Below are 243,793 nucleotides of genomic sequence, written 5' to 3' on the forward strand. Positions count from 1 at the left end.
TCTTTACAGAAGGGGAAGGAGACACAGACACTGAAGCCAAGGCAGGGTCCGAGGGGCATCCTCATCAGCCCAGACCCCAGAAGCTGGAAGGACAGAGAGCATCCTCCCTGAAACATACCTGGCTCCAGGCTTCTGGACTCCAGGCCTGAGAAAGACCAAAGTTCTTTTTAATCCCTCAGCCCGTGGCTTTGCCCAGATTCCTGGGCATTGCCTTGCTCATGCCCATGACCTTCCCGAGGGCACAAGGCCTGGCTGGCAAAGCCAAGCCACCCTTGGCGTCACACTTCCTGTCCTGAAGATGAAAAACACTTTGTTACATGGAAGTGGCTGTGTCTGTTGGAAAGAACTGTACAGTTGCTATAAACGCCTTGGATGCTTTCCAAAATATTTATAGGCCTCTTCCTACCCTGTGTTGAACCAGGTTCCTTTAGTAGAAAGTGTAATTCAAGCAAAGCTCATCAGTTTGTTTCAAACGGGCTCAGCAAACCACAGCAAACCGCAGCACCTGACAGGGGACGCCCGACTTCCCTTTCACAATTCTGCTTACAGTCACCATTGTGTACAAGCGAGGCTTTGTTCCTGTGATACCGACTTGTACCATAAGCAGTTCTGAGTCCCTGCCTGGTAAGTGGCCAGGGCAGCCTCCATCTGGCCGTGAAGGGCAGGTCAGAGGGAGGCTCTGCAGCGCACTGCGATCCTGCTCTGGGTCCTCACAGAGGAGGGTGGCTGGCATGCATCTGCTCTACCACTGAGCCACCTTCCCAGCCCTATCTGTCACATATTTCTATCCTGCAAACTTTAAATAAAAAGTCACCTCTGGAGCTAAGCATGGTGGCACACACCTGAGGTTCCAGCTACCTGGGAAGAGTAAGGAGGATCCAGTCCCAGTCAACCAGGGCTCAGTGGTAGAGTGCTTGTCTCAAATGCATGAGGCCCTGGGGTTCAATTCCTCAGCACCACATAAACAGAAAAAGCTGGAAATGGCTCTGTGACTCAAGTGTTAGAGCGCTCACCTTGAGCTGAAGAGCTGGGGGACAACACCCAGGCGCAGAGTTCAGGCCCCACGACCGACAAAACAAAAAACAAAACCACCAAAACGCAAGACCTGATTTGAAGAATAACTAATTTTAAAATGGCTGGAGGCATGGCTTAAGTGGTAGAGTACCTGCTTAGCAAGTATAGGCTCTGACTACAAACCTCAGTATCATGGAGGCGGGGGAGGGGGGATGTAGGAGAGAGCCAGCCTGAGCCAATCATAGAAATAAAGAAAGGGATATGGAAAGCAGCTTGGGTGCCACCTCAGCCACCCATCTGATGGCCCAGATGACACTACCCGCCCCAGGCTGCCAGCCCAGAGACCCTCAGGAGGAGCCCCAGCTCTGAATTCCCAGTCAGTACTTTCTCCACAACCATATGAATCACCTTCCAAGGCCTTTGTGGGAACTGAGTGAGCTCCAGTGTTGCTTCTCCACAGGCAGTTTGCCAGAAAAGACAGTTCCAGCAAGATTGCTGAGTGACCTTGCAAAAGCCCTGATGGTATTTCGGTAGAGAACAGGGGCAGGCCAGCTGCAGGGCCACTTCGCCTCTGCCAATCGCCAGTGGCTAGGCCTGTTCAGCCTTCCCAGCCATGGAGGAAGCCAGCGTGGCCTGGCCGAGCCTGCGTGGGGGCCCTCCAAGCCTGACTTAAGACCTGTCCCTTACACAGCGGAGAATTCCATTCTCAAAGGGAAACAAGCCACTTTAAGAGCAATAGGCTGTAATAAAAGTCTCCTTAGGTGCAGAAATGTAAAGACACAGTGAAAAGTGAGCCTCCCTTCCTACACCACCCTGTCTAGGAGGCAGTGTTTGCCGCTCTGCTTTTGAGGGACACCAACTTTGAGAGAAACTTGGCTCCCCAGGGATGGGGTGATATGCCTCCAGGGCCCTGTCTTCAGGGCCATCCATTACTCCAGACACCCTTAGAAGCCATTTGCCGACCTGGCCTAGAGTGCCCCCATTCTGTGGAATCCAAGTTCCCAAAGCCCAGGGTTCTGGGGTTTTACACACTCCGTCCTGTGGCCACCTTTCCAGAGCTCTGGAGTCAGCACAGGCCTCCCGGACCCTGTGTGCCCAAGGCCAGTGAGCTCCCCCCGCCAGCCTCATGGTCCCTGAGGGAGCCAGTTTCATTCTCTCAAGCCCCTCTGAGGCTTAGGAGCTGACCTCAGGATGGGGTGGCAGTGGGGGGAGAGGAAGAGGAGGCTCAGGAGCCCCTTCAGGCACCAGTGCACTTCTCTTGGTTTGCCACTGCATGGGAGGCACCAGTGGCCCGTGTGGTGGGCAGGGCCTCAGGACAGGCCTGGGGCTATTCCATCCCTCCCTGAGGGCAGGAAATGGGGCGGCCTGCATGGCCACACTTGTCCAAGGGCAGCTAACAGGAAGGCTGCACAGAGGTGCTGAAAGGCTATGGAAGCCCAGAAAGGGGAGACAAGTAGAGCTGGACTCTGTGGTGCTACATGGCACAGCCTGTGTGGTATTAGGTGGGCAGCAGAAGGGCTGGACACTCCAGGGCTGTTGGTTTCCAATGTTCTGACATCTCATGCAGAAAGTCCAGCAAGTGCCAGTGGCCCAACATATGCAGAGACCAAGTCAGTACCACTCGGGGTTCTGTGAGCCAGAGACAGATAGGGGAAGTGCAGAAGGCTGGAGGCCCCCCCAGGAGGCTCTGGAGCAGTGCGGGTGCTGCTACCTCAGCTCCTGTAGCCGGGCCTCCTGCACACACATCCCGGGGCATCCACACAGCCTGCCCTGGCCGTGTGGCCCTCCTCTCTGCTCTCTTCCTGCTTGTGCCTTGGTTTTGAACAGATCTGCCACGGAAGACAACCCCAGCTCAGGCAAGCACATGACCCATCCTCCAGGCTGCTGGCCCCTGGCCAGAGCCCATGCTGACAAAGGACACCCAGGAAAGAGGCAGAGGGGCCAGCTCCTCCCTAGAAGGTATATTAAATAGGTTGGTTTCATCAGGTAGGGGATGACGAGAACACCACATGGTATTCAGGCAGGAAAAGAAGTTTAATTACCGAACTGCTGTGCCTGCTGTGCATAGTGGAGAGGCTTGGCAGAAAGGGGTGACCTCCCCGCCCCCCCCCCAGCCAGGACTTATCTAGGCCAGGGACAGGAGGAGGTGTGGCCAGGTGGGGGTAAGGTGGATCTGGATGTGACCTCAGGGCCTGGGGACCTTCCTATGGTCCGATGGGAGGCGTGACCAGGAGTGGCCAGGATATGACCTAGCAGGAGGGGCAGGTGACTGCTTCCAGGTGTGCAGTTACCTAGTTAACACAGACACTGGGTGGAGACTTAGCCAAGAGGTAGGGAGGGGTCTGCACAGGGCCTGCGTGGCCTGGGCAGACCTGACACTCACCACCATTTAGTAATCACCTTGCTTCTACTTAAAACCCAATTCATGTGTATTCTGAGTTAGTTAACACAATGTATTAGGGTACTACATAAATACAAAAAAGAGAAAGGAAAATGCACATTCTCTATTATGCCTTTGTGCAAAACAAAATTAAAGACCCATTCACAGTTTTGTGGAGCACGGGTGAGGGCACTGGGTATCACTTAGCTGGGGATGACCGCGCACTGCCACCACGGAGAGAAGCCAACCCCTAAAGTAACACTGGTACCCCGGAGCTGCGATGTGTGTCTCTCAACCAACCTAATAATTTTAATAATTCTAGCTTATCTGCTAGCAAGGAAGAAGAGTTCTGGGTATAATTAGTTTTTTGGATCTTTTAAAACTGTAAACTTCAGTGTGGTAGACAGTGATTGTGGCCTGTAATGTGAAAGCGGTTCTTCTGTCTGGGCCTCTGCTTCCTCCTGTCACCCAGCAGACGGCCTTGGTCTCCCCAGCAGGCTTCCACCTGCCTGGTGATTCCACTGCCCAGACCTGCAGGCCAGAGTGACAGTGCACGTGGCCAGCCCTTGGGGACAGGGTGCGGCCACATGAGGACAGCCCAGCTGTGGTTGCTGATGTGCTGTGCGGGGAGTGCCTGGGCCACCTTGGCTCCCAGAAACAGAAGCTAAAGAGGGTACTACTCCAGGCAGTACAGACCAGCCCTAGAAGGTGGCCAGGCTCAGTCTCCCGACATCTTAGCCACACAAGCCAGCCCACTCAATCCACAGAGCTGAACTGGCTCTTTGAACCAGGGGCTGGTCTGAGGGATGCTTCGGGGGCAGTAGACAAGGGAGGTCTGGCTGCTGGAGGAATCCTGGTATTTTCTGCATTTTCCATGTCCTTGTAGTCCAGGACAGTGATTTTTTTTGGGGGGGTCCGATCGTGGGGCCTGAACTCTGGGCCCGGGTGCTGACACTCAGCTCTTCAGCTTAAGGATAATGCTCTACACTTGAGCCACAACGCCACTTCCGGCTTTTTCCTTTTTGCTTATGTGGTGCTGAGGAATTGAACCCAGGGCCTCAGAGGCATGCAAGGCAAGCGCTCTACCACTGAGCCATCTTCCCAGCCCAAGGACAGTGATTTTTTTTTTGGCGGGGGGGGGGGGGGGTCCAGTCGTGGGGCCTGAACTCTGGGCCTGGGCGCTGTCCCTCAGCTCTGAAGCTCGATGTTAGCACTCTACCACTTGAGCCACAGCGCCATTCTGGCTTTTTTTTTTTTTGCTTATGTGGTGCTGAGGAATCGAACCCAGGGCCTCATGCATGCGAGGCAAGCGCTCTACCACTGAGCCACCTTCCCAGCCCAAGGACAGTGACTTTTAAATCAAAGAAATGTATGCCATTTAAGACTTTTTCTTTTTTTAGTCCTGGGATTTGAACTCCAGACTTTATACTGCTAGACAGGTGTTATGCCACTGAACCACATCTCCAGATTTTTTTGGTCAGTAGTGGGACTTGAACTCTGGGCCTGGGCACTGTCCCTCAGCTCTTCAGCTCAAGGTGAGTGCTCTACCACTTGAGCCACTTCTTGTTTTCTAGTGGTTTATTGGAGATAAGAGTCTCATGGACTTTCTTGCCAGGCTGGCTTTGAACCATGTCCTCAGATCTCAGCCTCCTGAGTAGCTAGGGTGACAGGCGTGAGCCAGCAGTGCCTAGCTCTCCAGATCTTTTTGTGCTGGTTATTTTTGAGATGGAGTCTTGTTTCCTGCCACATGTATTCCTGGACTGCTGCTGGCTGGTGACAGGCCTGTGTTCCTGTGCTGGTGTAAGACACTTTTGTGACATTTGTCATCATGGTCCCCAACATCTAGAGACCTTGGACCACAGGTGTTGTCTGCTCCCTGTACAGCCAAGTTCTAGGGCCAGGGGAGGCGCCCACTGGACACAGCAGCCTCCCCACAGGGCTCCTAGGCTTTGGGCAAAAGACGGTACTGCCACTATGTCTTGGTTTCCCTCACCACAAACCCCAGAGGAGTTGACGGTGGCACGGAAGCACTACAGACTGTAAGGCCATGAGAACAGGGGGCAGCCTGTAAAGGGTATCTGTTGCTGGCAAAAGCCTCACTGAGGGACTGCAAAATGTATGCTTGCTCTCTCCTACATGAATGGCTCAGAGGAGAGGAGTCACAGGCGCCCAGCTATATTCAATCTTGAGTCTCAAAGTCTTGACAAATAAGAAAATAGTCCCAAAGAAAACAGCTTTTGAAGATAAAAAATTGTAGTGACTTTTCACTTAAAGTCTCACAGATCTCAGTCATCACACTCGGCCTTGGGTTTCCTTTATAAAATGTTAACTCCTTTTTGGCAGTTATTTAAAAAAAAAAAAAAAGATAAGCCTGGCCTCCAATGTTTAATTCAATAAAACAGTGAGTTGGCTTTTTTACTATGCAGAAACTTTACTTTGCATTAAATCCTGTTTCCTTGTTTTCTTTTTTAAAAATTCCTCTAAATGACACATTTTGCTTAGCTTAGTGGTCAGAAACAGGAACTTCTGAGGACGAAGCAAACTTCTAATGCAAGTGGCTACAGACTGCAGGACCACCTCAATCTGACTATGAGACTGACCAAGAGCTTATCCAAGAACACATTTAACTGCCAAAGAAGTCGGAAATCTAGACACTGTCTCAAAATGCTGATCATCTGACAGTGAAGATTCCAGATCCTCAGGATAAAAATCATCACTCTGAAAGAACAAATAATACTTTCTGAAGCTCCTGCCTCATCATTAGTAGTGAGCCACATGTCCTGAACTGATTGCTTAGTCATGAGAAAGTTTTATAGACTTTACATTTAGACCTCTTTGACATTATTCCTATCTCTGAGTTTGTGCAAGCTACATAGAAGTATAAGGAGTGCATGTCTTAGCTTTCAGCAAAGTAGAGCTCTCCTCCTAGAGCCACATAACACTAGCAAATAATCCACTCAAATTAATATCAGAATTACATCTGAGGTCAAAGTAGCTATCATAAGGATTCTTTTTGGTTTGTTGGTTGGTTTTTGCGGGTTTGGGGGCTTGAATTCAGGGCCTGTGTGCTGTCTCTGATCTCTTTTGCTCAAGACTAGAGCTCTACCACTTGAACCACACCTCCACTTTTTGGATTAATTTTTGGTTAATCAGAGATAAGAATCTCATAGATTTTCCTGCCTCAGCTGGCTTTGAACCTTGATCTTTAGATCTCAGCCTCCTGAGTAGCTACAGGCACGAGCCACCGGCACCCCACTTATAGAAAGTATTCTTAACAAAATTCTGCCATGATTATTAATCAGACTATCCCAGGGATGCCAGTATGGTTTAACATCTGAAAAATCAATTATGGAATTTATATATTAATAGATAAAAAAGAAAAAAAAACTCTGATCATTATGCAGAAGAAGCATCTGACAAATTCCAGTGTCCATTCCTACTTTATGGAAAAAAACTCTCAAAACAATAGAAAGAAAAGGACACTTTCCAACCTGAGAAGCAGGTTGAAATATCCAACTAATACCACATGAATGATGAAGGGCTGGATTCCATCAAGGATAAGAGACAATGCTGATCAACAATTCAGAATTAAGACAGGGATATCCCCAGCAGGATGCAAATGCTAGCATCACAACAAAACAAAACAAAAAATAAAAAGAGTATTACTTCAAAAGAGGAAATTTTAGATACTAGAATTGCTTATGTAAAACATACTACTGAATACCAAAAAACAAAAGCATCAAAACAAATTGAGTTCAGCAAAGTTGGATGATACATGATAAATATACACAACTAAGAAATTTAATTAGATATTGAAATTAAAAGAATACCATTTACAACAGGGCAAAAAGTGAAACATTTATCAACAAATCTTACAACAAACGTGCTAGGCCTACATATTGAATACAAACCATGCTGGAAGGATTTAAGAAGTCTATGTCAGTTGGGTACGGTGGCTCATGCCTGTCATCCTAGCTGCTCAGGAAGCTGAGATCTGAGAATCATGGTTCAAAGCTAGGCTGGAAAGAAAATTAACCACCAGAAAACTGGATGTGGCATTGTACCTCAAAGTGAAAGTAGAGTTAGCCTTGAGCAAAAGAGCTCAAGAATAGTGCCTAGACCCAGAGTTCAAGACCCATGGCCAACAGAAAACAAAAACACAAACACAAACAAAACAAAAAGGCTATGTCAGTGAAAGATACATGTTATATTCACAGATGAGAAGATGCCCTATTATCAAAATGTTTATTTTGTGAAAATTAATCTATAGATTCAATACAGTCGAAGTTAAAAATCACAGCAGGTCTTTGAAGGAAATTAGCTGATTTTGAAATTCATATGTAAGTAAAATAATAAAACAACTTTGAGAAAAATAATGATGTTTGGATATTTATGTCACCTAACTTCAATTCTTACTGAAATCTATTACCATAAAGACAGACTGGTATTAACTTTAAGGAGAGATGAATCAAACAGAATAGTGTATAACAGAACCACACATATGAGGTCAGCTGGTTATTGACAATGATTAAACAGTAAGACACTGGAGAAGGTAGTCTTTTTCAGTAAATAGTGGTAAAATATTGCTTTTCAGTAGCACATATAGACATAAACACCACATATACCTCAACCCCATTTATTCAAAATGGCAAGTAAAGGATCAACATTACTGATCACCAAATGGTGAGCAAATTATTGCTAACTGAAAATAGATTATGCTCCTATCTGAGAAACTTAAATTTATAGAACTTATAGAAGAAAATGTTAATCACTTTATGACACCAAAATCCGTTATGATAAAATAATAAATTGTACTTCAGAATTAAGAATTCTATCCTTTGAGACACCTCATGTGATTCCACTCTACCATCGACCTCAACACCCACTGCACCCCACTCCACCACTCCCAGCACCCCACTGCACCCCCACTGTACCCCATTTCTACTATTCACCCCATTTCTACCTGGTCTGACTCCTGCCTGGTGGGCTGGTCTGTCTATTCTCAGCTCTCTTGGGGCATGTAATTATCCAGGCAATAGCATCCACATTGTTCCTAATCCACTCTTCATTTCTGTCTTGAGTACAGCTTTTACTGGCAACTAGATTGAAAATTCTGAAGTTATCTTGTGTTACAAACCCTCCCCTATGCTCCGTATTTGCATCCTATATTGCTCAGTTTTCTAAATCAAAGTGAGAAAGTGAATGCATTCCTTAAATCAAATGTCTACCTGGTGAAAGGCATTATTACAGATTCAGTAGACAGGACTTGTTAGGCATGTGGGAAAGGAGGCCTGTTCGGCCCCAGGCTTCACCTCCTGGTTTCATGAGCCAGGTCCAGCCAGAGACCAGAGCAGAAGGGAGGTTTGGGGGGCATGGGCAGGAAGAGGCAAGGCAAGCATTTCAACCTATCTCCCCAATCTCTGTTCCTTCCCCTAGGAAGGAGGAGGAACTAGGGGTTAAATAAGGTGGAAGAAGTGGGTCCTTGCTGCCTGGCAGGGGTCTTTATCCTGTTCCTCCTGGATTCTAAGACCCTGCAAGGAAACCTCAGGAGCGAACGGCTCACAGAGGGGCCAGAAGCCAAGGCCGGCCCTGCGCTCTCATCCTCTCTGTTAACCCAGGAGCCAAGGCAGGCCCTGCACTCTCATCCTTTCTGTTAATCAGGACTCAGGAGCCAAGGCTGGGCGCAAGCGCTCCTCCTGTCTGTTAACTCAGGAGCCCAACCCATGAGGACTCCTCACAGAAGCAGTTCTCAGTGCTCGCACAGGCGAGATCTAGGCTACAAGGGAGGCGAGGGACCCGGCAGGTCAAGGCCCAGCGGGCTCCCCAGCCAGGAGCAGGTCAGGGCCCAGCGGGCTCAGCCAGGAGCACCCAAGCAGGCCAAGCAGAGAGGCGAGGCCGAGGTCGCAGGCCCTGGGTGACGGAGGCAGGGCCGAGAGCTCAGCTTGCCCAAGACCCAAGGGTCCTTTCTAGGGATGTGCACGTGCGGAGGCCTTGTGCACACGCGGAGGTCGAGGCCCGGCCGCGGGCAGGCACCCGCACGGCCTAATAGGCCGCAGGAGGAAATCACGAGCCCACTCGGGTCTCTGAGACAGCGAGAGATCCGCGGGAGACCTGGACGCGGGACCCCGGGGGCGTGGCCTGGTGCCCACCGCGGGGGTCAGACCTGGGCTGGGCTCTTCAGATTGTTATTCGGGATCTTCAGGAACATTCAGGTTGTGAGCTCGGCCCCGCGAGCCTATGGCCTCCGGAATCCCACCGCGTGGGGCAGGCGGCTTGGCTCAACGTTCTGATTAAAGAGACAGAAAGCACTGTGTGCTCTGTGCTCCGCCATCCGCTGCGGGGAGAGGGCGCGGGGCGCCGGCATCCGCGGAAAGGTCCCGTCGCGCGCGCCGGGCACCCGGGCCCCGCTGCCACCGCCGCCGCCGCGCCTGTCCCGGCCGTGCCCCGGCCCCGCTCCCCGCGCCCTCCGCAGCCTCGGCCCGGGGCGCTCCGCCCGCCTGCCGTGCGCTCCGAGGCCGCAGCCCCGCGCCGGCCCCGCCCCCGGCCGCCTCCCGTCGCCGCCGCCGCCGCCGCCGCCGCCGCCCAGACCGGCCGCGAGCGCCCGGGGAGCCGCACCGCCGCCGCCGGGATGTGACCTTCAGTGCCGGCTGCACGCGGGGAGCGGAGTCCCCGCCCCGCGGCGCCCGCGGCTCTGACCCGCGCCCGGCCGCCCGCCGGCCCCTCCACCCGGCCCGCCATGCCTCCCCCGGCCGGGGCCGCCGCCCGGGCCGCCGCGCTGCCGCCGCTGCTGCTGCTGCTGCTGCTGCTGCTGGCCTCGGCGTCCGCGCACGGTGAGTGCCGCGGGGCCCGGCTCCAGATCCCGACCTCACCCCCCCCCCCACACACACACACCCGCACGGCCCAGCCCGCAGTCAGTCCGGAGTCCCACACGGCCCGGCCCCAGATCCTGACCTCATCCCGCTCCCGCTCCACCCGGCCCGCAGTCCTTGACCAACGCACTCCCGGCCCAGCCTTAGATGCCAACCTCACTACTCCCTCCCTCCCCCCTTCCTGCACGTCCAAGGTCCCCCGCACGTCCCGACCGGGCACGTCCCAGCCCCGCACGGCCCGGCCCGCAGTCCAGAGCTCCGCACGGTCAAGGTTCCCGCACGGCCCGGGCCCGCAGTCAGTCCTTGACCTCCGCACTCCCAGCGCGCAATCCTGAGCCCCGCGCACCCCGGCCCCATGCGCGGGCCCGCATGCCCCGGCCCTGCCCCGTGCGCGGTCCCCGTATGCCCCAGCCCCATGCGCGGGCCAGCATGCCCCGGCCTGGCCCCGTGCGCGGTCCCCGGCCCCGGCCCCGGCCCCGGCCCCGGCCCCGTGCGCGGACCCCGTGCGCGGGCCCGGGTCCCGGTCCGGTGCGCTGGCCTCGCCGGCTGACGTGCCCTCTCCCGCAGCCGCACTGCTGCGCGCGCGCGAGGCCGCCCAGTTCCTGCGGGCCCGGCCGCGCCGCGCCTACCAAGTCTTCGAGGAGGCCAAGCAGGGCCACCTAGAGCGCGAGTGCGTGGAGGAGCTGTGCAGCCGGGAGGAGGCGCGGGAGGTGTTCGAGAACAACTTGGAGACGGTGAGCGCCCGGTCCTGACCCCAGACCCCAGGCCGCAGTCCCGCTCCCGCCCCGGCCCTCCCCGACCCCAGCTCGGCCCTGGCCCCGCAGCGTGGGTCCCGCGGCGGCCCCGCAGGACGAACGGAGCCCTTCCAAGTGCTAAGGAAAGGCCGTGGTTAGCAGACCGCGCGAACCCACGGTGGGGTCTTCAACCCCAGGGCTGCGGGAGCCGCAGGCTCTCAGATACCGAGGTGGGGCTGTGCGGGGGAGGGGAGGGAAGGGGGAAGGACGAGGAAGGAGAGAGGGTGGGGGGCGGGCTGGCCTCTGCAGGAGGCCCGGGGATGGACATCTATTAATAATGTCCTTGGGGAGTAGGACACCGGGCCTGCCGCCAACTGCAGAGCAGAGCCCTGCGGGCGTGGGTGCGGGAGGTGGGGGGAAGGGGAACGGGGAGGGAAGGCGGGCTGGGAGGGAGGAACAGGAGGAGGGCCCAGGGGGCTTCCAGGCAGCCCCACGCTCAGGCTCAGGCGAAGCCAGCTTTAGGGCGGTGGGGAGCCGCAGCTCTGCCAGCGGCGAATGCTCATGGTGAGCTCCCGGTCACACGGTGGCCTTTCCAGCGCAGTTCACACGAGGTTCACACTGAGGTTGTGATGCGGCTGGAATTTTTCTTTGCTCCCTGTAGACCCTGGCCTGTGGACAGCCCCTCCCCATGCTTGTTCCCTGTGTGTTGTGTAGGGATCCTGGCCATGACCTGACAGTCTGTGTGTTGTGTAGGATCCTGGCCGTGACTGGACGGTCGCTCTGTGTGTGTTGTGTAGGGATCCTGGCTATGACTGGACAGTCCCTCTCTGTGTGCTGTGTAGGGATCCTGGTCATGACTGTACAGTCTCTCTCTGTGTGTTGTTGTAGGGGCCTGGCTGTGACTGGACAGTGGCTCTGTGTGTTGTGTAGGATCCTGGCTGTGGACAGCCCCCGCTCTGGGCCTGCTTTCCTGAAGCAAGCCTTAGGCCTGTTGGGTGCCTGGTGGGTACTTTGTTGCATCTGCATGGTGCCACAGCTAGAACCCCTCCCCATCTTTCTTTGCTCTCCTGGGATGGCTGACTGTGCTGTCCTGCTCAGCAGTGAGCAGGCTGTGCTCCTGGTAGAGATCAAGGCTTGTTGCTTTTCTTGTTTCTTTGGTGCTGAATCCTGACTGCTCAGCGAATCTTGTCCCTGGCAGGTCTCAACGCCATAAAGGAGTCCCCCACCCCCATACCCTACATCTGGGCCCTTACACCCCTGTACCTTGTCATGTGAGCCCACATGCCCCTGCACCCGTCATGTACCCGTCATCTGGGCACCCTCTGGCACCCTCCTTGCCAGGAGCATTCTGCTGGACAGAGTGTGGGTCCGGGCCTGTGGCGACAAGCGTTGAGAGGAACATGGCCATGGCCCAGCCCAGGGAGCCCTGCCCGCTACAACCTGCCTGCCAGAACTACAGGCTGGAGCCGGCCTTTCCTGGCTGCCCTGACACAGGGCTGCTCTTCCCCGAAGCAGGCTCCTCTGGTTTTAGTTTATTTCTTGTTTTAAGTTTATTTGCAAAGATGTAAAATGAAGGTCCTCTTTGACACAGTGCTCTGCATTTCCCACCTGCGATGGCTACCATGCTGAAGTAGCCGATCCCTTTCTGTCTTGTCACAGTCTGGTCCTACGTTCATTCACATCTGAGTTGTCTACCAATCCCCTCCCTCGCTGCAGTGCCCAGAACCAAGTAATAACCCTTGGATCGGTTTGCAGTTGGACACATTCCTGGGCCTCTTCCCTGCGGCCTGGGACTTACTGGCCCTGACCTCCAAGCCTGCCACCAGCCTCCTGAAGCGCTCTGGCCTGGATTTCTGGATTTGGCCTCTGGCTTGCTTTCTTTTAGTTCCTGGAAGCCAGGTGGCCTGTGGGACAGGGCTCTGGGAATCCAGGGTGGGGCTCCACAGTCCTAGGGCCTGCCACTCTGGGCTGTCCCAGCCCCTCCTCCTCTACACCCTTAGAGACCTGAGCATGGAAGTTCTGCACACACTGCTCACCACCTGCATTCCTAGCAAAAAAGATGGCCTCCCCTCTCCTCTCTCCCAGACTGGGCTGGGGTGGGGACTGTGGCCCTGCCCTCCAGCTAGGCAGCCCGGGCAGCTCAGGTCCAGCTAGCCTCTGGACTCCGGGGCCCCTCAAGCCATACAGGGGGCAGTTTTTGCTCACTGTGCTGGCTAATCCCAGGTCCTTCCTGTCAGCCTGGGTTCCAAGTTAGGGGTTCTTCCTATTGGGAGAAAGCGTCTAACCTCCCAGGCCTGGGCCAGCGGCCTGCTGGTTCTCACACACCTTCCGTGGGGAGGAAGGAGGTCCTCCCTCCACCCACATTCCGGATGTGTCCTGGGCAGCTAGCCTGGCCACTCTAATCACATTGCCCCTCCTTTCACCCAGGCTTCTCTTATCTCCTTTTCCTTTTTGTTGTTACTCTCCTAGTGAGAAGGGAGGGGTTCACCAGAGGCACAGGGTGGGAGGGTGTGTCCTGCTGGTCAGAGGCACAGGGTGGAGGGAGCATCCTGCCCGTCAGAGGCAGATCAGCCTCTTTTGTAAACCAGACACATGCATGCATATTGCTGTTTCACCTCTCAGGGAGCTGGTACACACATTTAGGTCAGGACCTTCTGTGCTTTTATGTTTTCAGGGCTCTGTTCAGGTCTTTTCTCAGGGAGGCACAGATGACACCTGGCCCCAAGTCCACTGTCCCATACTCACTGAGATAATTCGGGCTTTCCAAGGCTCAAGCTCAAGGCTGGTGCTCCACCATTTGAGCCACGCACAGCTCCACTTCCAGCTTTTGGGAGATAAAGGTCTCAGGAATTTTTCCGCCCCTGCTGTCTTCAACCAAGATTCTCAAATATCAGCCTCTGACTGAGCTCTTTTCTTTTACTATTAATGAACCTAAAGCCTTATTTATCAATGGCTTTGTGGTTGGTATCTCCTCAAACATTCTTGCTGAGTCTTGGAATTTCTTTTCTTGTTAGGTCTGTAATTTCAGTCTGAAGGTGATTACGGTTCTACTGTTTTGTCAAATTCAGCTAGTGTGGTATTTCAGGAGCCTAAACAGCAAACTGGTAGTTTAAGTGATTTTGAAGTTTGTCTCTTTTTTATGAAGAAGGTAAACAGCCGGCAGGTGGCTGCTCATCGGAGGCCAGTAACATACTCTGTCTACCTGAGCTGGGCGTGGGAGCATCCCCAGCCTCCTCACGTGGTACAGGATGCAGAAGTGCCAGTCTGCGTACCTGCATTCCAGCAGAATGAGGAGGTTATCCTCACCCACCCCACCAGCTCTGCTTAGTTAGGTTCCATGCTCTTCCCTCCTTGGCTGGAATTCAGTCAGAGATCTGAAACTGAGCAAGAAGCAGGAGCAGAGGTGTTGAGAGGTAGGATTCCCACTCTCTTGTATAAGAGGCAATGGAGAGCAGAGGTGGTGTGACTCACTCCTGGGAACTGTTATCAGGGTAGGGATCCAGATGTTCATTCCTCTGTTCCTGGGCACAACATCTGAGATGATGGTGCTGCCCAGAGTGCAGGGAAAGAACCTGAAGTGTAGGGTGATAGTAAGCAGCAATAGCTGAGGAGGTGCACCTCAGGGAATGAGCTGGACCATTAGAACTGGCTGTGAAGAAGCTGTGGAGCCCATGGTTGTTACTGTCCAGTGAGGTTACTCAGAGGCACAAGCCAGGGCACTTCTTGTGAGGCCTGAACCCTGTCCGTGACTACCCAGATTTGATCTTTATTGTTGATGGTTTGTCTTGAAGGGTTTTTTGTTTACTTTTCCAAATGCCTGTGCTTAGCCTTGATTGGAGAGAGTGGGCTCCATAGGATGTAGGGCCATTGTCTTGTCATGAGCTCAGGATACAGGCCATCTGGGATTTTAGAATGGGGTCTATTGCTGGGTATTTTCTACTTTTGGCTCCTGCCTCCCTATCCCCATTGTCCCTGTCAGCTCAGGACCCTGCCATTGCCAATTCTCTCACCATCCATCCACCCACCCATCTATCCCGTCTATTCATCCATCCTTCCATCCCTTCATCATCCATGACCCACCCACCCATCCATCTATCCATCTTTCCATCCTGTCATCACCCATCCATCCACCCATCCATTCATTCCCTCATCATCTACCCATCCACCCAGCCATTCATCTACCCACCCATCCATCCATCTACCCATCCATCTACCCATCCATCCCACCCATCTATCCCACCCATCCATCTACCCATCCATCCATCTATCCACCCACCCACCCACCCATCCATCTACCCATCAATCCATCCATCCACCCACCCACCCACCCACCCATCCATCCATCCATCCATCCATCCATCCATCCATCTATCCATCCATCCATCCACCCATCATTTCTTCCTCAACTTCCCCATCTGCCATCTCTATATTCATTGCTGCCCTGGGCCTTGGGAGATGGTCAGCACCAGGGCTGGTGCTTCCAGGTAACTGTAGCTCTCAGCTCTTGCAGTTAACCTTGTGTTTTATCACTTTTCTCCTTAGCTGTTTAGGCAAAATAGAGGCAAATCCTGGGGAATGACCTCAAGGTGGAAAAGGCCCCTAACCCAGCTCCATCCTCATCTACCCTGTTCCCATGGGTCTCGTACCTCCCAGTTCTAGAACAGTGAGAGTGTGTGTCAGGGAGTCCCTGATTCCAGTCTTGCCCCCTGGCCTGTCCTCCTCCCCCAGGGGTCTAAGATGAGCAGGCCTCTGTAGGGTACAGGTGGGGTTCAGGTACCTGGCAACTTGCGTTATAATGGAGTGGGTTCTGCTAAAGCAGTGTGCTCTGCTAATACCTGTGGTGTTGGGCAGTCTGTCTTCTCACAGTGCTCCCGAAGGACAGCACTGGTTTGTCAGGAAGATGTGTGACAATTTTCAGGTGTGTTGGTTTTAGCATTGTTTTTATTTGAGACTTATCTGTCTTGTTCCTGGATTATAAGGCAAAGTTGCTTCTGTTTCCTGAAGGTTTGAGAGGGCATTTGTTCCTCTAGGTGAGGTTGGCCGAGGGAAGATCAACATGTCACTTTTTATTCAAAACGCCTCTTTGCATCAACAGAGCTACTGCATACCACTGTTAACCGGCATGACTAGTGAGTTTGGAAACTTGAATAGTGCAAACACTGTGTGTAGTTGGATGTTTTTGCTAGTTCTTCATTGTTTCCTATTCTTACTAGTGCAATTCCTGGTTTTCTCAACCTGGGGGACACTTTTGCCCCCATCCTAAACCATTTGCTTAGAACCAAAGCCTTCCCCCAGAGATGATCTGCTGGCAACTGCCTGTTCCCCAAGAGCGAGGCTACAAGCCACTCTCTCTTGTTCTAGGGTTTATGTAATCATTTCACCTTGCTCTTCTCTCCTGTTCTTGCAGTTTGCCATCATGGCTAAGTGGATGAGCGGCTGCAGGCAGGCTCGCCAGTCCTGAGGCCCTGGCTTCTCAGACCTGGCTGCTTCCGGTGCATTCTGCCCACAGCCACTCAGGCAGAAATGTCCCCTTGTCTCAATCTTGCCTCACAAGAGTTCAAAACTCCCCATCTCTACTAGAGCCTTGGTTTCTAGATGCACATCTGGGTGCGCCTTACAAACTGTGTAGCGCCCCAGCTTGTCCCTTCAAGTCCTCCACCAGCTCTGTCCCCAAAGCAGACCCTAAGCATAGGCGTGTGTGTGGACCCCCCTTGGGAAGCGGAAGCCGTGAGTACCTGGAAGGTGCCCCTCTGCTGTCCTCTGCACTTTCCCGAGAGCCCAAGGGGAGCCAGTGGTCTTCAGCCTTCAGTCCTGCCTATTTGGTGACCTGGGACAAACTCCACAGCCATCTTAATGCTGAAAAGACCTTCACAGTGGTGGCTGTGCAGGCATAGCAGAAGGAGGTAATCATGCCTCTAGTACCACGGCTTCCAGAGGCTGCTGCTCTACAGTCCAGCTGGAGAGGGTTTGGGCCAAAGCGCTGAGGTGATTGGCCCTAAGCTGTACACTGGAACCTGATTTGACCAGGCACAGGCCAGAAGCAAAGGACCAGCCATTGGTCAGCATGGGCAGGTGGCTCTGGTATACACAGTCCGCTTGTGTGCAGTGTGGCACTCTTACATGAGCACTCAGGCATGAACAAGACCTCTCATGGCTTGTCTAGCGCATGTGTTTTGTATGACGAAGGAAGGCCAGTGTTGTGGGTGCTGGACATGGGGAGTGCATAGCTAAGGCAACTCCGCGTCTTTGGGAATATGACTGGGCCTCTTTCTGGAACGTTTTCTCCCTGGAGTGTCCTCTGCAGAGGCACTCTGAATCCTGCAAGCAACAGTGACTTGCTTGTATCACAAGTAAGGATGCTTCAGAGCTGTTCTGCAGAGGCCAGTCAGCAGAGGCCTCTGGGGCTTCTGCTCCTCACAGCACCTTCCTCCCTGGAAGCAGCTTTCGGTCATGAGCTGTGGTAGAGGAGTCTCATCTCCATCACCTGTCCCCAGAGGGTTTTGTGTCCTACGTTTCATAACCGGCTGCTGTGGTATTTGAGGAACCTTTGACTGTGCCAGTAAACAGATGTCTTTCTCTCTCTGTCCACAGGACTATTTTTACCCAAGATATCTAGGTAAGTTGAAAAACTACACGACTTCTTTGTCATGCAGCCATATTTGGAGGAATTCCTGGGGGGAGGGGAGAGGACTGTAGGTTTGTTAACGATCCAAAGCATGAAGGTAAAAAGTAAGAGTGTGATGTCTTGTGCCATAGGTTTTAGTTCCTTCCATACCAAGGTTTGGCCTCAGGGTCTTGCTTGCTCAGCTGGTGCTCTATTACTTGAGCCAGGCCTCCCGCTCTAGCCCATTATGATGTAGTTTTATTTCATGTTGGTGGAACCTCAGTGCCAGTCTCTTCTCAGCTATGACTCTAGCCTCCCCCACTAGATGGAAAGGGTTAACATGGAGTCCTCAGACTTACTGGTCTCAGTGCTCTGTCCTTCCGAAGTTATGAGATCCCCCAAGAGTTTGCTGACATAAACCATCTTTATTGACATCTACCCCGTTATTCATTAAAACTCAGAACGTAGAAAGCTCTTGGTTTGGTTTGAAGACCAGGATCGCACAAGCACATGTTCTTTCAGCCATTGGAGGGAGGTGTATGGGTGGACTGTCCCTCAGGAGAGGAAATGATGGCCTCTTCTTGGAGGACAGTTCTGTCCCCCACATACTCACTAGCAGAGACCCTCAGAATGGCTCCTTTCATGAACTAGCACCATTTAAAAGTGCTTGGGATGCCTATGGTTTGTAAGGAGAGAAATGTGTCTCTAGGTTTTTGTTTTGTTTTGTTTTGTTTTTTTGGGTCTGGTCATGGGGCCTGAACTCTGGGCCTGGGCACTATCCCTCAGCTCTTCAGCACAAGGCTAGCACTCTACCACTTCAGCCACAGCACCACTTCTGGCTTTTTTCTTTTTGCTTATGTGGTGCTGAGGAATCGAACCCAGGGCCTCATGCATGCAAGGCAAGCGCTCTACCACTCAGCCACCTTCCCAGCCCCATCTTTTTAACTTTGTAAAGTGCCCTCAAGTAAGTTTCTTGGCCTTCCATTTTCTCCAAAGTCTCTGCTCTGCCACCAGCAGAGGGGCTTGTGACTGTCTCTGAGAAGCCTGGAGTCACTTCGTGCACTGGATGTGCTGGTGCTTTGAGTGCTGAGACAGAAGGTGACAGTTAGCTGTGGCATGTAGCACTATACCCTGCCTTGCCCATGCTGTTTTCCCATGTGAGGACGAGCAACAGTGCCCACTGAGGGCCTGGGTGGAGACTAAATACTCCACCGGCATCTCCAGTGTTAATAAGAGGATCATGGTCAGGTAGCTTGGGCAGAAGAGGGCTTCAGTGCAGACCACCTGCCTGGCAAACACACGGCCCCTATTGCAGCCCCTGGTACCCTACGGCCCCTCGCAGAGTGTCTAGACAGCACCTCAGACCTAGGAAGACTCAGGATTAAGATGTGTCTTCAGTGGGGACTGGGGAAGGAAGGATGACACAGAGTAAATATTTTGAAATACATTTTGAAAGCAGATTACTACAATTGGAATAGATTGTTTAAAATGATGAAAGTGGAACAAAGAAAACCCTTGAAATTGTCTTAGAAAGGAGGAGGGGAAGAAGTAAGGATGACGAAGGGGGTGAGATTGATTGGGACATGTTGTAAACGTGGAAATGTAACAATGAGACCCCCTCTGTATAACTAATGTAAGCTAATTATAGTAATAGAATAATGTCTCCTTACAGCAGCTACCTTGACAGAAGGTCACCCTTGTCACCACTGAGTGTTTTGTTCTTGTGACAGCCAGGCCAGAACGTTGTCATAGGAGGATGCCAGCCCCAGGTGGGGCAGACAGCAAGCACCCCAGAGCTGCTCAGCTGCTGTTGGCACAGGCTCTGATGCTGGGCCCACTCTAGGGTGGATGAGTGACGTTGCCATTTCTTTTTCTTTTGTAGAGTGCATCAATAAATATGGATCTCCTTACACCAAAAACCCGGATTTTGCCGCATGTGTTCAGAGTGAGTATCTCCTTTCTCACTGCAAGTTTGTGGGCCAGGCAGCTGTCTTCCTGGTTGTGATTGGCAGGCAGCTGTCCTTCTGGTTGTGATTGGCAGGCAATTGTCCTCTTGTTGTGATTGGCAGGCAGCTGTCCTCTTGGCTGTGATTGGCAGGCAGCTGTCCTCTTGGCTGTGATTGGCAGGCAGCTGTCCTCCTGGCTGTGATTGGCAAGCAGCTGTCCTCCTGGCTGTGATTGGCAGGCAGCTGTCCTCCTGGCTGTGATTGGCAGGCAGCTGTCCTGGTTGTGATTGGCAGGCAGCTGTCCTCCTGGCTGTGATTGGCAGGCAGCTGTCCACCTGGCTGTGATTGGCAGGCAGCTGTCCACCTGGCTGTGATTGGCAGGTAGCTGTCCTGGTTGTGATTGGCAGGCAGCTGTCCTCCTGGCTGTGATTGGCAGGCAGTTGTCCTCCTGGTTGTGATTGGCAGGCAGCTGCCCTCTTGGTTGTGATTGGCAGAAGCATGTGAATATTTCTGTAACCACAAGGAATTGTTGGACCTCCCACATCTGCTCCCTTTCTACTGACTGAACTTTCTTTTTCTTTTTCTTTTCTTTTATGCCGGTTCTGGGGCTTGAACTCAGGACTTGGGGTCTGTCCCTGAGCCTCTCGCTGTTCAAGGCTAGTGCTCTATCACTTGAGCCACAGCGCCACTTCTAGCTTTTTCTGAGTAGTTTATTGGAGATAAGAGTCTCATGGAAGGGCAAAACCAAACCGTTTAAATAGGGATACAGGTGGACCCATTGCAACAATGAGATGTACAAGTCGTTATGTCAAAAAATGAACTTTACAACTTTGGCTGGGGGGGGGGGATGGGAAGAGATGAGAAGGGAAAACAAAGGAGGAGGCAACAATGCTTGATAAGAAATGTACTCATTACCTTGCCCATGTAATTGTAACCCCTCTGTACAGCATTTTCACAATAAAAATTTTTTTTAAAAAGTCTCATGGACTTTCTTGCCTGGGCTGGCTTTAAACTGTGATCTCAGCCTCCTGAGTAGCTAGGACTACATGTATGAGCCACTGGTGCCCAACTGAACTTTGTTTTTAAGAAAGCAAATTGTTTCTTTCTCAATGAGCAATGGATGTGCATATTGCCAAGTTTAAACCTTTCAGAAGGCTGTGAAAAGAAAGTACATTTCTACCTTGACCATCTATTCATCACTGTGGTGAACAGCTCTGAGCTGTCTGTTTGCATGTAGAGCTATGGAGGTATGTGTGGAAAACTTTGTTTCTCACTGGGCCATACCCTTATCATGTCACTGCATAGGTTGGAGACCCCACTCACCAGGGCACGTGCATTCTTTGTGAGGTCTTAGTCATTCCTAACACTTGGCTTAGCCTCTGTGTGTGTGTGTGTGTGTGTGTGGTGTGCCTATGTATGTGTAGTATGTGTGTGGCGTATGTGGTATGTGTATACATGTGGGAGGTGTATGTGTGGTATGTGGTGTATGTGTGGTATTTATGGTATGTGTGTATGGTGTTTGTGGTATGTGTGGATGTGTGTGTGGCATGTGTCTGTATGGTATAGTGTGTGTGGTATGTGTATGCCTGTATGTGTGGTGTGTGTATGTGTGGTGTGTATACATGTGTGGGGGGATGTATGTATGGTATGTGGTATGTGTATATGTGTGGTATATGTGGTATGTGTGTATGGTGTATATGTATGATGTGTGTGGTGTGTGGTGTGGTGTATGGTGTGTGTGATATGTGTGTGTTGATAGACTTTGAGGTTATTTCTAGTGTATTGACAGACTTTGAGGTTACTTCTAGTTTCTGTTGTAGCAAACAGGATTAGAGTAGTACCTTGTGTGTCTCTGGCCCCCATGCCTCTGTGGAGCGGGTGGGCCTGTGCCACCTAGAAGATGGGTGTGGGCAGGGGAGCCCACTGCAAGGGCTTTGGTCAGGTCCGGCCTGCAGTGCTCCTTTTGCCTGGCCTTGCCTGGCCATTGTCCACCACAGGGACCACAGGCACATGCTGGGTGCCACCACCTGGTGTGGAGCAGATGCCCTGGCCACTCACTCACTGCCTCTAAGGCTTCTTCCTGCTGAGCCTTAGGAGACATCGTCACAGCCCACCAGGCCACCCGCTCGCACTCCTTGCTCCTTCATAGATTGTCTTATTTTGTGTCCACGGACACACATCATAGCTTGAGCCTTTTGGTTATCTGTTATTGTTGCAATAGCATAGCGCACAGGTCCCACTTCCAAGTTTGCCAGAGCCCAGTCCAGCCCCATACAAGTGCTGGCCCTCGCAGGTCTGCTAGGAGCCAGTGGCTAGTGCTGGTGCCAATGTGGAGGTGATGGCCATGTCCTGACTGACCTGTCTCCTGACATGATTAGGAGACATGGCCACATCCTGACTGACCTGCCCCCACCCCCACCCCTCATGGTAAGGAGATGTGGTCGTGTCCTGACTGACCTGCCCCCGCCCATGGTTAGGAGACATGGCCACGTCCTGACTGATCTGCCCCCCCCCACATGGTCAGGAGACGTGGCCGCATCCTGACTGACCTTCCCGCCCCCTACATGGTCAGGAGACATGGCTGTGTCCTGACTGACCTGCCCCCCCATGGTCAGGAGCCATGGCCATGTCCTGACCTGCCCACCCCCCGCATGGTCAGGAGACATGGCCGTGTCCTGACTGACCTGCCCCCCCATGGTCAGGGGGTATGGCTGGGTCCTGGCAAATAGTTCCTCTAGAGAGCAAGGAAGAGGCATGCTATTGGCGCGGTGAGTGAGACCTCAGGAACAGCTCTACCCTAGTGGAAGGTGTTAGCCCCTGGTCTTGGGACAGACTTTCTAAGAGGTGACTGACAGTGCAGGCCAAAGTCAAGGCCAAGTTACACTAAATGTCCCTGTGTGCTTGAACAACGTGACCCCTTCCTCTGTGTGCATGGTTCAGTGGGCTCTTCCTGCGGCGGGCACGGTGTGGACTGTGAGGGGGTTGTGGGTAGCCAGGCCCTTCAGTTACCCCCAGCCCTGCCTCCCGGTGGCGAGGCGATGTGGGGTGTCCTGAGCTTGGCTTTACCCTGTCCCAAATGTCACATGACCACCACAGCAGTGTGAGAGAGGCCAAGCCAGCGTCCGGGATGGAATCAGCTGGCCAAAATGGCGTGGATGGTGAGAAATGCTGACCCTGGTCTTCATGCCCTGGCACTCTACCAGCCAACCCAGTGCTCACGGGTAAACTCACTCACAGTGGCCAGCCAAAAACCATGGAGCAAGCGTCTCAAAAGAGCGTCGAGACAAGCGTTTTGTAGTCAGGCTGAGGCACGCTGTGGGGAGCAACAAGAACTGCAGCAAAGCAAGAGCACCCAGGAGTTCCCAGGAGCCCTGACTGGCTGGCCGGCCTGCTGGTAAGCCTGGCGCCTGCTTAGTTTCCTGGCTGAGCACAGGTGGAGTCTGCCAACAGTGCTGCTTCCCTCACAGATCCTGGATGAGCTCAGAGAATGCAGCCTCCAGCCTCCTGACTGGCTTCCCCCATACGTGATGGGAGCCAGCTCTGTCCAGAGTGGAGGTGCAGGAGCCTGGAACCCACCTGGGACAGGTCTGGCTGAGAGCTTGCCACAGGTACCTGTCTTCCTCAGAGCGGAGCACATGTTGGTGTGAGTGCCCAGTAGACCCTCGGGGTCTTGCCAGGGTCTCTCCCAGGAGTGTGCCTGCTGGTTCCCAAGCCCCATTTGCACTGTGGTCCTATTCTGTTCCCTGTGACTCCGGTGGAAGGAGTGGTAGCAGGCGAAGAGAAGATACCAAGAGTCATCCACTCAGAGAGCCACAGAAAACTCGTACAGTGTTTATGATGGCTGCTCACCATTGAAAATACGCCAGTGCCAGTCTTCACTTCCTCCTGAAGGAGCAGCAGTGCCATCCACCACATTCTCAGTGTGCCCGTGTGGTCTCACGCAGGAGGAGAGGCCTTCCCTGTCCTTGGCAAACTGGTGTGGCTGTACCCAGAGGAGATGTTCCTCAGGGCCCTGGTGCCAGGCTGAGGACACTGTGAGCTGAGCTGGTGTTGAAGAACGTAAATGTCCCGGTCTGCGACTGGCCTGGTCCCAGCATGGTGGCTGTCTGGTTCTGGTTTTTGGGGGTTGCAGGTGGCCATGGACCTTGAGCACAATGGGAAAATGAAGCTGGTCATTCTTTCCTATTCCACACCCCATAACAACCCTCAGCTGGTACCCTAGAGGGGATAGAGTCATACCCTGAGAGGACAGGATGCAGAGCATCAAGGAATGAAATATTCAGTATCCATGTGTGACAGAACAGCATGCTCAGTCAAAGGCAGGAAATGGTTCTACGCAGGAATCTCTGGAACCTCTGCCCCATGTTCTACATCTCCCATGTGTTCTGCATCTCCCATGTGTTGTGACTTCCCTGTGTGTTCTGCACCTCCCCAGTGGGTTCTGTGCCTTCCCTGTGGGTTCTGTGTCTCCCCCGTAGGTTCTGCATTCCCCTGTGGGTTCTGTGTCTCTCCTGTATGTTCCCCGTCTCCCCAGGTTCCCTGTTTTCCCTTCCACCCAGGCTGGCTGCTGGCAAACAGGAGCCCTCCTAGCCAGGCCACAGACCCCACACCCCGCACCAGCACAGCCACAGTCCTGGACCTTCAACACTCCAGGCCATGCCTACATGGGCTCAGCCAGCTGCCATAAAAGGATTCTTGGAACCCTGACCATAAAAATAGCTTTTTCTGCAATTCGTCCAATCTTAGTACTTTGTAACTCATATGCAGTGTTTTCCTGCCCCTACCAGAAGCATGGGTTGTGGGTCTTGAACTCTTGGCTGTGTTGAGACTCTCTAGAGGAGAGCAGCTATGTTGGACATTTAATTATAGGTCCTAAACTGTAGGCAGAAGTTGTATGGCTCAGCCAGCTCCCTGCCCCTACTTTGCCAGCTGGTGTGCACTGACCTAAGGCCTTCATGCTGAGATGCTGGGGGGTGTTGGGGTAGGCATGGCTGTTGAATGACCTTCCTTGTCCATCGGTGAACCTGGGGTCTCGGGCTGTGTGGACTCCACCAAGGCTGTGCTTGGGGTGGGGGACGTCCGAGGCTGTCGACCCTGTAGGTGGGCAGCACAGGCCTGCTGGGGAGGCGGGGTGTGCCCGTGGGCCTGTGGTTAGTCGGGACCCTCGTGCGCCTGTCCTAGGGAGCCTGGGGCCTATGGGCCTCGCCACCGCGTGGCTCAGTGGGAGGCCAGCTGCTCTTGGGCTCTTGGAACTGGAGCTGGCCCCGGCTGCCTCCTTGCCTGAGGTGGACAGATGTCTGTCTCAAACCGCTCGCTCGCTGGGACCCCACTAGAGGTCTGACAGGCAGCTCGGGAGCAGCTCTGATGCCCTTTGTGTCTTCCATCCTAGACTTGCCTGACCAGTGCACTCCAAACCCCTGTGATGAGGAAGGGACGGAAGTCTGCCAGGACCTCATGGGCAACTTCTTCTGCAAGTGCAAGAGCGGCTGGGAGGGCCGGCTCTGCGACAGAGGTGAGGCCCCTGAAGTCTCAGGACAGGGTGGCAGTGGCTGTGTACGATGTGTGCTCTAACCCCGCCCCTGCCCTTTCCTGACCCTCATATGCTGGGTCCGGTCCCAGTTGGCTCAGCAGCCTGCCTCACTGCCTCCTTCTGTGGGCCTGGTTCTATTCACTCCCCTGGGGGTACTGAAGCCAGGAGGCTTTCCAGAAGCTCCCAGAGAGAGTTGCAGAGCAAAGGCTGAGCCAGGAATAGGTATAAAGTGAAGAAAATGCCCCACAGGCCTTGTCACCCTAAGGGGACTCTGCCCTGATTCACTAGACATGCAGCACGGGAGAGAGCTCTGCAGAAGAGAGGCTACAGGGCCCGTGCAGGCGGTCTGCGGCGGGCCTGCTCAGGGCCTGGATGCTAGCCAGACTCTGTGGAGGTTGTGGCTCCTGGGCAGTGTGTGTGGTTGGGCTGGCCAGGGGGCCCCCGCTTAACTTCCATCCACACCTGCATGTGTATAGGGACGCTTGGGACTGAGCCTGTATCTGTCCCTGGCAGCAGGGACTCAGGCCTCCCTGGCCCTCTGCTGTCCCCTTTGTCCACTGCAAGGCCAGCAGGTGGGCCTTGGAGGGAGGCTACAGTAGAAGTGTGCACAAGCCTCAGAACCCTCCCCTGTTGTGTGTCCAGACATCGATGAGTGCGGCCAGGAGAATGGCGGCTGCAGCCAGGCCTGCCACAACAAGCCAGGCAGCTTCTACTGCACCTGCCACAGTGGCTTCGCACTGGCCTCTGACGGCAGGACCTGCCAAGGTAAGGCCCGGCTGGCCCTGTCCATGCTTCTCACACTCTCTTCCTTTCCTCTTCCTTGGGAGGGGATGGGTGTCCTTTGGAGACAGCCTAGCCTAATGATGCAGCTGTAGGTAGTGCCTCCTTCCACAACACATTGCCTGCTCTGAAGGCGACACTTCCTTGTGGCCTGCCGAGCATGCAAAGCTCTTCAAGTCACGCAGGGAAGTCAGGCAAAGATGCGGGCCTGGGCCCCATGTCTGTACCGGTTCTTTCACACCTTCATGATCGGTTCCCTCCACCCTGCCTGAGAATGCAGGGGCAGCTCTGCCCACCACCTCTTTCCACTTCTGCTCAGTCGGGGCTCCTTGATGATAGAGCCAGACTGGGTCCCTGAGGAAACTCAGAAAACCACTTCCCAGGTGTAACCTCCACCCAGACCCTGACATGGCTGTGGGCTGCACAGGAGTGGCACCCACTGGCAGGAGGGGGCATCTGGCCTGCCCAAGGGTGTCCCTGAGGCCCTGCAGCCAGAGCACCATGTACAGCAGCTATGTGAGTGTCACAGACAGGCATGGGGCAGGAGAGGCACCAGGGACTGGAGGGGACTCTATCACGTGGTGACAGCATCCCATCACCCACCTCGAAGTTTCCATTCCTGATGACCAAGAGCCAGTTCCTGGATGCTGTGCAGGCCTGCCTTCCTCTCCTCATCCTCTCTGTGCCTGGAGTGGAGCTTCCTCCAGCTGTTGCTTTGCCCTCGGCCTTCACTGGGTAGTCTACTTGGCCTGCTCTTCCAGAGTGCAGCAAGGACACCTCGCTGGACTGATCCCGCGTGACGGCTCTCACTGTCTAGCACTGCACCAAGCTGAGCTCACAAGGCCCTTGGTGCACATAACAGGGGTGTCAGGGCTCCTCTCTTCTCCTTTTCTCCTCCTTTTGTTCTTCCTCCTCTCTACCCCCCTCTGTCTGGGCCCAGTGGCCAGCCGCAGCCATCCTGGTCCAGTCTGTACCCTGCTCTCTATGGCCGCAGTCTGTACAGCTGGCTTGTCTTGCAGATATTGATGAGTGTGCAGAGTCAGACGCCTGTGGTGAGGCACGCTGCAAGAACCTGCCAGGCTCATACTCCTGCCTCTGTGACAAGGGCTACGCATACAGTGCCCAGGAGAAGGCCTGCCAAGGTACCGCAGGCCACAGCCACCCCATGTCTGGAAACATCATCCCTGCCTCCACATGGGCTGTGTTGGTGACCGTAAGCAGGCCAGTGCTATAGGAAGCCACGACCACGCATGGGGCAGGGGAAGGCCAGCACGTTTCCTGGGGGTCTCTCTGCACTGTCAGAGGACTCTGAAACGGCCCTCCTCTCAACACCCCCATAGTGGGGTTATCTACCTCTTCCCACACATCTGCAGGTACACGCACTCCTGAGTGTGCACACACAAACATGACCCATGCAGCCGTGTACATCGTGTGCATGCTCCATCTGTTCTGGCTTCTCAACCCTGTGCCCACATGTAAAACTGCCTTGTGCAATGCAAGTCTGTACCACGTCCTGAGGGTACAGACAATGGCCCCTCTGTCATTACTCCTGGAAGCTGGCCCCAGTGGACAGCAGTATAGCCCGGTGCTTCCTGGGGTGCTGAACAGTCAGGAGAAGTTAGGGTGGTGTGGGCTCACACCATTACCCCTACACACAGTAACCAGGGTCAGAGAAAGAGGGAAAGGACCTCCATTCCCTCTCTGACCTAGTGCTCAGCCTGAGCTCCATGCCCTAGCCATCTTCAGCATGGCTACAGTGGGTGGGGCCCAGGGGGAAGGGGCAGAACTGCAGTGGGCGGGGCAGACCTGTGGTGGGTGGGGCCGAGAGAAGGGGCAGAGCTGCAGTGGGCGGGGCCCAGAGGAGGGGCAGAGCTGTGGTGGGAGGGCCCTGGGAGATGCTTTCAAGTCACGTTCCCACGTGGACATAGACTTTCCCTCGGTGGATGGTGCATGGCACCCACTGTGCCCCCCTCTGCCTGGCAGATGTGGATGAGTGCCAGCAAGGACGCTGCGAGCAGACCTGTGTCAACTCCCCCGGCAGCTACACCTGCCACTGCGACGGGCGCGGGGGCCTCAAGCTGTCCCCAGACATGGACACGTGCGAGGTGGGTGGACTGCCTGCGCCTTACAGGGACCATTCTCAGCCTCTGCACAAGACCCCTCACCACTGCAGGGTTTGACATGAGGCTTTGGGATTCCGAGGTCATTGTTTGTGTTCATGAAATCTCCTCAGGGACCAGACTCCCCCATCAGCTGGCCATGGCACAGCCCCACGTGTGAGGCCCATGCGTGAGACCCATGTGGAGGTGCACAGTGGGTGCAGCTGTAGTGTTCCCGGAGTTCCCAGCCTGGCCTGCCGGGCACTGGCTGCTCTGCCCCCCCCTCGGGGGGTGTTGTCATGCCAGGGCTGCAGGGACACCAGAGCAGCCCTTGCTTCAGTGCCCAGCTGGTTGGTGTGGTCGCAGAAGGACTCCTCTACCATTTGCTGTCCCGGAAGGTCAGCTACACCTGCTTTGGTCCCCTTCTACCTTAGGGCAACCGGAGAGAGCAGGGAACATTCTTGGACCTTGGTGATCAAGACAGTTGGTTTTTAGGATTTTCTCTATTCTGTAGCATTTCCTAATTTAGAAAACAAACACTCGTGGGCATTGGTAAGAAGAGGCAAGGGAAGGCCACAGGATAGCTCTTCAGGTGTGCTGGCCATGACCTTGAAATCTTGGTCCTCTGCCCAGAGGCCCAATGCCTGACACCTGCCTTTGGTTGTACCAGACTCGGATTTCAGGGCAAGAAGGTGAGGTGGGCAGTCATGCCACCCAGAACACCAGCTGGTCAGATGACCTCCCCTAAGCAGCTAGGGTCTTAAGATAAGATGAGAGGGGCCACAGGACACCCCTCCTAACTCTCTATCCTGTCTGGCAGGACATTTTGCCTTGCGTGCCCTTCAGCATGGCCAAGAGTATGAAGTCCTTGTACCTTGGCCGCATGTTCAGCGCAACTCCTGTGATCAGACTTCGTTTCAAGAGGCTGCAGCCCACCAGGTGAGCAGGTACCAGAGACCAGAGGTGTGGATCCTGTGGTCAGAGCCACGGCAGCCTGCAGTAGTCTCCAGCACCCCCAGATAGGCACCCGTGTTCTGGAAAGAGTCCTGGGTGCTAAGGTCTAGTACTGGGCAGCCCCGCATCATGGACTCGTGCCCAGCTCTGGCTGCCTGTGCTGGTTTATTTCTTGGTTCTGTTCTCAGGCTGGTGGCTGAATTTGACTTCCGGACCTTTGACCCTGAAGGGATCCTCCTTTTTGCTGGAGGCCATTTGGACAGCAACTGGGTGGTCCTGGGTCTGAGGGCTGGGCGGCTGGAGCTGCAGCTACGTTATAACGGTGTCAGCCGCATCACCAGTAGCGGGCCAGTCATCAATCACGGCATGTGGCAGACGGTGAGTGCCGCGCTCAGGGCTCTCCCTGACTTGGGCATTTGGGACACATCTCCAGACTTGATGGCAGCCATTCCTAGGAAAGACACCACGTGCTGGTTACTTGTTGCCCTCAAGGCCAGTGCTGAGCTTTAGGATGCTGCCTTATATCCTTGGCAGCCTTTCCTCCCAAAGACCTTGTGTGGGAACTGTGGGTCATGAGCCCCGAGAAGACCCATGGGCTGCAGAACACAAAGAAGGAAGCTCGGTAGAAGTTCTACCAAGCTTTTCTCTGTCATCTTCAGATTTTAGCAGGGGTGCTGCCCTTGGCTTTGGCCTCTGGCCCTGTAGAGTCAGGGTGAGGCCACACCAGGGTCCCAGAGGTCACAGCCACAGCCTGTCCAGATGGCAGGTGCTTGGTCTTGGATATACACCTTGCTCTTTCTTGGTCTTGGATATATACCTTGCTTTTGGTCTTGGATGTACATCTTGCTCTTTCTTGGTCTTGGATGTACACCTTACTCTTGGTCTTGGACATGCACCTTGCTCTTGGTCTTGGACATACACCTTGCTCCTGGTCTTGGATGTACACCTTACTCTTGGTCTGGAACATGCACCTTGCTCTTCGTCTTGGACATGCACCTTGCTCTTGGTCTTGGACGTACACCTTGCTTTTGGTCTTGGATGTACACTTTGCTCTTGGTCTTGGATGTACACCTTGATTTTAGTCTTGGACATGCACCTTGCTCCTGGTGTTGGCCGTACACCTTGCTCTTGGTCTTGGATGTACACCTTGCTCCTGGTCTTGGGTGTACACCTTGCTCCCCAGTCTCTAAGCAAGGTAATCTGTCTTGACAGAGACATGAGGAACTCAAACTGGGAAATGATGGAGAGGGCTAGAGTCCACCCAGAGAAGGTGAGAAGATGCTAGGCACTGTAGAAAAAGTGCCAGTAATACCCAGGGGCAGGAGGAAGCAGTCAGGCCATGTGGCTGAGAGCAAGCAGGGCTTGGTACTACTGCCCCTGAGCATGCCTGTGTGAGGGGAACATGCCTGTATGAGGGGAGCACGTCTGTGTGAGGGGAGCACGCCTGTGTGAGGGGAACAGGTCTATGTGAGGGGAGCAGGGAACACGTCTGTGTGAGGAGAGCAGGCCTGTGTGAGGAGAGCAGGTCTATGTGAGGGGAGCAGGTCTATGTGAGGAGAGCAGGTCTATGTGAGGAGAGCAGGTCTATGTGAGGGGAGCAGGCCCGTGTGAGAGGAGCATGCCCATGGGAGGGGAGCACGCCATGGGAGGGGAGCAGAGCCCTGTGCTTGTCACCTCTTGAGGGTCTGGCCCCGCCTCAATCTTTCTACAGGGTCACAAAAGAGCCTGAGCTGGACGGTGGTGGCCGGGTGCTACCCCCTCAGTAGCCATAGAGCAGATAAAGTAAGTCTGTAAAGGAAGAGTAGAATTCTGGACCTGGCATTATGTCTACAAACATCTTTGAGCACAGTGTTTAGCGTGTGGTGGGAAGTTAGCGCTGTGGAAGACAGGCTACCCATGGCCACAGTGCCTGTCTAGACAGTGACATCCTCACCCAAGGTGTGATTCGACGTGGCTGCTCATGACAGCACCTCTGGGAAGTGGTTGGAGCGAGGCCTGCACTGATAGCTGAGCACACGGCTGTGCTTGCCGTGTTGAGAACTGGAGGGAAAAAGCCTGTTTGTTCAGGGAGTCTTAGCTTGGTGAGCAATCTCTAAAGGAGAGCAGGGGCCAAGGGGTCTTGGGAAGAACCCTGGGGGTTTGAGATAATGACTGCTAGCTGCATAAAGGTCCCGGGAACAATGTGTGCTCATGAACATCTCTGCATTTGTGCTACATCGTACAGTAAGAAGGGCTCAAACACCGGGCTTGCTTGGGGGCACAGCTTGACTTCCAGCTTTGAGGTCAGTGCTGTTTCACCCTGTGGTCTGAGTAGTTCCTGTGTAGCTGCATTGGCACTACAGGAATGTGCTCCCAGCCACAGTCCAGAACCATAGACTGAGAACAGTCCCCTCAGAAAGGGACAGTGAGCAAGTCCCATGGGCTGCTTTACTGAAGATGTATGGAGTAGATGAGATAGGCCAGGGCTAGATTTTGGGCTGAAGCCTGACTGTAGGCAGCCTCAATGGATGGTCTACTTTGGTTTCTCCTCAAAGAACATGTGGGCATCACATACACTGGTGAAGTGACGGTGAACTTTTCCATGGGAGCCTTCTGTGATGTGTTAATTATCTCACATGTGCTGGGAAGACAGCATTTAAACTGGAGGGAGAGGTCTTCATGTTCACAGCCCTGACTGACCTCAGAAGAACTGCAGTGGTGGTCAGCACAGCCTCCTGTACCTAACACTAGGGTGCAGACACCCATTGCAGACGAGGTTGAGCACAGCCTGTGAGTTCAGGGCTCTCATGGTCGCGGGTGGCCATGGCTGTGGTCTAATGGGGTTGGAGTGTGTGGACATGAGTGGCGGTATCTGGTCTCATGGGGTTGGGGCGTCGTGGTCATGGGTGGCCATGGCTATGGTCTAATGGGGTTGGAGCATTGTGGACATGAGTGGCAGTAGCTGTGGTCTCATGACATTGGGCACCTCCTAGACAGTGGTGATGACACCTGGTCTCTCCTTCAGTCAGTGCCTCTGGCCCAGGTGACATGGACTCAGCCTTCACCAGTTGGAGGAGAGGGTGCCTCCATCACCTGTGCTCACAAACAGGTCTCCTTCAGATCTCTGTTGAGGAGCTGGAGCGGAATCTGGTGATCAAAGTGAACAAGGATGCGGTCATGAAGATTGCTGTGGCTGGGGAGCTGTTCCAGCAGGATCGAGGTCTCTATCACCTGAACCTCACAGTGGGTGGCGTGCCCTTCAAGGAGAAGGACCTCATCCAGCCTGTGAGTACTGCTCCTGCCTGGAGGGGACAGGAGGGGCTCAAGACTGTGGGAGTAGCTGGTGGAGAGCTCTCGCTCACCAGCCCTGTGATGGACCTGGGAAGGACAAGGGTTCCCAGGCTGGTAATGGACCAGGGAAGGACAGAGGTTCCCCGGCTGGTGATGGACCAGGGAAGGACAGAGGTTCCCAGGCTGATGATAGAGCAGAGGAGGACAGAGGTTCCCAGGCTGATGATAGAGCAGAGGAGGACAGAGGTTCCCAGGCTGGTGATGGACCAGGGGAGGACAGAGGTTCCCAGGCAGGTGAACAGTGATTAGCTCTGTTGCTAACTATCTCCTCTTTTGAACCCAGTGTGTGTTTTCATTTGAGAAATGTCTGTTTTGCAGTATAAATAAAACACAACACAGTCTTTTTAAAAATGTTTAAATATAAGTGATTATAGATCTCAAAAAAAAGCCCTACATTTTTGTTATCTGTAAGTAGCTGCACAAAAGGGTTGCCATTCAACAAAGCAGGTGGTGCATACAGCACATCTTGACCAATGTCACCCCTCCCATCCTTTCCCCATCCCTTCTCTACCCACCCCTTCCACCAGTTTTCTTAGTTTGGTAGCATAGTCCTAGAGTTTTATGACTGCCTTCTCCCACCCTTTCTGTCTTCCTTGCTGTCCTCTTTCCCTTAACCCCACCTCAACCTTTTTGAGTGCCCATTTCCTAGTATTTATTTTGTTGGACTGTGAGTTAGCCTTTCTAAGGAATTACTCCACTTGAGTTCTCCCCTGAATCTACCATATTTCCATTGATACATTTGTGTATATTTGCATACCCCCTTGAAGTGTTTATTTACATTTTATGTTATTCTAGCTTCTACATATGAGAGAAAACATGCAGCCTGTGTCTCTCTCTGGGCTGGACTTACTTCACTTAACATGATTACAAAATTCCATTGTGTGTGTGTATGTATGTGTATATATATATACTATATATATATATATATATATATATACATATATACACCCACTCACACATATATATGTATATACCATATCTTCTTGGTTCATTCATTCATTGAGTGGCATCAGGGCTGATTCCATGCCTTGGCTATGCTGAATAGTGCTGCAATGAACATGGTTGTGCCGATGGCTTTACTGTATTGTCGTTTGTAAACTTTTGGATAAATGTTCAAGAGAACAATTGCTGGATTCGTTCTGTCTAGTTTTTTGAGGAACCACCTCACTGCTTTCCAGAGTGGTTAACAATTTTACGTTCCCACCAACAATGTACTAGGGTTCCTCTCTGCCCACACTTGCACTGGCATCTGTTACTGTTTGTATTCTTGATGGCCATTCTAACTGGGACAAGACTGAATCCCAGTGTTGTTCTGGTTTGCATTTCCTTTATGGCCAGTGGTATGTCTGACAATGCAGTCATTTTTTTTAACAAAAAAAAATCCAACTTGTTAGACAATTCCTAAGAACATTTTGACTGACTGCCAGGATTTCCAGAGGAAAGAAGCTGCTGAGAAAAGGACAGTATTGGTCATTTCTCAAAGTCCTGCCTTTTCCTGTTCTCCCCACAGCTCAGGTTTTATACCTTGTCTCTGACTCCCAGTTGGCTAAGGCTAGTGGCCAGCCCCCTTGGTTTTGGGGTGTCTGTGTGAGATAGAAAAGCAGGCTTGGGGTGGAGTGGCTCTGAGGGACATTTCTCAAGAAAACCTAAGGGGCTGTCCTGTGCCAGCGCACAGAGCCAGTGCCATCCCCTGTGACGAGGTACAGGCAGTGTACCTTGCTCACAACCATACTGTGAGTGAGACTGGAACTGAGCTGCAGCTGGCAACCCAACCTGGAGCTGTTTTCCAGCCATGCTTCACAGGCAGCAGGCGAGAGGGAGGCGTAGTCACAGCGCGTGCCCTTCCCACACCCATCCAGGCAGGTGGCAGAGGCCCCTCATCTCCTAAGTGAGCCTGGATGCAGATGACACAGAAGGGCTGCCCTGTGCAGTGCACACAAACCTTCTCGTGCATGAATGGAAGGTATACTGAGCCACCAGAAAGATGAAGAGTCCTTTTAGGAACAATGATCACAACGGAATTTTACCTGCTTTGCTGCCAGTGTTCACACACGCAGGCCAGGAAGGGACCGGCCAACGGCTCAGCCGGTGCCAAGTACGGGGCCGCCTCCCCCAGCAGTCTGGGACTCGCCTGTCTTTCTAGATGAACCCTCGTCTGGACGGCTGCATGCGGAGCTGGAACTGGCTCAATGGGGAAGACAACACGATCCAAGAAACCGTGAAGGCAAACACGAAGATGCAATGCTTCTCGGTGACCGAGAAGGGGTCTTTCTTCCCTGGAAATGGGTTTGCATTCTACAGCCTTGGCTACAGTAAGTGAGCCTGGCCTCCCGCTGTTGGGGGGCTGTGGTGGGTCCTCTAGCTGGTACACGCCAAGATGTGAACTGTTAGAACTGTCCTGGGACAATGGGAGGATGGCTGCGGTAGGGATCCGTGCTGACCAGTGTAGGTGAGCAAGGATCCATGCTGACCAGTTATAGACGAACAGGGATTCATGCTGACTGGTGTAGATGAGCGGGGTTCCATGCTGACTGGTGTAGGTGAGCAAGGATTTGTGCTGACCAGTGTAGGCGAGCAGGATTCTGTGCTGACCAGTTATAGATGAGCATGGACTCGTGCTGATCAGTATAGGTGAGCAGGGATCCATGCTGACCAGCTGTAGATGAGTGTGGGTGAGCAGGGATCTGTGCTCACCAGTTGTATGTGAGTGCCCACCAGGGGGATGTACAAGGTACACACAACTCATCCTTCACAATGAATGATCTGTCTACATCCCCATTCCTTTCTAATGAGCGGCCTGTTTATAGCTTTAAAGTTTTCCATCCACATGCATTCATCTCAGTGAAATGTTGAGAATTGACTGCTACAGATGCCGTCTGGGATAGGAGAGGAGACTGGTTTGAGGAGATGGTGGTGAAAGAGCATGATTGGAGCAGGCTGGCTTCCCCCACAGACTGGCCAGTGGAGATCAAGGGTGGTGCAGGCCCATACCCATGGCCTTCTAGGCGCTTGGTGAACTTCCACCTTGCAGAGTGACCCGTGACAGTGGGTAGGAATGGAGAGGCTAGTGGACAGCGCAGGGCATGGGGTGCATGGACTCTTATGGAGGGAGCAGGGGCCCTGGGAGTTGGGGGGACAGTGGCCCTCAGGCTCACCCCCTGGATCAGGTCTCAACAGTTTGGGAGTCACTTGAGCGCATTTGAAAGCAGGGTGCTGTTGGGGGGGGACAGTGCTCACTGTCCTCAAGTGTCCCTGGACCCTGGTGTTGACATCGGGGCCCAGTGCAGGCGGTCCCCTCCCGTCCCACTGCAGTCGTCTGTTAAGACCCTGGGCCCTATGGGCTCAGGCCGCCATGGTGCTCTCCACCTATCTTTCCGCCAGTCAGTGCCTCCACTGCCAAGGGCAGGCATGTGGACTGTCCATGTGGCCTCCCTGCCCTTGCGCCGCCGCTCACTCTGCCCCCTGCTCCATGCGTATCGCCTGCTGATGGGCTGCTTTCATTGCAGCACGGACCTCCTCGGATGTCGGGACAGAGACGACCTGGGGAATAGAAGTTGTGGCTCGGATCCGCCCTGCCACCGACACGGGGGTGCTGCTTGCGCTCGTGGCTGACGACCACGCAGTGCCCCTCTCTGTGGCCCTGGTGGACTACCACTCCACAAAAAAGCTCAAGAAACAGGTGAGCCCCACCCCTCACCGGCCCCTGGGCTTTGCCCTCTGCAGTCCTTTTGCCTGACCGCCATACCCAAGGGCTCATCCCAGCCCAGCACCTCCACCAGACCAGGGCCTGCACCCGGCAGGTGCCTTCTGCTTTGTTTAGAGTTGTCATGTGATCACAGAGCACAGTTGCAGTGTAAGCCATGGTGGTCAGGGTGGTAGAACGAGGGCGTGAAACCAGGGAGAGTGAAAGCCGCTGTGGCTGGGGTATCCAGGTATCCCCCAGAGCTCGCAGCACAGTACAGCCCATAGCACAGTACTCACAGCCCACAGCACAGTACTCATAACCCGCAGTACGGTACTCATAGCCTGCAGTATGGAACTCATCCCACAGCATGGTGCACAATGAGCCCGCAGCACAGTACTCACAGCCTGCAGCACAGTATTCACAGCCCACAGTATAGTACTTATCCCGCAGCACAGTACTCAGCCCGCAGCACAGTACTCACAGTCCGCAAACACAATATTCACAGCCTACAGTACAGTATTCACAGCCCACAGCACAGTACTCAGTGAGCCGGCAGCACAGTACACACAACCCATAGCGCAGTACTCAGTAAGCCTGCAGCACAGTGTTCACAGCCCACAGCACAGTACTCAGCCTGCAACACAGTACTCACAGACTACAGCACAGTACTCAGCTGGCAGAAGGAAAAGACATGGCCCTCCATTACCTCCCAGCTGCCTACCACGCACAAATCTCAGTGCAGGAGTGGACCCCAGCCCACCCTGACCCACGACCAGCAGGGAAGCGTGGAACATCTGGCGTCCTGACCCTGACCCTGTCCTCCCCTCTCCCCCTGCAGTTGGTGGTCTTAGCAGTGGAGGACGTTGCCCTGGCTCTGATGGAGATCAAGGTGTGTGATGGTCAGGAACACGTGGTCACGGTCTCCCTGAAGGCGAATGAGGCCACTCTGGAAGTGGATGGCACCAAAGGCCAGAGTGAAGTCACTGCCTCCCAGCTGCAAGAGCGGCTGGCCATCCTGGAGACATACCTGCAGGGCTCTGTGCTCACCTTCGTGGGGGGCCTGCCAGGTAGGTCCTCCCTGTACTGGGTGCCTGCACTGGGCCAGTGGGTCAGCTTCCTCCTCACATCAGCTCTTATGCATGGTGGCTTCAGTTAGAGACAGGGGAAGTGTATAAAGGTTCATGCACCAATCTCAGTGCTATCCAGGCCATTGCTGACCCTGGATAAACATCTGTTATCCGGGCTGAGGACAGGGCATGGGTAGGCCCTGGTCCATCAGCCCTACGTTCCCTTGTCCCTTGAAGAGCATCATCTGAGAGCCAGTTAGACCAAGACCTGGAAGGAGGCTGGATGGACCCTGGGCTGTGCCGGTCACCCGGCACTGTGAGCCAACAGAGTGGCCAAAGGCCCCTCCTGGGTCCCACATGGGCTACCAGCAGTGTCCTGCTCAATCTTACAGACCCAGAACAGAATGAGGGTGTCATCAAACTACAAATTCCTTACTGGTTATCCCAAGCCAAGGTGCAGTAGAGGACCAGATCCTCCCATCGTGAGCTAGTCTCTACGCCAAACAGCGGGATTTCTGTCCTGATGACCTGACACAGACATCTCAGATTTAACCCCAAAGGTTAGGAGAGAGAGGAGAGCAGGAGACTGACAGCAGCATGACAACTGGCTCAAGGACAGGCAGGGAGGAGCCTAAATTGACACCTGGGGGAGGCATCTGCAAGAACTAGAGGGGCACATGGTGAGCACCTGGGGTGGGTTTGCATCCAGACAGGGATGATGATGTAGATAGATCCAATGCCCCACTGGGAACTCAGCCAGTGCCCAGGGTGCTGAGGGTGGGTTCTGGCCAGCCTGGCTCTGCCAGCTCACGGTGTTCATTCCCATGGCCAGGGGTGCCAGTGACATCCGCGCCCGTCATAGCATTCTATCGTGGCTGCATGACACTGGAGGTAAACCAGAAGCTCCTGGACCTGGATGAGGCCGCGTACAAGCACAGTGACATCACTTCGCACTCCTGTCCCCCAGTGGAGCACTCCACGCCTTAGACTAGCTGCCTCAGGACCCAAGAGCACGAGGCCACCGGTGCCATGCTCCAAGCAGAAAGGAGTGAGCTTTGAGTGCAGCCCTTGAACACTGGAGCGGGCAGGGCCGCCCCGCCTCACCAGCTGCTTTCCTTTGAGACCTTTCTTTGCCTGTACCATATCTGTACATAGTGGACTGGTGTTGGAGGCCCGAGGCCCACGCCCTGCCCATCAGCCTGAGGGAACCTGGCTGCACAGGGGAGGATGTGGGAAGGCCAGGATTGCAGCAACGCAGACTTGAAGAAAATAATTCTTTTTATTTTTATTACCACATGCTTCTTTCTGACTCCAAAATATGAAAAAAATAAAATATTTACGGAAGCCTTTTTAACCCTGTGTTGACTGCTGTCTTCTCTTTGGGGTTTATCAGCCCGTAGCAGCTCTTGAGATAAATGGACTTAAGAGGGCCAGGGCATGGGGACCACATCTGGAGGTGGTCATGGAGGTCAGGACACTGTGGATCACAGCTGGAGCTGGTCATAGAGGTCAGGGCACTGTGGATCACAGCTGGAGGTGGTCCTAGAGGCCAGGGCACTGTGGATGTCATCTAGAGGTGGTCATGGAGACCAGGGCACTGTGGATCACAGCTGGAGGTGGTCATGGAGGCCAGGGCACTGTGGATGACATCTGGAGGTGGTCATGGAGGATCAGGGCACTATGGATCAAAACTGGAGGTGGTCATGGAGGGTCAGGGCACTATGGATGTCATCTGGAGGTGGTCATGGAGGCCAGGGCATTGTGGATCACAGCTAGAGGTGGTTATGGAGGCCAGGGCACTGTGGATCACATCTGGAGGTGGTCATGGAGTTCAGAGCACTGTGGATGACATCTAAAGGTGGTCATGGAGGGTCAGGGCACTGTGGATTACAGCTGGAGGTGGTCATGGAGGCCAGGGCACTGTGGATGTCATCTGGAGGTGGTCATGGAGGCCAGGGCACTGTAGATTACAGCTGGAGGTGGTCATGGAGGCCAGGGTACTGCGTATCACATCTGGAGGTGGTCATGGAGGCCAGGGCACTGTGGATGTCATCTGGAGGTGGTCATGGAGGCCAGGGCACTGTAGATTACAGCTGGAGGTGGTCATGGAGGCCAGGGCACTGCGTATCATATCTGGAGGTGGTCATGGAGGCCAGGGCACTGTGGATGACATCTGGAGGTGGTCATGGAGGCTATGGCACTGTAGATCATATCTGGAGGTGGTCATGGAGGCCAGGGCACTGTGGATCTCATCTGGAGGTGGTCATGGAGACCAGGGCACTGTGGATCACTTCTGGAAGTGGTCATGGAGGCCAGGGCACTGTGGATCTCATCTGGAGGTAGTCATGGAGGCCAGGGCACTATGGATGACATCTGAAGGTGGTCATGGAGGCCAGGGCACTGTGGATCACATCTGGAGGTGGTCATGGAGGCTATGGCACTGTAGATCATATCTGGAGGTGGTCATGGGAGGCCAGGGCACTGTGGTTCTCATCTGGAGGTGGTCATGGAGGCCAGGGAACTATGGATGACATCTGAAGGTGGTCATGGAGGCCAGGGCACTGTGGATCACATCTGGAGGTGGTCATGGAGTCCAGAGCACTGTGGATTACATCTGGAGGTGGTCATGGAGCCAGGACATGTGGATCACAACTGGAGGTGGTCATGGGAGACCAGGGCACTGTGGATTACATCTGGAGGAGTTCATGGTGGTCAGGGCACTGTGGATGACATCTGGAGGTGGTTATGGAGGCCAGGGCACTGTGGATCACAGCTGGAGGTGGTCATGGAGGTCAGGACATTGTGGGTTGCAGCTAGAGGCTATGCTAGGCTTTCCCTGACACTGCCCTGAGTCCAGGCTGGGTACCCCTGGGTTACCAGGAACCTCCCCATGTGGTTGATGACAGAGGTTCAGACTACATCACCAGAGGCCACAGAGCCTGTGTGTACTCACCCTGAGAGCGAAGTGAGTTGAGGAGGGGCACCCAGCTGTGCAGTTTAACCCAATGGGACCCTCAGGGCAGCGGTATGTGAGATGATGTGTGCAGGGTGACTGTGTGAGGCAGCTACAAGCAGAGTGTGCAGAGTGACTGGACTGGGTGACTATACAAGGTAACTGCAGGATGACTGTGTGCATGTGAGAGGTGACTGCAGGGTGAATGTGTGGAGTGGCTTGTACAAGGTGACTATGCACAGGGTGACTGTGCAGGGTGACTTCAGGGTGACTGTGTGCAGGGTGACTTGCAGAGTGACTGTGTGCAGGGTGACTGTGTACAAGGTGACTGTGTGCAGGGTGACTGTGTGGGGTAACTGCAGGGTGACTGTGGGGTGACTGTGGGGTGACTGTGCAGACTGACTGTAGGGTGACTGTGTGGGGTGACTGTGCAGAGTGACTGCAGGGTGACTGTGTGGGGTTACTATGTGGTGTGACTGTGCGTGTTGACTGTGCAAGATGACTGTGTGTAGGGTGACTGTGTACAGGGTGACTTTCAGGATGACTGTACAGGGTGACTGTGTGTGGGCTACTGTGTGAGGTGACTGTGCAGGGTGACTATGTTTGGTGTGATTGTGCAGGGTGACTGTTCAGGGTGGCTGTGTGCAGGATGACTGTGTGGGGTGACTGTGTGGGGTGATTGTTGTACAGGGTGGCTATGTGCAGGGTCTGTGTGCAGGATGACTGTGCACAGGGTGACTGCAGGGTGACTGTGTACAGAGTGACTGTGGGGTGACTGTGGAGTGACTGTGCAGGATGCCTGTGTGCAGGGTGACTATGCTGGGTGGCTGTGTGCAGCATGACTGTGCTAGGTGACTGTGCAAGATGACTATGTACAAGGTGACTGTGTGAAGGTGACTGTGCAGGGTGACTGTGTACAGGTGACTGTGTACAGGCTGACTGGGAGGTGACTGTGCACAGGGTGACTGTGCTGGGTAACTGTGTAGGATGACTGTGCAGCGTGACTATGCTGGGTGACTGTGCAGGGTGACTGTGTACAAGGTGACTTGTGCAAGGTGACTGTGTTCAGGGTGACTGTGCAGGGTAACTGTGTGCAGGATTACTGTGCCTGGGGTAACTGTGTGGGATGCTTGTGTACAGGGTGACTGTGTGCAAGATGACTATGTGCAGGGTGACCTGCAGGGTGACTGTGCAGAGTGACTGTGTGCAGGGTGGTTGTGGGTGGAGTGACTGCTGCTGTTTGCAGAATGCCTGTGTAGGGTTACTGTGTACAGGGTGACTATGGAGTAACTGTGCGGGATGACTGTGTGGGGTGACTGTGCGGGGTGACTGTACAGGATAACTCTACAGGGTAACTGTGTGCAGGGTGACTGTGCAGGGTGGCTGTGTGCAGGGTTACTGTGTGGGGTGACTGTGCAACGTGACTCTGTGGGGTGACTGTGTACAGGGTGGCTGTGTGCAGGGTGACTGTGTGCAGGGTGCCTTTGCAGGATGACTGTGTGGGGTGACCGTGTGGGGTGACTGTGCAGGATTGCTGTGGGGGAGTGACTGTGCAGCGTGACAGCAGGATGACTGCAGGGTGACTGGGCAGGGTGGCTGTGTGCAGGGTGACTTTGCAGGATGACTGTGTGGGGTGACTGTGTGGGGTGACTGTGTGCAGGGTGATTGTGCACAATGTGACTGTGTGCAGGGTGACTGTATGCAGGTGACTGTGCTTGGTGACTGTGTACAGGGTGACTGCATGGTGACTGTACAGGGTGACTTGCAGGGTGACTGTGTGCAAGATGGCTATGTGCAGGGTGACTTGCAGGATGACTGTAGGGTGACTGTGTGCAGGGTGGCTTTGGGCAAGGTGAATGTGTGCAAGGTGAGTGTGTGCAGGCTGACTTGCAGGGTGACTGTGCACGGTGACTGTGTGCAGAGTGACTGTATACAAGGTGACTGTGTGCAGAGTGACTGTGTGCAGGGTGACTGTGCAGGGTGACTGTGTACAGGATGACTTTTGGGGGGTACCTGTATGTAGGTGGCTATGTCAGGGCTGACTGTGTTCAGGATGACTGTGTGCAGAATGCCTGAGGGTGGTGACTGTGCAGGGTTACTGTGTGCGGGATCACTGTGTGCAGGGTGGCTGTGTGAAGGCTGACTGCAGGATGCCTTGTGAGGGCTGTGTACAGGATGACTGTGTGTGGGGTACCTGTGTGTAGGTGGCTGTGTACAGGTTGTGTGAGGGCTGTGTGCGGGGTGCCTGTGTATGGACTTGGCAGCTGCAGAGGACTCCTGTCTTCTTGCAGACCACTTGCTTCTGGGCCTGGCCTCTGCAGTTCAAAGGGAAAATCCACTTCCTCCGCCCCAGGGCTGTGAGCAGAGTGAGGACAGTGGCTGCTTCACAATAGGTGGTCCTGCATCCCAAGTGAAGAGGAGAGGGTTGTGGTGGACTTGGACCCTAGGCCTGGAAGCCCCATGGTGGTCTAGAAGTCGCAGAACTGCTGAGCACAGACCCAGCAGGCGTGGGAAGCTGGACGCCCCGCTCTGCCGGGCCCGGAGCCCCATGCCACCCCCGCTGGGCCTCCCAGAGCTCCGGCTGTGAACCTCATGGGGTTCAGATCTGCGCCAGCCCTGTCAGCACAGCAACCCCCTTGGCCCTCTGTGGTTTTCTTTCTGGTTGGAGGCGGCTCTGGAATGTTCTCATGGAATGTTCTCAAGGAGAGTTCTCTAGCCAGTCCCACTTCTCCAAAAAGTCAGGAGGCCAAGAGAAGAGAGTCAGATGCTGGTGTTAGGGCTAGACTGCAGGATTCACACAGATACAGGTGTGACACCTGCTCCGGAGTGACCACATTCTGTCTGGGAGAGCCCAGGCTCCAGAGTCTCAGACTTGGTGGGCGCCAGGGCCTTATTCTATCTCCTGCCAAACAAAGCAAAAACCTGCCCTGGGCCAAACCACGAAGCACATTCTGCCAGCCACGGTCATGCAGCGTCTCCCTGTGTTCTGGGATGAGGAGGCTGTGGACAGACAGGGGTCTCAGGATGGACTGTGCTGGTCATGCTGGGAAGATAGGGAAGACAAGGAGAAAGGAGACCCATGGTCTGGGATGGAGGCTAGGATGGATTGCATTGTTGATGTTTAGGTTTGAGTTGAGTTCAAAGTTTTCTTTTTCAGGAAGAAAATAGTTATTTTCAATTTATGTTGTTTTGTGCTGAGCATTTCCCTGATGGGTATTTTTTTTGAAGCTTGCTTTATGCATGACCTTTAGCATTTCCCTGATGGCTATTTTTTGAGGCTTGCTTTGTGCATGACCTTTAGCAGCACCCCGTTTTCCCCACAGGCACGTGACCCCCTTGCCAACACACACACGTTGACAGGAAAATGTCTCAGGGCCAGATGTGCCTAAGAGCAAAGCATTTTCAAACTACTGACTTAAAGCAAAACATAATGTAATTCTGTCTCCCATTACACCACGGTATGGAGTGAGCCTGTACTTGTAAAGGTAGGCTGTAATCCCCAACTAAAAGACGTGGGAGTCACCCAGGAATACAGAGTCCCTGTCCAGATGGGCTCTCCCATGTCTCTGCAAATTCATGGTGCACAGTGGTCACCCAACAAAGAAGCAGACAGGACCCAAGCAGGCCCTGCAGAGATGAAAGGCTGTGTCCACTGGGACTGGGCCTGGTTTGCGAGTGGAAGTAGAGACTGCAGCATGTAAGACGTACACACACACTAGAGGGGTCAGGGGCTGAGACTGAGAATGCCGTGTTCAGTAAATCAGAGCTACAGTGGCAGAAGTCAGTCACCTTTATAAGAAGCAACTAATGAGTCTACTGAGGCTGAAGAGCACAACCTCAGAAACTGCATCTCCTGAGCAGCCCACAGCATAACACGGCCATGCACAGCCATGTGTGCAATGAGCTACTCACAGAGCACACAGGCAGAAACAACCTGCCACACACAATAGTCAGTCTAACGGAGAAAGCTGACATATTCAGAAATGGAGCAACACATAGTAAGAGAAGGGTTGGCCACCATTGGAGAAAATGACTAGCACCCAACCTCATGGGAAGCCAGGAAGAGAACAGGCCCTTCAAGTCAGCATCAGGGGCAAAGTGACTTCTTCCAAGTGGGGCATTGAACCTGAGAGTAAGCACTGACAGCACATGTGCACTGATAGCACGTGCGCACTGACAGGATGTGTGAAGTGACAGGATGTGTACAGTGACAGCACATGTGCACTGACAGCACGTGTGTACCAACAGGACGTGTTCAGTGAAAGCGCATGTGTACTGACAGGCTGTGCACACTGTCAAGACATGTGCACCGACAGCACTGACAGGATGTGTGCACTGACAGCACATGTGCACTGACAGGATATGTGCACTGACAGGACTTGCACAGTGACAGGACATGTACACTGACAGGACCTGCGCAGTGTCAGGATGAGTACACTGATCGGACAAGTACACTGACCAGATGTGTGCACTGACAGGATGTGTACAGTGACCAGGCCATGTGCACTGACAGCACGTGTGCACCAACAGCACATGTGCATTGACAGGACGTGTGCAGTGAGGTGAGGAATGGACTTAGGGCTCTTATGCCACCACCTTGACCAGCCTGCGACTTGAGCCACCTGAGGTGCGTGTGTGGCCTAGGCCTCCGTCATCGAGGTTGGGCCAGGTCAGCCCAAAGCTGCACTGGAAGCTGTCATCTGAGCAGAGATAACTAGACCCAAGCTTGCAGCTCAGCAGCTTCCTCTGACCACAGGCTCTACTGACTTCTGTCAACCAGCAGCCTCTACCTGACCAGAGCCTCCCTCTGACCAGAGCCTCCACCTGATCAGAGCCTCCACCTGACCAGAGCCTCCCTCTGACCAGAGCCTCCTTCTGACCAGGGCCAACAGCTAACCAGAGCCTCGTCTGACAGCCTTGGCCACCACGTTATCACTGCCTACAGCACCCTGGCCTGTGCAGCCCGCCCCTCCCCAGCAGGTGGAGTCTGTCCTCTTGGCCATCCTGTCCCTGCCACACAGGAGGCACTAGTGGGATATGACACCTTCAGAATGGAATGGAGGGAGCCGGGCCTTCTGTTCCTCAGCTCCCCAGTGCCCACCTGGCAGGATGGTGTCAAGCTAGACACCGGCCTGCACCGGGGTACCTGACCTCAGGCTATCCCTGAGAACCCCCTAAAGGTCTGGAGCTGGGAATCTGTTCCTGTGAGGAGTGGGGTCCAGGCCCCCCCAAGACCCCACATAGGCACCCTATGAGAGCCACAGGCCAGGCCATGAAGGCCACCAATACTCCAGTCACATGGCTGTCCACGCGAAGGGACTGTCTACCTCCGGGGACGGGACGCTGGGGCCACCGCCAGGCCGTGGCGGAGTTGCCTGCATTCCTGGTGGCTGTGGTGAGAGGAAGACATTCTTGGGGGTATAAACGCAATCGTTGACCTTGGAATGTAAGATTTCCTAATGGCTCTTGGCTCCAGGCAGGCCTCTAAGCCCGTGCCAGGGGGACATGCATTAGAGTAGAGTATGGTGACAGGACATCTCGGGGGAGCTGGGACTCCCACTCCCCCTGCACATGTCTCCAACCCCAATCAGCACCAGGAGTGTGAAGCTGCTCCCTGAGGACTGGGAGACCATGGCTCCCCGAGGCAGAAGCTTTGCACCCTACAATTAGCTTCGTTGCTTGAAGAGACCCTGGGGCCTAGAAGACCAAGTGCAGGCCACAGCACCAAGACCTGAAAGCCAGCTGGGAGGCGGCATGAGGGCCCTGCCTGCAGCAGTGGTGGTGGCGGCTCTGGAAACCCCGCATCCTGCCGCCACCTCCGGAACCCTTGCTTTTTGCTGCTTACCACACTCACTGGTCTTTACGCTCACGGAGACACCGTATGCTCCATCCTGGGGGAAGCTGGCCTGTGCCAGCTCTGCCAGTGCCTACATTCCCACCTGACAAGGTGAAGACCAGGAGGCCTCTGCTCATGGTGAGTTGACTGTCACGTGTGGCCCAGTCCATGCCGTGTCTTCTGCAAGAGCCCCCTGGTGATACTGGTGGGGACACAAGCCCCTCTCTCTGGGGCTAGCTCTGAATGACCTCTGACCAGCAGATCCTAAGCCCTCCAGTCCAGACAGAATCCTGGGGTCAGCTTTGCCCTGACTATTGCCAAGGTGGCCTCTGAAGGGGCTGAGGACACGGCCTTGCTGAAAGGGGATGGGGAGGCTGGCCTCCCTTTCCCAGAGCCTCCGGGAGGCCCAGTCATTCACACACACATACACACTGCGGACACAGCATGCTTCGTCTGGGGAAACACAGTCAAGACTCGGACTGTTTGGATACATTGCTGCTTCATATGAAGTCAAACCAGGTCTCCATTATGAAAAACTTTCGCATGATGGAACCATGGTGGGTGACCCACAGAAGCCCCAGCCAGTGCCCCAGCTCACCCCATCTCACCCCAAGCTCACCCCCAGGTCCCTGTGATCACCAGGGGCCAAGGTTCAAAGACCCACAGAGGCTTCAGCCAGTGCCAGCCCATCCCCAGCTCACCCCCAGCTCCCCATGATCACTGGGGGCTGGGTTGCAAGGATCAGATGTGGGCAGGGAGTGGGCACTTAGCACTAGGAAGGGGTGTGTGGGTCCTTATCCTGAGGACGGGAATGAGGATTGGGGAGCTCTGGGGTGGCAGGCCCCCAGGACCATGCTGTGGCAGATCAGAGAGACAGCCTTTCCCAAGTGCCACTGATTTCAGTGTCCACGACCATGGTGGATAAAAGAGTTGGCCAGGGTCAGTTCCCCAAGGTCGTGGGAGGCCGGGCCAGTTCCCCAAGGTCATATGGAAGGCGAGATCCCTGCTATCATGGGGAAGGCAGGTTTCCAGAGGTCATGGTGGGCAGGACTAGGCTTCCAGGGGCCAAAAGGGACCAGGCTTCACGGGGCTAAGGAGAAGCAAAGATCCTCTCTCAGGAAAGAGTCTCAAGAGGCTATTATGATAGAAATGGCAACAGTTCACAGCCCTCCAGTACCAGCAGACAGCCCGGGGATGCCGCACACACATCTCTTGTGCTGGCCTGCTGTCATCCAGCACAGTTGTGCTCTGTGGGCCTTTGTGGGAAACCTGCTGTACTCAGAGCTGGGGGCTACTCTGGGGCAGCCATAGCCAGAGGGGCATAGGCTGGGTGCCCAATGGCCCAGGGCTTCTTTCAGACCCGAGCCATAGCTGGGCCAAGGAAGAGGCTTACCACAGGAAGGTCATCAGGAAAGCGGACACCTTTATTATAGAAAGACACCAAAATGAGAGCTGTGAGGGCCAGAGCTGCTCTGCAGTTCTCAATGACAGTGAGGGTAGAGGAGGCAAGCTGGGGTAAGGGGTAAGGACACTGTGGACTGCCTGTGGCTCTCCTCTCCTCCTCTCCTCCCAGCCACAGAGCTGGGGAGGGCCCTGGGTCTCTGGGATCTGTCCTTGGCAGTTGGGGGGCCTCCCATGCCCTTCTCTGGCCCCCTGCCAGGCTCTGAGCGATTGCTTCCCGCCTATCTCTCCAGGTGTGTGCAGAGGTGGGGCATGGGGAGCTCTCAGTGTGCAACCCAGCAGGTCGCCCCCACACTGCTCAGAGCAGAATGGGATGCCCAGGAAACCTCCTTGTCGAGAGGAAGCTTCCAGGCCACAGGGCCACCGGTGAGCATCAGGAAGAACAACAGAAGAGCAGACTTAATAGGCACATCACAACTCAGGCACGGGGGCCTCTGGCCAGCTAGGTATAGTCTGTCCCACAAGTAGCCATCACTAGAGCTCCTGTGTCTTTAGAAGAGACTTTAACCAAAGCTTGCTTTCATTCAGATAAATATCAGGAAGACTGGGCATCAAGTGAGAGGTTCTGCCTCTTCTTGGAGACATATGAATATATACACTTGCAACTTTCTTCCTTAAAGAATGATCCTCGTGCTGGGAGATGCTGAGCTGCATTTCCTCCAGACCCTAATGACTGCTCACCGGTAGGGGACAGCAGGAATGAAGTGGGTGTGATGACTGCGAGGCAGGACTGTCACACTGGGACATGCAGAGGAGAGCAGGGCCTGGCTGGGCTCAGGGATGGCTGGCCCTGCCAGGTGCCCACGAGGGACAGAAGGAGGGTTCTGCGGAGGGCTCTCTGGCTTCTCTAGGAGGCTGACTGCAGAAGCAGGACTGCTGGAGGTGACTTCTTTCTTTTTGTTCATTAGTATTAATTAATATTGGCAAACCAAGTGACTTCCCTCTCCCACTGCTGTCAGGGTGCGTAGGGGGGTGGTTTCTCCCCTGGGAGGAAGCAGGCTGGTGTGCAGAGCGGCGGGGCGTGGGGAGGCTGCCCTTGGCCCGGAGGCCACACATCCTCTGGCAAGGAGAGGCCGGCAGAGGCTGAGGCAGGCAGGGCGCCGGAGGGCTGCAATTAAACAGAGGCGTCCTTAGCTGGGGCACTGTCTGCACACCGGCCAGACCACAGGCTGGCCTCAGCCTGACGCCCTCCCTGAGTCCCAGGGAGCCCATTTGCCCAGGCCAAGCTCGCCCTGCTGACCCCATGGAGGCCTTGCTGGCATGCTCGTCCAGTGAGCGGGAGACCCTGGAGGAGGAACACCACAGCTCCTCCAGAGAGCTCCTCAGGCTGCTCACTCCCCACATCCCTGCAGCCTTGGAACACTGCCCACCTTCTGTCAGGGAAGGTCAGAGGTCGCCAGAAGCCAGGCCTTTTGTGCTCACCCAATCCTTCAAGTTTCAAGGGAAACCACTTCCAGACAAGTGTGATGGTTAATTCTGTGATGGCTGACCAGACATTTGCCCATTTAAAACTGGCCACTGTCTCTTCCATGAGTGGACCTTATCCAGTCAATTACAGGCCTGGGGAGAGTCTGAGGCCCCCAAGGTGGGGAGGAGTTCTGCCTGGAGACACCTCAGATTTGAGCCAAAACATCACCTTTTCCCTGGTCTTCAGTCTGCCCTGCCTCACAGGGAAGATAAACTGCCTCTGTAGTTAAGAGTCAATCATTTAAAATCAATCTAAAATAATAAAACAAATAGGTGATGAATAACTAGCTAACTAAATAAAGCCTCCTATAACATAACACCGAATTCAGCTTCTAAACAGAACTCCCAGGTATACTGTCAAATGTGGTGCCATCTGGACTTGGGGTTCTAGAACAGCCCCCTAAGTGTCCACACCTTCCTAGAGACCTCTCCCTACAGGAAGCAGGGACCTCCATTCTGAAAGCAGTTTGCTCACAAGGGCAGCTGGAGCGGAGGACATCACCCTTGCTCAGGATTATTGCCACTCGGTGCAGCAGCTGGGCTCTGCCTCTTCTCTCTCTCTCAACCTGTTTGTCTCTGCTTCTCTCCCCACAAAACCCATGCACCTCCTGACTATGGTGGACATATGAGTCTTTCAAGAACATTCTCTGAGCTTTGCTAGGAAGACCTGCCCTCCCCTCACCATCCACTCTGTTCTTCACTGAAAATGAGTAAACACGCAGCCTCAGAGTAAACTCTCCAAAACCCCAGGAACCACAGAGCAAATCACCATGTGCCACAGAGTTAATGATCATAACCATGGAGTTAACCACCATGGAGTAAACTATCACCCATGAGCTGTAGAGCAAACCACACGAGTCACGGGTAACCCTTCATGAGCTATGGAATTAACCACCAAAAACCATAGGATTAAATCACCAGGAACCACAGAATAAACCACCAAAAACCTTAGAGCACACCTTTCTGTAAACACCATAAGCCACCGAGAAACCACCATGAGCCACAGAATTAACCCTATGGACCACATCGCAGGTCCCCAAGCATCAAGGCAACCTACCATGCGCCAGTTAACCACCATGTACCATGGAGCAAACCCTCATGAACCATCAGGTTAAACACTAAGAATCTTGGAGTAGGCCACTAGGGGCCACAGGTGAACCCTCCAGAACCACATGGTAAACCACTACCGGGAATCCTGGAGAAATCCATGAGGAGCCACACAATAAACCCTGACAATCACCAGTGGACAAGACTGAATGGGAGGGCCCTGCCCACAGAGCACGCTGGCAGGGGAACGGACAGGAATCCTCCAGCAGCAAGACTCACTGACATCTACAGCATTACGTCAGGCAAGCTACTGGAGACAGGACTGGCCCTTTAAGCTTTTCCTTCTAACTGCTCAAAGCAATTCCCGTGGCCACCCATATCCTGCCATCCAGGGAGCATTTAAGGCTGCTAATGGCTTCAACAAATCATTGAAAAGACTTCCTTTCCATCTCTGGGTTAGTGGAAGCAAGCATCTCTGCTGATGTTCTTATTAATAATTACACGAAGCCTAATCCAATGTGCCTGGTACCCCAGATCTAATTGTCCATGCATCTACACCCCACACACACTGGGGTGGAGTGCCAGTACTCTGAAGGGTGCACCCGACTGCTCCTTAGGAGGGAGCTTCCACTGCCAGACACGCGGTCCCGAAGGCAGCGAGGAGGGAGCACATGGGAGGGAGCACCGCGGAGCAGGGCAGGCCCCAGACCCTAAGGGCCTGCACCCCACAGAATGTGTACCCCGTGTTGGGTGGGAACAGACGTGTGGAAGCATGTGCTTGGTGAGTGAGCTCTGCCCAGCATGAGTAGAAGATGTGGGCTCCTGTTCGTGGTATCTGTGCAGTTCACCCCGGTGTGGGTGTGGAGCTATGGTGCTCACACAACTCTTGGGCATGGTCCTCACCTACTCTGTGTCAGACCCTCAGATGGTCTGTGAGGCCCCTCCCCCCTGGACAGCCAGGGCTCATTGCTCCCCTCTTCCCCCAATAGTCATGTTCCCTTCCTGAGACCTCCCTCCCATTGGCATAGCTCATGGGGCTTCCCACAGTGCCCTAAACATCTGAGGACCCCAGGCCTCCATCCAGCCCACCCCTACCCACAGAGGCACAGAAACACATTTGGACCTGGGGCCCCTCACTACACTTTACTGGGCTCTAGGCTTTGAGCAACTCGTTGACGCTCTGTTGGCAGAGTTGGGAGAAGTCACCATCAGACGTGCTGTGCAGATGGAGAGAAAGCCTCAGGATGCCATCAGGTCTTTTACCCTGCCCTCGATAGGATGCTGAGTTACGTGTGCAGATGATGATGGCTGTCACAACTGGGGATCCCAGCAGGGGTGGGCAGAGGGCAAGACCAGTTCAACACCCAGCAGAGCCCAGATGTAAGCTTCCAGCGTGAGGCAGCCCCAAGTATTCACTGTACTGAGATCTACAGTCAATAGGTACCACCGGGCAATTGCGGCCTACCCCCCCCACACACACAGCACCACTGGACACTCAGGACCTACCCCACGTACAGCACCACTGGACAATGAGAGCCTACCCCTGCCCCACAGCACCACTGGACAATCAGAGCCTACCCCACACAGCACCACTGGACAATCAGGGCCTAGCCCTCTATAGCACCATTGGAAAATCAGGACCTAACCCCCTACAGTACCACTGGACAATCAGGACCTATCCCCACACACACACAGCACCACTGGACAATCAGGGCCTACCCCCACACAGCACCCCTGGACAACCACACACACACACACACACACACACACACACACACACACACACACACACACACACACACACAGAGCACCACTGGACAATCAGTGTCCCCACACCCCCATCATCCAGAGCATCCTGGCCCTGGAAGTATCAAAGCCAGGAATGGAAATGGAAAGAGTGCAGACCCTGTAGGAAAGCATGCACACCCATGACCTTCCTCCAGTATGGCCTCTAGGGCTAGCAGCAGTGTTTGGATGAACCCTATGAAGTCTTCATCTTTACTTGTAAATTTGGGTGAATGAGGCAAACACACCTAGACTGTCTGTACTCACAGTGTCCAGCACCTAGACCTTGTGTGCTCACGGTGTCCAGCACCTGGCAGCTGGTGGCACCCTCAGTCCCATGGGCCAGAACTGTGAGCCAGTTGGTGGCTAGAAGTGCAGTCCTGAGACTGCGGGTCCCTGAGTGGTGGGTAGTCTCAGCATGGCAGAATGCCCATGGCCCCAACCCTCCCCACCCACATACCTGGCCCAGCCAGAAGAACTATGTGCATAGCCCTCCCCACTCCACTGAAGCCCCACCCCTGCCCCGCTGCTGATGCCTTGGCCACTGCCTTCTCAGCCTCTGACACACCTACCTGCAGAGGCAGAGGGTAGGAGGAGCAGGTTGGCACAGTGGAAGGTGGCGGGCAGAAGCCAGTATAGGTTAGGATCTGCTGGGCAGGGTTGTAGAGGATCTGAGGTGGGGGGGACGGGCCGTATGCCAGCTGGGACAGAGGGACCTGCAGGGCAGCAGGGAAGCATGAGTCAGAGCTGAGGCCTAAAGCTCACCCGTGGTGGTACCCTAGCCTGTGCCCCACCACTGGGGAGTCCTGTGTCCTCATCAGGAAGGCTGGGCTAGGCGCCCGCCTTTACTGAGCTCTAACCATCAGGTTAGAGCTCCTGCCTGGCGCAGAGAGCAGCCTCAATTGGCAGCCTGCAGCTGTAGACGTCCCAAGGCCAAAGCCCTCGGGGCAGCGGGCAGGCAAGGGAGAACTTTCCTTGGCCAGCCCAGCTGGGGCCTGCCTGCAGGGCGGGGGGGAGGGGGGCAGGAAGGGGAGCTGCCTTGGCCTCTGCTTATCATCCAACTGACCTTTTCTCTTTTTGCCTGATCTGGGGTTTAAACTCAGTGCTTTGTACTTCCTGGGCTGGTGCCCCTTGGGCCATATCCCCAGCCTGGCTTTTTGCTGGTTAAATAGCCAGGAGGCTGGGAACTCTGGGGAAGGCCACTCACCATGTCCTTGAATGCCCCCAGGACAGCAGCAGTGAGGATTCCTGTACACAGGCCCAAAATGTTCAGCGCAGTGGAGACCCAGAGCAGCCGGTACAGGTGGACCACATCCTGGCAGCCACGCACTCCCACAAACTCATAGTAGGCAGGTGAGTGCTCAGAGCTGCAGGGGGGAGAGGAAGTCGTGACATCACAGTGGCAGGGGTCCACTGATCCCACCCAGAAGGCAGGGCCTTGGTCAGATGACTGCCTTGTGTATTTGAGCCGTGGTCAGGTGACCACCTATGTGTGAGGGCACTGTACCTGCCCAGTCACAGGTATCAGAGCCTGGTCAGAAGGCTGCTGGGTGTACAGGACTGACTGCATGCCAGCTGGCAAGACCACGATGACAGTGGACAGGAAGGGGAAGAGGTTAGTGTCACAAGCAAACAAGTCTCCACCCACTGAGGGCCGCTGATCGGGAGGGTCCCCTGGGTCTTGTCTCAGGGAGCTGATGAGCCGCACACTGGGAGCCAGACGGCGGCCCCTGGGCCCCGGAGGGCAGGCAGGACAGATGGCTGAGTTGCCTCTGTTGTATTTACGCCCCTGGACCAGTCAGTCTTTTGCACTCATGTCTGCATGCCACGATGGTCTGGGTTACATACTGGGAGTGCCTCATGCCCTGGGAGGGAGCCAGGACCCCCAGTGACCATCTGATGCCTGCCAGCCAAGCCCAGGCCAGGCCTGAGGCCCCCCCCAATAGTAGTGGCACATGCTTCTGGGTGGTGACTGAGCCTCTGTCTCTCACTTACAGAGAGTTCCTGGGCAGGCATCCGATGGTAACCATCGGGGTTCAGACTTGGAGGGGAGATTCTTTGCTAAGGGCAGGTGCTGTGTTTGGGTCTCACTCTGTGGATGCCTGGTGTGCCTGTGTGTGCCTGTGTGTGAGTGAGTGAGTGTGTGTGTGTGTGTGTGTGTGTGTGTGTGAGTGTGTGTGTGCAGACCCTGCAAGCACCCTTGAACATTCCCTGGGGTAGACTCACTTCCCGCAGGCATAGAGGTGTGTGTATGTGAGTGTGTGTGTGTGAGTGTGTGTGTGGAAACCCTGCGAGCACCCTTGAGCATCCCCTGGGGTGGACTCACTTCCCGCAGGTGTAGAGGTGTGTGTATGTGAGTGTGTGTGTATGTGAGTGTGTGTGTGTGCAAACCCTGCGAGCACCCTCAAGCATCCCCTGGGGTGGGCTCACCTCCCACAGGCGTAGAGGTCACAGCAGTAGCATGTGTTGCTCCTCACCTTCATCTGGCACCTGCCATTCAAGGAGTAGCAGGTGACCTAGGGCAGAAGTACAGGCAGGCATGTGACAGCCTGGTCCCCATTCTTCAGGAGTGTGAGGCCCTCCACACCTGGGCCTGCTGCCCCCCCAAAGCAGTGAGTGGGGTGCTGGGGCTGCCCCCCACCAGGGGTAGGCAAGAGTCAGAACTCTCCTGAGCCCAGGACACATGGAGGTCTTTTCTCTGGAATATACAAAGTACTAACAACTCGGTAGGCCTGGTGACAGGGAATCAGAAATGGGTACCTCCGAGCCCTAGCCCTCCAGCATTGGGACTCCATTTGAGAGCCTCGGTTTAGTTAAATGGACAAATCCAACCATGGTGGTGTGGGAGGCCCCAGGCCCTGCACCTAGTCAGCTTCCATGGTGCACTTATCATTCCTGATCTCACCCAGGGAGAGGTGAAATCCCTCTGCAGCTGGGCCCAAGGAAAGCTTGTATATATGTACATTGTCCAAGAGACAGTATACATGTATCATCCCAGTGTTCCATTGCAGTAATTAAGTCAGTAAAAATGTTAATTGGAGAGACCACACAAACTAGATAGATGAATTCCTACATTGTGTAGCAAAGAAGCAAGTCTGCAGCTGTGATTCTGGGGATAGGAGTGCATTGAAATGTCACAGCCAGCTCAGAAGACCGTGGGGAGCGGTGTGTGTCCCCCGTCTGCAGTGAAGATCTGCTAACACTGAAACAAACACTGACTGGAATAGAAAACCCAGGGGACCACACTGGGCAAAGGCTCACCTCTGTCTCATAGACATCATACAGGTACCCCGTCCCACTGGAATAGAACTGGCACCTTCCTGTGCTGAGAGGTCTTGGCTCCTAGAGAAAGAAAGAAACACAGATAGAACAAAATGGTCATTCTCAATCTGGAGAGACCAGAGGCTATTTCAGACACATTTGCCATCGACTTAGAGCAAGACAGAGGCAAATACCTGTCAGTTTGCCAGGCAGAATAGTTGTACCCTCACATAGAGAATAAGGAACCAAAGAGAAGCCACCAGAGAGGGGCCATTCATCCATTTATCATCCATCTATAACATATCCATCCATCATCCATCATCATCCACCATCATCCATCCAGCCCTCCATTCACCCACCCATCCATCTGCCCATCCATCCATCCATTCATCCATCCACCCATTCATTCATCTATCCATCATCTATCAACATCTATCATCCACCCATCCATCCATCCATCCATCATCATCCATCCAACCATCATCATCCATCCATCATTATCCATCCATTCATCTACATATCCATTCATCCATCCTCCCACCCACCTATTCATCCACCATCATCCATCCATCCATCCATCATCATCCATCTATCATCCATCCATCCATCTACCCATTCATTCATCCATCCTCCTACCCACCCATCCATCCACCATCATCCATCCATCATTATCCATCTATAATCTATCTATCCATCATCTATCATCATCCACCATCAACCATCCATCCATCCCTCAACTCACCCACCCACCCATCTACCCATCTATCCATCCATCCATTCATCCATCCACCCATCCATACATACATCCATCATCTATCATCATCCACCATCCACCTATGCATTCATCTATCCATCCATAGAGCCTAAACCCACCATTTGACCACACATGCCTAAACTCCACTATCCATCCACCTGTCTCCAACACTCAGTAAATAGTGCCAACCATCAGGCAGCCACATGTCCAATGGACACATGAAGCCAATAAACTGACAAGGTGTTTACACTTACTGCGGCAAAAACATCAAGAGGCATGGAAGGTAAGAAATGCCAGAAAACTGTGTGATCTGCAAATGTGTTGGGGCCCCAGTATCTGTTAGTGTTAGCTTCATCATCTTCTGTTCTCAAAGCGCTGTTACTTCTGACCTAACATGAGTCCAAAACCACCAATGATGCTGGCAGTGGCGAGAGCAGTCTCTCATGGCTCACTCTGGCACCGGCTGGGGTGTGGTGGTTGGTTGGGGTGGGTCAGCAACAGGTAGGCAACCAGCCTACCAGCAGTGTTTCTTCTGTAGCCACGGGTGGCAGGAGGAGACGCAAGCAGGCAGGCAGTGATGGGAGAGCAGTATGCAAAGATGGAGTAGGCTAGGGCCAGCACCTGCAGCATGGGGACTTGAGAGATGGCTTCCAACTTTCCAGCATGCTGCCTGGAGACACTGGGATGGGCAGCCATTGTCACCCAGGGAGAGGACTACCTTGGTTCTTGGAGACCAGCCATGTGGTGAGGCTTTGCCACCATGGAAGTCTGCATGGGGCCTGCAGCCCGCAAGGGTGAGCTGCTTCTGTGGCCACCTGTGGCCTGGCCACAAACCTGCGGGGCTGCTGCCTGCCAGAGGATGCCAGGATCCATCTAGGCCCTGTCCTCTGGTCACACAGTCCTGGGCAGGTGTGGTGGCCACATATTCTGTCCCCAAAGGTCTATTGCTCCGGTAGAAGCTTGGTAAGTGACAATGATGGACAGATGGACAAGGACACCATGCCTCTGACTTTGGCAACTGCTGCTGCTGGCCCTCGGTCACACTAGGTCCAAACCCTGGGCATTCCCCTGACAGGGGAGAGCCAACCCAACAGGAGTGGAAGGCTGGTCCAGGTAACCACTTCTGAAACAAGCCCCAGAGCTGGGCTGAGCCCCACAGGTAAGTGCGCGCAGCTAGTGACAAGCTACCAATCCCAAGGCCAGCATTCTCCTCCCAGGGTAAGGCCGGGGTCTGGGGCCCCAAGACACAACTTCCACCCTGCTCCTGAATGAGCAAGACAGCACCACCTGCTACTGCCTGGGCCACACAGGGTAAAGGCTTTCTGCTGGGTTGGATGGCATTGGGCACAAGACACAAACAGCCTGTGCCCTTCAGGGCAGGTTGTCAGCAAGGAGCTGGCCACCAAGGTCTGTATGCCTGTCCAGGGAGGGCAGGCATCCCAGCACTTGCAAGTCTAGGAGAGGTATACACATGTGCGCTCTCTCTCTCTCTCTCTCTCTCTCTCTCTCTCTCTCTCTCTCTCTCTCTCTCTCTCTCCCCTTTCTCTCCCTCTCTCTCTCTCCCTCTCTCTCCCTCTCTCTCTCTCTCTCCCTCTCTCTCCCTCTCTCTCTTTCTCCCTCTCTCTCTCCCTCTCTCTCCCTCTCTCTCTCTCCCTCTCCCTCTCCCTCTCCCTCTCTCTCTCTCTCTCTCTCTCTCTCTCTCTCTCTCTCTCTCTCTCTCTCTCTCTCTCTCTCTCCACACACACACACACACACACACACACACACACACACACACACACATACCGGCACAGCACCCCTGCACCCCATCAGTCCCATATCATGTTAGGTCACATAGGGGAGGGTGTGGCCGTGTGCAGGTGTTTGTGCCCGGTGTGTGTGGTAGCAGACGAGTTGGATTACAGGAACAAGACAGTAAAAGAAGGAACAGCGTTGGCAAACACACGTGGCAGAGCAGCTTGATGCATTGGAGCATTAGAGTGCAGGGCTATTTTTCATGTTGATGTTGAACCCCGGGTACTCACAATGTGGCGTGCAGCAAATACTCCATCCACTATCGCGCAGCAGAATGCAGCCACCACGCCAAAGCTGATGAACACGATGGCTGCCACCAACTAGAAGCAGAATACAAAGGGGTATGGACCCTCAGCCTTACCTGAAGACCTTTCCAGAAGTCCTAGCTTGGTGCTAGGGTTCCCCCTCCCCGCTGCCCTCTGACCCCTCCACCACTCCAGCTCCGTCCCTGTGACTCAGCCCTGAACAAGCCTGGCCCTCCAGACTCCAGGAGAAAGGGACAGAGGGAAAGAGAGAAGGAAGGAACAGGAAAAGGAATTCCTGTATAAACATCATGGATTCTCCCATGTGTTAGCACCTTTGAAACCACACACATGCCCCTCTCCTTCTCTGTAACTGTTCTCTCCATTCCAGGCTGTGTGAGTTTGGTGCTCAGTCCTAGAAGACATGTGGCAGTGCCTGGAGAAACGTGCCATCCTGTGCCATCCAGTCTCCATGTGGGGTAGAGGTTGGGAGGGACTGACAGGAGCACAGAAGAACCTGGGGACAGGTGCAGCCCTAGATCAGGGCCATGGTACCCAGTGCCCCTTGTCCTGGGAAATCTGTTGACCATGTTCAAACTGTTGCTTGGAATCATGGCCAGGGGTGGCTGCGACAACCCCAACCAGGACTTCCCCAACTCCCAGGCCAGTCAGATCGCTCACTCCATCTCCGTGTTCATCACTGCAGCTTCACATGAATCTCCCCTCAAATCTCCACAATGGTGTTGAATATACCTTATGAGATAAACCACTTCCATTCCTCATGCTTGGATATACAGGTATTCTTGGATATATACAGAAAGGGAGAAAAGGAGAAAGAGAGGAAGAGAGGGAGATGGAGAGGGAGAGAGAGACACAGAGACAGAGAGTGGAGACATAGAGACAGAGAGAGAGATGGAGATGAACAGACAGGCAGACAGGGAGATATAGATACCAGGAGACACTGAAAAAGAGAAAGTGCTACTGGGAAGGAGGAGCTTGAAGCCCCTTCTAACAGGTAAGTGTGTCTACTCTACAGTTCCAGAGAGAACAGCGATGAAGGAAGCCTGCTCACCCCACCCCTGTATCAGGACAGACGCCGGGCACGGGCCTGCCTTGAACAGGGAAGCAGGGTTCTCATCCACAGAGAAGACTCAGCACACAGCTCCCTGAGGCACATGGCCATAAGAATTTGTTTTCCAAAGCAACCACACAGATCGGACACAGAGGCAGTCACCTGTGACAAACTTGATGCTGTCTACCACACAGGGAGGGTAGAAAGAGGACAAGGTGACACGCCAAGGAGAGAGCCTGGTGGGGGCAGCCTGGTGTGAAGCCCAGTCTGCTGTGGTCTTCTAAATGTCATGCCGCACGGGTCCCCTGGACTGGTATCCCTGTGGAGTGCACCTGCCTCACTGTCCAAGACCCTCACTCCTGTGCTCAGCTCCCCCGGGAACTGGGGTTTCCTGGGACCAGAGTTGCTACGCACTTTTCTTCTCTCCAGGCCTCACATGGGGGATGGTCAGGTGCTGGAGAAGTGGACGGGAGATGAAGCCTGAGAGGCTGATGCACCTCTGGTGCCCCCACTCCTGCTGGGACGGCTGGCCTTCAGAAGGGCTGTGGACAGTGCGAGTGGGCTATCACCTCCCGTCCCTCCCCTCAGGAGCGTGGGACTGACCTGCAGCGCCTCAAGTGCCAGCCTTCTCTTGGACATGACAAGTGTCCTCACTGGTGACATGCAGGTGCTCTCAGCACTGAGCCCCTGAGATCCCAGGAGACCCCCCCACACTTGAACACTGTATCCTACCTCACCGGGCCAAGACCTTTGGGTGGCACCAGCTTTATAGGAGGTTGAGGCCCCACCTTGCTCATGAGGTTGGGAAATCACCTGGTGTGGAAACATTGGGTAGAAGGGGAAAAGACAAGCCAGACCGCTCTGCTCCAGCACTAAAAGGAAGAGGAGAAGCAGCCTCTCAGCCTCCACATCTAATGCCTGGTCCCTTGCAGGAAGTGATCCTCATCTGTAAGCTATTTCTGACAGTCTCGGTAGTCCTACATCAGTGGATTTTACTTTTGGGGGAGAGGGGGGACAGAAGGGAATTACTGGAGCTTGAACTTAGGGACCAGGCATTGTCTCTGAGCTTCTTTTTACTCAAAGATAGTGCTCAACCACTTGGACCACAGCTCCACTTTCAGCTTTTTCGTGGTTAATAGGAGATTAGAATCTCACAGACTTTCCTGCCCAGGCTCACTTTGAACCACAACCCGTAGATCTCAACCTCCTTGGTAGCTGGGGTTACAGGCCTGAGCCTCTGTCAGTCAGCATCAGTGAATTTTATGGCACATTCCAGCAGGGTCCTGGGAGACGTGTCTGTGTGTGAGCGTGAGTCAGTGTAAGTGGGCAGGGAAATCAGCACTTCACAATCTATTTTTCCATCCCTGGCCTTGTGCGACCAGCTAGATTTGTACGCTATTAGTAAAAATGGAAGACTCATGTTTCTGTTTGGGTGGGGAGTGCAATAACGCATTCATCAGTAGAGAAATGCCGGTGCTTCCATCAGAGACTAACACAATAATGGGCAGAGATAATGGTGAGGCTTTCCCAATGATTAGATTCCACCCCTCAGAGTGTACAGAGCAAAACATGCACACAGGAGATGGTGCTGAGTCTGGGATTTGCCTCAGCAGCTCCTGGAAGGGAGGGGTGTGGGGGATGGAAGACCAGCCTCACCCTGACCTGGACCCCACTCCTGGACCTGCTCAGTGACAGGCAGCCTGGTGCTGACCTGGACCCCACTGGTTAATGGGCCTGGGGTCCATTTCACTGGTGCAATTTTAAAGCAAAAACAAATTAAGAAGAGTGTCCATCTGTGCCTGGAGCCATCTGAGACGACATTGCTCTCTCTAGCTGACATTTCTCAGCTGCTCAGCAACTCCGAAACAACTTGAACAGTCTACCAAATCCACATGCTCAGAGACACCTGCTCACCAGCACTACACTGACCGGGGGCCCAGCTGCCCAGCTCTCTCCTGCCCCACCCGACACACTGCAAAGTCCAGAGCACCACCTTTCCCCAGGGCTCAGGCAGAGTAGCCGACCTAGGTTACAGCTGCTGATATCAGAGTTGTGCTACACTGAGACCTTTGCTTGGAGCTTAGTCTAGAAGACACATCCCCAGGGAGATACTGGGGGGGGAGGTTGCACAGGGGCCACATGCACAGCCCACCAGGGGACCCGAGGACCCGGCAGCCACCCTGTGTCCATCCTGAGCTGGCCTGCTGCCCTGGCCACTCCTATCACCTCTGCCCCTGTGCTCCCCCCTGCAAGGCAAGCACAGGAGCTCTGTCTCCAGACTGGACAGGAAGGGGTGAAACTGTAGGTGCAGAAGACATGGCCTTGTAGACAGAATCCCAAGAACACCACGGGAAACCACAAACGAGGCTGCAGGGTGGCATGACACAGGCTGAATTTACAGCCCATGAACAAAACTAAGTAACTGCGAAGCCAGGAGCTGGCTGGCGCATGCCCGGAGTCCTAGCTACTCAGGAGGCTGGGACTGAGGATCACCCATCGAAGCCAGCTGGGGCAGAAAAGCCTGGAGATTCCTATCTCCAATTAGCCACCAAAACACAAAACTAAAGCTGTGGCTCAAGTGGTAGAGCACTAGCTTTGAGTAGAAAAGCCTAGGCCCTGAGTTCAAGCTCCAGGACTGGCACAATCAACCAATCAATCATCAATCAATTGATCGATCAATAAAAACAAAAAACACCCAAGTAAACAATGCCTTCCACAACAGCTTCAAAAAGAATAAAACAATGAAGGATACATTTAACAAAAGCACAAAACCTGCCCTCCAAAACAAAAAATCGTAAGTCCAAGTTAACAGGAAAATTCCTGAGAAACTGCTCTGTGAGCGTATGGCTCCTGGTGGCTGCTCCTGTCCCCGGCAGCCATCTCTGAACTGCCAGGGTCTAAGGCCAGTGCCCATGGTAGCATCTGCTGTCTGCCATCTGCTGTGGGAGCCAAGGTCTCCCAGCTCTTTCCATTCTACCTTTTCTCTTTCGTCAGCCGGATGGGCTGTTAACTCAGCCACCTGGGTCCAGGACTGGGCACTCTGGAGCCTGGGGTGCTGGCCACAGTGGGGACCCTAACTGTGGTCACAGTGCCCTGGGTCAAGGGACCACCACTTCACCCTCCCTCCCCCGGAAGAGACGCTCATGTTCTCACCATTTGTCTTCTGTTCTCCACTAGGTTGACGCCAGTCAGTCCCAGGAAAGCCCCGAAGCCCAGCTGAGACAAAAGAAAAGTGAGAAGTGCTTAGTGATGCCACTAAAGCACTCTTCCAGGGCGCAGCGCTCCCACTTCAGGAAGGGCTGCCTCCTCCACACGTGGAGCCCTGCACACAGCCCCCACACGGAGCCTCACACATACAGAGCCCTGAACATGGAGCCCACACACGGAGCCCACACACAGAGTCCCACACGGACCCCACACACAGAGAGTCCTGCACATAGAGTCCACACATGGAACTTCACACACATACAGCGCTGCACACAGAGCCCACACATGAAACCTCACACACAGAATCCTGTACATGGAGTCCACACATGGGACCTCATGCACAGAGTCCCACACAGAGTCCACACATGGAACCACACACACGGAGTCCTGCATATGGAGTCCAAACATGGAACCTCACTCACTAAGTCCCACACGGAGTCCACACATGGAATCTCACACACAGAGTCCCATAGCAGTGCTGCGTGCCTGGACCCCTTGCCCTGCTGAGTGGGAAGTGGGATGGAGGATGGACAGGATAGCCAGGTCTGCTCTACAGATGCCCTAAGAGCACCTTGGTGGAGTCTCTGGCCCTCTCCTTGCTCCACTTCTGGGAGCATGAATGACATGGCTGCCTGAACCCTGTGTTAGGGTTCCTTCACCTTTGTCTCCCAGCTGACCATATTCTCCAGTTCCAGGAATCTGGATGTAGACCCCTTTGGGGACATTACCCCAGTAATTCCAATGGGGACTTGCAGCATGGGGTATAAGGCCCGTGGCTCATCACCTCCGTGAAGATGTGGAGCAGCACGGGGGGCGAGGCGTGAGGTTCATCACCCCGTGTGGAGCCCCCACCCGCCCGCCCTGGCCCAGGACTTACGATGATCCCTGGGTAGTAGCCCCCCACAGTCACATTCTCTGTCCTGGTGTTGGCGGCCAGGCCGACGGTCAGAATGAGGGCAGACACCAGCAGCAAAGACCCCAGGAACCACAGGGAGATCTTCTTCCTCCTGGCAAAGCCTTCTGTGAGGAGGACCAAAGGAGGACTATCAGCCAGGCATTCTCCATTGGGTGGCTTTTCCCGGTACCAGCAGATCAGAAAGCCTTTCCCTTCGCTCAGGTCCTGGGAGCCGCAGCCCCCACATCCTCCTTCCGACCCTCAGGTGCCAATGCCTACCAAGCCCCTCGGACAGCCCCTTCCCATGCTTCCCTCTCCCTACTCTGGGAGCAGCCTGTGGCTGCCTCTTGTGCCCCCGGGGGGCACTGCCCAGGACTAGACTCTACCTCCAGGAGGTCCCTGGATGCTCCTCAGCTCCAGGCCACTCCTCTCTCCCTCTGCCCAGGGATTTTCCACTGGGCATTTGTCCTGCCCACCTGCTGCTCACAGCAAAGGTGTGGCAGAGGTGTGGCTGGCTGGCCAGAGGATCAGCAGAGCTCCTGTCCTGTCTGCCCTGTCCCACCCCGCAACTCTGATTCTCCTGGGGCTTCATCCTCGTGACTGCAGCGCTCACCAGAACACTGTGAACACAGAAACTTCTCTGGTCACTCTGAAGTCTGCAATGGTAGCACAGAGCCCTGCTCCACCCCAAAGAGAAGGCCCAGGCATGGCCAGGCTGGGCACCCACTGCCCAAGCCATCCTCCTTCCCTCCCAGCCCCTGGGCCCCGCACATCCAACCATCAGCATCCAAGGAGTCTCCTGTCTAGACTGGCCTGCCCTGAAAGAGGAGGCTGTGACTGGGAAGGAGCTGTTCCTTGCTCTTCCCCAGGACCACCCCATGGACCCCTCACTCTTCCCCAGTCAGCTGGGGGAGGTGGGGCTGCTGGGTATGACCCGACCCAGCTATATGGGGAGAATGAGTTCTGCACAGGAGCAGCTTGGCCACCGGTGCCTGTGGGATCTCCCAGGAATGTCCTTAGGCAGAAAGGCTCCTTGGCTTTTCTCCCTTTCTCCTGCTCCTGCCTGGGATGTGCATGCTGAGAGCTTAGCAGCCATGTTGGATCATGAGGAACATGAGCATGGGAACTTCACTTGAGGATGGCAGAGCAGTCCCTGGACCCTCAGCCCTGCCTCTGCACAGCCTGCATCTCAGCCTCTGGACAGCCTGCATCTCAGCCTCTGGACAGGCTGGACCTCAGCCATGCCTCTAGATAGGCTGGTACCCTCAGCAAAGTAAACTCGACTTACGTAACAAACAAGAAAGGAGATTTGCCATCCCTACGCCCCTCAGCCTGTCTTCCGGGGTGGGCTGGAGAAGAAGAACTCTTCACTGCAGCCCTTTGCTCCAGACATACCTGCTCTCCCAATCAGAGCTGCAGAACTGCAGGGGACTCAGCTCCCAGGCTGTTGGATCTCACAAAGAGGAGGAAGAAGCAGAGTGGCTCCCTCCTCCAAAGCTCTGACCATTAACATTTTGTGCATGAGCCTGTGTGTGCATGCATGTATGTATGTGAGCCTGTGTGTGAATGCATGCGAGCATGCACATGTATATGCACGTGTCCACGTTTGAGGGCAGCCTGCATGTCTGAGCGCACCTCACTAAAATCCCCATTGTGTCAGCACCTTGAGACCTCTCCATGGTCTAGAAGGTTTGTGGCTAGAGTCACACTTCTGTGATCCCATCAGCAAAGCCCAATGGGCAAGTCAAGGTTACAACACCAAGGAGAAGCAACAACTCAGACACAAATTCCACGGAGCTGCGGGTCATCGCTCAGCACCACTCAGCCAACCTGAAAGCCTTTTTATCCAGCTTGCCCAGCAAGGGTGACTCTCCCAGGAGCAGTAGGTTGGGCCAGCCTCTCCAGGCACAGCCTCTGCCCTCTGCAGATCCTTGGGAGAGAGCTAACCACTCTCTCCGTCTGCTCACCAACAAGTAAACTACCAGCTCCCACTCTTAAGCCAGGGCTTCTGTTGGTCTCAGGCCACCTGGACCCTGGTCCCAGGACCTGTGTGGTGTCAGGAAGGCTCCCACAGACCAGACCACACTGTCTGTGATGTGGTCTGCGAGGCTCTGTATATGGATGTGGCCATCAGCTTCCAATTTGCAGTGCAAAGTGGGTCTTTCCCCTAGAGATTAGGTTTATTTCCAACATCCGCAGGGTCCTTGTGCCCACCCAGCCCAGCCATAGGACCTTCCTCAAATATCACTCATAAATGTCACTCATGAACACACACAAAGATCTCACTCATCACCACATACACACAAACCTTCACCCCCCACACACACACACCACACACATGCACCACACACAACACCACACACGCACAACACACACATGCGCACACGCCTACATCCCAGTGCTTTTCTTAGTTATTCCTTCTTTCACTCCACACACACTTAACTGAGCATCTACCACACACAGGCGGCCTTCTTGAGCCAGATCAGTGGTACCCTGTGGAGCTTGCGTTTGTGAGAGAGGAGTCCCGCATACACAGACAGGCGCTTGGTGTAGGGCCTAGGAGATGCCATATTCAATGGAGAAAGATTAAGAAGGCCAGAGGCCAGGGAGAATTCTGGAAGAAGGGACCTGTGAGGAGGCAATGGAGCCATCCTGTGAGCCTGGGAGGTGGCAGCCAGGCAGCTGGTGAGCTGTCCTGGGGCAGGAGGAATGGGCAGGAGAGACAGAGGCAGACCTTGAGCCTGGATGAACTGTGATTCCCGCGCTCTCTCATTCCCTTCGCTCACCTGGAAATCAGAGAGGGGCAAGCTGAGAGGAAGGAGGAGAGACAGAGGCTGTCGACTGTGGGGTGGAGATGAGGAGCCAGCAGGGAGGCAGGGGCATAGCGTCCTGGGGGACCTGACCCTGGCAGGAGGCCCCTCAGCCGTCGCACACCCTCACCGCCCCCTGGGACCCGCAGAGCCAGCCGGCACTTGCCCGTCCTCTGTCTGGGCACCCTTCAGGGCGGGCCACCTGCAGGGCAGCGGCCCCTGAGGATGAGTGAGATCCCCAGCAGCGTCTGCAGAGATGGGTAGAGAGGAGGAAGCAAGTGGAAACGCTCAGATCGCAGCAGTCTGGGAGAATTGGGTGCCTGACATCCCCTGCCACTCCCCCCCCCCGCCCCACAGCCACCGTCTGTCCAGGCTGTTCGTCTGACCCTGTGCCCAATGACCAGGCCGCTGCCTGACCCTGGGCAAGGCCTGGCCCACTGTGAGTCACAGGCCAGCCACATCACACCTACCCTGACAGTGCAGACAGTCCCCACCAGGTAAGGGAGACCTGCTTGCCTCTGAGCAGTGTGGACATCAGCTGGTGGTGTCTTCCCAGGGCACCGCATGCACATGCTATGCACCTGTCAGCCCTGAATAGATGATTTTTAGACCTCCTCCAACTCCCTGGCCTTGCCCACTCATCCTCCCCCATGGCCTGACACTTCCTGCCTCCTTTCCACATTGGATCCTCAGTCACCTCAGAACTTCTCCCCAGCATCTCTCACGGGTCTGCAAACAAAAACCCAACCCTAACTGGGGCTAGAAAAGACTATGTAGGTAATAATGACATTGTTATAAAGAAAAGGAAAATGTGCATTCTATGCTAACAATTCTTTTTTTTTCTTTTCATAAAAGCAATAGCCACTTTTGTAGAATATTTTAAGGCACAAAAAAATACAAAGGAAACAATGATGCTTATAGTAATTCTACTACTAAAATAATAGGCATATATATATATATATTATATATATATATATATATATATACATATGTATGCTCATAATGCTTTTTTTTCGGGGGGGTCTGGTCGTGGGGTCTGAACTCTGGGCCTGGGCGCTGTCCCTCAACTCTTCAGCTCAAGGCTAGTGCTCTGCCACTTGAGCCACAGCGACACTTCTGGCTATTTTTTCTTTTTTTTTTTTTTTTTTGTCGGCCGTGGGGCTTGAACTCTGGGCCTGAGTGCTGTCCCTCAGCTCTTCAGCTCAAGGCAAGCACTCTACCACTTGAGCTACAGCGCCACTTCCGGTTTTCTGGTGGTTTTATTGGAGATAGGAGTCTCACGGTCTCTCCTGCCCGGGCTGGCTTTGAACCGCGATCCTCAGATCTCAGCCTCCTGAGTAGCTAGGATTACAGGCGTGAGCCACCAGCGCCCGGCAGTATTTTTTCTTTTTTGCTTATGTGGTGCTGGGGAATCAAACCCAGGGCCTCATGCATGCAAGGCAAGCACTCTACCACTGAGCCACCTTCCCAGCCCCTCATAGTGCTTTTTTAAAGCATTTTTTCCTTAAATTGAGACTTTTATAGTCTTTTCCCCCTATCAGTTAATTTTTGCTGTTTGTTTGAAGCCAAGACTCAGCTCTGTGATAACAAGAGAGGAGAGAGGGAAGGAAAGAGAGAGCCCTTGTTAGGTGGAGTCCTGCTCAGTGCCAGTTTTAGAAGGTAGCTACGCAGAAAGAAGGGTTGATATGAAGTTACAATGCATCGCTTCTGTATCTTGGAGGCCGGTGAACGGTGGCTCCAGACATTCACAGGGTTATCACATAGGCCAGGGCCCTGAGGCACAGGAGCGTTCCCAGAGTGCTTAGGGCTCCCTCACAAGGGCCCCCTCTCCAGCTCTCTGGCACCCTACAGACACCACTGAAGCTCTGCTCATGCCTGCAAGAGCTGCCGTCCCTCTCTCCCTCCGTCCCTCTCTCCCTCCATTCCTCTCTCCCACCGTTTCACCATTCCTCTCTCCTGCCGTTCCTCTCTCCCGCCATTCCTCTGCAGCGGCTCTTCCCCTCAGCTTTCTACTTTCGTATTTTCAACTATTTAGATATTTTAAGAGCAAGAACGTCTATAACTGAATTTGACAGGAATAAGAATTTGAACAAAGTTATCAGTCAGATGTTCTTGTCCTCAGAAGAGTTTGTCTCTCTCATCTTCCTAATTAAGTGCTCTGCACATCAGTTATGCCCAAAATAACTAATCGAAGTCTGCCTGGTAGACTGTCCCTCAGGCCTGGGAGGCATAGACTCTATGCTGCTCCTTGCTGACCCGTCCTTGTGATGCTGAGTAGATCTGGTGAGATCCAGACGGATCACAAACAGTCCAACTCATTTCTCAAGAGCAGGTTCATTGTCCCAATGAGCCATTATCAACCATGATTAACCAGCCATTCCCATGCCCTCTCACCCCTCTTTCCCAAGTCTGACTTCCCCCCAAACTGCTACCTAATCAGAACCAGGAGGCTGCTGTCCACAGCCTGTACTGAGCTCCAAGGTCAAGCAGGCCTGGAAGCCAGGAGTCTTGGTGGGAGCAGGGAGGAGCAGCTAAGAGAGGCAAAGGACACAGAAGCATCATGCCTGGGAGACCAAAGAGAGGGCCCCAGCCATAGTACCTGCAGTGAACACAGCACCTGGTGCCGGCAGGAAGAGAAGAAGACAGCCCAAGACAAGAAAGCGGGGCATCCTTGGAACTGCTGCTGGGTGTCAGAGGTGTGCTCAGTTTAGGTTTTAGAAGGAGAAACAGTTTCCCTGAGAGACATGATGGAACTGAACCCTGTGCTTGCTCCTGCCACCTTTGATTCTGCTACCAGTGATGGGAGGAAGCGTGCTCTGGGCTTCATTTGCATTGTTTGAGTCAGGCCTGCGGTAAGTCTCACAGTAGGCACTGTGAGAGTGAGCAGATGCTAAGCTCCCAGTGGAGAAATGGAACAGAACATGGCCTCAGAGACTGCTCAGAGTCGAATCCCAGCTCCCATGCACATTTTATAAACATGCAACCTCCACTCCCATGGCTGGCACTAGCTTCGGAATGACCAGGCAACCACCAACCAGGGGTTCTCCAAGAGAGCACTGGAAAGTTCTGCAGCCTGAGCAGTGACAGCCATGGTTCAGCTCTCTACACAGGGCTCCCTGAGTCTCATCTGGCTCAGGTGCACCAGAAAACCTCAGCATACTGCCTGGTCGCCCTCCACTGCCCTGCTCTGCTCTCCAGGTCCCTCTCCCAGCCCTCCTCCAGCCCAGGCACTGGAGTGCCTACCCATCCACTGGGAGGAATGAGAACCCCATTCTCCACTGGGTAGAGCCAGGAGGAAAAGGCGGAGGGCTGGGCAGGGCTCCACATCAGCAGCTCCCTCGGCAGCCCAGACCTCCGGGTGTGCGTCATCTCCCGGGAGCCAGGACAGTAGGGGAGAGTCCTGGTGACTTGGGCGGATCGCTTGAGACCAGAGGGTCAAGATCAGACTCCCACTGCCACAAAACACACCATGTGGGTCCACCCGCTGCAGAGGCAGAGTGACACCCAGCTAATGTATGACAGGGCAAGAAAAACCCTCAGGGTTTCACCTATAGCCCTGCCTGGGTACTGAGCAAAGAAGCATGAGGTATAAAATACTCACAGTTCCGTTTAGCCATGCTAATCCAGCTTCTTGAATACAAGCCCCACTCCCAGCATTGTGTTTAGGCTTGAAATTTCTTATTTTCAAACCATCAAGTCTTTCTTGTATAATAACAATAACCAGCTAATAAATCATCGGTTATAATTAGACACTTATTAGGTAATGAAAACACTTGTGAATCGGTTTGGCCCCGGAGCATTTAGAAAGAGAGCCGGGATGGTTTCTTTTAGGAAGGAAGACAGATTCCTTAATTATTTAACCACAATAGCCAATCTGGATTATAAAGATACGTTTCAAAAGTCCATAAAGATTGTCGTAGCATCGCCTCTAAAGGAAAATGGCTGCACCTTTATCTTTTCTTTTCTGAAGGGTCCCCTGTCCTCTGCCCTTTAGGAAAAATCTGGCCACCTCTTGGTAGAGCACCAAAGCCAACTGGAAGCTAGGCCTGCAGCAGGTTTCCTGTTTCCTGTTTTCTCCCAGGCCTGATTTGGGAAATCAAATAATAAGAGTTTCCGTGAGTGCCAATGGGAACGGTATGTTCTGGAATCAACCTTCCTGGAACTGCATTTAAGCACCTCCTCACCTTCTAGAAGGAAGGAGCTACCTGTTTCTTTGAGACAAACACATCCCAGAAAATGCTGGAGATTGGAAAGGTAAGGTAACAGAGCTGGACAAGTTATGCTGTTTGGGCTGGCCCATTTACAAGCATCAGTCTGTTTTTCATAATAAAAGTATGAGAGGAGAAATAGGGAAGACAGACAACACAGTCAGAGACAGACAGAGACTGAGGGACAGACAGACAGGAGAGAATGAATGGAGGGGGGATAGATAGTAGATGGATAATAGACAGACAGGTGAGTAGTCTGTGCCAGAACAAAATAACACAAAGACAAGCTCAAGAAAGTTGGGAAGAACCCCACCTCAGTGTCTCTGGCACCCCCTTCCTGCAGCCCACATTCAGCCTGCAGGAGCCTGAGAAGACGCCAGAGCCCCACTCACCTGTGGTATCCAGCAGTGCCAGGGGTCCAGGCACCGGTGGCGGGAGCGGCTGCATCCCTGGGGCAGAGCTGCCCGGGCAGAGCCCACGGCAGCTTCTCTTCCTCCTCCACCCTTGTGACCTTGACTGCCCAGTTCCCTGCAGCAGCCCCAGGAGCAGCGGCCAGCAGCACCACCCTATTCCACCTCCAGTTCCTCCACTCCCTATCCCCTACCCTGCCCTCGGCTCCCTTACTCCCTTCTCCCTCTCCTTCCTCCTCTCTCTACTGTCTGTCCCCTCCCCTTCCCCACCTCCCTGGTTCCCAAGCCACTGCCCCGCCTTCTCTCCTTTGTCCCTCCTCCCCTCCTCCCTGCCCTCCCCTTGCCCCTCTCTTCCCTGCTCCAAAGCCTCTGGCCGCCTTCGGTCCTGTAACTGAGTCCTTAGAAAGGAACTGGAGCCCCAGTGCTTGCCTCTGCTGAGGAAGACACACCCAAGGCGGGGTACAGCTGGGGCAGTGCTTTTCATCTGACCTGCGTCCTCCCAAGCTGCCCATAGCCAGCAAGGGCTGCTCTGGTGGAAGCAGGGAGGCCCCCAGGCTGCAGACAGGGTGTGCCTAACGCCACCCGCCCGGCTCCTGGCTGCTACTGAGTTGGTTGGGTGGGTTCACCCCCTGCAACAGCATGGGGACTCTGGGTCTGCAGCTGCACACAGCGCTGAAGCCCGTGTGTTGCACACACACAGTCCACGCCACTTTGCACCTGGAGGTGTGGGTCTGTCTCTGTCAGCACTCTCCTGATGTTCACATCTGCAGCACCAACGCTGTCCTCGGGGAAATCTGCTCTGGGAGCAGGGGAGGTCTGGAGGAGAGAGTTCACTTGGAGTAAATGTTGGTTTGGGGCATTCCTTTCTTTTGTATTTTGCTTTTTTATTATCTTCAAATAGTTGTACAAAAAGGTCTCCTTCAGCATGCCAATTTACGAGCACCCCTTCTGCAGTCATCCCGCCTCTCCTGCCCCCATGGGTGCCCTCAGGTTACAATTCACGAGCACAGGCATCTGGATCAATGCCGCCCTTCCATGGTTATCCCCGTCTCTCCGACCTCAAGTTACATTCATTTATTTTTTAAAAGTTGTGTGCAGTGGGGAGTGTAGCTCGGTGGTAGGGCACTGCCGAGTTCAAGATGTTAGAACATGGGTTTGATTCCTAGCACCACAAAAGTGAGAGGAAGGGAAAGAGATGGAGAGCAACAGCCATCCCACCAAAAAGAAAAAAAGAAAAAGATACGTGATTGACCAACAGCCCAGGGGCAAGGCGAGCGTCTCCCCTTCATTCTGGTGGCCGATGAGAACACCCGGTGAGGATGATGCTGATGGGAACTTAGGGATCTGTGCTCCCCGCTGGTGGCTGTACCTGCTGCAGCCTCCTGCAAGTCCCTCTTTAGCAGGTGGCCAGGATTTCCACCAGCCAGGCCTCTGGGACACACCCAGAACAGATGGTTAGCTTAGCTTTGAGAAGAGGAGATGAGGATCTGAACCTTGACCCTCACTAGAACTATCTGCAGATTTTTTTTGTATGATTTCCTCTGTCCTGAGCCCAGACCAGACCATTTCAACCAGCATGTCCAGGAATAGAGTAGCTGAGGGGAGTCCTGCCTTTCTCCAGGCTGCCCCTCAGTGGAGAAACCTGCACATGGGGAGGGGATACAGAGAATGCTCTCCACTGTGCATCACAGCTGAACCCAGCTGCCTCCCATGTCCAGGAGACCTAAGCTCTCCAGGATGCTGAGTGCAACTGGTACACCCTGGGGGAGCAGAGGCAACCCCCCACCCCAGACCGGTAGGGGGTCCCGATCCGAGTCTGCCAGGCACTGGTGGCCCTGGGCAGAGGGACGTCACTCAAGGGGACCTGAGAAAGTATGGAGACAGATGACTCTGCAGGGGCCATGGAGGGACAGAGGCAAGGATGGTGGGCAAGGCTGTTCTGAGAGGCTGCGGGGAGCAGGGGGGCTTTGCTGGAAAGGAAGGTGGCAGGGACTTGGGCCTTCTGTGGGCAGCAGATGCCCAGTTGCCTGAGCTTGGAGTTCCAAGGGAGAGGAACCGCACCAGGTGTTTTGCAGAATCCGCAAGTCTACAGGGTGGAATGGCGCCCCGGCAACACCACACGCCTCATGGGAAAGCAAATTCTCCTGGCCCAGGTGCGCTTCTGAGCTTCCCTGAAATCTGCACAACACCAGCCCCATGTGGAGCCCACAGACATGGACAAGACAGTCAGATCTGGAACTTCCAGATAGGGTCTCCACTGCTGAGCTCTGCCCCATGACCAAGAAGTGACACCCAAGCAAGCTTCCTGGAGGGAAGTCTGTGAGCACCCTGTGTCTGAATGTGGGGCTAACCCACCCTAACTGGTGGCTGGTTTCCTTCTTCGTCTGCTCATGGGCTCTGGTGAGTTGTTCGTGCTTTGCACAGTGCTCCTGAGAACTTCCTCCAGAGAGCCTGGCCCAACTGCGAGCATCAGATCACCCAGATCCTTCAATGGTGCATCTCCTGAAGCCAGACATCTCTGAAGATGATCCTCACAGTATCCAGCCTCAGCCTGGCACCAGCATGCCAGGAAGCCGAAAGCAGCATGTCTGAAAAGTGCAATCTACATAACAGTGAGCCTGCAGTCTCTCCTGCACTGGATGAAGTCCAGGGATGGCAGCAGCACCCCAGGCACATCCAGGGCACAGCACAGAGACGAAGCCAGTCCTGTGACACCCCTGGTGTGCAGCCTCCACCCCCAAAGCCCTTCTGAGGGCTGGGAGAGCGCACAGTCCCAGGGGATGAGGGCCCAGCACACAAACAGGGCTTCTGCAGGTATAGAGCTGGACCTGGCGACGGCACAGACCTCAGACCCCTGCGGTCCAGCTAGCCCGAACCGAGGGCCTGCTTATGCCCCACACTGTGACCACACTTTCCACATAGTACTTTATTGAATCCTCACGATGTGATACCCTTTTCTCTCATAGAGAAATTGAAGCACACAGACTTGTGGGGTTTCCAAAGACCAATGTTTGGTCAGGAACAAAAACAGGATATAAAACCAGGCAGGTCTGATCTAACGTTGTGTATCTATGTGAATGCTGCCATTTAATTTCATCTTTAATTTCAGTTCATCGGCTGACAAGTATTTATTGATTGGCCTTTATATGGAAGATACTAGAGAGTGGCAATGTGAGGTCATTCAGACCTGCCTGTAAGAACGTCACCTAGATCACGACATATCACAGAGGGCAATTAGAACAGCAGGTGACAGAGAACCTGAGGTGACAGTGACCATGAGGTGAAAGTGACCCTGAGGTGACAGAGATCCTGAGGTGACAGTGACCTGAGGTGACAATGACCCTGAGGTGACAGAGACCCTGAGGTGACAGTGACCTGAGGTGACAGAGACCCTGAGGTGACAGAGACCCTGAGGTGACAGTGACCTGAGGTGACAGTGACCCTGAGGCGACAGAGACCCTGAGGTGACAGTGACCTGAGGTGACAGAGATCCTGAGGTGACAGTGACCCTGAGGTGACAGTGACCTGAGGTGACAGTGACCTGAAGTGACAGAGATCCTGAGGTGACAGAGACCCTGAGGTGACAGAGACCCTGAGGTGACAATGACCTGAGGTGACAGAGATCCTGAGGTGACAGTGACCCTGAGGTGACAGAGATCCTGAGGTGACAGTGACCCTGAGGTGACAGAGATCCTGAGGTGACAGAGATCCTGGCGTGACAAGATTCTGAGGTGACAGTGACCTGAGGTGACAGAGACCCTGAGTGACAGAGACCCTGAGGTAACAGAGATCCTGAGGTGACAGTGACCCTGAGGTGACAGTGACCTACAGGGAGACTGTAGGTGCCACAGCCCCTTAGGGTGATCAGGACCTTGATGGGGACTCTGCTCCCAGAGGTCACATGTGCACACATCTCACACACACATGCACACACATGTTCACACTCATACCCACCCAGGCACACAGACTGGCTCAGAGTCAGAACTGGACAGATCTGTCCTGGTGGTTGGGGTGAGAAGGTCCACGCATGGCTTCCTGATGTCTCCCTGTGGCCCCTGCAGTCCCAGCAGGCTGGACAACAGGCCGGCCCTGCTCCAGGCACTGGTCGAGCCTCTCTGTCTTCCAGCTTAGGGGAGTCATCTTGGTTTTCATCATACTGCATTGCTGCCTGTGAAGCCTGTCTTCCCTCTTCTCATTGCTGTTCAGGCTTTAGGCTCTGGAGAAACCAGTGACGGGAAGACTTGCTAGAAGTTTCTGCCGTCCCCAGCCACAGGTCACCAGCCTGAGCCATGAGCGTCACACCTCCTACCTCCCAGGGCAGGAAATGAGAGGAAGTGGGCATGTGGTACGAGGGGATGGCTGACGGGGAAAGGAGCAGGTCAGACTCAGAACGGTAGGTGCAGCCTGGCCTCAGCCAGGGAGGACCACCTTGTCCTTGTGGAGGGACTGGCAGGGGGCAAGAGCAGCTCTGCCTGGCGGGGTGGAGGCAGGGTGGCCAGGGTCAGGGTGGTGCTCTGCACCCCTCTGAATAGAACAGATTTGCTGAAGCGCTCTCCTCGTGTCCCTCTCCATAGATGGAGTCACACAGGAGACAAGGAATGTGCTAAAGGAAGAAGATCCAGAAAGCTTTCTTCCTGCTACCTGCCAGTTGGGGATGTTGGAGACACAGCCCTGAGCCTGACCTTGCTACTCAGCATGTGAGGACTTGTGGGGCTCACAGCCATCTGACAGAGGGGACACAGGCTGGTGGGAGCAGACTGGTGTTCACAAGACTAAAACATGAATCTGTACCCTATGCTCTAAACAACCAGCAGCATCACCTTGCCAGTGCCTGTGTGGCGAGCATCCAGGCCCTGTGCGGTGGGAGCAGCCTGGGATGTGGTGAGAATGGCCCCTGCAGGGCCCCTGCAGGGTGGGAATGGCCTGTGTGTGGTGAGAACAGCCAGGTGTGTGGTGGGAACAGCCCAAGGTGTGGTGAGAATGGCCCAGTGTGAGATAGGAGTGGCCCTGTGTGAAGTAGGAACGGCCTGCCGTGCGGTGGGAACAGCCCTGTGTGTGGTGGGAGCAGCCTGGCTCGTGTGTGGTGAGAATGGCCTGAGGTGCAGTGGGAACAGTCCTGCATGGGATGGGAATAGCCTGGTGGGAACGGCCAGTGTGCGGTGGGAACAGCCGGTGTACCAGGCTGGCCCTGAGAGGCTTACCAGCTGTCAACTCTCTCAACTTCTCCTGAAACCCAATCCTGGGGACATGATGCTGGGAGATGAATAATTCATAGTGAGTAAGGAGGGAGCCGGTGGGCCGCCCCCGGCTCGGGCCATGGGAGGTGAGTGTGGAGACGAGGCGAGGGAGGGCCTCACGGTTCATGAATGTTTAAACCCAGCGACACTCAGCCTTTGCCCAGCCTTTGCAGACACCATCCATGCGAGCCATCTGCTGCCGAGGTGAACAGCAAAGGCTCAGCACCCCCTTCCCCGGGGGCCTCAGGTCTCCATAAGAAGTGTGACACCCCTACTCCATCCACCCCACACCCTGGAGCAAGGAGGACTGCCCTAGCTTTGAATCTGGCAACCACCAGCTTGCCAAACTTGTCCTGTTTCAGCCAAAAACTCTAGGAAGCACGGGGCTCGGCTGCCTGGCCATGCTGCTGAAAGGAGAGACTCAGAGGCCTGGCAGGCCCTGAAACCAGACCTACCCGGAGGCCCCAGGATGCAGCCTGCAGCAACTCCTGACCAGAGACCAGATGGTGGAGGCACGCACCAGGTCTGACCCTGCACACGCCGGCCACGTTGCTCCCAGCTGCCTCACCCACAGCTACCAGAGGCTTTGGCCTCAGCCTCTGCCTTCAGCCATCGGGCTTAGAAATGGGCAAAGCCGGAAGGACGTGGGCACTGCCTTAGATTGGAATGGGGGCTGGTTGTTTAGTTCTATCAAGCATCCATTTTTGCTTATAGGATCAGGGATGATGTCTTTCTCTTTTGGGTTGTCATTGCAGGCTATAACGATCAGCGATTAAATTAGAGAGGCAGACCCCAGCCTCCTGGCTCCTTTCCCTGCAAAACATGTTTGTCACAAACAGAGCCTGTTAGTGTGTTTGAAAGATTGAACGCTGGAACCCAACGTTTTCACACAGGGTTTATCTCCCACAGAAGGCATTTTGTTTCCTCAGCAGCTAGTGGCATTTCTTGAAGCATCACGAACAGTGAACGTTGTAACTTAAAAAGGTGGACCCATTGCAACAATGAGATGTATAAGATGTTATGTCGAAAAATGAACTTTTTGACTTTGGCCAGGGGGAGGGAGGGTGGAGATGGGAAGGAATGGGAAGGGGAAACAAAGGAGGAGACAACAATGCTTGATAAGAAATGTACTCATTACCTTGCCCATGTAATTGTAACCCCTCTGTACGGTATTTTCACAATAAAAAAAAAAAAAAAAAAGGAAAAGCAGTCACTCGCCCCAGCCTGGGAAGGTGAGGCTGGAGCTGGTTATTGGCTGGGCCTGCTGAGGTCAGAGGTCATTGACTGGACAGAACCTCCTGGTGTAGTTTTGGCTTCCCATTCAAGGTGGGCAAGGCAGGGCTGAGCCTCTCCATCCCGAAGAGGAAGAGGAAGATCAGAACTGAGCACTGAAGTGACTTTTCAAGACCAGACTCCGCATCACATCTTCAGATTTCCAGATCTGTGTGCCCTGCGTTGTGACCATGCAACTGTTCTGGAAGCCTAAGGTCTCTAGCTCCCCCGAGAGCCAGGGCGGTGTGATGCGTCCATCCCGGAGGGGAAGCACGGCGTCTGGTGAAAGTCATTTACCTGAGGTTTGTTTTCAAAGCATCAGTTCAAATGTCCTCACCCTCGTTTTGAGTGGTTGGCTCATTCTGGATCACATCTGTCTTGTGCTGTTCTAATTTCACGTTTTCAGATGGAGATTTTCCTCTCTGAGCCATCCACGAGCTTCATTTCAGTAGAGACCTATCTTGGTGTCTGAGTGGCCAGGACCACAGCCTTGTTCCTGGTTCTGTCTGTGGGCTCTGGACCCTGCCCAGAGCCCCCATCCATTCCCAGACCCTGCCCTGGGAGACACCAAGCTCCTTGCCAGCTGCAGATAGGGGCTGTCAGCTCTGCGGGGCATTTTGACCACAGAACTCTGGCAGTGGGCTCTGGACAGATGGCCGGACATCACTCCCAGCACCCTCAGGGCCTTCTGCACAAGATGTTCCAAGATGGCTGCTTTGGGGTGGTGGAGAAGGCAAGGCCCTGCATTGCCTAGGACCTGGTTACGGCCAACCGAGGATGGCCTGTGCCGAGGGAGGGGCACATTTCCACCCTGGAGCAAAGCCTAAGAAAACCAAAAGGCCCACAGGGCTGGACGTGGTCCTGAGGTACTGCAGGTCCTCATGGCTCCTGCTTCATGCTCTCCAATATTGTCCACCAAACAGAAGCTTCTGGAAAAATGGCCCTGCAGTCATATCCACATGCTGCTGAGCACAGTGGCATGGACATCTGCGCGCTCACAGTCCAAGCCCATCCTGATCCAGATGATGAGGCTGTAGGTTAGAACACCTGCAGGGCTTTGCAGACCTCCTCACACCCAGACTAGCTAATGTGGGGGGAGAGGGGGCGGGCGGGGGCAGGGGGGGGGAGGAGAAGCTCTTTGGCAATGCGGACGCGCATTCCCGGGGGCCCTCCAACAAGCACCGGGGTTGCGGCCCCCAAGTGGAAGGGGACTTTCCACGGTGCGTACCCCATGAGACCCAGCTCAAAACCTCCCTCCTTGCTCTCCATTCTCTGTAGCAAAATTCACCACTTGACATGCTAGAGAAGAATTTATCTCCTAGCTAGACACCCCCATTCCTGAGGAACATCAGCCATGCTGTGCAAGGTATCTGAACAGCTTCAGGCTGAAGGGTGGAGATGGGCTAGTGACTGTCCCAGGCCGCATTCAGGCACACGTCACCCTCAGAGTCTCTCCCACAGGTCCCAGGATACCCCTTCCTCCTCCAGACCTCTCCAGCCCTGGGTTAGCAGCCAGTTCTGCTCAGTCAAGTGCCTCGTTAACTGGTGTTAACGAGGTGGAGTGCACATACGTGCTGGCAACACCAGGCTGTACACAGATCTGGACCTTGTGGGAAGGCCCCAGGAGCCACACAGACTGAGAAACAGAAGTGATGCAGATTTGGGGAAAAGAATAGGGCCTGTCCCCAGCACTTCCTGCCCGAGGCCCTGCAGAATGGCTTCCATTTCCAGGCCAGGGCACTTGCATGTCCAGAGATGGAGTACCCCTGCCTGGGCTGCTTTGGTTTCAAGCATTTTGTACATAGTTGCTTCCCGAAGCACTCTCATGAGAAATGCTTCAAAGCCCTGGTCAGGTGCCATTTTGGTGTTTGCCCTGTTCATCCTTTTTTCACATTCAAATTGCTACTTTTCTGGTGCTCAGGACAATGTGGCATCATGCCATATCCTGGCAAGGCTAGGTATTATGTGAGACTCCAGAGCTTGCTGTGAGCATCGATCCAGGTTGTCCTGCTCTGACGCAGGCCACAGGGAGTGAGGCCACGGGGAAGGAGGCCCTGAGGGGAGGGCTGCACAGACACCTACAGGTCAGCGGAGACCCTTTATTTACAGTGGGGTTACGTGGGGTTCCACCCACTGGCAAGGGTACAGGGAGGGCCTGCTCCTCCTCACACCTCTCCTGCCACTACAGGGCAGTGGTGTGCCCCACATCTGTCCCCACTGTGCCTCATGTCTGCCCCCTGCTGTGCCCCACATCTGTCCCCCGTGTGCCCCACATCTGTCCCCCAGTGTGCCCCACATCTGTCCCCCGTGTGCCCCACATCTGCCCCCGCTGTTCCCCACATCTGCTCTCCAGTGTCCCCCATGCCTGTCCCCACTGTCCCTCATGTCTGTCCCCCACTGTCCCTCATGTCTGTCGCCCACTGTGCTCCACGTCTGCTCCCACTGTGCCCCACTTCTGCTCTCCCCCCCACCCCGCACTGTGCTCCTGTAGCACACTGTTCTACAACAGGGGTGGTGGTCATCTTTGTGTCCCACTGGGCCCTCCCCTGTCCTTCAGCTCTTCTGGAGACCTGTGTACCTGTGCCTCTCGTGCTTCTCCTGCAGCCATTCAGGACACAGACACTCAGCCGTTACATTCCTCAGGACCCTGGCCCTCTGCCCATCCCTCCCCACCTTCTCATCTCCATCTCGTGTCATCCTCCAAGGTCCTCATCCGTACTTGGCAGGCAATACAGAAAGGACAGGTGGGCCATCTTGTCAGTGACTAGATATCTACTTCATAGGAACTTAAAATAGGTGATGGCGGACCCACTTTCCATGGTTATAACAAAAAATACAACCAAGTACTTCGTAAAGAAAAGAGGTTTATTGCCTCCCAGTTTTGAAGGCTGGACATCCAAGACCAGTGGCCCCATTTGTTTGGGCTCTGGTGAGAGCTACATAGGGCAGTGGCTTCCAGGAAACACACAAGTAGGAGGGAAGACCCACAGGGAGACAGAAAGCCAGAAATGAGGGGTCAGCCCACCCTGCACACAACTCATCCTGAGAACCATAGAATGACCTAGACCTAACAAAGGCAGCACCCGCTCCCCAACAATCACCTCCTGCCAGGCCCTATGTTACCACACTGGGGACCAAACTCCCAACATGAGAACCTTTAGGAGACACGCCAAAGCCACAGCCAAGCCACAGCCAAGGACGGAGCCCGTCACCTGCCAGGCGGCGTGCGGTACAACTCAGGCTGAGCTCCCTTATCGCAGTGTTGCTGGGTTGGGAAGCATGACAAGGCCCATCAGAGAATTCCATTTCAGAGAACTACTTTGATAAGGACAGGAATAAAAAACAAAAACAACTTGAACACAGGACTGGAGAGTGAACATGATGGCTACAGCTCCTCACGCATTCATACACCCTTCCCTGGAGAGTCCGGTCTTATCTTCCCCCAGGCCCTGTGTTCTACCGGGCTGTACATGGAGAATCACGGAGCAGGGGAAGAATGCAAGCATTTTGAATCTTGTCTATGATACACACTGGTTCTCTAAGCCTGAGCCTTGGAGGATCCATCTGCTCCTGAGTTGGCACCATGGGGGAGGAGGGGTGCGGGAAGTCCCGGGTTCAGGGAGTGCCAGGTACCAGAGAGTTGCAGGATACAAGGAGTCCACTCACTTGAGGTACCCTGGTCTAGCTGAGGACCAAGAAGCAAATGGGGCCGGTGTAACACTTTTTATTTGGGAATGGGGTCTCACAGTGCTGCCCAGGCTGACCTCAAATGACCCTCCTCCTCAGCCTCTAAGCAGCTGGGGTCACATCTACTTGCTCTGCCACAGTGCCCAGCACCACCTCCTGCCTCCATTTCTCCTTTGTGTTTCTCCACAGCATCAGATGCAAAAGCTTTGACCTCCACGACTTCCTGCAACTGTGAACTGACAGACTGAACAGTTTCCTGTTCACTGTTGTGCTGACTGGAATGCCCACATGTCTGCCCTACTCACCTCAGCCGATTGCAGGGCAGCCGAGGCAGCCTCCTGAGAGACAGAGCTCCGGTCTCTGCAGAAGAGCACTATGGCCATCAGCAGGCCTTTGTGATGAGTGTGAGGTGGTTTGGCAGGAAAGAATGTTCCACATACAAACCACGGGCCTATCTGGCTAACGTGAGCTACAGGAGAATCTCTACAAGACGTGCTACAGCACACAGCAGAAGTGCAGGTGCAGGTGGCTCAGAGCCCACAATTGAGAACACACAAGGCCCACGGAAGCATGAAACCTGCTGGGGAACAAGCAAGGGATGGGTGTGTGCAGGTTCACAGAGTGCATGTACATATGTATACAAATATGTGAGGCAATGTATTATGGGGTGTGTATGTGTGTACGTATGTGCATGTGCATGTGTATGAATGTGTATTGCAGCATGGGTAGAGTCAGGGCTGTAGCGAGCTTCTGGCATTGAGGATATAAAGGTCTGGAATGGAGGGTTTCTCTGCAGAGGACTCCTGCTGGCTTTAGCACAGGCCAGTGTGTGATGCCCCGTGCGTGAACGTCCATCATGGAGCCTTTGCTGTCCATGCACTGAAGGGGCCAGTGAGGCAAGCTGAGGCTGCATGTACAGTGTCAGACAGAACCACAGGTGCTGAGGCCAAGGAAGGACAGCGGAGACAGAACGCCTGTGGGTCTGGTCGAGCACTTTCCCTGAGAGACCTCATAGTGGAGGGTCCCAGGATCGCTGGAGAAGCCTCCTGGGTAAGGAGTTGGTGGAGGCCTCCAGCAGAACACAGGACCACAACCCACCCCCTTCCATTCAACACCAGTTTCTCCCATCAGACATTGATGCCCATCCCCGCCCCACGAAACCCTGCCTAGTCCTGCCCAGCCTAACCCTGCCCAGCCCAGCCCTGCCCAGCTCTGCCCAGCCCCACCCCGACCCACCCAGCTGGCAGGAGGCACTGATGCCCAGCCCATGTGGAGCTGCGATCACTCTGCAGGCTGGACACAGGTCAGTGCTCTGAGGGTGGATATTGACAGGACAGAAGGCAGGTGCAAGGTGTCCCTGGAACCAGGGACAAGGCCAGCTTGTACCGCATTCAGAATGAGAGCCAGGACCACTGGGTCCCTGTGTGCTTGCTGACCAAGCTTTAGGATGTGTCTCCTGTGTGACACCCAGCTTGCACGTGTGTGTGTGTGTGTGTGTGTGTGTGTGTGTGTGTGTGTGTGTGTGTGTGTGTGTGTGGTGTGTAAGCATCCCTGATCAGGCCTTAGGAGACAGCACAGAGAAAACAGAGTTGCTGGGTGGCTTCTTCCCATGCCCCAGAGGATCCCGACAGCCACGTTCCCCACAGGTGGGTGGTTAGCCACAGTACACTTGCCAGATTTACAGAAAAAGGAATGACCATAGCATCCCATTGTACCTGAATTTGAAACAAACAACAAGTGTCCCAAGTGTTCCAGAGGACACACAGTGTACCCACTGTTTGCCTGAGGTTCAGGTTGACTGCAGGACCTGTGTTGGCTACTGCCCAAGCACAGGTGAGGCAGAAAGCCTGTCAGCAAACCCGTATGCCACGGGGACTTTACCTTCAACACCCTGAGCACCAGTCAGTCCAGATGGCAACAGTGGCCAGCGTGATCAGGGCCGGGCCTCCACCAACACCGCCGTGGCTGCCTAGCCCCCTTTCCGAGAGACCCCTGTGATGCCCACTGTCCTGCCCAGGGCCCTAAACCACAGCACACTGAAACTGGCCCAGAAACCTCCAAAAGTTGATCTCTTACATCTCCCTGAACATCATGGAGTAAAAGGTATCACCATCACCTGTTCCATGTGGAACACTCTAGAAAGTATCATGGAAAAGGAAGACACAGTGCACTGTTTGTCCTGTGGGCACCGTGTGTCCAGCAGCTGCAGGCCTGCCCAGCGCTATCCAGGGCTCTGGCCACGGTCCGGGAGGCTCGGATGCCTCCCCAGACGCCACAGCACCAGACGCACAGAAAGACCAGGTTCCCAGGAGACTGCTTCGGCGTCTAGCATCACTCTACACAGTCCTCCATCACAGGCTCCTCTGCAGAAACCTCCAGAATCCTCCACAACACGGGTGGGCTGGGGGTTATTAGCAACATGCTCCTATAGGCATTTGTGCCTGACATGGTTCTCTGCCCAGGAGCTAACCAGATGGAGCCAGTGGGCCCCAACGGTCTTCCAAATGTGCTGGCTTCAGTCCACTTTCTCTCACAGGTAAGGAGGAGCAGCAGCTCAAGGACAGTGTGAAGACCTGGCATCCACCACACATGGTGCTGACTGAGGACCAGGTATCTATCTATCACATGCAGTGATGACTGAGGAACAGGTATCTATCACATGCTGTGCTGACTCAGGTCTGGGCACCTATCACATGCAGTACTGACTGTGGACCAGGCATCTATCACATGTAGTACTGACTGAGGACTGAGGGCTGGGTATCTATCACACGCAGTGCTGACTGAGGTCCAGGTACCTATCACATGCAGTGCTGACTGAGGTCCAGGTACCTATCACATGCAGTGCTGAGAAGAGAGTACCTATCACACGCAGTGCTGATTGAGGTCTGGGTATCTATCACAGGCAGTGCTGACTGAGGAGAGGACGCCAATCAAACATATCACACACAGTACTGACTAAGGACCAAGCCTTGGCCATCTGAGACTACTGTCTCCTACTTCTTGGGGAATGCTATGGCTCCAAGCTAAGACCAGGGCAGCCCCATCTTTGCTGTGCCCCGCAGGACTCAACATCCTGCAGGAGAGTCTGGGGTGGCGGCAGCAGCCAGTTCCGGGGCAGAACCAGGGCCAGGCAGGGCAGGCTCAGGGTGAGCGCCAAGCCCAGGTGCCAGGGGGCAGTGGCTGAGATTTGAAGCTTTTGAGCTGACAGGGATCAGGCCTCCTCCAGAGGGGTCTGCGTGGGTATTATGGGACATGGTGCGGAGTCACGGTACTGCGTGGTGGAGAAGGTACACACTGAGCTCAGGTTCCCGCTTACACCAGCGCCCACACCATCCAAAGCCGTGGTCTGGCCACACGTCTGCACATTTGAGCATTTATACATTATTGGCGTATTCCATCTGGAATTATCTGTGTCTGGAGTGAAATGGGCAGGCAGAAGTGACTAACACATTTGAACACCCCTAGCCTGGGGCAGGCAGCCGAGCTCTTCTGCACCCACAGAGCGATTCCAGCTCCATCCCTGGGCACGCAGCTGCACAAAGGGTGTGGAGGTAACCCACGCAGGCTGACGGGAACTGCACCGCCTCAAGTTCCACATGGCTTCCTTTCCTCCCACGAGCTCCACGCGGCTTCCTTTCCTCCCATGAGCGCCACAACACTTCCTTTCCTTGCCCATGAGCTCCACATGGCTTCATTTCCTCCCATGAGCTCCACATGGCTTCCTTTCCTCCAACGAGCTCCATGTGGCTCCCTTTCCTGCCGAGCATGGTCCCCTACCTCCCTGGGGACCACAGCTAGCAGACCAGACACATTCCTGACTTGGAAGCAGGGACCGCCGCCTCCGCAGTGACCCCTTTCATGTCATCCGGCATCTGCCCATCAGCGCGCCACACATTCAGTTCCCCAAAGATCCCTGTCTCAATCATCTCCTCCTGCCAGGGAATGGGACAGTTGCCAGAGGCAAATTCTTGGAAGAATTCCGTGTCCGTTTTGTCAAAGACCACACCTTTGACTGTGGAAAAGGCACCAACGTCCTGGATGTCCTTGGCATAGACGGTCCTGGAGTCTGGGATGAACGGGGGGATCAGCATCCCTACAAAGAGATAGGAGATGGGGGCTCAGAAGAGAGGGCAGTAGCCAGCCCAGGGCCCATGAGCTCCATGAACACACAAAGGTCCAGGCTGCCATTCCCAGTGCCCCTAAATGAGCCAGCCATGAGCTCACTGCACCCTGCCCCACAGCACCCACCCACAAGTGACCCTGGAGCCCGTGTGGGAAGCCTTCTGGATAAACCTCGCCCTCACGCCCGTGCGCTCTGCAAACTCCCCAAAGCCTTCTCAGGGATAGAGCTCTGGCCCAACTTCCTGCCGGGGCGCAGCCTTCACACGCCTCCCCAGCCTCTCCGCAGCCTCAGGTGGGCAGAGCTCTGCCCACAGTTGGGCCAGCTTCCTTCATGATGTGCCCACGGCTACCAGAGGCCTCCAGGAGCTGGGGTCCCGAGGAAGCCCCAGTGTGCAGCTGCACTCCGGCCTGCGTCCTCAGTATACACCACCTGTCCTGCCAGCACAAAGGTCACACAGGTACACATCGGGCCATGCGAGAGACATGGGGTACATGTGCATACACACACATGTGCAAATACATGGACCCGTACACATATGCATACACATTCTCACCTGGGCAAGCACACAGCACAGAACAGACACACAGACACACAGACATCCCATGCTTCTGTCTTGATGACACACAACAACAGCACGAGCGAAAGCTTTTCCCAAGCAAACAGCCCTGGCCGTGCTTGGGCTCTGGGCCCCTTTACAGGGCAGGCTGTGGAAGAGAAATACAGCAGGTCCCAAACTTTGGGTCCAAGGGACACACATATCCCCCACTTGATTCAGTGCCCCATTCTGGGCGTGCGGCAGCAGGAGGGCAGCGGGGGTGCCCGAGCACCCCCGTGGCTGCTGGCCAGGGCAGGCCCCGCAGGTCACGTACCAGCCTCCAGCTGCCTCCAGCTGATGTCCTTGAACAGGGCGTGGGCCCGAAGTGCATCGCAGGACCCGTCCCGGAAGCCCAGGCGCTTCACCGGGTCCTTCTCCAGCAGCGCCTCACAGAAGTCCCTGCTGGCCTGGCTGAACTTGTCAGGGTACTTGACAGGCTCGGACAGGATCCTCTGCTTCAGCTCCTTGTTCTCCACCTGCAGGGTGGACACACATCAAGCAATGCCTGGGACAGGCCTGGCCACCTCTGACCTGCGACCCCCCAGGTGGTGGGTATTGGAAGGGAACAATCGACCTCAAGACAAATAACAACCACCACCACCACCCCGCCCTGCTGCCACAGTTGAGTACCAGAGGAGGAGGGAGAAGAGGAAAAGGAGAAGGGAGAAGGGGCAGAAGAAGAGGAAGGAAATGAAGAGGCTACAGAGCCGGGCTAGTGCCTGTCCAGGCACACCAGGAGGCCCAGGCTAGAGCACCCACTGGTGGCCTCACAGCAGTGTCTTGTACTAGGGTAGGGCTGTGTCTAAGGGCAGCACACTAAGCAGAAGCCCAGATTTGGACACCTGGCCTCTGGTCCCCTCAGGCCCACGTCCTGGGGCTCTGGTCTGCTTGTAGGTGAGGAAGAAGTCAGTTTTGCTCCCTTATTTTGAGTAACGGACTGACACCTTTCTGGGTTCAGGTAGCCAGAGGGCTGGGGGTGGCGTGGGGTGCTTGGGAGATGACGAGAGCACGGGTACATCAAGGAGCACTGACTGAGGCTGTCCCACGAGCCAGGGATCCCCGCAGCTGAGGGCGTGTCAGGGGCTGTGTCCAGAGCTAGGATGGACAGGGCCCGGGCCTTCGTTGTCCCCCTTGAAGGACCCTGGGAAAAGCAGCTTGTCCTCTTGGAGGGGGCACATGCTCACCCCAGTGTGCTGATGCCTATCCCGTGCGTACTCCTGGGTGGAGCAGTGTAAAAATCCCTCCCTGGCTCCACCCACACCTCCCAGAACCTGCACACCTCTCCCGTGAGCCAGGACACTGCCCAGGAGCAAGACCCCAGATGAGACACCGTGCCCCACAGGCCCTTACATCCTAGCACCCAGGTCTGCCCCGAGGGGGAGTCACTGTGGGGACCAACTCTGCCAATTGCGCCCCTGTGGGGCCCACACAAAGGACACCCACCTTCTCCCCTCTGGCTCGGAAAGGCCCCCTGGCTGCCATCATCTCGTACAGCGTGACCCCCAGGGCAAAGTAATCCACAGAGAAGTCATACTCTTCGCTCCGCAGGAGCTCAGGTGCCATGAAACCTGTGGATTTGACACATGGCAGTCAGAGGCCCAGCTGCCTCGTGTGAACGTCGCCCTGCTGCAGCTCCCGGCTGGAGACCTGCTATGACCACCGTGAGCCTCGGCACCACCGCTACTAGAGACAGGAATCCCCTGATATCGAAGGACACGGAGCAGCACCCCGTCCTCCTCTAACTAAATGCCAACAGCACCCCTGCAGTGACAACCAAAAGTGTCCCCCATGGGCAAAGTCCCCCTTCCACGCACATGATGAGAGGCCCGCTTTCCCCCCAGCACCCCAAACTGAGGGACAGTGTGAAATACACAACAACCAGTACCATGTATGGCGTGTGTGCCAGGACACGTGCAACATGCATGTGATGCACACACAGAGAAGCATGTTGGTGTGCGTGCAACATGAGTGCAAGGACAAATATGGGAGCACTGTGTGGCGAGGGCTGGGAGATGTAGACAGGTGCTGTGCCCTCCAGGCCCCCTCCCATGAAGGCTCCCATGTGCTCCAGGCAATCCAGAGGGGCCAGGTGCAGGGCAGAGCCTGCGCCCAGGACACTGGTGAGGCCAGATCCTGTCTCCAGGAACAAACATCCCTCAACACCTTATGAGGCTTTGCTACAGCTGAGTCTTGGTGCAAAAGTCACCGCAGGTGACGCTCAACACATGAGACCCTCAGCAGGGACAGGGAGGCAACCACAGGGTGAGGAGGCCTGTGGTGACATGACCAGCTTAAGGTAACAGAGACTGGGGGCTCAGCTCCTGTTACCCACACGCCCACCCCAGCAGCACCTGGACTCTCAGCCACTGCACAGCCTTCCTGCCCTGGGAAAACACTCACAGCTCTGTTCACAACTTGGCTGTCTACATCAAAGTCACCCACATAGAGACAAACCTATAGCATGACTGTGAATGGCTGCATCTCAATCACCACATGCAGCCAGCTCTACACAGGAGAGTAAGGGATGTCAGCATCACAGTCTCCACATGCAGACGGCTCTCTACAAGAGTGTCAACCATCTGCATCACAGTCACCATGCACAGACAGCTCAACACGAGTGTCAACCATCTGCGTAACAGTCACCACGCACAGACAGCTCAACACAAGAGTGTCAACCATCTGCATCACAGTCACCACGTGCAGACAGTTCTCTACAAGTGTGTCAACCATCCGCATCCAGTCACCATGCTCAGACAGCTCTACACAGGCGAGTGTCAGCTGAGAAGACTTGGGCAGCATCAGCTGCTTTGGAGTCAGGCTGAGGGGACCAGGAGACTCCTTCCCAACCTCCCTATCCTGACCCTGTCCTGCCCTGCACTGCTCTTTCCTGACCTGTCCTGTGCTGCCCCTCCCCTGCCCTATCCTGGCTGTAGATATGAGCAGGTCCCTTCCCACCCTCCCAGCTCTGCCCCAGTTGGTCCTTCTGCTCCCAAGAGAGCTGCACCTCCACTCTGAGGGACACGACCACTTTCCTGGCACCAAACAAACCTCTGTAAGTTCTGCCTACTCAGGAACTGAATTGTTCAGATCTCTGCTTAGACTGAGAAAGAACTGTTCAGAGTTTCTAGATTGGACTTTCTAGAACTGGAATTTTCTAGAATCTCATCCAAGAGAAAGCCCCCCCCCCGCAGGCTGCAAGGGATACGGGGGACCCTTCTAGGCATTCCACACAGCACAGCCTAGAGGGCACGCCCACCTCTGCACCCCATGACCCGCAGAGCCTGCCATGGATGTAATGCCTCAGCGTTCCTGGGAGAGGAAGTGGAATTCCGTGTCTTTTGCTAACACCTGTCCTCTGCTGGCTAGACACCAGGAGTGGAAGAAAGGCTGTCTCCTCCACCATGCCAGTCACTGGCAGCAGCACCAGTAAAGGGGGCGCAAATGCCTGCTTGCAGGTGGCTGTGAGGATGGACTGCAGCCTCTGCTGGGAAGCTGAGCAGGGAGGCTGCTGAGGGGAGGAGCTCTGGGCCGGAAGAATGAGCTCTCTAGGTTGCTGGCTGTGCCTGGACTCCAACTGTGCTGATGGTTCCGGCTAGCTGCAGAGGGCAGAGATCTTGTAGGCCCCACCGCCATCCACCTGCTGCTCAGAGCCAGATGCCAGGAGGCCACAGGGATGGGGGCGCCCCCTGGTGGCCAGTGGGCCTCAGGACAGGACACCGCAGGACACTGTCCTCTAGTGAAGCAATTCTGTCTTGGGTGGATCCAGGGTGGGGTGAGGACTGTGGAGACTCAGACCCGCCTCATCCACCTCTGCAGACAGTGAGGCCTAGACAGCCTGGGAAAAAGCAGGTATGGCCAGGACTTTTCTGGCTGTGGGACAGCTCCCAGCCAAGCTGCTTCTAGAACCTTCTTCTCTGGCTCCCAGCACTGTGCTTTTGCACAGGGTCCTCAGCACCAATCAACTACCTAACTCCAGAGCCAGACCAGAGCCACATGCATAGGTGTGTGTGATCTTCCCCCAACAGAGGGAACATCTCACACTCCTCAGCCAAAGAGGTCCTTCTCCTAAACCAGGTGGCAGATGGGTCAGTCACAGGCTGCACCTGAGCACAAAAGCATACACACGGAGACACACACACTCACATGCAAGTCAAGTGTGCATGCACATACACACGTGAATGTACACATAAATACACAGAGATGCACACAGGCATATGTGTGCACAGAGATTAAGCACACACAGAGACACATACACTCACATGTGTGTATACACAAGTCACGTGCGCATACACATATACCCATGCAGGTACACACAAATACACAGAGAGGTAGAAGGCATGTATGTACGCATACATCAACATGTATGTGTGCATATGTCATGTTTACATGTATTGTGCATACAAATACACAGATTCGCGCTGGCATATGTGTGCACACAGAGCATTGCACAGAGACACATACACACTTGCATACACATATGCGCAAGTCATATGTGCATGCACATACTCGTGTGTGCAAATGTACACAGAGACACAAATATTCCTATACACAATTACTATTGTAAAGGAACCTGCAAGCTGATTCAAGCACACTCACAGGAACACACAGATGCACAAAAACATATGTATTCATACACACAAATACAGAGATGTATGCACAGGTGTGTGCAGAAGCATTCATACACAGACTTGGGTTCACGTATACATTAAACACTAATATGTGCATATATACCACATATGAATGCAAATGTGCATGTGTGCACATGTTTCTACGTTCATGCACATAAGTGTGTATACATGCATGTGCCCACGTGTGTGCATGTATATATGTGTTGTGCAAACTGATGTCAGCTGATGCCATGCAGGTTCTATTAGAGCTACATGTGCCTGTCTAAAGTGCATCTCTGTCCCTGAGGCCCAGCAGAGCTCCTTGGGGGTCCAGCCCTATCTCTCAGGCTCCACTGAAGCTGTGACAGTCTTTGGACTCAAGGCCCACAGAAGCAGCTTTTGCCCCAGAGGTTATAGTAGTAAACATGCAGGGTCGTTGGGGTGGGGAGTTGTCCTTGTAGGAAACACGCAGCCCTAAGTTGTGCAGTGATTGTGGCCATTTGCTCTGGGAGCTTGGGAAATGCCCCCTTTGGCCACTGTGTCCTGGCCACGGAGCCATGCCACCTCTGGTCCCCAGAGAGAGGGGGGCCTGGGCTTCCAGGAATCCTCTCGAGGCACAGAGTCTCCTGTCCCTGGCTGTCTAGCCTTACCTGGGGTTCCTGCATAGCCTTTGGTCTTGTTCTCCCCGTCCTTCAGCTCCACAGCCAGCCCAAGGTCGGAAATTCGAACATTTCCTGAAAACAAACACAGGCTAAGGTTGCAAGTCGCCCCACAGGAGGACGTATCTGGCAAACCCAGCACCGTGCCGCTCAGAGGTCCTATCTGCACGAGCCCAGCCCCGTGCCGTGCCGAGCGAGGGGCTGGGAAAGCATCTGCCCCACGGCTGCAGCCCCCTCCGGCCTCACCATCGTTGTCCAGCAGCACGTTCTCCGGTTTGAGGTCCCGGTAGACGATGCGCCGCTGGTGCAGGTGCTCCAGGCCACTGATGATCTGGGCCGTGTAGAAGACAGCGCGCGGCTCAAGGAAGCCAGGGTTCTCCTCATCCACGTTGTAGATGTGGTACCTGAGGACAGCGCATTGTGGGAGGTGTATGCTAGAGAGTGTGGCGTGCATGGGGTGTGTGTGTGTGTCAGAGCATGGGGCAAGTGGGGTGTGTGTGTCAGAGCATGTGGGGTACATGAGTTGCATGTGCCAGAGCATGCAGGGCACGCATGGTTGCATGTGTCAGAGCACGGGGCGTGGGGGGAGGTCAGAGTGTGTGGGGCATGTGGGTTGTGTATGTCAGAGCGCGGGGCACGGGGGTTGTGTGTATCAGAGCACAGGCCTTGTGGGATGTGTCACAGTGTGCAGGGGGGTGTCAGAGCACATTGGGTGCGTGTGTCAGAGCTCATGGGGCACGTGGGGTGTGTGTGCCAGAGCACGCAGGGCACATGGGTTGGGTGTGTCAGAGCATGGGGCGTGTGGGGGGTGTGTCAGGTGTGGGGGGGTGTGCCAGAGTGCAGGGCACATGGGGTACGTGTGTCAGAGTGCATGGGGAATGTGGGGCGCAGGTGTCAAGGCATGCAGGGCATGTGGGGTGCTTGTGTCAGAGCACACGGGACACGTAGGATGCGTGTGTCAGAGCGTGCAGGGTGTGTGGGATGCATGTGTCAGAGCATGGGGTGTGTATGTCAGAGCATGCAGGGCGCATGGGGTGCAGGTGTCAGAGCATAGGGCGCATGCAGTGCTGGTGTCAGAGTGTGTGGGGTGTGTCAGAGCGTGTGGAGCACGTGGGGTGCGTGTGTCAGTGCGTGGAGCATGTGGGATGCGTGTGTCAGAGAGCATGGGGTGTGTGTCAGAGCGCGTGGAGCACGTGGGGTGCGTGTGTCAGAGCACGTGGTGCATGTGGGATGCGTGTGTCAGAGCGCATGGGGTGTGTGTGTCAGAGTGCGTGGAGCACCTGGGGTGTATGTGTCAGAGCAGGTGGGGCGTGTCAGAGCGTGTGGGATACATGTGCCAGAGTGTGTGGGGTGTGTGTGTCAGAGTGCCGGAGTGTGTGGGACATGTGCATCAAAGTGCACAGAGTATGGGCATTGCTGCACAACCATTGGTCATCTCAAGCCACAGTCTCCAGGCCCCTCTGGATAGGTAGCTGCCGGCTGCCTGACACCCTAACAATAGTGTTAAAGGGGAAGAGGCACGTCCTATGAACACCTATGGGACCCCAAGGCAGGTCATGGGACAGCAGTAGGGAGGGCGGAGTCACAGCCAGTCCTTTAAAGCACAGGGCACTCACAGGTCGGTGGGCACAAAGGCCTTGCCTTGCCCGACCCTGAGCCCTGGGTGGGTTTGAGTAGTGTGGTGTGTGTGTGTATGTGTGTGTGTGTGTGCCAGTCCTGAGGCTTGAACTCGGGGACTGGGCACTGTCCCTGAGCTTTTTTGCTCAAGGCTAGTGCTCTACCACTTGAACCACGGCTCCACGTCTGGCTTTTTTGGTTCTTAGTTGGAGATAGAAGTCTTGTGGACTTTTCTGCCAGGCTGGCTTTGAATCACGACTCCCAGACCTCAGTCTCAGATGACAGGCATGAACCACCAGAGCCAGCAGCAGCAGTAACTTCTCCTTTAGCTCTCCCCCTCTACACCCTCCCCACCCAGCTCAGTCTAGAATCTCACTTGGCACTCAGACTTCACAGAGAAGAAAAGTCCCACAATGAAGACATGTAAGTGACCCCTGAACGGAGGATGGACATGGGCAGGAGCTGGAAGCAGGAGGTGGACTCACAAGCTGCTTCCCTGGCCCATCTGAAATCTCAGGGAGTGATGATAGAAATGGCCCAGATGGCCAGCCCCAGTCCTGGGTCCCTGCGGAGTGGGCACTGGTGGCATTCGACTTCAGTCCCTCTCCACGCAGGACCCTCGCCCTTAGCTGCACCCCACCCCACCCACAGCAAATGGCTACTGGGTCAGAAGGGTCCCCACCTTATGTCGCCTCCATTCATGATGGTCATCACCAGGCAGAGGTCCATCTTGGTCTCGAATGCGTAGGCCAGAGAGACAATGAACCTGCTATGTACCTTGGCCAGGATCCTCTTCTCCACCATGGCACCCTGGAAGAAGGGTGAGTATCATGGAGAGAGGCCTGCAGCCTGTGTGAAAATGTTGGAAGCGGAGGTGTGAGCGTCATGGAGAGGGGCTTGCAGCCTATGCGTGAAGACAGGACACGCTTGCAGCACGTTTCAACCCAGCCTTCAAAAGCAGTTGAAGAACCTTCAAAGCATGTTTCGTGTGCCCACTCACAGAGGAAACTAGACAGCCAAAGTCACCTGGAGCGGGGGCTTGGGACCTGCTGGGTCAGCTCCGGCAGGGAGGCCACGACCAGCTGTCCCCCTGCTCCCTGATCTGCCTTCCAGTCCCCCCACTGTGTCCAGCCTCTCCCCCTCCTCCCCCCCCCCCCCCCGCACACTGTGGCTCGGCCTCCGTGCTGCTCCCGCCCCCGATGCCCACGCCTTGCAGAGCTTGGCCTGCACGCCAGGCTGACCTCCCTCCGCTGCACTCTGTTGAGGCATTTTTGTAAGGATATTGCACGAGTTGCATGAACACTTGGGTTTTAGGCCTCAACGAAGCTGACGTGGGCCACCACCAGGTGTGGGCGCCCTGCCACCCTCAGCACAGACACCTGGGTCTGCCTGGCACCTCTGCTCAGCCACTGTCACTGGGGCCTAGGGCCTGGTCTTTCATTGAAGGTCAATGGCTGGCAGGGGGGAGGAGAGCAGGGGGTTGCATGGGGCTGCTGCTGCCTGGCCCTAAAAGCTACCCTCATCTGCCCTCAGCACCAGCATCGCTCGGGCGCCAGGCACCAAGCGGTTGTTGTTTCTCTGCCCTGGCTGCACCCCTCTGCCAGCAGGAGGGAGCTGGTGACTATGGGCAGCCTGCGTGCACCGCTCCCTCCGGCCTGGTGTTCAAGAGACACTCCCTGTGCCTGTCTTGATGCACGGTGCTTTCTACAGTTGTGCCTCGCTTCCTCCTGAGTCTGATTGCGGTGTGAGCCAAGCTGTGGGAGAGGCTTCCAGACAGCTGGGTGCAGACTCAAGAGCCCGAGCAAAGCATGGAACAGATGGGCTAGGACTCTACCAGGAGCTGCACCAGCCTGGAGGAGCAAACGGCAGCAGGCACGCAGAGTCAGGGGCAGAGCAGGGGCAGAGCCTTGGTGGGCACCTTGCATCCTGCCAGCCTCCTGGCTTGAGTCCACTTGCCAGACCGCCGAGCCGCCTACCTGGTAGCCTTTCCTCTTCTTCAGCCGCTTCTTGTTCAGCTTCTTGCAAGCATACATCTTGCCGGTTGCCTTCATCTGGCAGGCTGACACTTCCCCGAAACCTCCTTTTCCCAGGATCCTGAAGTCCAAGAACCAGTCCTCGCCAATGGGCTGCGCCTCCAGCCACTTCCACTGCAGGAATCTCAGGAAGTAGAGGCTGTCCAGGTATTCCTGGAACGGGGCCTGGCTCAGGTGCGCCAGTGCGGCCTGCAGCAGGGGCTGGAAGCGCCCGTCCTGGCTCCCAGCTGGGGCCTCCTTTGCCTGCGCCACAGTGCCCTCGTCCAGGAAGCTGCAGAAGAGCGTGGCCTGGGGGTCCAGGTAGTCGGCCAGGATGGCCTGTGCCTTCTGCGGCCGCAGGTCATCATCAGCGGTGTCGTAGTCCTCGATGTCCTTCCAGAGCTCCAGGGCCGGCACGTGCTTCTCCTCTGCCTTTAAGAACTGCTGGAAGAGCCGCTTGCCGATGGGCTGCTCCGAGCACAGGCTCTCAAATTCCAGGCTCAGGCTCTCACGGAGACCCTCGCACTTGGACAGTGGGGGCAGCCGGAGTTTGGCCAGGTACTTCTTGTCCCGGGAGGATGGGGTGCTGCTCCCATCGAAACTCCCCCGGGCGGCAATAAAGGCAGAGTTGGCCACCACCGTCTCCAAGGACCCGAAATCCATCCTGCTGCACCCTCTTGTCCCCTTCAGCCACTAAGCCATCGGCTGTGGCCAGAGCAGGCCTGACCCAATGCCCTTGGCCTGTGGCCTGTTCCTGCCCTTTTGAGGTGAGGGAGGCGTCCCCGCCGAGTCCTGGGTGCCAGTGACCCACTGGGGAGCCTCAGAGAGCTGGGGCTGGTGCCACATCCAGTTAAATCCCACCCCAGGTCACGGACGCTGCGGGGTGACCAACAGGTGCCAGAAAAAGACAATCCCTTAAGCTGCTCCAAATCAGATTAGACGCCACACTGGGCACTGGGCGCTTGGTGTGGCCTCCCCTTTCCCCCCTTCCCCCCCATTCCCCGCCCCTGCGCTCCCGCAGGAAGGGCAAGGCCCAGGCCAGAGACCCTGTCCATTTTCTCATGGGGTTTGGGACTGGTGAAACCTTGTTAGTAAGGATGGCTGACGGCTTTTCCCTACTGTATTTCATTTCTACATTTAAGAAAAGAGCAAAAAAAAAAAAAAAAAAAAAAGAAAAGAGCAGCTGGGGCTGGGAAAGTGGCTCAGTGGTAGAGTGCTTGCCTTGTATGCATGAGACCCAGGGTTCGATTCCTCAGCACCACATAAACAGAAAAAGCCGGAAGTGGCGCTATGGCTCAAGTGGTAGAGCTCTAGCCTTGAGCTGAAGAGCTGAGTGACAGTGCCCAGGCCAGAGTTCAGGCCCCATGACCAACAATAACAACAACAACAAAAAAAAAAAAGGCAGCTGATTATTGCAAATAAGAGAAACCATGGGATCTATGTTTCTTTGGGCCTGGAAAAGGTCAAAAACTATGTACAAATGACCATATAAGATGATGTTAAGCAAAATGAACCCCAAGATAGGGACACAAGAGGTTTTATCTTTCTTGCTGTTGTTTTTAATGTACTTATAATGTACTGTGTGATTTTTTTTTCTTTCTTTTGTATGTTCTTCCCACACAATATAACCCCTGTTTTCACTGTATTTGCTTCTGGTGCCCTGCATCTTGTATATATGCTTTTCTAATTTGGAGAGGAGAAGGAAAACAACAAAATGCTGAAATAAGGATACATGTTGACCCATTATAACAATGAGATGTACAAGACACTATGTTGGGGAGGTGGGGAGGGAAGGGATGGTAGGGGAAAACAAACAAAGGAGGAGGTAACAATGTTCCATAGGAAATGGACTCATTACCTTGCTCAGGTAACTGTAACACCTCTGTACAGTATCTTTACAATAAAAATGCATACTTAAAAAAAAAAGAGCAGCTGAGAAGCAAACCTCTTGGAAAGAGAACTTTAGAGAGGAGAACCCATATAACCAACAACTTCCTGGTGTTCCCAGACCACAAGGTGTGGGTCCAAGCCATTTTTCTTCTCAAAACAGAATCATGCCTGGAGCAAGAGATCCACAGAGCATCCTCAGGCAGAAGCCCACCCAGAGCATGGCACACGGGGATGCAACGGGACAGGGCAGACACCTGGGCCGGTCCAGACACATCTGAGACAGGACCGGGCTGACACCTGGGTGGGCCCAGAGACCCTCAGGACATCACAGAGACACACCTGGGGTACACCTCAAGTTCAGGGGAGAACACCTGGCTCCCGCTTGAGACGTAGACGGGGCACACCTGGAGCAGCTCTGAGGCAAACTCATGACAGAGGAAAGGCATCTCGGCTCAGCTGGGTGGAGTCGGTAGGAGTGTCAGCTCTATCAGGTGCGCCATACTGGTCTTGCTCCAGCACACAGCAGGCAGGCAGGCAGAAATGGCTTGGGTCTGCCCTGCTGCTGTGGGGCAGGGGGGAGGGGGTACGGGGAAGAAGGACGCCTGAGCCAGGAGGGGCAGAGGACTGCACCTCCCTTGGCTGTGACCCTGCACGGATAGGGGCCGGTCCTCTGCCGCTGCCACCACAATGCAGAAACAAGGACTTGCCACAGCCTCCCAGCTGGGCTGGCAGCAGGTCGACTGGAGGATAAATATTTGAGGTGAACAAGATTCCATTGTCCCCAGGAGACCTGCACTAATCCCCACCCTGTGCTTAGCACGCTGTGACCTTGAGCCAGCCACAGTAACTCCTCCTCTGGCTGGCACTGGAGAGGCAGCTTCCCGGGCCCCGGGGGACCAAGGCCCTCTCAGTGTACCCCTGGCCACCATCAGTGGGGCTGGACGGCTGATAGGGCCCAGGGATGTAAAAGCCACAGGGGGGCGAGGGTAACAGGAGGCCAAGCCTGGTTCAGAGCCACTCTAGGCACAGCTACATTGAGAAGTGCTCCATTACTGAAGGTGGAGACATTGCCTCCTTGGATCCTAAGAGTGGCCTGGAGCTGGATGCCTGGAGCTCACACCTGTAATCCCAGCTACTTGGGAGGCTGAGGCCTAAAGATTGTAGTTCAGAGCCATCCTGGGCGGGGAAGTTCATAAGACTCTTTTCTCCAACTAACCATCAAAAAGCTGGGAGTAGGGGCTGGGAAGGTGGCTCAGTGGTAGAGCGTTTGCCTTGCATGCCTGAAGCCCTGGGCTCGATTCCTCAGCACCACATAAGCAAAAAGAAAAAAGCTGGAAGTGGCGCTGTGGCTTAAGTGGTAGAGTGCTAGCCTTGAGCTGAAGAGCTGAGGGACAGCACCCAGGCCCAGAGTTCATGGCCCCACAACCGGACCCCCCCAAAAAAAAGCTGGGAGTAGAGCCATGGTTCAAGTGGTAGAACATCAGCCTTGAGTGAAAAAAGCCAAGTGAGGGCTGGGAAGGTGGCTCAGTGGTAGAGCGCTTGCCTTGCATGCTTGAGGCCCTGGGTTCGATTCCTCAGCACCACATAAGCAAAAAGAAAAAAGCCGGAAGTGGTGCTGTGGCTCAAGTGGTAGAGCGTTAGCCTTGAGGTGAAGAGCTGAGGGACAGCGCCCAGGCCCAGAGTTCAGGCCCCACGACCGGACCCAAAGAAAAAAAAGCCAAGTGAGAGTTAGGAGGTGCTGATTTCAAGACCCAGCACTGGTGGGCACACACACACAAACACACACATACACACACACACACACACACACACACACACACACACGAGTGGCATAGTACATAGTATTTCCCAAATACACCTTGCTCCCTCTCTCCTCCCCCCCCCCCTGCCCAGTACTAAGGTTTGAATTCAGTGTTCATGCTTACTAGGGAACCATTCTACCCCTTGAGCTCTGCCTTCATTCCTGGGAATCCTTTAAGCTTTTACCTCATGACAATGGTGGATTCACAAATGCTTTCAAGAGTCCCTGGATGGCATCAACTCCCCAACCACAGCACAAGACCCCAGGTCAATGCCATGAAGCACCATCCGACCATACTGTCGGGGCTTCGGCCCTGGGAGCTGGCTGTGTGTTCATCTATAAAAAATAATATATGCATAAAATGACATTGATAACTTTCAAATTACTCAAAAGACTCAACAAGAGAATGACATTCTGAAGTTTTTCTTACTATTGCTTCTGTCTTCTCATGCCTGGTCTTTCTTTCTGTTTCAAGAACCTCCCTCAGTCATGCTAGGAAAGCAAATCTGCTGGTTATACATCATCCTGAGAGCGCTTGGGCTCTCATTCCTGAGGACTGTGCCTCGATGCAGGAGTCTGTCTTGACAGGATTTTTTCTTTCTACTCTAAAATTATTGTAAAATTTCCTTCCCTCTTTGTGGTGTCTAATGAGAAACATCATTCAAATACTTTGTTTTTTGTCTACAGTTCTCAGAAGTCTGATGATAGAGGACGTTATTAAGGACTGTAGGGGTTTCTGTTTCAATTTATTGAATCTATAGGATTTGACTTTTTTTGAGTGTTTTTGAGCACTCTTTTAGCCCTCTTGCCTGTTTGCTCTCTGCAGGATTCTGGTGAGACTACCAGTGGATCTTCTCTTACAGAGCTCTGTGGATTCTCTGCCGGCTCGGTGGATTTATCTCTGGAGAATTTTCTTTTTCTTTTTTATAATCCATGGGAGTTATTCTTCCTCAGTCCCCTCCAATCAGCTACTAATACCCCCTTTAAGCTATTTCTTTTAATTATCAAAAATCTTTCAAATCAAAATTCGTTCTTCATAGTTTCCATGTTCTTCCTTAAGCTTTCCATTTCTTTGCCAAGGTTTTCTGGTTTTTTTTTCCACTCATATTATGCATATTTCCAATTGCTTATGAAAGCAGTTTAATCATTGTTGCCTTAAAACCTTGGCGACAGAATCTAACATATCTGTCATTTTGATGTTGGCATCTACTGATGGACTCAATTCATCTTGAAATCTCTCTGGTTCTTTGCGTGATGACTAATCATCATCAGAAGCAGAGATGTTGTCATATTACTTATGAAATAAGCAATGTGTGTGTTTTTCTCTACCTCTCCTTGGGCACCAGAAGGGCTTCACTGTCAGGTACCGAGATAGGGTTTCAGTCTCCACTGGGGAGCCCAGGCAGGTCCCAATCCCACCGGTGGTGAGAGTCCTGGGCTCCAGTTGGTCTCCATAGACCCCTACAGGTAGGCGGCCTTCTCACCTGGCCGTGGTAAAAGTCCTGACCATGCACAAGGCCAAGGCTGACGCCACCTAGGTGAGGAGCAGAAGGGGGCCCTCGCAGCTGCCAGCAGGGTGTCAGTGTGGGGTGCTCGTAGTGGGCATTCCATGGGCCACGTCCTGGCAGCAGGCTGTGGAGACACAGCCTCTACCAAGGTCTCAGCCCCTCTGTCCACAGGCTGCGTCCAGGCCGTAGTGACAGCGTGGAAGCTGCCCAGCCCACATCTCTGCTTCCCGACACTCAGAGACAGTTGGAAAGACAGAACTCAAAGAAGCTCAGAGATAATTCACCCTTCATTCATTTTAAGAGCATCTCCATGATCATGGAGACAATGGCTGAGACACACAGCTGTCTTCTGATCTCTGTACACCAGGCCCAAGCCAGCTGGCTGTGAACAAAGAGACTCAGCACAGCACCACATCCTGCTCATCCTTCACACTCCAAAGCCATAGGGTATGCTAAAGGTCACAGGTAGGAAGAGTCTACTGCAATATCACAAGTGTCCAGGCCAACTAGGTTCCATCTCATTGGAATTCAGAGATGCTTACTTGCACACAGGTTCTAAATTATACTAAAATGGACAGGGGGAGGCAGTGATAAAGCCAATCATCAATAATTCTAATAACTCAAGAGGCCAAGACTGGATGATTGCCGTTTGAAGCCATCTCAGGTAGAAAAGTCTACAAGACTTCCTCTCCAAAATTAGCAAAAAAAAAAAAACAAAAAAAACAGGCTGGTATGACTCAAGTGACAGAGTACCAAGCATGAACAAGTGAGCTTGGTATGAGGTGCGTGAGTTCAAGCCCTATACCAGCCAAACAAATGTACAAACAGAGGATTTCATTGTGCTTTCCCCCAAAACTCAGTGTGGCTTCCTGTAGGTTCCTGAGAGACAAAACCTGGATATCACAGCAAGTGAAATTCTAGATGTGGTTCTGAGTAGACTCTAGATGTGGTTCTGTGTAAACTCTAGATGTGGTTCTGTGTAGATTCCAGGTGTAGTTCTGTTTGCAGACTCTACATGTGGTTCTGTGTAGACTCTAGATGTGGTTCTGTTTGCAGACTCTAGACGTGGTTCTGTGTAGACTAGTTGTGGTTCTGCATAGACTCTAGATGTGGTTCTGCATAGATTCTAGATGTGGTTCTGCGTAGACTCTAGATATGGTTCTGTTAGCAGACTCTAGATGCGGTTCTGAGTAGACGCTAAATTTGGTAATGTGTAGACTCTAGATGTGGTTCTGCATAGACTCTAGATGTGGTTCTGCATAGACTCTAGATGTGGTTCTATGTAGACTCTAGATGTGGTTCTGAGTAGACTGTAGATGTGGTTCCGTGTAGACCCTAGATGAGCTTCTGTGTAGAATATAGATGTGGTATTGCTTGCAGACTCTAGATGTGGTTCTGCGTAGACTGTAGATGTGGTTCTGTGTAGACTCTAGATGTGGTTCTGTTTGCAGACTCTATATATGGTTCTGTTAGCAGACTCTAGATGTGGTTCTGTTTGCAGACTCTAGATGTGGTTCAGTATACACTCTAGATGTAGTTCTGCATAGACTCTAAATGTGGTTCTACTTAGACTGTAGATGTGGTTCTGTGTAGACTCGAGATGTGGTTCTGTGTAGACTCTAGCTGTGGTTCTCTTTGCAGACTCTAGATATGGTTCTGTGTAAACTCTAGATGTGGTTCTGCGTAGACTCTAGATGTGGTTCTGCCTAAACTCTAGATGTTATAATGTGTAGCCTCTAGATGTGGTTCTACATAGAGTCTAGATGTGGTTCTGGGTGGACTGTAGATGTGTTTCTGTGAAGACTCTAGATGTGGTTATGTGTAGACTATAGAGGTGGTTCTGTTTGAAGACTCTAGGTGTGGTTCTGCATAGACACTAGAAGTGGTTCTGTTCGCAGACTCTAGATGTGGTTCTGCATAGACTCTAGATGTGGTTCTGTGCAGACTCTAGATGTGGTTCTGTTAGCAGACTCTAGATGTGGTTCTGCCTGGACTCTAGATGTGGTTCTGGGTAGACTGTAGATGTGGTTCTGTTTGCAGACTCTAGATGTGGTTCTGTTTGCAGACTCTAGATTGGTTCTGCGTAGACGCTAGATGTGGTAATGTGTAGACTCTAGATGTGGTTCTGCATAGACTATAGATGTGGTTTTGTGTAGACTCTAGATGTGGTTCTCTTTGCAGACTCTAGATGTGGTTCTGTGTAGACTCTTGATGTAGTTCTGCATAGATTCTAGACGTGGTTCTGTTTGCAGACTCTAGATGTGGTTCTGCGTAGACTCTAGATGTGGTTCTGTTTGCAGATGCTAGATGTGGTTCTGTTTGCAGACTTAGATGTGGTTCTGTTTGCAGACTCTAGATATGGTTCTGTATAGACTCTAGATGTGGTTCTGCCTAAACTCTAGATGTGGTTCTGCATAGACTCTAGATGTGTGTCTGTTTGCAGACTAGATGTACAGACCCATTATCTCAACTGGGCTTCAAAAAGGAGGTTAGCACATTCCCTGTGCCTGGCCCCCTCTCTCCCTCCCTGCAGAGGCCAGCAAGGTGCCACTGCATGGAACCTGTTTCCATTGTGTTTTATGCACAGGCCCTGGAGCAGAGAGACCACTGGACTCACCCTCAGCAGACACTTGCCTCGGCCCCCAGCTGTCAGCACATCCCACCAGAATGAACGCTTGGGTTCTAGGGGCCCTGGCCTCAGAGCTGTAGCAGCAAGATGTGGGGACTTGGCACACCATACCAAGAGGCCCCTCTGGGTCCAGTAGCTAAGGACTCCTCCACAGCTGAAAAGCCTCTTAAAGTAGACCCAAGCGTACCCCAGGGAGGGTGGGAGGACATTACCCCATGGTGAAGCTGGAAGGTAGCATTCCCGCCTGACTTAGCCCCTTCAGCCTCAGCCTGGTTCCACTGTGACTGCCTTGCCTGCTATCAGAGAGAGAGGCAAGGGTGCTCTGGGCTGCAACAGACTGCCACAGGCACTGTCTATCTGTGGCCATCCTGAGGAGGAGAGACTCCAGACCCATCAGGTGCTGTCTGTCTACAGCCATCCTAAGGAGGAGGAGAGACCCCCAGACCCATCAGGTGCTATCTATCTGCAGTCATCCTGAGGAGGAAAGACCTCAGATCCATCAGGCGCTGTCTATCTATAGCCATCCTGAGGAGGAGAGACCTCCAGACCCCTCAGGCGCTGTCTGTCTGCAGCCATCCTGAGAAGGAGGAGACATCATTGCAGGTCAAGGTCACAGCCCAGGCACGGCCAGCCGGTGCCAGCCCAGGCCTGAGACACCTGACTTGGGGCCTGTGCTGCTTGGTGTCTCACTGGTGAAGGAAGTGAGGGCCCTGGTGGGATGGGAGGGACTTTTCCCCAGTAACTATCAGGGTTAATCCAGTCACCAGCCAAGGGCATCCTGGCTGGCCTGGGACAGGTGGAGGGCAGATAGCAGGAGAACCTGGAGCCGTGGCTACCGTAGATTGTGTTTGGAGAGTGATAGCTGAGGGCTGATAACCACGCTCCACGCCCTTGACATCCCGCAGAGGGGACTATAAACCCAGAGGAGGCTTGGAGAGGAGCTGAGAGGAGACTTCAGACCCCAGCATGGCGGCTCTGCAGGAGAAGAAGTCATGCAGCCAGCGGATGGCTGAATTCCAGCACTACTGCTGGAACCCAGACACCGGCCAGATGCTGGGCCGAACGCCTGCCCGGTGGTGTATGTGTGGGCCTCGGAGTGGGGTTTGGGGAGGGACTCTGCCAGGAGGTATAGAGGAGCTGAATGGCTGGGCCTCAGCCCTGGGCCGGAAGCCAGGGTCCCCAGAAGGCCTCTGCACCCAAGCTTCGGAATGCCCGAGGGCAGGGAGCACTGAGATCTGGCCCCAGATGTTCACTTGTATGCTTGGGAAGAGCATTTTAAAGTGATGTTTCCCAAACAAAATGTTCTTTTTTTTTTGTTTTTTTTGCTTATGTGGTACTGGGGAATCGAACCCAGGGCCTCATGCATGCAAGGCAAGCGCTCTACCACTGAGCCACCTTCCCAGCCAACAAAACGTTCTTAAACTTAGTCAGATGATTGGGGGAATGTGGGTTTCCTGAGTCAAGTGGAATGGTGCTCCATTGTGAGACTGGCTATGAAGCCTCAATCCTGGGGCTCGGGGGGCCCCTAACCTCCAGGCAGCTCTCCCTTTAAATGTGAGGCACAGCTGGCACAGCTGGCCATGCCATTTTCTGTCCTCAGGGCTGCTCCCGGTCACCCGGGAAGAGCAGGGGAAGAGCAAAGGGAACACCTGGGTGGCCTGGGCCACCGGTGGTGGTGGTGACGTTAATGCATTGGCTGATAGTGAGGCTGCTCTAGCACACTCAGGACACACCTTGTACACTCAGGGCATACCTCACACACTGCCGCCATGCAGTGAGAAGTGAGGTATAGTGCCGGGTGCAGTGAGCGGTGTGGTCACACATCCACAGTACCTTCTAAGGTGCCAACACAAAGAATGTCCCTGGTGCCACCCCCACAGCTCTGCTGCTGTGGATTTGTGCACAGTACCTAGAGCAGGCCAGGACAGGGGCAGTAGCCCCAGGAGAGGGCACACAGGAGAAGGGCTTCCACAGGGGTGAGAACATGCTGACATGAGCAGAGGGGCTGGCAGCAGCGCACACGGCAGTGCACTGAGGTCTGTGCCGTGTGCACCGGCAGCTGCATCTCACCAAGAGTGTCCTCACAGTGTGGATCAGCCTCTACTACCTGGCCTTCTACGTGGTGATGACTGGGCTGTTCGCCCTATGCATTTATTCGCTAATGCAGACCATAGACCCCTACACGCCGGACTATCAGGACCAGTTAAAGTCGCCCGGTAAGCATCGGGAGGCGGGGGTAGGGACAGCACAAGCCCCACCCCCTGGCAGACCCGGATCGGAGAGCCACATGGACACCTCTCATCACATGTGTGTGCACACATGTGTGCACATGTGCTCACACGCTGGTACTGGGGCTTGGACTTGGGGTCTCCTAGCACTCTGGCCACATCTGCACACACACAGACTCTTCCCACGAGGAAGATGACCCCATCCATAAAGTCTGATTTTGCCTTTAGTGACTGAAACAGGTTTGTATCGGATGCATGAGTCTCTGCAGTCTGATGCAGGCACAGGGACATTTCTGGGAGGCGGCACAGAGCTCGGTGGCAGCTTCAGGCCTGGGAGGCCGGGAGGAAGGACCGGAGAGGACATACGGAGGTCCTGGGGCTGCCTTGAGACCAGGAACATGCACCACAGCCTTTCCCTGAGCACAGCGGTTACTCTCCTGCTAATGCCCCGAACACCACAACTCTGGCTTGAACATCCGTGAACCAGCCACCCGGCGGGACAGGACAAGCCGAGACAGGATGGGCTCAGTGACATATGGCAAAATTCTAGGTGGTACTGTGGCCAGCATGGCGGTTGATGTAGGGGACCGTGAAGGCCTCGCAGCTGCCTGGAGAATGGCCAGATCTGTGCTGGCAGACACAGGATAGCACTGGCCACACCTGCAGGGCAGCGGCGCTGACAGACACGGGATGGCACTGGCTGTACCTGGACAGCACTGGCCACACCTGCACAGTGGCAGCACTGACAGACACAAGACGGCACTCCCTGCACCCACACGGCGGTGGCTTCGCCTCGGCTTCCTGCTCTCCCACACTTGGAGTTTAGGGATGTTTCTATAGATGTGAAGATGTGTGTGTACACACGCATGTGCATGCATGCAGTGAAGGTTTTCACTGCTCAGATCCCATTTCACTAGAGAGCCTGCTGCAGAGCCATGGGGTCCTCACCTGGGGTAGTGACGGAGCCATGGCGGAGATTAGCACCCATCCGCCGCCCTCCCCAGGGTCCTCTACACAGTGTGTGCCACTGCCACCAGGCCTGGGCACCCAGAATCTGAGGGACAGGCCCAGGCTTCACGCCCACCATGCTGTGAAAGACCTGCACTCTGCTGTGTTCTGGCTGGTGGATGGAGTCCTGGACGTGTCCTTGGGGTCCTTGGCCTTTGTTCACAGTGCTGCCCTGGGCTTCCTTATCCACAGGGAGCCTGGCTTGCCACTCTCTTCCTAAGCACAGCTCCCACACTAGGACCCTACACCTCAGGGCAGAGGGTTGATGTGCATGAGCATCGGGTAAAGCCATCCATTGAGCATTCTCTCCCCAGGAGTGACACTGAGGCCTGACGTTTATGGAGAAAGAGGTCTGGAGATTTCCTACAACGTTTCTGACAACAGCTCCTGGGCTGGTCTCACACACGCCCTCCACAGCTTCCTGGAAGGTAGGCCAACCTGGCCCACCACTCTACTTCTGAAAGCCTCTCAGACCTCCCTGCCCACCAGGCAGCCCAGATGCCTGGCTTCCGGGGCAGACAGCGCTGGGCATCTCCCCCGCAGGTTACACACCAGCATCCCAGCAGGAGAGCATCAACTGCACCTCCCAGAGGTACTTCTTCCAGAACAGCTTCCAGGCCCCGAACCACACCAAGTTCTCCTGCAAGTTTACTGCAGACATGTTGCAAAACTGCTCAGGCCTGGAGGACCCCAGCTTTGGTTTTGAAGAAGGACAGCCATGCTTCATTATCAAGATGAACAGGGTGAGTCCACTTTGGAGACGGCCCTGGAGGGGCGAGAAGACCCTGCGCTCTGCCCCGAGAGCCCCGGCCCATCACACACCCCGTCTGGGATGATCCACTCAGACCTGAGTGCCTAGCCAGCCCTCCACAGCTGGGGTTGTGTGCATTGAGTCTACACAGGCTGTTGGAGGAGCCAGGACCAGACTGAAGGCCTGGATGGGGCAGCAGGGACAGGAGGGGACAGGCCCCACCACTGTCGGGGACTCAGGGTTGCCACGCAGGGAGGTATCAGGGCTTCAATGCTCCCTCTTGTGCCACGGAAGTACAACCACAGTAAGCAAAGGGCAAAAAGGACACAATACCATGTGGGGGCACAGAGAAGAAAGCCCCACTGCAGAAGGGCCTGGGCGAGGAGCAGCAGGACCACTGCCGCAGAGACAAAACCGGTTCAAGTCCTGTGGCTGCGCCGTGGGTTCCTGTGTTACAAAGCCTGGGAGGAGCCACGCGCTGTGGCCCCCAACAGTCTCACAAAGCCAGCTAGGTCCCCAGAACTGCCCAGCCAGAGCACCATGGACATGGACACATCTGGGCTGTACAGCTGAGATGTCTGCCCAATGAGGGTCTTATGCAGAGCTGGGCCTGGAAAGGCACGCAGGGAGGCGGGCACACAGAGCCCAGGTCAGGACAGGGAGACGAAGGGCTGGAACGTTCCAAAGGCAGAGAAAGACCCCCAGAGGGTGGCCAATGGGACCTGCAGGAGCAGCAGGCAGCCTGGGTGCTGCCCTCCAACCTCAGCCTGGATACAACGCTACTGCCGACCAGGGTCATGCTGGCAGCTCTACCACCACACAGCAGCCCCCTTCAAATACCCCGGGGAGGGGGCCTCGGGGAGTGTGAGGGACCCCATGGGTTCCTCAAGACAGGAAGGGCTGGGCTGATCTCTGGGCTGACACATGCCAGCACACAGCCACCTTTCTTCCAGATTGTCAAGTTTCTCCCAAGCAACGACACGGCACCCCGTGTGGACTGTGCCTTCCAGGTGAGTGGTGCTTTGTGTGGGCTGGGCCTGATGGGGGAGTGGCACACACGTGGTTTGTGGCACTCATGAAGCCACGCATGTTCTGTGGCACCCACAGAGCACATCCTGGGCCATGTGGACGGCTATGGCAATGCCACTCCTCTTGCCTCTGTGCTCTCTGGGCTGCAGGTGTCCTCTGTTCAGCTGTTGCTGGACACGTGTAGGTTGTCCCAAGCAGCCCTCTTCTACTCTGTGACACCTTAAGCTGCATGGAACAATGGTGCTTATGTTACCCCAGAGGTCCCTGCACTCTGAACTGAGTGGTGGCACAGAGCACTAGCAGCCCATGCAGACAGCAAGCATTTGCCACCCCAGCACCATCACCCACGGCTCCAAGATGGGATGATGGTGGGCAGCAGGGGAAGGGTGCACTCTGACAGATGACCTACTGGGCTTTAGGAGCTGATTATGAAGAGCCGATCTAGTGCGAAGGGTGGTGTACTTGCCTGTACAGTACTCCTCTCTCTCTCTCTCTCTCTCTCTCTCTCTCTCTCTCTCTCTCTCACACACACACACACACACACACACACACAGACATGCACACGTGTGTACATGTGTCTCCACATCTGCTGCCCTCAGCCATGATCTCTCCTCCTAGGATGAGCCCAGAGAGCACAGGTCCCGGATGGACACCAGGCCCCTACAAGTGGAATACTACCCCACCAACGGCACCTTCAGTCTCCACTACTTCCCCTACTACGGGAAGAAAGCACAGGTAGGGACTGCCTCACCACCCTGTCTGGGGCCAAGGGCCTCAGATTCAGCCACAGGGAAGCAGAGACTATTAATCAAGGGCATGGTGGGCCAGTCCCAAGCAGGCAAGGATCCCCATGTTTCCCAAACGATGCTCGTACAACTACCCAGAATCATTCCCTAAACACCAAACCGAATCCCTGTGCATGCCCAAGCCCTCCTCCTTACCATAGGCTTCACTCCTGCTCTGTCTTCACCCATGGCCCCCAGCTGCAGGGACTTGGCCTGTGGCCAGCTCCTGGAGGGCGGGGGGGAGGGGGGGAGCAGGAGCAGGTCCTGAGGCAGGATGAGACGAACCCCGGTGCTTTCCTTGTTCAGTTTTCTTCACGCTGGGGTCTACTAACCTCTCACCCGCCACATCCTTCCCCAATTCCTCCTCAGCCCCATTACAGCAACCCTCTGGTGGCAGCCAAGCTGCTCAATGTCCCCAAGAACCAACAAGTCATCATTGTGTGCAAGATCCTCGCAGACCATGTGAGCTTCGACAACCCCCACGACCCGTATGAAGGGAAAGTGGAGTTCAAACTGACGATCCAGAAGTAGGGCTGGGAGCCCATGTGCAGGCCACTGGGCCAGCCAGAGCCTCGTGGTGCCTTGCCTCTCATGCCGCCAGCTGTGTGGCCCCACGGCAACCCCAGGAAGCACTGTCCACCGACCAACCCGGGCGCCAGCTGCCTCCAATCAGATCCTTCCTGTGTCGTAAATGGAATTTGTCGCCATGGCTAAAATGTGGGGCTTGCAATGCTAACTCTAAGGCAGTGATCACCTCACTAGCCGGGCCCTACCCGTCATCTTCCCTGACGGAGATGCCACTTTCTTACTGTAATTTATTTTTCTATATCTCATCATGCACTGTTCCTTGTGTTAACACAACACCGTGGATGCACTGGCACAAAGGAGGCACATTTGGAATCTCTGCTTCTAAAAATGCGATTCCCACATTGTAAAAGCAATATATATTAAAGTTATTCTTATTCCATAAAAAACATCATGTCTTTCCTGATCTGGGAGAAAAATAACTAAAGCTCAAATACTTCCTGGGGAGAGGGAGGGGGTTGAGAGGGATGATGTATTTTTTGCCTCTCTTATCTTTTCAGAGTTTCAGGCCCAGGCCCAGCCTTGGACCTTGATCCTCCCAAGTCTGCCTTCAAAGCAGCTAAGATTACAGACATGAGCCACCCTGCTCAGCCCAAACGCTCCCTTTTATTTACAGTTTAAGTGCAACACGGGAAACTTACCAAAGAACACTGATGATTCTAGGAAGAAGGCCAGAGAGGGGTGAGGTATAGCCCTGGGACAGAACCTAAACCTGACCACTTCCCTCTCCCTCTTGGGATGACTGTGCCCCTGAGACACAGTTTGTATGTTCAGCACCGTCTGCAGGATGTAGGCCGATCCTTGGCCTGGCAGTGCTGCCCGGGATCTGCTAGCACCAGGAGTAGGATGTGAAAATCTGACCCCACCACATACACCCAGCCAGATTAACTGCACAAAGGAAGTCATCTGTTGTTCTCCATTTCTTATTCCATCCCCGGGCCAAACCACTCAGCACACACCATACAGATAGGGTCACACAGACATGCCAGGCTCTGCAAACACCGAATCCCCTCTGAGACCTCAGCACAACCCGTACCACAGTGGAGCCCCTTGCACACAGAACTAGATCCTCATACTCACAGAAATGGAGGGTGAAAAGAGGGAGAGTGACGGCGGAGACGCACTCCAGGGGGGCTTCTGAGACCAACCTTGGCAGATCCCGGCTCAGCAGCTCAGGTAAAATTCAGATTTTGACTCAACAGCTTGGGCCGTGAACATGAGGTGATTTACCAAGATGGAAGGTAATCTAGGGTCAGGGCCCAGCCACTCCATGTTTAATTGCCTTTACAAAACGGTTACAGTTAGTTTCCTTCTGGTAAACCAGAGGAGGAGGATACAAGGGAACCACTTTCACATGAGTGAGCACACCTGCCCCAGCATACAACAGCCATCTGGGCCTCCTCATGGCTGCCTCCATGCCCCCACAGGCCTCTTCCTGATAGATGCCAACAGCCTGTGTGAGCTGGCCCTAGTGCAGGACCGCCCCCACCCCTCCACCCTACAAGCCTAATGACCCCAGGCTTCCCAGGATGCAGTGCAACACTGCAGGGCACACCTGTAGTCCCCGGTTGCAGAAAAAGGTCCTTTCCATTTCCCTCGGCAAACACTGGCTTTTTCTGAAACTAATCCACTGACTTGCTCAGCCATCCAAGCAATACACCTGCTCTTCTTCCTATTTTCCTTGGTTGGTTGTACCAAGGTTGCCCTCTTGCCATCTTCTGGTGCATGTGTGGGCACAGCTGTGCAGCCAGTACTTCTATTTACCTCTAGAACTGGACATCTTCCCAGACTGGAACTGTTCCCACCAGACTGTGCCCCAGTCCCAGCCATGGCACCTCGTCCATTTTCTGGGTGCCTTGAGAGCAGAAGCACCCAGTACGCTGCTTGTCTCACTGACTGGTTTATTAAGACGACAACGACGACGACGACGACGTTAAGGTTTGTTTGTACGGCAGCATGGGTGGAATGCCTTTCCTTTTTAAGATAAAGACTACACTGGAATGAGATATGCAGAGTAGACATCTTACTGGTCCACTTGTGTACCGAGGGATGCTTGGGTGGCTTGCATTTTTTTTTTAGCTATTGTGAATACTGGTGCAATGGGTATACATGTGCAACTATGTCTTTGAGACGCTCTCCAGGACTTGAACATATATCCAGCGGCAAAATTGCTGGACCACATGGTAATCCTGCTTTTAATTTTTTGAAGACTAGCCACTACTTGCTTCCATGGCAGCACCACAGTGCAGCTGAGTTGGGGTTCAAACCACACCCGTGGGCCCGCGGGGTACCCCAGATCCAAAATACAGAAGTTTGCTATTTTCTAGTTTGTCAGTAGTCATCCTAGCGATATATCTTTAACTTACATTTCCCCAAGGATTGTTGATGTTGCACACCTTTTCACATTCTTGTTTCCATGATCTTTACAGGAAGTCTGATTTTCTTTCCCTGAGTCTGGCTCTTCTAAATACCTGATGCGTGGAATGACCCAGTGTTTTCTGATTGGGTTATTTCACTGAAGATGGCATCCAGGTCCATCTGTGGGGCATGTATGCAGAGTTCTTCCTTTCATTTTTTTTAAACGTTTTCATTTTCTTTAGGTACTTATACAAAGGCGTTGCCACTCAACAGTGCAGCTATGAATACAGTGCCTCTTGATCGATGTCATGCACCCCACACTCCCTCCTTTTCTTAATTTTTAGGGTATGTAGTATTTTTGCCATCAAACAAAGCAATTTATGTATACAATGCATCTTGATCTGTTTTTCCTTCAACATCTCCACCCCTCCTTCCCTTGTTTTTCTCAGTTCTGTGGCATGTACAATGCATTCCACTCATTTGCCCACCCCATTCATTCTTCAACTCCTCCTCTTGACACCCCCCACACACACACCAAGTACCCATTTCCTGGTACTCATTTCATTGAGCTTTGATTTAGTCTTTCTAAAGAATTATCCTATTTATGTTTTCCATATATCCTATTATAATTCAGTTTATTTACTTATAACTGCTTGGGTGCCACTCAGTGTGTTACATTTAGATTTATAGGCACATTCTAGTCCACACTAATGAGGGAAAACATGCAACCTGTTTCTCTAGGTGTGGCTTACTTCACTTAAAATAATCCTTTCCAAGTATTTATTTCCATTTCCTTACCAATAGTCATTTTTTTCTCCATGCCCTGGGGCTTGATCTCAGGGCCTGGATGCTGTCCTTGAGCCTCTTTGTGCTCAAGGCTAGCATTCTACACTTGAGCCACTGCTTCACTTCCATTTTTTTTTTCTCAGTAGTTTATTGGAGATAAGAATCTCATGGACTTTCCTGCCTGGGCTGGCTTTGAACTGCAATCTCAGCTCTCAGCCTCCTGGGTAGCTAGGATTATAAGTGTGAGTCACTGCACCTGGCTTCAATGTCATTCTTCTGATAGATGAGAATTTCATTGTGAATATACACCACATTTTCTTGACCCATTATCCAGAGGGGCATCTCTGCTGATTCTCTGTCTTGGCTATGGCAGGTAATGCTCTAATAAACCTGGTTGTGGTAGTAGCTCTAGTGTATCCTTGCTTGTGTTCAGATAAATGCCCGGCAGTGGAATTGCTGGGTCACAGCGCAGTTGTTTAGTTTTTTGAGGACCCTCCATACTACATTTCAGAATGGCTGAACAGGTGTACATTTCCTCCAACAGTGCAGTAGTATTCCCTTTTGGCCACATGCATGCCAGCATTGGTTACTTAGTTTTCCTGATAATGGTCATTCTAACGGGGGTAAGGTAGAATCAAGGTATTATTTAGATTTGCTTTTCCTTTATGGCCAGAGATGTTGAACATTTCTCATGTCTATTGGTCATATTGACTTCTGAGAAGTCTCTGTTTAAATCATTAGTTCATTTTTTAATTGGGTTATTGTTAAAGGCTAAGTAAGCACCTAGTTTTTATCAGATACTTTTTTTCATTTAGTCTTAAACTTTTTAACTTTCAGTATCTACTTAGTATATTTTTTCATTTGCCTCCTGTGCCTTTGGTATTATATCCAAGAAATCATGGACAAATCCAGAATCATAAGCACTTCATCCTGTTTTCTTCTAAGAACTTTATAGGTTTTGTCTTACTTAAAAATGGTTTTGGCAGGGTGCCAGTGGCTCGCACCTGTAATCACTCAGGAGGCTGAGATCTGAGGAGCAAGTTTCGAAGCCAGCCTGGGCAGGAGAGTCCATTATACTACTATCGGGCATCATCGTTTCCCATCTAAAATGAAAAGTTCAGCATTTCACCACCAAGCAACATGTTCAGGGAGTTTGTCTTCACGTGTTTCCTCCTCGTCAGCTGAGCTCACCATAATAATGTGCAGAATTGTATAAGATGCATTCTTATATTCTCAGATGATTTTCACCTTCGTCCTGTTCATGTACCCTATCACACTAGTCATGTTCTGTGTGTTGAAGCAGACCTGCCAATCCCTTGGTTGCCTTGAGGGCCTTTGTGTAATGGGTACACATCTTTAGTGCCTTGGCATGGCTTTAAGATGACAATTGTGCTAGCTGCATAGAACTGAGTTAGGACATGATCTTCTTGTTCCTTTGATAGTGTGGTAGAACGCCACTAGGTCAAGTTTTTCTCTGCTGGGAGGGAGGTTTTCTAGGACAAACTCTACCTCTTACTAGTTCTAGGTTTAGACTAATCTTTGGATTAAGCCTTGGTGGGTTGTCTCTACCAATTATCCTCTTCATCTAAGCTTTAAAATTTATTGACATACAACAAATGCCATCAGTAGAAATGTCATTTTCATTTCTGATTTTAGTCCTTTTATACCTCTAAAAGATTTATCAATTTTTTTTTCTCTGTAGGTCATGGGGCCTGAACTCTGGGCCTGGGCACTGTCCCTCAGCTCTTCAGCTCAAGGACAGCACTCTACCACTTGAGCCACAGCATCACTTCCAGCTTTTTCTGCTTGGGTGGTACTGAGGAATCGAACCCAGGGCCTCATGCATGCAAGGCAAGCAAGCACTCTACCACTGAGCCACCTTTCCAGCCCCAAGATTTATCAATTTTACTGAACTTCTCAAATCATGATTTTGGTTTTTATTTGCTGTCCATTTCATTCTGCTTAAATTTTTATTTCCTTCCTTTTAGTTTAATACAATTTTTTTCCTACTTCCTGAGTTTGTAACATTAATTTGAACTGTTTCCCCATCTCTATTTATACATTTCTTTTTGCAATGCTTTGGCTACAAGCCTTAAGCTTTGCCGTTTTCGACTTGACTGATTTCTGAGTATTTTGTAGTTTTCCTGATTTCTTCCTTGATTCATTGGGTATGTTTGTTAGGGCTAGAGGTGTAGCTTGAGTGGTAGCATGCCAGTCTAAGCAAGCAAGGTCTTAAGATCAAAGCCCAGAGAACATTTTTCAATTCCCCAAATTTTCTCTATCTTCTAGTTTCTAGATCTCTACCTTCCTCTTACTGTAACCAAAATAGATTCTTTGTCTTTTTAAATACCTCATGACCCCTTGGGAAGAGCTTACTACTACTGGCTACAGTCATACATGTTTTGTGAGTTCTGGTTACTTCTCTGGGCTAGTTGTTCTTGATGTATGTACCTTGGCTGCCTGTTCTATCCATTGTGGAGTGGGGCCCAAAATCTTTTTGTCGGTCCTGGGGCCAGAACTCTGGGCCTAGGCGCTGTCCCTCAGCTCTTCAGCTCAAGGCTAGCGCTCAACCACTTGAGCCACAGTGCCACCTCTAGATTTTTCTGTTTATGTGGTACTGAGGAATCAAACCCAGGGCCTCATGCATGCAAGGCAAGCACTCTACCACTGATCCACCTTCCCAGCCCAAAATATCATTTTTGTAACCACTTCTCCCTTCAATTGATCTTCAGTTAATCTGCATATACTTTTGAGTTCCTGTATTGAACTTATTGTCCTGCATAGTCCTTTGCTTCTTACGACCTTTATTTAAAACCTGCTTTCTCTGGTACTGGCATAGACACCACTGCTCTGTGCTGGTGTAGTAGTCATATGTTTCTCATGCTTTCACTTAAAATCTTTGCATCTAAACCATCTGCTAGACAACATACAAGGTAACTATGTTTTTATCCATCCTACCAGCTAGTCTCAACTGGAGAATTCAATCCATTTATATTTAAAGTGATTACTGATAAGAACTCCTACCAGTGTTACTTTCTCTACTGGTTTTTCTATCCGTTGTTTCCTGAATGACCATCTTCTTGTGCTTAATTTCTGTAGTGAATGGTTAAGTTCATTTTGTTTCCTTCTATGTATATTCTAGAGATTACTCTGCAGTTACCAAAGTAATACCTGACATTCTAAAGCTGTAACGTTTTAATGTGAATCTACATACATTCAACTTTACCATCCCACTGGGTATTGAAACTAATACATGGTATACACAAGAACTAGTCTTGTAAATACATCTCTCTAAAATTATATAGAAAACAGCCACATTACAAACCAGTTGTGGTAACACTGAAAACGGTCCCATCTCCATATCCACCAGGGATCTGATTTCCAAATGCTTCATCCTTTGGTGGCCTTCACCCTGTTTGGATGGCCCTGTACACTGCCTGTAGGCAGCTCTACTAAAAAACTCCCTAGCTTTGATCAGAAAGTCTTAGGACAGCCAGTGAGACACAGACGTATTTCAGGACTGCTTTTATTTTCCTTTTAGCAATTTTAATATATTGACCTGATGCATCATGGTTCCCTGGTTGGCAGATTTCTAGATCATGTTGTCAAGGACATTTACATGTAACAATTTTTCATTTCTTGATGCTTTTAACATTGTCTTTTAGAAGTTTGTTGTGGGTCTGAGTTCACTTTACTTGGAATTTCTTAAGCTTCTTAAACACTTTATTCATGTCCTCCACTTAAGTTGGTGTTTCTAGCCACTGAATCAGCGAATATTCAGTTCTTTCTCAAGATTCATTCGGGATATACTTGCTGGCCATCTGGATGAATTTCCATGTGTCTTCTTCAATCTGTCTATTCCTCAGACTCAGGACTTTACATTGTCCCATCTCCAAATTTAACAATTCTGCCTGACTCTTCCTGTGAATCTTCTAATTATGCTTGCTTTGCAGCCCCAGAACTTTATTTCCTTTTAGGCTTTGTCTCTTTAACTGCTGTTTCCATTTTTTTCCCAGTCCAGTTTTTATACTTTCTCTTCTTCCTTACTTAGTTCCCCATGTATCTTTTGAGTACGTTTTCAAGTACTGTCCAAGATGTCTGCTATGACATCTTTGCAGAGACAATGTCTGATTTATTTTCCTTCTATACCTGCATGCTTTCTCCGTATACACTATAACTTTCTGTTGAACACTGGACATGCAGATATGCTAATGTAGTGGCCAGAAGGTGATTTCCATCTCCTAGGGCTTGTTGAACTTATTACTTACTGTGTTCTGGGTTTGATTTTTGGAAACTGAAGACCATCTGTGCTGGAGGTCAGCTTGAGATGCCTACTGAAGGTCTGTCTTCTCAGGTCTTTACTGTGAGGCACAACCACTCTCTAAATTCCCCTAAACAAAGTTGCTTTTTTAGTGTGCCAGTCTCTTCAGTCTTAGTGGAAAGAGAAAAATTAAGAGGCGTGGGCAGTGGTAGAAGGGGGTACAGTTCCCGTGACCATACGCAGCACAGGGCGGAGAGGGCACCTCCGGGAAGCAGCAAACTTTTCTGCACCTCTGTGAAGAGAAGAGCAGTTAGCAATCCAAGGGCACACCTCCACACTCAGGAACAGAGCTCTCTGTCCACCATGGCTCCCACCAGCCACCAAGCAGGTGCTATACTCCCACACATCCTTTGGAGGGCCCAGGAGTTATAGACTCGGTTCCAGACCTTACACTTGGCAGATTCTTACAGGACAATTGTCAGGCAAGGGAACAGGTGCCCAGAATGGCTTCCTCCTCTCAGTCATCTTTCCAGATTACTTTAACAATCCTGGTTTCTTAGTCAAATCTGTAAAATATACCTCATCTTTTACAATTGAGGAAAGAGTCAAGAAATAAACTTCCTCTGCACCACAGGCATCTAGAAAAATGGTGCTCGCTGCCTTGCCTCACCTTGAATGTGCCACTGCTCACCTCCTACGCCACCCCAAGTAGTAGGAGGTATCCTCCGTCACTCCAGATGGCAGAAGGGACACATGGCCACAGGACACAGCTGGTACAACTGCCCATTTTTCCACTCACATGTGAAATGAAGCTAACAAGCTGTGCAATTTCTAGACAATAATCCTGAATTAGAGAAACACAGAGCTTGTTTAAAATGCCCATGCGCGTTTTATTAATAAAAACTAACAGTGCCAAGTTAAACAAGTCAAACAATTAAAGTCTCTTTATATTCCATAAAATATTACAGAAAAGTTTATTTGTGTTTCAATAAAAAGACTATCGTTTAGAACAGGCAGCTGACAGCAACTGTGCAGTTAACGGGTTTTTTTGTGAATAAATTTTAAGAGACTACTGCCTGTCCTTAAATTCCTTTTTCTTTTTATAAAAAAAGAACTATTAAAAATGATTGACAAATTTTGAGTTAAAAAACTGTTAAAACATTCTCTATGTTTAATTTCAACTTTATAATAGATTACAGGAAGATGCTCGTGAAACAAATACAACATTTGTTTCAGTACATGTCTTTAAATGATAGACTTATAAGTATGTAAACAACTATATAATAAAAAGTTTCCAAACATTGCCTGTAAGAAATCAGGCAAATTTTACCATAAGCAATAAACCTTCCAGACAGTTTCCATAACTGCGCCAGCATGGCAGTAAACCTTTACCAAACAAAGCGAAAACAAACAAACAAAGTACTTTGCAATTTGTTGTTGAAATAGAGGAAAAAAGCCTTCAAACCTGATGGGACCACAACAGTCAATATAATTTAAGGAAAAATAGTCATAATAAAATTTATGGCGCTTACTGTTTAAAATGTAGAGCTTTGCTATCTGCTTGGTTCTTTGGACACTGCATGATTTAAAGAATGAAAAACTAACCCTGGAGCCTGATGCCGCCCACAAGGGGGCCACCCAGCACCCAGTGAGGCGTTAACGCGTGGCGGGGACCCCAGGAGGCAAGGGGCACACCACCCGTCCCTGGTGGGTGCAGGATGATTCCGCAGCAAACCCAGTAAGAATTGCTGAGGGGCAAAAATGACTCTGAATTTAAAAACAAAGTGAAAACACAGAATCCTAGAGTAAGCAGAGGCCCTGCACCGGCACACTGGCATGGAAGGCGCACAGCCGCACGCCCCACACCCACCAATGACTCCTGCTTATTGAAAGTGTGCATCTCAACTCCACAGCTTACAATGTCTTCTTGGGAGTAAGCCAAAAACAGAAAACCCACAATAATAAAAAACAAGTTTGTCTTCTCTAAGCACATTTTCCTGAAGCTGAATTTGGAGGGGAAAGTATCTGCAAGTCGGGAACTCAGTCTTCTTCGTCATTCTCGTTGAAGTCATCGTCATCATCATCATCCTCCCCAACGTAGGACACAGGGGTCTCCACTCTGGAGCCGCTGTACTGGGACCCATTGGAGCTTGTGGCTAGCATTCCATCGGCACCATTGCTCAAGTCACTGTGGGGACAGGAGGCCAGGTGAGGTCAGCGGTGTGTCCTACTCTGACAGCACAAGGATGGGCTACACAAACTCCCCAATGGAACTGCATGACTGCAACCCGCCCCACCCGTCAGGGTGCTCACCGGTGTGCTGCTGGTGCCCCTGTGCTCACTCTCAGTGTGAACAGCTAACTGCACAGCGCCGGATCGGGCCTTTTCCCCACAACTGAGTACAGTGCACTGTGTACAAGGTGAGGATTGGGTCTGTATGGTGGCCAGGTCCAGAAATGCAGCACAGGGAGTGCTACCTGACATGCATGAGACACTGAGTTCCAGCCCCAGCACACCACCCCGCCCCCCACCCCCCCCCCCCACACAATTGAGTAACATGGATCAGAACCCAAGAGTGGGCAGCACCACTAAACTCTCCACAGGCTGGAGCTGAGATGCCACTCAACACACAATCAACCTCACGCACACATTCCAATGCCGTTTACTAGTGTTTATCAACACATGTATACTTCTGGCAAAGTAACTCCACATATGGGATGTTCAGCCATAAACATGTGTTATTCCTTTTAGCAAAGTAACCACATCTGGATATTCAGCTTAGCAAAACAAGTCAGAAGTTGTTACAAACTCAGGAGCCACCTAAATACGCTTTCATGCAGCCTTCTATCACACTGCTACTGAAGCCAGCTTTCCCTACACCCAACTGCTTTTCCATGGGAAGCCCAACTGATGTGGATAGGGCCACACAGGGCAGGGCACAGTGTGGAAAGGGCCACCCAAGCCAGGAGCTAAGGACTCACACATAATCCTAGCCACTCAGGAGTCTGAAATCTAAGGATCACAGTTCAAAGTCAACCTGGGCAGGAAAATCCATGAGACTCTTTATCCCAATTAATCACTAGAAAAGTGGTTAATTGGCAGAAGTGACATTGTGGCTCATAGTGGTAGAATGCTAGCTTTGAGCAAAAGAGCTCATGGACGGTGCCCAGGCCATGAGTTCAGCTCAGTAGTAGAGCCCTTGCCAAGAATGCCTAAGACCTTTTTGGTGTGGGTAATTTCCAAGATAGGATTTCATTTAGGTACAACAGAAACCAGAACAGAAACCTTCTACTGTGCCCTCCTGTCCTTGGAGACAACAGGCACTCACCCGTTAAGCTTCTTCTGTAGCTGGCTAAGACACACATCACCATGTGCAGCCACCGGTAAAGACGAATTCTCTCAGGTCTGGCTTCCAGGACAGAGATCCCCTTATTCCCACCACCCAAGTAGCTAACGTTAAAGTTTGAGCCATCATGCCAGGCCACATAATTTTATTTTTATGCTGGTACCAGGCTTATACTCTCAGCTTTCTTGCTCTTGACTACTAGTGGCATGCCTCTAATCTTGCATTTTGCTTGTTAATTGGAAATAAGAGTCTCAAGACTTGTCCAGTCTGGCCTTGAACGAGATCCTCCAGATTCAGCTTCCTCAGTACATACATAATAGATACAAGCCACTGGTACCTGACCACAATTAAATTTTTAAAAAATACTCAAACTTAAACCAGATGCTGGTGGCTCATGCCAATGATCCTAGCTATTCAGGAGGCTGAGATCTGAAGATTGTAGTTCAAAGCCAGCCCAGGCAAGAAAGTCCATGAGGCTCTTACCCAATTAACCACTAAAAACTAGAAGTGGTGCTATGGCTCAAAGTGGTAAAGCCATAGTCTTGAGTAAGAAACAGCTCTGGGATAGCACCAGGTCCTCAGTTCAAGCCTCACGGCTGATAAAAAAAACAAACAACAAAAAAACCCTCCTCAAACTTAAATTTTTCTTAAATATTCTGCAGACTGACATCACCACACACACACACACACACACACACACACACACACACACACACACACACACACACACACACACACACACACACACACACACACACACACACACACACACACGAACAGCTAGAAATCAGGACAAATGAGAAAAACTGCACTTTAGGAGAGCTAATCACATTGTGACAAACAGATGCTCACGATGTCCCCTCAATAATCATCACACAAAGTCCTGTTCAGGATAGGTGAAGTGGCCAGGCCCACAGGGCCTGCACAGGGCCCGCACAGCTGCTCCTGGCCTGGCCCTCATGTACAGGGCCTGCAAAGCACACCTGCCCTGTCAGCCCAGCTCTATCTCATCAGTCCCTGCTGGACCTGCATGAATGCTACGAATGCACCTCAATACACAGCGAAATTTAACATTTTACATATGTTTAAGTTTAGAAAATAGAACTCCTGCAATAAAATATACAAAATAAACTATAAAAAATAAACTCCTGCAATAAAAAAAGCAGTAAATCCACTGCTACATTGTGCTAATATTTACCATAAAAGCCATCTTCACAGCTCACGCCTGTAATCCTAGCTACTCAGGAGGCTGAGATCTGAAGTTCATGGTTCGAAGCCAGCCTGGGCATGAAAGTCTGTGACTCTTATCTCCAATAAAGCACTAGAAAACCAGAAGTGGCACTGCGGCTCAAGCAGTGGAGCGCTCTGAAGAGCTGAGGGATAGCACCCAAGCCCCACAGCCGAAAAAAAAGCCATCTCAGTTACCATGGGAGCATTCATGTAAATACCAGGGGCATCATTCTGCTCTCTGGAACTGCTAAGCCAAAGGTTAATACAAATACATATGCATTTAAGTACGGTCTTCAGTAACCAAAAATAAATTATAGTGAAAAAGCAGAAGGCAAAATTATGCATATGCTATGATGCTAGGCGGGTTCTGAGAGAAGAAAAACAGCTCTGAGAAGACCGCTTGTCACTTGGGCTGTCAGGGACAGTGAACTGTGGCCATTTTTTTCCTCCCATTTTATTGTGTGTCTTTCCACAGGGGCGGCATGGAGTGGCTCCTGAGCTGCACCTTTGTGGCAGGGACAGACACCATGAAGGGTCCAGCTCTGGGTATGGCACACAGCAAGCAAGAGGCTGCCACACCAAAGGCCAGAGGACGCCCACCCACAACCCTGTTACCTGGCAGAAAGCCGTGTCCCATTGGAGGCAGGGCCTGATGTCGTGATGAACACCCCACCAATGGATCCCTGAGCCATTTCTGCAGAGAAAGAAAAAGGGAGCAAATGACAACACAGCCAAGGGAGACTCCAAAAGGCGTAAGCAAAGAAGTACGCACACTGGGCCTGGCCAGCTCAAAGAGACCTGGTGTTTTCTATCCAACGCATGGAGCAAGCAGGGCCCCAGGTGCATGTCCAAGCTAGCAGGACCTTGCGGCACACGTGCACACTCCTTCGGGAAGGCTGTTGGCACCATCTCAACAAGGGGTACCAGAGAGTAGGAAATGCTGAACACCTTGGCATCTGGTTCTGTGACATCTGAGACCCTAGCAGGTCTCCACGGCATTACAAGCTCAGGATGAGTTGGAGCCCTTGAGTTGCAAAGCAGAATTATGGACTCTCCTCAGAGAATAAATAATTCCACACCACAAATTTGGAACAATAGGAAAACAAGCACTTTCATGAGCTTTACCATGAAGCCACATCCCTCATGTCTTCGTCCAGGACCCAACGCCTCAGAAAAAAAGTCACCAATGTACGGGCCACACGGCCAGAGCCAGAGTCGAGTCAGCACAACCCCCTTGTCCTCTCTCCTCACAGAGCAGCACAGTGGGCTGGGAGGACTGCAGGGACAGTCAGCACCATCCCCCTGTCCTCACAGAGCAGCACAGTGGGCTGGGAGGGCTGCAGAGACAGTCAGCACACCTCTGTCCTCACAGAGCAGCAGAGTGGGCTGGGAGGACTGCAGACAGCCAGCACCATTCCCGTCCTCACAGAGCAGCAGAGTGGGCTGGGAGGACTGCAGAGACAGTCAGCACCATGTCCCCTGTCCTCACAGAGCGCACAGTGGTCTGGGAGGACTGCAGGGACAGTCAGCACACCTCTGTCCTCACAGAGCAGCACAGTGGGCTGGGAGGACTGCAGACAGCCAGCACCATCCCCCTGTCCTCACAGAGCAGCACAATGGGCTGAGAGGACTGCAGGGACAGTCAGCACATCTCCCTGTCCTCATAGAGCAGCACAGTGGGCTGGGAGGACTGCAGGGACAGTCAGCACCATGTCCCCTGTCCTCACAGAGCAGCCCAGTGGGCTGGGAGGACTGCAGGGACAGTCAGCACACCTCTGTCCTCACAGAGCAGCCCAGTGGGCTGGGAGGACTGCAGGGACAGTCAGCACCATGTCCCCTCTCCTCACAGAGCAGCACAGTGAGCTGGGAGGACTGCAGGGACAGTCAACACATCTCCCTGTCCTCACAGAGCAGCACAGTGGGCTGGGAGGACTGCAGGGACAGTCAGCACACCTCTGTCCTCACAGAGCAGCACAGTGGGCTGGGAGGACTGCAGGGACAGTCAGCACCATGTCCTCTGTCCTCACAGAGCAGCACAGTGGGCTGGGAGGACTGCAGGGACAGTCAGCACACCTCTGTCCTCACAGAGCAGCAGAGTGGGCTGGGAGGACTGCAGACAGCCAGCACCATTCCCGTCCTCACAGAGCAGCAGAGTGGGCTGGGAGGACTGCAGAGACAGTCAGTACCATGTCCCCTGTCCTCACAGAGCAGCACAGTGGGCTGGGAGGACTGCAGGGACAGTCAGCACACCTCTGTCCTCACAGAGCAGCACAGTGGGCTTGGAGGACTGCAGGGACAGTCAGCACCATGTCCTCTGTCCTCACAGAGCGGCGCAGTGGGCTGGGAGGACTGCAGAGACAGTCAGCACACCTCTGTCCTCACAGAGCAGCACAGTGGGCTGGGAGGACTGCAGGGACAGACAATTTCTGCACCAGCTGGCTTCAAACCATAAAGCTTCCACTCCACAAGGGCCACTTGAGGGCTCCAACAGCAGACTGGGTAACAGCAGGCCCATGTCCATCCCAGCCTACAGACAGAGGTCCAGTGCTGGGGCAGCTCAGCTACACTGTGGTCACAGGGCAGGACTGACCTGTCACGTATGGTTCCAGAGCTTTTGGTACCAAGCTTCTTGCCATTTTGAGGTCTTCGGCAGAGCAGCTCCCTGACTCCAGCCCACATGCCATGCCCATTCGCTTGAGCACTTCAATGTCGTCGTGGATTTCAAACGTGTTATCAAAGTTGAACAGGTACTCAAATCTGTGGGGAGGGAGGGGCACTGTCAGGGGACGGGGTCTTCCGAGTTGGGGAGGACACGTGGGTTAGGCTATTATCCCCACACCCAGCACTGCATAGCACAAAGCATGAACTCAGGACCAAAGCAGCATGAGTAACCACAAATTGCCGTATTGCTCCAGGGCCTGGTGGTGGCTGTATTGCTGCTTTGCAGTGTTCAAGAGGAAGTCCTCACTATGCACCCCAAAAAAGAGTTGCCAAGAGGGGCACAGTGACTCACCTGTGACCGCAGGCAGAAATCAGGAGAACCACAGTTCAAGACCAGCCCAGGCAAAAAGTTAGTGACATCCTTAGCCAGCCACTGATGGCTCATATCCATAATCCTAGCTACTTCTGGAGGCTGAAATCTGGAGGTTCAGGTTCAAAGCCAACAGAGGTAGAAAAGCAGCCTCTAAGAGTCTACTTCCAAAATAACCAGCAAAAAAAAACAGGGCTAAAGTGGGACACCAGTGGCTCACGCCTGTAATCCCAGCTATTCAGGAGACTGAGATCTGAGGATTATGGTTCAATGCCAGCCCAGGCAGGAAAGTCCTTGAGACTCTTATCTCATCTCCAATAAACCACTCAGAAAACTGGAAGTGGAGCAGTGGCTCAAGCACTAGAGTGCTAGCCTTGACCTGAAGAGCTGAGGGACAGTGTTCAGACTCAGAGTTCAAGCCCCATGACCAACAAAACAAAAAACAAAACAACAACAAAAATAGGGCTAGAGGTATGGTATGTCTCAAGTGGAACACCAGCAGAGCAAGCAATGTAAACAAGTACAAAGCCGTGAGTTCAATTCTCAGTAACACACATACACACAGACACACACGCACACGCACACGCACGCACACGCACACACACACACACACACACACACACACACACACCTAGCTAGAAACTACTTCTCCTTGCTCTCCCTCCCCTCTCCCACCCTGCCCACAAACAAGCCAGGAGTAATGACATATACCTGTCATTCCAACTATGTGGGAAGCCCTAGTAAGAAGTTCCCAACATGAGGCCAGCCCTGCAAAAAACTCTTGAGAAATCACTTAAGAAAGAAGGGCTGGGGGCATGGTTCAAGTGGTAGAGGGCCTAGTGCACACTCTAGTACCACACACACACACACACACACACACACACACACACACACACACACACACACACACACACACACACACAGATTTGTGCCACATGTGAGCCCCACACCAACATACTTGTCATTGGAAATGCTGCAGTCAATGACTGTCTTCCTGCTGGTGTTGACAATGATGAAGGGCAGGTGGATGACTGAGTTAGGTGGGGGTGGTCGGTGGGCCTGCTGCTCTGCCTGACGGTTTCTCTGCACCAAGTTCTTGAAGGCAATTTGCTGGAAAAGAGGAAGAGACACCCTGGTAGCAGTCATTGCCAGCTTAACCCTTCTGCTTCCTCCCGGTGGACAGCAGGGACCCAGACTGTGAGGGAACAACCCTCACTGGGTCTTGGGGTGTGCTGCCAAGGGAAGGGTACACGTGGGGAGCTGGGGCCTCAGAGGATCAACATGGGAGACACAACACAGACAATTCAGCCACAATGAAAGCGAGTCCCTGCGGCCACCTGGTTTACACCACAGGGAGGGGACACCCTGTCCTAGACTAAGGGTGTTAGGGTGAAGGACCTCTCCTTCCAGCAGGACCAAATCCAGAGGCAGTGTTTATTCCTGTCGTGGCTGTATACACACAACTTTCTGCAGTGCAAAGCCAGCTGATCCACCCTCACGGCCTCCCCATAGAAGCAAGTGCACCCACTGATCTCCAACAAGCAGGCAGTTATGCTACAGCACAGGCATGCAATACACACATTGTACAGGCAACCACAGACTGGAACCGAGGCTATCCCTGCTTCTCTCTTGGGTCCAGTTCCCAAGATCTACTTGGTGCCCTGGCTGATGCCACAGGAAAAGGTGAGCTCCCCAGCTGGTGGATTCCAAACCCTGCCCTTCGGTGGGTGGGATCAAGTTTCAGGCAGCCTTGTGAGGGGCTGGGGACTGTGACAGGACTCCCAGGTGTCACTAGATGCTACAGGGCTCCATTGGTGGCCCCTTACCCCATCACCGACCACACCCAGGGGAGGAGCCCAGCAAGCATTTGCAAAACTCATTGAGTCTCAGGAGGAGGGGCCATCTACCTACCTGCAGGATAAGCTCCTGAAGCTGGGACTGCTTCTGCTTGATCCTCTCCAGCCTCCGCTGCCGCTCCACCTGTGGAGATAGACCCATGAGCAGGTGGCTGCTGGGCTGGACGAACCCAGTCTGCATGGCACCACAGCTATCTGCTCTCCCCACCACACCTCCACAACTCTCGGCAAGGCAACTGGGGCAAGTGTGGACATGGCAGAAGGTACAGATGAAGACCAACATCCCTGAAACTTCACACACTACTCCTGACCCCACCATTTCCTTTCGTGAATACAGCTGTAATGAAAGACAAAAACAAAATAAAGCCCTGAAAACAAGGGCCAAGAACTAAGCTCTGTTGGGGTTTAGACATGTAGTCGGAGGTAAAACTTCCTAGTGACAAAGCTTGAGCAGCTCATGAGGCCCACCGTGAGGATAAGCACTCGTAACCTGCCAGTAACCCAGGACATCTGTCTGAGACAGGGTGTTCTGGGGTAAATCTAAAGAACACTATGGAAAAGAAGGCTGTAAACACCTCTAAGTTCTGGCACTCCTGAGCAGAGTTGGTGGGCAGGCCAATCCACTTGATCTCCTTTTTCTCCTTGGAGATGATGTTCATGGCCATCAGCACATTTAAGGCATCATAGACACGCCGCCGGATGTTCTTCTGGTCATAAGCCTGGGAAACACAGAGCAGCACCCTTCCCAGTATGCACAGGGCTGACAGATCAGCGCACTTCAGGTGTTAGGCCCTGAGCACAGCCTTGGGTGGTATGCCACGTTGGCTCAGGGAGCATTCCTCCTGACCTGTCCTCTGCAGATGACTAGGCCCACCTCAGACTGGTACAGAAATGTCCCCATCTGTCTGCAACCCTCTACATAAAACAAGTGCTGCTCTAGTGAGGAGTCCTGAGCCCCCGAGTGTGCCCCAGTGAGGGGGCCTGAGGCCCTGGCCCTGAGTGTACTCTAGTGAGGGGTCCTGAGGCCCCAAGTACGCCCTTGTAAGGGGTCCTGAGACCCTGGCCCGGAGCATGCCCCAGTGAGGGGTCCGGAGGCTCTGGCCCCGTGTGCTCTAGTGAGGAGTCCTGAGGCCCTGGCCTGGAGCATGCCCCGTGAGGGGTCCTGAGGCCCAGAGTGTGCCCCAGTGAGGGGTCCTGAGGCCCTGGCCCCAAGTGTGCTCTAGTGAGGGGTCCTAAGGCCCTGGTCTCGAGTGAGCTCTAGTGAGAGGTCCTGAGATCCCAAGTGTGCTCTATTGAGAGGTCCTGAGGCCCTGGTCTTGAGAGCGCCCCAGTGAGGGGTCCTGAGGCCCTGGCCCCAAGGGTGCTCTAGTGAGGGGTCCTGAGGCCCTGGCCCCAGCCTTACCCAGCACTTACTGACTCATTTGGTAGGATGTGGTTATCAGCAGCACTGAACTCTGCCACCAGCTCATCAGCCACCTCGTTGTAGGAGGTGGTCCCCTTTCTCTGCACCTTCTCACACACCTTCATAGAGAAATGCCGCAGGCCCTTGCCATTCTTTTCACCTTTCCTGTTACGCTTCCTAAAAACATACAGAAAAGGAGACAATATCAGCATTCTTGGAAACAGCCTAGAATTCAGATACGAGAAAGACTACCAACTACACGAGGAGGCCCTATGTGCAGACGCCACACACCCCCAGGCACTGAGGACATGGGCAGGTGTCCACGTGTCTAAGGTCAGAAAGAAAACGCTTACGAGACCAGATCACACACCTCAGCCTTCAGATGTCGGGAAAGGTGGGCAGACATCCAAAAGGCAGGAACCAGTGTGTGTCTGATCCATACAACACGCTAGCACCAGTGTTCTAAAGATGTTGACTGGTATCAGATATGCATGTTAGTGGAAATCTAGAGATTTGCAGGGCCAACTTCACAGGCTACCACAACTGTGGACACATGTCAGCACAGGCTGTAGACTGGGAGGAGATACCAAACGTGACTGTAGTTAAGTCACCATCTGGGAAACAAGGTCACCAAGCTCCTTCTGGCTAAGTTCTGGGTGATGATGACTTTTGCCGTAGCAAACCACAACAGATGTGGTTGTACAGTAGTGTGAACGTGTGCTCTCTGTGGCCTGGGATCACCCTTGCACATGCAAGCAAGCACTCTACTACTTGAGCTACATCACTAGCCTCTTTTTTGCTTTATTTTGAATTTTTTCAGAGGAAAAAAAAAATCTCAATAACTTTGGACTGGTCTTGAACTCACGATCCTCCTGCCTCTACCTTCTGAGTAGCTGGGACTGCAGGTATGCATCATCACACCTAGGAGCGCATGTGGTTGTAGGGGAAGACACATAATTGGTCTTCAAGGAAAACCATGCACATGGGGACACACTGCACGGTAGTGCAGACCTGGCGGGACATTTACCCCAGCTCAACAGTGAAAGTTTCAGAGTAGCAGCAACAAGATGGAGATCAGCATCTTCCTCTTCTTGAGCTACAGCTCTTACCCTGGAAAGAACAGCTGCCAGACTAGGGGGCTCACACCTCAGTATCCCACAGACAGTGATGGGTTTGGAGCTTAATCTCAGCATGCATGGACACCCCACCACAGACTATATGACACATGGTCCCTTGGGGAAGAGGACATTCTAGACATTGCCACCATTGGGCAGGGGGTGCTCACCCAGCAGACCAAGGTGAGGAGTCAGACGGCTGGTTCTGGGACACAAAGTGAGTGCTGGGGGTGTGTGGGCTTCCTACCACAATAGTGTTTGATGCTGCTGGTCTCTGAGGCGTACCAATCACCTAGTCAGAAAAGAATTCAGAACAATCAGATATCTGCATGTCATGATGCTGCCATCAGTGTCATCCACTCACATCTGTGGCTGCTGCTGTGCCTCACCAGCACAGTGAGAAAGGAAGGACAGAGACAAAGCAGATGCCCACACAACTGCTTGGGCACGGTGCTGCTTCACCTCTAGCTTGGGTATCTTCTTCACTTGGCAAAAGCATCAAGAAGCCGCAGCCAGCCCAGGCAGGCCAGAACAGACATGGCCGGCTCTTGTGCGGAGAACACAGTGGTGTCCACATTGCAGAGGCACCTCCATGGCCGCCAGCGTTACCATCCCATGTCTGGACTGACTTCATTTAATGAGACAGACAAGGAAAAACTGTATCCTTCCATGGCACTAAAGAGAGACCAAAAAACAAACGAAAAATGGCTTTCAAAACAAATGCACAACCTGCACCGATAGCTAGCTAGTGCTGCCTGGGCTGTTGGCTTGTTTTAAAAACAAATGCCCAGGTACTCTGCCCAAGGATCCTTCTCTGGGGAGGACCTGACAGCCAGATAGCAAAGCACAGTGGTGTGATTAGCCTGGGAGCCAGAGCTGGTGTTCTCAGGGAGAACTCTCGTGAGCCCATGTAAGCAGCTACCCTGCCAGGCAGGGTGTGCAGCACTGTTCTCATTAGAGAAGGGAACACACAATTTGCCTTTTTGACAACAGGTCTGTCATTTTAGTTCCCTCAGCTAAGTGAAATGATGGTCTCTGAACACAGATACTGCCTCAAATAGCTAATGAAAAGCCTCAACCATTCAGTCCTTGTCCCATAGCTCTAAGTCAGAAACAATTAGGTAAATGTTAAGCCATTCAACTTGAAACCAAATGCCACTAGGGACACCAAGTTTCCAGTGAAGGGATGGAGTGGGATGGTTGCATGCTAAGGAACCATGGGGCTGCTGTCCCAAAGACACCTGTGTGGCCCTGATATTGGTAGTGCATCCATCCTCACGGTTACAGCCTTATCGGCACCACACTCATCAGCAAGACATGCACCAGACCAGAGAAGCTTGTGAAAAATAAAACAGAAGAGAGAACAAGTCTCCTTTACAAAGCAATATTTCATAAGGCTTCTCCTTGTTCAGAAGACGTGGGTGCATTCAAGGAGCGCTGACCACACGAGGGTGCACTATTCACAAGGCCCACTACTTGGAAAGGCAGACACTGCACAGGCTATGGCTCAGCTGGGCAAGCCCACTCACCTAAGACGGGAACGCCATCTCCCCCTTGCCCTCAACAGAGTTAAGAGACAGGAGCTGTGCTTGCCTCCACCCTTGAACACTCCATATGGACAGAGGACACCCAGAGGCAAATGGCAACAAGACTAACTGGCCTCACAAGCCCCACAAACAACTAGGACTGCAAGGCCTAGTCTGGGCTCCTTGCAGTGCCTCTCCAATACAACCCACACAGTAAGTGGCAAGAACAAAGCACAGAACAGGTGCTAAGGCGAACCACCTTTTCCTGATGATTAGGATCAGTTTAGACTCAGTTGCATCTGGCAGGCTTTGTGGGCCTCTGCTCAAAGGTGCACTTCCCAGCTTTGGCTACTCCATGAGGCAGTCTTGTGGATTGCCAAGAGAGTTCAGGAGGCCCCACTCCTCACCCTGTGAGCTATGTTTCAGCATATGGGCACAAAGGCGTAAGACCCCTATCCATATCCCAGGAACTGTCCGAACACCCACTGCTCTGGTCTTGTTGAAAAGCAAGGAGGAGACACAGGGTCATGGGGTAGAGTCTCTGTCCCACTATCACTGCTGGGGACTGGGACTGGTTTGAAGTCACTGAGCAATGTGGCTTCAGATCAGGTTTTCTCCACCCCAAGATTTCCATAGCCCACACACTGAGTGACTGCTGAAGGACACAGATGAAAAGCACAAGAGGAAGACACCACACACTAAATGGCTGATGAAGGACACAGATGAAGAGCACATAGGAGAGGAAGATACCACACACTGTTGAAGGACACAGATGAAGATGAAGAGCACATGGGAGGAAGACACCACATACTAAGTGGCCATTGAAGGACACAGATGAAGATGAAGAGCACATGGGAGAGGAAAATACCACACACTAAGTGGCCATTGAAGGACACAGATGAAGATGAAGAGCACATGGGAGGAAGGCAGACATAAGGCCCAGTAGTGTTCACAGAGGGCGGAGAAGGATCCCACCCAGGGCCTCCTTCCCAAGTTGGACCCTAAGGCCATCCTTTGCACCCTAATTTCAAAGACTAAAAAGTGAAATGAGAGTAACCTCTGGCTATGATGTGCAACTCAACTTACATGAAAAATATCCAAGAATATATCCCTATGTAAAGCTACACTGTTTTAGAGGTCTAAGTAGATGGTAAAACTAGGAAGTTACCACAAAACTTTCCTAAGGCACCCCCACAATCTCACCCACAAGGGCTCACAGGGGAGTGCCACCAGGGCAGAGACCTTGTGCTCTGTGTACTCTGCTGCACAAGCAGGCAACACAACAGCCATCCAGCAGCTGGCAGGGGACTGCTGGAGACCCAGCAGACACGAGCAAGTCAGGTTTCACATACAAAGGGCTATGCCTCATTCTCTATCTCAGAACCAGAAGTCCTTTTTTCTAAAACCTTTGATTCATGAAGGTTTAAGAATCATTTGCAACACGCAAGCTAATACACTTCAACATATTACAAAGCATAAAACAGAAATTACTAAGTCCTCCCAACACAGCTCAAATTAAATCACTAATTTGGTTTTCAGACCAACAGTTTAAAATGCCCCACTAGGAATGTTTATATTATCTTTCCATCAACCCATTTACAGGACAATAAAAATAGAATTGGTGCACCAGGTGCTGGTAGGTCACTCTTATAAACTCAGCTACTCAGAAGGCTAAGACCTAAGAATTGCTATTCAAAGGCAGCCTGGGCAGGAAGATCCACAAGACTCTTATCTCCAATTAAACAGCTAAACACTGGAATTGGAGGTGTGGCTCAAGTGTTAGAGTCAGCTGTGAACAGATAAAGCCCCAGCACTAGCATGAGAAAAAAAAGAAAAGAATTGTTGCTTCAATTAAAGTTTATTCACCAAGCTAAACGCTGCTATAAAATCCAGTATTAAAATAAAAACGACAGAAATTATAAAGCAGAAAGGAAACTGAAATGGCTAGCTTTTAGCAAAATGGCGTTAGTTAGCAGCAAGCACAACCAAGCACTACAGAATGACTTATGCTGCTTTTAATGACCCACAGCCCTGTGAAGCAAGCTTCAGTCACATCTAACTGGCAGGACCAGCCTAGCAGAGACCCCTTCTCACTTGAGGGAAATCCTGCTCTGTCCACAGGATAGTGTTTTCCTGAGTGTAACTCTGCCCATAGGCACTCCTATTTAAACCTCAGACACTTCGATATGATGAAGTTGGTGCATGTTGATAAAAGGAAACACAGGATGTCAATCGTAAGACTAAGATGGATAAACAATTGAGTTCCTCTGAAGAAAGTGTGGTTATGATGAAGGTGCCCAGACAGCATCAACTACCATCAGCCCTGACCAGGCCTCTCCTTGAGGTGGGGATCCTGTGGAGACCTGTGGGAACCTGGAGAGGCCTGTAGATACCTGAGAGACAGCACCACACTGGTCTCTTCACTCAGGCTGTGAGCCCTTCCTAAGGGGCGGAGGACAAGGGGAGGTCCATGGAGGGTGCAGCAGAAGGAAGCAGTGTGTGGTCTGGAACAAGGCACGAGTGTAACCATGGTCTGGGACTCAGGAGAAACCCCCAGAATGCAGGCCAGAGCCAAGGTAGGACCCAAGGTAGGATCTGGACAATCTACAACCGTGGCAAAGTTGGTCCCAGGAGGAGGGCCAAGGGACTGGCCCAAGAGCGGCTGTGGTCTAGATGCCAAACACACTGCTCCAAGGCCCCGGCCTGCCCTGGGAAGGGAGACACAGGCCTGCTCTGTGGGGCACCTTGCTGGTAACAGAGAGTGAAGGAAATGGTAGTCCCTATCCTCCCCCCACCCTAACATTGGACATATCCGTGTCCTTTCCTTTTCCCTTTCCCAAGTCCTTCCCTTCCCCTCCCCCCTGCATCCCTCACTCCCATCCAGGTCCTTCCCTCCCGGCCTCCCAGCTCTCAAAGCAATGGATATGGAGGAAGGCCAGGGTGGCTGCGTGACCTGGGCACTGCAGTGCCCATTTGAACACAAAATAACTCCCTGGGCTCATAACTGTGACCACACGGGCCACTGGAGGCCACCAGGGAGAAGCTGGCTCACCCTACCCACACCCGCTCCTGTCACTCTCTGGGGGTAAGGGCCTCACTCACCAGTGTGGGACACTACACCCCATGTGTCCGGTTCACTTACTACTATGCATATACCCCCAGAGGAAGAAGTCATGGTCACCCAGCACCCCAGGCAAGGTCTAGCCTTCCAGGGACACCAGGGCAGCACAGTGGAGCATCTACCCACTCCAGTGCCCCATCCACATGCTTACCACTTACCACTTGCTGTGTGATGTTGACATTGGACTGTCCGAAGGTTTTTGGCAAGAGCTGCTTTCCAAGTGTGTTCACCGTGGATGGGTGCACAGCCACCAGCGACACCACACCTGCAACACAAGGCACAGGTCAGAGGCCGCAGTACTTCTTTCAGGAAGGTGGTGCTTCAGTAAAAACGCTGAATTCCTGCAGCTTCAACATGCAGTAGACATCCCTTTGCTCTCCTCTCTCCACCTGCCCCCAGGCTCATCTCCTTAAGAACTCTTCCTGTCACAAGGCAGAATAGGATTTTACACAGGGCACCGTTGGCTCACACCTATCATCTTAGGTACTCAGAAAGCTGAGATCTGAGAGTGGAAGTTTAAAGCCAGCTTTGGTGGACCAAACTGAGACTTTATCTCCAATTAATTAGCAAAAAAAAACAGAACTCAAAGTATGACTCAAGTATAGAGTGCTAGATATGCATGTGAAAAATCCCAGTGTAGCCACAAAGCCTTACCTAAGCCCCCAGTACCAACATACACACAAACGAAAAAAAGTCTGTGTGTGTGTATGTATCGAGAGAGAGAGAGGAGTAAGTGCATTTTCACTTTTGCTTTAATCTGGCAACATAAAGAGAACACTGAACATGTTTCCTAACATCAAGAGTACCACACAATCTTTATGAAGGACCTGACATTTGAGTTATAAAAGGCGCCCAGCTGTACACTTGTACCAAGGAGCCAATTTACTAGAAATAACATTGTTTAGACCCTAAAAGAAAGTCTTCCCAGAGGAACTCTGTAACAAAATGTTTTCAAATATTATGAATGCTCAGAATTGCTGCAGCCCATTAATAAAAGAAGAATCCTAAATTATTACATTCATATATTTATAATTGCTAATCACAGTCCATAGCTATGTTTTTGTGGAATTTTTCTGATTGTTTTTGTGGTACTTGTGTTTGAATTCAGGACCTGGAACTTGTTATATAGGCACTCTTGCCACGAAGACCCAAAGACTAATACAATGAATAAATAGGCAAATGACACGTGTGTGTGTGTGTGTGTGTGTGTGTGTGTGTGTGTGTGTATGTAATACAATGAATAAATAGGCAAATGACACGTGTGTGTGTGTAATGCTTTTAGCCATAAAGGAAATGCAAATCAAACACTACTTTAGTCCAGTTGAAATGGAGATCATAAAAAAAATTGGCAAATACTGACACGGAGGCAGGGGAAAAGGAACATTATTACAGGTATGTGGACCTGCTACGGAAATCAATGGCTCATCTATAATCTTAGCTACTGAGAAGGCTGAAACTGGAGAATCACAGTTCAATGCTAGCATAGGCAGAAAAATTCAAGAAACTCTTACCTCCAAATAACCCACAAAAAGTCAGAACTAGAAGCTTGGTTCAAGTGGTAGAGGACCAGCTGTGAACAAAAAAGCAGAATACTGGGGCTAGGAAGTTGGCTCAGTGGTAGAGCGCTTGTCTTGCATGCCTGAGGCCCTGGGTTTGATTCCTCAGCACCACATAAGCAAAAAGAAAAAAGCCGGAAGTGGCACTGTGGCTCAAGTGGTAGAGCGCTAGCCTTGAGCTAAAGAGCTGAGGGACAGCGCCCAGGCCCAGAGGTCAGGCCCCACAACTGGACCCCAAAAAAAAAAGCAGAGTACTAAACCCTGAGGTCAACTTCCAGTACTAGCACTAGGCAAGACAGACAGACAGATAGATAAATTAGATAGGTAGATAAGACCACGATAGATAGATAGATAGATAGATAGATAGATAGATAGATAGATAGATAGATAGATAGATAGATAAGATAGGACCACTATATGCTTCTGTTGTGCTATTCTACTCACTCTTGACTACATACTGGAAAGAATCAAAGTCAGTACACAATAAATACCTACACACCTACACACCAAATTATAGAACTGGTCCTAGATGCCCATTAAGTGGAATAATGGATAGAGAAAAATGTGTATATAACATGGTAGAGTATTATTCAACCATAAGGAATAAAATCACACCACTTATAGAAAAATGGATAAAGTTAAGAGATCATTGTGTTAAGTAAAGTAAGAATGAGAAGACAAACATAGCAAACTTTTGCTAGTATGTGGAATGGGAGGAAAAGGAGGAGAGAGAACATGAACATAGGAGGCAGACTATTAGGAGAGAAGGGGACCAAGGAGGGGCTAAAGGGGATAAGATCAATTAATGAGGGGACAACACAATCAACATATGCTACCCGTGTATATGAACATGTCACATGAAACCTATTACTGGTACAACCAATATATGCTAGTAAGTCATTTACTGTATCTATTTAAGGCATAACATACTATGGGGCACAGCAGATACTAAAAGGTTATTATTTATTTTTTTTGGGGGGGTGGTCCGGTCGTGGGGCCTGAACTCTGGGCCTGGGCGCTGTCCCTCAGCTCTTCAGCTCAAGGCTAGCGCTCTATAAAAGGTTATTATTTAAAGTAGGCTCACATACCTGTCACCACTCAGCTCCCGATTCTGCGTCTGTGGCAGGACCAGCTGAACACATTAATTCACAGAAACCTGTGTATAGCCATGTTGCCACACTATTGTACCTGTGCACCTGTGCCTACTTCCTATCCTGCTACCCAGCTTTGAAGACATAGTTCTGTGGTATATACGCACCTTGGATTCCCCACAAAAGTGGGATCACATGGCACATTTCTTTATCTGGATTACTCTGCTTAGTACAACATCCTCCAAGCTCATCCACATTGAAGCAAATGGCAAGATTCACTATGCTTTTAAGACTAACATTGGGTTGCTTCCAGTCAGATGCCTTTGACCTCGGTCACTGTGGGACCTCCTAAGTGTCTCCTCATCAGCACTGTGCCAGGGCCACTAAGCCACGTTCTCACAGACATTTCCTCAAAGCTTCTCTAGCCGATGTGTGGTAGCAGTACTACATGGCAGCTCTGACTTATGCTCCCTGATTAGTGAGAGAACCTTCTTGTGTACCTGCTGGCCATGTGCATTCCTCCTTCAGTGCATTATTTCAGGTGTTATTATTTTGTCCAGTATGTTAGAGACATTGGGTTTACTAACAGGGCCAGAGGGACGAGAGATAGCCATAGACAGACAGTCTCTGTCTGAGGGTCCACTGTGTACAGCACAGCACTGATCCTGTACTGTGGGGCACGACCGAGCTGCACTAACTACTGGTAAGACCCCACAAGGGACACTTCCCAGCTCCTCTGGTGTCTCACTGAGGCACGCAGGGCAGAGATCTTACTACTTGGCTAAAGCAGTTTAACCTGTTCCCACTTCACTGCTGCAGAAAGGCCAGGCAGGGTACTCTGACCACATGTGTAGGCCCGGTTCATCAAAAGAAACTAGAACCATATCACTGCTAAACTTTCTTCTTTCTTCCCTTGAGTCCTATTCTAAAACCAAAAAGCAAGGACAACACAGACACCTGGGCAGGAAGTGGGGTGAGGAAAACACCTTGCTTTAGTGCCAAGTGAGGACAATAGGCACTAGCCACATCTGGGGCATTTGGACAGAGCCAACCAAACACAGAAGCAAAACAGCTGAGAAGAGGAAGAGAACCAGGCCATTCTCACCTGGCCAACCTAAAACAAACAGAAGTCAGGTTGCTCTAAAACAAGCAAGAAGCCAGGTCACTCCGTGATAGCCTAGAACAGGCAGGAAGCTAGGCTGCTCTAACTACAGCAGCCCAGGACTAACAGAAAACTGAGTTTGCTCCCACTGTAACAGCCTAGAGAACAAGCAGGAAAACAGACCACTCTATGACAGCCTAGAATAGACAGGAAGCCAGGCTCTTCTATGGCAGCTGAACAAGAAGCCAGGATGCTCTGACTTCACAGCCCAGGACTATCAGAAAACAGTTTGCTCTGCTACAACTGCCTAAAACTAAGCAGGAAGGCAGATAGCCTATAACAAGCAGAACACCAAGCCACTCTTACAGCCTAGAATAGCAGGAAGCCATGGTCATTCCATGATAGCCTAGAACAGGCAAGAAGCCAGGTTGCTCTTACTACAACAGTCCAAGACTAGCAGAAAACAGTTTGTCCCCCCCCCCCCCCCAGAATGCCAGGCCACTCTCAGTGACAGCCTAGAACAAGCAGGAAGCCAGGAAGCTCCAACTGTAACAGCTTAGAACTAGCAGGGAGTTGGGAGCTAGGTCATTTACAGTACAACAGCCCCAGGTCTGGAAGACTGAGTTTTCTAGGAAAGACAGTTTACATTAATATACAAATAAGACATAAGAGCTTTAGAAAAGGGTAAAGATTAAAAAGGAAAGGCAAGGGCCATTATACAGCCTTCAAAACCCACGGGAGATGGGCCAAACTGAGATCACTGAGCAGGTGAATGAGCACCACAAACACACGTTTGCAGGAAGGGCACCAAAGCAGTGTGCACAAGCTAAATACACACAGAAAGAACACCAAAGTGGCATGCATACCAAGTACATGCAGATATGCCCAGTTACTCCAGGCACAGTCTGATGGCTGGTCAGAGATAACACACCATTGGAACACAAAGCTACAGGCACAGAAAAAGACAAAGAGGCAGAATCCTGTCAGTACCACAGGACACAATGATGTAAGAGGAGTGAGCTAGCTGTGTGAGGAACAGACAGAATCATTGGGAGGAAGATGAGCAGAGGGCTAAGTAAGTGGGAGCTTTGATGAAGCAAGATCATGCTTCAAGAATTCAGTTAGCACTACAGGACACAGGATGAGACAGGAGGACAGGCCACAGGTAAGAGAAAGTCTAAATACCTGATAGCTGCTAGCAGGGATGTGAGCAACTAGAATCTCACATCCTGCAGCAACAGTGACTCCAGGACCCTTAAACTCCACAATTAACTAGAATGAGAGTAACAAGTTCACACGGCAGCGTGTACTGTGCAGGCCAGAGCTGGTGCAGCACTGTACCACTAGCAGAATGCCACAGGCTATAAAACTGCACCAGCGGCTCTTCACCTCATGGGTCTGTGGATGCAGAATGCTGTGCACTTACTGCTTTTTTCGGGGGGAAGGGGGAATCTTTGAGCCTCAAAGACTGGGGTGATCAATTTCCCCCAGCAATCTGAAGAGGTTGTAGCCTCAGCAACTGGTCTGCAAGCCAGTCCAGGGCTGCAGAGCTGCTCTTCTCACTTAGAGTAAGGAGACTACTCTTCTTCCCACTGCGCATGGGCCTCTAGCAAAGCCTGAGGTTTCGTGGAGAAAGTTGTGCCCAAGCTTTCAGCACCCACGTCTGCCTTGTAGTCCTGAGACATTCTATACCACACCAGGCCTCACTCACACATGCACACTGCAATGGCTAATTCTCTGGATGTGACGGGATGTGATGGGACATGGGAGCTGAAAACTGCCCTCTGAAGCAGCAGGAGAGGTGATGACACAAGCGGCTGCCAGCCTCTCAGGGCTGGAGGTGGGCTGGGATTTGGGGGACCTGCTGGGCCACAGCTGACTAGTCACAGAGCAGCTCCAAGGTGAGAGGAATCATGCTCTGCACCGCTCTCAGGGAGGCAGCATGGACATCACGCAGGTTTCTCCAGAGCCCAACTTGTTCTGCTATATCCCTGGTAAGTGAAGAATGCATCTGGCCCGAGGGTCTCAAAGTGAACTGACCACAGGTGCAGGGAGAGGGGACAAAGTGTAACAAAGTTCTTGCCCCACTCCACGTTGTCAGTCCTCTCCCAGACTCTGCTCCTGGCCAGGGACTCTAGAGATGCCTCTGACATGAAATACTGTGTATACTCCCAGGGAGCTGCAAAGGTCAAGGCTCTATTCACTGTGTACCCAGGCTTTACTAAGCACTGCTGAGGGTACCAGGAACAACATTCAGAGGCTGTTCCAAGGCTGGGGTGTGGGCAAAGGGACATGTAATTTTAACCTCCCCATCAACTCCATAACAGTGAGTTTCAATAATGAACTGCTTGTGAAGAACAGATACAGTCACTGCTGTTGGGCCTCAGAGGTCACCGGCTCAGGAACAGAGCTCATTTGCTGTAAGAGTCACTAAGAAGCAGAACTGGACCACCATGGCCAACGAAAGTTGTCAAGGACTAGAAACCCAGAGTATGCAGACAAGGGCAGGAAGTGGCCAGATGACCAAAACCTGGCCAGAACAACAGTCACAGAGCACTGTGACCACACAACAAATCAGCACCACATCATGTCCTCATCCTGCAGATCAAGTCTACTCATCTCCTTATTGTCAAGACTCATACAAACCAAGCACAGAAAAGGAGGAGGTCGGCATATGACCCAGGTGAGACAACAGAGGCAGTAGAGCATCGCTTTTGTGGAAGGAAGTCATTCACTGTCTCACTGTAACTTCTGCTGCATCTCTTGAATGGGAAACACGCCTGAAGTTCATCTGAACATTACTTTTGGGTGAATAATACTGGATGTCCCAAGCAGATATGAATGCAGAATGGTCAGCAGATACAAAAGGCGCTCTTAGCTGACCCTGTTCTGGGAATAAGCAGGGAGGGGCAGGCCCTGGTAGCAGGGGGTGCAGCAACACACACACACACACACACAACACACACCCTGGTAGCAGGGGGTGTAGCAACACACACACACACGCCCTGGTAGCAGGGGATGTAGCAACACACACACACAGACACACTTTCTCTCTCTCTCTCTCTCTCTCTCTCTGACCAGTAGGGCCAAAGTCTGAGTCAAGTCAGGGGGTGTAGCAACACACACACACACACACACACACACACACACACACACACACACACACACACACACACACACACACACACACACACACACACACACACACACACACACACACACACACACACACACACACACACACACACACACACACACACACACACACACACACACACACACACACACACACACACACCAGTAGGGCCAAAGTCTGAGTCAAGTCCTTTTCCAACTCTACCTACTCTAGTCTCTGGTGGACCAGGGAGGACACACAACAGCCCAGGATGCAGCAATGGCCCTCGTGGGGACTGGGAAGGATGCAGTGATAGTCACTATGGCATCTGGACCTGGTTGGTTTTGGGAGTGAAGGCACTGGACTCCCACATTCACACAGCATAAATCACAAATGACACAGCAGAGCTGCTGTGACCGAGGGACAAAGGGGACCAGATTACCATCTTCAAGGCCCTCATGATTTGGGGGAAAACAGCTATTTTTATTTTTTGGTGCCGGTCCTGGGCCTGAACTCAGGAATTCACTGTCCCTGAGCTTAATTTGCTCAAGGACAGTGCTCTACCACTTGAGCTACAGCTCCACTTCTGGCTTTTTTTTGTAGTTAACTGGAGATAAGAGTCTCACAGGCATTCCTTCCCAGGCTGTCTTTGAACTGTGATCCTCAGATCTCAGTCTCTTGAGTAGCTAAGCCAGGATTACAGGCCAGAAAGACAACAATCAGAAAAACTAGGAATAAGGAGCTCTTCAGAACCTGGCCTCTGAGCCTCTGCTCTGGCTGAGCGCCTATGAAGATCCGGACTAGGCAAGCAGATGCACCTCGGAACAACATGACCCCCCACAAGTCTGTCCCATGAGGCACGGAAACAAGCTACACCAAGCACCTTGCAGAAGCGACCTGTGCCACGGGATGCAGGGAGATGCAGTGTGGACAAAGGCCAGGTCCCATGCAGGCAACTGCTCTCTCCAGGTGTTTGTTCATCTGAAGAAGGAAATCCCCAGGAGAGCGTAACAGTCACAGCTGTAATGGCTGCACTGTGGGGGCCAAGCCTGAAAGGCACTTGAGGATGGGCCTCAACCACTTACCTGCCTCGCCTCCTTGATGCCTCAAGACAGAAGACAGAGCTCTCGTTGGGTGCCGATGGCTCACACCTGTCATCCTATCTACTCAGGAGGCTGAGATCTGAGGATCGTGGTTCAAAGCTACCTTCCTAGGCAGTAAAGTCTGCGAGACTCATCTCTACTAAACGACCAAAAAAGCCAGAAGTAGTGCTTCTGGCTCAAGTGGGAGAGTGCTAGCCTTGAGCAAAAGGCACTCAGGGACAATACCCAGACCCCAGGATCAGCAGAGGGACGCAAGTGGAAGCCTGGGAAGATGCCAGCCAGCTCTCAAGGGATTTATACCAAGTACAAGTTCCTCATTAGGTGCCCAACCACAGGGCCCTGGAGAACCATGGGATATGGCAACCCTCTTTTTGGGTGAAAATACAAGTGACTGACATTCTTCCCTTGACACTGTCCTCAGACCTCTGCCCCTGCACAAAGAACATACACTTTGGAAAGCAGAATCAGCAAAGCAACTGGAGACAGTGCAGGGTTGGCAGCCCTAGGATGGCCTAACAGGCAAATCATCCACACACCCAACTTCATACATTTATCTACAGACTTACATTTCCAAAACAGGCTCCCTTACCTTTCCCAGGACTAAGGTTCTGGTCTATAAAGACCTTTAGTTCTCCGTTGGCTTCAATTAGACTGGCCTGCAGGGAGTAACAATAACAACAGTAAATACAGTATCTAGAGAGCCACACAGCTAGTTGTTAACAAACCATCCGTGTGATCTTTAAACCACTGCCTAAAAGAATAGGTCACTCTAAAGCCAAAAGGGTCAGTCTCAAAAGCAGCGATGCCATGTGTGGCTCCCAGTGACCTGCAGATCCCAGGTCACTAAAAACAGAGGGAGATGCCTCTGCACAGTGCCACAGAAAGGGAGCACATGACAACACAGATGACTCACACACCGGGAAGGCATCTCACCCAACTGTCATCTGCAGCCACCCTCCAGAAGACCCATGCAAACTTTTCATTCTCTCCTTTGGCCAACAAAAGTCCAAGCCAGGCAGGGGCCGTGGCTGCCCTGTCCTTGAAAAAGATACCTTACCCCAACATCAACCTATGCAGGTACTGGCCTGAGGCAGGGACAGGAGGCAGTGGTAGGTCTTACTATCTCACTAGTTGCAAAGTAAATAAGCCAGGGGTGGCCAAATATTCTTCCACAGAGAAAATAATGGTGACAGATGGGGAGTCAGAGAGGACATTTAGCTACATACCAACAAAGACTCAGAGCCTGGCCAGACCAGTGGCCATGCTCTATACTTCTTACAGAAGAGCAAGTGCTACCAACCAAGGAAGATGACAGGATCACATGCAGCCTGGGCTCGAAGAGCATGTGGAAGGCACCAACATTACCACGAGGTTAAATCACCCTGAACCAGGAAATGGCAGGTAAACCCAGATGAAAAGTCAGATGGTTAATTCAGGTGTGCAAAGCCAAGAATTTAGACAGGTGGGAAAAGCCAGATGGGTGCACTAGGAAGTTAAGAATGGGTAAGGTGGGTACAAAGTCAGGTAGATAAGGCCAACAGAGGTTACAGCCAAGAATGACAGTGCAAGGTGAATAAAACAAGGATTAGAATTAGGTAGGCAAAGCCAGGACTTAAGGTAACACCAGGCAAAGTCAAGAGGAAGACCAGAAGCCAAAAATAGCATACACTTGCAAGCCAGCTACACAGAAAAGATAGGTTTAAGGACTGTAGTCCGAGGCCAACCCAGGCAGAACCAGGAGATCCTAACCAAAACAAGTTAAAGCAAGGAAGGGCAATGTGTGTTGCTCATGTAGGAAAGCACCTGCCTAGCAAGCACAAGGCCCTGAGTTCAAACTCAAGGACTGAAAAAAAAAAGAGGTGGTTAAGGCTATTTGGCCCAAGTCCTGGTATGTAGGCTGATGGGCAGGGTGCCAAACTGGTGACATTAGGAAGTGAAGAAGGACTGAAGACACCAAGTCGGACTGGACAACTAAGAGACAATGGCTAGGTCCAGGTTTGTGAAGTTCTGTGTGGGACACCTAGTGAGAAAGGCTGGGAGTTTAAAGCTAAGCAGGCATGGTGCACTGGAGGTATGCCCACAGTGGAGCCATCGCTAAGCATGCTCCAAGGGTTCTATCCGTAACACCACAAAAGTAAAAATGAACAAAAATATATAGGTTGTCGGTTACATATGTTTGAGTCAGTAAATCCAGCTTGCTAAGGCCAAGAGCTTAACAGCAGGTAGAAAGGTCAACAGGAGCCGGGCACCGGTGGCTCATGCCTGTAATCCTAGCTACTCAGGAGGCTGAGATCTGAGGATCGAGGTTCAAAGCTAGCCCGGGCAGGAACATCCATGAGACTCTTATCTCCAATAAACCACTAGAAAACCAGAAGTGGCGCTGTAGCTCAAATGGTAGAGCACTAGCCTTGAGCTGAAGAGCTGAGGGACAGCGCTCAGGCCCAGAGTTCAAGCCCCATGACCAACAACAACAAAAAAAAGGTCAACAGGAAGGCCACGGGGAAAAGAGGAAGACATTAAAGCCCATTGGTAATGCCAAGAAGTTAGGGCAAATGGGCAGGCCAGGGGGTATGGACGGGTAAGGCCAAGTTCGTAAGACCAAGACATCAATAATGGCAGGAATAAGGTCACCTCTGTACATCCAAGGGGAAACAAAGGGCAAAGAGGTGAAGGCAATGGATTACAGTCCGTTGTAGAAGGCCGGGGGTGGGGGAGTTTAAAGCCAGTAGGTAAATAACACCCAGGAAGTTAGGCCACACAATGAGGCTAGGCCAGGTGATGGGGCCAGTGGAAGACCCATTAAGTTTTGTGGGGATTTAAGCTTTTTGGGCAAGGCCTTGAGGACAAGCCCAGGTGGGCAAAGGGAGTGGATGAGGCCAGAGCAGAAGAGTCAGGACACTGAGTGAAGAGAACCATGTCTCACAGGGAAACCGGGGGTGTGAAGCAAGGTCAAGCTAAAGCATTGACCCTAATGGGGTCAAGCTGTGAGCACAAGGCCATGAAATTATGCCTAGGAAAGCCTGCTGGGTACAGGGGGCTGGGAAGGCCAGTTAAGGCCTGGCAAGAAATGCAGGAGAGTAATAAATAGAAGTTTGAAGCAAGGCTGTGATGAGGTCAGGTTGAGGCTGGAAGCAAGAACACACACACTAGGTTGGTCATCAAAGAGGCAGCTGGCAAGGCCAAAAATCCCAGTGGATAGGATAAAGCCATGAGTCCAATGCATATGGCCAAGAGCCTCGGTCAGATGGCTTAAACAGGGTCTGGATAATGTTGGAAGACATAATGCTCTCCTTAGCTCCCTCCTGAGAGAAAAAGCCAATGGCCCTGGGCCATGAGTCTGGGAGGGAGGGAGGCTCCTATCACAGCATGTGGCATGCCTGGCCCACTGCTCCCTGCCTCCTACCCTCAGGTACTCTTGTTCTGAAGAGGGACACTCACACTGGATAGGCAGCTGCCCCTGGACAGCGCCTGCTGCATCCTCTGGTTTCTGCAGAGCATGACCACTCCGCTACCAATAGTCCCATCATGCAACTCCACCAGAAGCTATTGCTCTGTTCTGATTTAGTGCTTCCCTTGACCACTGCACTAACAGTGTTGCAGTGCAAGAACAGAGTGAAGAAGAGGCAGAGCCCATTTACTGTTGTCACAATGTTTTTCTGTGGATTGGGGTGCAAAACAGCATCTGTTTCCTCAGGCCCAGCCAATGTGGAGACCATAGCCTGTATTCATGTTTAGGTCCCACTCTAGAGTCCTGCATGGATGGAACTCAGGCCCACCAGTAAGACGACCACAGCGCTGTACTCATGTTCAGGTCCCATTAAACTACCAACCACTAAGCCAGCTTCTGACATGCAGTTACACAGGTGCTCTAGCAAGAATGCAGGTGGCTTCCTAAAGGAGAAACTGTCTGGCCCTCAGAGACAGCGGCCAGGAAGTTCCTCTGCTTCTGTCCTGTCTTGAGGTCAGCCCAGCCACAACAGGAATAAATCCAGTATCCCAGCAGCAACCCATGCCACAGATCCTAAGTCCAGAGTCTCTATGATCACAGGTACCATCCTACTGACGTGCGCATGTCCCCATTCTTCATCTCTGGTGCTTGCTTCTGGCACAGGTACCCAGAAGCTCACCAGCCAGGAGTAGACAGCAGGGCCCTTGTCAGAGTATGAGAGGGAAGGAGACATGCTTTCTCTACAATCCTCAACTTGGTGCTGTAAAAAGTCCAGGGAGACTGGGAAACAAACCAAAATCAAGGGAAGAGAATAGGTAATAGCCAGACCCAACAGGACCTTCTCATCTATAGCTCAAGACATATTTACAAACTGTCTGCCAGAGAGTAAACTCCTCTTATTTGTGCTCCTCGAATGTCAATCACTTGCATTCCAAAAGAAGCTAACAGAGCAACTTACTGTCATCTTAAAACCTAAGATCCTGGGCCTGCTAGAGACTCGATGTTCACTTGTATCTTACAGGGTCTCCCTCTTTTGCCACACAGACATTGAGCAGCTGGCACTACGGTCTGGAATTTTTGTCCTGGACTGCAGAACCTTTAGTAGCACCTCCAGTTCTGCTACCACATGCCAGTCCATCTTCTCCCAACCTGCCCAGCGGGGACAATTATCTCCAGATGCTGCAAATTTGCCCCCAGCCGAGAAGCACTGGCTTCAAGGAGTAATTTTCAGGCTATACTGACTGTAAAACAGGTCTATTCTACTGAGCAAATCAGTAAAATAAACACCAGCCTTTATGTTTAGCCTGTTTACTCAGGCTACAAACTCTACCACTTGTGCCACAGCTCCATTTCTGGCTTTTTTTGTGCTTCACTGGAGATAAAATTCTTGTGGACTTTCCTGCCCAAGCTAGCTTTGAGCAGCAATCCTCAGCTCTCAACCTCCCGAATAGCTAGGATTATAGGCTTGAGCCACTGGCACCTGGCTCAGTCATTTACAAGATCTAGCAGATAGGAAGTCTGACCTGCCAGGAAGCCCAGTGGTGGGCTGAGGTGACTATCAGCCTACCATGCTTACCCCACAGTGTCAGGTCTTTCATAACACCACAAATGACAAAATCACAAAGGAAATGCAAGCCTTCCTTTCCATAAAGGAAATTAGAAAACAAAACCACTAGAGTTTTCTTGTTCACAAATAATATGAAGAAGAGCATGGGAGATTTTCAATAAGCCAATACTCTAGAGGCTAGTACTGGCCTGTAACCTTGATAGGCAACTGCTCCCCCGAACCAAGTGCCAAGACTCATTACATGAGGACACAGGGAAGAGCCCTTGTGATCGAGTAGTGTCCCTGGTAAAAGGAACCTCAAAGTGAAACATCCGCATCACACTCGCCTCGCTAACTAAACTGAGCTCCACAACACCAGAGTCTGGTGTGCGAGGGTGACATTAGTAGCTTGTATCCTCATGACCTTCCACGTCCCCTGGTTCTCTGAGAAGCCACACATTGATGTAAGGATGCTCAAGCAGTTCACAGGGAGAAAGAAGATCCACACCACAGCCAGTAGAAGCCAAGATCCAGACAGCCAGTCCCCAGTCAGCTCCTGCTGTTAGCCCTCATCCACAGAATCATAGGATAGTGGAGGTTTGCTGCAAAGGTGAGCCAGCGTTCCAACGGTGCCTCTACAATGAAGCTCTGTGTTGGGGGCCATTGAGCATGCTGAAGGAACCTGTCCCTGGCAAGGGACTGGCTTCACAGAAAGCCTTAGCAGAAGGTTTCTCTCCTGGGCAAGCTCACTTTCCTATCAACAGCTTTGAGGTGATCCCACAGGAGGGTAAGTGAAGAGGGAGATGGACATTCTAATGAAACTTCACTGTTGTGTGACAATGGTAAAGACAGCAAAAGCCAGGAAGAACAGGCAACTATGCTCAAGCTTCAACTCCAACATGTGATCAACTACAGGAATCCTATAACTGTACTACAGTGTGTAGCAGCCACTGCACAGGCCAAGCCTAATTTGTGCCAATCATCATCCACTCCTGAAAGTGGACCCACAGTCCTGCTATAGCTACTTTCCTTCCTAGAATGGGACACCAGCAGAGCCATCTAAGGAAGTCCTGGCTTTTGTTCCTTGGGAAGAATGGCCCACAGCTCCACCTCAATAACACTCTCATCCATGAACTTCTCCAACTACATCCAAGTGCCAATCTGGTGTCCACAGTGATGGAGCAGTGCCTGGGATGCAGTGCTGACCCGGTGTCTACAGTGACGGAGCAATATCTGGGATGCAGTGCTGACCTGGTGTCTACAGTGACAGAGCACATCCCATGGCTGAAAAGTGCTGGCAGGGCAGGGGGAATCCCTGAATGATGGCACATCTATCCCAAATGTCCAAGTCACTCAAGAGGGCACACACAGTCTGCTGGACCAGCCTTGCCCAAGGCCCACCTCTGTGCCCACCTGGTTGCAGTCAGGGCCTCTCTAGTAAGAAGTCTCAGCTACGTTGGAGATGGAGTATTTGGTGAGCAGCAGGCAACCTTGACTTTCCTCAGAAAAACTGTATTCAAAAGTCTTTAACAGTTAGTTGATGTTCTTTCAACTCATGCACTAAAGCAGCTAAGCAGCAACACAGTAAAACCTTGTTCCCAGAGCACCTTACACCACAATGGCCAACCCTACCAAAAAATGAGAATCAGGGAACTTATTTTTCCAATCTCCAGAAGGGGTCTGGTCACCATCATCCTTTCATAAATAAATGATGACCATGGTCACAGCTCTGTAACTGTGTCATTGATAACACAGACAAGTGCAAACACCTAAGCAAATGGATGCAGTAGGACAAAGCACCACCCACGTCATGCCACAGCTCTCAGCTAACTCCCCCAAACTACTCAGCTTAGGTGCTACAGAGACTATGAGAAGCCCTTGCTAGTAGAGGGAGGCAGGTGAGTCTACATCAAGGGTTCAGAGTAGCAAGCAAACATCCTCTACCACTGCCCCTGCCCTGTCTATACAACTTTCCTTCCGAGTTTCCAGTCCACAACTTCCACTGACTTCTATTGTCTGCTTCTCCAACATGACAAGAGAACTCCTATTAGGGCAGGAATCACAGTTCCTGGTTCAAAAACAGCTGAGAAAGGACCTGCAATCAACTAAACAGGACAGGGCCAGGCCCAAGAGGGGCAGAGAAGACTGCCAGCCAGCACTCTAGGCTCAAGGAGCACCTGTTACTGTCCTCTTAAACACCATCTGTGTCCCATAAAGCCACATTCCCAGCTACTACCAAAGGGAAAAAAACATATAGCCAGTTGAGGTGGGACTCACCTGGAATATTAGCACTTAGGAGACAATTTCAAGCATCAAGGCTTGAGCTATATAGCAAAAATCTGCCTCAGGGATGGGAATGTGGCTTAGTGGTGTGCTTGCCAAGTACTTATGAAACCCTGGGTTCTATTCCTTAGTACCACATAAACAGAAAAAGCCAAAAGTGGCACTGTGGCTCGGGCTGCAGTGTTGCTAGCCTTGAGCAAAAGCTCAAGGGACAGCGCCCAGGCCCTGAGTTGAAGCCCCAGAAATGGAAAAAAAAAAACTGCCTCAAAAAAATATTTTTAAGGGTTGGGAATGTGGCTGGCTTAGCAGCAGCGTGCTTGCCCAACATGCATGAAGCCTTTGGTTCAATTCCTCAGTATCACATAAACAGAAAAAGCTAGAAGTGGTGCTGTGGCTCAAGTGGTAGAGCTCTAGCCTTGAGCACAGAGAGTCTCAAGGACAGTGCCCTGGCCCTGAGTTCAAAAATATATATTTTAAGTACACATATTCATATTTATTGATTTTGAGCAAGATAGCAAGGAACAGAATATGAGCTGATTTACATAAAACTGTAACATAAATTGGGGCATGGCGTGCACATCTGTAATCCCAGCTACTTGGGAGGCTAAATTAGAAGGACTGAGAATTTAAGGTCAGCCTGGGGAAAGTGAGACTATCTCCTTATCTCCAAATAAAATATACACAAAGAGGTTGGGAATGCAGCTCAAGTAGTAGAGCACTCATCTAGCATGTGGAAGGCCCTGGATTCAATCCAAAGGCAAGGGAGGGGAGGGGATGAGAGAAAAGGGGAAGAAAGTGGAGAGGAGGGAGGAGAGAAAAGGGGAGAGAGGGGAGGGGAGAACTGTATAAAAACATGTGCATGTCTGAACACATATCAGAGGGTTACCCCCAAACTACAGCTGAGGGGTGGCTAAGACAGTGGATTAGAAGCATACACCATTTTCACTCCTTGAATGAGAAGATTCTAATAACACAGAAGAGACTTAATTCTCAAGAGAAAAAGAAAACCAGAAAACCACAAAGATGGCAGGAAGGCAGAAAACCAGAGAAACCAAGTCAACAGAAGAAAAGCACTGAGTTCCAAGCAAACCACCAGCTCCCTGGGGGAGAGGCATAGACAGCCATGGCAAGACTAATATAGGTGTAGAAAAAACCTGCCTCCCCCCAACCCAAGCCTTCATCTAAGCGCATGGGCAGAAAGCCAGCCTTGATAAAGAAAGGCATTCTGTCCTTCCCCTTAGTAGGAGAGTACTTATTATCAGACAGTTATTCTAGAGGCCGGAGAGTAAGAACTATCACTGCTTAAGGAGTCTCAGGATGCCTGGACATGAAGTTTGAGTAGAAGGTTGAGGAGTGGGAAACAAGGCACTTCAGAGAAGTTTAACCCCTGGGAAACCACAAATGGGTGGGCCTGCCCCCATAGCTCCACAGGCTGACTCCTTGGGTGAGAGCCTGATCATCAGTCTGTCCAAATCAGGTGATACTCATGGCCTATGGCTTCACAGAAGGGGGAGGCATGAGAGCAGCTGAAAACGGTTAATTTGTTTTTTATTTGTTTTGATGGTAAATACTGACTTTTTTTTTTGGGGGGGGGTCCGGTCGTGGGGCCTGAACTCTGGGCCTGGGCGCTGTCCCTCAGCTCTTCAGCTCAAGGCGAGCGCTCTACCACTTGAGCCACAGCGCCACTTCTGGCTTTTTTTTTCTGCTTATGTGGTGCTGAGGAATCGAACCCAGGGCCTCATGCATGCAAGGCAAATGCTCTACCAATGAACCACCTTCTCAGCCCCAATACTGACTTTTTAAATAATGGATATGGCCAATGTTGTACTTACTTCCTTTTTGTATGTGCTGGTGAATATGAACTCAGGGTCTGGGCACTATCTTTTGCTCAAGGCTAGTACTCTGCCACTTGAGCCACAGGTGCACTTTCAGCTTTTTGGTGGTTAATTGGAGATGAGAGTCATGGACTTTACTGCTCAGGCTAGCTTTGAACTGTAATCCCAGATCTTAGCTCCCAAGTAGCTAGGAGTATGAGCCACTGGTATTTGGCTTTATGTGCCTTTTAATTCTGCTTTTCCCTCCCTTTTCCCTACAGTCAGTTCTCAGCCACACCTGGCTTTCAGTGTTTAATCCTATGTCAGGTTTCTTTTCTACCACCTTTTCCATTTGTACTTTGCTTGTATCTACAATTCAAACTGCCCTCTATCTCTATTTCTCCACCACTAATAATCGTTTACTAATACTCCTTGCCTATAAGTAGGCTCTTGTAGCATCCTTTATTGTGTGTGTTTATGTCTACATGTGTTTAATCTGTTAATTTTTTTTAATTTCTCTTCCTCCTCCCACACTCCCCAAACACATTAACCAGATCTTTTCTACTTGTCTAACTCCATGTTCTCATTAACCTCTACTAAACTTAGCTGTCGCCTTTGATTCCCTCTATACCATATACCTGGTTAACTAGAACACTTTGCTTCTACACTCACAGATGCTGGAGCAAGTGGTGACTGGTCTTGATTAGAGACTACATGCAAAACAAGTGTGGGTTATCAAGTGTGACAGCCCACAGAGAAGAGATATGCAGTGTGTTGAGCACCAAAATGGAATTTTTGACTCCTGGGTCATCTGTCTGCAGTTGAGCGCAGTCATTCCTCACCTATGGCAAGCGAGACCCCTATGATAGGCGAAAATCAGAGTAGTAATAATAATAATAGTAATAATGGCGAGGGACAACTATATAATGCTACTTCACGAATGTTCACCTATGGGGGAGGGGGGTTCTCTCTAGAACATAGCACCTACCATAGTTGAGGGATCACTATTTGCGCTTTTTTTTTTTTTTTGGTTGGTCATGGGGCTTGAACTCTGGGCTTGGGCACTGTCCCTGCATTCTTCAGCTCAAGGCGAGCACTCTACCAGTTGAACCACAGCATCACTTCCAGTTTTCTAGTGGTTTATTAGAGATAAGAGTCTCATGGACTTTCCTGCCTGGGCTGGCTTTAAACGGTGATCCTCAGATCTCAGCCTCCTGAGTAGCTAGGATTACAGGTGTGAGCCACCGGTGCCCAGCTTATTTGCGTATTTTTTTAAAAACCTGAAATATAGTGAAGCCATAATACGTGAACCACAATATAGCGAGGGACGGCTATAACAGGAAAACTATACTACAACACAGCTACTACCCAATTTTAAATGATTTCTGAGAAATCACCAACTAAGAAGACACAGGAGACTAAAACCTCCACCTAAAAGTTCACAACGGAAAAAACGAATCACAAAATATATAAATACAACTTGTCTCCCTCAAAAAAACCAACAACTGCTGGGCGCTGGTGGCTCACGCCTGTAATCCTAGCTACTCAGGAGGCTGAGATCTGAGGATCGAGGTTCAAAGCCAGCCCGGGCAGGAAAGACCGTGAGACTCCTATCTCCAATAAAACCACCAGAAAACCGGAAGTGGCGCTGTAGCTCAAGTGGTAGAGCGCTCGCCTTGAGCTGAAGAGCTGAGGGACAGCGCCCAGGCCCAGAGTTCAAGCCCCACGACCGACAAAAAAAAAAACAAAAAACAAAAACCAACAACTACATGATAAAGGAATTAACATATAGTGAAGAGGAAGAAATTTCAAACAAGGAATTCAAAAACAAAGACAGTGACTAATAAAATTGAGGGTGCATATAATACACATATACATACACATATACGTGCATGTGCACACACACACACACACACATACAACATAAATTGAAAGGAGAGACAAACACATGACTGAGCTCAAAATTCAAACAAATACCTGAATGAAATAAAACAATGGAAGATATGAAAGAGAAATTCAAGCCAGGCACTGGTCTATAATCTTAGCTACTCAAGAGGCTGAGATCTGAGGATCTCGGTTCAAAGCCAGGCAGGAAAGATCATGAGACTCTTATCTCCAATTACTAGGAGAATAGCCAGAAGTGGAACTGTGACTCAAGTGGTAGAGTGCTTGCCTTCAGCTAAAAAAAAAAGCTTAGGGGCAAGCACCTAGGCCCTGAGTTCAAGTCCCAGGACCAGCACAAAAAAAGAAAAAAAACATTCAATAAAGACAGAAATCTTGTTGAAAAAAATAATATTAGGATCCTGAAAATGAACTCAATAGCCCAAATAAATCAATCAAAAGCCTGCCTAGGGTCTAGAAATGTGGCTTAGTAGTAGAGTGCTTCAATTCCTTAGTACCACACACAGAAAAAGCCGGAAGTGGTGCTGTGCCTCAAGTGGTAGAGTGCTAGCCTTGAGCAAAAGCAGCTCAGGAACAATGCCCAGGTCCTGCATTCAAGCACTAGAACTTCCCCCTTACCCCCCACCCCCAAAAAAAGCCTGGCTGACAAAGCTATGGAAACAGCTCAGATGCCCACAATGGATGAGTGGATCCAAAAAATGTGGTACCTGGGCTGAGAATGTGGTAGAGTGGTAGAGTGCTTGCCTAGCATGCATGAAGCCCTGGGTTTGATTCCTCAGTACCACATAAACAGAAAAAGCCAAAAGTGGTGCTCTGCCTCAAGTGGTAGAATGCTAGCCTTGAGCAAAAGAAGCTGAGCAAAAGAAGCTCAGGGACCGTGCCCAGGCCCCAAGTTCACATTGTAGGACTAGCATCAAAAAAAAAAAAAGAAAAAAAAAAGGTGGTATCTACCCATAATAATATTATGTCATTTGCAGGGAAATGGATGGACCTAGAAGAAATCATGTTAAGTGAGGTAAGCCAAGCTCAGAGACACAAACGGCACATGTTTTCTCTCATATGTGGAAGCTAGATATAAAATATGTGATAAAGTCTACAGGACTCCAGGTAATTCACACATAGTAAGAATAAAGGACATTCTTTTGAGGAGGAACACAAATGCACAACGCCTTTGTACCTCTGATCATATAGGGCCTGGGTGCTGTCCCTCAGCTCTTCAGCTCAAGGCTAGCACTCTACCACTTGAGCCATAGCACCACTTCTGGCTTTTTTTTTCCACTTATGTGGTGCTGAGGAATCGAACCCAGGGCCTCATGCATGCAAGGCAAGTGCTCTACCACTGAGCCACCTTCCCAGCCCCAAGAGGGCTTTTTCTTATTTGCTGCTTTTGTTTTCTTTTCTTATTGTCTTGTTCATTTTTCTGTCTTTGGGAGTGTAAGGGGAGGCATAGAAATGAAGGGACAAAGGATGAACAAATACAGCAGTGGTAATCACTAGACACAATGTTAAAAATGAACTATACAACTTGTGGGTGGAGATGGAGGGAAAAACTAGGAGAGAACAAAGAAAGTGACTCTGTCCAACAAGAAATGTACTCTTTACCTGACTTACGTAACTGCAACACCCCTGTATATCACCCTTATAATAATAATTTAAAAAAAATTTAAAGCCTGGCTAAAAGATCATAAATTGACAACAGAGCATCAGGGATTAAAGATAGAGAAGTTGCATCAATCTATCAAAGACATTTAAAAGTCACTAAGAAATGAGTTAGTGATTGTGCAAGACTTACTGAGAAACCATCAAATGAGTAGAGAAGGAACAAATTGAAGGCATAACCTACTCAATAAAATAATACAAGCAAACTGAAATAACTTCTTATTAACTTTAAAATATATAGAAACTGAACAGTGTATTGTTAAGAAACAAGACCATGGCTCAAATAGAACACCTATTAGCAAGCACAGGACCCTGAGTTCAGACCCCAGGATCACCAAGCAAACAAACAAGCAAGCAAAGATATTCCTAAACTAATGAAAAAGAAAGCACAACCTATCAGAACATGTGGGACACAGCCATGCCATTCTTATTCAATACAGTACTGAAGTCCTAGCCAGTGCAATAAGGTAAGAAAAATAAAAGGAAAATAGGGAAAGAAGTCAAACTATACCTATTTGCAGACAATATAATCCTATACTTGAAGGAGTCCCACAAACAACCTACAGATCTATACTTTCAGCAATGTAGGAGGACATAATAGTAAAAGATGAACAGACTGAATCAGGAAAACAATTCCACTCATAATAGCCTGGAAAACAATCAAAATACCTGAGAATAAACTCCACCAAGGCTAAAAAAAAAATCTCTAAGCTGGGAGCCAATGGCTCACACCTGAAATCCTAGCTACTCAAGAGGCTGAGATCTGAGGATCATGGTTCAAAGCCAGCTTGGGCAGGAAAAGCCGTGAAACTCTTATCTCCAATAAAACCAGAAAACCGGAAGTGGCACTGTGGCTCAACGCTAGCTAGCCTTGAGCTGAAGAGCTGGACAGAGCTCAGGCCCAGAGTTCAAGCCCCATGACTGACAAAAAAAAATGAGTTTCCACCAGCCTGGAACTTGGCGTTCTTGACAGTGATAAGACTGACCCAGAACATGATGGCTGACTGTCATGACTCATCACTTTCCTAAAGCAAATGCTGAGTTTATCTACCGAAAACACTGCCCGAAGAGTACAACGCTAGCTTCAAAGCCCCCTGAAGGTACTACACCCTGTCTGCTTAGGGGATACCTCTCCTGCTCAGGATACAGAATGAAGGGTCTGCCAAGAATCACATTACCCAGGACCAACAGGCAGGAATGGGGGTAAGCAAAGGTTTTTTTTTTTTATGCTGTGTGCTGTCACAAACAAGGTGATAAACACCAAGCTAAAGAATGAGTGCCAGATTTCTAACTTCAGTAATAATCATCTTCATGAATAACTGGATTAGTCAAAGAGCCAGCAGATTAGTGAATGACAGGTGCAAGTTTGTAGATTAGCCCCAAACAGCCTTGAAGACACATGCAGAGGCTCAACTATAACTGAGGATCTCTTGCTTCACCTTCTTCCTTGCAAAGTGTGACCTGGGTGGACTCAACAGTGGCATAGCCATGTTAATTCAAACCCTAAGGGCCAGGGGTATTGCTCAGAGGTAGATCACAGGTATAGTGAGCACAAGGCCCTGGGGTCAACACCAGGGTTAAAAAGGAAGATATCTTCTAAGAGGCAAATAAATGGACCTACATGAAATACTCCAAAACATGAAGTTTTAAGCACAGGAAGTAACTCTTGCACAACAGCTTAAGAAGGTCTTCAACTATGCTGTAATTTTTACCAGAGTCCAAGAACAGAACAACTTGGGTCACTGAATTTAAAAAAAAAAAGAAGAAAGGAACCTATACTAATTAGCCAATTGAGGGAGGAAAAAAAAATCACCTTATTGAAAACATCTCTTTAATGATAAAATTCAAAACATATTCTCCTTAGGCAATTAGAAAAACAAGTATATACAAATTAGCAGGAAATAAAGAAAAATGATAAGTTCAATCCACAAAGAAATACCTTCAAAGGAGAATATTCCCCAAATCTTAAAAACACAAACTAGCCGGGTGCTGGTGGCCTGTAATCCTAACTACTCAGGAGGCTAAGATCTAAGGATTGTGGTTCAAAGCCAGCCTGGGCAGGAAAAGCCATGAAACTTTTTTTTCTGGGTCTGGTCGTGGGGCCTGAACTCTGGGCTAGGCGCTGTCCCTCAGCTCTTCAGCTCAAGTCTAGCGCTCTACCACTTGAGCCACAGCGCCACTTCCAGCTTTTGTCTTTTTGCTTATGTGGTGCTGAGGAATCGAACTCAGGGCCTCATGCATGCAAGGCAAGTGCTCTACCACTGAGCCACCTTCCCAGCCCAGCCATGAAACTCTTATCTCCAATAAACTAACAGACAACAGGAAGTGGCACTGTGGCTCAAGTGGTGGAGCACTAGCCTAGAGATGAAGAGCTGAGGGACAGCGCACAGGCCCAGAGTTCAAGCTCCATGACTGACCAAAAAAAAAACCACAAACTAAAACAAGAAGTTTAACCTTTCAAACTGAAAAAGTTTTATAGGTTTTAAATAGTTACCATGAGCATGTTGGGAATGAAAAGTTACAGGGGATACTCTTCTATAATCAGATGGATGTAAGGACAAGCTGGCACAATCCTTCTAGAAAGAATCTGACAATGAATCTCAAAGACACAGCATGTGGATGTACACACATGCAAACATGTACATACTGCGAACACACATGAATGAGCACACCTCCAAGGATTCAGCCTAAAAGTTGTCATAGATTTGTGCAAACTTAAGACTGATCAGGAAACCACTGGACTCCTCAGCACAGGGACCCATGTGCACATTCAGTCCCCAGGGGAACCCACCCCTCTCACACTAGTGCTGATGGCCTCTCCTGACAACCTGCATCTCGTAGTCTAACCAGCCCTATTTGCTGTCTACACCATTTTGTGCCAGCTCTAGTCGTTAGTAAGAGGCTAGGAATACAATCTAGATGGTTGCACACATGGTTTCTATACATCTTTCATTCTTCACCTATTCTACCAAAGTCAGAACTCGATATTCTGGGATGGTTCATGTAAAAAACTGGAATGGATGGACCCATTTCCCAAGAATCAGCTTTCATTCCATATCCAAGGGTGTACTGCTGGTCTGGATCTAAAATAAAGGGTCTAGCTCTGTGTCATGTTTATTTCCTACCTCCTCAGCAAGTCCAAGTCTACAATTTCCAAGCATGTTGACTAAACCTACAGCTGTTAAAATCATGTCAGGAAAAAATGGCTGGCAGGAAAATCCTGGCGGTGCATGGTGGCACAGATCAGACAAGGCACATCTTTGCAAAGTACTAACTGAACAGGAACAGATCAAATCCCAATTGCTCACAGAGAACTCAACTAGGGACAATTTCATATTCTTCCTTAAAAAAAAAAAATCCAACAACTAAGAATACTTTAACAATGAGAAGAAATATTACCTGGACCTAAATTCCTCCTGTGGAACTTCTACTAAATGGATCACAGAGAGGGATTACGACAGAGAAGCCTGGTGGTGACTGGACTTCTCCACAGAATGACACAGTAGGGGCCTAAGTGGAACACCCCAGCAGATGCCCCAGAAGGGAAGGGGAAAAAGCCAAGTCCAGCCTGCCCAGGCATCTGCCCATCTCCTAGCATCACCTCACAGTATTTAATCTAATTTCCTAGATTCCAAGTGCCACAATGTGGCAGGAGACCAAAGTATCCAGCGCACAAGCATCACTGTCACCAGGGTCATCAGACCCCAGGAGAGACACCGGTGTCAACCAAACACTGCATGTGGAACTGAAGCATGCAAACACAGGGTTCGCACAAAGAACCCTGTGTTTGCATGCACAGTTCAAGCACCATGGAGGAAAAGAGCATGACTCTTCATTCAGGTCCCACATCACCTTGGCCTGACAGAAGAGTGTTAGACCAGACCCCACACAACTTACAAACATGCAGTATGGAAGCCCTCTGGGCTCACAGGAGTCTATCTGGCTAGCCAGCAATCTGACTGCAGACAGCATGGTCCAGGCCCCATGCAGGGTCAGGAGTCACGATAGGCAGCATCAAATAGCCACTGCTATGTGGAAGAGAAGGTGCCTGGAGTGAAGGGACACCTAGCTGAACCTTGAATCCAGGACTACTTTGCTATGTCCAGCCTGGCCCCTAAGACATGCCTCCTTGCAGCCTGTTTCAGGGCCGGTACTTCTGATTAAACTGAAATTTTCTGGCTTTTAACAGTGCCTTAACTTTCTCTACCTTCATTCCCTGTGGACAGATACGCTGGCCCACAAAGCTGGTAGACAGTGCTCCATTCAAGGGCTGAGCCTACCATCCTGCCCTTCAATCACCCTCAAGGTAAAGAAGCATCCATTCCCACCACACACCAATTTCTGTAGGGAGGGACTGTCATGATGAGTTTTCTCTAGCCCTGAATGCCACATCTAGGTCTGGGAAGCATTGTTTGGTTCTTCATCACTAATCTGAGCTGGTAATGAACTGGGCCTTAGGCAGTGCCACTGAACAGCTGAGTGGTACTTAGTCTTCAGCTCTCAAATATAGCTTAGGGAGATGTTTTCATAAACCACCAGGAAACAAACTGACAGCACTGAGCAGCTCTCAAAGCCAAGGGTTATGCTGGGCGCCGGTGGCTCACACCTGTAATCCTAGCTACTCAGGAGGCTGAGATCTGAGGATCTCAGTTCAAAGCCAGCCCAGGCAGGAAAGTCCATGAGACTATCTCCAATAAACCAATAGAAAATCAGAAGTGGCGCTGTGGCTCAAGCAGTAGAGCACTCGCCTTGAGCTGAAGAGCGCAGGGACCCAGAGTTCAAGCCCAATGACGGTCCAAAAACAATAAAAACAACAAAAAAAAGCCAAGGGTAATGGATGTTGGGCACTACCTTACCAGCCACAGTACACTAACCAGTCAGATAGCCGACCTAATGACAAGACTCTTGCACTCAGAGCATGCATTTGATCCCAGTTAACTGAGGGGTTTAGGTTTGAGAGCCTCTACTAGATGTCAAAATCCAGATGTCTAATTATACTGAGCCTAATCTGTTCCCTATGGGAATAAAGCTATGGGCTATGTACTCTCAGTTCTCCTATCCAAACTTCCAAGTCCTGGGATTACAGGTATATGCCACCACACCCAGCCACTCAGCTTCTCCACAGATCTGAGGTATGTCTGGATGACTTAGAATACCTAATTCAACACAAATGCTCCATAAGTAGCTGCTACCCTGCACTATCCAGGAGTCATGGCAGGCAACGGCCTGTGTATGCTCAGTGCCAACAGAATTTTTTTTATCGGAAGTTGGCTGAATCTGAAGGTGCAGTACTTGTAGGTAAGGAGGACTGGCCACATTCTGACTCACATACCCTGCACATGGAACTTGGGGGGAGTGATACAGGACCCTAGTCAGTGTTTTCCACAGTCCAGCACAAGTTTTCCAAGGACTTTTTATGACAGGAGCATCTACCTCCCTTTCCACTTACAAACCTGCTCCAATGCTGGCCAAGTCTAAGAATATGGGACTTCTCAGCTGGAGCAACCAGGATCACAACTTCATGGGCAATATATACGCCGGCACTGAACTTGACAGAGGAACTTCATATCCTGTTTCCCAAGGTTTCTCCACTCCCTATAGCATGTAACCGTTACCAAGGCCTCATCTGCTCACACACTATGAACAAGGACTGCCCTGCCTATCCACACCTACAGGTCTGCCTGGACCACCACTGAGAAAACAAGCATCTCAGCCATTCCCCTCAATGTCTCATCATGATCTTCAAGGCATTTCATCATCTCCATGCTTGTTCTCTTCCACATGGCCCCAAACTTAACTCTTCCCACATGCTCAGTGTCCTACGGAACCCTAGCCGATGGCACCCCACTCAACCAGTTAGATTTTTTTTTTTTGGTCCGTCATGGGACCTGAACTCTGGGCCTGGGCACTGTCCCTCAGCTCTTTACCTCAAGGCTAGTACTCTACCACTTGAGCCACAGTGCCACTTCTGGCTTTTTCTGCTTATGTGGTGCTGAGGAATCGAACCCATGCATGCAAGGCAAGCACTCTACCACTGAGCCACCTTCCCAGCCCCAACCAGTTAGATTTTATCTGATGAACTACTGCTAAGAAACACTCCATAGCTCCTTCATGTCCTCCTGCAGCACTAGTTGTGAATCCTCTAAACCTCAAATGTCACACCTGTGACCCTAGCTACTCCTAGATCTGAGGATCACGGTTCAAAGCCAACCAGGGCAACAAAAGTCTGAGAGACTCTTGTCTCCAATTAACCTCAAAATGCCAGAAGTGAAGCTGTAGATCAAGTGGTAAAGCACTAGCTTTGAAGCTTTGAGCACAAAAATTCAGGGACAGGGCCCTGAGGTCAAGCCCGAGGACCAACACCAAAACAAAAACAAAAAAACCCTAAATGTCACACCCCACACGTTACCACCTGGTCGGCTACAAAATGGCCAATACTTGACTGTCTACAACCTCAGCTTCCAGTCCATGCAAACACTCTGACTTCTTCCAGCCTGAAAAGCCTGGCTGATTCTCAGCCTGCAGACCCTGTTCCCCCCACAATCCGTTCCCCTCTCACACCATAATGGATGACCTGAAGTCAGCACCAGGGGCATCAGCTGGCCTCATGGTGATTGTACTGGAGGGGTGTTCAGTCCTCCTCTGGTCAGACAACAGAGCCTGACCCCGTGCCAGTCATGTCCATGGGTCTCTCTCCATAGAACACCAAGAAAACAAAACAGAAGAACCACATCAGTAAGGGACCTAAGTGTTTAGTCACTAAAAGTACAATATGTCCTGGAACTACCTACCCTACAGAGGCATGGCATGAGCAACCCCGGTGAAAGACTGTCCCAAACCTAGCAGCCTATTGGGAATGTTGCCACATAGCTCTCATCTTTAAGGCACATACACAAGAGGCAGCATGGTTACCCATCAACACAACTGAAGATGACAAGTCAACTTACCATTCACACACAGACTAAGACTATAGCTTAAAGACACTAAGTTCCCCTACAAGCTACGTGTCTTCCAAAAGCAGGTCCAGAGCTGAACAAGAGGAAGGCACTGAATGTGTGTGGGCCATTCAGCATGGCTCCCCTGAAAGCCTACAGCCTTTGAGGCTGTAGAAAAGCTTCCACACTTGTTACTCCTCAACCTGAACACAGGCTTACCAAGCCTCACTGCACTTTGGCTGATGGCAGTCCTATATAGTAAATAAATGAGCAAAAAAGCTTCTTTTTTGCCATGTCTGTGACAGAACACATCCTAAGAAATGCTAAAGGACACAGGTGATGTTTACAGGATCTAAAGGGATACTATGAAGAATTGCCCAAGCAACAACAACAGATATACATAAAAGCCAGTCTCTTCATACCACTTTAAAAAATCATTCAGAATATTAAATAGCCTCATGACAAATACAAAGCTATGCTAACATTTATGGCTTATGAATCACCAAATGTCACCTTTCTGAAAAAATGTGCTGAAGATGAAGTGGGTATTTGATCCATGGAAGCTGAATGATTATTCCACAGATGACCCAAGGCAAGTGCAGTGTTTACTCTGGGCCAGCCATGCCAAGCAGCTTCCTGTGCAGAAGCCCCCTAGAAAATGCTAAGCTCTGCCCCATTCCCTTAGTCAGAGAATGTCTCCAAACTATAATGTTAGTATAGACTCGAAAGAATTTAGGAGTCCAAGTAGCACTACCCAAGCACACAACCTGCTGTCAAGGTCTCCCTTACCAAGAACATTGGTACAGAGGTGAGGCACTGTATCCTGCCGCCTTCCTTTAAAAATTCTCAAAATAAACACCCTGTAGTTCACACGTTTGTCATCCTGAAAGGCAGAAAGCTATTAAGAGTGATGTTCAAGCCGGTGTGCAGCTTGAGGCAAACATACTTACATCTTTTGCCATGTTATCAGGTCCAGGAACCCAAGGCAATACTGTGCACCCTCCTCAGAAGAAAATGGATTTTTCTGTTAAAAAGGGAAAGACAACTAATGAGTAAATATGATAAAGAAGTTGGACCTTCATTGCATCTCAAAGGAAATGTCTGAGGAACTGGAGCAGCCTCCAGGCAGCCGCCGCCCCCTCCCCCCCAGCCCGACCCTGACAGCGCAGCTGGCCAGGAAGATCCCCTTCCCCTCTCCACATGGAAACGCAGCCCCGCACCCAGCGGGGACGCGGGGGACAAGGTTCACCCCACTGGAAACAGGGCCCCAGTGAGGGCACGGAGTCCCCACTGGGGCAGGGCGCCCACCGCGCATGGGGCGCCCACCGGGCAACGGGGCCCTCACCAGGGCGCCCACCGCGCACGGAGCGCCCACTGGGCAACGGGGCCCTCACAGGGGCACGAGGCCCCCACCGGGGCGCCCACCGTGCACGGGGCGCCCACTGGGCAACGGGACCCTCAACGGGGCGCGCGGCCCTCACAGGAGAATGGAGCCCCCACCGCGCACGAGGCCCTCACCGGGCGCGCGCGGCCCTCACCGGGGCACGGGGCCCCCACCGCGCACGAGGCCCTCACGGGACGCTCGGCCCTCGCCAGGCACGGGGCCCTCACCGGGTGTGGGGCCCTCACCGGGCGCGCGCGGCCCTCTCCGGGGCGCGGGGCCCCCACCGCACACGAGGCCCTCACGGGACGCGCGGCCCTCACCGGGGCTCGGGGCGCCCACCGGCACCAGGCCCTCACCGGGCCCCAGGGCCCCCGCCGGGCTCCGCCCGAGCCCCGCGCAGCCGCGCAGGCTCCCGCGCAGGCGTCCGCGGGGACCCGGGGCCTCGCCGCCCCCACCTGTCACTAGGCCCGACCGGCCAACCCCGCGCGGGCGCCGCGAAGGCCAGGAGACCCTCCAGGCCCCCTGCGCCCGGGTGGAGGAGGCCGAGGCCCAGACTCGCCGCGCGGCGGGGGTGGGGGTGGAGGGGAAAGGGCCGGACGCGGGAACGGGGCCGAGGCGGGAACGGGGCCGGGGCGCCCCGCGTGCCCAGCCCGCGCCCTCCCGCCCGGCCCCGCCGCACCTGGCTGCCGGGCGGCCGTGCTGGGCGCGCGGGGCGCTGGCGGCCAGGCGTCGGGCGCGGGGCCCAGCCCGGAGGTCTGGCCCTGGCGGTCCCTGCCCTGGGCCAGCGGCGCCGGGACGCGGGCTCACCCTGGGCCGAGCGTCGGGCCGGCGTGACGTGTACGCGGCGCGGTGACGTGGGCGGCGGCGGGCCCGCTCTGCGCAGCGCGCCTGCGCTCCTTTTCGCGCCTTCGCGGCCCTCCTCCTCCCCTCTCCCCCACCCCCTGCCCCTCCCCCTCTCCCTGGACCCGGCTCGTTCCTCCCGCCGGGGCTGCCCGCCCTGGGGCAGGGGAGGGGCCTGCGCCTGCGCGCCTGCTCCAGGAGCGGTGTCCAGGCTTCAGCACCCGTGTTCTGTGCCTGCTGGTGCGTGCTCGCGCGCTTGTACAAGCACCGGTGTGTGTGTTCCTCTGCGTGCATGTGCATGCTTCGGTGTGCACACCTCCACGTGTGCACACGTGTCGTCCTGCTGTGTTCACTTCTATGAGCGTGTGCACACCTCTACATGTGTGCACGTATATGTGCACTGAGAGCTTGCTCTCTGCACACCTGTGTGTGCATGCATTTAGAGTGCAAGCCACATGTGTTCCTGCCTGTGTGTACATGTGAAAGAGGAAATCATGTTTGTGCATATTGCTGTGTGAAGAGTATACGCACACACACATGTGCTCACATATGTCCTTGACATACACATGTGTTGGTGCATAGAGGAGTTCCAAAGTGCACACACAAGAGAAAGGGGCCCAGGTATAGATGTGCCCTTGAGAGCCTGTATGCACGCCGGAGTTGGGAGCCTTACACTACAGAGGGCAGGGAAAGCAGGTGGTGTGTGTGCAAAAAATGTACTGGAGACCCAAGGAGGGATGGAGACTCCTGCTGCTTCTCTACCAGTGCTCTCTATGCCTGGATTCCCAGTGTTTCCCCAGGGAAAGCAGTGGCTTCCTCACCTGATGTCCAACCTAGGAGCCAGGCCAGAGGACCCTGGGAGGAGACAGGCTGGACGTGAGTCTATCCAAATGAGAGATAAAACGACACATTTATGCTAGGAATTTTCAAAGTAGAGCACTTACAGCAATGTTCATAATGGTGATAGGCTTTCATTATAAACATCATTTTGGGGGGGGGTCCTAATAAGCTAAGACGTTGGGGGCCAGGACAATTCAACTCATGAACTGGTAGCTGTTCAGACCCTTTCCTGGTGCCTAGGAAGGAACAACTATCCACCAAGCAACCACTCTGGCAGCTGGCTGGGCCACCTCAGTCAGCACTGGCTGATACGAACACTTTGTGGACACCTTGAGGAGGCTACACTGCAACTTGCAGAAACATAACTCCAAGATCCAGGATACACGGTCCTGGCAATGACTTTCACATGGCTTATTCTGCATGGTTTGCTATCGCAAGCTGTAGGGAACCCTACCTGCCATGTTCACTCAGATCAGAGGGGTCTGGTAGTCCAGCAGGAGGCTTGTGATTAGTACAAAGTCCTTACTTGCATGAAGGACTGTGTTGTGGTTGATGCAAACACCCTTGCCACGGGCTGGGAATGTGACTTAGTGGTAGAGTGTTTGCCTCACGTGCATGAAGCCCTGGGTTTGATTCCTTAGTACCACATACACGGAAAGAGCTGGAAGTGGTGCTGTGGCTCAAGTGGTACAGTATAATCTTGAGCACAAGAAGCTTAAGACAGTGCCCAGGCTCAGAGTTCAAGCCGAAGAAGAAGAAGAAGAAGAGGAGGAGGAGGAGGAGGAGGAGGAGGAGGAGGAGGAGGAGGAGAAGGAGGAGGAGAAGAAGAAATAATGAATATTAGCTGGGAAGAAGAAGAAGAAGAAGAAGAGGAGGAGGAGGAGGAGGAGGAGGAGGAGGAGGAGGAGGAGGAGGAGGAGGAGAAGAAGAAGAAGAAGAAGAAGAAGAAGAAGAAGAAGAAGAAGAAGAAGAAGAAGAAGAAGAAGAAGAAGAAGAAGAAGAAGAAGAAGAAATAATGAATATTAGCTGGGAAGAAGAAGAAGAAGAAGAAGAAGAAGAAGAAGAAGAAGAAGAAGAGGAGGAGGAGGAGGAGGAGGAGGAGGAGGAGGAGGAGGAGGAGGAGGAGGAGGAGGAGGAGGAGGAGGAGGAGAAGAAGAAGAAGAAGAAGAAGAAGAAGAAGAAGAAGAAGAAGAAGAAGAAGAAGAAGAAATAATGAATATTAGCTGGGCACCGGTAGCTCACACCTGTAATCCTAGCTACTCAGGAGGCTGAGATCTGAGGATCATGGTTCAAACCCAGCCCAGGCAGGAAAATCCATGAAACTCTTATCTCCAATAAATCACCAGAAAAACCGGAAGTGGTGCTGTAGCTCAAGTGGTAGAGAAGTAGCTTTGAGCTGAAGAGCTGAGGGACAGTGCTCAGGCCCAGAGTTCAAGCCCCACGACCTCAAAAAAAAAAAAAAAAAAAAAAGACATGCCAGGTGTCAGGCAAGTAGGTGACTTTCTATTGTGAGGATCTCATCTGGCAGTGAAGCCTTCCTGGCAGTCCTGAGATGGCTTAAAAGGTCACAATGTAGGGCTGGGAAGGTGGCTCAGTGGGAGAGTGCTTGCTCTGCACACATGAAGCCCTGGATTTGATTCCTCAGCACCACATGCACAGAAAAGGCCAGAAGTGGGCATTGTGCTCAAGTGGTAGGGCACTAATCTTGAGCTGAAGAGCTGAGGGACAGCACCCAGGCCCAGAGTTCAAGCCCCACAACTGACAACATAAACAAAAAACAAAAATCACATGGTCCTGGGGCTTCAACTCAGGGCCTAGGCACTCTCTCTGAGCTTTTGTCATCAATGCTAATGCTCTACACTTGAACCACAGCTCTACTCACAATTTTTTGGTGTTTAATTGGAGATAAAGAGTCTCATGTACTTTCCTGCCCAGCTAGCTTAAAACTATGATCCTCAGATCTCAGCCTCCTGAGTAGCTAGGATTACCCATATAAGCTACCAGTGCCCAGCTCTTGCCTCCTTTTGATCTACTTTCCTTTTTCCTTTGCTTTGCTCTTTTTCTTTTTTTTTTTTTAATTGTATTTTATTTTATTTGAGAACATACTGTACAGAGGGGGCTTTGCTCTTTTTCTTGAAGCACCAAATATTGAACCTAGGACCTTACACATGCTAAACAAGCACTTTATCACTTGGACTTTGCCCCCAGCCCAACTTTTCCTTATAATTAGTAGGGCAGTGTGAACTGGTAACTAAGATGAAAGTGGAAGTAGAACACAAACAGCAGTGAGGAGGCTGATGGAGGTTGGGCCAGGAACAACTGGGAACAGAGGCAGCAAAGGGACAGAAGAAAGGTGAGAGACACTAAAGAGCTGAGCTTGAAAACAAGGTAGAAGGCTGTGGAATAGCTGGAGACCGAAAATTGTGGACCCCATTTAACGAAGAGTTCCCGGAAGCTGCCAAATCTTAGAAATCCAGTGTCCCAGCCATTGTAGACCTAGGGGCTATAGAACACCAGCTGCTTATTAGGGGCAAGGAGCCTAGCAGCTGTAACATGAATGGGTGTAGGAGTTGGGAGTCTCAGCATCTAACACCCATCTAGGAGTTTCAACATTCACAGATGCTGTTGCTGCTGCTGTCACTTCTCACAGCTGCTGGGAGCATAGGGTCAACAACAGCTCCCAAGTGCCAGCCAGGGCCACTGATGGCTAAAGGAGGGAGCAGTATGTCTCCTATATGAGTATATAGATCCAGAAGTCTCTAGTGGCCTGGTACTCCAAAATCTGGGACTCTGCACACTAGAAGAGCTCCTCCACAACTACTCACAATTCTGTCCAGGAAGAGAGTGACAATTGGTAACGCAAATATCATGGCTTCATGAAGCACTAGGTTAATTAACATCCATGGAGGACTTTGAGCACAGACTAAAGGCCTCACTCTGAATATGCAACATATTATTATAGGATACCCTACTTCATATGCATTACAATTAGCCACTTTCATGCTGATTATGCCTGCTCCTACCTCTCAAGTAAAGTTCCAACTTCTTAAACTACCAACTAATTAGCAATGGTTGTTTCTGAGTCAAAATTCGTGTATAGAGCCTTAAAATGGCTGATGCCCATCCATCTCCACCTTCAGTGGAGCAGGAATGTAAAGATCACATGCTGACCCTCCCACCTATAGTTAACAAGGTCAGATTTCCTGACCAGGTGGAGTGGCTTCAGGTGCCAGCCATCTTTAACATGCAAGTGTTTTGTTTAGAGCACACTACTCACTTCATTGGGAGATGCAGGGTCAACAAGGCATTCTAGAGGCCCAATGGACAGGAAACTGATGATGGTGAGTGAAGAAACCAAGACAGGCATTGGGGCCAGAAAACACGGAAAAGTTTGGGGGATAGATTAGCTACAGGTTAAAGTTTACAGTTCTTCTGTGGACTGACCTGCTCCTGGGATGATGGTAACTAGGAAGCACTGCAGTTAACTACAACTTTTTTTTTTTTGTCGGTTGTAGGGCTTAAACTAAGGGCCTGGGCACTGTCCCTGAGCTTTTCCCCACAATGCTAGTTCTCACAGCACCACTTCTGGTGACTAATTGGAAATAAAGGTCTTGAACTTTCCTGCCCAGCTGGCTTTGAATCACGATCCTCAGATCTCAGCCTCCTGAGTATCATAGTCATGAGACACTGGCACCCAGCTCAAGTAAGTTTCTTTAGTATGTCTTCTCACAGAGTGTAGGACGGCTCTAGTGACTCTGTTCTGTAACTTCAGAATGTGTTTTCTGCTGCCATTATGAGAACCGTTCTATACCAGCTTGTTAGGTCCAGGGCTCTGATCTGCTGCCTGGTTCTATCCAATATCTAAAATAGGCACTGAAAATTCTTATTACTGTGGAGATATTTCTCTCCCTCTTCATGGCTATATTTAGAAGCTCTGATGTTTGTGCACACACACACATATGTTCTTGGTTAACTGGACTCTTTTTTTTTCTTTTTGGTTGGTGGTGGGTCTTGAACTCTGAGCCTGGGTGCTGTCCCTGAGCTCTTCAGCTCAAGGCAAGTACTCTACCCTTGAGCCACAGTGCCACTTCCGGTTTTCTAGTGGTTAATTGGAGGTAAGAGTGTCATGGACATTCCTGCCCCAGCTGGCTTTGAACTGCCATCCTCAGATCTCAGCATCCTGAGTAGCTAAAGATTACAAGCGTGAGCCACAAGCGCCTGGTTAACTGGATCGTTTAACAATTTTTTTTTTTTTCTTTTCTTGTCAGTCAGGAGCTTGAACTCTGGGCCTGGGCGCTGTTCCTGGGCTCTTCAGCTCAAGACTAGCACTCTACCACTTGAGCCACAGCACCACTACTGGCTTTTTCTGTGTATGTGGTACTGAGGAATCAAACCTGGAGCTTCATGCATGCTAGGCAAGCACTCTACCACTGAGCCACATCCCAGCCCCACAATCAACCTTTTTTTTTATAATGTCCTTGTCTTTTATGACACTCTTACTTAAGATCTGTTCTGCTGGATATGAGTAGAACCACTTCTGCTCTTTTTCATTGACTATTTGCATGCTTTCCCATCCTTTCCCTTTTAGCTGATATGCCCACAGATCTAAAGTTTCTTTTGTAGGTAGCATATACATGAAACCTACTTATCATTCTGACAATATATATTTTTGATTGAGTTTAGTCCATTTCATTTTTATATATTTTTGCCCATTTATAACATTCATTTATGCATTTTTTCATATAAAAATTAGTTATAAACCAGAAACAATACATTTGGCCTTTTTGTTCATATACTTGACATGTTGATTTCTTGGGAATGGCTATTTGTTTTTTCTGGGTCCGGTTGTGAGGCCTGAACTCTGGGCCTAGGCGCGGCGCTGTCCCTCTGCTCTTCAGCTCAAGGCTAGAGCTCTATCACTTGAGCCACAGCGCCACTTCCAGCTTTTTTCTTTTTGCTTATGTGGTGCTTCAGGCATGCAAGGCAAGCGCTCTACCACTGAGCCACCTTCCCAGCCTGGGAATGGCTATTTCTTTATGCGACTATTATCTACTGTCCTATCTTAAAATGAAGGACTGCCTTGAACATTTCTTCTAGGGCAGATCTAGTGGAAACAAACTACTACAATTTGTTTAATTTGAAATGTCCTACCATCTTATTGATTGTATAGAGGTTTTAACCCAGGGCTTCATGATTGCCCTCTATAGTCTGAGAGAGAGAAAAAATAAAATAAAAAAGACCCCACCTCTTTTCTGTTTTAGTTTGCTTTTCAGATAGGCTCTTGCCTTTATCTGGAGCTGACCTTAGACCACGATCCTCTTTTGTCTGCCTCCTGTGTAGCTGGGAATCCAGCATTTGCCACCACTCTCAGCCTTTTTATTTTGTTGTTGGTTGTGGGGCTTTAACTCAGGGCCTGGGCTCTGTCCCTGAGTTCTTTTGCTCAAGGTTAGCACTCTACCACTTTAAGCCACAGCTCCATTTCCAGAGTGTCACAGACTTTTATGTGTGGGCTGGCCTTGAACCATGATCCTCAGATCTCAAGTCAACTGAGAAGCTAGGATAACAGACAAGCCACCAGTGCCAGGCTTGTCTTTTTTTTTTTTTGGGTTGGTAGTGGGGCTTGAACTCTGGGCTTGGGCGCTATCCTCAGCTCTTCAGCTCAAAGTGAGCACTCTACGCTTGAGCTACAGCACCAATTCCAGTTTTCTAGTGGTTTATTGGAGATAAGAGTCTCACGGACTTTCCTTGCCTGGGCTGATTTTGAACTGTGATCCTCAGATCTCAGCCTCCTGAGTAGCTAGGATTACAGGCGTGAGCCAGTGGCACCTGGCTATGTCTGTCTTATTTTTGAAGAGTAGTTTTATCAGACATAAAATTTGTAATCAAGGGGCTGGGAAGGTGGCTCAGTGGTAGAGTGCTTGCCTTGCATGCCTGAGGCCCTGGGTTCGATTCCTCAGCACCACATAAGCAAAAAGAAAAAAGCCGGAAGTGGCACTGTGGCTCAAGTGGTAGACTGCTAGCCTTGAGCTGAAGAGATGAGGGACAGCGCCCAGGGCCAGAGTTCAGTCCCCACGACCGGACCCAAAAAAAAAAAAAAAAAAAAAATTTGTAATCAACTTGAGTACTGGTGGCTGTAATCAACTTGAGTACTGGTGGCTGTAATCAACTTGAGTACTGGTGGCTCACACCTATAATTCTAGTTACTTAGGATGCTGAGATTGAGGATCATGACTTAAAGCCAACAGGGCAGGAGAGTTGTGAAATTCTCATCTCCAATTAACTACCATAAAAGCCAGAAGTGGGTAGAGTGCTAGTGTTAAGCACAAAAGTTCAGTAACAGAACCCAGACCCTAAGTTCAAGCCCCAGGACTAGTACACATACAAAAAAACAAAAATTGTGATCAAGTTGGCTGCCATCCTAGCTACCAAGAAGCTGATATCTGAGGATCACTTTAAAAATAGTCTAGACAAACTGGTCACCAGTGGCTCACACCTATAATCCTAGCTATTCAGGTGACAGATCTAAGGATTGCAGTTCAAAGCCAGCCCAGCCAGGACAGTGTATGAGACTCTATAATCTCCACTAAACTAGCAAAAAAAAAAAAAAAAAAGTGGACCTGTGGTTCAAGTGGTTAATAGCCTTGAGTAAAAGAAACTCAGAGACAGAATCAAGGCCCAGATTTCAAGCCCTAGGACCAATGTATGTATACATGCGTGCACGTGAGTGCACGCGCCCCCCACCCCCCCATACACCAGGCTAGGCAAATCTGAAAGACTCTTACCTCCAATTAACCTTAAAAAAGCCAGAACTGGAGGCATGGTGCAAGTGGTAGGGCATAAAAGTGGTAGGGAATAAAACAAAGCTGAGTGAGTACAAGAGCTTGAGTTGGAGCACCAGAACTGGCGCATGCATGCGCACACACGTACACATTCTTGACCAGCAAGGTCTTGTTGCTTTGTTTTCCCTACAACTTCAAGTCTGCCATCCCATTGTTTTCTGCCACTTGTAAGAAACTAGCTGTCCGTATCAGGTGTTGCTGGTAAGAGACAAATCACCTCTGTGACTTCATGATTCCATTTTTGCTTTTGTCTTTTGAATTTTATTTGTGTCTTGGTATAGACCTCTGAGTTTATGCTGTATGTTGTTCATTGGATTTCAGGATTTGTAGATTCATACCCTTCATTAGACAATGACTATTTGGGATTTACTCCAGGAATACAATATAAACAATGTAACATATTCACATACATATATTTATATGTTTGGTATTTTATGCCAATTTTCACTGCAGCATTAGTTACAATAGCCATTTTTTCAAACCAAACCAAACCAAATCAGATTCTCATAAATTTCAAATAAACATACCGATTGTAGTCTTTATTAAAGATTGTATTTTCTTGTCATTCAAAAATCAAATATTTTGAGTAATATACCTGATAGAAATAGACATTAAAGTGCTTTATTTAAAATAGCTATAGGAAACAAACATCGTAAGATAGTTTTCTGACCTAAAAAACATGGACTTTGAGCATCCAAAGTAAGCTTCCAACTCATTGCCAAAATTAAAATCTCCTATTGCAGGTATGTTTAATAACAAATATTAGATGAACAGATTATAATTCTAAGTTGTACAATAAATAAAAAAGGCCTTTTACCAAAAACTATGAACTGATGAATTAACAATAGAAAGTTAATAATTTCAGAAAAAAAGGCACATCCAGGCAAAATAGTCAAGGCGATTTGTAAAATGCAGTGTTACAATTCTACTGCATATAATCAATTGACTGCAAATAAATTACTCTGGAATATTCTAAAACATGACAAAAGTATTCTATAAAAGCAGGCAAACACAAGGACACAGCCTCGTTGTGTTCCTCCATCTCAGAGGCAAGGCTCCTGGGAGGCGAGGTGAGGCTGTCAGGACTCACTTGGGAGGCAGCCGTCACCCTGTCCTGTCAGAGGCTTGACCGTCTTTCTGGTCTTGGCACACATCTTGTGATTGCAGCTCTCCACAACACGGGTGCAAGTAGGAGGCTAAGTGTGGTCACACTCAGTATAAGGAGGTATACCTGCGACATGTAAACAGCGCCTGGTCACAGTGAGCAGGAAGAGGAGGCTAAGTGTGGTCACACCTAGTGTAAGGAGTACACCTGAGACACATGACTGGAGCCTTGTCACAGTGAGCAGGAGGAGGTACACCTGCTCAGGCAGAGGTGCAGCAGTCCTCACTGGGTGGGAGGAAGTAGGCCTACCTAGGACAGGCTGAGCATTAAGGGCATGTGTGCCCAGGTGTGAGGGTCATCCATGGTCTCATTGGGTATTAGGAGGTATGCTTGTAAACTAGAATCCCTCTTTTTTTTTTTTTTTTTGGTCAGTAGTGGGGCTTGAACTCTGGGCTTGGGCGCTGTCCCTGTACTCTTTAGCTCAAGGCAAGCGCTCTACCACTTAAGCCACAGCGCCACTTGCGGTTTTCTAGTGGTTTTTGGAAATAAGAGTCTCACAGACTTTCCTGCCCGGGCTGGCTTTGAGCCACTATCCTCAGATCTCAGCCTCCTGAGTATCTAGGATTACAGGTGTGAGCCACCGGTGCCCGGCCCTAGAACCCCTCTTTTGAAGGCATGTCAAAAGTACACTCATAGGAAAGCAAACAAGTAGAGTAGGATAAACCTACAAATGACAGCAAATGGAAAGCTGGTCAGCTTTAATGAACCACAGAGCAAAAGCCTAGAGACTACTCACTAGATGGTAGCTCTATAGGGCTCACTGTAATGCTGACTACAACACAGCTTTGCACATATCTCTTTCACAAGCCTTCTCCTGAACTCTGACAGCAAAATGCCCATACTCACAAGACAAGAGAGACAGTGATTTGAGTTCTGAGTGCTTTCAAGTGCTTCCCAGTGCTTTGATGGCAGTTTTAGGGAGGCCTGGTTTAGATTTCTTAGATGTTATTACTACGCAAGCTAAAAGTTGAGTTTTCTTCCTTTCACAGGAAATATCATTCAATTATCACTATTGTACAAGGTATTAACAGTATTAACTAGTAACTCTCACCTGAAAAACTATCTTTTAAGGTACCAGCTTCTAGCCTAGGCCAGCAAGGCGCTGCCTAGGAACACAAACCAAGAGCACAAAAGAGCTGCTAACTCACAGCTGAGGTGAGGAGTGTTCAGTCTTTGCTCTGGATGCTCCCCAGAGCCAGTGCCTCTGTCAGAGGGCGGATACTCACCTCCCGGGAGATGATGCCTGCTCTTCGGGCTCGGCTTCCCAGGACAAAAGAGAACTCACTGACCTGGGCCAGCCCTGCAGAGACGATCCACTTGATGTACTGGCTGCTCTTTGGCAGGATCAGTGACAAGACCAGAACTGCCAAAACAAACTGCAAGAGTGGTCTATCACATTAAGTGGTCAAGAATAAAACCCAGATAAGACTAAATTAAACATAGCAGAACAGAGAATCTACACAGAAAATGTGTTATCTGGAAAAAAAAAAAGTCAATCCAGAGCTACTTCAGATACTCAGAAAGCAGGAAGTAAATCCAGGCTAAGTTAAATCTACATAGAAGGCAAAATAAAAGGTCTGGATTCACTGACAAAAAACAAACTTTCGGGCTGGGAAGTTGGCTCAGTGGTAGAGCGCTTGCCTTGCATGCATGAGGCCCTGGGTTCGATTCCTCAGCACCACATAAGCAAAAAGAAAAAAAAAAGCTGGAAGTGGTGCTGTGGCTCAAGTGGTAGAGCGCTAGCCTTGAGCTGAAGAGCTGAGGGACAGCGCCCAGGCCCAGAGTTCAGGCCCCACGACCTGACCCCCCACCCAAAAAAAAAACTTTCTCTGAATAGCATTAAATATTAAGTAACATTCAAGATGGAAATTCTTTTGATAAGAGAGAGATGTACTTGTCTTGCTGGTGGGGTTATGCAGCAATTATCAGATCTGGGATCCAGAAAGCTAGCTGGTGATGCTGACAAGAAGGAGATTCAGTAGTCTGTGGTCAGGGAGAACCAGACACTGAAAATGCTCACTCAGTTTCCATGCTCATTAACACTCATCTGTCAGAGGAAGGCGTGGGCTATTCCAGAAACCCAGAGGACTCATGTCAGAATCCAGAATGTGCCCTCCCCCAGGTGCTGGCAATTCCCAACCTCAACACACTCCAATCCTGGACAGGGATAATGCATCCTGACACCCATTCCAGGCTGAGGTCTGCCCCCTGGTCCGTCCAGGCAGCTGGCAGAGGGCTTCCCTGGGAGGCAGACCAGTGAGCAGGGTGAATCCCAGGCTCTTAAAGACACGTAGCAGCACTGCTAGATATAAGGTCCAGTGGGATGTGGCCTGTGTAATGTGTAAAACTTGAACATGGCATCGGTTTTACCAGACATAAGTGAAAGGGAGAAAATATCATACCTTCATGATCACCACCGACAGAGTGAGGAACACCAGTACAGTCAGCTCATATATCACAAAGGTAGGGAACACGTGAAGCCCTGCAGGAGACAGAGGGGCAAGTCAGCTGGCTCCAGCCACGACACAACAATTGCAATGCATAGTTTTAGTGTGCTCATTAAACCTTCTGTACAAGAATCAAACTAAAACACAGGCAAAACTATCTCTCTATCCCAGTGAGAGGAAAGTTCAAGCCAGCAGCCCACCTCCTCCAACAAGTTACAAGAGTCCGGTGCACAGCAGCTGTGGCGGAGGGGCAGCAGTGGCTCTACATTAGACCAGTCCTGTGTACAGCAGCCATGGTGGAGGGGCAGGACCAGCTCTACATCTAGGCCAGTCCCACCCCCTTCTCATGCAGCTCACATTCCAGGAATGAATGTCTTCCCCCGACATTTTTCTGCTCCGTGTTCCTCCTAGACTGCTGTGCTACCAGGACAAAGACACAGACACCTGCTGGTTGGCAAACTAGGCTCCCCTAGGCCTTAATTTTAAGGGAAGCACTGGGGACCGGGAGACCTCCCACTATCAAAAATGCCTGACTTTAGGATTGAAAACTTCACAGATGTGCTGACTTTCAGCCATTCACAGACCACCTGCCTCTGTTCACTCAAACACAAATGTGAAAGTGCTCCTTTCCTTCCTAGACACATCTGCATCCTCCCTGGGATTCCACACATGTGTACCTGCATGGCCGGCGCTCCTCAGGCAGCCGTGTGGGTCCTCAAGTAGTGTGGCCCAGGCCTCTCTCAAGCTCCTACCTCAGACCTCCTCACTGCCACCACGGCCCTCCTAGGTACATGTTCTTGGGGTTTTATGCCACCAGACTGTCACCCCACAATCTCCACAGATCTACTGTCTCCCTTGCCATACTGTGGTAAGCCCTGTGATGGAGCTCCTAGAGCTTTCTGTGGACTAATCAGCCCTAGTATTCTCCAGTCCCTTATTTCCTTACTGATGTATTTAGAAGTTTCTGTGCTATCCCTGTCCATGCAGGCATAACTGAACCCAGTTCATAAGGAACTGGGTTCCTTTGACACATGGTGACATCAATCCTATCCTGCAACAACCAGAGTCCTCAGGTGGGACACAAGGGTCTTGCCCTGTGGGTATCTGGGGACTCTGCTTCCTTAGTTTCTAGCCCATAGTCTGGCCAGGCACAGCAATTTTCTCCACAGCACGGGAGGCGCTGAGGGAATCCAAGAAGTATGTCTGAAAGCTTCCAGCCTGGCTGCTCCTCCAGTCAAGTCTGCCCCCTTATCTCCTTTGGGATGCCCTGGAGCAGGTATCTGGTCTAGATGTTCCCATCTCCAGATGTTCCTAGAAGCCCTTCCTTCTCCCATAATACCCCATGCCTCTTGGCTCCTTGGCCCTTGCTGGGCTGAGACGGCTTACCTACAAAATGTGAGGCTAAGCAGCCATGCCACAACTCTATGCAACTACTGACGAGCATTCCTACTCACTCTGCAGTGGCAGGCACCTGCCCCTTACCTACTCCAAAATCTGATGCATCGTAGGATGCCTTTGCTGCCTGCACAACCCTGGGTCCACTATTGGCCTGTGGAGGTCAAGGTCCACGTCACTGAGTGACAACAGGATTGAGGACAACTCCCAGTGGACCCTCAATGCCCATGGTGCATCTGTCCAGTCTAACCGCCTGGCCTCAGCACTGTGGGGCCGCTTTCTCTTTCCAGGAGCCTCCTGGGGATGCCTTTGGCATAAAAACCTTCTGCATGAGGGCCTAAAAATGGTTCCATGTGTCTCATGCTGTTGAAGTCAATTACTTCTCTGAAACACCCAAGCCCACCCATATGTGAGCAGTTTTTGGTGCTGGACCATCCTCTGACTCCCCAATCCCAACGTAGTTTTCAGCAGGTATAGGGATTGTTGTAGGACGGGCCAGTGAATGACCTGTTAAAATAGGATACTCTGCAAGAAGCCAGTGGCTAGGCCTGTAATCCAAGCTACTCAGAAGACTGAGATCTGAGAATCACGGTTCAAAGCCAGCTGGGGCAAGAACATCCATGAAACTGTTCACTGCCAGAGTTCAAGCCCAGACTGGCAAAAACAAAAACAAAAACAAAAAAAACGCAAAAAACAAAACACCAAACAAAAAAACAACCAAAGAACTGTGTCCATCCACTTCCTCCTCACCTTATACACAATTGTGTCTTGAGCCAAATGTACATCATTTCATGCCACTTCAAGCTCAAGACAAAAAGACTGTCCTGGAATATATGGGAGAATGGCCATGCAGTTTCTCAGAGGAATTAACTTTAGTTCCCTTAAACTACTTAATATAAAGAACCAAAGCACGCCAGGTGCCAGTGGCTCATGCCTATAATCCTAGCTACTCAGTACGCTGAGATCTGACAATCACAGTTCAAAGCCAGCCTGTACAGTGAAGGCCATGAGACTCTTATCTCCAATTAACCACCAGGAAACCAGAAGTGCTGCTGTGACTCAAGGGGTAGAGCACTCACCTTGAGATGAAGAGCTGAGGGATAGTGCCCAGGCCCAGATTCAAACCCCAAGACTGACCAAAAAAAAAAAAAGAGAGACAGAGAGAGAGAACCAAATCAAGCTGAGCACTGGTAGTTCATGCCTGTAATCCTAGCTACTTGGAGAATAAGATCTGAGGATTGTATTTTGAAGCCAGCCCAGGCAGAAAAGTCTCTGTGAGACTCTTTTTTTTGGCCAGTCCTGGGGCTTGAACTCAGGGCCCGAGCACTGTCCCTGAGCTTCTTTTACTCAAGGGTAGCACTCTACCACTTGAGCCACAGAGCCACAGAGCCACTTCTGGCTTTTCTGTGTATGTGGCACTGAGGAATCAAACCCAGGGCTTCATGCATGCTAGGCAAGCACTCTACCACTAAGCCACATTCCCAGCCCCCTCTGTGAGACTCTTATCTCTAGTTGATGGCTCAAAAACTGGAAGTGTAGCTGTGGCTCAAAATGGTAGAGTGCTAGCCTTGAGCAAAAGAGCTCAGAGACAGAATATAGGCCCTGAGTTCAAGCCCCAGACCACCACTACCACGACCAACAATAAAAAAAAAAAAAAAAAAACACCAAAAAACCCCACAAAGCAAGTGTTAGGTAAACTAAATTGGCAGCAAAGGAAAGAGAGCAGCACATGGTATTCAGGCAAAGGAAAAGGTTTATTTGCAGACTGCCTCTGGTCAAGTTGGAAACTTACGCAGCAGGAATAAAAGGGTTGAATGACAGCTGGGCCACAACTTATCAAGGCTGGGGGCAGAAGAAGGTGTGGCCACATGGGATGTGGATATGACCTCATGGGATATGGATATGACCTCATGGAGGGGGGGGTGAGTGTGTCGGTTACCTAGGTGACACAGGTACTGGGCAGAGATTTAACCAAGAGGAGGGTAGAGTCTGCTCTGCCTTCCTAGGGTGGACCTTACAAAAGGTATATACAATTATTATGCTAACAGAGAGCAAGCACCTTAATTTGAAAATAATGAAGCAAGTACTCCTGTTTAAAGCCCATGTTGAGGTATTCAGTGACACCCAGTTGGCCAGAGGGTGACTTGTTAGGCAGGGATCTGGAAGAATGTGATAGACATGGATGAGCCTAACCTAATCAAATCACTTTCATAAGACCCTGCCAAAAGAGGGTAGTTACTCAGTGGGAGGAAGAGGTCAAGGAGTTACAGCTGGCAGGCTTGCCCAGGCCACTGGCTGATAGTTACGGGGCAAAGCTACAATACAGAGAGAAGTTCAAAGGGATCTCGGAGGATAAAGACAGCCAGCCAAGTGTCAGAGGCTCTGTCCACAGGCCACCCAGTGCTTGGCTGACTCCCTGTGCAAGATCAACCCAGATTACTGAACTGACTGGTAAAACATTTTGTTTTGCCTCTAAGAAGATGCTGGGCCTCCCAATCATGTGACTTTCCCTCAGGAACAACATGCAGTGTAGGACCCTTCACATTCTTACGCAAATCTCAGAACCAGTTTTCAGTGTTCTCGTCTTCCCAAGAGTGCATGAACATTTCAGACAACAAGGTTCCACGAGAGAGGTCACTTTCATGAGAGGGTGTCAGAAGCCCACATAGCTCCCAAGCTCAGGTCACTGCACCACACCAGCCACAGGAGGCTTCACACTGTGACATGACTGAGGACCCACTGAGCCTATAATGTGTGGGGTGGCGCTGGCACGCAAGGATGCAGCTGGGCCCCCTGAAGGTCACTCAGTCATCTTTAATCTTACATATATGCACAGAGGGAGCATGAGTAGCCATTAGCCAATTCATGCCACCTTCTGTCCACTTTTCCTTCATTATAAATAACATTTCTCCAAATGTAGAAAAAACTACATTTACAAACACAACAGAACTATTCTGCAAATACTTAACAGATACTGTTAAATCGTGAGAGCCATACCTATGGACGTGAAGAAAATGATGGCCAGGAAGTCTCGGATGGGTTCAATGTAAGCTATGACCTCCTCAGTGACCATGTGGCCTTGAGAGGAGACAAGTGCTCCAGCCAGGAAGCAGCCCAGCTCCATGGAGACATCCAACAGCTCCGTGACCTGGGGACAAGAAAGAATTTCACATAGGAACACAGAGCCACTGGGAAATGCACTCCCCTCTCAGGAAGCTTCACACCCAGACACCCCTGAGCCCCATGCAAACACCACAGTGGATGAAGAGAATGCAGCAGAGATGCCTTGGCTCACTAGAGAGGCCCAGGAGTGGCCCACTGGCAAGCTGGGACAACATGCGGAGGGCAGCACTGGCTGAATTAACCACCCTGGGAAAGGAAGCAGCCTTTCATGTAGACTGCTGCAATAGCTTTGAATAAATGTATTTTCCAAAATTCATTGTAAATCTTTGTGCTACATTTCTTTTATTTATTTATTTTTTTTGGGGGGTGGGTCTGGCCTGGGCGCTGTCCCTCAGCTCTTCAGCTCAAGGCTAGCGCTCTACCACTTGAGCCACAGCGCCACTTCTGGCTTTTTTCATTTTGCTTATGTGGTGCTGAGAAATCGAACCCAGGGCCTCATGCATGCAAGGCAAGCACTCTACCGCTGAGATCCCTTCCCAGACCCTGTGCTACATTTCTTTACCTGAATCAGTGAACAGTAGGAAAAGAATGTATCCCTAACACTAACCTGAAACTACACAGAGAATGCAGACACCACTACTAAGCAACTGTGTTGATAGGCACCAGAGTAAAGCACTGACATCTTGCAAAGGCAGGCCAGACAGAACAGGTCACATCAGTGTACTGGGTCGTTAACTCCACCCAACATTAAGCTCAAGATTGACTTTTTGGCAAAATATCATTGACAAAATAAAGAAAGCATGCTTAAAATTATGAAAAGTAGCAACAATAGACAAGTATAAAATGAACTTCTGAATAAATACCATTTACAAGAACATTAAAAAAAATTGAACATCCAGGTACAGTTGCCATGGAAGTGTGTGATCTCCACACACAATGTGAAAGGATGGCATCAAGACATCAGAAAGAGGAAGAACTCTGTACTAGGAAGGCCTCACCTGTCCCTCACCGGGTCACAGACCCAACAGAATGCACTGAGATTCAATGTGAAAACTGCTCAGCTGAATTCTGAAAACTTAAGTGAAGCACGGAAAGATCACAAATATCACCACAACAATCCTGACAAAGAACCACACTGGTTCCAGAACACTACCAGATGTCAGAAGCAATCAGAAACACACATCACACGTGCAAAGCACCCCCATGAGAAGACACACATGTACACACAAGCACATGATAGATACACATGCTAGCATCTACCTACATGCGACAAGCACAGTACACATACCTCACATATGCATGTACAGAAGCACATAAAAGAACACATGCATGCACATAAGGCACATGTGCACACAGCAGACACACATGCCAGACCACACATGTATGTAAGAGCAATGCATATGCCTGTGCATACAAATGCATGCACATCACACATATACATATATAAAGTACCCTTCACACGCACACATGCCATATATACACATAAGGAAACACACACAAAAAACCACTCATACGTTTCTGAGTATACATGCACTGTTACCATACACACATGCACAAACACACTCAAATATATGCACAAACACAGACACACATGCACATCACACACATATAGACACTTCTTGAACTTTGATAAGGTAACACCACTGAGAAATAGATGCAGCCTCCTTCTACATTAGGCATTCCTGTCCACCCTGATACTGAACACTGAGCTCATCTTTAGTTGGCCCTAGATCTAACTAAGAGCAGCATTGGAACTTGTAGACAGTAACATGGAGCATTTTCATGACCCAGGGTTAAACTAAGACCTTTTACACAGAATATGAAATGTGCATGTAATCACTGGATTATATACTCTGATATCAAGAACTTGGGTTTTTGTTTTTTTTTTTTAAAGAAAACACCATTAAGAGAATGAACCATTAAGAGAATGAAAGGCCAGGCTCCAGTCAGGAAGATAGGAAATAGACCCACCAATGCTGGCTAAAATGCTGACAGACACTACAACATGTGCAAACCTGAAGACACCAAAGCTGCATGAAAGAAGCCAGAAACTACAGCCAGGTGGTACATGATCTCCTTCCCAGGAGATACCTAGGAGAAGGCAATAGAGACAGAGCCCAGGAGAGGTAAATCTACAGGGACAGAGCCCAGGAGAGGTAAATCTACAAGAACAGAACCCAGGAGAGGTAAATCCATAGAGAGAGAGAGCCCAGGAGAAGTAAGCCCATAGGAACAGAGCCCAGGAGAAGTAAATCCATAGAGAGGAGAAGGAAGCCCAAAGGGACAGAACCCAGGAGAGATAAGCCCATAGGGACAGAAAGAAGACCAGGGTCCCCAGGGATAAAGGTAACCCCAGGTTCTTTTAGTGGAAACAGATGTTCTATAATTGGACAGTGCTGATAGCCACCAAATTGCAACTTAAACTCTTTAAAATGGCGGATTTTACTTTAAATACATTACAAATGACTGAGAACATTCCCAATCTTGCAGTGAAATAGTGTGAGGACTTCAATACACACTGTAGAGCAATCTCCAGATGGCTCCTAGAGCTTGATAGGGCGTACCACCACAAAGCCCCAGCAAGTCAGCACTGTCTTCCAACTAAGGGCTAAGGTTACAGACACACAACAACAAGGGACAGTAAGAACACATGTCTGGGGATGACACATATTTGGCAGCAATATTAAAGGTGAGCTGCATGTGCTCATCCACAACAACCCTAACTGGGAACATATGCTACTTTCTACCATGCAATTCCACATCTGGTTTGTACCCTGTTCCACATTTTTTTTATCAGCAATTAAAAATGAATTTTAGGGGGAGGGGGGAGGCTGGGAAGGGAGGTGAAGGGTAAACAAAGGAGGAGGCTGCAATGCTTGGTAAGAAATGTATGCATTATCCTGCCCATGTAATTGTAACCCCTCTGTATAGTTTGTTCTCAAATTAAATTAAATTAAATTAAATTAAATTTAAAAAAACCCAGAAAAAAAAAAAGGAAAAAAAAATGAATTTTAGCTGGGCAATGGTGGCTGACACCTGTAATCCTAGCTACTTAGGAGGCTGAGATCTGAGGACCACCATTCAAAGCCAGCCTGGGCAGGAAAGTCCATGAGACTCTTGTCTGCAATAAACGAGTAGAAAACTGGAAGTGGCACTGTGGCTCAAGTGGTAGAGCGCTGGCCTTGAGATGAAGAGCACAGGGATAGCGCCCAAGACCGACCAAAAAAAAAAATCTTTTGGGTCTGGGAAGGTGGCTCAGTGGTAGAATGCTTGCCTTGCATTTATGAGGCCCTGGGTTGGATTCCTCAGCACCACATAAGCAGAAAAAAGCTGGAAGGGGTGCTATGGCTCAAGTGGTAGAGCACTAGCCTTGAGCTGGAGTTGAGGGACAGTGCCCAAGCCAGAGTTCAGGCCCCTTGACCACCAAAAAAAAAAAAAAAACTTTCCTATTATGGCAATACAAGTTACACTGTTTCCTAGATAATCATTTCCAAATCTAACTAAAAATTGCTCTTAGACTTTATCTACTCTTTCAGAATCAAAGCCATATAAACATTCAGGACAGAGTAACATGGCATGATACTGGTGTTTATATGGCTTTTTAGGACCACAAGTTTCTAGACACAGCTTAATCATATTTCACAAAGTATTTAAGAGAATAAATGATATACTATTGTACAATACAATATATAAAATAAAAATATCAATGTTTCAAAATCTTTACCATTGCTAAAATAAAAAGATAAAAAGCTGATCACAAGGGCTGGGAAGGTGGCTCAGTGGTAGAGCACTTACCTTGCATGCTTAAGGCCCTGGGTTCAATTCCTCAGTACCACATAAGCAGAAAAAAAAAAGCCGGAAGTGGTGCTATGGCTCAAGTGGTAGAGTGCTAGCCTTGAGCTGAAGAGCTGAGGGACAGCACCCAGGGCCAGAGTTCAGGCCCCATGACTGGACCCCCCCCCCCCAAAAAAAAAAGCTCATCACAAGCTCCTTATAGAAGGCTGTAAACATGATCATGTAAATTATTTGAGAATTACCATCAACATTAAGAAGATGAAGGCTGATATTCCTAGGATAAGGATTTCTTTGTTTCCTTTGCTTTCCAAATGCAGCTTTCGATAATAAGGTCCTATGAGGTATGTCTTTATAACAAGACATAAGAGAAAAACAGCAGCTAGTGAAAATACAATCTGACCCATCAGAAGCACTATCCGCAGTACTTCCATGAGAATTCTAGGGGAGAAAAGAAAGATATATTACTTCACTTTTCAAACAAGCTTCTCTAAAACCTAATAAAAACCTGTCAATCTTTTTTCTTTAACATATAACAAAATACACTACTCAAATCATACACATTTTTATTTTTAAAAACTAAACTTTAAAACCTAGAAATCACATTAATGTCAAAAAAACACGCTATGTGAATCTAGATCCATCTACCCTCATGCCTGCCACGGAGTAGGTGCTATTTCTCCACACCAGATAGGTGGCACTGCAGAGTAGTGAGGCTGGAGCCCACTATGTGAGAGAGCCAATGTGTGCCCATCAGCCAGCAGGGGCCCAGCAGTAGTGGTAGAATGTTGCACACTGGGAACCATGTGTGCCCTTGGATTCTGGGTACTGCTCTAGGTAAGGTACTAGATAGAGTTTTTTGTTTTTTTTTTGGTGGTACTGGGGATTGAACTCTGGGCCTTGTGCTTGCTAGGCAGGTGCTGTCACACTAGTGCTATACCTCTAACCCCTTTTTTGTGTTGGTTATTTTCAAGGTAGGGTCTTGCTTTACTTTATGCCCGGGCTGGCCTGGGCTGCAGTCCTTCTCCTTGAACTTCCCCTATTGTTGGGATAACAGATGTGCATCACTATGCCCAGCCACTGGTTGAGATGGGAGTCTCACAAACTCCTTTTTGCCCAGGTTGGCCTTGAACCATGATATCTCTCTCCCTCCCTCCCTCCCTCTCCTTCTCCCTCTCTCTCTCCCTCCCCTTTCCTCCCACCCCCCCCTCCCAGTCTTGGGACTTGAACTCAGGGCACTGTCCCTGAGCTTTTCTTGCTCAAGGCTAGCACTCTACCACTTGAGCCACAGTACCACTTCCAGCTTTTTCTGTGCATCTGGTACTGAGGAATTGAACCCAGGGCTTCATGCATGCAAGGCAAGCACTCTACCACTAAGCCACCTTCCCAGCCCCTAATCTCTTGATCTCTGCCTCCTGAGTAGCTAAGATTGTAGGCTTGAGCCACTGTATTACCTTCATAAACAAATGACTTCATGCTAGAAGAGCAGACAGTGAAGAAGACACTTACCCAGAAGAGGCGCTTGCTCCGGCCTGTATGAGTGTGGGCATGACTGCGATGAACAACCCCAGTTGCACATCCTGCATCACTAGCATGCCAAGAAGCACTGTGCTGTAGTCAATGTCACCTGCTGGAGAAATGGAAACAATTCAGAGGGACCAGAGACACAACATGGCACAAAGATATTTCCAGAATAATTCAAATAACCATGACAATTTAAATCAGAACAGGTTTTTATATCTTTTTTGGAACTGGCACAATGGGACACACCTATGGCCCTAGCTACTCAAGAGGCTGAGGTGAAAGGATTGTTTGAGCAAGGCGTTTAGGGCCAACTGGGGCAGAATAATGAGACCATTTGAAAACAGAAAAGGTTTTAATTTTCAAAAAAAACATTTCAGCTGCTGGGCACTGATGGCCCATGCCCACTAGAATCCTCGCTTCTCAAGAGGCTGAAATCTGAGGATGGCAGTGTGAGGCCAGCCTAGGAAGTTAAGTATGAGATTCTTTTTTTTTTTTTTTTTTTTTTTTTTTTTTTTTTTTTTGTCGGTCATGGGGCTTGAACTCTGGGCCTGGGCGCTGTCCTTCAGCTCTTCAGCTCAAGGCGAGTGCTCTACCACTTGAGCTACAGCGCCACTTCCGGTTTTCTGGTGGTTTATTTGAGATAGGAGTCTCACGGTCTCTCCTGCCCTGGCTGGCTTTGAACCGCGATCCTCAGATCTCAGCCTCCTGAGTAGCTAGGATTACAGGCGTGAGCCACCAGCGCCCGGCTTAAGTATGAGATTCTTATCTCTAATTAACCAACCAAATGCTGGAAGGGGAGCTATGGCACAAGAGGGAGAGCACTAATCTTGAGCAAAAAATGCCCAGAGACTGTGCCAAGGCCCTGAATTCAAGCCCAGGACTAACACACACACACACACACACACACACACACACACACACACACACACACACACACACACACACACACACACACACACACACACACACACACACACACACACACACACACACACACACACACACACACACACACACACACACGCAAAAACTTCAACTTCTGCTCTCAGAAATTTTAATTTTTTTTTTTTTTTTTTGCCAGTCATGGTGCCTGAACTCTGGGCCTGGGCACTCTCCCTCAGGTCTTCAGCTCAAGGCTAATGCTCTACCACTTGAGCCACAGCACCAGCTCTACCACTTGAGCCACAGCACCACTTCCAGCTTTTTCTGCTTATGTGGTGCTGAGGAATCGAACCCAGGGCCTCATGCATACAAGGCAAGCACTCTACCACTGAGCCACCTTCCCAGCCCCGATTTTAATTTTTTTTTTTTTTTTTTTTGGGTCTTTTTTTGGGTCCGGTCATGGGGCCTGAACTCTGGGCTTGGGCACTGTCCCTCAGCTCTTCAGCTCAAGACTAGCGCTCTGCCACTTGAGCCACAGCGCCACTTCCGGGTTTTTTATTTTTGCTTATGTGGTGCTGAGGAATCGAACCCAGGGCCTCGAGCATGCAAGGCAAGCGCTCTACCACTGAGCCACCTTCCCAGCCCCCGATTTTAAATTTTTTTGAGACAGGATCTCACAATGTTGCCCAGGCAACTCCAAAATCCTGGACCTTAACTGATCATCCTCCTCAGCCTACTGAGCAGCTGGGACAGACACCAGGTGTGTGCCACCATGTCCCGAAAACAAAGTCACCCAAATAACTTATTTCCATGATTCACCTGCAATTTATACAGTTACAGAAAGATGCCATTACAGAAGCTGGACAAGCAAGAGGTGACAGGCTCAGATAATGATGCCTGTGGTAAAGTGGCCTCTACCCTGTCACATGTCACAGGTCCTGCACTCCACATAAGCAGGCCACCTCTCCTCTTCTCTGGCGATGTCTTTTAACAAGAAAGTACTTTTGCTAATCAAGACAACAGGAAATATAGAGTGCATTTCCATTTTTGGATGGTTATCTTTTGTTCTCAAAAGAAATAAACACATGGGATGGAGAAAAAAATGCACAAAATTTAACATGATGTGCAATGGTAGATACCTGGGGTTTTTTTTGGTTTTTTTTTGGTCAGTTGTGGGCTTGAGCTCTGGGCCTGAGTGCTGTCCCTCAGTTCTTCAGCTCAAGCCAAGTGCTCTACCACTTAAGCCACAGTGCCACTTCCAGTTTTCAGGTGGTTAATTAGAGGTAAGAGTCTCACAGACGGGGCTAAAGCACGGCTTAAGTGATAGAGTGCCTGCCTAGCAACCACAAGGACCTGAGTTCAATCCCCAGGCTCGGTATAAATAAACACTTTAAAAAAAAAAAAAAAAGAGTCTCACAGACTTTCCTGCCAAGGCTGGATTTGAACCGCGGTCCTCAGCTCTCAGCCTCCTGGGTAGTTAGGATTACAGATGTGAGCCACCAGTGCGCACCTACTAGCTTTTAAATAGAGATGTTGTGTCCCTCTTTGAGCTGATCCTGCTACACCTGGACATTTTTCGTTTAAAGTTTGCATGTTTTCAAACTTAACACATGTGGTACCATCCCGAACATCATGTTCTGTATCTCAAAATTTCCCTTCAACACCCTGAGACTCATCCTCCTTTCTGTAGTAATCCAATAAATATGTGATAATTATCCAGTGCATTCCTGAATAGTCAGATCACAAACTCTTGTTCTCTAAAAGTAACACTACCTTTAATATCATGCACATTTGCAATATTCTGATACATTTCCTAAAGTATGTAACTAAAAAAAAATTTTCTATTGTAAGATCATTCTCCAAAGTGGCTGGACCCCATTATAGATCCATTGGGAAGACACAGCAGCAACAGCAATAGGGCATCTGCTGTTTTAAAATGCTTGCCTCCACCAGGCACAGCGCATGCCTACAACCCTGTACTAAGGAGGCTGCAGCAGGAGGATTGCAAGTTTGGAGTCAGCTTGGGCTAAATAAACACTGTCTCCAAAAAAATCCAAACAAAACAAAATCCCACACCCAATAGTGTGGTGGCATTCACCTGTATTTCCAGAATGATCCTGAGGCGGGGCATTTTTTCTGTTAATAATTTGCTCAAGTGCCTTCTGTAAGATTAAGCTTTGCTGATTTTTCCACTTTTTATATTAACTTATTGGTTTTTTAGGAATGAGTACAGAGGAGTTACAATTACGTGAGTTAGGTAATGAGTACATTTCCTTCCTTACTGTGTCTTCTGTTCCCTCGCTCACTCCCAGTCCCTCCCTCCTGTCTCTACTCACGAGTTGTACCATTCACTTTCATCAGTGTCCAGTGAGCTGCACTCTTGTACACTTTCACCCTTTTCCCCTCCAGTTCTGCCTTCCCTCCACACCTTCCCAAAGATGTACACTTGAATACACCATACCTAAGGTAAAGAAGACAGTCAGCAGAAACTACAAACTAAAAAAAGAGAAAAGAAAAAAAATAGTCTCTTGTTTCTATATCTTGGGAGTTTGTTTCAGTATTTATTTTATATAAAGGTGAAGAGGCACTTAGGCATTGTGCCTTTGTGTTCCTCTCCTAAGAGTATCCTCTTTTAGTCTCACCGTGAGTATCTAGAATCTTGTATAATTTATCATATCCCAGTGTATTTCAGATCTAATTTCTACACATCAGCAAGAACATGGGCCATTTGTCTCTCTGAGTGTGGCTTACCTCACTTAACATGATTTATTCTAGTTCCATCCATTTCCCAGCAAATGACATTGTTACTCTAATGACTGTGTAAAATTCCACTGTGTATAGGTACCACTGGATTATTTTTTTGTATGTGGACTTAACAGACTTTGGTAAATTTTGAATTATTAATCCTTTGTTCATTATAAAGTGCAAATGTCACCCTCTAGCCAATAGTGTATTAAAAATACCTTTTAAGTTACATTGCAATCTCTGCTACCCAGAACACAGAGACAGAGGATCATGGTTAGAAGCCATCTCAGTAAGTTAGTAAGATCCTGACTCGGGCTGAGAAGGTGGCTCAGTGGTAGAGCGCTTGCCTTGCATGCATGAGGCCCTGGGTTCGATTCCTCAGCACCACATAAGCAGGAAAAAAAAATAGCCGGAAGTGGTGCTATGGCTTAAGTGGTAGAGCGCTAGCCTTGAGCTGAAAAGCTGAGGGACAGCGCCCAGGCCCAGAGTTCAGGCCCCACAACGGGACACCCCCCCCCCCAAAAAAAAAGATCCTGACTCAATAAACAAGTTGAGATGGTAATACGGGTCTGCTAAACCAGCTACTAGGGAGGCATAGGTGTAAGGATAGCAGTCCAAGGCTGACAAAAACCCAAGTACAAGATCCCAAACATTAGGGGCATGCTAAACTAGTAGGGCTCCTGCCAACCAAGTGTAAGACCCTGAGTTCAAACTCTACTACTACCAGAGCAAAAAATAATTTACAAGCCGGGCGCTGGTGGCTCACGCCTGTAATCCTAGCTACTCAGGAGGCTGAGATCTGAGGATCGCGGTTCAAAGCCAGCCTGGGTAAGAGAGACCTTGAGACTCTTATCTCCAATAAACCACCAGAAAACCGGAAGTGGCGCTGTAGCTCAAGTGGTAGAGTGCTCGCCTTGAGCTGAAGAGCTGAGGGACAGCGCCCAAGCCCAGAGTTCAAGCCCCACGACCAACAACAAAAAAAAAAAAAAAAAAAAAAAAATTTACAAAGCTCAATGTGTTCATATCCATCAGTACTTTTCTGTAGGATTATATATGTTTTAAGGCACATACTCTACTCTCAGCCAGGAGGATATTTTCCCACATTTCCAGTATTTCTCTCTCTCGCTCTCTCTTCTCTCTCTATATATGTATGTGGCCGTGGGTCTTGAACTCTGGGCTTGGGCGTTGTCCCTGAGCTCTTTGGCTCCAGTTTTCTGGTGATTAATTGGAGGTAAGAGTCTCACAGATGTTCCTGCCGGGACTGGCTTTGAATTGTGATCCTCAGATCTCAGTCTCCTGAGTAGCTAGGATTACAGGTATGAGCCACTGGCGCCTAGCTAGCTACTTTTTGATTTTTTTTTAGCTTTAAATAAATCTTATTCCTAAAATTTATTCTTAAGTTCTTCATTTTATAAAATGAAGCTCCCTCAATAATACAACTTCTAACTGTGCTGCCAGATGCACGACCATCTTTAGTTCTACACTTCCTACTGTCTTTCAGTGTGTTAACCTCCCTCCAAATATAGTCCATTAGCAGTGACTCTTCCTGTCTTCTCATTGTCCAGAGCAGGCAGAGCCTTTTATCAAAGCCTCCTTTCCTAGCATCCCATGATCTGTTCACCAACTCTGGAAATCCTTAGTGCTATTCACTGCTCATTGCTCCCCTTGCCCTGGCTCTCTGTCACCCTGTGGTGTGGGACTGGGGATACCTGCACTGCAACTCTTCCTGTGTCAGAAAACACCTTCATTTCATTCTTCATGTTTCTGCTGGACATGTGAGACTAGTTCTTTCTAGCAGGTGGAAGTACTTCTCCACTGCCATCCATGCCCTAGCTTCACAGAGGAAGAGGTGTTCAGGCAACTGGCTTATCCTTTTAGAATACCTGTCTTTTCTGACACATGTTGAGATTATGATGTATATTCAAGGCACTGATGTTGTAATTGGACATGCCTAAATTTATTTGTTTATTGTGTATAGTTCTGAAGATGCACTTTGAATCTAAGGACTCAATTTTTCCAGTTCCAAAAAATTACCATCCTTCTAGGAAATGGAAACATGCTTTTGCTAGGGGAGGCATGAGAGGCACAGAAATGGAGGGAGGAAGGGTAAGATTCAGTCACTGTGCTCTATATACACTATGTAAAAATGAATTAGTAACTTGTAGGTAGGGATGAGAAGGGGAAAAGTGACATTGTCCAAGAGGCATTTTATTTACTACCTGACCTATGGAACTGTAACCCCTTTGTACACCTCCTTAATAATAACAATATAAAACAAAGCCTACCAGTCTTTTTCCTCAGACATACAGACATGGAGCATGCTATCTAGTCTGCATGTATCTTGAATGTTCTTTCCCATTCTTATCTGTTCTGTGTGTCTAATCTAATTAAACAGATGCAACTCCTCCATCTGTTTGCGGTGTTTCAAGCAATCTCATTCTGAAGTCTTCACTGGTTGCTTTTATGAGCAAGGGAACACACAGCTAACTGTGCAGCTGTCTTTGTGTATGTGTTTGTGTTTGTTTGTTTGTGTGTGTGTGTGTGTGTGTGTGTGTGTGCACACACACGCACGCTGATCCTAGGGCTTGAACTCAGGGCCTGGACAGTCCCTGAGCTTCTGTTTAAGGTTTGTGCTCTATCACTTGAGCCAGAGCACCATTTCCAGCTTTTTTTAAAAAGTAGTTTATTGGGGATAAAGAGTCTCACAGATTTTTCTGCCGGGGCTTGGCTTTGAACCACAATCCTCAGATTTCAGCCTCTTGAGTAGCTAGGATTACAGGTGCCCAGCGTAGCTTTTTTTTTTTTAATTTTAATTTTTTATTGTCAAGGGGATGTATAGAGGGGTTACAGAAGTGTAGCTATTTTTAACAATAGATTTTTCTCATAGTCGTAGGTTTTTCTGGACAAGGCCATTCCATAGGAGTTGCTGTACTTCATGCCTGGCTCCCTTCATTCCTGCCTATAACCCTCAGCTCTTATCTTTATCTAGGTCCCCTGAGGTCCACACTAAATGCTAGCTCACAGGGCTACTTAGACCACTTCAGATGTGGCCATTAGGGCAGCAGATAGAAGAGTGGCATTTGCGTCCCATAAGTCCTGAAGAGGGTGGCAATTTTTTCAACTCCTTTCACTGGGGAGCCCCACAACAGGCCGTACTGCCTTGAGTGCACAGTGCACCCTTGTGGGGCTCTGTCCTAGATCTCAGAAGGTCTAGAATCAACACCACTCTCAGCCCTTGTGACAGGCAAAGCAGTACTAATATCACTGGAGATGTTGGCTACAACTCTTTGGTTCTCTTTCCATATTTTTTCTTTTATTACTATGTGTTCGGGGTTTCTATTCCTGTGTGTTACTATGACAATTTGGTCTTGTATTTGACTGACTTTTACAAAGTAAGAACAAAATAGTAACACATTTGCAAAGAAATAAAACATGAGATGAGACCAAAGACATAGAGCAGAGCAGCTCAGCAATGGGCCTCCTCCATGATACATGGTCCCACCACACATGGCAGGGACTCAGAAATGCCAATGCCTCACACATACACGGATGAGCCAAGCCCAACACAAGAGCTGAAGTTCCCTTGTTGCCAAAGCAGAAAAGTGCAAATATGTGTTATTCTTCTTCTACCCGCACAAAAGCAGCAGAGAGCACATGGTGTATGGAAGACTGCTTTCTTCTGATCCCAGTCCAGTTTCTCTCAGGCACTCAGACTGTCCTAATTTGAAAGGCATGTAATAAGCACTTCTCTGAATCAAACAAACAAGGGCTGGTTTAAGGAAGCTGAGTTCACAGGCAGATCAGTCTGCCATGGAGCATGAACCTGAGAGCCCATAGCAGCCCACAGAGACCTAAGCAGGAGGTAGAGGCTTTGCAATTTCTTGGGACAAGCCCGAATGAGTGTTAGCTGCACACGTACATAGAATCCCCTGCCACCTACCTTCTTTTTCGCCTCTGGCACTGCCCACAAGGAACCTGGACACCAGGGGTGTGCTCGATAAGGACAGACAAGTAGAAATGAAGACGCTCTGAGTAGGTCTGATCTGCAGAAGGTGTCCCCACAGCAAGCCGAAAGCAATCATTAGTAGTGTCATGTGACAGGGTCCTTGTAAGGATATCTTCCACACCTTGAAGAGAACACATGTAGTCAGTCAAGCTTGTAGTAACAGCAACTTACATTTAGACCAGGGCCACAGAGTCACATCTACTAAAACCAGAGCTTCATGAAAGCAACTCAGTTTTCTACTTGCTGCCAGTTCTGACACAGTAAATACTCTCCCCAGGACCCCCCTTCTCTCCTAAAGGAATGGTTACAAGTCCCTACCAGATACTAAAACCCTCTAATGCTCAAGCCCTACTTTAAAATGTGTAGTATTGGCATAGGAACTATGCATACTCTCTGCACACACTCTTGTAAATCTTATGTCATCTCTAGATGATTTGTAATATTCTACACAAGTAGTTTTATGATATATTATTCCAGAAATAATGACAAGAAAAATGTATATACATTTTTAGTAAAGACATTATATATTAATTAAACCAGGTGCCAATGACTCATCTATAAGCCTAGCTACTCAGGAGACTGAGATCTGAGGATCAGTGTTAGAAGCCAGCCCAAGAAACCCTTATCTCCAATAACTAGCAAAAAGCCAGACATGGAGACATGGCTTAAGTGGCAGAGTGCCAAAACAAACTGAGCAAGAGCAAAAGATCCTGAGTTCAAGCCACAGTACAGAACATATACACATATTCTCTCTCTCTCTCTCTCTCTCTCTCTCTCTCACACACACACACACACACACACACACACACACACACACACACACACACACACACACGTATATCTTGGTACTAGCATCTGAATGTAGCCCCTTACGCTTCCTAAAAGCAGGCACTTTAACTACACCCCATTTATTTTTGCTTTTAGTTATTTTCCTGATTAGGCCTCATAGTTCTGACGAAGGCCAGCCTGGGACTGAAATCCCCTATTTATGCTCTCCACATAGCTTAGATAATAGGCATTGCCACCATACCCAGCTTAGATATTTTTTTCCAAAAATTTTTTTATATATAATTGGCATATGGATGACCTGTGACTCGTGTGTGTGTGTGTGTGTGTGTGTGTTGTGTGTGTGTGCGTGTGTGTGTGTGTGTGTGTGTAAAACCTAATCCTCAGAATAAATCTCAAGAGGTAGGGATCACCTCTTCCTATTTAGGTGCTCAATATGTACTCAGCACTGTGCGTAACATGAAGGTGACCATGGAAGGGGCTTGAAGCCAAGGCCTCACACTCTCACCTGGTTTTTCTCTCAAGGTTGGCACTCTACCACTCAACAGTGGATCCTCACCTCCACTTATAGCTTTTTTTTTTTTTTTTCTGGTCGTGGGGCCTGAGTTCTGGGCCTGGGCACTGTCCTTCAGCTCTTCAGCTCAAGGCTAGTGCTCTACCACTTGAGCCACAGCGCCACTTCCAGCTTTTTCTGCTTATGTGGTGCTGAGGAATCGAACCCAGGGCCTCATTCATGCAAAGCAAGCACTCTACCACTGAGCCACCTTCCCAGCCCCACTTATAGCTTTTGTGTGTGTGTGTGTATATGTGTCAATCCTGGGGCTTGAACTCAAGGCCTATGTGCTATACCTGAGCTTTTTCACTCAAAGTTAGTACTCTACAACTTGAGCCACAGTTCCACTTTTGGCTTTTTGGTAAGAGTGACATAGACTTTCTTGCCTAGGCTGGCTTTGAACAGAGATCCTCAGACCTCAGCCTCCTGAGTATCTAAGATTACAGGCGTGAGCCATCAGCACACTGCATTCCACTTTCAGCTTTTTGCTGGCTAAATGGACAAAAAAGAGTTTGAAGCCTAAGCTGGCTTCAAACAGGGATCCTCAGATCTCAGACTCCTGAGTAGCTAGGGTGATAAGCATGAGCCATCCTTCCTTAGCTTAACCTGGGTTTTTTTTTGGGGGGGAGGGGGTTGTTTTGTTGTCACTCATGGGGTTTGAACTCAGGGGCTGTCCCTGAGCTCCTCTTGCTTAAGGCTAGTGATCTACTACTTTGAGCCACAGTGCAACTTCCAGTTTTCTGGTGGTTAATTAGAGATAAGAGTCCTACAGACTTTCCTGCCCGGGCTGGCTCTGAATTGTGATCCCCAAATCTCAGCCTCCTGAGTAGCCAGAATTACAGGTGTGAGCCACGGGTACCGGGCTCTATAAATGTAATTTCTATTATCCCATTTCTTCAATTAACTTGGAAGACTTCTAAAGTTAGTCAAAGCCCAGGTTAAGATGGGTGCTGGTGGCTCAGGGATAGCACCCAGTCCCTGAGTTCAAGCCCCATGACCAAAAAAAGAAAAAGAAATTATATTTACATAAACTTGGGTATTATATATTAATACACTGGGAACTCAATCTATTTTTTTTTTTTTTGGTCCGGTCGTGGGGCCTGAACTCTGGGCCTGGGCGCTGTCCCTCAGCTCTTCAGCTCAAAGCTAGCGCTCTACCACTTGAGCCACAGTGCCACTTCCGGCTTTTTTCTTTTTGCTTATGTGGTGCTGAGAAATCGAACCCAGGGCCTTGAGCATGCAAGGCAAGCGCTCTACCACTGAGCCACCTTCCCAGCCCAACTCAATCTATTTGTAGTACCTGTTCCTTTCTCTTCTTCCCATCACATACTTCCAATCAATGCCAGTTTCATGAGTACCAATTTCCTCATTCTAGAACATCTTTCAAACATGAAATTGGAGGCACCATGCACTATACAATGTTGAGCAATGAGGTTATGGATACAGGAGACTGTAGAGTCCCTTACAGCTGAGCAGCCTGGGAGCTCCCTCACCCATTCTGGTCTCCCTCACACTCTTTAGGAATCAAGTAGTTGGTGAAGTTCTTCCAAAACTGGTTGTTGGGATTTTCAATTGCAGCAAAGTGAGCATCTGCCTGGCCTCCCACTGAGAGACCAAAAACAAGTTCAGCAGTAACAAAACTATAAGGAAAACATCTGTCATCTGTTTACTGGAGGAGAGCCTGCTCCAAGACAAGGTAACAGTATCAGCACAGTCCATGAGGCCAGACAATGTTAACAGTAACAGCACAGTCCAAGAGGTCAGAATGCCCTGACTGGTTAACCCCGCCCCCCTGCAATTTAGTGCAGGATTCACCTGCAAATCGCCAACCAATCACAGAACCCCACACAACCAATGTTGTAATGACCCCTCCCTCTGCTTCACGTTCCTTGCTGGACAAGGGGTCGGGGCTCACATTTTGGACCTGCTGCATCAGGAAAGATTTGTGAGTCCGGCTGGAGTTACATGGCCACTTGAGCTGTAATAAACGACTCTCATGCATTTACATCGGGGACAGCTCCCTGGTGGTCTTTAGGGGAGGGGGGGAGGGGGGTCTACACCCTGGTACTACACCACCTCATTCAATACATGACCATCCAGCCTGCCTGGCTGATTCAGGAGAATAAGGAGTCACAGAGCTTTCTAACCACCAGAGATGAGAACTATCTTCTGAATATCCTGCAGACCAATGATGTGGGACCAAGGGCAGAGTCGAATCTAGGTTCTACTTGTTTCCCTCTACCAGACTCAATCGCAGCCTCCCAAGTGGCTAGGATGACAGGCATGAGCCACCAGTGCCATGCTAAAAGTCTCTTAATAGCATAGTTTATTAAGTAAAAACTAGTCTTCTGAAAATAACAAGATGCCTATTTTTGGTACTTAAGAACCAGAATGCATGCTGAGATCTAGGGTTGCCACCAGGTGGCAGCAGCAGGGCTCCAGAATGAGGAGCAAGACCTTCCATCAGAGGTCTGAGAACCCAGTGCGGACAAGAATAGAAATGCGACCCAGCCACAAAATCAGACACTAGCAAGCAGGTTGAATGGAAGCACAGATCCCAGTCCAGTAGTCTCTCCATTCCTCAGATATAGCATCATTCCAACCAGCCAAACAAAACTTCCCCAACACAACAACCCTTCCTTTGAAATAACACGTGCAAAAAGCACCAGAGGCATCTTTGAATGACATCAACACCAATAAGTTATAGTGCTTTTTAGAGTTTAAAGCTATTGGGTTATATAGCACCATTTCACTGTCTAATTTTGAATACTTTAGTAGCAAAAAAGAAAATTATTAAAATTGAAGCCAGAAAAACTAATGTCCCCCAAATCCTACTGTATATGTTAGGCACCTGACACCCTGTACTAGCAAATGGAGGCCTCCTACTCTACAAACACAGGCCAAGATGGCACCTGTGCAGGCAGATACAGGCCAAGTCAGTGACACACAACACCCTAGAGATTCCTTCCCATCCACAGAACCAAGTTTGCCAAGGAATTCACAGGAAGAACAGTGCTCTTTCTCTTTAGAGACAACAAACAGTGCTCATTTTATCCCCCCTCCTTTTTCCAGGGTAACACAATGAATATTCAGTGTCTAAGGTACTTCTCAAACATGTTTAGTCCTTCTTTAAGGATGTCATCTGGAATTAGTCATCTGAAAGTTAATTAAGGATGACATCTGGCATTAGTCATCTGAAAGTTAATTAAATCTATTAATTGTAAGTTTTTCAAACCTAGTACTATCAAACTGAAATATACCATTTTATTTGTAAAGCATCTGATAGCTATGTTGCCAACAAATATTAGAAGCAAATAAATCAAGCTTCTAATGTTAAGCTACAAGAGGGATTCGATACTCACCTTCCTCAGCTTTTCAGGGGAAAACTCTAGACCAACAAGAAAAAGAGTAAAGAAGACTCCAAATTCTCCCAATGTCTCCACCTGTACAATAGACTGAAAAACAAGAAAATGTAAACCCCTATAATCCCATCTGACATATACTCAAATAAACCATCATGTGCTAGAAACTAGTTTTGAGTTTCTCCTGTATCTCAGATTATTTTGACCTTGACTCTTTTTCTCCTTAATTAGCCAGAGGACTATTTACTGTCATTTTATTTCTTAAAAAGTAGCTGGGGGGGGGGAGGGTACCAATTTTCAAACACATGGTCACTTCTGTCTTCATTAGAAATTTTCTTCAGCCTTTCAGGGGACAAAGAGGCATCAAACCCAAGCTTAACCTTGACCAGTTCATGAGAGTGCCTTACATTCTGGGTGTGAGCGTGTCTAGAATTCTAGTACGCAGAATTCTCTCATGAGCACCACAGTTGACCACCATATCACACAGGGCTTTATGTACAGAACTCTGTATTTGTTTGGATTAGTTATCTATTGTTAATATTGTTATAGATAAACAAGTAGCACATAATATTTGAAGTTCATTAGGGCTACTAATTGTTCAGTTTTTTTTTGTTGTTGTTTTGTTTTGTTTTGGTCAGTCATGGGGCCTGAACTCTGGGCCTAGGCACTGTCCCAGGTTAAGGTAAGGAATATATAATTATACTAAAATGCCAATTTTTTGCCTCATAAAGGCTTTTATTCACCTCATTGAGAAATATAGACTTGGGCATGCTACTTTAGAGCCAAAAGCCACTACCTGAAAAAGGAAAAGGAAGAGAACTAAAAGAAAAATGGAAGTAGTGTTAAGAAAGCACAAAAGCAAGGTGATGTCAAGGCTCTTCAGCTTAAGGCTAGCACTCTGCCACTTGAGCCACAGCATCACTTCTGGCTTTTTTTTTTTTCTGCTTATGTGGTGCTGAGGAATCCAACCCAGGGCCTCATGCATACAAGGCAAGCACTCTACCACTGAACTACCTTCTCAGCCCCTGTTCAGTTTTTTTTAAATACTAATGTGGCACAAGGGTTACTAAGTTCACAGGCTTCTTGATCCCACTATAAGCCAGCTGGCTTGTCAGAATTCCTGTTTCATTTGCATCTTTCACTTTCAATATTTATTTTTGTGGCATCTCATTATCTGTGCTCTTTGGGGGTACCATCTGTTAGTATATTCATCCCTATTTTGGCTTGATAGCCTCCATCCTAGGTCCTCTGCCCTTTCTCCAAAATCAGGTAACCAGGCCAGGCTGGCCACAATCGCCCACCCCCACCTGAACTGCACTATCTCTAGCCCCCAGCTGCATCATCAAAATGCTGCTGTTGCTGCAAGTCAGAAGATTTTGCCCTGGCCACACACTATTTCTAGTGTCTAGCTGCAAGATTTCCTGCTTTTGGTCTCCCTGTCCTGCCTTCAGCTTTCCTGGCACTATCTAACCACAACCACTGCATATAGACAGGCTCTACTCTCTATCCCGAGAAAGCTAGCCTGTCAGCTTGCTGACAATAAACGTCATATGTGACTTGGTATCTGTGTGGTTTTCTGGGATAGTGCTTTCACCATCTGTAAGTCCCAGTCTCTTTTTTTTGTTGTTGCTGTTGTCGGGCTTGAACTCAGAGCCTAGGTACTATCCCGAGTTTTTGTGCTCAAGGCTAACACACTACCACTTTAAGCCACAGCTCCATTTATGTGTTGCTTTTTGTTTTTTGCAGGATAAGTTAATTGAAAATAAGTCTCACAGACTTTCCTGCCTGGGCTGGCTTTGAACTGTGATCCTCAGATCTTTGCTGCTTGAATAACTAGGATTACAGGTGTGAACCACCAGTGCCCATGTCCCAGTCTCTTAACAGAGGAGTTAACTTACTATTGTGCAGATTTCTACTCTTCCTTTCTTGACATCACCTTGCTTTTGTGCTTTCTTACCACTACTTCCATTTTTCTTTTAGTTCTCTTCCTTTTCCTTTTCAGGTAGTGGCTTTTGGCTCCAAAGTAGCATGCCTAAGTCTATATTTCTCAACGAGGTGAATAAAAGCCTTTATGAGGCAAAAAAATTGGTATTTTAGTATAATTATATTCCTTACCTTAAACACTCCTCATTTTTGGCAAGGATGCTCTTGGTTCTTTATTGACAAAGACGTAGTACAGGGGATGTATATTCAGATATACAGAATATTCAACATATCCAGTGGTGCATGAAGACCAGGTATTTTGTCCTAACTGCTTGCTCTTCACTTGTGGCTTTCTATACTGTTCTAAGTCATGTTGGACACAGTCACAGGGCTTGGGACTCTCAACTTCAAGTTCTTGATTGTCTCCCTGAAGGCCCAAGTCTTACAGCTTCAAGCAGGATGTGGGATGGCTTTCTACCTGGCCAAAGATTATTTTCTGTTAAAATCAGTCTTGTGTGAATACTTCTTTTGATTGACTCTGCTAAGTTTCAGTGTAGGGAAATCACTCAAGTTCTTTTGACCTGATTGAAGGTCCACTGGTTGGTTCGCAGGTCTGCTGATTAGCATTTTCTAAGAGCAAAAGTTCAAGGAAAACCTCCCTAAAGTGTTCCTGTCTGTTGTTTGCTTCTATATGTAAGAAAAGTTATCTTTTCCACCAAAGTAGTTTGCTTCTTCTTTCTGTTAATCTTGTGAGAATTGTTTTTCTGAAAAGTTCCTGTTTTGGCCAGGTGGCTTGGTTCTATCTTTTTCCTGTTGCACATTCCTTTAAGGATGTCTTAACTAAGAAGCTTCTTAAATTTTAGTTACATCCTGTTAATTAAGTACATCTTTCTGTAGATTGTGAACTTGAACTCAGCCAAAGTGTGTGTGGGGAGGGCGGGGGGGGGGGGGGGGAGTGGCCTGCTGGGTTAAGGATAAAATGGGAGCAGCCTGCCTATTCTCCATGCTTGTGCACTAAATTTTTGGCTAATGGCACACACTTTTGCAGAAGAAAACCTTGACTTGCCAAGTTCCTTTTGAGCTGATGTCCTTATTCCCATTACACACCAACATTCCAAACCATTTCTAACACTCACCTGGGGAGTTTTAGTAAAGTTAGGATGACCCAATGGCTTATCCTTCACCTTCCAAACAGCAACTCCTGTGCTAGGCTCACAGCATCACCTGTCTGTAGGTGAAACATTCAGAAGTCCTATAAAGCTCAGGAGACTTTCCTGTCATAAGTGTGTTTGCCTGTGTGTCATAATCAATCTGCTCTGTAAATGGCCTTGGCAAGAACAGCCTTAGGCTTCCTTGCAAGACAAAGCCTTCAAGCAGCTTTCCCCATACATGAGAAACTGCTTATAAACACACTGAACCCAGCATTTTTAGTTGCTTTCAGTGTCTGAAGAGTGATCTGTATAATGCTGTCCATCCTTTCACCAGAAATAGCATCTAAAATGAACTCAGCTTAAAGAGATAAACTGGGCTGTTTTCTCTAGGCAGGATGTCTCACATCAAGTCATGAAATGTTCCTGTAGCTTAAAGGTTCTTCAAAGGCATCTTCTCTACATGGTCTATAAGATATGCACTCGTATCTTAACGTTACTCAAGCTCAGAACTGTTTTGTTTTGTTTTTGTTGGTCGTGGGGGTTGACCTCTGGGCCTGGGAACTGTCCCTGAGCTCTTTAGCTCAAGGCTAACACTCTCCCACTTGAGCCACAGCGCCAGTTCTGGTTTTCTGAGTGGTTTATTCCTGCCCAGGCTAGCTTTGAACCGGGATCCTCAGTTATCAGTCTCCTGAGTAGCTAGGATTACAGGCGTGACAGGTGCCCAGCCAGCTCAGAACTGTTAAGTCTTTGAGCACACTGCCAGACAGTAAAATGTTCAACATTGTTCTTACCTTAATACTGTTTAGTCCTGAAGGCCCCAGAAGCACACCACAAATGATATACCCAAACATTGTAGGCAAGCCAATCGTTGTACACAGCCAGCCACAAGGTAAGGACAACATTCCTATAGTAACAATATCCTAATGCAGAATAAACAAGAAATGGTTGATTAACCAAGAGACCAAGATGGGACCAAGTCCCTAATTTCATCTCACAGGCATGGGGTACAGATGACAAACCTAAGGATACTTCTATGTCACACAAAGAAGTTGAAAACATTAAGATGCATTCTAAAAGTTTATAAAGTTAGTTCCTAATGGCCTAACAATTATAGCAAAATCTGCCTGTTCACTTAGGCCCTCTATTGGCATTCTACATAACTAAGCAGTACTTGAATTCCATTGAGTTTTCTAGCTATAGTGCTATCAGAGCCTGAATCTAACTATGATGTGCCATTGCCATCAGTTTCCCCATTGCTTATAACTAATGCAGCAGAAATCAACAATAACACAGAGAAGGAGGGAGGAAGGTTGAACAAATGTAATCATGCTATTCAGTATACATACACACACAGACATACACACACACAACCAACAATAGTGCTGAAACCACTGTTGGATTAGGAATAGGATATGAATATAGACAGTCTCAAAGTTTTCCCCAAATTACTTACTCATTACAAGGGGGGGAAAGACTAACTCTCCAGAGAACTCCACGGGGGGAATGTGAATGCTGTCAGTCTGCAGAGGTGGCCTGCAGGCTGTTGTGATCATAACCACAGGGGCTACCTGTGGGCTGACCATGGACTTGGGCTACTGTAAGGCTCCATACTTGGAGGAGCTCTTGGGTACTCCTCATCTTAGAACCTAGGTTTTCTGTTTTATTTCTGTTCCTATGCAAAGTTCCAGTTAAAGGAGTTTTGCTGGAAACCTGACGATTTATTGGACTCTCCCAGGCTTCCTAGGGACTATAGTAGAACTCCCATTTCACTCCCAGAAGAGTGGTCACTTTGAACTAGACCAGTTTTCTGGGAAGAAATGGATTTGCATTACCTATGTCTGGCAGACCAGGTACTCAGCACTGGCAGATTCAGGTACCTTGTACCCCATGTGTGAATGAAACCAAGTAGGACCTCTCAGCTACAACTCCTCTGCCTTATAAAATGATTTTCATTTTTTTTGTTTATTGAGATGAGGTCTTATTATGTTGTCCTGGCTGTTCTCCAACTCTTGCATTCAAGATATCCTCAAACCTCAGCTTCCTCTGTAAACAGCTTTAGATAACTGGAACTATAGTCCCACTAATAATTCCCAATTTCAGAAAGTCTTTCAAGACTTCAAAAACATAACTAAACTTTATTTTAAATACTAAAATGTCCCTTTATTTTAGAAAATAAAATATCAAGACAGGCTATTTCAAAGCACAGATGTGGTATGTTTTAGCACACTCTCTGACAAACAGAACACCAGCATGAGGTTTAAGGAAAGAAAGCTGACTGCCACAGGAAGGAAGGTTGGTCCTTAGTGAACACACACACAGTAGGGTCAATCCTCAATGACCACCCACAGGAAGGACAGGCAGACACTCACTAACCACCCACAGTTAGGGCAAGTGGACACTCACTGACCACCCACAAGAAGGGCAGGTGGACACTCACTGACCACCCACAGGAAGGGCAGGTAGACCCTCACTAGCCACCCACAGGAAGGACAATCCTCACTGACCACCCCCAAAAGGGCAGATGGATGCTCACTGACAACCCGATTCACCTTAATGAAGTGGTGGTCTGCACGTGGGATGGTGGAGTCTCTAGGCTTGGTCAGGATGTACTGGTTGTTCTGGGAGTCAATCAGCATGCTGAGACCCAGACCTTCCTCCACTTCTCGCTGTGTGATATTCTTCTTGGAGTTAGCCTCCTCCTCTTCCACCCTGAGAACTGCCTCAAAATTGACCCCTTTGACCTGTAAGAATAACCAACCATTATGCAAAAAAAAAAAATCAAATAAACACTTTCAAATTCAGTGTTCAGAGTAAAGGCTAAAAAGAGTGACAAAATACCAATAGTGCCCATAAGCACAAATTAGGGCATTTTTTTTCATATCTACTTTACCTGATTTAGGGCATATTTTTTCAAAAGTTTATATCTCAGAAAACAATTACTTTACCTCTAATACTCTACTTTTTTTCTCTATTGGTGTGTGTGCATGCGTATATTCACGCACATGTGCACACACACGCATGTATGCACACACACATACTGGTATTATGGCTTAAATGTTTAGGGACGTGCACTTTTGCTTTTTCACTCAAGGCTAGTGCTCTTCCACTTAAACCACACCTCCACTTCCAGCATTTGCTGATTAATTGGAGATAAGTATCTTTTGGATTTGTTTGCCTGGACTGGCTTTGAATTAATATCCTCAGATCTCAGCCTCCTGAGTAGCTAAGATTACAAATGTGAGCTAATGGCACCTGGCTTTTTTCTATTCTTATTCTGATTTATTTCTATTTAATTATTTATGGGTCCTTGCCAAAATGCAGTTTTTGGCATCAGTATAAATTTTCCCTTAGGATCTCAACATATGGTAAGTAAGAAGCCTCAATCTTGCTTTCCATATAAGACCATCTTCTACAGAGTTTTACAGAATCTCCAGTAATCAGCTTAAACCTGGCCATTCAAACTTGCTTGATACCAGAGTCCTAACCTCATGTATCGCAAAACTAGGAAATGGAGACAAGCCCTAACAAAGGACAGATTATAATTATCAAAAGACAAAAGGAAAAAAGAGGAAATTTGATCAAGTCAAATTACTTCCCGTATGACACAGAAGTATTTTAGTAAGACACACATTCAAACACCTTCCAAGGCTCAGTCTCATCAAAACAGTTCAGCGGTGGAGAGAGTGGCTCTAGAGTATTGCTTACAGATTTATTGTCATCGAAAGCATGCTCTTCTATTTCTTCCTCTAAACGATCAGCTGCCTTCCTCACATCTTCCAGGATCTCATCCAGCATGGAGAGGCTCTTGTTTTGATGCTGCATGTTTTTGAGTGCTTCCACTTGATGTTTTTCTGCAGCAAGAAGTTCCACATATTCTGACTCTTCCTAATCATTTGTAAGAAATGAAGAGTGGTATTTATTCAGGAATAAAATAGGATATTACTTCCTTGTACCCATAGAGGATAGCTGCCAAACTAGACACGATAACTCTATGTCAATAACCCTGTCCATAAATGGCAACTACTAACTATAACCAACTCAGGCATGGTGAGCTTAGTGAAATGTGCAGGGTATGCCACTGTGCATGTGCACACACACACTGCCATACTTACATTCACAACATTTTACTCTAAATATATTTACTCATATCCAAACTTGTCAGCTGGTGGCTCATGCCTGTAATCCTAGCTACTGAGGATGCACAGATCTAAAGATCAAGACTTTTTTTCCCTAAGTTACTTCATTGTTGTTTTAAAGGTGATACACAGCGGCATTACCTTTACATACATAAGGTAACTGGTACATTTTCTATTGCATAGTATCATTTGTTCCCTCAGATATCATAGTCCCCCACCTGCAGATACCATAGCTCACTTTCCTGGATGGCCTGTGCAGCCAGTGTGCTCCACTGCTGCACTTCTTCACCGTTTTCCTCTCATTCTGTGCCCTCCTCTGACCCTGAAGATCAAGATTTAAAGCCAACCCAGGAGGCAGAAGAGTCTTTGAAATTCTTTTGCCAGTTCTGGGGCTTAAACTCAGCACCTGGGCACTGTCCCTGAGCTTCTCTGTGCTCAAGGCTAGCACTCTACCACTTGAGCCACAGTGCCACTTCTGGCTTTTTCTGTTTATGTGGTACTAAAGAATCAACCAGGGCTTCATGCATGTTAGGCAAGTACTCTACCACTAAGCCACAGACAGACCCAGCCCCTGTGAGACTCTTATCTCCAATTAACCACCAAAAAAGCCAGAAGTGTAGCCGTGGCTAAAGTGGTAAAATGCTAGCCTTGAACTCAGGGACAGTGCCCGGGCCTTGAGTTCAAACCCCAGGACCAGCACACACACACACAAAAAAAACCTTGATTTAAAGGCTCATATGATATTTCTACCAGAACCAGTATATTTTCATAAAGTTTAAAACATCTATATTCTCTTTACCTTTTAAGCAGTACCATCAGTCTTGGTATGACAATGAATAACATTTATATACTTAAAGGCTGGGCATGGTGCCTAGCTTAAAAAAAAATACAATACCATATCTGATACAGTAAGAGTTACATCTCATAAAGAGCACACATGATTGGGTTGAGAGTGTGGCTAAAGTAGTAGAGTGCCTGCATCCCAAGCACAAGGCTCTGAGTACTAATTCTAGTACTGCCAAAATAAAACAAAGAAGTACACTTGGTCAAAGTTCTGAATTTAAATGTTACATAGTCATGCCTTACTTAGGGATGGCCAGCAGTAAGTTCTGAGAAACAGGTCATCAGGCAGCTGTGTCACATGAGAACATCAGTGCTTTTTCCACAGACTGAGATGGTTGGGAACTCTTGGGTAAGACAGCCTAACAGACCCACATCTGCCTGTGCTGCCCACAGGGGCTGACGTGCCGTTATATAGCACATGGTGAATGTGTACACATCTATCCATTAGTGAAAGTTGAGAACCAGGATTTCCACAATAGAGCCTCTCCAGAAGCCTAGTCATGGCCATACTACCGTCACAGGAAAGTTCACCCTCCTGTCACAGAATTCTTGGCCTATGTATCTGTCCCCCCACCTCTGGGAGACCCCCCTTCCTCCCACTGGGGCCACCGACCTTTATGGCGGCCTCTCGCAAGGCCTCCAGCCGCTGCTTGCTGCTTTCCTTCATGTTCACCACATCCCTGTAATCCCCCTGCAGGGCCCTTTGCAGTCCATAGATAGCCTGGAAGACGGAATTTTCACTTTCATTTAGCTCTTTCTGGAAAATTTCAAATGTGTGCACCTGAAACAGCTTCTCTTCATCTGACAGGCTAGTGTCTTTCTCCACTGCTCTGATGGCATTTTTCAGTTTGTTCAGCACCACGTTCTTCTGCCGAAGAAGCCCAGTGAGCCTCCTGCAGCTGTCCAGGACCCACTGCCTCCTCTGGTTAGCAGCCGCTCCCTTCCCTCGGTGTAACTTGATAGCATGCTTTGCCACCTCCACGTGCTCTGCAGCACTGACTATCAGGTGAAAGAATGGAAGCAGCATCCAGAAGAGACGCTCTTCCAGTATCTTCATGGTCCAAGGACAGGGACCAGGACAAGGTGGTCCAAAGAGTTCTGCTATGGTCAGCTTGCATTTTAGACTCACATTTCCAGCTGAAAAACAGACCATCGTCACATACAGCTAAGGAATGATTCATTGCTATTGGGATCAAAGTTAAAATATTATTTCCAGAAAACTGTTAACTTTCTGAAAAAAATATTCTTCTTCTCATATTAATACAAATACTTGAACTCAGATAATAATCAAATACTAAATGTTAAAGTACCTTAAAGATTAAAGGAGTTCCATCTGATTTTAAAAGCTTTTTTTTTTCTTTCTGTACTGGGGTTTGAACTCAGGGCTTTGCACACAGTAGGCTGGTGCTCTACCTCCTAAGTCATATCTATGGCCCCAAAAGGAAATTTTTCTGAAAAGTTTAATCAAGGATTTATTTTAATATATCAAGGTTAGAGCAGGGAGAAATAGACAAAGAGAACTATTTCCTGTTCCCCATGCAGAAAATGAGAACTAAAGACTTGAAAGGCATATTTTCAAAAAAGCAATCAGCCTCAGAAATCTACCAAATCCATCATCTGCATAATGACAAAAGACCCTTAAGAGGATCCACATATCAAAGGCCAACATCAACGTACCTCCTGCAGGTCTGCAAGCCACTGTGGACTATGCTCAGAGCATTCCAGAAATAAAACCCTCTGAGATGCCAAGAGCTGGTTCAGCCACTCTGCTTGCTTTCCAACATCACTAAGAATGTTGCCAAAGTCAGCCACTGGTAAGTAATATAGTAAGACATCAGGATAAAAATGTTCACAAAAACAAATAACCATAGCTGGAACTCCAGGACTTTTATCAAATGTTCAAATTTTCTCTATCTCTGAAATTCAGGTTCATTCTCTTTCCCTGTGTGAAGAAGACCTAAATTGAAACCTATGAATATCTAGAAAGAGTGGCACAGGCAGGAACGTGAAGTCATATTTTGGTGATTGAGTGGAGGGAGTTTTGGAGTGCTGGAAGGCAGCAATGAAGCTAAGGTATCCAGGAGATGCAGTCCCCAGCAGAGCTGACAAGAGCACTGTCTGAAAAGCAGGTGGACTTCCTGACACACAAGTTATGCCCAAAAGGAAATAAGAAATGCCATCTGTGGGATTTAAAGGAAACACCAGCACCTGTACCATCTACTCACTCACAGGAACATCCAGAATTCCTACACCTAGTACTTCCTCTCCCTGATGACTGCTTCCTAAACTACAGACCTGTACTTTAATTTCACTGCTAACCACAACTCTAATAAATTTAACCAGGAAAGGCAGACAGAAAAAATAATATGGCATTTCTAGAGATCTGAACCAACCAGGAAGTAGAAGCAACCCTTAAAATAGCAAACATAAAAACTCAAAAAGCAGAAATGGAGCTGTGGCTCCAACGGTAGAGTGCTAGCCTTGAGCACAAAAAGACCTCAGGGACAGCACCCGGTCCTGAACTCAAGCCCCAAGACTAGCACAAAAAAACAAAAAGCAAACACTCAAAAAGCCTTCAGACCAAGTCGGGTACTGGTAGTTCATGCCTATAATCCTAGCTACTCAGGTGGCTGAGATCTGAGGATCATGGTTCAAAGCCAACCCAAGCAGGAAAGTCCGTGAGACTCTTACCTTCAATAAACCACTAGAAAACTGGAAATGGTGCTGTGACTCAAGCGGTAGAGTGCTCACCTTGAGCTGAAGAGCACAGGAACAGCGCCCAAGCCCAGAGTTCAAGCCCCGTGACTGACCAAAAAACAAAACAAAACAAAACCTTCAGACCAGCCTATTAAGGGAGGGATAACTTGTCCAGTGCTCAACAGATCCTAAAAATAATAGATACTCTGCTATACAACGGAACAATGACAACCAATCATCAAGAAACTAAGATACTCTTTTTAAAAAGTGTTGGATTTCAATGTGTTTTAGAGGTGTAGCTCCTGAGGGCAAAGCTAATGGACACCTAGGGACTGTACTCAGCTCACATTCTAGTCAGGTAAAGGAAGAATGTGCTGTGCCAATGATTTGGCTCAAGTTAGGGTCAATTCAACTCCAAGTACGAGTTACCACCTCAAAAACAAACTGACCATTTCCTCCTACAAAGCAGAGCAGAGCAGAGCAGAGCAGTATACGTGATCTGTTATCTTAAAGCCTTGTTCTGTGGCCACAGTTCTCCTGTTGTAAGGGAGATTCATGCCATATTCGGAAGTGCAAGTTTAGGCTTTCCCAAAACCAAAATGGAAACTTGAGATGCTTTGTTTGTGCCTCAGAAAAAAACTTGCAATACACAGTCTGTGTGTGAATGGCACACTCCCTATACTTAATTCCTTCATCAACCAGACTCCAAAAGCTAACAAGCCATTCTGTAGTTAATGTTTATGAGAACCCTGAGGATTTCAGTTGTGGTTACACTAATATTTTCCACTGATACATAACATAAATATGAACTTGAACGTACAAACCAACACCATAATTGAAATTATTTATTGTTGTGTTTGGTAGATCCAGTCAGGAGAACAGAGAAGCCACCACTTAAAAGGCCAAATTTGGAGTCTTTATTGGAGCACTAATGGGCAGCAGGGAACTCCTATCACAAAGCCCTACTGCCATGAATATAACTAAACACCACTTTTATGGCCAAAAACCACACAAGGTGCATGAAATTAATCTTTTTTGGGGGGTCAGTTGTGGGGCCTGAACTCTGGGCCTGGGCGCTGTCCCTCAGCTCTTCAGCTCAAGGTAGCGTTCTACCATTTGAGCCATAGCACCGTTTCTGGCTTTTTCTGCTTATGTGATGCTGAGGAATCGAACCCAGGGCCTCATTCACGCAAGGCAAGCACTCTACCACTGAGCCACCTCCACAAAGATATTAACAAAGATATTAAATATAAACCAAAGCAAAGTGAATATGAACACAATCAAGGGAAATCAAGAACTAATCGTATGAGTAAGACTTCTTGGGAACTTACCAACTCGAAATACATTTGAAACTAAAGAATGTCTTCTAGTATTAAGGCCTTTTGTTTAGACCCAGTCTCTTTACTTCATTATAAGCTATCCCTTTTTCATGAGCTCATTTCAACCTCAAACCTGTCCACAAGACTATATGGACTGCTGTAGTACATTCCTCTTAAATTAGTAAACATTTTTAATTTCTTCTTGTAAGGTCCGCTCCTGGATGGTGAGCAGACTCCACCCTCCTCACAGCAAAGTCTCCACCCAGTACCTGCGTTACCTAGATCAACTGGGACACCTGGAAGAGGTCACATCTGCATTCGCTGAGGTCACATCTGAATTTGATGTGGCCACACCTTTCCCCGTCCATACCCTACATAAGGCCTAGCCCAGGCCCAGACGCTCTTTTCTTGCTCTCTCTGTTCTTTTCTTGCTCTCTCTCTTTCCCAGCCACGTGGAGTGCCAACCTTGCTTGGTCCCATCAGGTCTACTGAATAAACCTACCCCTTACCTGAATACCACGTGAGTGCTGCTGTTCTTACCCCTCTTTCTGCTCTTTTCTAGCTCTTTCCTCTCTTTCCCAGCTCTCTCTCATTCCCAGGCCTTTCCCAGCCACGTGGAGTGCCACACTTGCCTGGTCCCAGCAGGTCTACTGAATACCCCTTACCTGAATACCACGTGCGTGCTGGTGCAGTTCTTACTTGGATACCTCTTTTCAAAAACCTAACACTTCTTTTTTTTTGCCAGTCCTAGGGCTTGAACTCTGGGCCTGGGCACTGTCCCTGAGTTTCTTTTGCTCAAGGTTAACACTCTACCACTTGAGCCACAACACCACTTGTGGCCTTTTTCTGGTTACTGTAAGGCCTGCTCCTGGATGGCTAGCAGACTCCACCCTCCTCGCAGCAAAGTCTCCACCCAGTACTTGCCATACCTAGGCAACTGGGACACCTGGAAGAGGTCACATCTGCATCTGCTGAGGTCACATCTGAATTTGATGTGGCCACACCTTTCTCTGCCCATACCCTAGATAAGGCCTAGCCCAGGCCAGGACGCTCTCTCTGCTCTTTTCTAGCTTTTCTCTAGCTCTTCTCTTTTCTAGCTATTTTCTCTCTTTTCTAGCTCTCTCTTAGCTCTTTTCCCCAGCTCTCTCTTTCCCAGGCCTTTCCCCACCGCGTGGAGGACAAGATGGCCTGGTGCCAGGCTGAACGATGAATAAACCTACCCCTTAACTGAATACCACGTGCGTGGTGCAGTTCTTACTCGGCTACTTCTTTTTAAAAACCTAACAGTTACATGGTACTGAGGAATCAAACCCAGGGCTTCATGAATGCTAGGCAAGCACATACCACTCATCCATATTCCCAGCCCTCATCATTACTTTGTTATTGCTATTTTTAATCATTAAAAAGACAGTCTGGCTGGGCACTGATGTCTCATGCCTGAAATCCTAGCTACTTAGGAGGCTGAGATCTGAGAATCAAATCCAGGCTGGGCCAGAGACTCTTACCTCCAATGAACCACTAGAAAACTAGAAGTGGCACTGTGGCTCAAAGTAGTAGAGTGCTAGCCTTGAGCGAAAGAGCTCAAGGACAGCACCCAGGCCCTGAGGTCAAGACCTACTACTGACCACCCCCCCAAAAAAAAAGACACTTTGGACTTCAGTAATATTGAATTTTAAGTGTGAGAGTCTCAAGCTGAGTATATTATTCCACCTCTATAATTCATCAAGCACTGCTGAAGAGGAACCAGACCTGTTACCCAAGTATTTAACTAGCCACTATCTCGCAGATGCTGACTGACACAGAGAATGAGAGGGTCCCTACCTGGTTCACTCCCTTCTCAGTGCTGCCTGGTTTATTTAATTGAGCCCAGGCAATGTTCCCAGAACGGGAGAGGCAGGGTTCCTTTTTCTTGGGTTAGGGGGTGTGGGTACTGCAGTTTGAATTCAGGCCCCACACTTGCTAAGCAGATGCTCTACTACTTAAGCTATGCCCCAGCTTTTGTTTTGCTTTAGCTATTTTTCAGGTATTATCTTGCGTCTGCCTAGGCCAGCCTTGACTGATCCTCCTACTTAAGCTTCCTGAACAGCTGAGATCACAGGCATGTAACACCACATCTAGTTTACTGGTTGGGATGGAGGTCCCAATAACTTTTTATCTGAGCTGCCTAGGTACCCTCTTCAGTTGTGATTACAGGTTTAAGCCACTGCACTCCACTAGGATGGGTAGGCTTTGACCTAGGCTGTAGGCAGGGAAGGTCTGGAGCCAGTGGAGTGGGTGTGGCCAGAAAAGGATTAATGTGTTTAGGACAGTTATTTAGCTTCCCCTGAAATAAGGGGAAATAAGGATTACTCAAAGTAAACAATGGTAAGTTCTTAATAACACATGCAAGTTCAGCAGTATTGACAAGAGAAAGATGGATAAAATGGAGGAAAAGTCTCAATGGAAATAATCTAATCTCCTTTGTAGAAGACTTTAGTCTTACTTTAAATTCTAAACTATATTCCTTAAGAGTAGGGCTGGGAAGGTGGCTCAGTGGTAGAATGCTTGCCTTGCATGCATGAGGCACTGGGTTGGATTCCTCAGCTCCACATAAGCAGAAAAAGCTGGAAGTGGCGCTGTGGTTCAAGTGGTAGAGCGCTAGACTTGAGCTGAATAGCTGAGGGACAGAGGCTAAATCCAGAGTTCAGGCCCCATGACTGGCAAAAAAAAAAAAAAAAAGAGTACTTATGATCCCACAAGTACAAGTGGTAGCTGCTTAAAAAAATAACATTTCCCATGAATATTATCTTGAATGAAAGAATTGGAGAACAAGAAAAGGAAAGAAAAACACCATTCAAAAGCTTTCAAGAACTTGTTGGGTCAAACTCTTAGGAAAAGAATTTCATGAGTTAATCCTGTCATGACACTGCTTTTGGCAAGCAGGTACAACACATCAGTAAAATGTCCCAATCCATCAGCCTAACATACAGATGTTGAGCAAAGAGTAAACCACAACAGTGTCTTGATGGAATCCAAAGACATGTTCAGATACCTACTGCATTTGTTCAGGTGACACCATTATGAGCAAGGCAGAAACTACAGAAGAGCTGCATGCCAGCTGCTTGTTTAATCTTTAGATCCAGACGGGCCAACAAGGAAGAAATAAAGGAGACTTATAAGTAAGAGCCCTTTTAAAAAGGAGCAGTAAATATTCCCCAGCTGTGGCCACACATGTGACAGGGAATGAGCTGTAGGCAAAGAGCCACTAGGATGTTTTTTTTTTTTTCTCCAGTAGAAAGAAAAGGCTACAGGAGACTAGAAGCGGTGAGGCTGACAGAATGTTAAGACCTTTCTACCCCTCCCAACCTATGTGACTGGTTACATCTCTAAGAGTCTATACCTAAGGTAGGGATTAAGACTGCCCACCTTTCTGACACCTTTCTCTGACACTTTTCTGGCTCTGTAAATTTAGACCAAGGTGTTGCAGGGCTCTCTACATGTTCCCCAGAACAATAATCTCAGGGTGTCCATTGCTGGGTAGGTATAGCTAAAAAAACAACAACCGGCCTCAACACACAGACAGGAGTGAATAAAATTCCGCAGAGGAACATGAATCAAGTGGCTGGGCACTGAGTGAAGCCTGGGGAGGAGAGCCGCTAGGAAAGAAAGCCTGGGAAGGGGAGTCCCTGGGAAGGAGCGAGGTTGAAGGCCAAGGCCTGGGAAGGGGAGCCCCCGGGAAAGAGCGAGGTTCAAGGCGAGCCTTTGCCAGAGTCCCAGGAAGGAGCGCGCGAGGGGACCCTGAAAGAAGAAAGGCGGGCAAAGAACTTGAGGCCCCGCCCCCGCCCCCCACGTCCCGAGAAGCCCCTCCCCACAAAGGGAACCCCGAGGAGCCAGGGAGAGAGGAGGTGCCTGGGAAAGAGCCCCCCGGAAGGAAGGTCCACGGGAAGGGGCCCCCACCGGAAGGAAGGTCCCCGGGAAGGAACCCCCCCCTCCTCCCCCCGACGAAGACCCGCGCAGCTCAGGACCGGCGCGCTCACCAACACCGAGGAGGCCGCGACTTGGACGAGCCGCCCCAGCATCTGCATCCCGGACCCGGGGCTCCGCGGCGCCGGGAGCCGACGGGCGGATGCGGGCATCGCGTTCTCGGGGGCGGGGCCCGGACGTCTCCGACCGGCCGCCCTCGCCGTCCCCGGGACTCCTCCCAGCGGGCGTGCGGACTAGGGAGGAGAGCGCACCACTGGGCGGCGGCGGCCGAGGCGCGCCGACCGCCGGACCCGGTACCCAACCTTGGCGGGAGCGGCGGCCAGCGCCTGCGCGGAGGCCGAGCGCGGAGTCGAGTTGGGTGTGCGCCTGCGCAGAGGGTCGCCAGCGCGCAGCGTGCGCCTGCGCGGACGGCTGCCAGCGACTGCGGCGGTGTCTGGGAGCATGGTAGGTGGCAGTTGTTGCGTTCTGTGGAGGGTGTGGAGGTGCCGGCGCCCGGCCTGGAGGTCACCGCAGCGGGGCGGGGTCGGGCTGGGGCGCGGACGGTCCCCGCACCGACTGGAGGAACCGCCTTTGTCCCCGCGTGAGGGCCGGGTGGGGCCGTGTGCGGTCGGAGGCGCCGGCCGGCGTGGGGACTGGGCGCCGGGCCCGGGGCGGCGGGCGCGGCCGGGGTTGGGGGTGGGGGGCGGCCCGCAGGCTTTCGGAAGCGATCCGGCGGGCGGCGGGGCCCGACGTCCGAGAGGGCTCGGAGCCGTAGCGGCCGAGTCCTGGACGGCAGCTCGGGCACCGGACGGGCCGCGGCGGGGAGGCGGAGGTCCAAGCCCCGGGAGACTCGGCCGAGTCTGAGGGACGCGCGTCAGGCCATGGAGTGTGCCCAACCACGTGACCTGTTGTAGCGGCCGTTGTACACTGACCCCGGCGGGAGCTCGAGCGTCCACAAGAACATCTCAGAACCACAGGCTCACACGTCCAAGTGCGACCCGTACGGTTCGGAGGTCCAGTCTGACGTTTCTACCGCGCTGTTCAGATGCTTGTTTAAGGAAAAGTAGTACGACCCGGGAAGTTCCTTCCCCCTCACCGCCTTGCCTGACCTTAGCCTCAGTGAAGATCACAGGCCCCCGACAGGGAAGCCTTGGTCCCACCGGTTCGAGGGCCCTGATGAAGTTCGTGTAGGTTTTTGCAGAGTCCTATTCTGTACCTTGTAGTTTCTGTGAGTCACTTTTCTAAGGAAGGTCGTGCCAGACTTCTCTTCTTAGTTGAATTTAAGTCCCTTAGGTTGAATAGTGCTTTTTAGAGTGCACTGATTACTGTCATTTTTAAATAAGAAAGTTTATTAGGAAAGGAATTCACTTTAAAAGCAAGTCATCTCTGGGGCAGAGTGACTGATTACTGCAGCTTCACGCAGAAACCTGCCAGTGGCAGTATCAAACTGAACTGGTGTGGATGCGGCCCCCCCCCCCCCCCCCCCGCCCTGCCTTTGCTGCTGCCTTGGCCCACTATCACATGAGTACCCTTCTGAAGTGTGAAGTGGGTGCGGGTGGCCTGAGCTGGTTATGTAATTTAGACTTGCCAGGGAATCTATTTTCATGTCTACTTCTGTCCACTCTGTAACTAGTCTAGAAATGATTTGTAATCACTTTGAGTGCCCTGAACCCACAGGTCCGTGTCAGGCATACGTCTTTTTTTTTTTTTTTTGGTCGGTCCTGGGGCTTGAACTCTGGGCCTGGGCTCTGTCCCTCAGATTGAGCTCTTCAGCTCAAGACCAAGCTCTCTACCACTTGAGCCACAGCGCCACTTCTGGTTTTCTAAGTGGTTAGTTGGAGCTAAGAGTCTTACGGACGTTCCTGCCTGGGCTGGCTTTGGAACCGCCATCTTCAGATCTCAGCCTCCTGAGTAGCTAGGATTACAGGTGTGAGCCACTGGCACCCAGCAGGCATGCTTTTTTTGGGGGGGGGGGAGGGTTCGGTCATGGGGCCTGAACTCTGGGCCTGGGCAGGCGCTGGTCCCTCAGCTCTTCAGCTGAAGGCTAGTGCTCTGCCACTTGAGCCACAGCTCCACTTCCTGCTTTTTTCTTTTTGCTTATGTGGTGCTGAGGAATCGAACCCAGGGCCTCATGCATGCAAGGCAAGCACTCTACCACTGAGCCACCTTCCCAGCCAGGCATGCTTTTTATACTGTGTTGATAGCTGTGTTGTCAAACATGGTGGAAGGGAGCACCTCTGGAGGTGTCTTTGGGAGTTAGACTAGACATTATATCTGCTTCTGGTTGTCCATATTTTCCTGATGTGGAGTTGTGTTTTAATACTGGTCCAGTACTCCAGCTGCTTCAGAGTGTATGAACCTGCTCTTCAGCCTTGGAAGCTCTGGAGTGTTGTGCTGGGGTTATTTAGGGGAGATGTTGGGGATGAACTCAGGACCTTGAGACTGCTAAGCTGGCACTCTTACACTTGAGTCACATCTCTGTCTGCCTGTCTGCCTGCCTGCTTGAACTCAAGGCCTGAACACTGTCCCTTAACTTTTTTGTTTGAGGCTAGAGCTGTACCAATTGAACCATAGCTCCACTTGCAGCTTTTTGGTGATGAATTGGAGATGGATCTCACCATTCATCAGATCTCAGATCTCAGCCTCTTGAGTACCTAGGAATACAGGCATAAGCCACTGGTGCCCAGCTTTAGGTTATTTTTCAAATAGCTTGGTACTAGTGTTCTGCTTCTGCCTCCTGCATAGTTATTACAAGTATAATCACTGTACCTGGCTTGTTTGCTAAGATATGGTCACCTAACTTTTAAGCCTTCAAACCTCAATTCTCCTGATCTCCACCTCCCAAGTAGCTGGGTTGCAGGGGGAAAACATGGAGGTATATATATATATAAGTCAGTGTATAATCATTCTCTGATTTCAACACATTTTCATCATCATAAGAGAAAAGCTTGACCACACAAACACAGCTTTTTCCCACTTCCTAGCCTCTGGCATATTTGCCTGTTTTGGACATTTTCTCTAAATAGAATTGTGCAACGTGTGACCTTTTATACCTGGCTCTTTCAGTAAGCATGTTTTTGATATTCAAAACAACATTAAGACACATGCCATTTCTTTTTATGGCTCAATAATATACTTTTAAAATCAATATATTAGATTTTGTTTTATAGCCATAACAAATTTTTTCCTAGTTGTGTTGCATTTTTAAAAAATAATTTTGTTATTCTCAAGGTATTGTATAGAAGGGTTACCAGTTCATAAATCAGGTAACGAGTACATTTCCCTTTTGGGCCATGTTACTTCGTAATTTCCTTCTCTTTTCCCCAGTTCTATGACATAATTTTAAAATACTACATTGATAGCTATTCCATAGTAACTATAGGAAGGGTGCTCCTAACGGGGCCATTGTGGGTGGTGGCATATTTGTCTTTTAAGGTTTTTGAGTGTCTCTTGCATTTGCCCCATCTTTGGTTGGCTGTTGGCCTCATAAGAAGGTGTTAATTTTATCCTCTGCCAGTTGACCGTGGTAGCACAAGATCTCTTAAGTTTTATTAAAATCTATATTGTCAGGCTGGGGAGGTAGCTCAGTGGTAGAGTTGCTTGCCTTGCATGTATGAGGTCCTGGGTTCGATTCCTCAGCACCACATAAGCAGAAAAAGCCAGAAGTGGTGCTGTGGCTCAAGTGGTAGAGCGTTAGCTTTGAGCAAAAGAAGCTTGGGGACAGCGCCCAGGCCCAGAGTTCAAGCACCAGGACTGGCAAAAAGTAAAATAAAAATCTATGTTGTCTGAAGAAAACTACAGCCAAGAGTTATCTGCCTGTTTTTGTAAATAGTCTTAATGGAACACAGCCAAACCCATCCCTGTATGTTGTCTGAACTGTTGCTTTCACCTACAGTGTTATTGTGAATCATTGGAGGGTCTCAGGACCTCAGGTCCCCATAACATACTCAAGTGCTGTGTGTAGATTGTATCCTCCTCCTATCAGATTGTACACTGTGCTTTATGTTGCCGTGGGAGAGAGATTGGAATGTGTTCAGCTGCTTATTACTGACATTTTGGTGACAAATGGATACTGAGGGCACATTGCACTTTTTTTCATGAGCTATGGAAGCCATTTCCCTCAGGTTTCAGACCAGTACCACTTCTCAGCTATTGGTACAAAAGATTTTCCTAACTAATAACATTTTTTTTTCTTTGTGGCAGCTGGAAAGCTTGAAGCCTGCTTTTAAAAGCCCACTTTCAGCCCTTGTACATGGTATGCATGTCTTTATTCTAATTCTAGCCCTGGCTTTGTTCTCTTCTTCCCTTTTCAATTTCTTCATCTATACTTTTCATCTACATTTGTGTCTTTCTATAAGTTACTTATTTTGTGTTTCTGTAAATTCTCATTTTTAGCTGGACAAAATTGAGTATAATCCTTTATAGAAAAAAATATGTATATCCAGGGGGCTGGGAAGGTGGCTCAGTGGTAGAGTGCTTGCCTTGCATTCATGAGGCCCTGGGTTCGATTCCTCAGCACCACGTAAGCAGAAAAAGCCTGAAGCGGCACTGTGGCCTAAGTGGTAGAGCACTAGCCTTGAGCTGAAGAGCTGAGGGACAATGTCCAGGCCCAGAGTTCAGGCCCCATAACTGACCAAAAAAAAAAAAGTATATCCATCCTCGAAGCTGGGGATGTATACATAAAGCTCAGTGGTAGAGTGCTTGTGTAGCATGTATGAAGCCCTAGATTGATGCACTGAGGGATAAACAGCAATTTTAAAAAAAAGCTCTAGTGAATTTTGGAGGCTGTTTTGACTTTGAATTTGAAAGCCATTTACTCTCAATGACTTTCATCAAGTTGTCTTGGAGAAGTGGAAACTTAACCACTCTAATCTGGAAGTATGAAGATGCTATTCTGTTTCATTATACACTATATATAGTAAGGTTACTTGGCAGTTTTTGTTTGTTTGTTTATTCACCTACCCCCAGCCTTTCCTTTTTCTTTCTGCTTCACATATGCAGACCTCCTGTTACTAGCATTATCACTTTCATTTTGTCATAAACAGACTTTATGCCTGTTTGTGGCACTTTTGTAAATTTCCTCTAAGAATCTTTGGTTGTATGTGGTTCTGGGAAAAACTTGAAACAATGACATTTCTAAATGGCACAGCCTCCTATGCATTAGATCCTGAACTTAATAATGGAAGCCAAAGACCCTGCATGCACTGGGTGATGACATCAGCTCTCTGCCTTGTCAAGAGCTAGATATGTGTTAATAGAGACTGCTAAAATGTTCTCATAATTTTTTGAAGCTTTACATATTTGTTACTATAGATACGTTTCAGTTTTCAGAAGACTATGCAGTCTTAACTGATGAATAACAGGTTTGGCTTCCTATAATTCTGAAATGAATCTGAGTTACCTAACAACTCAGAAATGTTGTCCAGTTAAATACAGGCCTTAAAAATAGAGACAGACATACTCTGGAGTGGCTTCACTGGGTTTTCTGCTTTTGCATCCCAAAGCATAGGCTCAAGTCATCTCAGAAGGACAAGGTCCGCCAGTTTATGGCATGCACTCAAGCCGGGGAAAGAACTGCTATCTACTGCCTCACTCAGAATGATTGGAAACTAGATGAGGCCACAGACAGCTTCTTCCAAAACCCAGACACGCTCCTTCAGGAGTCCATGAGGAACACTGTGGACCAGAAGAAGCTGGAACAGTTGTATGGCAGGTACAAAGGTAAGAGGTGAAATGCAGTTCTGTGTGTAAAGGGACTGTTTTACTTCCAGTTTCTAGTGCTGCCTTGGGCAGAAGAGCTGCTAACTGCTCTCTTCCTGATATCCAACTCTAGAACTCCTTCTTCAGAAAGGACATGGGGATAGGGAAAAGAAGGTTGAATGTAGTAGGCAAATTCTTGCCCTCTACTTTCTTGGCTGTGTCACAGTGAGAACAGCAGAGAGAAACTGAGGCTTTACTGGTTAATACTGTGGGTTGTTTATTATTTAGATTACTAGAATTTCAGGTCAGGCTTTGACCTTGCTAGGCTGGCATTTTCCCACTTGAGCCATACCCCCAGCTCTACTTTTTACTGGTTATTTTGGAGCTGTATTCTAGCAAACTTTTCTCCTAGGCTTGTGCAGTTCTTCAGATCTCAGGTACCTGAGTAGCTAGGATTACAGGCGTAAGCACCCAGCCAATACTGTGGGGTTTTTTCCCCAAGTGCTTATGTTGGAGCTGAAATGTTTATAACATTACTGAATTGTGAGAACAATTCTGCAAAGTGCTCTACCTTATGGTGGTGTCATAGCATTTAGGCAACTTTAGCTGCCACATGAGGAAATTGTAGCAGAGAAGCCTCCATGTTGGAGATTGTAGACACTTTGTTCATTGCTTAGTATAAAGCTTTTCTTGTCCAGACACAGTCATACTGTAAAAATAAGTCTGCTTTGAAAAGTGACAGATCCACATTTCTTAGCAGGTTTTAATTTTCTTGTTGAATAAGGCAGCAAAGGACTTAGCAGTCAGTTTATTTTACATTTTCTTTTTAGCTGTTTCTAACTTTCTCAAAACTGAAAAAAAAATTAAAACTATTAGCCAAAATAGAATAATTTTCTTGACTTTACATTCTTTTTTGTTCATTTTTTGTTTTTGAAAATATGTGTGTATGCCTTTTTGGATTGAAAATTGCAGTCTTTTTTTTTTTTGCTGGTCATGGCATGGGGTCTGAACTCTGGGCCTTGGCACTGTCCCTCAGCTCTTCAGCTCAAGGCGAGCACTCTACCACTTGAGCCGCAGCGCCACTTCTGGCTCTTTTCTGCTTACATGGTGCTGAGGAATTGAACCCAGGGCCTCATGCATGCAAGGCAAGCGCCACCTTTCCAGCCCTGCAGTCTTTTTTAATTTTCTTTTTTAAAAAAAATTTAAAAATCTGGATTTAAAAACCATATTGTATGATTAAAGAAATCAGCCAGATTTTTACTTACTGTTCTCAAAAAAAAACTACTTAGTATCTTAAAGGTTGTTTTTTTAACTAATTGTTGAACTGATTGTAAGCTATGTGCTATGTGAACTTTTAATGATATTCTAATATGTACAGCTGCCTTTGAAAAATACTTAAAAATCAAGTCTTTAAATTTTATTTTAAACTTTATTCATCATTTGATTTTATTCATATAGTTCTAGTCATTTAAAGTAAAAACATGCTATATCATTTTGGGCTCTAAATGTCAGTTTCCAAGTCCTATAAACCATGGCTGAGGTATTTTTTCCTGTGTATATTTAGGTGAATGTTTGTGGTTTTATTAACGTCATCATGCATAAAAATAATGTAGTTTGCTAGGCACTGGTGGCTCACACCTATAGTCCTAGCTGAAATCAAATCTGAGAATCATGGTTCAAAACCCACATGACCAGGAAAGTCTGTGAGAGTTCTATTTCCAATTAACCACCAAAAAGCTATAAGTGGATCTGTGGCTTACGTGGTAGAGCACTAGCCGTGAACACAAAAAGCTCAGGGACAGCATCCAACCCCCAGAATTCAAGTCCTAGTATTAGTACCAAAAAAAAAAAAATGTAGTTTAGAGTATTAAGGTGACAAGAGTTGAATTTTACATGAAGGGAAGAAACGAAAGGATGATCGTACCTCATCTATACTGAGCAAAGGAGCATTTTATTTGCATCTCTGAACCAACAGATTTCACATTTATATAATGATGTATTGCAATGTATGTAATTGTCTGAAATTATAAGACTAATTTGTGAGGTCTTGCAGGGATGCTTTTAAATCACCTTACTGTTTAATGTTAACTCCTTTTTCTGGTGTCAGTATTTTTTTTTTTTTTTTGTCGGTCGTGGGGCTTGAACTCTGGGCCTGGGCGCTGTCCCTCAGCTCTTCAGCTCAAGGCGAGCGCTCTACCACTTGAGCTACAGCGCCACTTCCGGTTTTCTGGTGGTTTATTGGAGATAGGAGTCTCACGGTCTCTCCTGCCCGGGCTGGCTTTGAACCGCGATCCTCAGATCTCAGCCTCCTGAGTAGCTAGGATTACAGGCGTGAGCCACCAGCGCCCGGCTTCTGGTGTCAGTATTTTATTATACAAAAGGGTTTCAAGCCGGGCGCTGGTGGCTCTCGCCTGTAATCCTAGCTACTCAGGAGGCTGAGATCTGAGGATCGCGGTTCAAAGCCAGCCCGGGCAGGAGAGACCGTGAGACTCCTATCTCCAATAAACCACCAGAAAACCGGAAGTGGCGCTATAGCTCAAGTAGTAGAGCGCTCGCCTTGAGCTGAAGAGCTGAGGGACAGCGCCCAGGCCCAGAGTTCAAGTCCCACGACCGACCAAAAAAAAAAAAAAAAAAAAAGGGTTTCAATTCAGCGTGTCAGTTTATGAGTACAAATGCATCTTGATCAATGTCACCCCTTATATTAATAGCTGACAGATAGATACTAGGATTCCTTTATCCCTAAACTAAAAATAGATGATGAGAAATCTGACTTTCCAGACTGTTAAATGAATACACGAGCTAGATTTTTTTTGGGGGGGGGGGGGAGGGGCGTGGTCCGGTCGTGGGGCCTGAACTCGGCCTGGGCACTGTCCCTGAGCTCTTCAGCTCAAGGCTAGCGCTCTACCACTTAAGCCACAGCGCCACTTCCGGCTTATTTTCTTTTTGCTTATGTGGTACTGGGGAATCGAACCCAGGGCCTCATGCATGCAAGGCAAGCGCTCTATCACTGAGCCACGTTCCCAGCCCCTAGATTTTTTTTTTAATAATCGGAAGTATGGATCAAGTGTCAAAGGGCCAACTGAGAATGAAAAGGCTGAGAAAGCAGGATGCCTGAGGAAGTATACTTTACTATTCACCTGTACTCCCAGCTACTTAATTAAGTCTCCTAAAATATTTTTCAGTGTTTTTTTTCCCCCCTGTGGCTTAAAACACAGAAACCAGCCAGGCACTTGTGACTCTTGCCTGTAATTATAGCCATTGCAGTTCAAAGCCAGTTGAGCAGAAAAGTCCATGAGAATATCTCCAATTAACCACCAAAAGCCAGAAGTGAAGCTGTGGCTCAATTGGTAGAGCACCAGCCTTGAGCAGAAAAGCTCAGGTCCTGACTTTTCAAGTCTCAGGACTAGAGCAAACACACAAACCACATGCACGCACACAACTCAGAAACCTAGATTCTTAAAAGATAGGACTTTTCTAGACAAATTGTAATTGTTGCTCTTTATTTCTTTCATGTGTAGTAGAAAAACTGCCTTTCATTGTTGCTAGAACTATGTAATATGAGTGGTATACTTCTGTTGTAGGACTGATTTTCAAATTACTATAACTTCTTTTTCTCTTAATTTTAATTACAGACCCACAAGATGAAAACAAAATTGGAATTGATGGAATCCAACAGTTTTGTGATGATTTAAATCTTGATCCTGCCAGTATCAGTGTTTTGGTCATAGCATGGAAGTTCAGGGCTGCTACTCAATGTGAATTTAGCAAAAAGGAATTTGTAGATGGCATGACAGAACTTGGGTAAGTAATTTAATCTCAGCTTAAACCAGAGAAGATATTTTCAACATTAATGGTTTTGTAGCAATCTCTCAGTACTAGTTTCATATCTATATTGTCTTTATCTTGTGTGTCTACAGTAGTATGTCTTTGGTTTCATCTCAAATTTGAATAGGTTTTATTTGCTGTTTTTTTTCATAGTAGTTCCTTTTATAACTTATTTCTTCCTTTTTATTCCCTTCCAATTTTGAGTAACAGTAAATACTGGTTTCTTTTTTACCACTCAATTTATTTCATTACCATTGTATATTATGTGTATAATTTACAATGTTGCTATATTAAACATTAATAAAGTATCATTTGGTTTTTTGCTTTTCTATTCTACCTGCAGGGTTGGGATTAATAATTTAAGATAATTCTTACCAGATGAGTCACAGAAGTAAATGAAAACACCTAACATAACTGACTTTTAATCTTTAAGCTTATGGAGCTATTTGATTAGGTGGTGCAGCATGTTTGAATTGTTAATATTTATGTTTCTCTGATACTTCAATGATAGTATCTTAAAATAGCATATGAATGTTCCTAAAGCTAGCACTTGTAGCAAATAAGGGGGATAAATAGGGGCTTATTTCTTTCACTATACTAGTGATTCCATTATAATTTATCAGCCTTTTCTATTTAGACAGTAAACTCTAAAAAACCTCATTTGTTTCTAATACTTATCTACATTCCTGGCAATTGTATAAAACCAACCAAGAAAAAGACATCATTTGACATTGGTGACAGCAGTGTATTTATTTGTTCTTTGCACTTTGGGAAGCTGAGATGAACTATGAAACCATACCTTACTTCAAGGTAGGAAACACTCATGAAATTTAAAAAAAAAAAAGTTGAAAAAGACACAAAAGGCATGAACTACAAAACTAGAGCTGGGATATAGTTAAGTGGCAAAGTGCTTGGATTGTGAATGCAACACACTAGGTTCGATCCCCGCTACCAAAGGTAAAAAGACCAAAAAAAAAAAAAAATGCCGTTTCACAAAACGAAGGCTGAAGGTGTGTTCAAGTGGCATATAGTAAGCATGAGCTCCTAAGTTCAAGCTCAGTGCTGCAACAATTTTTTTTTTTTACATAAAATAAAAAGTAATGTAAAGGAACTGGGCACTGGTGGCTCATATTTGTAATTCTAGCTATTCAAGAGGCTGAGATCTCAGAATTGTGATTCAATGCCAGTCAGGGCAAGAAAGTCTATAAGACTCTTGATTAAGCTACAAGAAAAGCCAGAAGTGTAGTTGTAGCTCAAGTGGTGGTCGAGCTCTAGCCTTGAGCACAGAAGCTTAGGGACAGAGCCCAGACCCAGAGTTCAAGCCAGGACTGAACAGAATAAGGAAAAACAAGGGTACAAACTTTACATTATTAGTTTTTTTAAAAAAAAGGAAAACATATATATAATTTCAGAAAAATACAGAGGACAATGAAATACTGTTAGAATCTCAATCCAGAATTCCAGAAGCTGCTAGTGGCTCATGCCTATAATCTTAGCTACTCAGGAGACGGATTTGAGGATCATGGTTTGAAGCCAGCCTGTCCTGAAAAGTCTATGAGACTTAATTCCAATAAACAACTCAGAAAAATCCAGGAGATCTGTTAGCTCAAGTGATAGAGCCTCGCCGTGAGAAAAAGGAGCTCAGAGCCAGTACCAGGCCCAGAGTTCAAGCCCCAAGACTGGCCATAAAAAGAATTACAGAGAACTTAGCTTGAGCAGGACAGAGGGCAAGCACATGACACAATTGGAAGATTTAAATAAACCCACAGATGTTCAGGAGCTACATTAAATGTAAACAATAAATTTTAAAAATGTTTTAAAATTTTAAATAAATTAAAAAGTAGCTACCATGACAAAAGTTATATAAATATGCAAACCTTAACCCCCAAAAGCTTCTTTAGTACTACTAATGAAAATGAGCTTTAAGGGCTGGGAATGTGGCTTAGTGGTAGGGTGCTTGCCTAGCATGCATGAAGCCTACCCTGGGTTCTGTTCCTCAGCACCACATACACAGAAAAAGCTGAAGTGGCATTGTGGCTCAAGTGGTAGCATGCTAGCCTTGAGCAAAAGAAGCTCAGAGACAGTGCCTCGGCTTCGATTTCAAGTCCCAGGACTGGCAAAAAAAAAAAAAGAAGAAGAAGAAGAAGAAGAAGAAAGTGAGCTTTAAGGGAGATAGCAGTTCTTTAGATAACAAAGTAGATTTGGACTGCACAGGGAAGGGCCTGGCATATCTTGACATGGCTTAAGATGTCAGTGCATAGTATTTGTGAAGAAACAACATTCATAAAGTTAACTGTAAACAAGGCTATTAGTTGTGACAAACTGCGAAGGATTGAAGTGTTAAGTCCATTTTTTGAAAGTAATATAAAGATAACTAGGTTAAAATATGTGTAGATAGTGTATACCTATGTATAAAAAGTATTTGAAAACATTACAATAGAAATTAGAAAGCACTTTGAATGTTGAAGAAAAAAGTGATAACAGAACTTTGAATTCAAGCTGGGCACTGGTGCCTTATGCCTGTAATCCTAGCTATTCAGGAGGCTGACATGTGAGGATTTCAGTTCAAAGTCAGCCTGGGCAGGAAAGTCTGTGAGACTTTTACCTTTAATTAACTACCCAAAAAAGCCAGAAGTGGAGCTGTCACACAAGTGATGGAGTCCTAGCCTTGAACAAAAAGTTCAGGGATAGTGCCCAGGCCCAGAGTTCAAGCCCCAAGACTGGGAAAAAACAAAAACAAGAAAACCATAGAAATCAGCCTAAATGCATAAAGTAGAAATGCCTAAAGTAGAAAAAGAGAACTGGAATATTGCTAGTGGTAGAGCTCCTGCAGGCATGTATAAGGTCCTGAATTTTGGGGGCTGGGAAAGGTAGCTCAGTGGTAGAGTGCTTGCCTTGCATGCATGAGGCCCTGGGTTTGATTCCTCAGCACCACATAAGCAGAAAAATCTGGAAGTTGCACTATGGCTGAAGTGGTAGAGTACTAGCCTTGAGCTGAAGAGCTGAGGGACAGTGCCCAGGCCCAGAGTTTAGGCCCCATGACCGGCAAAAAAAAAAAAAAAAAAAAAGGTCCAGAATTTATTCTCTACAACCACAGGGAGAAAGGGGTGGGTGAAGAGCAAGATAACCGAGCAGAAGCAGTAGGGCACCTGCCTAAAAGCCTGAAATCTTCGAGTTTACATTTTGAAGGCTTCAACTACCGACCCCCGCCCCCACGCCCCACTCCCTAAAAGGATATAGAAGGAACTAATATTTATTAGTATACATTATTTGTGTGACCTTTGCACACATGTATACAATCTATCCTCAGTTTAGTTTTTACAATAACTTAAAAGAAATAATAATAGTGAACTGGGTGCTGGTGGCTCATGCCTGAACTCAGGAGGCTGAGATCTGAAGATCATGGTTCAAAGCCACCTCGCACAGGAAGATCCTTGAGACTCAGTTCTAATTAGCCACCCAAAAGGCACAAGTGGAACTGTGGCTCAAGGGTAGAATGTTGACTTTGGGCAAAAAAGATCAGGGACAGTTGCCCAGGCTCTGAATTCAAGCTTCAAGAGCAGCAAAGAGAAAAAAAATATAGTTTAAATAGCTTCTATCAGAAACTTAAATGAAGAATTACCCAGTTTGTTTGACATCAGAACAAACTTAATAAAATCAGGAATAACATTCTGAGAATGGGTAATTACAAGTTATTTTCAGTAATAAGACTGAGAAAGCCAGGTGCTGGTGGCTCATACCTGTAGTCCTAGCTATTCAAGACACTGAGGTCTGAGGAGCACAGTTTAAAGTCAGCCCAGGCAGAAAAGTCTTTGAGACTCTTATCTCTAATAAACTACTCAGAAAAGGCTGGAATTGGCTCTGTGGCTCAAGTGTGATAAGAGTCCTAGCCTTGAGCCAAAGATGCTCAGGGACAGCGCCCAGGCCCATAGTTCAAGCCCCAGGACTGGAACACACACTCACACACAAAAAATGACTGCAAAGATTTTAAAGATGAGTACAAGATACAGAATGCAAACTTTAGCAAACTAGATGCAGTAAAAGTCCTTAGTTTGACCAAAAAAAAAAAAAAAAAAACCTCATGCATATTGGAACCGTAAGGTACTTTGCCTTTGAGATGGAGGAACAAAACAAGGTACAACTAAAGATGAGTGCTACCAAAAGAACAATGCAACAAAACAATTTTTAATGTTATTTTTTGTTTTATCAAAAATATGAAATATAGCCGGTTCCAGTGGCTCACGCCTGTAATCCTAGCTACTCAGGAGGCTGAGATCTGAGGATCATGATTCAAAGCCAACCCAGGCAGAAAAGTCCGTGAGACTCTTATCTCCAATAAACTACCAGAAAACCAGAAGTGGTGCTATGGCTCAAGTGGTAGAGCACTCACCTTGAGCTGAAGAGCTGAGGGACAGTGTCCAAGCCCAGAGTTCAAACCCACAACTGACAAAAAAAGAAAGAAATACTTAGAATAAATAAAAGATGTGTATTTTCATAGAGAAAGCAGTTCATTGGGATATAGCAAAGAAGACCTGACATGTCTTCAGTAAATAGTCCTAGGCGAACTGGTTAGCTATATGGAAAAAAAGTATTGTGATCCCTACCTCATACTATATATAAAAATCAGTTTTAAGTGGATTATAGATTTCAATTGTAAAGGCAAAAGATAGAATTAAATATGACTATAAGGGAGCTAAACATGTTGCTAAAAAGTGATAAAAGTAGATGTTTATACTAAAAAGAATTTTGCCATTGACTCACACAGTGTAGGCTACTTAGGAGGCAGAAATTTGCAAAACCCCTTCTCAGCCCACAGCTCTGTATTGTGGGTGGTACTGCACACTGGCTGCATAATTAATGTGGGAGGATGGGGTCCCAAGATTGTGAGGGTCAAGGTTGATGCCAAGCTGGGCAGAAAATACCAAGACTCCTATTTTCATGGAGGGTAGCTGGACACATGGCACATGTTCATTACTCTAGCAACAAGGTGAACCTCAAGTAGGCAAGAAGTAAGATCCTATCCTAAAACTAACAAGCAGAAAATGATGAGAGGGGCTGGGAAGGTGGCTCAGTGGTAGAGCGCATGCCTTGCATGCCAGAGGCCCTGGGTTTGATTCCTCAGCACCACATAAGCAAAAAGAAAAAAGCCGGAAGTGGCGCTGTGGCTCAAGTGGTAGAGCGCTAGCCTTGAGCTGAAGAGCTGAGGGACAGCGCCCAGGCCCAGAGTTCAGGCCCCACGACCAGACCCAAAAAAACAAACAAACAAAAAGAAAATGATGAGAAATGTGACTCAAGTGGTAGAGCACCTGCCTACCAATCATGAGGCCCTAAGTTCAACTCCAGTACCACACACACATACACACACACAAAGCTGGTCATACAAAATACCACCAAGGAAAGTAGGCAGTTTGCGTTCTGGATGAGTATCTTTAAAATAGCTGACAAAAGCCAAGTGTGGGCCTGTAATCCTAGCTACTTGGAGGTGGAGATTGGAATCCTACGATTTGAGTCCCAGCCTGGGCAAAGAAAAAAAAAAATTTTGGGGGGGGGGGGGTCCAGTCGTGGGGCCTGAACTCTGGGTCTGGGCGCTGTCCCTCAGCTCTTCAGCTCAAGGCTAGCACTCTACCACTTGAGCCACAGCGCCACTTCCAGCTTTTTTCTTTTTGCTTATGTGGTGCTGAGGAACGAACCCAGGGCCTCAGGCATGCAAGGCAAGCGCTCTACCACTGAGTCACCTTCCCAGCCCCTGGGCAAAGAAAATTTGCATGACTCCATCATGACCAGTCTCAGCATGATGATACATGCCTGCCATCTCAACTAAATGGGAAGCAAAAGTATGTCTGTCTCTCATCTGGCCCACATGGAGTAGCACAGGTAGAATTACAAAACTAAGTGACTCAGGCATAAAGTAAAAACCTGTCTCAAAAAATAGCTGACATATGGGCTGGTGGAGTAATTTCAGTGGTGCCCTCCCTTCCTAGCAAGTTTGAGGCCCTGAGTGTAATCCCTAGTAAAAATAAAATAGACAAAGCTTGTATCTCTAAAGCATTCCTACAAAACAAAAGGAAGCCTCTTGGGAAAATGACTTGAGGAAGCACTTCATGAAAGGATATCCAAAGAGCTGGTGAAAATATACAGTGTCTGTCTCACTTATCAGGAAGTTGAAGTCTGCAGTGACAGAACACCCAGTAAATCCACCCTGTAGGTTGGGTAAAGAAGACACAGCAACATAGTGGGGGTGGGCACCACAGGTTCTCACAATATTAAATTGAAGGTGCACACACAGTGACAGGTCTGGGATATGTGCCTATGAGTATAGAAACACTATTACTTGTGATGAGAAAACTGGAAACAGCCGAAGCATTCACCTATATGTTATATTCATCTACAAATTACTGGAATTCACATGGCTCAGAAATGAACCAGCTGGAGCTGCACATCTACTGGAATGAGTCTTGTAGACACTGTATGTCCAAACAGCCAAACCAAACAATATGTCAAACCCAAGGGCACTGTGAAGGAGAGTGCTCTGAAGGCTATTGGAAATAGACAAGATCAGGAGAGTGAGCAGTATTTCACTGAGAAGGGGAGAAACTGCATTGGGGAAGCTCTCAGCTTCTGGCCCTTGTGCCCAATGCCCTGGCACCATCCTTGTACTGGTACTTAAGATCACCTTCAGGCTGGGTACCAGTGGCTTACCCCTGTAATCCTAGCTACTCAGGAGGCTGAGATCTGAGGATCACGGTTCAAAGCCATCCTGGGCAGGAAAGTCTGAGATTCTTATCTACAATAAACCAACAGAAAGCCTGAAGTGGCACTGTGGCTCAAGTGATAAGAGTGCTAGTCTTAAGCTAAAGAACATAGGAACATTGCCCAGGCCCAGAGTTCAAGCCCTATGACTGACAAAAAAATAAAATCACCTTTAGGAGTCTGTTACACTGAGTGTCTGTCCCCTTCTCATGTATTCACTGACTTTTCTGACTGTTGAGGGGTCTCCAGTTCATTTTTGGTTTTTCCTTAGCTCTGCTATACTTGGATAAGTGTAGCAGTTCTGGTCTTGTGAAGTTGAAAAGATTTTGCTTAATTGTTTTTAAACATTTTACCTTGAAGATCTATACATGCTTTTGCTGAGCTGTTGGGGGTTTTTAGTCATTTGTTTTTTCAGAGCTGGGGATGGAACCGAGGGCCTTCCACGTGCAAAGCAAGTGTTCTGCTACCATACTTAGTCATACCCTTAGCTCAGGCTGATTATTTTAAAGGTATTTTTTTCTTTTGAAAGGAAATCAGCAGTACTGATTTCATAACACTTGAATATTTTAAGTCCAGCTTGCAAAAAAAAAAGGGGGGTGATGCTAGAAAGGTGGCTCAGTGGTAGAGTGCTTGCCTGGCATGCATGAGGCCCTGGGCTCAATTCCTCAGCACCACATAAGCAGAAAAAGCCGGAAGTGTTGCTGTGGCTAGCCTTGAGCTGAAGAGCTGAGGGACAGTGTCCAGGCCCAGAGTTCAAACTCCACGACCTACTAAATAAATAAACAAATCCAACTTGCCACAACAAAGAGGTCCTCATAGCGCCGAGGTAGCTTGAGCGATGCTCACACCTGTAATCCTAGCTACTCAGAAGGCTGAGATCTGAGGATCGAGGTTCAAAGCCAGCTTGGGCAGGAAAGTCCATGAGACTCTTATCTCCATAAACCACTAGAAAACCGGAAGTGGCACTGTGGCTCAAGTAGTAGAGTGCTTGCCTAGAGCTGAAGAGTGCAGGGACAGTGCCCAAGTCCAGAGTTCAAGCCCCACGACCGACAAAAAAAAAAAAAAAAAAGCGCCAAAGTAGTAAGGCTTCCCGTGTGGCAGGGCTGAGCAGCAACAGCTCTGTCAGGGCGCTGAGGACATGCTGTCTTTGCTCCCATTTTGTTGCTGTGCCATCCTCAGGGTCTTGGCTTAACTGTGATCAAAGCTGCAGAACAAACCACATCCAGCCCACACAGGAAAAGACAAATGTTGGGATTGTTTTTTTCCCTTGAGACAAAGTCACATTATAGTTCAGGTTGCCTGGAACTTGCTATGTAGCCCAGACAGGCTTCTGAGCTGTGGTACTGAATGCTTTGATGTAGGCGTGCATCACCATTCCCAGACTGGTTTTTCATGACAGCATTACTGAGATACAATTCACATAACTTGCTCTCATACAAAGTCGTGGTTCAGTGGCTTCAGTGCATTCTCAATCCATCTTAACAAGAAGATGCCCACTGTGATGCCACTCACACCTTCCCCCATCCCTTAGGATTGACTCGGCCACACCGAAGGGAAGCCAGGGAATGGGATGCAGGAGAAGGGTTGCTTGAGAGTCAGGCCTGCGAGTAACAAGCACTTCTCTGTTGTCTCAGGTGTGATAGCACAGAAAAGCTGAGAGCTCTTCTGCCCAGATTGGAACAAGAGCTTAAGGACTCAGCAAAGTTCAAAGATTTTTATCAGTTTACCTTTACCTTTGCTAAGAATCCTGGACAAAAAGGTTTAGGTGAGTATAAACTCCAGGTTTGTAAGGAGCCAGATCTGAATGAGGTTATAAGTAGATGTGATCAACATGGCTTCACTATCGCTGTCTGGTCGTGATACTTGGTTTCTTTTCTCTGCTATCTATCATAATGCCAATAGTATATCTTAACTTTTGGTTGAAATATTTAAACCTTAGAGTATGAAGTAATTTCTAAGTTTTCCATGTTATTTGATATTATTGTCTTAATTGGTTGAAGTCAACAGTCTGACTCTTTGAGACTTGCCAGCCAGGCCTGTGTCTGGTTGAGGTTCTGTTGAGATTAGCTAATTGAGGCCACTCTTGACAGCTCTGCAGAGTTAACTAACTTGGAACCACGTCTGCTGTGCATTGAGTTGCATCACAGCCCTTCTTCAGCGTTGCACAGCTGTGCTTGTGCTTCAGGTTTTAGCATAGTTCAGGGTTTTATTTTGTACCTGAATACTATATGGCTTATTTCTGGTTATCCTCTTCCCGGAAATGTGTGTTGACTTGTGCTTGATTGTCTGATAAATGTATCTGGCTGCGTGAAATCTTTTACGAGCCTGGAGTTAGGAGTTACCTGGGCTTTTAAGTAAATATTAATGAACAAGCATATTAGAAAGTATGTTTTGGCTGGGCGCCAGTGGCTAATGCCAATCCTAGCTACACAGGAGGCTGAGATCTGAGGTTCAAAGCCAGCCTGGGCAGGAAAGTCCATGAGACTCTTATCTCCAATAAACCACTCAGAAAATCGGAAGTGGCACTGTGGCTCATGTGGTAGAGCACTAGCCTTGAGCTAAAGAGCTGAGGGACAGTGCCCAGGCCCAGAGTTCAAAGCCCCACACTGGACAGAAAAAGAAAAAGTATGCTTTGGAGGAAAAACTCCGTAAAAGCAATATTATGTGATGACTGAAGATTTCATAGGAAACTAGAAAAGAACAGATAGGAAAGCCTTCCACAACCTGTGGTTTTCCAGCCTGATTTCCTCATGCTTGTGCATAAGTGTGCCATCTGCACGGACATTTCTTGCCATCATTCCCATTTCTCCTGCTGCTGTCATCACATCAGACCCAGGACAGAGAGCCCTCTCCCAGTCCTGGGGCAGGCACTGCCTTCATTGTCATGTTTTCTCTCTCTAGTGTTGGTCTCTAGGGTGTCTGTTTTTGCAGTACTACAGATAGAATTCATGTCATGATACATGCTAAACAAGTGTTGTGCCCCTTGAGCCACATCCTCAGTTCTTTTGCCTTTTAGTTTGTTTTTCAGATAGGGTCTTAGGCTCACTTTGTTGAGTGTGGCCTTGCTCCTTGATCCTCCTCAGGAGGAGGCCTTCCCAAAAGCTTGAATTAGAGGTTTATGAACTTGAATTACAGTGATATGCCACCATGCTGAGCTTTGTAAACTAATTTCAATGTGGGTTCATTGAGTCAACAAGTATCTTGTTGAAGCTCCCCTGTCCTCAAGGCTGGTCCACCTTTCTCCCTGCATGCCTGCCTCTCAGATCAGCATTGATGCCCCAAGAACCAAGGACAGCCTGGAGGATTGTGTCAGGAAGCTACCTGAACAGATCCAATGAAATGTCAGTGTGGAAGTGGTGTCATTTCCTGCGAAAAAGTGTATTTGTAATCTCCATTCAGGAGATGCCAGGGACCAAGGGGCATAGTGTGGTGGATCACATTGTGTGACCCAGGTTCAGTTCTGAGCCCAAAAATGAGATGCAGGTGAACAAATGAGAAGTGAATGCTATCACCTTTCCACATGTTAAGGGATGCCCAGCTGTGATCTAGTGAAGCATTTGTAAAGAGATGATTGAGGCAAGCTAGTTTGTGAAGCTAGAAGTTAGCTGGGAATGTCTTTGCAAGGTCTGATCCTCACTGCCATATACATAGACAAGAAAGAGAGGGAAATCCATTGTATATCCCAGGTCACAAAAAAAGAGAAGACATGTTTCCCTTGTTCTTTCTTTTCAGAGACTGACCTTTGCCGAACTGAGATAAGGAAAGAAGAGAGCCAGCCACATGGTACAAGCCCCTGACCCAGACAACTTGTGGCTGGCTAGTCCCTGCTTCCTGGGGGGTGGGGAGGTTGTATTCTGGAAAGATCTTGCAAGCCCTTCCCAAGGGACTAGAAAGACCAGGAATCCTCAAGCCAAGTGGAGAGAAGGCTTGGCCTCGGGACCTAATGAGGTTAGATTTTCAGGTGATTTCAGTGGTGCCGGTTAGACCCAGGCCTAACTGTCGCTCTATCTGTGCCACTTAGCTGTGGTGATGGCATGTGGGAGTGCAAGGGAAGCTCGTCCCAGCATTCCTCAACAGCCCAGATAGGTCTGAAACAAGATAGGAGCTGCTTATTAGAGTGGTTCAGCTAACTGTTGGGAGACTTGTGTTTACCAAGCATCAAGGTGCTTCACTAGGGGTTCTCTCCTGATCCGCATGTGGTCTCATCCCCATCCCCCCAGGGAGACCCAGTGGTTGCCTCTATACCTGCTTGGCACCCACAGACATCACCCTACTACTTCTGGACAGCCTGGTGTCCAGTAGGTCCTAGAACTGGAGTGTGAAAACTGCCTTGTCACCGTCAGTGTCACCCATATGGTGAGATCCTGAGCATGAGAGGAGCCACCTGTCTTCCCTGGCCTCATTCACATGTCAGTTTCTCCTGACTTGCTTTCTATAGCCCCTGCTCTTTGTTCTAACTTTTTCTTGGGATACTCAGCACCCATCTTTTACTCTTGGCTAGGAGCCAGTTTGCCTGCCTCAATCCATTAACTTGTTCAGGCTGCGGTGGTGATGTTCTCGTGGTCTAATAGTTGCTAGGCAGATGCTTTACCATTTCATCTATGCCCCAATCCATACCTTATCCTTTTCATTTGCTTACTGGAATTTTTTTTTTTTTTTTTTTTGGTCAGTTCTGGGGCTTGAATTCAGGGCCTGGGCACCATCCCTGAGCCTCTTTGTGTTCAAGGCTAACTCTCTACCACTTGAGCCACAGTTCCACTTCTGGCCTTTTCTGAGTAGTTTATTGGAGATAAGAGTCTCATGGAGTTTACTGCTCCTGCTGGCTTTGGACCACGATCCTCAGATCTCAACCTCCTGAATAGCTAGGATTACAGGTGTGAGCCCCTGGTGCCCAGCTTGGAATATTTATTGAAGAATGTTTTTTATTTCTCTTTAATTAGCTTACATAGAAGGAGAATTCCACTGTTACCTTTCCACACATGTTTACAATGTAAAATTATATTTTCTTTGGAAAAACAGGTCTTGTTAGCTGCACATACTCTTTTCTTTGTTTTTTTTTTGTTGTTGTTGTTGTTGGTCGTGGGGCTTGAACTCGGGGCTGGGCTCTGTCCCTCAGCTCTTCAGCTCAAGGCTAGCACTCTACCACTTGAGCCACATCACCACTTCCGGTTTACTGAGTGGTTTATTGGAGATAAGAGTCTCATGGCCTTTCCTGCCGGGGATGGCTTTGAATGGTGATCCTCAGATTTCAGCCTCCTGAGTAGCTAGGATTACAAGCATGAGCCACCAGCGCCCGGATAGCTGCACATACTCTTTACCAGAGATGCAATCCATTCAGAAAGGGAATCAAGAGGGAAGTTGGTGAGGAATGGGAGAAAATGAGGGGGAGGGGGTAACACTATTCAAAAAGAAATGTAACCCCTCTGTGCATCATCTTTACAATAAAATGAGAAAAAAATATAAAAAAATAAGTAAGTGACTTTAAAAATCTAATGAAATATACAGTGAACAATATAGGGGAAGATAAAATTATGGAAAAAATGAGCCCAGATATTTAAGTTGATAATTTGTTAAGTAATTTGACATTCATATAGTCTCCTGGCTCAAAGATGAGAGTACAGCTATATTCCCAGGTTTACTGCTTATTTGAATTATGTGGGAAGATTTTTTTTAAAGTTAGTATGCCTAGGTAACACTACTGTTTCAATGAAAATGTTCAAAGCTAGGATCCAGACATTTTTGGTATCAAACTTTCCATGCAAAACTCATTTGTATGCAAGTTTGGGAAATACTGGCTAAAGGCATGTTTTCTTCAGGGCATAAAGTATCTTTTAAATAAAACATTCAACAATAATTTTTTAGAAAGGGAACAAAAGTTACACTGGGTTTTGGGCCATTATGTTCTAGTCCTTAATGAAAGGAGTTGGCTCCCAGAGGTTTACCTCAAAGTTAGTATTTCTTTTTCACATTTGTTTTCAGTTTGAACAAAGGGAAAGGGTTCTAACTCATTGCAGTTATGATCCTTTTTGAAGGTGGAGTTGTCAGGTGTGGCCAGAAGCTTCCTTTTCAGGTTCCTTCATTGACTACAGGACAACTCTTAGGCTTATCAAGGGTGTTTTCCTGCCCCAAACCTGGACCCACTTGTTTCTCCAAGAAGCCTTTCTTTATTTTTGTCCATCATGGGGCTTGAACTGAGCACCTGAGCACTATCCCTGAGCTTTTGTGCTCTTTGAGCCACAGCCCCGCTTCTGATTTTGTGGTGGTTAATTGGAGATAAGAGTCTCATGGACTTTCCTGCCCAGGTTGGCTTGAAATGGCTGTCCAAAGATCTCAGCCTCCTGAGTTGTAGGATTACAAGCATGAGTCAGCAGCACCTGGCATTTTTTGCTTTAAATTTTTTTAATTGTTATTATAAAGGTGATGCACAGAGAAATTAGAGTTGCATAAGTCAGGACAGTCTTACCCCTTCCCTCACTTTCTCCCAGTTTTTCCTTCCCCTCCCCACTAATAAGTTGTATAGTTCATTTTCTTTTTTTGAAAAAAGATTTTAATTATTATAAAAGTGATGTAAAGAGCGGTTATAGTAACGTAAGTCAGATAAAGAGTACATTTCTTTTTGGACAGTGTTACCCTGCCCTCATTCTCTCCCAAGTTTTTCCCTTTTCTCCCCATCCACAAGTTGTACAGTTCATTTTCAACATAATGGCTAGTGAGTACCACTGCTGCATTTGTTCATCCTTGTGCCTCCATTTCTCTGCTTCCCCTTTCTCTCCCAAAGACAGATAAAGAAAACAATTTTAAAAAACACGCTTATTTCCATTTCTTGGAGTTCATTTTGATAAAGGTTATTTTATATGATCAGAAGCACACAGGCATTGCACCTTTGCATTCTTCCCATCAGAGTATCCTCCTTTGGTCTCACCGTGTGTGAATACCTAGAGACCTATATAATTTATCATGTCCCGGTGTATTTTAGCTTCTGCATATGAGAGAAAACATGTGCCATCTGTGTCTCTGAACTGTGCTTTCCTCAGTTAACACAGTTTGTTCTAGATCCATCCATTTCTCTGCAAATGACATAATATTCTTCTAATCACTGTGTAAAATTCCATTGTGTATAGGTACCACATTTTTCAGATCCACTTACCTATTATAGGAATCTGGACTGTTTTCACAACTTGGCTATTGTGAACATGGATGTGCAAGTGTTGTTATGGTATCCTGGCTTGTGGTGTTCTGCTAGATTCCCTGGAGTAGTATGGCTGGAAAATCATGTTTAGTTTTTTGAGGAACCTTCAGACTGCTGTCCAAAGTAGTTGTATCAGTTTACATTCCTATCAATAGGGTTCCTTTTTCCCCACATCCCTGCTAACACTTGTTTGAACTCATAATGTTGGCCAGTTTGACTGGGGTGAGATTATAACTCAGAGTTGTTTTGATTTACATTTCCTTTATGGCAAAGTATGGTGAACATTTCCTTAAATCAACATGCTTTTTAATTCCAAAATAATTTCCAAGAGAATGTAAATTAGAGTTTAAAATAACTGCCCAATTTTAAGATGCAAAGTTCAGACAGGGGATGTAGCTCCGAGATAGAGGATCTGCCTATCATGTACAAGACTCTGGGTTAGATCACCAGCGCCTCATGATAATAATAATAATAATAATAATAATAATAATAATATACAAAGATGAAGTTACATAGTTTTTCTGTGAGCATTTCAAAGAAGTTCAAGATAAGATTAAGAAGTGATTTTTTTAACATTTTGAGATACAGATCTTGATAAATTCAGCCTCTTTCATATATTTCTTTAAACATCAGGGAGGAGAATAGGCCAATAAAAGCCCCAACAAATTCATTGTTCCTTTATTAACAACTATTTTATTCTTTGTTTCTTTGGATACTGAGATGTTTACCTGAACCATACACCAGAAAGTTGGAATTACTGAGTACAATTAGTGAATGTTTCTTTGCTTTCTATAGGTGATTGAGATAAAATTAAATTATATTAAGGAAAACAATACAAGCCTCGGCAGGAGAATGATTATAAAGTATCTGTGACTGTATTATAGGTGCACATGATCTCAAAGTTTTGGGGGAAGCTTTTTCAAAGCTATAAAGGGAGAATAGTTTTATGAATATAAATTAAAAGCAGAGCAGTTGAATTACCCTCTCCAGAATATACTTGTTGCATATTCTGTCTTCCAAAGAAAAGGATGAAGTTGAACAGATGAGCATGTGGACTGCCACAGTTTCTAGAAGAGGCGTGCTTAGCAGGTGGAAATACCATCGGGTGCTTTATCCCGTTCTGTGTGTCTGTGTGTCTGTGTTTGCGCGCACATGCATGCGCGCCCTCCACACCAAGATTGCATGACATGTATAATATTCGTGGGTTTTGAGACAGTCTCCTGAAGTGCTAGTCTTAAGTGACTCTCCTGCCTCAGTCTCCCAAGTGCTAAGACTACAAAGCACATGCCTTCTATGCCTTCTAGCTACTGTGGTTGTTTTTTTTTTTTTTTTTTTTTTTTTTTTTGGGGGGGGGTCCGGTCGTGGGGTCTGAACTCTGGGCCTGGGCACTGTCCCTCAGCTCTTCAGCTCAAGGCTAGCACTCTACCACTTGAGCCACAGTGCCACTTCCGGCTTTTTTGCTTATGTGGTGCTGAGGAATCAAATCCAGGGCCTCATGCATGCAAGGCAAGTACTCTACCACTGAGCCACCTTCCCAGCCCTACTGTGTTGTTTTTATGTGAGATCATTTAACCTGAACTTAACTGATGGTCAGCCTAATCAATGGGGTAAAATTATTTGACTCTTTGATGTTTGTTCGTTTGATTGATTGATGGATTGATTGATTGTGTGTGTGTGTGTGTCTCTGTGTGTGTGTGTTTGTGTGTGTGTAAGAGAGAGCAGTTTGAGATTGATTGATTTTAGTGTTGGGATTTAACCCAGAACCTCATGCATGCTAGACGAGTACTCTACCAGTTAACTGCATCCCCAGCTGTTTCTTTCTATTGATTATATTAGAACAGTATCTTCTAGAGTCTGGAATCTAGATTTAAAAAAAAATTTTATTGTTATAATAAAGGTGATTTACAGAGGGGTTACAGTTAAGATAGGTCAGATAAATAATATATTTCTTTTTAGACAATGCCACCTCTTTATTCTCTCAATCTAGATTTTTGAGGAAGTTTGGGAGTCTAGATATTTGAGGAGTTTCATAATTATTTGCCAATTTTTATGTTTTCTCTAAGATCCTTTTTTTTTTTGACAGAGGACAAATCTTTGTGTAATCCTAAATGGAGCACTACAAGCATAAATTTTAAGTAATAATACCTTCTAACATTTTCTTAATTAAAAAGTAAGATTTTAAAAGAATTTTATGGAAGGAAAATTTCTGCCAAAATGATGTAACACTAGAATAGCCACTGCCCTGATTTCAGTCTCAAGTTTTGCTGTTTTGGTTTTGTCATTGTTACTTTGCCATTGGTCTAGTAGGACAATGTGACATTGCTACATACATTATATTAAATGATAAAAATGTATACATTTACTTTTTAGTCATGTGATTCGCACACATCCATATCTGGTACTTTGTAAGAAAGGTTTCTAGGATCAAAACTAACCCAGAAGTACTAGATTATAAATGTATGCCATAAAACTTTATTTTTCTTTCCTCCCCAGGTTCTCCTTCATTTCCCAGTGTGAGCGCTTTACATCATTAAGATGAGTTGAATATAGATCTCACTTAATGTTCTTCCTAAGGGATAAGGATGTAGACTTATAAGCAGGACAAGACTAATCATCTTAGTCTTACACTTCGGGTCCCATAGGTAAGGTTTAGAGAGTCTTCCACATGTACTTACTCAGAACTCTGACTCTGTCTTCTTTCTGCTTGAGACTTCAGGGTGCTTAAGTCAGAGTACGTCTGTAACAACAAGTGTAAACCCATAGGAAATAAGTGTCTTACCAAGATTGGTGTTCATCACTCAAGGTTTGCGTATTCAGTATCATTAATGATCAACCCTGGAAATCTCAAGTTAGATTTCCAACTTCCATAATATCTTTAAGTGGGGATCTAGCCAGATCTAGTAGCCTTGAAAAAGTATTTTGTGGGATATTTTCCATTTAAACTAATCTGTTACTTCAGTATATTTATTCATTTGTGCTTAACGTTAGTTTCTCTGATATATACATAAACACTGTTTAGGAAATTACTTCAGCATAACTGTCATGATCAGTGATGAGCAGTAAGTATTCAACATGATGAAGATAGTTTCAAGAATGAAATTTCTAAGCCCCTTTGTGTACTTGATATGTCAAGCATATAAAAAGTAATGTTTATTAAATCAGTACTCAAATGAATTGAGGATACTGTTCTTTTATAGCCCTAAAAGCTCAGCATCTGTTTCTGTCAGATATCTTTAAGACCAAAACCTTTAAGCATACATTTGTATAGCAGTTGTGAAAACTCTGCTTTCCAGTTAGGGAAGAAAATGGAGACATTGGCTTTGACTGTTTAACAAGTTAGATTTTTAAATCTCCTATATCAGTGAAAACAGTTACCTTGTGTGGGTTCATTTGTCTTGACTATGCAATAAGAAATTCAAAGTCCTTAGAACGCCTGTCTGACTAGCTCTAATTGTAAAACATTAGACTGTCTTTGCTTTTATAGTAACAAGGCAGGCCAATTGAAGAGCATCTGGTCCCCTCCCTTGTTTAATTTTCAGCCTTATCATTTGGAAAGGGTAGTGACCTATTTTTCAGAATAAGTAAAATACATTAATACTAGCCAGATTAGGGTAAACTTAAATCCTGTTACAAGTGTGAATCTCCAAAACTGATTGATTGGGGGATAACTACTTGCAGGTTTAAATAACACACAAATCCTTTTTTCAAGAAGCTTCCTTAAAATTTATAAAATTATGTTACATAGATTACATTTGCAGGAACACTTGTGTAGAGATTGGGTCTTACATGACTTGGGTAAGGTTCCCAAACATTATTCATCAAGTAAATATCATTTTTGTTCAGTGGAAAAGAGTTTAAAATTTATTAACTACTCTTTCTCTATTTTTTTCTTCCAGACTTAGAAATGGCTGTTGCATATTGGAAATTAGTATTATCTGGAAGGTTTAAATTTTTAGATCTGTGGAATACATTTCTGCTGGTAAGTGTCCCATCTCTTGCCACATAGAGGAAGGGGAGGTCAGCAATCCTAAGGTGGAATGTAATCTAACTAACTCCCACCCATGGGAGTTTTAAGTAAAGGAATTCGTGCAGAGCCACCCCCCTGGACATGTGCAAGTGCTGCACAGCCCATTCTGCTATTGTGGAGTGCTGCAGTGGCTCAGCTGAGTGGGAGGCTACTTATAGCTGGAGTTTCTGGGAGTGGGGCTGCAGACCTCAGTATACATAGCTAAAGAATTCTCCATTTCAGCTGAGAAACTTCAAATTCTTAAAAGTACCAAGACCACTTTTATTGCAAGTTGATACAGCTTAGGGCTTTGGCTCTGATCTTGTTGTGCAGAGCTGTCCTGGCCATTGTGTGTCTGTAGCCTAAAGCCATATTGAAATGTATTTTACTATGCCCAAGGAGGAAAGGAGGCTTTTATAGGTTTTGTAAACAAACACTGCAGCTCTGCAGGGCCCTTTCTGGTAGGGCAGCAGGGGCAGCCACTGACTGAGCTGGTGTCCTGACTCTACCACAGTCCTTGTGGTGACAAGAGATGCCTAGCCCTGCTGTGCTGCCTGGATGGCACGGCCTGCAGCCTTGCTGAGGAGCTCTGCTCCTCTCCTCTGTTTAGGACCCCAGTCAGCACGCTCTGCTCTTCTCCTCTGTTGAGAACCCCAGTCAGCACACTCTGCTCTTCTCTGCTTAGGACCCCAGTTAACACACTCTGCTCCTCTCCTCTGTTTAGGACCTCAGTCAGCACGCTCTGCTCCTCTCCTCTGTTTAAGACCCCAGTCAGCACACTCTGCTTTCCTCTGTTTAGGACCCTTAGTCAGCATGCTCTGCTCTGCCACTGGCAAATCTTGTGGCCTTGAGCATGTTACTTCTTGGTACCTTGGTTTCTTCATCTACTGATAGCACACACACACACTGCATGGCCTGTGGAAAGCAAGAGACTCTCTGAGGGTGTGGTAAAATCTTGCAGATATGGAGGAGGCCTCCCAGCAAGGGTTTCCTTACATTGTGTGTCATGTTACTTTTCTTAAAATATTCAGTGGTTGGTAACACTATGCTTGAGAATCTATTACTCCTCACTGGGGTCGCACCTAAACTGGAGTTCCCCAGAGAACCTTACACTCATGGGCACAGAGATAGAAAGGTGCCACAGAATGGTAGAGACCCCAAAACTCTGGAACAAACCCAGTGATTATGGAATGGGAGTAGATGTGGAAGATGAGACTGTGGACAGACTAGAACACAATGACAGCGCAGTGAGAGTGGATGAACTAGGTTTTCATGTTAGTCTGGCTACTTCTCAAATATAGTACTGGGTGGGAGAAAACCAGGTTGTTGAAAGTTACCTAGAATTCTGTAGGAATTAGTGTTTTTAAATGTAAGACAAGGGCTTGGAATGTGGCTTAGTGGTAGAGTGCTTGCCTAGCATGTATGAAGTCCTGGGTTATATTCCTCAGTACCACATACCCAGAAAAAGCCAGAAGTGGTGCTATGGCTCAAGTGGTAGGATACTAGCCTTGAGCAAAGAGAGGCTCAGGGACAGTGTCCAGACCCTACGTGAGCTCAAGCCCCAGGACCTAAATAAATAAATAAATGACAAGTACTGGGCACCAGTGGCTCACACTGTAATCCTAGCTAGTCAGGAGGCTGAGATCTGAGAATTGCAGTTCAAAGCTAGTTCAGGCAGGAATGTTTGTGAGATTCTTCTCTCCAATTAATCACCCAAAAGCTGGTGGTAGAATGCTAGCCTTGAACAAAAAACTTATGGAAAGTTCCCATACCCTGAGTTCAAGCCCCTAGGACTGATACAAAAGCAAACAGAAAAATGTAAGACCAGCTTACCAGTAGTCTAGGACTATATTCACATACACAAACAGGCATGGTTTATCCTGGGGAATGACTCCCTCTGGGGAGACCGAGAAAAGGGAAGAATCAGCCAAGCAGAGGGCCAGAGCCCCAGCTGCAGAGCACCACATCTTTAGGGCATAAGTGTCAGTTAGGCTCCCTCATGTTACTGATTTTGTTGTATCTGAAATATAAATCAGGAATTTATAATTTTAGTATTTAATTTTTTAGATAAATCAAAATTCTGTACTTGGATATTGGCATTGTTATAGCTCATACCTTATCTGTAAGATACCATGATTACTTCTACCTATGGAAGTTTTGTGATTATACTTAATCAAATTAAGAAGGACTACTTATTATAGAGGATAACTTGGCCATTAGGATGTTGGAATTAACTTAATCTGGTGGATTATTTTTTCTCTTACATATTAGGAGCACCACAAAAGATCCATTCCAAGAGACACTTGGAACCTTCTGCTAGATTTTGGAAACATGATTGCAGATGATATGTCTAACTACGATGAAGAAGGTATTAGTAGCTGTAGAACTTCAGCGGGTGGCCAGATGCTCATACCTGCTGTGGATGCTGACTGCCTACCTCCAGGGCGGCACACCTGAAGGTGGCCAGCTGAGAACACCAGCTCTGTAGGCTTAGGGCAGGGCACCACTTCCTTGTTGGCTTCTGTAAACCACAGAACCATGTGCCTTTAGGCTGAATTGGAGGTACCAGCCTCTTCTGCTTACACAGATCCATGTCTACAGATCACCTTCAGTGCCAGAGGCCCCTGCATCAGTGACATTGAATTATTCCTGAAAATGTTGTAGTTATAGGTGGATGGTCTCCCCTCTCCTTTCCAGACTTGGCTAGCCAGATCTGGACATAGTTGCTGATCACTTTTGTGTCTTGGGGCACTTTGCCCTGCCATTAGAGGCATTCATTTCCTGTCTGTGCCCCTGGCTAGTTCAGTTCATGTCTGTCCTCAAATCTAGACACAGTGTTTAGCTCACATCAGGTGGCTAATCAATGCTTCTGAAAGAAGGATATGAAAATGGAGACAGTTTAGCTTGCAGAATTTTTTCTATAGTTGGTAAGATTAGGCCTGTATACACAGGACAGTTGTGGGCAGAAGATAGGAAGGCCTAGTACAGCAGATGAGCTGCTGGAGTTGGCAGAAGCTGGTCAGATTTGAACCTTTGTGGTGGAGACGGCAGAGAAGCAGCTTATGATCACCTTCCTTCACCTGCCCCTGAGTAAGTGAGTCCTTTTCTGGAAACTGAAGTGTGCAAATGTGCAAGCCTTTCAGGCCATGTGCCAGCCATCTGCTGACCCTGGCTTCCTAGTGTAAAAAAATTGGGAAGCTAGGTGTAAGTAGCTCATGCCTGTAATCCTAGCTACTTAGGCTGAGATTTGAGGATCACAGTTCAAAGCCAGCCTGGGCAGGAAAGTCTGTGAGACTCTTATCTCCAATAAGCCATCAAAAAACCAGAAGTGACGCTGTCGCTCAAATGGTAGAGCACTTGCCTTGAACTGAAGAGCTTAGAGACAGCATCCAGGCCCAGAGTTTAGGCCCCATGACAAAAAAAAGGGTAACTAGCTGGGCACCGGTGGCTCACACCTGTAATCCTAGCTACTCAGGAGGCTGAGATCTGAGGATCTCGGTTCAAAGCCAGCCCGGGCAGGAAAGTCCATGAGACTCTTATCTCCAATAAACCACTAGAAAACCGGAAGTGGCGCTGTGGCTCAAGTGGTAGAGTGCTTGCCTTGAGCTGAAGAGTGCAGTGACAGCACCCAAGCCCAGAGTTCAAGCACCACAACCGGCCAAAAAAAAGGGTAACTAGCCATTCATTTAATGAAACTTAAGCTGGAAGCTGGATAAGCTTCAAATCTGACCCTTTATGTATCAGATTTTGAAAAAAAGTACTTTAAATACAAAAATGTTGTTCTAACTGATACTTTAAATCTGTTTGTTTTCCTTTAGGAGCGTGGCCTGTCCTTATAGATGATTTTGTAGAATATGCACGGCCAGTAGTCACAGGTGGGAAGCGCCGCCCTTTCTAAGAGGAAAAGTAAGGCTGAAATTGTAATGTGCATCACATCCTGCAAGGGGTCACTTGAGGGTCAGTTGCCTTGTGTGTCTGTCACCGACTTAAGAAGTTCCTCGCACGGTCGTGAAGCTGAAACTGCTTGAAGGCTGTGGCTGTCGTGTGCACACTGAGGATGGCTGCCTCAGAGTTAGGGTTTGTCCTAGCTGCTGCTTTAGGAGACTCCTGCATGACCTCACACTTACATGAACTAGTAGAGAGCCTTTCTGCAAGGCTGCAGAACATGTTTAATTTGTGATTAAGACAAACGTACCATAACTATACTTAAAAACAGTATTTATGCCCTCAATAGGATGTATTTTTATAGAAATCAAGGCTGTTTCAAATTGTGCCCTAATGAAGATGACCTTATCAGAAGGTTGTTTTTAAATCTTGGTACCAGGAATTCATAATTTTATTTATTATTTGAACTATCAAACATTGGATTTATCAGATCTGCGTTGCTTTTGTTTTTTTTCTGGTGTTTATATGAGTACTTTTATGGATTTATGCACTATTTCAGGATGCGCAGTGACAGGCACAGGTAAGCTGTGATTCCAGTGACACTCATTTAGCTGTTTACCTGCCAGTGGGTGTGCTTTACTTCTAATGATGTTATTTGAACCTCCTGAAAAGTTTAGTTTTTAATTATATATAAATGAAAGACATTTTTCCATGAAAAGCATTTCTTTTTGAGTGCATTAAGGTTTAAAAATCAAATGCACTAGTTCCCTTCACCTCTCTGTGATATCCACGGTGCCCAGGTCCAGCCCTTTGTATAGACACGTATGTTTGGAAGAAAGCCTACCCTCACCTCAAACCTTCATCTCATCTACAAGCCACAGTCTGTACCATATTACCATCTGACTTTATGGTATTTGTCTGGCCAAGGACCACTCATGCAC

At 49.4% G+C, this 243,793-nt stretch overlaps 8 protein-coding genes across 22 annotated transcripts; 4 read left to right on the forward strand and 4 right to left on the reverse strand.

The window, feature by feature from the left end:
* The first annotated feature begins 9,981 nt into the window (after window positions 1–9,981).
* Window positions 9,982–38,346, forward strand: LOC138813948 (growth arrest-specific protein 6-like). Its single transcript, XM_070002556.1, has 15 exons — window positions 9,982–10,224; window positions 10,831–10,997; window positions 17,589–17,613; window positions 19,484–19,546; window positions 24,937–25,059; window positions 25,720–25,842; window positions 26,877–26,999; window positions 27,841–27,962; window positions 28,777–28,895; window positions 29,099–29,288; window positions 32,010–32,174; window positions 34,384–34,552; window positions 35,747–35,919; window positions 36,764–36,992; window positions 37,825–38,346. Exons 1-15 carry the CDS (start codon window positions 10,131–10,133, stop codon window positions 37,977–37,979), a joined length of 2,040 nt encoding a protein of 679 aa, XP_069858657.1. The 5' UTR covers window positions 9,982–10,130; the 3' UTR covers window positions 37,980–38,346.
* An 80-nt stretch (window positions 38,347–38,426) lies between these two features.
* Window positions 38,427–70,401, reverse strand: LOC138813949 (transmembrane protein 255B-like). 6 transcript variants are annotated; one of them, XM_070002559.1, is made up of 9 exons: window positions 70,177–70,400; window positions 62,749–62,891; window positions 61,818–61,880; window positions 57,581–57,670; window positions 54,803–54,883; window positions 53,972–54,057; window positions 52,749–52,908; window positions 52,114–52,257; window positions 38,427–39,593 (listed from the first exon to the last, which is right to left on the reverse strand). In XM_070002559.1, exons 1-9 carry the CDS (start codon window positions 70,229–70,231, stop codon window positions 39,561–39,563), a joined length of 855 nt encoding a protein of 284 aa, XP_069858660.1. In that variant the 5' UTR covers window positions 70,232–70,400; the 3' UTR covers window positions 38,427–39,560. The 6 variants fall into 6 exon arrangements, with proteins under 6 accessions (XP_069858660.1, XP_069858659.1, XP_069858663.1 ...); XM_070002558.1 differs by having other exon boundaries at window positions 38,427–39,712; XM_070002562.1 differs by having other exon boundaries at window positions 38,427–39,765.
* Window positions 70,402–84,184: 13,783 nt separating this feature from the next.
* On the reverse strand, window positions 84,185–94,666 carry LOC138814298 (rhodopsin kinase GRK1). The gene is made up of 7 exons (XM_070003303.1): window positions 93,968–94,666; window positions 92,674–92,801; window positions 90,621–90,778; window positions 90,366–90,449; window positions 86,552–86,676; window positions 85,383–85,584; window positions 84,185–84,483 (listed from the first exon to the last, which is right to left on the reverse strand). The coding sequence occupies exons 1-7, from the start codon at window positions 94,664–94,666 to the stop codon at window positions 84,185–84,187; spliced, it is 1,695 nt and encodes a 564-aa protein (XP_069859404.1).
* Window positions 94,667–102,797: 8,131 nt separating this feature from the next.
* LOC138813476 (potassium-transporting ATPase subunit beta) lies at window positions 102,798–108,564 on the forward strand. Its single transcript, XM_070001918.1, has 7 exons — window positions 102,798–102,909; window positions 103,919–104,047; window positions 105,382–105,495; window positions 105,611–105,810; window positions 106,772–106,828; window positions 107,466–107,582; window positions 108,002–108,564. Exons 1-7 carry the CDS (start codon window positions 102,798–102,800, stop codon window positions 108,161–108,163), a joined length of 891 nt encoding a protein of 296 aa, XP_069858019.1. The 3' UTR covers window positions 108,164–108,564.
* Window positions 108,565–114,901: 6,337 nt separating this feature from the next.
* On the reverse strand, window positions 114,902–162,024 carry LOC138813951 (transcription factor Dp-1). Of its 5 annotated transcripts, none has more exons than XR_011367881.1 (13): window positions 161,867–161,988; window positions 160,754–160,827; window positions 140,806–140,872; window positions 132,408–132,514; window positions 127,773–127,894; window positions 126,499–126,664; window positions 125,661–125,804; window positions 125,141–125,209; window positions 124,188–124,339; window positions 122,789–122,955; window positions 120,814–120,892; window positions 116,293–117,810; window positions 114,902–116,188 (listed from the first exon to the last, which is right to left on the reverse strand). XR_011367881.1 is itself a non-coding variant. In XM_070002565.1 (12 exons), exons 2-12 carry the CDS (start codon window positions 160,763–160,765, stop codon window positions 117,663–117,665), a joined length of 1,233 nt encoding a protein of 410 aa, XP_069858666.1. In that variant the 5' UTR covers window positions 160,766–160,827; window positions 161,995–162,024; the 3' UTR covers window positions 114,902–117,662. The 5 variants fall into 5 exon arrangements, 3 of the variants coding, with proteins under 3 accessions (XP_069858666.1, XP_069858665.1, XP_069858667.1); XR_011367880.1 differs by having other exon boundaries at window positions 114,902–115,914; window positions 116,091–117,810; XM_070002565.1 differs by lacking the exon at window positions 161,867–161,988 and adding an exon at window positions 161,995–162,024 and having other exon boundaries at window positions 114,902–117,810.
* On the forward strand, window positions 161,117–162,040 carry LOC138814299 (basic proline-rich protein-like). The gene has a single exon (XM_070003304.1). It carries the CDS (start codon window positions 161,117–161,119, stop codon window positions 162,038–162,040), a length of 924 nt encoding a protein of 307 aa, XP_069859405.1.
* A 7,896-nt stretch (window positions 162,041–169,936) lies between these two features.
* Window positions 169,937–211,835, reverse strand: LOC138813952 (transmembrane and coiled-coil domain-containing protein 3). Of its 2 annotated transcripts, none has more exons than XM_070002568.1 (13): window positions 211,572–211,835; window positions 204,153–204,676; window positions 202,266–202,445; window positions 201,110–201,301; window positions 199,352–199,480; window positions 195,487–195,579; window positions 190,720–190,906; window positions 183,138–183,255; window positions 181,874–182,069; window positions 177,711–177,861; window positions 173,274–173,353; window positions 172,098–172,247; window positions 169,937–170,937 (listed from the first exon to the last, which is right to left on the reverse strand). In XM_070002568.1, exons 2-13 carry the CDS (start codon window positions 204,594–204,596, stop codon window positions 170,824–170,826), a joined length of 2,034 nt encoding a protein of 677 aa, XP_069858669.1. In that variant the 5' UTR covers window positions 204,597–204,676; window positions 211,572–211,835; the 3' UTR covers window positions 169,937–170,823. The 2 variants fall into 2 exon arrangements, with proteins under 2 accessions (XP_069858669.1, XP_069858668.1); XM_070002567.1 differs by having other exon boundaries at window positions 183,138–183,258.
* A 31-nt stretch (window positions 211,836–211,866) lies between these two features.
* On the forward strand, window positions 211,867–243,343 carry LOC138813953 (DCN1-like protein 2). 5 transcript variants are annotated; one of them, XM_070002569.1, is made up of 8 exons: window positions 211,930–211,962; window positions 215,701–215,752; window positions 217,002–217,218; window positions 220,830–220,998; window positions 229,407–229,537; window positions 238,858–238,940; window positions 241,239–241,335; window positions 242,786–243,343. In XM_070002569.1, exons 2-8 carry the CDS (start codon window positions 215,750–215,752, stop codon window positions 242,863–242,865), a joined length of 780 nt encoding a protein of 259 aa, XP_069858670.1. In that variant the 5' UTR covers window positions 211,930–211,962; window positions 215,701–215,749; the 3' UTR covers window positions 242,866–243,343. The 5 variants fall into 5 exon arrangements, with proteins under 5 accessions (XP_069858673.1, XP_069858670.1, XP_069858672.1 ...); XM_070002571.1 differs by lacking the exon at window positions 211,930–211,962 and adding an exon at window positions 212,309–212,684; XM_070002572.1 differs by lacking the exon at window positions 215,701–215,752 and having other exon boundaries at window positions 211,867–211,962.
* Window positions 243,344–243,793: the final 450 nt, after the last annotated feature.

This window comes from Dipodomys merriami, unplaced genomic scaffold (assembly GCF_024711535.1).
Source record: "Dipodomys merriami isolate MVZ:Mamm:240054 unplaced genomic scaffold, mDipMer1.0.p SCAF_6, whole genome shotgun sequence".
NCBI lineage: Eukaryota > Metazoa > Chordata > Mammalia > Rodentia > Heteromyidae > Dipodomys > Dipodomys merriami.

Bases quoted from the DNA above. Each gene is read 5' to 3' on its own strand.
- LOC138814298 (XM_070003303.1), bottom strand. From the start codon at position 94,666: ATGGATTTCGGGTCCTTGGAGACGGTGGTGGCCAACTCTGCCTTTATT. The intron at 86,677-90,365 runs GTAAGGCTAGAC...TCAAATCCACAG, and splicing joins AGGCTATGCAGGAACCCCAG to GTTTCATGGCACCTGAGCTC. The intron at 84,484-85,382 runs GTACGTGACCTG...ATCTCTTTGTAG, and splicing joins CTGGAGGCAGCTGGAGGCTG to GGATGCTGATCCCCCCGTTC.
- LOC138813953 (XM_070002572.1), top strand. The intron at 217,219-220,829 runs GTAAGAGGTGAA...TTTTAATTACAG, and splicing joins GTTGTATGGCAGGTACAAAG to ACCCACAAGATGAAAACAAA. The intron at 241,336-242,785 runs GTATTAGTAGCT...GTTTTCCTTTAG, and splicing joins GTCTAACTACGATGAAGAAG to GAGCGTGGCCTGTCCTTATA.
- LOC138813476 (XM_070001918.1), top strand. From the start codon at position 102,798: ATGGCGGCTCTGCAGGAGAAGAAGTCATGCAGCCAGCGGATGGCTGAA. The intron at 105,496-105,610 runs GTAGGCCAACCT...TCTCCCCCGCAG, and splicing joins CCTCCACAGCTTCCTGGAAG to GTTACACACCAGCATCCCAG. The intron at 107,583-108,001 runs GTAGGGACTGCC...ATTCCTCCTCAG, and splicing joins ACTACGGGAAGAAAGCACAG to CCCCATTACAGCAACCCTCT.
- LOC138813949 (XM_070002557.1), bottom strand. From the start codon at position 70,231: ATGCAGCCGCTCCCGCCACCGGTGCCTGGACCCCTGGCACTGCTGGAT. The intron at 54,884-57,580 runs GTGAGTACCCGG...TTCTTTCTCTAG, and splicing joins TATTTGCTGCACGCCACATT to GAGCCAAGACCTCTCAGCAC. The intron at 52,258-52,748 runs GTGAGTGGCCTT...GCTGCCCTGCAG, and splicing joins TGGGGGCATTCAAGGACATG to GTCCCTCTGTCCCAGCTGGC.
- LOC138813948 (XM_070002556.1), top strand. From the start codon at position 10,131: ATGCCTCCCCCGGCCGGGGCCGCCGCCCGGGCCGCCGCGCTGCCGCCG. The intron at 29,289-32,009 runs GTGAGTGCCGCG...GGTCTCCTTCAG, and splicing joins ATCACGGCATGTGGCAGACG to ATCTCTGTTGAGGAGCTGGA. The intron at 32,175-34,383 runs GTGAGTACTGCT...CTGTCTTTCTAG, and splicing joins AGAAGGACCTCATCCAGCCT to ATGAACCCTCGTCTGGACGG.
- LOC138814299 (XM_070003304.1), top strand. From the start codon at position 161,117: ATGGGGCGCCCACCGGGCAACGGGGCCCTCACCAGGGCGCCCACCGCG.
- LOC138813952 (XM_070002567.1), bottom strand. From the start codon at position 204,596: ATGAAGATACTGGAAGAGCGTCTCTTCTGGATGCTGCTTCCATTCTTT. The intron at 177,862-181,873 runs GTAATTCTCAAA...TCTTGTCCCCAG, and splicing joins TCATCTTCTTAATGTTGATG to GTCACGGAGCTGTTGGATGT. The intron at 172,248-173,273 runs GTATGATATTTT...CCACTCTTGCAG, and splicing joins TGTCGGTGGTGATCATGAAG to TTTGTTTTGGCAGTTCTGGT.
- LOC138813951 (XM_070002565.1), bottom strand. The intron at 132,515-140,805 runs GTAAGGGAGCCT...CTTGTGTTGCAG, and splicing joins GAACCTTAGTCCTGGGAAAG to GTGTGGTGTCGCTGGTGGCT. The intron at 124,340-125,140 runs GTAGGTAGATGG...CCTCTTTTCCAG, and splicing joins TTCAGGAGCTTATCCTGCAG to CAAATTGCCTTCAAGAACTT.